This window comes from Molossus molossus, unplaced genomic scaffold (assembly GCF_014108415.1).
Source record: "Molossus molossus isolate mMolMol1 unplaced genomic scaffold, mMolMol1.p scaffold_m16_p_17, whole genome shotgun sequence".
Lineage (NCBI taxonomy): Eukaryota > Metazoa > Chordata > Mammalia > Chiroptera > Molossidae > Molossus > Molossus molossus.
In genome coordinates this window covers 52,937,542-53,223,178 of record NW_023425352.1, presented here as the reverse complement: position 1 = coordinate 53,223,178, position 285,637 = coordinate 52,937,542, and the positions used below count along the sequence as shown (strand labels likewise).

The window sequence follows — 285,637 nt, the reverse complement described above, 5'->3', positions numbered from 1 at the left end:
AAAATTAAAATAAAAAAAAAAGAAGGTAGTGGCTTTGCCAGGAGAATAAGCCAGTGGGATGTGTGGGGCTCTGGCCTCTCCCAGGGCCAGATGGCCCCTCAGCCATGACATGGCTTTGCTGGAGCAGGAGCCCTGAATGGTTGTCTTGCTCTGCACAGCCCTGATCGAGTCCCTCAACCAGAAACCACAGTCTGCTGGTGACCAAGCCCAGCCCACAGGCACAGCCCATGCCACCCACAGGAAAGCAGGTGGGTCCGACGCCCCCTCGGCCAACGGTGAAGCTGGAGGAGGAGGAGAGACCACCAAAGGCTACACTTCGGAACAAGTAGCAGCTGTGAAAAGGTAGAAGGCTGGCCTGGCGGGCAGGTGCGGGGGCCTGGAGGTGGTGGGAAGTTTTCAAGTCTAGAGAAGTCTTCCTGTGGTGCGTCCTCCACCTCACATCTGCCTGTGGTCTGGATGGGCCCTGGGAGGGTCCTGAAGATGGAGGAGGTCCAAGTGGTCAGGCTCACCAGGCCACTCCTTATTTCCCACAAGGCCCTGGACTGTAGTGTGGGAATCAGGGCCCCGCTGTCCCCTCCCGCCAAGACAACCCACAGCAGAGACTGGAAATGCTGACACCACCACCACCTCTGCTGCTGGCCAGGCAGGCCTGGCCTCTTTACACAGCTCCATTTGTTCCATAGCGATGAGCCCTGGTCTCTCCCCTCAGATTCTCCCCCAACCCACAGCCCCACCCCCAACAAAGATCCTGTCAGACCAGAGCCTATGTGGGGAGAGAGGAAACAGGAGATGGTTACCCCTCCAAAGCTTGGGCAGGCCCTGCTCGGAGCAGCTCGCTACCAGGCCGAGATGGCCAGGCCAAGGCTTCTCGGGTGCTCGTTTCCCCCAGGCCTCCCTGCTAGCTGGCCTTGGGACCCCTCGGAGGTCATCCCCACATGGTTCTGGCTGATAGTAAAAACATCAGCAAACTTTAGGACTGCAGTTCATTCAGCCTGCATGTGACCTAGCATGATTATAGTTTGTTGTAAAAATGTATGCCAGATTTACATTTTTCTGACCAGACGAGTTTTGACCAGATAAGTCTATCAGTTGTGGGCAATAGAAACTGATTGTGGGGAGTTAGGGATGCCTGGAGAAGTTCAAGAATTGGGTTCTCTTCAGGACCCGAGATGGGGTGAATAGACACCTGCTATGGCCTTTATGTTGCCCACTCACGACCGAAATTGCAGGGAGAGGAGTCAGCTGGCCAAGCTTGGGACACACCTACCCTTGGGCAGAGGCCCTGATGGACAGTTTTTGTGAGGGTGCTCTTAGCAAAGGGAAGTGTTTCCTGGTCTGGCAAACACGACAGCTGCCCCCTCTTAAACCCTAAATGTAATGTTGGTGTTTCCTCTAGGCCCTGCCCAGGTCCCCATCCCAGTGGGAGCTTTCTGAAGCTCCCTTGCCTGCAGAGTCTGACAGCGTGTGCCCCGAAGCCCACTCAGAACTGTGTGCTCACACTGCTTGTTCCTCGCCCACCTCACCACACAGCCCTGGCCCATGTAGAGCCCCCCACCATGCTCTTCTCCCTCCCCCAGGGTCAAGCAGTGTAAAGATTACTACGAGATCCTGGGAGTGAGCAGGGGGGCCTCCGATGAGGACCTGAAGAAGGCCTACCGCAAGCTAGCCCTCAGATTCCACCCGGACAAGAACCACGCGCCTGGTGCCACTGAGGCTTTCAAGGGTGAGCCAGCCCTGGTCCCCGGTGTGGCGCTTGTGTGTCTGTTTGTCTGTTTTTTAAATCTTCACCCGATGACATTTTTCTATTATCTTTAGATAGAGTGGGAGGGAGGGAGGGAGGGAGGGAGAGAGAGAGAAACATCAGTGTGAGAGACACATCAACTGGTTGTCCCCCACACAACTCTGACCAGGGCCGAGGACGAACCGCAACCAAGGTACGTGCCCTTGACCGGAATCGAACCTGAGACTCTTTGGTCAGTGGGCCGACGCTCTAACCTCTGAGCCAGACCAGCCAGGGCGGTGTTGGTGTTTTTGTCTGTGGTCCTTGGAAGGGGAAAGGGGCTTTTCCAGGAAGCAGCCTTGGACCCAAGTCCTACCGGCCCAGGAGCTGCTTCCTGGCGAAGGTCCTAGTAGCCACCTCTAGCCACGCAGACTCTCAGTCAGATCGCACCGTCCTGCCTCCCTTCCTCCCCGTTCCCTGGGGGTTAGAGGAGGGGCCTGAGGAGACAGAGGACTGGTGGCTTCTCCTGGTCGTATGGTGATTAAGGGGCAGAAGCTGTCCTTCCTGACTCACCTGTTTGCAGTCCCCTGTCGTGGGATCTCCATAATGGTTTCCTGTGCTGAGAAGCTGGACAGCCCCATGCCGAGGGCCCCGGCCTGGTGACCTCAGCACCAGCAGCCATAGCCAGCCCACCCCAACCCCGTGCACACGTTCTGCAGGAGTGCGCATAGCTGTCTCTCTGGCCTCGGCTTGTTGGTTCCATTCTGGCCGAAATCATCAGCTGCTCTTTTTTATTTTATCAAGAATTTTATTTTCCTTTATTACTTTTTAGAGAGAGAGGAAGGAAGAGGGAGAGACAGGTAGAAATACGGATGAGAGAGAACATCAATTGGCCGCCTTCTGCATGCCCCCCACTGGAGGTTGGGCTCACAGCCTGGGCATGTGCCCCGACCAGGAATGGAACTGGTGACCTCCTGGTGCAGGGGTCGATGCTCAGCCGCTGAACCACACCAGCCAGGCTCATTAGCTGCTCTTTAATCAGTTAGATTTTCATTGAACTTGCACACATGTACAGACTCTGCCAGCACTGTGTTACTGGGCACCGCAGTTCCACATCCCCCAGACATCTCTCATGCCCACCTTGTCTTCCTTGGGACCTTCAGGATCTTTGGCTCACCTCCCTTGGGGAGATAGCATGGTGACTCGCCTCGCCTGGCCAGGCAGGGTGCTGCACAGTCCTGGGGCTGTGGCCATAGTCAGGTGGGGATCCTGGCTGTGCTATCTCTGGAGCCTACCACAGGTGCTCCTTGGGGCTGGTCCTGCATGGGACAGTCTGCAGGCATTGTCCCCTGCTGCCTGTCAGCCCAGAGGATGAAGGAGAATGGGAGCAGGGAAGCAAGGTGGCTGTGGTTAATGTTTCTCTAGCCCTGGCCTCTGCCTGCAGCCTACCGGACAGGCACTGAGAGGCCCATCAGGCCTTATTGGGTGGGAGAAGGAGGGGCTTTCTCCTTATTCTCAGGCTGCAGGTTCTGAAGCAGACGCAGCTCTGCCTCATTCCTGAGCGAGTGGGCCACCTGAGAAAGAGCAAGAGACTCAGGAGGGTCTGAGCTGGGGTCTTTTGGCACCCAGCCTTCCCATCTGGGGAGCTCTACTGGGGAGGCCCCAGTGCCAGGCAGAAGAATGGCAACTGGGACCTAGACCCCAGGGAAAACAGGGCTCCTCGCCCAGGCCACACAAGCAGCAGTGGAGGAACCGCGACCAGACCAGGGAGTTAGCCTTTCGCCTTCCCCTGCAGCTCCTGCTGCTGCCAGTTTACAGCAGGACACCGTGTGTCTAATTGGCGCACTGTGACTTCAAGATGCATAACCTCCAGAAAGAAATGCCCCATCCACTGCACCCCTCAAGAGAGAGGAATGGGGGGAGAGGTTTGATGATTCTCATAAAGACGGAGAGCAGACTCGAAGCAAACGCCTGGCTCCGGTATCAGAGCTCTAGGAGCTTACCTAACCTCCCTGAGCCTATTTTCCTGTCGGTGAAATGGAGATAGGGTTGCTGCTAAGAGTAACTAAGATAAAGCCCATGAAGGGCCTGGTGTGTAAAAAAAGTTGGACTCTCATCATGAGGTGAAGAGCGAGGCGCCTGAATTTAATTCCCTACGCAGCCCAGACTGCCCAGATCCACTTAGAGGTACTCCTGCATGCCCCCTCCCACAGTTGTCCAGTAGCTGAGCCTCCCACTGGCCCCAAGGACTCCTGCTTCCTAAGCACCACCTAAGTACCTAAAGGAAGTGAGCCGCTGGCTGCCATGGGCCATGTCACCCACACCCCCAGCATCCCCAGGCCTGACCTTTCTACCTCCTTTCTAGCCATTGGCACGGCATATGCAGTACTTAGCAACCCAGAGAAAAGGAAGCAGTATGACCAGTTTGGTGATGACAAGAGCCCGGCAGCCCGGCACGGCCATGGGCATGGGGACTTCCACCGTGGCTTTGAGGCTGACATCTCCCCTGAAGACCTTTTCAACATGTTCTTTGGAGGTGGCTTCCCATCTAGTAAGTTCCTCCACCCTCCCCACAGCCAGGTCTCACCAGGACGATGGTGGGAGACTGGATGCCATCTCTCCCTTTCCAAGCCCCACTCCTGATTCAGCCCCTTTGACCCCCAGGTAACGTCCATGTCTACAGCAACGGCCGTATGCGCTATAACTACCAGCAAAGGCAGGACCGCAGGGAGAACCAGGGTGACGTGAGTGAGGAGGGTGCTGGGGAGAGGCGGGGAGGACCTCACCACAGGGTGTGAGGCTGGAAGGGGTAGTGACATGCCAGCTGTCTATTCTGGGATGGCAGTGTTCCCACAACTCAGCTTAGGAGCCATCTTGGGCCTCCCTTGACATTCTGCTGAGCGACACCAGAGGGAGCCACACTCCACATTGCCCACCGGATGAGTGGGGATTTGATGGCCTCTGGGAATGTAATGCAGAATGTTTCCCACCTACAGAAAGCTTTGAGTGTGAACAGCCTTTGTGCAGTTTATTTGTTCATAAGGCCAACATTTTCCAAACTTCACGGAAGAACTGTAAAGGATGACTATAGGTGCTGGCTCCTGTCTTTTCAGCATCAAAAAATGTATGCAAAAGGTACAGCAAGACAGTGCTTCAGGCCCATTTTGAATGCCGGAAGAACAGCTAGCTAACTAAAATGAAAATACTGTTGCAGAGCATTTAAAATTGTGGCAGGCAGAAGGGTTCCCTTTTGCTCTGACAATGTGGCCGTATGTTTTTATTTATTTTTAAACTTTTATTTTGTGTATATTTATCATACAGAATAGTTTTTAAATTAGAAATTGTCACACAATGAACACATTTATTTATTTTTTTATTTTTTATTTTTTATTTTTTTTATTTTTTTCCTCACCCGAGGACATTTTTCCATTTTTTGTACAGATAGAGTGGGAGGGAGAGAGAGGAAGAGAGAGAGAGAGAGAAACATCGATGTGAAAGGGACACATCGAGTGGCTGCCACCCGCACAACCAACCAGGGCCGGGGACAAACTGCAACCGAGGTACATGCCCTTAGCGGGAACCGAACCCGGGTCTCTCTGGACCGCAGGCCAACGCTCTAACCACTGAGCCAAACCGGCCAGGGCTGAACACATTAATTTTTATTTATAGTTTTTTAACTGGCAACTTTTAATTGGTAATATATTCGTATGGTTTGAAATTCAAAAGGTCTGTGTAGTGAAGTCTCCCTCCAGGTCAGCCTCCCATTGTCCTGGAGGCAGCCACTTTGGCTCCTCTTGTCATATTCTCTCACAAGTGCATATACCCACCTTCTTCCTGTATTTAACACCAGTTGCTGTTTTGTTTTTATCTGGGGAAGGTGGCAGGTTTCTGTATTTGGGGGAACTATAGGAGGAAAGGGGAGAGTGATGTCATGGCCTGTTTGTGTGGTAACTGCCTCCTGACACCTGGGCTCCACTGTGCTGGGGACACTGGGGGTGACTGTGGCCAACCCTGCACCCCAGCCCAGGTCTGGCTTAGGTGACCATTGGCTCTTCCCTCCAGGGCGGGCTGGGGGTATTTGTCCAACTGATGCCCATCCTCATCCTGATCCTCGTGTCAGCTCTCAGCCAGCTCATGGTCTCCAGTCCACCCTACAGTCTGAGCCTGAGGCCGTGAGTACCTGTAGCTGGGGGTGAGGCCCGGGTGGTGGGAAGATGGGGACTTGTGGAGTTTCAGCCAATCCCGCGGACTCTTTTTTGTTTGTTTGTTTTTATTGATTTTTTAGAGAGAAAAATAGAAACACTGATGTGAAAAACATCAATCAGCTGCCTCCTGCACACCCCCTACTGGGGATCGAGTCCGCAACCCGGACATATGCCATAACTGCGCATCCACGTGGGACCTTAGTCCACGGGACAACGCTCAGTCTACTGAGCCACACCAGCAGGGCACCATCCCGCAGATTCTTGATCATAATGCAGGAAGCTAGTTTAGAATCAAGAAAATACACTTTCCATGTTGAGCAGAAGTTCTTGATCTGTTTAGAGTCATGGTCCCCTAAGAAAATGCAATGAAAATTGCAGATATTTTTCTTAGAACCCTGCACACACACACAATTGATTTCACAGGCTTCATGACCCACCCACCCCGTCTTATTGGATGACCTTGAGATAAGAATCTCTGCTCTTATGGTTCAGGGCAGGGCCCTAGGGCCATGGAAAGAACAGAGAAGGGTGGCTTTGAATTTCAGCTCCTCTACTAACTAAGCAGTTGTGTGACCCTGGACAACTTCTCTGAGCCTTGGTTTCCTCAACTATAAAATAGGAACAACATCTACCTGCTTATGAAAATTAAGTGAGTAAAACACAAAGTGCCAAAGCTCACTGGAAATGCTCAACAATGTCTGTTGCCCTGGCCAGTTTTGCGCAGTGGTTAGAGCGTTGGCCCGCTGACCAAAGAGTCTTGGGTTCGATTCCGGTCAAGGGCATGTGCCTCGGTTGTGGTTCATCTCTGGCCCTGATTGGGGTCATGGGGGAGGCAACCAATCGATGTGTCCCTTCACGTTGATGTTTCTCTCTCCCTCCCTCCCACTCTGTCTAAAGATAAATAGAAAAAAAAAAACAATGTTTGTTGAATGAACATATGGTCTCAACTGCCAGTAGTGAACTCGGGCAAGTTATTTGACCATTTAAGGTGTCAGCTCCCTGATTTATTTATATCACCTGACAGTATCTGATAGTGGGTGCTCAGTTCCTGAAGCCCTCTGCTCCTACCTGGAGACTTGGCTCTAGCTGGGAGCCTGGCAGCATCCCAGTCAGCCAGCAGGGGGCAGAGTCTGTCCACTGGGCCCACACCAGCCAGCACAGGTGGTCCTGGCCTGATAGCACCCCTTTTCTCTGCAGCTGGAGATGACAGGCAGCGGTGGGCAGGCAGGGACTGTCCTCCCCAGAGCCCTGACTCCTGTTTGTGTATTGAGGCTCTTCCCACAGCCTGTGAGCCTGTGGTTGGGGCTGGAATTTAGAATCCAAAAGCTGGAAAGATACAACTTTTTGGAATCTTTCCTGTCATTTTGTTCCTGAGCCTCTTAACTCTACACTGGGAGCTCCTGGATAGGCAGGCAGGCAGGCAGGCCCTTGGCAAGGATTGGCTTAGGGGATGTCTTAGGGAAGCAGAGGCACAGGGAGCTCGTCACACAGCTCTTCAGAGAGGAAGCCCAGACTCACACCAGGTTCCCGCTTCCCTCACCGGGCCTCTTAGAAAGGGGCTTCTCCCCAGGGCCCCCGAGTCCACAGTGTAGTAAGCACAGAACCTGAGGAAGTGCTCGCCGTAGCCCGGGCCTCTCGTAGAGCAGGGACACCCTGCTTTTCTTCAGGCCCTCGCTCCGGGTGCGGTGCAAGTTTCCGCTCTGGTTCGGGAGGGCGGCAGCTACTCCTGGGGCCTGTGTGGCACCTCCCGTCAGGGGCCTTGTCATCCCTGGGGCTACCCTGGGCCTGGGCCCTGTGCCCACTTTGTGCCTGGTATGTTTCTGGCCAGATCGGTGGGCCACATTCACAAGCGAGTCACTGACCATCTGAACGTCATCTACTACGTGGCAGACACCTTCTCTCAGGAGTACACAGGCTCCAGTCTGAAAACAGTTGAGCGGAACGTGGAAGATGATTATATCGCTAACCTCCGAAACAACTGCTGGAAGGAGAAGCAGCAAAGTGAGTATAGGTGTTGGAGGCACGAAGCTTGAGAACAAGGAAGGAGAAAGTCCTACTTGCCCAGTGATTTGTGACCCAGCACCTGGCACTGCCCTGCACCAGCCACCTCCTGGCCAAGAGCTGGGCTCCACCCCTGTTTCCCTGGAGCTAGGAGCTGGGGGCCACCTGGAGATTCCCTCTAGGTTCCTGTAAGTCACTGCAGTCAGCCTGTTGTTTGGCTGCCAGAGACACCTATGTCCACAGAGACTGGAGCAGATCTGGGCACCCACTGATTGCACATCTGGCTTTATCTGTGGGACCCTAGGGAGGTCTGACCAGGATGACAGTTCTTACCTTAGCTGGCCCTCCCCTACTCTATAGAAAGGGGCTACTGTCCCTACCCCAAGTTGGGATCATGGTCTTTGCTCCTTCGGGGTCCTTCCTAAAGGTCATCTGCCCTAGCTCCTGGGCCTATAACAGCCTTCCTCCTGCCCCACAGGCCAGACAAGTGCCCTAGCAAGCTTCAGGAGGTATCGGATATGTCTTAACCCTGCCCCATTGCTTTGCAGAGGAAGGCTTGTTATATCGGGCCCGCTACTTCGGCGACACAGACATGTACCACAAAGCACAGAGGATGAGCACCCCAAGCTGTAACCGACTGTCAGAGGTGCAGGCCTCCCTGCATGGATAGTCCTGGGCCAGCCACACAACAGAGGTCCAAGTATGAGCCAGGGTCTCCTCTGCCCTGCAATTTCTGGCAGCTCTGGCCCTGGTCATAAGGCAGAGGAGGGTGGGAGGGAGAGAGCCTAGTGATGATGGCACAGACTCCTTGTCCCCAGCCTGACCTCCAGCTGCAGAGTTGGGGCGACTCGGGTGTACTTGGAAATTGAGGTTTGCTTCAGGCCTCTACTTTTCACCCCACCCCACCCTACTCCCTGACTCTGGGGCTGGGGCTGTGGGGTCCTCAAGAGCCAAGCAGAAGGGGGAGCCCAAGTCTGCTGCTGAGAGCCACTCAGCCTCCTTGGCCTGCTCCAGCCATCGGTCAGCACGGCTCTTTCCCAAGTGCAGCAGACTATTGTCTGCATCCTGATGTTTAAGCCACCAAATTCCTGGGCCTGAGATAGCCCCCACACAGGGAGGACCACGTGGGAACGGTTGGGCCAAGAGCCCTCCTCTTCCTCTGCTCTTCTGAGCATAGGCCATGGAACAAGATGGGAGCCCAACAAAGGGCAGGGGAGGGAGCCAACAGGTTGGGGACAGGAGAGGTCTGTGCACCCTGACTGCTCCCTCTTGTGGGATCAGAGGCTGGCTGGCTGGCTGTGTCTCTCTCTCTTTTGTCTCTGTCTGTCTCTCACTGTCTCTCATGCTACTGAACCTACAGCCTGGAAGCCACAGGCATCTCACCTGTGGTCTGAGGAAGGGAACAGAAGGTCATGAGTTCAGGGTCAACTGCAGTGCCCTCAGCACAAGGGCGGGGGGGGAGTTGCTTGTATCAGTTACTTGCCTCCTTTACCCCTATGTGTAAGTAGTGGGCTCTGCTTCCAGCACTAGCCAGAGGGGACAACTTGGACCAAGCCCAGAGGAGTGTGGGCAGGGCCAGGAAAGGTTATTTTTCATGTTAGTGCCCAGTCCATCCCTCTGCCTGTGTCCCCACAGCAGGGATCCGGGTACAGACTCTCTGCTTTGAGGCTGTTTACTTGCGCCTCCAGGAGAGTGGAGCAGGCTGCAGGTGGGCAAATGGGCAAAGCTCAGGTGGGCAGGACTGTGGCAGGGAGGGTTGCTTGTTCATGTGGGCTAAGCTCGAGACTCGACTGCCAAGCTAACTGCTCCACTCTCCTCCCCAGACCATGAAATCCCTGGAGAATTTTTGGTGACATGCACTGAGCCAAGGTGATGGACTGTATATTTAAGGAAAGACATAAAAAGGAGAAAAACAAAACATTAAAATGGATTGGAGGCCGAACGCCGCACAGCTGTCCTCTCTCTCACCCAGTCAGTGCAGAAAGCTCTTAGGACAGACAGGAAAACCTGCCACCGGCTGCTTCCCTTCCTCCCAGGGCTGGCAGAGGCTCAGGCTCCACATTGGCTCTCTCCTAGGATACAGAAACCATGGCAACGAAAGCAGAATGTAAAACTTGCAGCAAATGTCTGTGGGAAGGGCTGGGGGAGGGGACTCCCCACTGCCTTTCTTCCCCCTCCCAGAAGCTACCACCAGTCACCTCTCAGTGGAATCCGGTGGTCAGAGGCATAGGTCAAGGATAGAAAGGAGGAAAGAACTTTCCAGAGAATGTAATTTATAGATGCATGTATATGTATATATATCTATTTATATGTAAATAGCATATATAAAGATATATATAGATATATAATCTACTTTTTGAACTATGCAGGGATTTGGTGAATTGATTGGCTGATTTCTTCCGTTTTAGAAAACGGACTGTTTGGGTATGGCAGCCTGGTCCTTCAAAGGCTAGACATTAGCCATAGCTGACAACATAAGGAAAGTCGGCCATAGCTTTTAACATTCCCCTCAACCCCCGCCTGGTTTGGATGGCAACAGCAGTCATGACCGTGTAAATCTGTAGAAAACTTGAAAGTTGCCAGGTTTATGGTTAAGCTGAAGGGGAGAAAGTGCCCTTAGGGCCAGGTGCCATGTCAGTATTGAGTCATGGTAGAGGCCCCAGGTAGCCTTCTGGGGTGAGATCACCCACCTCAAGCTTCGGCCAGCTCAGATGGGCTCTTTGTCCTGGTGCCCGGAGCCCTCTGACCCCCTGCCACAGAGAACAGCCCGGTGGAAGAGGAGCCAGGTTCTGCCTAGCCACCTCCCCCCTTAGTGAGTTTTGCCTTATAGGTGCCACAGGGCACAGCTCCATGGTCGCCACTGGTTTTTCCCGAGTCGTGCACCAAGGACTCCAGAAGGCTCTTCCTCCAAGAGTCAGCCCACTGGTACCCAGGACCCCAGGGCAACAGCCAACTCCTGAAGAAAGCCGGTGCCTGTGGGCACCTCTGCCTCTGCACTCCCTGGACATGGTGCCACCCAGCCTTCTCCTGCACTTGGACGAGGATGCAGCTGAACCAGAGGGTTTCTTATCCTCACCTTCATATAAGGGTTTTTCTCAAAACAGCAGTTGCTGCCACGGGAAGGGAGGATTTTGTTTATTCCCAGTTTCAACTGGGTTTTTTGGAATTACCGTTTTTTTCCCCCAAATTTTCCTCTGGCGGTGGGTGTGTCGAGCCTGCCATCTTCCACAGCCTTACTTCCCAAGCTGCCGGCTAGGCGGTGTGAGCCGTCTTCCCAGTTTCTCCTGGCTCGGTTTTTAAAGTCCCCAAACAAATAGAATTCTTGCTGGAAAAGGAAGCTTGGTAAAGAAATGTCAGTTCTGGTTTTTGAACAAGATCCTGCCCTGTGATGAAACAGCCACCCCGGCCCAGAGAGATGTTGAGAACTGGACATGGGCAAGAGTGTCCCAGCACAGTGGCCCTGGTGCTCTGCCCACAGTGTCCTGATGGCTGGTCTCGGGAGATGTCCCTAGACGAGCTAAGCCATGTGCAATAAGAACAGGTCCTAAAGGATCCCCCGAGAAGCTGTATTTCTTGAAAGAATTCTGAAATTGTACATCTATAAATATATGTTTATTATGTGACTGGCTGTGGTGGGTCTGCATTGAGCAAGGGGGCTAATGTGGGGAGGCACCAGCACCTGTTGCTACTGAGATCCCACAAGGAGTTTTTGGTGAGGAGCCTGAGTGTCCCCCTCACCCTTTGCCCCAGCTGACAGCCTAAGGTCATCAGTGTTCCAGGGCTGACTCCATCCAGGCAGAGGGTAAGGGACTCAAGCCAGGCCCCTGGGATCCCCATGCCAGCTCTAGGGTGACAACTGGGACATGGTCTCAACCTCTGCTTGCCCCTGCCCCTGCCCCTGCCCCCTCCACCTCTTCTATCCCGTCAGGCCTGCTGTGAGCCAGCCGGTTCCGAATATCCCTCCTCCCCAGCCCGAGGCTCTAGCCCAGTCCGGACACAGGGCCAAGGAAAAGTTCTCCGAGTTTCTTTCCATCTCTGGCTGCACAGTCTTTCCGGCCATCTTTCCCACACCGCCCCCACAGCCTGCCCTCCTCCCCCAGAAGGTTGGAAAAGTTAAAAATGAGGCAGCGCCGGTGGGACTTCCCATGAATGGGCCGGCAGATCTGCCCGGGGCCTCCTGGAAACAGGGCCCTGCAGCCCTGACTGGCGGCCTGAGGCCCCTCCCGCTGCCGCTCCAGCCAAAGGCAGGCAGGCTGCCTGGTGGTGCCACTGCGGCCTGGGAGCTCATTGGCTGCCCCACCCGGGTCACCGCAGCCTGCCCTGCCTGGTCTGCGAGCTGCCACTTGTTAACTGCAGTTGGCAGGGGCGGTCCGGCCGCCCCCACTTACCCAACCCATCCCCCTGCCCTCAGCTTGCGGCTCCGCACGCCAGAAAGGGCGGGACAGACTCCAACTGTTTGCTGCAAAAAAGAGCCTTTGACAAGTGTCCCCACCCACTGTCAGGTGGCAAAATCTCTAGTCCACCCAAGCTCCTGGGGTCTGCCAGCTTATCTCCTCATTCCAGGCTGCACCCAGGTCTCAAAAAGGGAACTGGTCCAAGGAGCAAGGTGCTGGCATCCCAGCCCAACTGTAACCTCATCCCCACCCCGACTTGCCCAGGCAAAGTCACCTGGCTTTCTAGGGGACACAAACAGCAGCATCAGGACTCAGGTAAATAGACTGGGACACAGCGTCAGTTCTGGAGCAACTCAGAGTACTTCACAGATGTCACACCATGTGAGTCCAGCAAGTCTGTTCCAGAGCAGGAAACCGGCTTGGGGGAGGGAAGGCCTGACCAAGGGTCTTTCTGAAGCTGTGTATATCTTGGGGGGAGGGGGAGCAAAGCAATCATTCTGCAAACATTTGCTGAACCCAGCTCTGTTCTCAAGGGAATCAAACCTGTTTCTGCCAAGTGGAGTGGTGGAGACCTGAGTTCCAAAGGGAAGAAAGGCCACAGTGAGCAAAAGGGGACCTAACCTACAGGCTTGAGCTGGGGACGAGCTGCCGGCAGAAGCAGGTGCACTCTCAGCAATGACCAAGGTGTCCCACCCAGGTGTGCAGGGCAACCTCCCTGAGTTGGCATCACTTCCAAAGGCAGCATACATCAGCTGGGTGTCGTGGACTCTGCAGCCCCGCCGGCGGGGCTGGGTCCATGCACTGACCGACCTCAGGCCTGTCACTTAGCCTCCCTCAGCCTGTGTCCTTATCTGCAGAATGGGAGTAACAAGACCACCTGCCTCACTGGGTTATTGTGATGAAAAAAGGAGTTATCACATAGATAGTGCACAGTGTCTGGTACATAGGACGCTCTACTGTCTTCAATCAACAAAGATTAACCCACCAACTAAGTGTCAAGTCCCATTCCAAGTATTAAAACCACAAAGGTGACTAAGACATGGACTGCCCTGGAGGAGTTACTAGGCGGGGAAGAAGCCAGAGTTCAACAGAGCCCAGGGCCCAGAGGACGGATACAAACAGACGTGGGAGCTGGCAGGTACTCAGGTGGAGCAGCTCTGGCTGGGAACTTGATAAGGGAACTGGCATCTGTGAAGGAGGTGGGAGTGAGGTCAGGGCTGGGGGTGGAGTGGGTACTCTGGCCAGAGCGGACAGTGTGAGCAGAGTCCTGGAGCTGGGAAAGTACGGAAGTGACTGCATTCAGGGAACAATACATGGGCCAGGTCACCAATCTATAATTGTCACCTTGCCAGTCACACCCAGTGGCCATGGGCAAAGAAAGAACTCACTGAGAATGAATGAACAAGAACTCCTGTGCTCAGGGAGGCTGACCAGAACAAGTAATCCTGTAAGGCTACATGTCCCCGTGGCGGGGAGTGGGCAGAGGGGACTGGCAAGGCTGGAGGCCAGGAGCAGCATTCACCCCATCATCCCCTCCCCCCAGGTTCCCATAGAGGGGTGTTTCCCCAGGAACAGGGCCTAGGCCTCCTGTCGCTTCCACAGCCTCACACCCATTTCTGTAGGAAATAAAGGTCCAGGGCCCAGACAAGACGAGGGGTATGAGGGAGGCACTCTCTAGGACCCCCATGGCCAAGCAGTCTTCCCAGAGCCCAAGAGTTGGGGGTTTGTTTGGGAGGAGAGTGGGAAGTCTGACCCACCACACCTTGGCCCCCTTTTTCCCATTCCCCTTGGATGATTTGGTCTGAACAAAGGCCGGGGGAGCTCAGCCCTGTGTTTTATAGCTGAGGGAGGGGCAGTTCCCCAGTGGAGTTGGTGCTGGTAAGAGCGAGTGGTCAGGCTCAGAGCCGTCAGGGAGTCCAGCCAGCAGCTCCACTTCCTTATCTGGATTGTTGCCATTTTTTCTGATGGACAAAGTGAGAGGCCCAAGAGACAGATGTCTGAGCAGCACAGAGGATGTTGGTGATCTCTTTTTACAGATGGAGAAAGTGGAGGCCAGAGAGATACAGTGAGGCCCTTTTCCTGGCTCCAGGTGGCTGGCAGGGCCCTCGTGCGCTGACCCCACTGCCCGCCAGAGCCTCCTCCACCCACCCTTTCCCGACACGTTGCCCCAGTTCCCTCTGCCAGCAGCGGCCTGCTGCTCCTCCGCCCCATCTCCTCCGGAGGCCTGCGCGTTCCCACAGCCTCCGCCTGGCCCTGCCTCCAGCCCTGTGATGCTGTGCAGTTCTTACATGAAGGCTTCACACCCTGGAAAGCCAGGGGCTGCCTGGGGCCCGCCTGTCTGTCTTGTTCAGTGCTACAGCCCAAGGCCGTCACAGTGGGGCCTCCATGAACACTGCTGAAGGCAGAAGGGTGCCTACCCGACCACCTTTCTGATAGCCACTGTGGCTGTCCCTCTGCAGCTTTCTCTGCCTCCCCAACCCTGCCCAGGGTAGCCCTGTAGAGAGTTTTGTAGCCATAAACTCGCACACATGACCAGGGACACTCCTCCCAGACCTCAGAGGGCTCAAGTGAGGGGTGCCCATGTGGGGCATCCAGCTGGGCAGTGGGAGGAGGCACCATCTCTTTCGGGTAAGGACACACTGAGTGGGGCCTTTTCCCGACCTTGTGGGGGAGGCAGAGTCCTGCTGAAAATGCCCATGTCTTCTCTCTCTCTCTGAGTGAGGAGACGTGTACCAGGGCTAGTATGACAATCGTAAACTGCTCATCCTCAAGGGAACCTCTGGTCCCTGGCCCGGCAGTCACCACCCCTGACGTGTCCAAGAGGATACTCTCTCCAGCACTCAGGCCTCTGCCAGGTGGCACCACCCCTCCTGGACTCAGACCCAGGTCTGTCCCTTGGCTGCCCCAGTGCTGCCCTGGCCACAGGCCTCAGGGTCACTGCTGGCAGGTTTGCTACCTGTGGCCCTGGGTCCTGAGGGCAGCATCCTGGACCCCGCAGGTCAGACGACCTCCCACTACCACCACTAGACTGACTGCAGGGAGCACACGGGCAGCAACTACTGGGGTGGTGCGCAGGCTGCGAGCGCCAGGCTTCGGGCGGTTACAGGCCGTGCTCAGGGCCACTTCGCTCTGCACAGCTCTGGGCCTGTCCCCCGGGCCTTCTCATCACTGAAGCACTGGGCACAAGATCCTGAGACCAGGCTTCAGCCTCAGCTTCAAAGGATAGTATCATTTCAATGTTTTGTTATGATTTTAAAATTACACATAAAGAAGCAATTTTCATTTGTATCATTTAAAGTTGTTTTATTATAATTATCATCCTACAGAATTCACCAATTTAGTCCTTAACGTCACCTCTGTCAACCATGTTGTCTATGGGCTGCTAGCCGGAAGGGGTGGGCTTGGAGCAAACAGGTCCCTCCTGGACCCAGCCTCACCCACAGGACCCCAGGACTGGAACCCCCCCTCACTGCCAGCCTGGGGTCACGGAGTCAGGCAGGATTCAGGCCACAGGATGGAGTTGCGTGACCCACATCTGTTCATATTATTAGCTCTGGGGCTGGCAGGCCACGGCTGTAACACAATTCGAGGAACTGTTGACTGCTTAGCTCATGTTTCCAGCCCAGTGACTGGGAGGGATGCATGGAGGGGGAGCAGGGGCCTCTGGCCCCTCCCCACCCCCTCGTCTGTTGTCGTGAGAGCCAGAGAAGACTGTGCGAAGACAGCACATCCCTTCAGGGCGCTGATGATGTCAGTGCAGACACTGGGGCCTTTGAATGACCCGAGTCAGCTGCCTGGCCAGTGCATCCTCCCCTACCTGTTCCTGGGGCCCCCGGTACTGAGGACCTGTCCTCCCTGTCCCTCCCTGCCCCTCTCTAACTGAAGCAGGGAGGGTGATGGGGTGGGGGTTAGTTGGAAAGAATACTCTTTGGCTAGCTGGGAAGAATACTGCCCTAGACCCCCAGGATGAAGAAGAACGTTTTCCTCTTTCCTGTCTTCCTCATAGACTCTACCTCCTCTCTCGCTGGTGCCCACCGATGACAGCACCCAGGGGTGAGCTAGGGAACATCTGCGCTTTGGCCAGGCGCCCCGGACTGTGGCTCCAGAAAAGACGAGGGCTCACGGCTAGGTGCCCAGCTCCATACCCACAGGTGGGAGGATCTCAGTCAGTCTCCTAGGACCCCTGAGCCCCTTTTCCTCATCTCAGACCTGTCCTACAGGCTGTGGGGAGGTTGGGGTGGGAGGGGCTCACGAGTTGAGGTATGTACAAGTCCTCCACAAGCCCAGAAGCGCCCCACAGGGTTAGCTGAGGCACAGAATGTTTTGGTCCCATAACTCCCCTGAGGAGGGACAAGAGCCTATGGCCGCACTGAACTCTGTAACAAGGGCTGAGACAGACTTCAGTGTCAGCAGGAACCGGGAGTTAGAGAATTTGAAGATTTCTATACTTGGTAGAAGGTGCCAGAAAGTGCTGGGCTTGGGGTCTAATTACAGGGCTGCCTGGAAAAGGAAACAAGGACATCCTTGCCCTTGAGCCACAAATAACAGTGTTAGAGATGGCAGGCACCCTGAAGAGGGGTTCTCAAACTGTGTCCCCTCGGGCCCTTGGATGCCCTGGGGTGTGAGGGTTATCGCTTTTATTTAGTGTAATTAGAACTTTGACTGGAAAAGAGGTTCCACTACTAAAATAAATATTTAAAAATCAGAGCCCTGGCCTGTTTTGCTCAGTGGTTAGAGCGTCAGGCCGCGGACCAGAGAGTCCCAGGTTCAGTTCCCGCTAAGGGGACGTACCCCGGTTGCAGTTTGTCCCCGGCCCCGGTTGGGGTCATGTGGGTGGCAGCCACTCAATGTGTCTCTCTCACGTCGATGTTTCTCTCTCTCTTCCTCCCTCTCTCCCTCCCGCTCTATCTGAAGATAAATGCAAAAATGTCCTCAGATGAGGATTAAAAAAAAAAAAAACAGAGACCTAATCTAACCCCACAGTTTTACCGATGAGGAAATTGAGGCTCAGAAGAGACAAGTGGCTGCCTAAGGCCACCCCGCTCAGTTGTGTCAGGGCGCTGCCTGGCCACTACCCCTGGTCCATGGGAAATCCAACGCGCCGGGGATGACAAGGGTGCCTCCAGCAAGGTCGACCTCAGCCACAGCTCCCCTGGTGTGACCCCAGAGGTGAAGCCTGAGGGCCAGGAGCCACAGTGTCCCAGAGAAGGCAGCCTCAGATGACCTGGGATGGACAGGAAGGCAAAGGCTCCTCTGCCCACTTCCCTGACCAGCCAAGAGCTCGGCCCCAGCAAGGCTCTCCAACTAACCGACTACCCAGCCGCAGCTGGCCAGTTTGCCGCCCAATGGCCCAGTCATTTTCTCCGATTCTTCACTGCAATTATCTGAAGCCGGCAGACAGACGGGGGGCCCTCTTCCCATTTTACAGCAGGAGACACTGAAGCACCAGCAGTGAGTGGGCCTGGAACCACTCTTCCCTGATGCAAACCCTGTGCTCTCATTATTTCCTGCTTTTCCTGGGGTCTCTCCCCAGCCCCTCCTTCCCCAGTACCAGCTCAGCCCTTGCACCCAACCCTATGCTGACCGGCCCACCCTTCCCTCCTCGGCTTGAGCAAGGAGAGCTGCCCCAGCCAAGGTGTTTCTCGGGTCTTTCAGCCCAGGGCTCCGGGCAGTCCTGTGCAGGTGAACAGAACCGTCCCGACCACAGAGAGGTAGCCGTACACCGCCCTTGCCCTGAGATACGGCCTGCGACTCAGCGCTCACCCAGGACTCTCTTGGTTAGCACTAGAGATCTCAGGTCCCAAGAAATTCCTCAGACCTGGGCGAACTGGGACAACCGGTCACCCTACTCAGCACACCTCTACCCAAGGTCATCACACCCTTCCCTCCCAACAATGAACAGGGTTCTTTTTTCAACCCTGGTCTCCACTGAGGCTAGTGAATAGGACCACAGTCAGTCCCCGTAACCTCTGGCCCCCTCGGAGTCCTGAGTCTGCTCAGAAGTAAGCAGAGGGCCTACAACCTGTTAGGGGTGCGGTTGTACCCTAGACACTGAGAGATAAATAGCAGATAGCAGAGAAAGTCTAAGCAAGGCCTGGTGAGATCGTGGGCCTTGCTCCCAACCCAGCTCTATCCTGAAACCGGGAGGTAGGACACTTTGGAGTGACCCCAGGCGGGGCAACCATCAGGCTGGAGCCAGGCAGGGCCTGCCTGGGGCTCACTGAGGCTGCCTCTACCTGTCTGAGTTTGAGGTGAGTCATTTCCTTCCTCTGCTGGTATGAGGCTGGGAGGGAAAGGGAGGGGTGACATCTAAAAATAGCAGAGCCCAACTTAGTGATACCCAAAGAGCTTCTCCTTGGGCCAGGGAGGAGCCAGCTTCTCATCCAAGCTGACACCAGCTATAGCCCCAGACGCTTGCCTGCGTTAGGCCGAGGAGGAGGATGGCGCTGAGGCGCCCTGCCCCTCCCTTCCCGGCTCAGCATGGGGGGCTTCCAGCGAACAAGGCCTGGGGAGGGGGCAGGAACGGATATAATTAGGAAGGCTTGGCCCTCGCTAAGGCTAGCAGAGGGGACAGGGGCTGGACCCCCTCCCACATAATCTCCACAGAACCACATTTACTCCCTACCCACACACACACAGAGACACACTTGGGGACACGCAGACACAGCCCTCACACTCAGCTCCTGTGTGAATCATTTCCTCTCAGTAGGACTCATCTCCCTCCTCAGTGGGACTCAGTTTCTCTGGTCAGCAGCACACACACAGGCCCCACTGTGTGCTGGAGCCACACCCTGGAAGCCAAGGAAGCAGTGATCATGACTGAGAGGCCCACTCAGGAAGGGCCAGACAACACGCTGGGATGATGTGGAATCAGGCAGACCTAGGTTTAAATACCGGCACTGCTACTTTCTGGCCATGTGACCTGAGACACGTTATTTGGCTTCCCCTGCCTCAGTTTCCACATAAGGCTTCATCACAAGTCAAAGACTACAATCTCCCAAAGCAACAGAGCTGTTTATCTCACAGCTCATGGTCTGAGGCTATCAAATTTTAACAAACAAAAGGATCCTAAAGATTTCAGTATACATTCCTCTTCCTCCTCCTCCTCCTCCTCCTCCTCCTCCTCCTCCTCCTCCTCCTCCTCCTTTCAGTACACACTTCTATCCCAAAGACCCAAGACAATAATATTCTACTGGGCCCCCACCTGTGGTAGGTAAAGGTGAAGGTGTGGGGGATAGACGCTGCATTTCACAACAGTAATGACACTGCTATGAACACTTCATACTTACCCGTTTTCTCTGATCCTCACAGCAGCCTCATACAGCAGGCATTCGATCCCATTTTGCAGGTGGAAAAATGGAGGCCAAAGAGTAACTTGCTCAACATCATATAATGAGCATATGGTAGAGACTGAATTTGGACCCAAGTCTGAGGCAAATTCCTGTGCATGACGGGGCGTAGGGAGTGGTCTGTCATGTCTGAAGTTGGATGAGGGTACACTGAGCCCGGACTCTCAGGAGAGAGCCTTTGGAGAATAGCCTGGGGTGACAATCTGTCAAGCCTTTGACTTAGGGCTACTAGCCTTCATGGCCACTCCTAAAAACACCCCCCTCTTATTTGGGGGGGGGGGACTTTATAACAGCCCAGTGAGGGAAATGTCACACCCCCACTTGACAGAAAAGGCAGACAGGTCAAAAGGATCAAGAACCTGCTGGTGGTCACAGAGCTGGGGGAGGCACAGCTTGGACCAAGCCCTGGCCCCTTAGATTCCTAAGCTAAGACTATGTCCCCACACCCCAGCTGTCCGGTGTGTCTGTGTGTGTTGGGGTGGGGGGTCCTCTGCTCTCCCCAGCTGATCACACTTTCCCTGAGCCATTCCCGCTCCCACTTGCTGGATTACATGCAAAACCCAAACCTTGCATCAGCCAGACGGCCCTGGCTCTAGTAAGAGCCTCTTTCTGCTTCTCTGGGCTTTCCCCATCGTCATCTGACTCATCCTCTGCCAGTCCCAGGAGGCTGAAAAGAGGAGGCCTGTTATCCCTATATACAGATGGAGAGACTGAGGCAGGAAGTGACTTACTCCATGAGTCAGTGGCCAGAGCTGGCAGGTGCCCAGGCTGGGAGGCCACAGGTATAGCTGGCACAGCCTGGATAATGTTCCTGGGGTGCCACATACTCAGTGAAAGTTTTTTTGGGTTTTTTTTTTTTTGGTATGTGCCCCTAGCGGGAACCAAACCTAGGACTCTCTGGTCCGCAGGCCGACGCTCCAGCCGCTGAGCCAAACTGGCCAGGGTGTCAGTGAAAGTTTTTAATGCCATACAGTGGCCACTAATATCAAGATTTGCATTGAATGAATGAATGAATGAATGTCACAGGCCCCAAGTGAAGAGATGAGGAATGATATTGCAGAAAAGATGAATATGATACAGGGAAGGGGGAAAAAATACCAGAAGCCCAATCTTGCCCCAGTCACAGACGTTGGGAGCCCAGCTGAGGCTTGTAGCTCACTGTTCTCTCCACTATAAAAGTCGTCACAGCACGCTGGCCAGTTTGGCTCAGCAGTTAGAGCATCGCCTGGGGACCAATGCCTCTCTGGTTGGATTCTGGTCAAGGGCATACACCTTGGTTTCAGCTTGTCCCCGGCCCTGGTCGGGGTCGTGTGGGAGGCAACCAGTCAATGGGTCCCTCTCACGTTCATGTTTCTCTCTCCCTCCCTCCAACTCTATCTAAAGATAAACAGAAAAATATCCTTGGGTGAGGATTGAAAATAAATAAAAAAATTTTAAAAAGAATCATCATGGCTATCATCTACTGGGTGAGTCCTAATGTCCACTGAGGCTTAAAACTTTATAGGCACTATCTTCTTTAATCTCTACTACAACCCAGTGAGAGTAGTATGTATTATCAGAATCCTCAGCTGACAGATGGAGGCTCAGAGAGGTTAAGCAACTTCTTCCAAGGACACGCAGCTCAGCCCTTGTTCCAACAGGCAGGGGACAACAAAGCCCGGGCTGACTTAGAATAGCTCTCCAAATGCAGCGGGGCAGATGGGCCCTGGCGCGTGCAGTCCCACGTGGGCTGCCCAGGTGTGTCTGCGGGTTGGCACCAGGAACTCCTGTCAGTGCAGTGTGGGGGCGGAGGAACAGCGCGGAACAGAACACCGATCGCCCGGGGAACAGGAACCAGGGAGCCTGGGAGGCGGGGGGCTGCGGACAAGGAGGGCTGCTGGGGCAGTGTCCCGGCGTTGCCCCCGCTGCGAGCACAGCCCCGGCCTGGCCTGTGCAGGCGCAGTGAGCCTCCAGCGCGAGGGGTGGGGAGAGCAGAGAGGGTAACGACCCGGAGAGCGTCTCGCCCGAGCTCGCCACGCCCACTGTCGCCCACTGTCGCCGCCCAGCGCCGCAGACGCCCCGCCCGCGATTGCCCCATCCGGCTGCATCCGCCTGCGCCGGCCCGTCCCGCACGTTGCACCCTCCGCGCCCGGCGGGCGGGGCCGCCCGGATACCCTCTGCCTGGGCCCCCAGTTCGGCCCCCTCCCCCCTCGCCGGGACCCAGGTCAGGTTGAGTCCCCAGCGGCGCATTAACCCGGTGGCGCCGGAGCCGCGTCCCACACAACTTTGATGGTTACCCTTTGCTCCCCAGGCAGGAAACTCCAGGCCACTTTGTTACGATTTTTCAACAACTTTTTTTTTGGGGGGGGGGGGTAAGGGGAATTGAGGAGAGGACTACTGGGCGTGAGGATTTCTGGAGTTAAGGAGATTGGGTACGAATTAATTCAGCTCTCTAGATCTTACTGGCCTTTGTCTATCTCCCCGGTCAGGTACAGTGCTTGGCATTCCTGGGTGCTACACAAAGTCTTGTTCAAATGCATTTCCTCGCCCTCCTCCTGCTTTTAGAGACTTCGTCCCCAGGTGACGAAGGGGGCAGCTTACAGCTGGAGCTGAAGGCTGATATTTGCTTGGAGCCTTGGCTTCTGCCTTTGGCATACGTTGGCTGTTTCATTTGAACAAATTATCTGATGTCTCTGGGCTGCATTTCTGTAGGGGAATCAGTAATAAAGTAACCTACCTGGCCCTAAGGCTCAGGACAGGCTTTGACTTCTCCCAGACTGAGTGTGATGCGTCGTTCTCTGTCGCCTATAGAATCAAGTCCAAATTCCTTGGCTTGGCATTCAAGGCTTTCAGACACTGATTCTACCCTACCTCTTTAGCTATCCCCAAATATACCCCTACACTGTAGCCTTAGGAGGAGTCTTCCTCAAAGCACACCACACAATATTCATATTTCTATGTCCTTGCTCATGCTGTTCCCTCTACCCAGAATGCTTTTCCCTATACTCTTCAAATGATTGGCTCCTTTTCATCTAGCTCTCCACTTAAATGTCTCCACCAGTGACATTTAAAACCAGAGAGGTCTTTTCTGGGTACCCAACCTAAAGTTGGGGCCTGTTACCCCTCTGAGAGCTTCTTGTGCCTGCCCCGCTGCGCTCTTCCCGCATCTTGGGAGAAGTTTGTCTCTCCCTGGACTGCAAGGCCTGAAGGAGAGACTGTGGGTATCTTCATATACCCAGCACTTAGCAAGGTGCCTGACGTATTGAAAGAGCTTAGTAAATATTTATGGAAAGGAAGAAAGGATGGATGATTGATCGCACACATTGAGAACAGCCTACATGTCCATCAGTAGGGGACTGCTGTTGTAAATGATGATATAGCCAGACAATGGAATACTGTGCAGCCATTACATTGATATACAGCCACATGGGGAAGTGTTCCTGACACCTTGAGAAGTGAAGAAAGAAAGTTGGTCCCTTTCTAATTTAAAAAGCAGGGGGGTTGGGGCGGGCATATATAGAGATGAAGGCATAGATATGTCTGTAAACGTAAGAAAAACTCCAGAGGGTTTTCTGCCCGGCGTTAGTTAGAGCTGCCTCTGAGCACGCCTGGCCGATGCTCCTTCCTCAGTCCAGTCCAAAGGCTGAGTGTGTGCATTGAGGGCAGCCCAGACGACAACAGCAGCTCTTCTGGGTGTGTGTTTGTCCACTCGGTGCAGGTAAAAACAGCTGGTAGGGACAATGATGACACAGGACTGACACCAGGCAGCCTGTCTCCACCTCCCAGGTGATATGAGCAGGTGGCCTTGGGCTATCAGCAGAGCCAGAATGTGACAAGAAGCCTGGCCTTGGTGCAGAGCTGGGCCCAGCTGGCTCAAAAAAAATCCAGATTCGGGACGCTCAGCCTCTGCTGGGGGAGGCACACAAGGCAGCTTCTTACTGCCCTCGGGTGCCTTGGAGTTGAGAAGGGTCAGATGCAACTTGGAGTAAGCAAAAGGCCTCCTGCCTGTCTACCCACTTGCTGTGTCTGTCCCATAACAGCTCCCATGAGACCTGGAACAACACAATTCAGACCAACTGGGCCAGGGGAGAGGAAGGAAGAGCGGCAAAGGGCTCGGGGTCAGGTGTCTGAGCTTCCATTCCCACGGGTGCCTCTCATTATGCTGGTCAGGAACAGAAGAGAGCAAACCCTCGCCCTCACTTTCATCCCACCCGGGTTCTCTGCCCCTGCGTCTCAACAGGTTCCCCATCCGGGAAATCATGGGATGGTGCAGGGGTGGACCCTCTATTCTGCACTTACTCGGTTTCCAGTGGTTTCAGGTCCACACCTCCCAGCTGCGACCCTGGCCAACTGTCTTGCCCCTCTGTGCCTCAGTTTCTCTAGTAGATTAGTTAATGCATAGCAAGTGTTTAGAATCAGGCCTAGTCTACATCAGCGGCTCTGTTATCTGTGTTTGTGAGCTATTATCTATATGGCTAGGATAATAACAGTACCTACCTCACTGAGCTGTTGTGAGGATTAAATTGGACAAGTGTTTGTCTGTGTTAAGTGTTTACTTGTCTCAGGAAAGATAATAGTATGGGAGTACAGATCTTGGTGCCCAAGATGCCGGGAGATCAGCATGGTGGCTTCCAAGGACTGCAGTGCAGGGCTTCTGGTGGCCATGATGGTGTTACCATGCTGGGGGGTGCTGAGCTGTCTGGTTAGTCAATGGCCTGCTCCCTCAAACCCATTTAAACCAGCTCTGTCTGGCCTGGCTTTCTCAACACACCACCCTGGCAGCTGTCACTGGCCCAGAGCACTGGGCAAAGTGTCAGGCCTGCTGCAAAATACATTGGAACTTTATCTGACCCCTGGCTCTGTCCCAACCAGAAATACATTGGCTGGGACTTGCAGCCAGGCTCCAGCAAGCCTGGGGGATGGAGGAGGAAGGCAGCCTTGGATCACAGACCAGATATTCTCCCCACACCCGCCCTCCTTTTGGCCCCCCTTTTTATTTGTACAGTTCTGCTAATGAATACGGTTTCTAGTTATGAAGTGGTTTTTAAAACCTTGGGCTTAATCTTGAGCCCTGAATTTGCAGAAAAGGGACAAAAAGAAGACCATTCCCCCCAAATGCAGTCAAGTTTACTGCATAGCTTTCCTCTTTGTCTTCCATCAGTGTTGATCTGTGGCAGCCTTTCTGAAGGTCAGGACTACCCTCTGTCTGGTGTGCTGTCTGGAACTCCCCAGAAAATGCCCATGACAGTGGCAGCACGCAGCCACGCCAGAGTGGGATCTGGGCAGCTTCGCAGGGAGCATGCTCGGTGGGGAGTCTCCGCCCCAGGCAAGGGTGAGACTCTCTCCCTGCCCTGTCTCTTTGGTGACTCTCATGGGGAGGTCGGAAGCATAGCAGGTACCCCTCAAAAGGCCATTGTGTAGAATAAAAGGAATTCCAGGAGCACCCCGCCCCAAAGCACTCAGTAAGCATTCAGTAGAGCTTGCTGATGAAAAGGAACAATGTGTGGTGGCCTGAGAGAGCTCTGGTCATGGGTTACGTTGTTCAGAGCTCCACAATTTCCCGTTACAGGGACGACTGTCAGGACCCCAAACCTCACAGATCTGGAATTCCTTAGATTCAGAAGTTTTGAAAAGTCATCCTGGTCAAACCTGAGTTTGGACTGGATATGAGATACTACAGATACCATTGTTAGCTTTCTCAGATGTGAAAATCACAATGTGATTATGTAGCAGAACAGCCTATTCCTAGGAAATTCACGTTGAAGTATTCAGGGATGAAACATCATAATGCCAGCAACTTCTTTTCAAATGATTCACACACAAAAACCAAAACGTTAAGGTGAAAAGGGTAGCTTAAGTGTTCATTGTGACATTCTTATAACTTTTCTATATGTTTGAAGACTTTCTCAATAAAACATTAAGGGGGAAACATTTAAGTAAAATAAGCTATTCACATGCAAAACAAGACCGTTCAGCTTGTTCTAGCGGAATCTCGGAATCTCGCTTCTCTGAGGACAGACTAACAGAAACAAGATGACCTCGGGGCTGCCGAGTTGAGCCAACCCAAGAGAACCATTTTTAAAGAGTTTATTAAATACTTGTCTGGAAACATATCAATCATTAATCTTTCTAGTTCATGACCAGGAGAGGGCCCATCGTGGGAACTGGGAGATTTCAGCCCTTTCAGCTGCTTGGAACCAGATTTAACACAAGTCAAGAAACAGTTGTTTTTTTTTTAATTGACTTTAGAGAAAGAAGGGAGAGGGAGAGAGAAATAGAAATAGAAACATCGATGAGAGAGAAACATCGATTGGCCTCCTCCTGCATGCCCCCCACTGGGGATAGAGCCCACACCCTGGGCATGTGCCCTGACTGGGAATCGAACCGGTGACCTCTTGGGGCGTGGGTCAGCACTCCACCGCTGAGCCACACTGGCCGGGCAAGAAACACATTTTAAGAAATACTATGAGCAAAGCCCTGAGACTTCACAAAAGGTGTTTTCCCCCTGCCTATAATCTAATATTGAGTACAAAGTAGTCACAATTTTGTGTGTGTGTGGTTGTCATATGTTGAATTATAACCCACACGCACACACCAACTCCCATGTTGAGGCCTAACTTCCAGTACCTCAGAACATAACCTTTTTTAGGAACAGGGTCATTGCAGATGGAATTAGTAAAGATGAGGTGTAGGGTGGACCCTAATTCAATCTGACTACTGCACTTATAAAAGGGGGAAATTTAGGCACACAGAGAAACACCCCCGTAGAAAGAACACCATGTGAAGATACAGGCAGAGATTGATTGAAGTGATGTTTCTACAAGCAGCAATGCCAAAGACTGCCAGCAAACCAGCGGAAGCTAGGAGAGAGGCAGGCGCAGATTCTCCCAGCACCCTCGGGAGGACCACCCCTACCGACACCTCGATTTTGGACGTCCAGCCTCCAAAACGGAGACAATAAATTTCTGTTGTTTAGCCCACCCAGTCTGTGGCAAATTGTTATGGAAGCCCTAGCAAACTATACCTAGAATATATATACCATAAAATGTACTGTTTTAATCATTTTTAAAGTATATAGTTCATGGGCATTAAGTGCATTCATATTGTGCAAGTATTTTTTCTTGTTAGCCAGGGCAAAACCCAGGACTGTGGGAAGGTTGGAAGACCTAGTTCCATATCTGCTTCTGCTTAGCTGGGTGACCTGTGTCATCATGTGTGCAGTGAAGAGACAGGGCACACAACTTCCTGCTCTGATGCTATCATTGCCCATGTGTGGAGAAATTATAATAGCATAATAGCTCACAATTTAGTAAGCAATTATTATGTTCCAGGACCACGCTACGGGCTTTACAAGGATTATCTCTTTTAATAATTACAATAACTTTATCAGGAAGGTATCATTAGTCCCATTTAACAGATGTGGAAACTGAGCCTCGAAGAGATTAATGATATGGTTCAGTTTTGGCAGCCCTAGAAGGTACAAGAGTGGAGGTCTTAACCACTGTGTAATACTGCCTTCAATCTCTTTTGGCCACATGGCGTAGGAGAAAGTAAAAAGAACATGATATTGATCAGATTGATCAGCCAATGGCCCTGGAGCGCCCGTGGCACAGTGTCATACCACCAGCCCCACCCTCCCATGCCCTCGTGTTCTGGGGGGGCTCTGAAGAGTCCAAGAATTCTACATTCAAACTTGGCTTCCCAGGTCACTTTGAAGGAGTATTTTTAGAGGTTGGAAAATAAAGCATTTTATTTGACAGATTACTAGCTTGATTTGTACATTTTGAATATTCAAACATGTGGTATATGCGTTTCCATGTGTACTCCTGCCCAGTGTCCCAGAGGTTAGAGGCAGGCCATCTACCATGGTTTCCCTAAGCCAACAGATTTCCAGTGGCCTCCCGGTGGTGGCCAGAGCTCAAAAGTCGAAAGTCGGGAGTAAAAGGGAGAAGTCCCAGTTCAGCACGGACCAGGCCAGCTCTGCCCTCCAGCAGTTTCACATATTTCCATCCAGAGGCAGGAAGTAAGTTGCGGGGGGGGGGAGTCCAGCTCCGCCAGGTGGTCTGACCTGATGGTCCACCCGCGGAAGAACCTGCTTCCCTGTAACTCGAATCTACCTGCTCAGCACAAATAGTCTTCAATCTTTACATCACGTTCGTTTTCTTTCTCTTCCACATACACTTCTCTGTCTCAGAACAGAAAAGGCTACAGCAGGTTTGCTGCCCAAGGAGAAGGAAAGACAGGGTTGAAGAGCTAAGACAGAAAGGGGCTCCTGCTGGGCAGGGTCCGGGAGAAGATGCCCCATGGAGAGGAACAAGGGACAAGGGTAGGGACTCAGCCTCTGGGCAGAGGGGAGGGAGCAGGAGCCAATGAGTAAACCAGAGGCTCAGCACTGCAGAGCACCCTGCTGGGAAGAGCTGCTGTGCCTGGTGAAAGGGGTGGTGGGCTGGCTTACCCGCCCAGCTGCAGCAGGGAAGGGCCAGAGCAGCCTCTGGGTGAACTGCAGCCCCACACAGGACCGAAGCAGAACACCGACTGGCTGAGGACTAACGGAGGAGATAAGGGAAGGTTGAAAGTGGGCCAGCCGGTGTGGCTCAGTGGTTGAGCATCAAGAGTTCGCTGGTTCAGGTCACCAGTTTGATTTCTGGTCAGGGCACATGCCCACGTTGTGGGCCCAATCCCCAGTGGGGGGCATGCAGGAGGCGGCCAATCGATGTTTCTATCTCTCCCTCTCCCTTCTCTCTCTAAAAGCAATAAAGAAAATATTTTTTAAAAAAAGAAAGTGGCTGCCCCGGCCGGTTTGGCTCAGCGGTTAGAGCGTCGACCTGCGGTCCTGAGAGACCCGGGTTCGGTTCCCGCTAAGGGCACGTACCTCGGTTGCAGTTTGTCCCGGGCCCTGGTCGGTTGTGCGGGTGGCAGCCACTCGATGTGTTCCTTTCACATCGATGTTTCTCTCTCTCTCTCTCTGTTCCTCTCACTCCTCCCACTCTACCTGAACAAAAAAATGGGAAAATGTCCTCGGGTGAGGAAAAAAAAAGAAAGTGGCTAAAACTGCCAGGGTTTGGTTGTTGCCTCATTCACATCCCTTTGTCCCACAATGCTCTGAGGCTGCGGCCAGGACTGTGGTATGGGGGAGGGGAAATTCCCTCTTACCCTTCTAGGTTCTTCTAGCTGCTCTGAATTAAATTGACATGAAACAGAAAATCAAATTTAATTTCATATTCATTTGAAGGCCAATAGGCAGCCAGGTAACTGAAGTTTATATAACCTCATGAGCTAAGGAAAGGGAGAGGGGTCTGGGGATACAAAAGGGATTCGGGCCATTCACAGGAAGGCAGAAGAGATGTTTGGACAACAAAGGTTGCCCTGTTTCTCAGATAAGTTTCTTGAGAGAAAGGAATTTACAGTGGTGGCTCTGTCCCTGCCCCAGGCCTCTCTTCCAGTGCAAATTTAGATGGTTGAAGGGGAGATAAAGAGCTTTGCTTGAATCTGCTGGATTTTGGTTGCTTTTAGCTCAAAATAATCTTTATGCCAAAGTGGCACATTTCAGGGAGCCTTGTTCTGAACCCGTTCAACGGGCTTCCAAAGCACTCTGGTAAGTCTCCCCCGACCCTCGCAGCAGGCCTGTGGGCCCAGCCAGGCAGGCAATCACCAGTGACCATTCATGGGCCCTACAAAATTATCAACTTAAAAATTAGCCTGCTACATTTGGTCAAGCATTTAATTAACTCACCCCTAATGTGATGGCTGGAGCTGCTTCTCTTTGGTGAGACGTGTGATGTTAGCTGGTGTTGATGCTGTTGCCACTCACAGCTGCTTTCCCAGGTTTGCGCTGGTCAATCTGGCGGCAGTCGAGTCTTTGTGATGGTAAATTTTGGAAAAGAACTGATCACAGCAGTAAGTTGTTCTGAACACAGATGCATATTTCAGTGCATGTCTTGTAAAAGTGGGAAGTTCATCATTGCTTATGTAACGTCTATAGACCAGGCAGGGGAGGTTGTGTACCTAACTCTCCGCTCCTCAGCGCTTTGCAGCTGACTGATTTCGTGTTGTAGATTACCAGATACATCAGCTGGTTCCACAGTGAACCGTGTAGCAAAGATGTTTAATTCCATTTGTTTATTTTTCACAACCTTGGATCTTTCATTAAATTACTCAATTAGTTTCCCACATTCACCAGCATATTCAAGTGTGTAGAAGGCTTCCTTCCAGAGTGGGGAAATGCACCATGCGATTCCTTTCGAGTTGCACTTTCCACAGCCTTCATTTAGCTTCAAATGATTTCACGTTTGAAAGCAGGGAGCTGAGAAGTTGGTTGGGGCCCTGCAGCTTGATGTTCAGCTCTGAGAGGAACTTGCTAATGTCCACCATGAACGCTCGATCACAGAGTCATTTGCTATCATTGAGTTTCCTGACTGGTTTTCCCTTTATTTCCATGAACTGCTGGACTTCATCCCACAGTTTGTAAAACCTCATGAGTATGTTCTTGCGACTCAGCCACCAAACTTCACAGTGATAAACAAGATCGCTGTACTCAGAGTCAGTAACTCCTTTCTGGAGGCTGTTAAACCCTCTGCTTTTGACAAAATTTATGCATGACACTACTGTTGACATTACATTATTGAGCCCCAACAACTGTGCTCAGATTTTCTTGGTGTCTGATGCAGTGGCATGTAATTAAATCACTTGGATCAAGACTGAGAAGATTCCATTCTTTCTTGACAAATGCAATGAACCCTTTTGCGAGCCGACCACGGCTGGAGCTCCATTTGCAGTAAGGCCACTTAACTTTTCAAATGTTAGCTCAAGTTTTTTCATTAATAAAACAAGTCTCTCAAAAACCCCCTCACCTCTGGTAGTGCCACGCATGGCTCCCAGGGACAGCAGTTCCTCTGACGTGTCAAACTCTGCATTATCCCACGAACAAAAACGGCCAGTTGGGCAGTATTTGCTAGATCCATCGTCTCGTCAGAAACCAGAGAGAAAAACTGGAAATCTCCTGCAGAATCCTTCAATGTTTTTCCAATGTCTTGTGCTAAATCAGTAATCCAATCTGAGATGGTTCTCTGAGAGGTTCTCTGAGACAAACTAACAAACACTCTGAAACGATGTTACTGTCTGGTGCTAACTTCCCAGCAGCCACCATGCACTCTCACAGACTCTCCCCGTGCGTGAGGCCTCAGCTTCTTGGTGATTAGCTCGCTCACTACATAACTCCCCTGAATAACGTTGTCTGTCACAAGGAGGCCTAGTGAAAGCCGCTTGTTGTGATTCCTAACTTCACTGAGGAGTGTTGATTTTATTCAGATGCATTTGACCTCCCAACTCATCGAGTTTAGCATGTTTTGAGCTGTAACGAGGCTCCAGACTGGCCTTTTTCGCTACTGCTAACGCTTCGCCTCAAACCAGGCACACAGGTTTGCCTTTGACTTCAACAAAAAAGTAATCATTTGTCCATTTCTCTTGGAAAGATCGACATTCTGCATCAACTTTTCTTTGTAGTCGCCACTGTAGGATGTCACACCACTTAAGTTTTAATAACTATCCGGTGTGTGTGTCGCCAGCAACACAATTATTTTGCTTTGATCGCTGTTCTAACTCTGCATCTTGAATTTGGAACATAGTCAACGTTCGTATCATCGACTCTTGAGAGCTTTTCTGTGTACTGTAATTTCCTTAATATCCATCTGAGATTCAGTTTTTTCAAGGATTGCTGACCGTGGACATGTGGATAAAGGTTGGAGTTACCGTCTGTGTGGACAAAGAAGTCAGCATCTTCGTCAGTCGGGGTGAGGTCATCAACGCCTCGAGGAATCATCTTACTGCATCTTGTCTCATCATCACCGAATCGCCATAGTTTCAGCACAGTGTGTTAACACTTTCTCAGCATGTACACTCCCAGCCTGCCTGGCACTGACTGTCCTCTGAGTCACCGCGATACAGGCAGCCGGGCCCAGGGCAGCCGATGAGGAGCATCCGTGTCTGTCCCATCACATACTCGTATGTGCCCTGGCTATCCCGAATGGACATTCCATGCTTGTCCCTCAAAATTTACATTATTATTATGATTCACTTCATATAAATGTATGTTGCTATGAAAAAAGCTCCTAAATTTATTGAATTTCAAGTTCTGCCTGCAGTCGCCTTGGCAGGGCCAAACCAAATGATTTCACGGGACTTATTGGGCCCAAAGGCTGGGCATTCCCCACCCTGGCCTATGGGAAAGGTCCTATAAAGTCATTATTATCCCCATTCTCCAGATGAGGCATCTGATGTCCAAAAGGGTTACGTCAATTGCCCAAGGTCACACAATGGCAAGATATGGTATCAGTAGCTCAGGTCTGAGGGCAGAGTATGCGCCCGCCTGGCCCCCAGATGTGAGCCCCTGCCATGAGTACGAATGTACATTTGAAAAGTCACAGAGCACACGTGTGCCATGGGAGAAGGCGGGCGGGTTCCCAGCAGCAGGGGGCGCTGTGCTGGCAGCAGCCGGTGAGAATGTGATCAGCACAGCTCCGACGGTGGCAAGAGCACGTGGGAGTGTGTTGACGGCAGGGTGTGGGATGGCAGCGCCATCGCCATGTGTGTTTCTGCTGGCGGCAGAATGTTCTGCTCTGTGTTGATAAACAACAGTTTGGGCTGGCACAAGGCTGGAGCAGGGACAGAAGCGAGGCTGGGGGAGGAGGGGTGCGGGCAGGAAGGAGGGGACCAGCCCAGGGTTGATGGTAGCCGAGGCCTGCAGCTCCCAGAATGAGGGCAGCAGGGTGGCAGCTGTTGTTTTCTCAGCTGACCTCACTGGGTGCGCATGTCTGGGTGTGGATCACTCTAAAAGCCACCTGATGCCAATAAATATGAAAAACAGGAGCAGGAACACACTGTGAGGAAGAGAATGTTCTTCCGGGGGTGCTAGTTGCATGGATGGCAGTTTAATCAACAGCTGAAGCCAATGCAAACACACCATGATTCCCACGGCCAGGCAGATTCCTCAAAAGCCAGCTTCTTGGAAGAGCGGCACCCCTGAGACCAACCAGGCTTATGACTGTAATCTGAGCCCCTGCATCTCACCCTTGCCTTTTGGCAGACACAGGTGCAAGCCTGCAGGGTATCTCAGCCTCGGAGTCACCCGTAAGACACTTCCTGGGGCTCCGTCCACACCCTATCACTCCCCCAGCAGGTCTGCCCACCAGAATATCTCCTCTACTGGCTCCCTCTCCATTAGCTGAACTACATGTCACCTCCGAGACCCTGTGTGTTTCTCACCACCTCCTGGAAGCCTGCCTTCCAAGCACCCCGGGAGGGCCTTAAACTGCCTCCTTCAGATCTCCAGCTCCGCTTGTTGCCAGAGCCCCTCACGCAGGCCTCATTGTGTGGATGTTGCCCAAACATCTGCTCTGTGCAAGACGGTAAACTGAGCAAAATGGGGGTTACAAAGACCCCTAAAGACCAGTAGCCGCCCTCAAGGATCTTACGTTGGGGTGCACAGAGGGCAAACACACGAACAAGGGTGTGATGAAGGCTGAGTGAGGGTAGAGGGTTCATAGTCAATGTGCTGGGACAGCAGTGAGGACAGTGATCACTTGGGTTTGAAAAGGAGGGGACAGTTGACACACGGGAGCAAGAGGGTGGCCCTGCCTAGTCAGTATCAGCTCCTCAAGTTCAGGGATCTTTGGAAGCCAACACATGGTATCTGCCAAATCAGTGCCTGTGGTTTCTTGATTGAAAATCTCCCAACCACCCTCAGAAACCCTTGGTTGGCATCTGGAAGCACCCTGCCCTCCTGCCCTCCACGGGTTAGAAGAAAGAAGCCTGGCCGGGCCGAGCTGGTGGAGGAGGCTGGAGCAGCTCTTCCCTGGCCTGCTGGCTGCCCCTTCCGCCAGGGGCCCGTCAGTCCCCAGGGTGGCTATCACGTTCCCCACTTGCTGCTGTGTCCTGGCCTTCTTGTCTGCCAGAGTTCTCAGCTCCTGTCACCCCGCAGGCCAGGGCCCAGAGAAACACCGTGGACAGAGGCTCCCACCAGGACAAGCACAGACATCTCCCCCAGGGAGAGCTGGCCTGTCGCCTTCCTTGGCTGAGAAGTTCAGCACCGTGATGCCCTGTGCTTCCTGTGAGGCTCTGTCAAGGGACAGCCCCTTTCCTTCATCTTCTTGCACCCAAGAGCAGTTACTCTTTTTCTTGTTGAGAGAGGGAGAGAGAGACTTGTTTGTTGTTCCGTATGCATTCATTGGTTGATTCTTGTATTGTAGGTACCCTAACTGGGGACCAAACCCACAACCTTAGCATAATGGGACATTGCTCTAACCAACTGAGCTACCCGGCCAGGGCCTGGAGTTTTCCTTAGTTTAATACATTAGCAGGACCAACCTTACCACCCCACGCAGTGGCTGGCTGCCTCTGTGTCTCTATCTGAACAACGTCACAGGGCCCTTACTCCGAAACCCTCCCCCCTGGCCTGTTGGCACGTCTTACCTTATACTGTCACCCTATTCTCAGGAGGCCTTATTATATTATGATTCATGTGCACTTAAAAATTGTTAAAATAATAAATTTTAGGTTATGTGTATTTTACCATGAAAAAAAATTTTTGGAAGGATGTGCTCCAAGAGTTCAAATAGCACTGTTTTTCTAGATAGATATAAAATTTGGGGTAATTTTACTTTCATCTTTATACTTTTCTATATTATTTGATTTTAAAACAAAACAAAACTGTACATGTATTAGTTATATAATCAGTAAGGAAGGTAATGTTCTTTCTGTTTTGAGAAATAAACACTTTGACTTTCAAAGAAAATGCAACTCATCCCTTGCAGAGGCAAACACCTCAAGTCAGTGTGCGTCAACTTCCTAGCTCGGGGAGTTTTGACCAGAACTCCCTGGAGAGAACTGAAGAAATGCAGGTGCCCCAGCCCAGGAGGCTGGGTGGCCCCAGTGTTTCTGAGGGCTCCCAGGTCTTCAAATTCCAGCCTCGGAGACCTGGGTGGAGCTGCCAGTGCTGTGGGAAGGGATCAGGGTAGAGAAAGCCCCTGCCCCCTGCCCCCTGCCCCCTGCCCCCTGCCCTCCTGCTGCCGAGGGTTCCCTCCCAGAGGCAGGGGCCAGGATGAGGTTTCTCCCAGGTCCTGTAAGGTGGAGCCTTCATGTCCTTGTTTAATAGATGCTTTGGGGAAATGGCCACGATGGCCACCCTGATGGCAGGGTGCACCCAATCTTGGGGCTAGACAAGTCCTGGAGAGGTCATTCAGTCCATCCCCTGCCCCCGGGCAGCACTGGGGCGATCCCAGCTAGGCAAAACTTTATCTTGTTTTGAGGACTTGAGAAGCCGGCGTTCCACACCCTTCCTTGAGCAGTCATTCCCATGTCTAAACATTTCTAGCCAGGAAGTCCTTCCTCATGTCTAAGTCAGTTCTCTGTGATGCGAGTCCCCATCCTGTGGCTCGTGGATTTGGCTGGAGACAGGGAAATGCCTCCTTCACCACGAAAGCCTTAAATCGGGGCCAGCGTCCTAACTCCCTGTGTGACCCTAGACAAGTTATTGCTACTCTCGGAGCTTCAGTTAATCTTCAGCTTCATCCATAAACGAGGCCAGTGTTGTCCACGGTGCAGGAACTGAGATGATCAAATGAGACTGTGAATGTGAAAGTGAGGAAGAAACATGAAACTCACTGCTAACACGAGGCTGTAATTTTTAGTGATAAGTAATAACCACCCATCCTTGCTGAACCATGGTATAAGGTGGTTTCCAGTGTGGTGGTACACAGGAGAATCTTAGCAATAAGAATTTTAAATCAAAATTTAATGTGTTTCAGAAAAAATAAAACTAGCATATCAAATCCAGGATTTCAAAAGTATGATTGTGCCTGGGCCCATGTGGCTCAGCGGTTAGAGCGTCGGCCCATGGACCAAAGAGTCACGGGTTCAGTTCCGGCCAAGGGCACGTACCGCAGTTACAGTTCGTCCCCAGCCCGGTTGGGGTCGTGCGGGAGGCAGCCAGTCGCTGTGGCTCTCTCACGTCAATGTTCCTCTCTCTCCCCATCTCCCACTCTATCTGAAGATAAATGGAAAAACCTCCTCAGGTGAGGATGAAAAAAGAAAGTACTATTGCTTAGAACAAGGCATGTTAAAACAACAACAAAAATGTAACATTTTAAAGAAAAAATACTGAGTGAATAATACTCCAGGTAGCACAAAGCTGGGGTAGAAATCATAAAGGTGGTTTAGAAATGCTGGCTGAGTGGAGATGCAAAGAAAAAATGGAGGATGGTTCTTCCGAGAGGGCAAGGTGCCTGAGTCAGGGGACGGATGAGAAGTGAGGTCCCAGGGGACAGGAGGAGACAGCTGTTCAGCAGCTGCCGCACATCTTGCCCACAGATGCCCGCTCTGGGCTCGGGAAGTCTGTGAGCAGCTCCAGCAAGACCGGCGGGCGGGCAGGGCTGGGATCTCCTGACATATTCATGGTCCCCAGAGCTCAGAGACCCCTCTGCCTCCAGCTCTCCCCTGCAGGGAGACCGGGACAACTCAAACCCCACTTTGAACCCCTCCTGCAACGTTGCCTGTTCGTGGTTTGTGAGCCTGTGCTGTGGAACTCAGACAGTGACTGGGAACTCACAACTGCCCACACAGTTCCCCTCCTCTACTCTCAACGTGGGATTGGGCAAAGAGACCCTGACATAAAGACCCTTTGCGTGCCAGGCCCAGGGCACAGAGTGGCAGACCTCAACCCTCCAGGAGCTCACAGCTGAGCCAGGTAGACCCCCTCTCAGCCACGACGGAGCTGGGTCTAAGACACAGGGCATGTTGAAGGAAATGATCCCCTCCCCCTGTGGGTCCTCAGCCCCTTAGGACCAGGCATTCTTTTTTTGTTTTTATCCTCACCCGAAGATATTTTTCCATTTTTGTTCAAGTAGAGTGGGAGGGAGAGAGAGAGAGAAACATCAACATGAAAGGGACACATCGAGTGGCTGCCTCCCGCACGACCCCAACCGGGACTGGGAACAAACTGCAAGTGAGGCACGTGCCCTTAGCAGGAACCGAACCCGGGTCTCTGTGGACCGCAGGCCAACGCTCTAACCCTGAGCCAAACCGGCCAGGGCAGGACCAGGCATTCCACTGGGAGAGGACAGCACCTCCCTGTTCCCTGAGAAAAGACTCCAGGCCACTCACTGACCCCCCAACCCTAGCCCCAGGACTGAGCGTTGTAATGCTTCCTCTTGAGTTGGGGTTTCCCAAACCCTGGTTCTCTGGAGTCTGAGAGATCTCTACAAGACTTTAAAGTGTTTGAGTTGTCATTTTGGAATAATCTGAAAAAATCAACACAAACATATTCTACATCATCTGGATGCTTGGCTTACAGCCTATTATGTGATCACAAAATGTTAGTGTCTACGTTTGTACTGATGTTTATGAAAAGCAGTTAACTTGGCCCTGGCTGGTGGCTCAGTTGGTCGGAGCAGCGTCCATGCACCAAAGGATTGCGAGTTCAATTCCCAGTGAAGGCACATACCCAGGTTGCGGATTCAATCCCCAATCGGGGCGTGTCTCTCTCTCTCTCTCTCTCTCTCTCTCTCTCTCTCTCTCTCTTTTCTCTCATCAATAAAAACATATCCTTGGGTGAGGAATATTTTTAAAAGGCAGTTAACTTGTTTTAGTTTTAATTTTAAGTAGAAGCTACATACAGAAAAATACACAAACCTTAAGTATATAGCTGGATGAATGTTCACAAAGAGAACACATCTGTGAAACTAATACTCAGATCAAAAAACAGATATTAGTGTCTCCCTCCACCCCCCAGAGACCCTCCTCAAGATCTTCCACGTCCCCAGAGGAAACTGCTACCTGATTTCTCCCACCATCGACCAGTTTTGCCTGTTTTTGAACTTGATATAAACTGGGTCATATAGAATGACTCTTTGGTCCCTGGCAACTTTATCTCAAAGTTATGCCCATGAGATTTATCCATGTTGTTGGCATGTAGCTGAAGCTGACAGGGGCTAGCTTCTAATCCAATGTTTCTTAAAGTGGGATCCTCAGATATGGTTCTTGGATCTACTGGTTGGAGAAAAAAGCATGTGGGTGCCTGCTGGCTCGGAAGGATATTGAAAGCAGCCAGCTATGGGGCACGCAGTCCTGTCCTGGGTGTTCACTCCACAGCCTAGGAACTGCCACAGTCCTATGCCAGACTTGCAATTTCCCCAATACACTGTGCTCAGCCAGGCCTCTAGGTGTTTGCAGATGTTCTCCCCTTTGCCTGCATGCCCTCCCCTTGCTTATCTGCCTAGCAAGGCCACTGTGTCTTGTGTTCTCTGAAAGAGTGCCTTCTCTGTGAGGTCTCCCCTAATTTCCTGGGGTGGACTCTGGCACCTCTTCTCTTGTGCTTCCACTCATCACACTGTGTGGTCACTTCAGGTTCGTCTGTGGGCTTTTGTGGGAGGGTGAGGGGATGCTGGTTTCATTCCCAGAGTGACTGAGGAGGGAGTCCTGCTGCACCCCCACCCAGGGCCATCAGAGAAAGGGGCAGTGTCTCTGTCCTGGCTCACCTGCATCATTAAGCATGGGGTTCAGTTGGCCCCAGCACCTCTGCAGAATCAGCAAAGGCGGACAGCACCAGAACCGTGGCACGTGCTTTCTCACACAGCCACCACACCGGGAATTCAGGAGCCCGCTTCGCCAGGCTCCGGGGCGCAGGGCTTTCCGGACCAGGCAGGCATCAGTTTCCTGATCTGTGAAATGAGGACAATGAACCTGGTCACCTTCCTTTTTCCTGAGAAGAGTTGGAGGTTAATGAATGTCCAAGACAGGACATAACCATGGCTACTCATCTTGTCCCCCACCCTGCTCTGGGTGGGTCTTGTCTTGGAAGCCCTAATCTGCTTACTAAGCACCCTAAGCACCTACCCTGCTCATCCTTCCTAAGTTTGTCCTGCCCTGTGCCCTGCCTTGCAAAATACACAAACCTTAAGTATATAGCTGGATGAATGTTCACAAAGAGGACACATCTGTGAAACCAATACTCAGATCAAAAACAGATCTCAGTGTCTCGCTCCACCCCCAGCAAGTGCTCTGTCCACTCCACTGACTAGGTTGGGTTTGGTCTCTATTCAGAGTGCCTCCCCTCTAGGCAGCCTTCGCTGCACAATCTTGGGCTTGCTGGGGCTCATCCACACTGCTGGCATTTGTGAAGGGCTTGGGACCTGGTTGTCACCCACCTTCGGATCCCCACTCTATCTAGAGATAGAACTGGGGCCTTCCAGTCCTTGGGAGAGTGGAGAAAGCATGCTGCAGCTTTCTGTGGCCATGGAAACCAATAACTTCTTCATTGGCCACTGAGGTCGAGATCCCACCTTTGTCATAAGGGACAAACTAGGGGCCAACTGGCTGAGACCCTGTTGAGGGATCAGTGGGTGACACCTCTCATTCCCATCCTGCTGGGAGACTCACCGGCATATGATCCCATTTCTCGCGGCCACCCTGGCCACGCAGGAGCTGTGTCCAGGAGTCAGGGCAAGGGGCGGGGGGCGGGGGGCGCGGGAGGTCATCTCGCAGCACGTGTGCTCGGGCAGAGCCGGGTAGATGATGACGGAGTGGACGGACCCGGGAGGAAGCAGTTTTTCTTGCCAGCAGTTTAGGCCAGGAAGGCCGGCTCCGTGGGGCTGCCGCCAGGTCCCCGAGGGCACCAGGCGCAGGCGGAGTTGGGCCTCTGCTGGGCCGGGAGAGGAGGAACAGCACAGTATTAGGATCCCGCTGGCAAAACAGGGCTGAAGCTCCCGGAGGCCGAAGGTCCGCACTTGCTGTCAAAGACGACGCAGGTTCGAATCACACGCCTCCCTCTGCTTGGGGAAGGGGACAAATACCCGTTACTTTTCCTGATCCCTGTGAACATCCTAGGGGTAATTCTCTCCGCAATGTCCTCAAAAGGACCCTGAAATATGTGGGAGCCACTTTATTTCTATTATTTTTTAATCCTCACCTGAGGATATATTTTTCACTGATTTTAGAGAGGGAGAGAGAGAAGAGAAGACAGAGACACAAGGATGTGCGAGAGAAACATCACTCAGTTGCCTTCCATAGGCACCCAGCCCGGGATGGCGCACGCAGCCTGGGTATGTGCCCTGGCTAGGCATCAACCAGCCACCCTCCGTGCAGGGGCACACCCTAACAAACAGCCACAGGGGCCAGAGCTGTGGGAACCACTTCACAGATGAGGAGACTGAGGCTCAAGGAGGATACACGGGAAGAGCCCAAGGTGAGCTCAATTCCCAGATGTAGAATTATCTAGCGATTGGTGGTTATCTGGGAGGAAGTGGGAGGTGGCGTTCCCACCCCACCCCCACCCCCACCCCAGGCATCCGGCCTGCCCAGAAGGAAGGGTCATGCCAAGCTGTGTGGTTTCTTTTAGCAAAACTGCCTCAGGCTCTCCCTGAGGGCTAGCTGCTGCTAGCTGGTGGCAGGCCTAGACTACAGATCAGAAAGGGGAAACCAAGACCTCTCCGGAACATTCCCTTTGTAGAAGACCGCAGGGGAAAGAAGACAGAGCCCGCCCGCCCTCACGGGAAGGAGGGAGGGCATGTTTGTAACAACTTTTTGCCCTTTCAAAACCGCCTAAGGTTATTTATGGAAGCCCTCATTGAACAGTAACAGACGACTTTCATTTAGCCTGTTTGGGATGGAGACCTGGCAAGGAGCGTCCTGGGACAGCACTGATGTGCCCCAGGGGAGGGGCTGAGCCAGCTGAGTGGGCGCTGGACTAAGCATTCCCCTGAATCTAATCTCTGGGCCTCACATTCTTCATCTGTGAAATGGGCTTGATTAGACTGTGAGAATGAGAAAAATAATCATGACACCCACTAGAGCATTTCTTGGTGCCATCTGTTATCTGGGTGGGTCAGGCAGTTCTCTTTGCAAAGTGTGTCCCATCCCCCACCGTCACCCCACACACATACCAGAGTTTCCTGGGACCCCACAGTGTCTCAAGAAGAGGCTTTTTTTCAGAAGGCCCTTGCAGTTCACCTCCAGGGGCCAGAGTCATTAACGAATGCTTATGGAACACCTAAAAGTTGGTGTTTTTTGAATGTCTAACGTGTCAAGCTCTGTGTTAAGTGTTGGACCCTGATCAACCCTTTTCATCATCCTAGAACAACCCCTCCTTTCTCCTGAGAAATACTGTGATCATCATTCCCTATTTTGCAAATGAGGAAACTGAAGTTTATAGAGAGGTTAAGAAAGTTCACCATGTGAACTTCAGACTCTTTCTGATACAAATGACAAAAAATCTGACACAAACTGATTTATGCTAAGAAGGGCATTTCTTGGTTTCAGAAACAGGTATCCAGGCATGACTTGATCTGGAGACTCAAAAACATCATAAAGATTGAGTCTCTCTACTCTGCCTTCACCATCTTGGTGTCATGTCTCGACTCTGTCAGTGGTTCATATCATTCCAAGTTCTAGTTCAGTAGAAAAGAGAGTCTTCTTGGAAATTGGGACACAAGTTCCAGGATTCACTCTAATTATACAGTTGGGGGTCAAACGACCACTCTGACAAAGGGCACTGCCCAGGAAAAGTCAGTGCTGATTAGCAGGGCTAGTGGTCTGGTCACAGGCCCCCACCTGTAGCCTCACCTGTACCAATGGGCTGATAGGGAAGGAGGGAGGAATGTTTCTCCAAAGGAAGAACAGAAGAGATGGGGAATGGGTGACAGTAGCTAACTCTACCTGTGACCACAGGCGACACAACTGAGAAGAGATGAGGCCTGGATTGAACCCTGGGAGTCTGACCCAAGGACCCACATTCTGAACTTCTCGGCACCTTCTACTACAGGTGCCGGCCTGGTGCTAAGTACTGAGTAGAGAAAACAGATGTAGAAGGTGAGGCCCTGCCCTGGGAGAGAACCCACCCCTTTCTCTCTGGTCTCAGGTCAGTGCCCATCCCCACCTCCTGCCCTGGCTGCTGTTGTCCCGGAGGGGCCTGGAGCCTTCTGAGAGCTGGGCCTGGGTATTGCCTGCCATGCCGGGGAAGGCCCTCCACATTTAGTTGGGCTCTGCGCTGCCTGGGGCCTAGTAGCTCCCTGTTTCTCCAAGCAGAGGAGAGCTTCATTAGACACTGGGACTGTGTTCTCCCTTTCCCTGTGTGTGGTCCTCTGGGACAAGGCAGGCTTTGCATTAGGCAGCAGCTGTGATTTTGAGGGTCCCGGGGAGCCCTTCTCTACCCACTATATACCTTCTTTACTTTTAAAATTCCATCATTAGATGGGATTTCACTCATTTAACTCCCATTAACATTTAAACTCCCTGGGAGAGGGAACATAGTAGTCTTATCACTCATTCACATTTTTAGTGAGAAGGAGTTCCTAGAACCCTCCCTGAGGGCCGGCTTTGTCGTCATGGCCACCATTTACTGAGTGCCCTCCACTGATTCAAAAGCTTCTCATGCATTGTCTCATTCAGTCCTCACAACTGTCAGGTGGGTACAATTTTGTTTTTTGTTTTTTTTTATCCTCACCCGAGGACACTTTTCCATTTTTTGTTCAGATAGAGCGGGAGGGAGAGAGAGGAAGAGAGAGAGAGAGAGAGAAACATCGATGTGAAGGGACACATCGAGTGGCTGCCACCCGCACGACCAACCAGGGCCGGGGACAAACTGCAACCGAGGTACATGCCCTTAGCGGGAACCGAACCCGGGTCTCTCTGTACCACAGGCCGATGCTCTAACCGCTGAGCCAAACCGGCCAGGGCAGGTGGGTACAATTATTACCCCAGTTTTTTTGTTTGTTTTTTAAATCTTCACCTGAGGATATTTTCCCATTGATTTTTCAGATGGAGTAGGAAGGAGAGAGAGAGAGAGAGAGAGAGAGAGAGAGAGAAACATCGATGTGAGAGAGACACATCAATTGGTTGCCTCCCACGTGACCCCAACCAGGGCCGGGGACTGAACCATAACCGAGGTACATGCCCTTGACTGGAATCAAACCCGTGACTCTTTGGTCCGCAGGCCGACACTCTAACCACTGAGCAAACCAGCCAGGGCTTATCACCCCAGTTTTACAAATGAGGGAAGTGAGACTCAGGGTCTGCAAGCAGTGGAGCTGGAATTTGACCATATGAAGGCTGGTTCCGGAGCCTACACTGCCTATCACTTCACCGAAAGAACACCTAATACTCCAGTTTACAAATGTATACGGTGTGTACATATATCTCTTTCGGACCTCCCTACAATTCAGCAAGGCCGTTGGTATGACCATGCTCATTTCATGGAGGGAGTGCTGAGGAGGCCAAGTTCAGTTAGCTGGTGGGTGGCTCCAGGGTTTAGGCTCACTCTTCCCATCTGAGAGGAGTTCTCTCGGACCCCAGGCAGCATGCAGTGACGGACTCAACTCACTGGTGTCCTGGGGACCGAGGGAGAGTGTGGTGGGGTGGAAGCCAGGAGCTCCCCGAGCAAATCTGCTCCTTCCTCCCTTCCCCCTCCCTCCCTCCCTCCCTCCCTCCTCTTCTTTCTGTCCTTCCTTCCACTCATTCATTTAGCCACCTGAGCACCTTCTGAGGATGATGGCTGTGGGTAAGCACTGGCCAAAACAAGTGTCCCTCATGTCCTCACAGGGCTGACAGTCAAACAAACTAAAAACAAAAAATACTTGCAATTTCTTAAGTTTATGGCAAGCTGGGCGCTGTGCCAAGTGCTGAACATGCACCATCCTCATAGCCTCTTTTTCAGGTAGGGGACTGGACCTTAGGAAGAGCGAGGTGTGTTAATTCCCTTAATATGATTCCAGTCTGACTCCAGAGTCCAAGCACCTCACCACTAGGCTGGACTGCCTCCCTCTTGGGGTATAATGAGGAATCAGTGGGTGCTTATGGAGTGATGAATACACCCCCCCCACACACACACACACACAGTGTTGGCTCACCCAGCACCAGACGCAGCCACCTTGGCCAACTCCAACATCCTCCCTACCACCAGGAGCCCAGCCCAGACAGGAAGCTGAGTGGGGAAAGGCATCTTCCAAGGCAGGAGCAGGCTGGCACACTCAAGGCCTCTGGATGGAAACTCCCAGCGACACTGAATTAGAGGGATCTAAGCAGAGGTCCTGGAAGGAGGGTCAGCTGCTTTCTCTAGGTCATCTTTCAGCACGATTTGCCTGTGCCTCAGTCACCTCTCCTCTAAGTCCATCTGCTCTGGGACATTATCTGTCAGAAACGTTGTAGAACCGGCTGAATGCTTCATCCTCCCTGCTTTCTGACCCGGTTCTTTTCTGGGGTCTTCATAGGGATTATGTTTCCCTCTTTGTAGATGTGGGAACAAGGCAGAGAAGCTGACCCACAGCTGCATAATGAGTGTTAGAAATGCAATGAGAACCCACTCAGGTTTCGAGTCTACTGCCTCATCAAGTATCTCCTGGACATTCAAAGGATGTCAGAATCTGAGCTATGCCCAGGACATGGAACAGTGACGTGAGCAGGATAGACTCGTCTTACCTTCAGGAGCACCAGTTCCAGTAGGGGGTGAAAGACAAGACAGGAAATGTTGGGAATGTGGGCAGAATGAGGTGACAAGGGCAAAGGGACTTTTGGCAGAGCAGAGGACAAGATCCACTCAGCCCTGGCACTTGGGAGGACCCAGCTGTGCAGAGGTTTGGAGGCTGGGGAGTTAAAATTGGGAAGGCTAGGGGAAGGCTCATGTGGGGTGCTAACTGGGAGAGGGAGTTGGAGCTGCTTCACCCTCAAAAATACCCGGACCAAGCTAACTTCGGCCTCTGGCTGCCACCTCTCAGGCTGTACTCTGCCTGCTGGGAGTTTCCACCCCAACAGTTTCCTTGTCTTGGTGGTTTCCAGCCCCACCTGCTTTCCTGGAGTCCAGTTCATCCATCATTCCTGCCAGACACACCAGTGTCACTCTGAGTAACTCTAGGGACCCAGGGTGACCTCACCTGCTCCTGATTCAGTTTGACTCATCTTCCAAGTTTCTGGAAGGTGCCTCGTGGCTATTTTTATCTCACGTTCAGGCACCCAGGGTCTTTGGGAGTGGCACCTCGCCCTCCAGACTCCCGATGGTTGACCGGTCTGTGTCAGGCAGGGGAAGTAGGGAAGCCCTGCTAGGGAACCCTCGTCAACCTGGGGTTAAGTCCCTCCCTCTACTGCTCTCTGGAAATCTTTCCAGTGATCATGAACATTCTCATCTACTTTTCTGTTCTTAACATAAAAGGATATTATCTAGGAAGAATAGCTTTTTAAAAATTAATTTTATTGATTTTTACGAAGAGGGAGAGAGGTACAGGGAGAGAGCAAGATACATCGATGTTAGAAACATCAATTGGTTGCCTCCCACACATGTTCCAAATGGGGATCGAACCCCCAACCTGCATATGTGCCCTGACCGGGAATCAAGCCCACCACCTTCTGGCATACAGAATATTGCTCTAATCAACTAGCCACAGTAGTGAGGGCAAGAATAGCTATTGGTTTTTTTGTTTGTTTTTAATTTAATTTTTTAAAAAATTTATCTTTATTGCCCTGGTCAGTTTGGCTCAGTGGTAGAGCGTCAGTCTGCAGATCAGAGTCACTGGTTTGATTCCCTTCAAGGGTATGTACCTCAGTTGCGGTTTGTCCCTGGCGCCGGTTCGGGTCATGTGGGAGGCAACCAATCAATGTGTCTGGCATTGGTGTATCTCTCTCTCCCTCTCTCCCTCTCACTCTATTTGAAGATAAATAGAACTATATCCTCTTATGAGGATTAAAAAAGAAAACTTATCTTTATTGTTAAATGAATTACAGATATCCCTCCTTTTTTTCCCTATTGACCCATTCCTCCCCATTTCTGTCCCCCTCCTGCCTTCCCCACACTATTGTCTGTGTCTATTGGTTATGCATATATTCATATAAATTTGGTTTATCTCTTCCCACCCCACCTCCCCTCTTCTCTTTGAGGTTCATCAGTCTAACAACCAATTTGTACTTTTTTTTAACCCTCACCCAAGGACATTTTTTCATTTTTTGTTCAGATAGAGTGGGAGAGAGAGAGAGGGAGAGAGAGAGAGAGAAACATTGACGTGAAAGGTACACATCGAGTGGTTGCCACCCGCACGACCCAACCAGGGCCGGGGACAAACTGCAACCGAGGTACATGCCCTTAGCGGGAACCAAACCCGGGTCTCTCTGGACCACAGGCCGACACTCTAAGCACTGAGCCAGACTGGCCAGGGCCCAATTTGTACTTCTTAATCCCATCATTTTTTTCACCCAACCACCCTCCTATCTGGCAACCAACAATAATTTCTCTGTATCTATGAGTCTGTTTCTGTTCTGCTTATTCATTTTGCTTGAAGATTCAATTGTTGATAGATATGTATTTATTGCCATTTTATTGTTCTCTTTTTTTGCATTTATTCTCAGATATAGCAAGAGGGAGAGAGGGAAGAAGAGAGAGAGAGAGAGGCCCTGGCCGGTTTGGCTCAGCGGTTGGAGCATCGGCCTGCGGTACAGAGAGACCCGGGTTCGGTTCCCGCTAAGGGCACATACCTCAGTTGCAGTTTGTCCTTGGCCCTGGTTGGTCGTGCGGGTGGCAGCCACTCGATGTGTCCCTTCACATCGATATTTCTCTCTCTCTCTCTCTCTTCCTCTCTCTCCCTCCCGCTCTAGCTGAACAAAAAATAGAAAAATGTCCTCGGGTGAGGATAAAAAAAAAAGAGAGAGAGAATCATCGATGTGAGAAAGATACATCGAGTGGTTGCCACTCACACGACCCCAACCGGGGCTGAGGACAAACCGCAACCAAGGTATGTGCCTTTTGCGGGAACCGAACCCAGGCCTCTCTGGTCTGCGGGCCGATGATCTAACCCCTGAGCCAAACCAGCCAGGGCCTTGTTCATATTTTTTATCTTTTTCTTCAAGAAGACCCTTCAACATTTTATATAATCCTGGTTTGGTGGTGGTGAACTCCTTTATCTTTTTCTTATCTGGGAAACTCTATATGTTCATCAATTTCTAAATGATAGCTTTGTAGGATAAAACAATCTTGGTTGTAGGTTCTTACTTTTCATCACTTTGAATATTTCTTGCCACTCCCTTCTGACCTGCAAAGTTTCCTTTGAGAAATCAGCTGACAGTTATGGGAGCGTCCTTGTGGGTAACGAACTGCTTTTCTCTTGATGTTTTAAGATTCTCTCTTTGTCTTTAACCTTTGGCATTTTGATGATGATGTGTCTTGGTGTAGGCCTCTTGGGTTCATCTTGTTTGGGACTCTCTGTGCTTCCTGGGGTTGTATGTCTGTTTCCTTCACCAAGTTAGGGAAGTTTTCTGTCATTATTTTTTCAAATAGGTTTTCAATTTCTTGCTCTCTCTTTTCTCCTTCTGGCACCCCCATGATGCGAATGTTGGCATGCTTGAAGTTGTCCCAGAGGCTCCTTACACTGTCCTGTTTTTTTGGATTTTTTTTTTCTATTCTGATTGGGTAGTTTTTGGTTCTTTATATGCCAAATTGATGGTTTGCTTCTTGGCTTTACCTACTCTACTATTGATTCCCTGTAAATTATTCTTTATTTCAGTTAGTACCTCCTCCATTTCTTACTGTGCATCCTTCATTTCTGACTGGCCCTTTTTTATGCTCTTGAGGCCCTCACTAAGTTTACTGAGCATCCTTATAAACAGTGTTTTGAATTCTGTATCTTTTAGATTGCTCATCTCCATTTCATTTAGTTCTTTTCCTGGAGTTTTGTTCTGTTCTTTCATTTGGGACATGTTTCTTTGTCTCCTCATTTTGGCTACTTCCCTGTGTCTGTTTCTATGTACTAGGTAAAGTTGCTATGTCACCTAGGCTTGGTAGGGTGGCCTATTATAGTAGGTGATCTGTCGGGTCCAGTGGCAGAGCCTCCTTGACCACCCCAGCTGGGCCCTCGAGGTGCACCCCTCATGTGGACTGTACACCCTTCTGTTGTAATTGAGTCTTGATTCCTGTTGGCACATAAATGGAAGGGATTTATTCAGGCTGACCAGCTGCAAGGACTGGCTGTGCCCACTTCCCACTACTGACGTGACTGTCTCAGAGGACCAGCTGTGTAGGGGCCCACCACACAGAGCAAGACTTACTTCAGCAAGGCTCTGGTACCCACTGAGTCCACTCCTTGAGTGTGTCACTTGTGGAGGTGGTTGGGTGGTGCTGTTTCAACGTGGTCTGAAGCTGTCCACTGGGTGTGCTGGCTCTGGGGCAAGGTCAGCCACTGCCTGTGTTCTATCCAGAGCCACCAGACATAAGCTACAAAGTGATCTACAGATGGCTGCTGCTTGTGCTGGTCTTGGAGGTGCCCAGGCGAACCCAAGTTGTGAACCGAGGTTGGCTGCTTCTAGTGCCAGGCCTGGGGCCACTTAAGGAGAGGTATGGGGCTTGTGAGGCCAGATGTTGCTTATTTGAGAGAATTTAGGAAAATCTAAAACAAGAGCCAAGACAGGCCAATCCTATGGTGAAGCCACTGGGGACAGCTTGGGTGGACCTGAAAGTTGGGTAGACCTAAAAGTTGGATGGGGCAGGACCTCAGGGAATCACCAGGTGTGGGGCTACCAGTGTGAGCCAGGTTGCTGGAGTCCCAGATATGGTGGCCATCTGCCTGCCCCAGGGAAGGGCTCACAACAGGAACAACTGCCTCCACCAGCACATCTGTCTGAGAGAAAGCTGCCTCTCCAGCCCTTATCCTGAGGCCAAATAGCTCAGTTCTTCCCTGTATGTCTCTGGTGCCTTCAAGTTGCCTTCTCCACACTGGATCCTGGAGGGAATGAGTCCGAGTAAGTTTATGCGCAGGCCCTTTAAGAGGAACTGCCTTGCCCGGCCAGTGTGGCTCACTAGTTGAGTGTCTACCCATGCACCAAGAGGTCACCAGTTCGATTCCTGGTCAGAGCACATGCCCAGGTTGTGGGCCCAATCTCCAGTGGGAGGCATGCAGGAGGCGGCCTATGGATGTTCTCTTTCCGTCTTTCTGTAAAATCAATAAAGAAAAAAATTTTTTTAAAAAAAGGAGGAACTGCCTGGGGTTTCAGTGGCCTCAGCCTCCCTGAGCCTCAGTTCCCACGGGTTTTTCCAGCCAGAAGCTATGGGGACTTCTCTTCCTGGCACTGGAACCCTCAGCTGGGCGCCTGGTGTGGGACGGGGACCCCTCAGTCCTCAGAGCACCTTCCCAGCTCAGGTGTCCTCCTGATTTTTTTTTTTATCCTCACCTGAGGACATTTTTCCATTTTTTGTTCAGACAGAGTGGGAGGGAGAGAGAGGAAGAGAGAGAGAGAAACATCAATGTGAAAATGACACATCGAGTGGCTGCCACCCGCACGACCAACCAGGGCCGGGGACAAACTGCAACCGACGTATGTGCCTTAGCGGAAATCGAACCCGGGTCTCTCTGGACTGCAGGCCGACGCTCTAACCGCTGAGCCAAACTGGCCAGGGCTCACCCATCACTTCTGAGCCTGCTCAGATCCAGCCTCATGCACCCCCCAGGATCCCTTGTGGTGGGCTGTGGAGGGAATAGCCCCTCTGAGGAGCCACCCAGGGATCTGAGGGCCATCACTTCCTGGTGAGAGGAAGCCCAGACCTACAGAATGCCCACAGGAGGCAGTCCCTTTGTGAGTGGGTCGGCCTGTGCTGCTTGGTGGCCATCCCACCTGGACTTTATGTGGGCCCAGGCCTGCCCCCTCCGTTTCCCCACTGTACCCTCCCACAGCTGGTCCCCAGTCTGCTCCGGATCCCTCCTCCTGGACCTCTCCCACCCATACACCTTCACAGCAGATGAACCTGTGGCCTGGAGCTGCGTGACCCAATCCGGCGGCCACGTGGCCGCTCTGCACGTGGAACGTGACTCATGCAGCTGAGGAACAGAATTTTTAATTTTATTTCATGTTAATCAATTTACATGTAAGTTTATCCTCACCCGAGGCAGGGCTACATGTAAGTTTTTAAATTGATAGTAGTATTCTTAAAAAACATTTAAATATGTGTGGAACAACTTGGATATGTGAATCTACTTTTCAACTGCAAATTTTATGAACTCTAAATACAGATAATTTTCTTTTTTTTACCTTTTTTTTTTTTTTATTGATTTCAGAGAGAGAGTAAGGGAGAGGGAGAGAGAGATAGAAACATCGATGAGAGAGAACATCTATTGACCGCCTCCTGCATGCCCCCCACTGGGGATCGGGCCCACAACCTGGGCATGTGCCCTGACAGGGAATTGAACCGGCGACCTCTTGGTGCATGGGTTGGCATTCAACCACTGAGCCACACCGGCCGGGCCAGATAATTTTCTAATGAAAATTTAACAAACACTGTAAGTATAAACTAGGCACCAGATTTTGAACACTTAGTAAAATAAAATGTAAAACCGTCTTATTAATATTTTTATATTGATTACATGTTGAAATAATATCTTTAATATATTAGATTAAATAAAATATATTATTAAAATTAATTTCACCTGCTTTTTTTAATAGATAAGAGAAAGTTTATTTAGAAAGTTACAGGCAGTAGAAGTGAGCCGGCTGGGCTGGGTCGGCTCAGGAAACAAGTCACAGAAGCAGAAGGGCCCTTGGAGCTTGAGAGAGAGAAAGGCAAAGGTAACAGTAACACCCCTGGGGGAAGAAGAGGGGGTAACGGCCTGCTCCTGAGAGGGAGAGTGCACCTCACCCGATTTTTTTTTTTAATGTAGCTACTAGAAAATTTTTCAATTACTTATGTGGTTCATATTATATTTCTATCAGACAGTACTAGCCTGGAAGTTAAATGTGTAAGTTCAAATCCTGGTTCTGTGTGTCCTGGAGCAATTTAACCAACCTCTCTGAACCTCAGTTTTCTCACCTGTTAGGGATAATAGTAGCACCTGCCTCATAGAGGAATAAAGAAGATAATGTTTGTAAAGCACTTACCACAGTGCCTGGCATATAATAGTGCTCAGGGAAATAAAACAACATTATTATAGGCTTCCTTTTATCGTAACACTCCAAGTGCAGTTCAATTAAACTCAATATTTATTGAGAGCCTGCTATGTGCGGGGCTCTGGGGATTGGATGGAGACAGATCGGACTCCTGCCTCTGCTCTTGTGGAACTCCCATCTGCAAAGAGGGAGGCAGCCTCTAAAAGAAACAGGGTCAGTGCAGGGGGTGCTAAGTGCTGGGGAGAAAATGAAACGTGGATAATTACTCAAGAGTGGCTGGAGGCTGTGGCCAGGGAAGGCTCCCCTGTGGAGCAGGGGACTTTTGAACTAAACCTAACTTACGCTGAACCAGCCAGGTGAGGTTCTGAGGGAGGGATGTTCCCAGCAGAGTGAACAACTAGTGCAGAGGCCAGAGCACAAGCCCCCACCTCGGCTGTCTGTGTTGCACAATCTGCTCACCAAATTTTCCACTTCTTGCATCCAACTCTCTCCTGGCCACAACACTGTCCCTGTGTTCATGGTAAGCTTTGTAAAGCTGGTCCACATTATCTCCCTTCTCATCGGTTCTGCATGCTCCTGTCTGCCTTCGCAGACTTCTTCTCATTGCCCCTCCAGCTCAGGTCTGTTGTAGGAAGTTTCCCCTGATGGTTCTGTCCTGGCTGGTCTCTGCCAGGTTCTTCTAGGCTGAATACTTTGTTCTACACCATCCTGGTTTCCACCCACCCCCTTCATCTTTCTAGGGCGGTTGTGCTTTTCCAACACACTTTCCCTTTTTCCTAGGGCAGGAACCAGACCCAAAACCAGAACCAGGTCTTACACGCTTCCCAGCACAGAGCCGAGCCATTCAGTTGCTCCTATGGAGTGCCAGATCCCTTCTCTGAGAGGCATGTCTGCCCAGGTAGAGTGGAAAATCCCTGGCTGAAGGAAGGGCCGTGGAAATTTCTTCTTAACATTCCCTTTCCAAACTTGGACTTGCCCCAGAAAGCAGTCAAGCATTCGCCCAGTAACCTGCAGGGCAGCTCTGTCCTTCCTCCATTCCCATCCCAGGCTAGAGCCCAAGAAGCAGAGATGAGTGGGAAGGGCTGGGGAAAAGCCACAGTGACAGCAGATGACAGCTCAGCTCTGCCTCAGAGAATGACTCTTGATGTCCTCTAGTCCCACCCCCTCAGTTCAAAGATGAAGAAACACAGGTCAGTGGCAAAATCTTACTGGATTGCAGGTCTCCCCACTCCCAGTCCAACCTCCTTCCATTGTTCCATGTACCTGTCTCCTCATTTGTAAAATGAGAACAATAATAATAGCACCTACTTCATTGGATTGGTGATGTTAAATGAGTTAAAGATGTAAAGTATTCTATAAATACGAGCTCTGTGTCCTCTCCAGTCTGAGCTTGCCCCCCTCAGAGCCCCGTGCTGGAGTGTGCTGGTAGCATTCTGCAGGAGGTGGCTGGCTCCGGGACGGAGGCTTGAGTGAGGGCTGGAAGTCATCGCCAGAGGCAAGCACGTCCACCGAAGCCTGCCCCTGCCCGGCCTATAGCCTGTGTCCACAGCACGTCTGGCCCATATGTGTCTTGCTGCTTTTTAAATGTATGCAGATGCAATTACAGTGAGTAAAAAACAAATTCATTTACATTATTACTGGAGTTCACAGGTTTGTCATACATTAGTTCAATCAATGATAAGTAATGGGGGTTCAGAACAGGTTGGGGGCCACTGGGACGGGTGCCTCAATCCTCAGCCCTTCTCCCCTGTGGTGGCCTGGGCTCCTCTCCTGTCCTCTGAGATGTGTGAACCCAAATCAGCTCTACCACTCTCCCCGCCCCTCCGGCCACCCCCAGGGGGTCTCTGACAGGGACCTGGGATGCCTGGGATGAGGTCCAGGTGAGAGAATGAGGAGAGCTGCCCTCACATCTTCAGGGCTGAAGTTTCCTCCTTCCTCCCCTGGAGCCCGTCCTCACTCTGGCTGGCTGACACCCCCTCTCCTCCATCTTCCTAGAACATATAGAATACTGCAGCTCCACAGCCCTCCCCTGGTCTTTCCCTACTTACCACCTTGTAGGCATGGGTGCAGTGGGACTTGACTGTTGGGGTCATTTGAACTTGGATGGGATGTGGAGTGGCAGGAAGTGCTTGGAATTTGTGCACTGTTGGTGGGAATGTAAAATGGTGCAGCTGCGCCCTGGCCGGTTTGGCTCAGCGGTTGGAGCATTGGCCTACGGACCAGAGAGTCTCGGGTTCGGTTCCCGCTAGGGGCACGTACCAAAAAAAAAAAAAAAATGGTGCAGTTGCTGTGGAAAACAGTGTGGTGAGCCCAACTGGTGTGGCTCAGTGGTTGAGTGTCGACCCATGCACCAAGAGATCTAGGTTCAGTTCCTGGTCAGGAAACATGCCCAGGTTGTGGGCCTGATCCTCAGTGGGGGGCATGCAGGAGGAGGCCAATTGATGTTCTCACATCGATGTTTCTATCTTTCCCTCTCCCTTCCTTTCTCTCTCTAATATCAATAAAGAAAAGAAAAAGAAAACAGTATGGTGATTCCTCAAAAAATTAAAAATAGAAATATTATAATGATCCAATAATTCCACTTCTGGGAATATACCCTAAAGAAATTAAAGCAAGTCTCAAAGAGTTATTTGTACACCCATGTTTATAACAGTATTGTTCATAATAGCCAAAAGAAGGAAGCAATTCAAGTGTCTATTGGTGGATGAATGGATAAGCAAAATGTGGTATATACATGCAATGGAATATTATTCAGCCTTAAAAAGAACGGAAATTCTGACAGTTGCAACAACATGGATGAACCTTGAAGATGTGCTAAGTAAAGTAAGCCAGGCACAAGAAGACAAATACTGTGTGATTTTACTTGTATCAGATAACTAGAGTAGTGAAATTCATAGAGACACAAAGTAAAATGGTGGTTGTCAGGGGCTGAGGGAAGGGGTAAATGGGGACTGTTTAATGAGTATATAGTTTCAGTCTGCAAGATGAAAAGTTTTTGAGAAAGGTTGCACAACAATGAGAATTATTTAATATTAGTGAACTGTACACTTACAATGATTAGGATGGTATTTTTTATGTTGTATACTTTACCACAATTTTTCTCTTTTATCCTCACCCAAGAATATTTTTCCATTTTTTTGTTGAGATAGAGTGGGAGGGAGGGAGAGGAAGAAAGAGAAAGAGAAACATCGACATGAAAGGGACACATTGAGTGGCTGCCACCTGTACAACCCAACCAGGGCCGGGGACAAACTGCAACCGAGGTACGTGCCCTTAGCGGGAACCGAACCAGGGTCTCTCAGGACTGCAGGCTGATGCTCTAACTGCTGAGCCAAACTGGCCAGGGCACTTTACCACAATTTTTAAAAAACAGTGTATGGGCCCTGGCCAGTGTGGTTCAGTTGGTTGAGCATCATCCTGTGAGCTGAACGGTAACTGATGATGATGGTTGCAGGATCGATCCCCAAATCCCCAGATCCCCAGATTTCTAGTCAGGGTCCTTTCTATCCTTCCTTTCTTCTCCACATGTTCATTAGTTGTTGTTGTTGTTTTGAGGAATGAACATTCTTATATAAGTTTTCGTGTGGACATTATGTTTTCATTTCTCTTGGGTATATACCTATAAAGTGAAATTGCTGGGTCAGATGGTAACTCTATGTTTAACATCATGAGGACCTACCAAACTGTTTTCCAAAGTGACTGCACCATTGTACAATTCCTTCAACAATGTATGAGGATTCCAGTTTCTCCATACCCGTGCCAATAGTAGATATTATTTATCTGTCTCCTTGATTATAGCCATTTTGGTGTATTAAATGGTATCTCATTGAAAGGTGATTTACATTTTCCTAATGAGCAATAATGTTAAACATCTTGGCTTATAGATCATTTGTATATCTTTTTTTGAGAAATGTCTCTTCAGATGCTTTGCTCATTTTTTTTTTTATCCTCACCTGAGGACATTTTTGCATTTTATCTTCAGAAAGAGCGAGAGGGAGAAGGAGAGGGGGAGGAATATAGAGAAATATTGACCTGAGAGAAACACATTGACTGGTTGCCACCCACACGACCCCAATCACTGGTTGCCAACCACACGACCCCAACCGGGGCGGGGGACAAACTGCACCAAGGTACGTGCCCTTAGCGGGAATCGAACTGGGCCTCTCTGGTCTACGAGCCAACACTCTAACCGCTGAGCCAAACCGGCCAGGGCTCTTTTCTCATTTTTTAATTGAGTTATAAGAGTATTTTAGCCCTGGCCAGTTTGGCTCAGCGGTTAGAGCGTCGGCCTGTGGTCCTGAGAGACCCGGGTTCGGTTCCCGCTAAGGGTGCGTACCTCGGTTGCAGTTTGTCCCCGGCCCTGGTCGGTTGTGCGGGTGGCAACCACTCGATGTGTTCCTTTCACGTTGATGTTTCTCTCTCTCTCTCTCTGTTCCTCTCTCTCCCTCCCACTCTACCTGAACTAAAAATGGAAAAATGTCCTCGGGTGAGGATAAAAAAAAAAAAGAGTATTTTATATGTTCTAGATGCAAATCACTTATCAATATATGATTTGCAACATATTTTCTCCCAGTCTGTGGGTCCTTTTTTCACTCACTTGATTGTGTCCTTTGAAAGACAAATGTTTTCAAATTTTATAAATTTATAAAGTCCAACTTGTTGCCCAGCCGGTGTGGCTCAGTGGTTGAGCATTGACCCATGCACCAAAAGGTGGCTGGTTCAACTCCTGGTCAGGGCACATGCCCAGGTTGTGGGCCCGATCCCCCGTGGGGGGCATGCAGGAGGCAGCCAATCATTGTTCTCTCTCATCGATGTTTCTGTCTCTCTCCCCCTCTCCCTTCTTCTCTCTCTAAAAGCAATAAAGAAAAAAAAATTAATAACCAATAATAAGTCAAACTTGTTGATCGTCTCTTTTATCTTGTACTTTTGGTGTCATATCTAAGAAATCATTGCCTAATCCAAGATTGTGAAGATTTATTCCTAGATTTTATTCTAAGAGTTTTATAATTTATCTCTTCCATTTAGGTCTGTGATCCACTTTGAGTTGATTTTTGTGTATATATACCTTTTTCAAAAATGCATGTATTGACGCCCTGGCTGATATGGCTCAGTTGGTTGGGCATCATCCTCTGCACCGGTTCCATTCCTGGCCAGGGCACATGCCTGAGCTGCAGGCTCAATCCCTGGTAGGGGACATTCAGGAGGCAATGATCTATGTTTCTCTCTCTCTCTCCCTCTCCCTTTCTCTTTCTCTAAAAATCCATTTTAAAAATTCATGTATTGAAGTGTAATTTACATTCAATAAAATTTACCAATTTTAGTCATTCTATATTGTTGGATAATTTTTCCTGGGAAGTTAGGGAGAGAAAAAAATTGAGTACCCATTTTCTCTCCTTATGCCCCACAATTTTGTTTATAAGTGTGAGAGAGTGGGGGAGAGAGATAGAAAAAGAGAAAGAGAATCAGCTTCTTAGGGGTCCCACTTATTTTGGCTTTCTCTTGCAGCCCCATGGATCCATTTAATTATATATAGATTGAGTGAATGAATGCAGTAATCAAGTGACAGTCCATCAGTGTCTGCTTTCAGAGTCACAGACCGAAGACCACATGACCACAGATACTGCCATTGTTGGGATGGGGATGAAGACTCTTCGGCTGGGTCCCTGCATGGATGTGTCTGGGTTTAATGGGCTGTCTTCTAATTTGTGATTCTTTCATAAAGAGCCCCTCTTTCAGGATAATTACCGAGTCCTGCAGTTGTCTATTAATTGGGCCTGGTTTTGGTGCCTCATGTGTCCTCAGCCTTATGCTGGGATGCCCCAGCAGCACTTGGCCACCTCTGCCAGGAAAAGCAGGATATGGCTGACCCAGACACTGAGCTGGGGAACCAGGAATAGAAGGACCAGGAGGCAGAAGACCACACTTCCCATCTTAGCCCTACAGCCCTGCTCACTGAGCCACCTTGGGCCTCCACATTTCCTTCTTTTTTTTTTTTTACTTTTTTTTTATCCTCACCCAAGGACATTTTTCCATTCTTTGTTCAGGTAGAGTGGGAGGGAGAGAGAGGAAGAGAGAGAGAAACATCGACGTGAAAGGGACACATCGAGTGGCTGACACCTGCACAACCAACCAGGGCCGGGGACAAACTGCAACCGAGGTACGCGCCCTTAGCGGGAACCGAAACTGGGTCTCTCCGGACCGCAGGCTGACACTCAACCACTGAGCCAAACCAGCCAGGGTGTCCACATTTCCTTCTGAACTAGGAGGTAAAACTAAAGGAACCTTTTTGTTTTTCCTGGTGCCCTGACTGGAGATTGAACCTGCAACCTAGGCTTATTGGAACAATGCTCCTACTGAGTTACCTGGCCAGGGCTTATGAAAGGAAACTTTAGTCCTGGCCGGTTTGTCTCAGAGGTTGGAGCGTCAGCCCACAGACCAAAGAGCTGAGGGTTCGATTCTGGTCAAGGGCATGTATCTATCTCAGTTGCAGTTTGGTCCCCGGCCCTGGTTGGGGTCATGCGGGAGGCAGCCAGTCGATGTGTCTCTCTCACATCAATGTTTCTCTCCTCTCTCTCTCCCTCCCTCCCTCCCACTCTATCTGAAGATAAATGAAAAAATATCCTCGGGTAAAGATTAAAAAAATAAGATTAATAAAATTTTAAAAAGAAAGGAAACTTTTACAGGGTGCTTAATATATATGCCAGGCTTAGAAAAATATAGCTTAGAAGTAATGCTGTCTAAGCACATTACTCCAAAATGTTTTTCACAAGAATTTATTAAGGTTATATGTTGACATGACTGTTATTAAGATGGTAGCTTTTGGAAAGATGGTAGAGGAAAGCAGGACCGGAGGGGGAAGAAGTCAAAGGTGGTCCCTACTGTGCAGGGTGCTCAGCAGGCAGCTCTGCCACAGCTCAGACCCCCATCTCTTGCGGGGCCACTGTCTTCCTCACTATTACCCCCATTTTACAGCTGAGGAAACTGAAAGTGACTTGCTCAAGGTCATCAGCTTAGAAATATCTGAGCCAGGATTCAAACCCACATTTCACTATCTCCACTGCATGGCGGCCTCAGCCAAGGACATAGCCTTTACTATTCCTCTACATGAGGTGACAGGTATAATAGAAGAACAAAGTGTTCCTACCCTGCCCTCTTTTTTCCTTAGCCTGAGAGTCTGAGGCTGGCAGAGGAATCTTGCATTGTCTGAGCCAAGGGAGAGGGGGATGCTCAAGAGAGAGGTGTCCCACAGAGCTGGATGGATACTCAGTAAGTACGTACAATGAGATCAGAACATTGCTAAGCTTTCAACACTGCAGTCATTAAGGGGGAGGCAAGGGAAGGTAGAGGGGAGTCATAAAAGGGCTAGAACTTGCTCTGGGCCTTAAAGGAAGGACAGGCTTTGCAGGCAAGAAAGGGTCCACATCCCTCATATAGGGCACTGTAATGAGCAGAGTCTGGGGCTAGAAAAGGGGGCAGGCCACACTGACCTGTACCAAAAGAAGCAGAGTGGCAGGGAATATCTTGGATAGGCTGACTAGGACCCAATACCAAAAGCTGAGAGGCAGATAGCAGAATCTGATAATAGGGAGCTAGTGCAGGTCCTAGAGTAGTATCTTGAATAGGTGGGAAATAGAAATAAGGGAGGGAATCGTATACAAAGGGAGGTAATCGGTACAAATTTTGTAGGCCTAATAATATGACTTCTGAAAGCGTTTTTCAAAGTTGGACTTCAGTCTTAGCAAAAAGGAGCCTGCCCCATCTTCCTTTCAAAAGCCCAATGTCTGGGGCAGAGCTTCCTGCTACATCTTAGGAGGCCCAAGAACTACCACCCAGGAGCTCTTCTGTCCTGCTTGTGGAGATTTTCAAGCGCTGTGAAGATGAAAAAGCCCGTCTAGCTTCAGAAGAGGGTTCTCAGCTGAGCTTTCTTGAGAACCCAAGCTTTCCTCGGGCACCAGTCTAACCGAGTGTGCTTACTGCCTCCTAGTCCTGGAGAGGGGTTAATGCTTGTTGTGCCATCCAGCCTCCATGTACCAATAAGACTCTTCTGAAGCAATACACAGTTGTTTTTCTTGCTCCATTTTTGAAGCCAAGGAAACAGCCATAAGCATTGGCACTGATCTCAACTCATGGGAAAGTGACCCTCAGACACCACGCAAATGTTGAGCTTGCTTCACTCCCAGCTCCCACCCTGAGGGCCTGGGTGGATAATAGGTCAGCTATGGTCAGAAGAAGATGGACATGGAAGGGCATGGGCCTCTGTTTATTAATCTGTAAAATACTACAAACCCCTGCCGGATCCACACTTCACAAGGTGGCTATTAGGAGGATTTGCTCAGAAAATGAGTGTGAGGGTGCTTCAAAAATTGCTCTCACCATTTTCAAATCTAGTTCTAACCCAAATTCATTCATTTTGGGGAACAAGTCACTCAGTTCTACCAAAGAGATGTGTCTTCTAAACCATCTCAAAGTCCAGGACCCTGTGTCAGAATCCCTGATGAACATGCAGATTCCTAGGTCTCTTCTCCAGCACCCTTGCTCAGAATCTCCACCAGGGATCTGTTTTTATTTTTTTTTCCCGATATTTTGTTCAGATAGAGTGGGAGGGAGAGAGAGAGAGAAGAACATCTACGTGAAAGGGACACATCGAGTGGTTGCCACCACACGACCCAACCAGGGCCGGGGACAAACTGCAACCGAGGTACGTGCCCTTAGCAGGAACTGAACCCGGGTCTCTCTGGACCGCAGGCTCTAACCGCTGAGCCAAACTGGCCAGGACAGGGATCTGTGTTTTAACTGGGGACCCAAGAGATCTGACTATACACTCAAGTGGAAAAACTACTTTTACAGTTGGGCAAACAAGGCCTATCTGGGACCAGGAAGAGAAACAGAGAGATAACTCTCCAAAGGCAAGTGTGGGAGGGCTGCCTGACAGTCACAGGGAGTGAGAAGTGGAAAAGGCCTTGGCTTTCATCTGGCCCAACCCCAGTTTCACTGATAAGAACATTGGGGCCCAGAGAGTACAATGAGTCCAAGTCACCCAAGGCATTCATGAAGACAGGTCTGTAATGCCCTTGTCTCTGGGGCCTCATTCCTCCTTCCTTCACCTCCATGTACATGAGTGTCTGTATGTGCGTTGTATGTTCCACACCTGCCTGGACCACACCTCCCAGTGGCAGGTCATGTCCCTCTCTGAACCCTACTTTCCTTGTCTAGTAAGAAGCTTGAAGGAAATAGGTTTGGGTTTTTTGTTTGATGTTTTTACCTATTTTAGAGAGAGAGAAAGGTAGAGGGAGAGGGAGAGGGAGAGAAACATCAATCGGCTGCCTCCTGCATGCACCTCAACCGGGGACCAAATCTGCAACTTGGGCATATGCTCAACCAACTGAGCCACACCGGCCGAGGAAATAATGTTTTGTAAAATCCATTTATTGATGTTTCTGCCCTATAGTCTTTTTATATCCAAAGATAAAATTTGTAATGTTCATGATTACAGCACTAATAGAACTTTCACCAAAAAAGTTTCTTGCAGTCCTTTCATTACCTGTAAGGACCTTGGGCTTAGGGGGCCCTTGTACCTGGGCCTCCTAACCCAGGGCACAGCCAGGTGAGCTCTGCCTACTGGAGACTCTGGCTTTGTGGGAGGTCTGACTCACTCCTCACCTTCCAGCATTTTCCCCTGGTAGCCTCAGTCTGCAGGGATCCAGGGTTCTTGGCACGGATGGCACACAATCCACATACCTCTATTACCAGGCTGGCAGGCAGCCCTGGAAAGGGACAGAGAAACACACAGGTGGACCTGAATCTGATGTAACCCACCTTTTAACAGCACCCATCTTACTCCCTATTATTTCTTGGCACTAATAAGAGACTCAACCAACTTTTAACAAACACTTTTTTATTAGAAAAGTAAAAAATATTGCATAGGTCTTAATACTTGAACATCAAGTGTATTCATGAACAGCAAGTATCTTCATGTAAACAGTTCTAGATGGAAGACCCACATGGCACTCCTCTGGGGGTGGGGTTCCAGCCCCCACCCCAATCAGCCCTACCCCTCACAGATAAATTCTTCAGTACACATCAGGGGATGGGCCAAATGCAGCTCCCAGGTGTATTTTTTTCTCAAGTGTCAAAGATCCCCCAAGTGATCCCAACACCCACCCCTTTCTACTCTTACATTCATGCGTCTGTAAGATAGCTGCCTAGAACAGGTCAGTAGTGAAGCTCCGGATCAAAAAAACAACAACAACAGATGCAAAACCAAAGAACAAACACATTTGGCCCCTTCAGACCATGAGATACACAAAACACCTCGATGACTTCCCCCCTCCCACAGGGCCAGCTACCTTGAGCACACACCAACTGTAATTGTAGAGGCCAGTGCAGCCCAGCTGCTCTCCTGGCTGTCACACCACTGTTGTCTTAACTGTCAGTAACAATAAAAATAAGGTACATGCTACATACACATCCAGCCAGAAGCCTGGTTGGCCCCTAAACCTTAGTTTCATGCTACAGTACTGAGGGACAAGTGTGTGTCCCCAATGAGAAGCCACCTACACCCACTTCACTGAGCTCCCCAGGAAACACTCTCTGCCACCTCACCTTCCTCCCCTCAAGTGGCTGTTGTCAGTTCTCTAACTGGCAGGCAACAGTTCCTCCAATGTCCTGCCAATGTCCACCCCAAAAGTTCAGTTGTCTGCTGTGGGGGCTGTGTCAGCCCCTCAGCCCCGAGTTCAACACTCCTCAATGAGCAGCTGTTCTGAGCTGTACAGCTTCTTCTTGATGACTCGGAAGCCAGTGCTCAGCGTCAGGGACTGGCTGAAGCCAGGGACGAAGGGAGAGTTGGCGGAGCTAAACAGTCCTTGGATCTTGGGCCAGAGGCGTGAGTCCAGGCGCAGCACGAGTGTCAGCTGGAAGGTGGGTACCAGGCTGGGGTCGAGGGCCAGTTGGCCCACGCTGTGGCAGCTCTTGCCTTGTTCTACGCAGATGTCCAGCAGCGCCCCCCGCAGGCCGCACGGCTCACTGTAGGCCAGGCGCAGTAGTTCTTTGCCCACCTGGCTCACCAGCTGGCCCGGCATCAGCAGACGCGCGGGGCGCCGCGAGCCCAGTCGTGCCTGGGCCAGGCTCTCCTGCAACAGCTGCATCAGGTTGGCACACAGGTGCTCGTCCTCAGGGTCGCTGAGCAGCTCAAAGTCAGGGAGGGACACCCCATCCAGGTACGCCGAGTCTAGAAGGGAGAGCACACAAGGGAGGGTGTAAGGGCATGTCGCTCACGGGGGAGATGCTGTTTCGCCAAGAAACCAACACTCCCTCCCACTCCGTGCCTCAGTTTCCACCCCACACTCGTGCCCTATACTCCAATACCCCTCCTCCACTCCATCATCCCTCCGAAATCTGGGTTCTGATGGGATAGGAAGACAAGGTGGGTTTGACTCCTTCCTGCGCGGCCCTCCTCTCACCTTCCCGGCCCCCGAATCTCTGCCGGTCCCCGCCCACGGCTTACCTTCCTCGGGTCCAAAGCCACTGTTGCTGCTATCCAGAGACTCGCAGTCCGAGCTCTCCAGGCTCGCGCAGCGGCCGAGCCCCTCTCCTCGGGCCGCCGACCCCCAGGCTGAGCGCGGTGGCTGATCTGGGGTGGGAGTTCGGGACGAGGACGAAGACGACGAGGAAGAGAAAGACGAGAAGCGATCCCAAAGGCTAGGCATGGTGAGGACCGACACCAGGACGTCTGCGGATGAGCTCAGGGTGCGGGAGCGCAGAAGACGCTGTAAGACAAGAGGGGCACGGACCGGCGTCAGTCTGGGGGCTGGACCAGACGGAGAACGCTAGGACCCGTACGACTGAGACCTCCCCACCCAGGCATCGGCAATCGAGAAGGGACACTCACCAGCTAACACGGTCAGCGAGAACTGCAGGGACAAGTGCCGCTTGAATGAGTGCGCGAAGTGGTGCCAACCCCCGAGCGTTGCCCAGACTTGTCCTTTCCAACCACTCTCACCTCCCCCTTGGCCTGCCGCGGTCCCTAGCACCAGCGCGGAGAGGCCTATAAGGACTAGCGCAGAGAAGCCACGCCCCGTTAGTGCTGCAGCCCAATCCAGACCCGGGAGTGTGGCCCGCCTCGGCCAATGGGCTCCGGGCGCACGTTCGCAACGTTCTCTCTTGCCCGGTGACAGCGATCTGGCCCCGCCCCCGCTGAGCCCCAGCACTTACTCGGCCGAACCCCGAGCTGTGACCACGCCCCTTTTCTGGAAAGGATCCGCGGCGGCTGCAGCTGCCAAGGTCCCCGAGGGCGCTCGCGGCAGGGGAGGATCAAGGAAAGAGTTGTTTATTATAGGGTCGTGTTGCTGGGGGATGGGGTAGCCCGTCACCACGCCGGGGGAGAAGCAGGGTAACTTGAAGAAGCGGCGGGCAGGGAAAACGGTTGCCCCAGAGTCTGGGAACCTGGAGCTAAAAGTACAACTGGGCGCAAGGTGGATGCTGGTGGGACGGCGGCGCGGAGAGCTGACTTGAACCTGGCCGGTTCTCGCGCACGTACCCCACGCTAACCCTGCCCTGCGAATGATCCGGATATGGGGATGGGGTCCAAAGACTGGGCTCCCCCTGCCCCGCAGCCCACTTGCCCACCCTCCTGTTACTCTCCGGCCCCATGGGATGGGTTAATGAGGGAGTCCGTGCCCGCTATAAGCGCCTGGCCCCCAAACCGTGTCCGTTCCCACCTCCCAACTGCTTCCAAGGAGAGGGTGGTTAAAGGAGTGTTGATGGGGTTCCTAGCGCCTGATCCTGGGGCTGAGAACTAGGACCCACATCAGATGGACGCACTGACCCACCCATGTCCCTACAGATGTCCGCGGTGCAAAAGTGACTCCCCGGCCCACTGCGGCCGAGAGCCCTCGGGCGTCCATCGGGTCCTAGCGCCCCTGCTTCAAAGAGCTTTGTGTAAGAGCCCCTGAGAGTTGCATCAGGACCGCGGATCTAGATCTCTGGGAAAGCCCGGGAGTGCAATGGCCATCCCAGCTTTCATCATTCAGGCGGGGCCACAGGAAATCTGCCTTGACAGCGGTACTGGAAGACAGATATGATTGCAGAGGGTGGGAATAGGTCTCGACTTTTATTTCTTTAAAGATTTATCAATCTGGAACAAGGGGATCCTGATTCAAGGGGGAACCAAGCTTACATCAGATGCTTCCTCTCCGGGGCAGGCGGGAGCCTAACCAGATCAGACAGGTGGGGCCTCTCCTCTGGGCAGGATTGCACGTGACCGCAGGCTCCTGCTGGAGAGGTCGGGCTACTGCGTCCCCACCCCCACCCCCATTTAAAAACAAAAAGTCTGACCCGTGGTCCAACCTTGCAAATCTAGACAGAACTGGAAAGGACGGGAATTCAAGCCCTGAACCCCATCCTCATTTTCTAGATGAGAAACCACGTGTGGAAACAATTTTATTGATAAAAAATAAATTAGGGGACTCAGATTAGGAGAGATCTCAGATTAGGATTCAGATGAGGAAACTGCAGCAGAATCCAATAGTCCCTTAGCCTCTGGGGCTTGCAAGGCCTGAACTCTGGTTCTTTCTCGAATATCTTCCAAACTGCTGTCACTTGCTGTGAACTTTTAAGACACCAGGTCAGGGTAGTTATGTGAAGTGCTTGGAGGGCTGGGGGTAAATGACATCCTCTTGAGATCATCTTGTACTGAAGTGGGAAGAAGAGAGTTGGGGATTACCAGTATGATGTGTCTTTCTGTTGCCCAGAAGAGATGATCAGAGAATTAATTCATCAGAGGACCATCCACTCCTCTCACCAGACTGACTGGGCTGGGGACACCTGAGACAGCAGGAGATAGATTTAGGATATTGGGGTATTTTTCTTCTCTCTATCTCTCAGAGAAAGAAAATAAAAGGAAGTATTTCAGAAAACTGTGGAACACTACTTTAAGAAAAATAGAGATAAAAAAAAAAAAAAGTGGATCTTCATAAGCAAAACAATCCAGAACCATTTTGGTAGGGTCAGTTTACTAGGAATCATTCATTCACTCAGTAAACTTTATTGACTTTAGAGAGAAACATTGATGAGAGAAAACATCGGTTGGCCCTCCTGGGGATCAGGCCCACAAGCTCGGCATGTGCCCTGACCAGGAATACAAACTGGTAACCTCCTCCTACATGGGTCAATGCTCAACCACTGAACCACACCAGTGGGCTAAGCACCTTTCTTCATTCACTGTCTTATTCTGTCAGTAAAACAGCTTTTCCGAAATGGGAAGGACTGTGTTAATGGGCACTAAGTAATTTTGTTTCTTTTCAAAAGAAATCCATTAATGTTGTTGTCTGTGTTTTTTTAAAAGTGATGAAAAAAAGGCAGGCAGCCTTCACCCTGGAACATTTTCCCAGAGTACAAGGGAGTGGGGTACAGGGTGAAAAACCACCTGCAAGGAGGCCTGGCTGAGGCCTAGTAGGAGGAGGGAAGAGAACTCTACATGGGTTTCCACTGATACTCTTCACTCTTGTGGAGGAGGGGGCAGAAACCCATCCCTTTGTCTGCCTGGAGAACCACTGGAGCTGGAAGGGTAATTTTCCAACTGTTAGTCCCTCTGAGGAGCCAGGGTGAAGGGTCTTGGTTCGCCCTATGAGGTGAAGGGTAGGGTCCCTTCCACCTGGCTGGAGATAAAAAGACTGTAACTTACTTCACAGACCCTTGAAGCAGATGGGGTGGGGGGAACCCAGAAATGTGGCACTCCTAGGAGGAGGCATCTCCATCCTCTGGCCTTTGAGCCAGGCCTCTTCAGAGTCCTCAAAGATCCTATAAACCCTACATTTGATGTGCTTCTCTCCCCCTCCTACTCCTCTTGGGCTTAGGCTGGCTACAGGTCAGACTTGCCTTGGAGACCTAGCTCTGGCATCCTTTCCTCCAGAAAGGCCTCCCCAGTGCCCCCACTCCAAACCTTGATCCCTTAGGTGCCCGTGCTCAGCTCATCCTTACACTGTGTGCATATGTCTGTTAATTGTTTCCATCCTGGCAGGTGTGGCTCAATTGGCTGAGCATCATCCCATACACCAGGAGCTTGCCAGTTTGATTCCCAGTGTGGGGCATGAAGGAGGCAGCCAATGGATGTTTCTCATCAATGTTTCTATCTCTCTCCCTTCTTCTCTCTCTTAAAAAAAAATCAATAAAAACATAATTGTTTCCACTTTCATCTGTCCACTGGACTATGAGCTTGTTGAGGATAGTAGTCTAGAGTCTTCTTAACTTCCAGTGGCTAGCACATAGTAGAGGCTCAGTGAATATTCATTGGGTGAAAAAATGAATGAATGAATGAATGAATGAGTGAATGAATGAATAAATGGATGGCTAGATTAAGCAAGAAGGTGGAATTTCCCAGAATTATCAGATTTACCTCTGAATTCCCAGCATCTAGGTGGGCCTTTGGGTGGCCCTTCAGAAGACCTTGATGCTACTAGCTTTCTATCCCCTTTCTGACAAGTGCTGCCAAGAGCCTTGGATGTATCTGAACATTTCCCTTCCTCCTCAGCTAAGGTCTGGGAGTGGAGCTTAGTTCTTCCAGTAACCTAGTTCTTCCAGTTGGAATATCAGCAACCCCAGGAAGTTGGGGAGAGAGGTGACATACAGATGGCTGACTTGATGTGGGGTATCTTTAAAGCAATTAGTACTTTACTTTCAAGTGCCTCAAGATACTGTAAAAACATTTTTTAAAATTGAGATGAAATTTACATATAGTAAAACTATTTAAAAGTGAACAATTCACCCTGGCTGGATTGTTCAGTGGTTAGAGCATGGCCCGAGGACCAAAAGGTCCCGGGTTTGATTCCAGTCAGGGTCGTGGGGTAGGGGGCAACTGATTGTTGTGTCTTTCTCACATATTCTCACATTGATGTTTCTTTCCCTCTCTCCCTTCCATTCTCTCTAAAAGTCAATGGAAAAATATCCTTGGGTGAGGATTAACAAAATAAATACATAAATGAGTAAAAGTGAACAATTCATTGGCATTTAGTGTATTCACCAACTCAATTTAATTATAAAACATCTTTATCATTTCAAAGGAGACCCCCCCAAACCCATCAAGCAGTTACTCTCCTCAAAATACTTTTGAAGTTTATAGTCCTTCCTTGTAGGGAGTAAGGCTGCTCTTTTGCATAGCTCCAGAGGGCACCCTTCCCATTAGAGTTTCTGCATTTACATATGTCTTCTGGGGAGTTGTGCTCCTGGGAGCATTGGTCACATAGACACAATGTGCAACCTGAATCTGCATCAAGACAACTCTGATGGGGAGACTGGCTGTGGGCTAGTGTCACGTCCCCGGTTACTCAGGCCCATGGAGTTAAACAGGCCCCAAGTCCCAGTCTCTGTGGCCAGAGCCCTGACCATGCAGATATTGTCTCTTCCTGGGCTCTGCTTCATTCCCGTGGGACCCGCTGCAGCCTGCAATTTAAAGTCAATGAGCACTCATGCCTGGCCACCTGCCCCTCCCTGTTCAGGCGGTTTCTGTCCTGCGCACCGGTTCCCAGGGCCTCAGTCTGGCAAGTTGCCCAAGTCGAGTTAAACCAGATCTTGGGGTGGGGGTGTGATTCTGGGAACCCCAGAATTCAGGATGGGAACCTCTGAAGGCCAGGCAGCTTGTCTGCATGGCTCTGGCCCACAGCCCTTTGGAAACTTCTCAGCAAGTAGGTAGCAGGAGGAGACAGTGGGTCAAGGGTCAGCGTGGTGGGGGAAGGTCAAAGTGTGGTGATAGGAGGTGGGACAGTGAAGCTGGCAAAGGTGTTCCCAGGACTTCTGTGGGTTTTTTACTTGAAAAACAGCAAACAACTAGTCAAAATAGCAAGATTATAAATGTACCTGGTTTCCTTGGAGGGCTGTGAAAGCTATTGGCAGCCCAGGGCTTATAGGATTTTCACAGTGCTATTGGAGGGAGAATTAAAAACTCAGTGGGGAATCTTTCTTGCAAACCAAGCTACTCTTTCAAATGGAAATACTAACAATACATTGTATTGTGCAGCCCTTCAAAGAAGCTTTTAAAATGTATTGCTGCTTACACCCTGAGGAATGAATATAGTGCCATTCCACAGATGAGGAAATCGAGGCCCAGAGTGATCCTTCATTAACCAATGGCTTTCAAGCCTGACTGATCATTGGAAACATCAGAGGAGCTTGTAAAACATAGATTTCCATCTCCCTAGCCCCCATTCTGAAGGTCTGGATGGGGTTCTTTTGTACAAAAGTTCTCCAGGCAGTCCTGATGCTTTCCTTTAGTTGGGTTGTCTGCTGGCCTCCCAGAAAGATAAGTCCTGAAAGGAACTCGGGGTTGGCTCCCCAGCCCATCAAAAGGCCTCCCAGTGGGTCAGGGATGGGTTAGGGGCCAGTGAGATGGCATGCAGGTGTGGAGACTAGGCCCGCACGTGATAATGATGCGCTCACAGCCAGCCAGTTCTGCTGGGCTCCTAGGTTTCACAACGAGGCAGGATAGTAAGAAGTTAGGAAGATTCCCGGGCAAGTGAAATGAGGGAAACTGAGACAAGTAAGTTAAACAAGGCCAAGCAATGAACAGCCTGCTAATAAATCGCAAGATCTTATCTTCCCTAATCAAGGACACTTAGGAACAGATAGTTTATTCTTCTCCTCCTCAACCAGAGACTGAGTAGCTTGAATCACCCTGGTCAGGGAGAGAGAAAACAGAGACCCAGTTAGTGCCATTCGTGCCAGCCAAACCCCAGAATGGAGGAAGTCAGGAGAGTAAATAACAGCAACAATAACAACAACAACAAACCCAATTAGAGCCGACAAATCCAAGATAAAAGTAAAGCAGTGACGCCCAGCCAGTGAGGCTCAGTGGTTGAGTATCGACCCATGCACCAAGAGGTCGCTAGTTTGATTCCTGGTCAGGGCACATGCCCAGGTTGTGGGCCCGATCCCCAGTGCGGGCATGCAGGAGGCGGCCAATCCATGTTCTGTCTCATTGATGTTTTTAACTCTTTCTCTCCCTCTTTCTTCCTCTCACTCTAAAAATCAACAAAGAAAAAGAAAATTTAAAGAACATACCTGGAAAGCTACTGAATATTCTGTTGAGATCCCCCCTCCCCCACTGACCTCCTTCTCCCCTTTAAAAAACAGATAAAAACCTTTAGAAAACAGATAAAAACCCTCAAGACGGGTGGCCGGCACCTTGTGCCCTGTATGGCATGTCATGCCCCTCTAAGAGTCTGGACCAAGGTCTGGTGTGGAGAGCCCCTCATCCTTGAAAGGGAGCTAACCACTTGCCTGTCATGCAACACACATTCATGGGGAACCTGGTGCTAAACCATTGTTTATCTTGTTTAAACCACGAAATTCCGACCCAGAAGCAGGTTGTCTACAAGATAGTTAAACAAGGCTGACCTGCTTCTGGGTTTCATATGTAGCAGAGCAGCTCCCTTGCTGCAATCTACTGAATATCAGCCCTTGACACATGGGTTTGTAAATAAAAAAAATCTTTAAAACCCTCAAGACAAAAGACCCAGTACAAGCTCTCTCTCTTGAACACTCCCATGTGTCCCACCCCCTTTCCTCAAGTGTGCACTTTTCTTTCTTTCTCCTAAACTCTAAATGTCTCCATGAGACTTGCAACCAGGGGAGCAGCAGGCAGCAGCAGCTCATCGTGGGCTAATCCCCGGAACCTGTCTCTAAGGACTCTCCTTTTGCCTCCGTAACTTTCTTTCCTGTGTCCACGCAGCCCAGCACAGCTGCCTTCTGTTACTCTGACTTCCTCTCCTGACTCTAGGCAGCCCAGTCTAGGCTCATTCCTGTTGCTGTGATCTTGCCTCTTCTATCTTTTTGTTTGTTTGTTAATCCTCACCCGAGGATATTTTTCCACTGATTTGTATTTTTTTAGATAGAGTGGAAGGAAGGGCGGGGGGAGGTGAGAGAAATACATCTATTAGTTGCCTCCTGCAAGATCACAACAGGGCCAGGGATAGAGCCTGCAATCCAAGTTGCCCTTGATCAGAAATCAAACTGCGACCCTTTCATCCACAGGCTGACCCTCTAAACGAACAACCAAACTGGCGGGGGCGCCTCTTCTATCTTAAGCCGTTCCTTTGTTTCCCTGTCTCCAGCTTTAATAAACGTCCTCTCAAAATCACCTGGACTGGCCCTGGCCAGTTTGGCTCAGCGGTTAGAGCGTCGGCCTGCGGTCCTGAGAGACCCGGGTTCGGTTCCCGCTAAGGGCGCGTACCTCGGTTGCAGTTTGTCCCCGGCCCTGGTGGGTTGTGTGGGTGGCAGCCACTCGATGTGTTCCTTTCACATCGATGTTTCTCTCTCTCTCTCTGTTCCTCTCTCTCCCTCCCACTCTACCTGAACAAAAAATGGAAAGGTGTCCTCGGGTGAGGGTAAAAACAAAAAACAACAAAATCACCTGGACGGGAGTTGTGAGATCTTTCCTATTCGAAGTCAAGAGCCCACCTATTTCAGACCATACCGGGGGCAGACCTGCCTTGGTCCCAGTCCCTTTCTGGTGACAACAAGAAGTTATTTTCTCTGGGAACAGATTAAGGGCAGTGGGAACCCCACAAGGGATGGCTTGATAAATCCCCATAAAAAAGGCTGGGGGCTTTGAGAGCCAGGAGGGTAGTCTTAGGACCCTGACAGAACTCCACGAACCCCAGCCAGTGTGGTGGAAGGCACAGAGGGCTGCCAGGCTTCCACTGCTTTCCACCTTGTTTTCCACACCCAGCGGTCAAGTGCGTTGTTAAAGGGACCCAGCCAGATTCCAGGACCCCGTCTCTTTTCTCACTAACACACTCCACTGCCTCTCAGAAAGGAAACGCATCTGGTCCAGGGCCAGCTTTTAGCTAGGTCCCTCTCCCATCCTGGCTTCTGAACCCTTTTGAGAAAAGAAAACAGAAGTGAAGGGAGGGTGAGGCAACGTCCCTCTTCAGTTGGTGCCTGAAGCCTAAGCAAAAGGGCTCTGAGGCCAGTCCAGACCTCAGGAGGCCCAGCATCAGCTGACCTGAGTTCAGGCTCTTTGTCCACGAAGGATAAACAGGGTTCTGGGCCGTGGCCTGAAACAGCCTGTGAGAAACGTAACATATCTTTGAAGTTCAGTATTTTTATTACAAATAATGCAACTTTGCATTCTATTTTTACATTTTGTCTATGTTAATTTTAGTGGCAAACTTTAAAATTACTAGTTTAATTACTTAGTTTAACTTAAGTAAAAGTTTTACTTAAGTTAAATTTTTTTTTACTTAAAAAATATCTTAGCCCAGCCAGGTGGTTCAGTTGGTTGAGCATTGTCCTGTACACCCCCAAAAGTTTGGGGGTTCAATTCCTGGTCAGGGCATGTATGAGATGAAACCCATCAAACCCCCTACCCCCACCCTGCTTCCCCTCTCTTTAAAAAATCAATTAAAAAATATCCTGGGTGAGAATTTAAAAAAATACATTTTAAAGCCCTTTTAATGAAAACAAGATACACTGGCTTCATGTAGTGATAGGTTTTTCATACCCCAGTTTTGAAAACCCAGAACTAGAGAATCTCAAAGGCCTCTTCAACTTCCATAAGGATCATAACAAAGGAAAGAAAAATCATGAGTTTCATGGAGCTACTTTGCTAAAAATCTCAGGCCAGGACTGTAGGGGGGTGGACCATCTGGAGGAGGCCTGCCAGAGAAGGTAGAAACAGACATTCCAGTTCCGGCCTCTTCAGTGTTCTTGCCGTCTGAGGGTTCCCAGTTGCCATATATCAAAGGGTAAATGGGGTTGGGGTGGGCTTTGCTCATCAAACTGGGGGTGGGTGGGGGAGGGGATGGCAAGGATGATCAGGAGCTGCTACAATGGGGATAGCTTGAATCCAGGCTCACCGCCTGCCTGCACAGCAAAACGAGGTCTCTTTTTCTGTTTGTTTTTCCAGACCAGGAAGACCAGGAGGGCTGTCCAGTCTCGGGATACTCCAAGGAGCGGAGATGAGTTAAGGCTGGATTAGAGTGTTCAGCAGAGAGAGGAATCAGCCCTCCCACTTGTCAGAGTTCTGCAGTCAGTGTAATGAACCTTCAAATCTTTTAATGTTAGGGCCTGTGGGTCCTGGAAGAGCACCCCATCCCCACCCCCTCTCCACTTCATGGACAGGAAATGTGCCAGCGGGCTGGGAGCCTTAGGAGGTGCCCTATGGTCTCTCACTCGCCTGGCAGTTAGGCCTCACTCAATCCCCAGGAACTTTCCTTTTCCCAGGCATAAAATCATTCCCTCGCCCCTCTGCCAAGTCTCTAGCTTCACTCAGAAGTGTTTTGTTTTGTTTTAATCTTCAGTGCCCTTAGTAGCCAAAGGCTTGGGAAACTCAGGTTTAGGCAAAAGGCAGCTACCCAGGGTCTATGGACCTGGGCCTTTTTCTGGAATCCTTGGCGGGTGATGGAAGCTGCCAGTTTCACCTGGCAACTTTGCCACCTCTCACAAAGCTCTTTGACCTTTCTGGAGCTATTTATGGTTTTAAAAAACACTTCCACATCCTTTAGTATTTTCATAACTCTGTCAATAAAAATAACAACTAATATTTGTGTCATATAGGCAGGCCAGGCCTCATCAGTGTCATTTTACAAGTAAGAAAATTGAGGCTGAGCCCCAGCTGGATGGCTCAGTTGGTTGGAGTGTCCTCCTGTGCACCGAAAGGTTTCAGGTTTGATTCCCCTGTCAGGGCACATACCCAGGTTTCAGGTTCAATCCGGGTCGAGGCGCCTAGTGCCTATGGGAGGCAACCAATTGATGTTTTTCTCTCTCTCCCTTCCTCTCTCTAAAAAAATCAATGAAAAAAAAAACAAAACAAAAAACTGCTGGCCCTGGCCAGTTTGGCTCAGTGGTTAGAGTGTTGGCCCATGGACCGAAGAGTTGCAGGTTCGATTCCAGTCAAGGACACGTACCTCAGTTGCGGCTTGGTCCCCGGTCCTGGTCAGGGCCATGCGGGAGGCAACCAGTTGATGTGTCTTACGTCAGTGTTTCTCTCTGTCTCTCCCTCCTACTCTATCTGAAGATAAATAGAAAAATATCCTCAGGTGAGGATTAAAAAAAAACAAAAACAAAAAAACATATGCTGGCCCTGGCTGGTGTGCTCAATGGTTAGAGTGCCAGCCCTCAAACCAAAGGGTTGTAGGTTTGATTCTCAGTCAAAGGCACATACCTAGGTTGCAGGTTCGGATCCTTGATCCCATTGGAGTCGTAAGGGAGGCAACCAATTGATGTGTCTCTCTGACATGGATGTTTCTCTCTTTCTCTCTCCCCATCCCTCCCTTCCATTCTCTCTAAAAATCAATGGAAAAAATATCCTTGGTTGAGGATTAACAACAACGAAAAGAATACATTCTGGTGTTAAAAACAAAAAAAGAAAGAAAAAAGCAAACTGAAGCTCAGATAGGTGCGGTGTGATTTGCCTAAGGTCCCACAACCCGACAGCAGGCTGGAACCATGTCTCTGGATATAGGCTCATTTCCTTGATTCCAAGCCACCGATACTCTTAGTTGTGAGCCTGTTTGGGGGCTGTGGGCAGAGAAGGGGGCCAGTACCTGTTGGGGAGTGTTGGTGTAAAAGAGGTAGAGTGAACATCTGGAGTAGTTGACATAAAACTTTCCTGGGTTGGCCCTTGTTTTATCTGATCAGGTTCTCCCTCCCGGTGCCTAAGTAAGCAGCCCCCCCTCTCCCTCCCCCCCCCCCCGCCCCCGCACCTTGTCCCAGTGCTGACTCAATGGCAAAGAAGACTGTTGCCCAAGGGTTTCCCTCTAGCTACACACCTGCAGGCCCAAAATTGACAGTGATTCTGTCACCACATCCCTCCCTGTAAACTTCCCGAGAGCTCTGGTCTCCTCTGGGAAGGCTAATTTGTGAAGCTGTGTGCCAAAACAGGGACAGTTCCGCATCCCCAAGTGTCTAGTTTGTAACCCACAAAGGGTAGACTTTCGCTTAGGAATCTAGGGGCCATTGCTGAATCTTTTCGTACTTGAAAAACAAATGCAGGGAGAAACACAAAAATTCTAGATTTCTGGAGCACACAAGAGCTTAACCGACTTCCCCGCGGCCTGCAGTAGGGCCAGCCGGGGTGGGGGAAGGGAAGACCCTCCGGCTCCCTCCCCCTGTCCTGCCCCACCCCCTACTGAGGTGCGCCCTTAGGGGAGCCCGGCCTCGGAGGTGACAGATGCTGAGCAGCTGACTTGGGGGGTGAGTCTGTCTCTGCGGACCCCCTGCGGGGGTTGTGGGGTAGGGGGAAGCAGGGACGTGACTTGGAGAACGTACATCTGGGGGATGGGAGGAGGACTCAGGGAGAGAGGGACAGGGTGAAAGGCGGGGCTTCCCCGGCCCCGCCCATCCCTGGGAGGAAGGAGACTCCTCCCACCACCCTGGAAGACTGCGGCCTGCGCAGAGATGCTGAGCTCAGCGCTTTGGTCGCGCGCCTGCTGAGTAGGGGCTGGGCGGAGGGGCCCGGCCGTTCTGGTGAGGGCAGAGGAAGGGAGAGAAGTGGGGGGAGGGAGAGGCTGAGGAGGCCCTCACAGCCCTGAGGCTGTTAACTCTCCTGGGACCCCGGCTCCTAACAAAGCAGTCTCTGTTGGGGTGGGGGAGGCCTCCTGGGTGCACGCAGAACCTATGGGGGTGAGCTGGGGAGTGCCTATGAGTCACCACCCTAAACCCAGACTTAGCCTCAAGAACCCACGTCAGAGAGGCCAAGCTCTTGTGCCCTCTGACCCCGGGATTTGTTTGGTGGAGAGAGTGCAGGGAGTAATGCCTGCCCCTGTAGGGCTGCCTGCCAGAATGCCCAGGCCACCTCCAGCTAGCGCAGGAAGGGACTTATATTTAAGGCAACCTTGAAAAACAAAACAAAACAGGGAAGATCAGCTTGGGAGGAGATGGAAGAAAATCCTTTGTACCCACCTGGCACAAATGGTTACTCAGGTCAAATGGGTGGGTGGCTATTTTTGAGTTGACCTACATACCTATTTGCCTCTTTATCTTTTTTATTATCACACGTGGTTATTATGGGAGCTTTTCTTTAGCACTTGGTGCAGCTGCTGCATTTGCTGAGGGCTGCACAAATAAGCGTGTTGCCTCACTCTCCCAGGAAGTTTTAAGAGTCTCTGGCCCTGGAAAGAAGGACATCAATAGGTCAGCAGAAGCTTCACCAAGCTCTTTCTCAAAAGAACAGGGTCCTAACCCTGATGCACCAACTCCAGAGCTGGCCAGCCTTGGAAGCAAGGACTGACATTCGGATGTGACAACACTCACAGGGTTTTGCTGAGGCTGATCTGAAGCCCCTGGCCTCTGGGCCTCCTGGCTTGCCAAAGCTGACCTTGTGGTTTTGCAGCCCCACACTGGCAGGCTTTCTTTTACAGGTGGAGAAAGTGAGGCAGAGATGAGTTATGGACAGAACTGATTTGGATTTATTGCTCTGATTGTGGAGACAACTGTTTTTTCTTTTTTTGTTAATCCTCACCCCAGGATATTTTTTTCTATTTTTAGAGAGAGTAGAAGGGAGGGAGGGAATGAGACAGAGAGAGAAAGAGAAAGAACTATCAATATGAAAGAGACACATCGATTGGTTGCCTTGAACCTGCAACCCAGGTACATGCCCTTGGCCAGGAATCCAACCCGTGACCCTTTGGTGTGTGGGCAGATGCTCTAACCGCTGGGAAACACTGGCCAGGGTGAGACAGCTGTTTTCTTTTTTTTATTCTCACACAAGGACATTTTCCCACTTTTTGTTCAGATAGAGTGAGAGGGAGAGAGAGGAAGAGAGAGAAAAAAACATTGATGTGAAAGGGACACATCGAGTGGCTGCCACCCGCACGACCAACAAGAGCCGGGGACAAACTGCAACCGAGGTACATGCCCTTAGCGGGAACCGAACCCGGGCCTCTCCGGACCGCAGGTGGACGCTCTAACCGCTGAGCCAAACCGGCCAGGGCGACAACTGTTTTCTTAAGTGGAAACAAGTATAGTCTGGAACTTTCTATTTATTGTACCTAATGTAGCCTCACCAGGACTTCTCTATGAACCTTCTAATAGTCCCACTTGGTCTTTAATACAGATCTGTCTCCTTACTTTGGCCCACCAAGCCTCCAGGGCAGACCCTTGCCTACCGAGAGTCATCTCCCTTCCACAGCACAGGAGGAGAAAATCACATGTGGTTCTAATTACATCTGAAATGCTCTTAAATTTTCCATAAAGTACAGTGTACATAGCTTTGTGTATACAACTTTGCACAGTAATATGTATGTAGAGTGCCAAATATATACAGCCATGTACAATAGATTGTAAAGAGGGCATCAACAAAGTATAAGCATATAATTTGCAGTATTTTTAATCATGTTAGAGAGAAACAGACATATAGACTCAGAAGTAAGACCAGCAGAGGTAACAGCAGATTTCTGTCTTCTATCTGGTGCCCTCTCTGGGGCGTGGAATCGTTGGCCCAGGGAAGGAAAATGGGGGATGCTTGCACTCCTTAAACTGCTCTTTTTCTGCCTGGATTTTTTTTCCCCAACACTGGTATAATTGACTTTACCCAGGTTTCCTGTGACCGTTGGGATGCCTTTCCTCTAGGGTCTGAAGAGTCTTCTCTTTCCACCTGCTCTCATCTTCAGAGTGATTACTTTCCCCAGATGCCCTTCTCACTGACTCACACTCCAAGCTTGTGAAGCTCAGAGCCCTCCAGGAGCCCTCTTTCAACACACTGGGGAAGCTCCATGTTACCCTGCCAGGTGGTGCAGGGCAGGGAGTCCAGCCCAGACCTGCTTGACTTTGAAGCCAGTGCTCAGTTCACATAATCATGGATGAGTTGCTCTCTTCCCACTTGACATTGTATATTGAGATGATCCTATTCTGAGTCTGATGCCCCATCAGACTGTAAACTTCTTTAGAAGTCACATATTTTAAATGTTGAAGCACCCTCCACTACCACCACCACAACTCCCAACACCCATACATACACACACCCCTTCTATATGTTCGTACATATGGTGTATGCTCTACAAATAGTTGGCCCAGAATTGAATGGAACTAGAGCCCATGTATGAATCAAGGTCAGTGTAAAATCAGCAAGAAGTCTCCCTGACCCCTCCCGGGCAGTGGGGAACTCTGCTTCCCTTGAACTCTAGTAGCATCTATTATTGTTACAGAAAGTTAAAACTGGGAGAAAGATTTCCCTTCTTGTCAGATGAGAAGACTAAAGGGGACGTGTCCAGAGTGGCCTGGAATGGGAACCAGATCCCATGGTCTGCTGGCTTGCACTGGCCTTTTCCATTGTACATCCTCACCTGTTCAGAGAGGCCTTCCCTGGGGGCCCCTCCCTCCTCCTGTGTGGCTTCCTCTCAGAGCACTCATTCCGTACGTAATTATACATGTGCTTATCCAGAGCCTGCCTTTCCCACTGACTGTAAGCTTCCGGAGGCCGAGGCCTGTACCTGCTGCACCCTGGAGCTCCAGTACCCTGCACAAAGTCAGGCCCAGAGAGTTTCCAATAAATATATGTGAAGACAAAGAACGAGTGTCTGTGTGGCCTGAGAACCTCCTTACATTCCCCTAGGGCAGCACTGAGGTTGGCTCAAAAACTGCAGAGTTGACAGGCTTCGAGTGCTCCTTGCTAGGAGCTCCTAGGAAAACACCCTGTCTTGAGGAGCTTAAGATCTAGGAGGGGAGATAAAACACCTAGTGAATAACCCTGACACAAGGAAGGTGGTTGAGCTGGGTGTTGGCAGTAAGCAGTGGTGTGGAGGGCAGATTGGAGGTTTGAGACCTGAGACTGGGAACCAAGTAGATAGTGATAGCAAAAACTAAAACCACCTAGGTGCCTATGCCAAAAGAATAGTGAAATAAATTATAGTCGATGCAAATCATGGAATATTATGTAGATGTTAAAAAGAGTAAGTAGATTTTGGAAAAAGGTTGTTAGGTAAATAGAACAAGTTGCAGTATAATTTGTATGCTGTAATCTAATTCTGGAAAAAAGCCAGAGGCCACTCCCCTGCAGACACACATTTAAGTGTGCAGAGAAAACATCTAGGAGGATACTGGAAAACTGTTTACAGAGGTTATCTCTGAGGGATGGAGGGGAGGGGAGCTTTTACTTTTTCATTTTCACCTTCTGCACTGTTGGTTTTCACTATGAACTCATAATACTTTCACAAGAGGTTTTGTTTTTGTTATTGCAGGACTGGGGGATGGGTGAAGAGGTGGGGTGGGGCTGGAGCAGAGCAGATGTGATGAGAAGTGAGGGGCACCGACAGGACCTGGAAAGATGGAGGAAGGGTCTGAGGAGGCTCTGTGGTTCCCAACGTGGGAAGGTAGGGATTACTGTGGAGATAGTGGCATCAGGTGGAGATGGAATGTGGGGAGCACAGTGCAGTGTAAGGAGGCTCATTCAAGATGGCTGACCACAGTGCCCGTGACCCTGGGCAGGGGACAGGAAACCAAACCAGGGACCCTGACTTGTGGGAACAGGGGCAAAGAAAGGAATAAGGTGGACCTTTAGGACCCCACGGATTCCTTGGCCAGTTCACCATCCTTTGGGTACAGACTGTTCTGGCTGAAGCTTGGAAACAAACTGAGCAAGGAGGGGCCAAAGCCAAAGCCAGCAGAGGAGGTCTGTCTTCCTCTGGCCGGGGTGGTGCACCAGCCTGGGTCTCTGAGCTCCTCCTGCTTGCTCTTCTGGGCTGTCATCCAGGCCTGGGGTGAAAGGCCAGGACTTCTGGCCCCTTCCAGAGGCGAAGCCCCTTCCCAGGACCAGGAGCAAAGGAAGTCAGAACAATGCTGTTCATGGAGAGATCGGGGGAGAGGGAGCTGGGTAAGGGCAGGAGAAGTTTCTTGGCTCAGATAAGCCAGTAAAAGGCTGGAGAAGGTCAAAGACGAGGAATGTTCTGTAATTTCTAAGACAGCAACTCATTTATCTCATAAACACTTGCTCTGAGCCCAAGTCCAGTGGTAGTGCTGCCCCCATGCAAGCTGAATAAGGACCCACTTTGAAGGGACTGTGCTTGGAGTCTTGTCTCCAGGTCTCTTCACAAAAGCCCCCAAGAAAGGAAGGAGGAAAACATCTGCCATGCCCCGTGGGCACCTCCACAGGTGTCTGTTTAATCTGCACTACAACCTTCTAAAAGGAGGTCTTCTTTTACAAAGCAGGAAACTGAGGCTGGGGAGGATGGTGCCTTGCCCGTGACCACATGGTTAGGAAGTGTTAAAACTGGGATTCGAACTTGGGTGTGCCTGTGTCCCACTTATAATTTGGTTGCTTGGAGCTCAGAACACATTTTCCCATCAAAATAATGCTGTAAGTGGTGGTTTGGTTGCCATAATGGCCTAGCTCACCCAGGGTATAGCCAGAATTAATTCTATGTTTCAGTGTGGTTGTGGATGAATCAGGGCTTCTGCGGGCTAGCCTGGAAACCCACAGGAGAGGGAAAATGCAGTTCCCAAGCTGGAAACTGTTGCCCTTGCTGTAGTACCTGATTCAGGGCAAGCAGGGGACATGGCGGCTCAGGGAGCACTGTCCAGGTCCCGCCCTAGTGAGTTCTAGATGTTCACAGGCGTGGGGAAGGGCGCTGGCAGGTCTGGGTTTATAAGGCAGGACCTGCTGCATGAGGCTGTGCACTGATTTTCAGACTCTGAACATCTTAGTCCTTTCTCTTTCTTCCTTACCCTGCCACCCAACTCTCACATCTTCTTCCGCTAGGATGAAGCAGTCAAGGCAAGATCTAGGGTTCATTTTCCTCACTAAGTCTGGTGTCTGCCTGTGAAGTGGCTGGGTGATAACGACTCACAGGGATAGGAGTGAGGGAGAGCAAAGCAAGGATCAACTTTCAGAGTGACTTCAGGGAGAGCATTCATTCATTTGCTTGTTCACTCATTTATTCAACAAACATTTGTTGTGGGCGTGCTGGGCACTGTACCTGCTTTTCATGGCAGTTCTATTGCCAGAAGAATCCTGGGCAGGACTGACTGTGGGTCTTAGACCCAGAATCTTAGCACTGGAAGGAACAGTTGGAAACTGCAGTCATTCATTAATTCAGGAAGGTCTGAGTGTCAGGCTAAATACCGGGAATAATATAAAGCATGAAATTTGAGGTCTAGAGAGAGGAGGAGAGTGATTTGCCCAGTTTCTCAATCCAGGGTCCCAGTGACTGGACCAGTACCTGCTCCTTCTGGTCATACCCATGGCCTTCCTCCTTCCGGCCTCGAGATGGGTCCCAGTCATCTTTTAGGATTCTTCTGGTTTTCCCAGGAATGGAGTCTAGGGCCTGGGGGAAGGCCACAGAGAAGGAGTAGGACTCCTTTCTCACTGATAATAACTGTGGGGCTCTCCCTGCAGTGAGCACTGGATTTCCTGTTGGTGGAGTTCAGGAAGACTTGGAAGACTTTTCTCGTTCTTTCAATGAGCCACCTGCTTGCTAAATTCCAGGTCTTCACAAGCACCATTACCTCTGCCTGACCTCCTTTCCCCAACCTCCTTCATCTGGCTAATTCCCACTGGGTCACAGCTTAAAGGTCTCTTCCTCAAGAACTTTGCTCACCCATAACACCCTGGACTTGCCCATAGTGCCCTGTGCTCACCCATAGCACCCTGGACTTCCCCTAGGATGACCAAGGATCTTGGGATTGCTCTTGCTTACTGAATGCCTCCCCCAACCCCCAATGGACAGTGATCTCTAAGAGGGGTAGTCACTATGGCTACCTTTTCGTTGTATATTTGTTTTCAGCAATTGTGTGCTGAAAACACACATTATCTAAGGCAGTTCTTGGTATACAGTAGGTGCTTGAAGTGCAGTTGTTGAATGACTTGTGATCCATAGCTAAAGGCAAAGCCTTCCACTAAGTGACTTTCATTCCGGTCATCCAACAAGTGTCTATCAAGGACCAGCACACAGACAGGATATATGATAACTTGGAAAAAGAGGCTTACAGTCTAGTAGAGAAATTTATAATCCAGAACCCACTTTAAAAACTGCAAAAATCTCTTCTAATTAGAGAGCTTCCATCCCTTCCTGAGTCCTCTCTCCCTCACTGCTGGCTCACTGATTCTTGGCTACTTGAGCTGGGGCCTAGCATCTGCCTCTGAGTTCTGGGACCCTCCACAGGCCAGAACCATCTGGGGCCTGTACAGAGGCTCCTGGTGGCAGGTCAGGGAGCTCGTGCACAGGACAGGTACGATCACTAGGGCTTGCCAGACTCTGCCAGGACAGGGTTCGGGCTATGCCTGAGCTTTTAGCTGTTTTGAATTAGTTAAGAAAGCACCTTATTCTCAAATTCCTCTGGAGAGACACTTTGAAGGCAAAGACTTACATTCATTTCAAGGATTTGAAGCGATATCTCAAAATCAGTTATCCCTAAAATGTCAGGAGACCTGGGTCCAAAAACCTTGATACTGACCTTGGTTGTTCCTCCCAACTTCCCAGAGCCTCCCTTTTGTCATCTGAAGGACGCTTTGTCAGGGGGGACATGAGATGCTACTGTGTGACAGTACCAAGCACACTGAGGATGCTTCAGAAATGCAGGATGAATCAGAAGGTCAGTGCTCACAGTCTGAGCAATAGGGGCCTCACTCAGGAGGAAGGACACCATGGAAATGGCCTCCAGGGGGTCCTATAATGGGCTTCATGCAGGTGCAGGCCAGCTGAGGCTGAGGGTGTGTGAGAGGCAGCACTAGGACCCAGGGGCGGTGTCCCAAGCCGGCTCAGCTGGGTAAGTTCCCAGCCAGAACACAATGTTCTCAGTGTACCCACAGGAAACCCTAAAGAGAACTGCACATGGCCCTCTGCTGGGTGTGTTCTGGTCTCAGCCTTTTATTCTTTTTCTTAACCTCAGTCCCCACTTTCACATCCTGTAACCTGCGGAGCGGCCCATCCCACCCTGTTGGGCTGGTCCCAGGCCCTGGGAGAGCAATCGATGCAGGAAGCCCAGGCCTCCCGGCCTTCACCAGTTTCAAATAAGACCATTTGCCTCTAACCTTGGCTTCCTGAATCGACCCTTTGTAATGGAAACTTTTCACAGTGCAGAAGGCAGACTCAGGGGACAAAGCTGAGTTGCTAGCAGAGGCCAGGGTCTTGGCTCAGAGAAGGGAAACAGCTGATGCCTCTGAACCATCTCCTCCCTTCCTCCCTGCAGGCCAGACCCCACCTGGGACAGGGCAGGGCCTCCAATGCTGCTGCATAAATCAGAAGAAACTGGGAGCTGCCTGGGGAACCAGGGCCAAGTTTGTAGCAGAACATCCTATGATGTGGTTCCGAGTTTTTATTTCCACGAATGCTAGAATACATTGTCCCACCGAGCTATTTTTATTGAATGAAATTTTTTTAAAAAAGCAAACCTCTGCAAAAAGCAAACAGCCCTCTATTACAGGGAAGGACAAGGTGAACTTTTCACTTCCTTCCCCGCAGCCTATCAACTCATCTGTGGTTTGGTGTCACCCACACTCCTGTGCTATATTCAATCTCAATTTTTGCCTGCTTGGTTTTGAAGCTGTAAGAACCAGGTTCTTAAACCTGTGTTGTTCCTACAAGTTGCATGAGACTTTCAAAACAGCCTTCTTAGTGAGTTCTCAAAACAGATTGCAAAATGGAGATCTACCAGCCTTCTGGCCAGGTATGGAGGCCAGATGGCAGCCTCTAGGCAGAGGCGGGGCAAAGAGAGTGAACAGTGCGAGAGAGCACAGAGCACGTGAGAAGCCAGCACCACCAGCCATACTCTGGCTAACTGCACTGTTGGAGGGTTGTAAGGAGCAAAGTCCTGGGTAGCACACTGCATATCTGCCTCCTTGACAAGGGGCCTGGCCATAGAAAATAAGCCTCAGTGCTTATGTTAAGCTCCATTTTTAGGGCTCCCTCCACTCTGACATTTTAGAGTCTTTTTTCTTTCTTTTTTTTTGATCCTCACCTGAGGATATTTTTCCATTGGTTTTTAAATAGAGTGAAAGGGAGGGAGTAAGAGAGAAAGAGAGAAACATTGATGTCGGAGAGTCACACCGATTGGTTGCCTCCTGTACGACCTCCACCAGGGCCTGGGATCAAAAGTGCAACCCAGGTATGTACGTGCTCTTGACCGGAATTGAACCCTTGACTGGGAATTGAACCCATTACCCTTTGGTTTGCGGGCTGACAATGTAACTGCTGAACTAAACCAGCCAGAGTCTTTTTTCACATATGGTTTATAAGAGTGTTAGGGTATCCTCACCCAGGAGTATAAAGAGATTCTGTGGGGTGCCGCCCAGACTTGTCTAGGCTTAGGGATTCCCTTCTTGGAGAACGGGCATTCAAGAGCAGGCAGTGCTGCTACTCCTGGGGAAGTCTGCTCAAGGTTTAGGGTCCAGAAGACCTGGGTTCTGGTCTTATTTCAGTTTGCTGTGTGACACTGTGCAAGTCACTTGCCCACTGAAGGCTTCAACATCCTCATTAATCAAAGAAGAAAGTTTGGTTAGACATCACTGTTATAGGTGGAGTTGTGTCCCTTCCCAAAGTTCATATGTTGCTAACTAACCCCAGTTAGTTAGTACTAACCAACCCCAGTACCTTAGAAAGTGACCTTATTTGGAGATAGGTCTTTTTTTTTTTTTTTTTAATCCTCACCCGAGGACATTTTTCCATTTTTTGTTCAGATAGAGCGGGAGGGAGAGAGAGGAAGAGAGAGAGAGAGAAACATCTATGCGAAGGGACACATCGAATGGCTGCCACCCACACGACCAACCAGGGCCAGGGACAAACTGCAACCGAGGTACATGCCCTTAGCAGGAGCCGAACCCGGGTCTCTCGGTACCGCAGGCCGACGCTCCAACCGCTGAGCCAAACCGGCCAGGGCTGGAGATAGGTCTTGATAGAGGTAATCACATTAAAATGAGCTCAATAGCCCTGGACGGTTTGGCTGAGTGATTAGAGTGTTGACCCGCAGACCAAAGAGTCGTGGGTTCAATTCCGGTCAAGGGCATATACCTTGGTTGTGGTTCGGTCCCTGGCCCTGGTTGGGGTCATGTGGGAGGCAACCAGTCAATGTGTCTCTCTTATGTTGATGTTTCTCTCTCTCCACCTCCCACTCTATCTGAAGATAAATGGAAAAATATCCTTGCCCTGGCCGGTTTGGCTCAGCGGTTAAAGCGTCGACCTGCGGTCCTGGGAGACCCGGGTTCGGTTCCCGCTAGGGGCGCGTACCTCGGTTGCAGTTTGTCCCCGGCCCTGGTTGGTCGTGCGGGTGGCAGCCACTCGATGTGTTCCTTTCACATCAATGTTTCTCTCTCTCTCTCTGTTCCTCTCTCTCCCTCCCACTCTACCTGAACAAAAAATGGAAAAATGTCCTCGGGTGAGGATAAAAAAAAAAAAAAAAAAAAAAAAATATCCTTGGGTGAGGATTAAAAAATAAATAAATAAAATAAATAACAATAAAATGAGCTCAATAGAGTTAATTCTAATCCAATATGGTGGTTTCCTTATAAAAAGGGGAAATTTGGACACAGAGACGTGCATAGAGAAGAAATGATGTCAAGAGACACTGGGAGAAAATGGTCATCTGTAACCCAAGAAGAAGCCTGGAACAGATCCCTTTCCTCTGCCTTCAGAAGGAACCAACCAAGTCACTATCTGAACCGTGGACTTCAGCCTCCAGAACTGAGACAATTACGTTTCTGAAGTGAAAGCCACTCAGGCTGTAGTACTTTGTTATGGCAGCTCCAGGAGGCTGGTACAGCCTTGGCCCACACTCATGCAGTTGCTAAGGCCCCTTCAGCTCTAGGGCTATCGGATTCTTTCTTGCCATCCCTTGGTGGCTTCCTGTGTCCCACATGGCCTTTCTCTTACCCTCTTCCATGGAGTAAATGACAGCATGTGTGAAAAGTGCTTAGCACAATGCCCCACATACAGTAACTTCTCCATACCTATTAACCGTGATGAACATTATCAGGGTTCTCAGTACCTAGATACAACTTGTACCTACCCTGAGACCCTCCGTGTCAAAATGAGAGGTGTAGGTTCAGAGCTCAAGCCCTCATGATTTCTTAGGCCTTCATTATTGAAACCTTTCCTCCCCTCTCACAGTTTGTAAATCTAAGAGCATTAAATTGGCACCTTCTAGGTGCCCAACTCTTTTCTTTTTTTTTTTTTTTTTTTGCATTTATCTTCAGATGGGGGGAGGGGAGAAACATCGATGTGAGAGAGACACATCGAGTGGTCGCCACTAACATGACCCCAACTGGGACCGGGGACACACTGCAACCGAGGTACATGCCCTGAGCAGGAACCGAACCTGGGACTCTGTGGTCCACCGGCCGACGCTCTAACTGCTGATCCAAACCGGCCAGGGCCCCAACTCTTTTTAATGAAAAGCTATTTGCCACAGAGCCAAAAGGACTCAAAAGAGACTGCAAAGGCTCAGAATGGGAGATTATTTCTCTGCCCTTGGACTCGATGATCCCCAGGGTCACGCAGAGCTGCAGAACTTGAAGGCTAAGCCTCTGTTTTCCTGATGGCCTAATGAGCACATCCCTTGCCTGGCAGCATATTGGATAAGGCTTAACTACAGGTGGGGTCAGGGCTTGTGCTTCTAGACCACAAGGCACTGCCTTCCTCCTTGATCCTCCGCCCCCCCCCCCCCCCCCCTTCTGCTTCTTGCCTAGCTCTGGGAATGAGTACTCCTCTGTACTGAGATGGCATGGGGACTGTGCCCTGCTTTCGTCCTGGTTCCTGAGTCCACGGGTCTCTGAAGATCACAGCGCCTGGTACTCCAGCTGCAATCTCTGGCTGGCTAGGACAGTCTGATTTTCCTTTTCATTATTAGGAGTGCTTTCAGAAAGCACTCTAGCCTTGAGCTTGTTGAAGTGGGGTCACAGAATGACCTTGAGTCTTCTCTGGGCTGCGTCTGAGAGCTGAACTGCCCTGACATCTCAGGACATCCCAGATCAACTATATTTTGGAGACTCTGCAAAAGGTTAAGTGGATAAAGTCTCACTTTAACAGCCTCAAAACATGGACTCTGGGTTTTCTAAACAAATGAAATGCCCGTGCTTGTGGGTTTATCCTGAAATATATGCCTGGAGGTTTCTGAGAATAAGGAGGGGAGAGAGGGCGTGGGAGTCTGTCTCAGGCTTTCAGGCCGGGGAAAGGAGGGGAAACCATTTAGGGGGAAAACATCTTCCCACAATGTCCATATACTTTACATTTGATCACTTTAGGCTGCCTCATTCTGGTTTTTGGCTCAGAGCCTAGAAGGGAGGCTCCTTCAATAATTCTGTCTGAGCTTAGGACATCTGCCTTTCCCTCAAAGTAAGTAAATAAATACGAATCTGCAAATGCTTAGTTTCTAGTCAGAGCAAAAATACTGTCTACCACCTAGTGGCCTGCGGAGATCACATCTGCTGCCCTATGCCAGCCTCTGGGTCTAACCCTCCCAAGCCCTGAGGAGCCTGCTTTCTAAGTTATTTACTGTGAAAGTCAGGATTCTTGGCCTCTTTCTTAGGTGTACCCTGGCTGTGTCAGACAAATGCTCTTTTGATGGAAAGTGGAGCACAGGGAATGAGGCTCAAAACAATCTGGTTTTTGCTTCCTTCTGCTGAGAGCTCACCACTCCCCTGTTTACACCCTTTGCTCCAGCCGCACCAAGAGTCTTGGAGTTCCACAAATGCAGTTCTGCCTTTGCACGTGCTGCTCCCTGTACTTGGAATGCGTCTTTGGCGTCTTCCCGTCTTTGCTCGGCTAAATGCTTCACCAGTCACACTCGGGCACAGGCTCACCTTGTCTAGGAACGTTTCCTTGTCGTGCCCTCTGCATTTCTACCTCCAAGCCCTCTTGGCCTCCACAGCAGCCTGCAGAGACCAGTCATGGGGGCCCTGTGTATATTCCACATGTCTGTTTAGTTGTCTCCTTTTTCCATTGGTCCAAGTGGTTTCCAAACCTGGCTACAGAAGAGTCATATGAGCCCCCCAACTTGAGACCCATTGAACCTCAGGAATGAGGTCAGGGAGTCTGTATTTTATTAAGCTTGATTCTGAGGCACAGCCAGGGTTGGGAACTATTGCCTATCTTTGTATTTCTGTTTCCCTACATACTACTACAGACACAGTGGGCCCTCAATAAATGTTTGACCCTTCTAGTTTCTCTCATAACCTCTTTTTGTTTTCAGTTCCTTCCCTTGCTAGCCCTAGACCAACAATTTGCTTACCCTCTTTCTCTTATCATGCAAAACTGTAACCACCAACTGTTCGTTTTTTTCCATTCCTGCTGCCATGCTGCTAGGAGCTGCTGGCATATTTCCCCAAAGATTGGTGCCCTTGCAGTTCAGGGACTCTAACTGCAGCTGGCTCCTGGGTGCGCTTGGCAGTCTTCTGACCCTGGTCAGCTCTCTCCTTTCTTCACAGAGACTATTCCAACCCTGCACTGTCCCCAACTCCTCCTGCCCCTTACCACAGGCAGTAGACCAACTTGCTTTCTTCTTCACAGAGAAAACAGAAGCCATCTGATGGGCACTCCTTCAACTTCCTGCCTCCTCACCTACACATTTACCCACATTAGCACTGTCCTCATCCTCCCTCCCTCTGCGGGCAGTCACTCCCACTGGGCTCGGGTCCCCTCCCCTCCCACTTTCACCCTCAATTATCCCCTCTTTTTCTTTGACCTCTCCCATCATAAAAGAAAAACAAATGTCTTGATTGTGTGTCCTCCTTTAACGGTCACCCTCTGTCCCTCACTTTGCCTCCCCTTCCCACGGAAAGTCTTAGAAGTGTTGCCTAGATTTGGCCCCACATTTTTGCCTCCCACGCAGTGCAGTCTAGCTTTGCCTCCACCACACCACTACAACAACTGCTCTTGAGACAAGATCACCAACAATCTCCCTGGTAAAATCCAAAGACCTTCTCCATCCCTGATCTCATGTAATTGTTTGGCTACACCAGATACTCCTCACAGTGGCCTATCCCCTCGGCTCCCCGGATCCATACCCCTCATTTTCCAGCTTTCTTTCCTGCCAGTTGCTTTCCTGGGCTCCTCCTCTGCCTGTCCCTTGCATGTCAGGGTTCCTTGGGGATCTGATCCCTGCTTGGTCTGTCTTCTCGCTCTATGGGCTCTCTCCCTGGGCAATTCTGTCCATGCCTTCCTTTGATTTAACAACATCTCTAGGCTAGTGAGTCCCAAACCTAACTGTAGCTCAGCTCACTCTCCTGAGTTATAGACTTGTAGTCACCTGCTTATTGGCCACATCCTTGAGCCCACTCCTCTTTCTGGACCTGTCTTAGTGAATAGTACCACCAGTCCCTCGGCTTTGGCACATGAAACCTGGGTTTCCTCCCTGAGTTCTCTAAGTTTCAAATCCTGCATATGATACTTGAGGAACTTTCTTTTTTTTATTATTATTATTTTTCTTTATTGATTTTAGAGAGAGAGGAAGGGAGAGGGAGAGAAAGATAGAAACATGGATGAGAGAGAACATCGATTGGCTGCCTCCTGCATGCCCCCCACTGAGGATGGGGCCCACAAACTGGGCATGTGCCCTGACCAGGAATCGAATTGGTGACCTCTTGATGCATGGGTCGATGCTCAACCATTGAGCCACACCAGCCAGGCTTGAGTAACTTTCAAATCAAATCCATCCTCTGTCTCCAAATCTTTATTTATTTATTTGTTGAAAGTATTACAGTCCAGCTGGTGTGGCTCAGTGGTGGAGCGTCAACCCATGCACCAAGAGGTCACTGGTTCAATTCTCAGCCAGGACACATGTCCAGGTTCTGGGCCTAATCCCCAGTGGGGGGCATGCACGAGGCGGCCAATTAGTGTTCTCTCTTACCGATGTTTCTCTCTCTCTCTCCCTCTTACTTCCTCTGTCTCTAAAATTAATAAAAACATAAAAATAAAAAAATTAAAAAGAAGTATTACAGATGTCCCCTTTTTTCCCCAATGACCCCCTCCTTCCTACTCCCACCCCCCTCCTCCCTTCCCCAGTCTGATGTCCATGTCAATTGGTCATCTCTACATCTTTTTTATTTTTTTTAAATTTTTAAAATTGATTTTAGAGAGAGAGGAAGGAAAAAGGAGAGACAGAAACAAGGATGAGAGAGAACATCAATTGGCCACCTCCTGCATGCCCCCACTGAGGATTTGGCCCACAACCTGGGCATGTGCCCTGACTGGGAATCGAACCGGCGACCTCTTGGTGCGTGGGTCAATGCTCAACCACTGAGCCACATTGGCAGGGCTGTTTCCACACCTTTTTTTTTTTTTTAAATCCTCACCTGAGGACTTTCTCCATTTTTTGTTCAGATTTTTTTGTTCAGATAGAGTGGGAGGGAGAGAGAGGAAGAGAGAGAGAGAGAAACATCAACGTGAAAGGGACACATCGAGTGGCTGCCACCTGCACGACCAACCAGGGCTGGGGACAAACAGCAATCGAAGTACCCGCCCTTAGCAGGAACCGAACCCGGGTCTCTCTGGACCACAGGCCAATGCTCTATAACCACTCAGCAAAACTGGCCAGGGCTGTCTCCACATCTTTAATTCAGGTTGCAGTTATTTCTCACCTGGATTTCCACAAGTTTCCTAAAGGACCTGGATTTTACTGCCACTTGTTCATCATCATTCCCTTCAACTAAAATTTCTGAAGTTAAACCCAATTTTGTCATTCCCTTACCTTAAAACTATTTAATGGTTTCCTCTGTTCTTTGGTTGAACTTCAAATTCCTTAACAAAACCCATGAGGTCCAATCCTGTCTCTTCTCTTGCCCTTCCACTCTATGAACCAGCCACAACAAAGCACCTGCAGCTCCACGAAAGCATGATACCCTTTTTCACCCTTGGACCTTTGCATGTATTATTCCTTCCACCTATAAAGTCCTTCCTTTTCACCTTACTTGCTCTTCAGGTTTCGCCTAGACATCATCCTTCTAAGGAAGCCTTTCTCTGGCTCAGCTGAATTAGCTGTCTCTGATTTTATAGCATCTCATGCTTTGTCCTATCAGACATTTTTTTTTTTTTTTTTTTATCCTCACCCGAGGACATTTTTCCATTTTTGTACAGAGTGGGAGGGAGAGAGAGGAAGGGAGAGAGAGAGAGAGAAACATCGACGTGAAGGGACACATCGAGTGGCTGCCACCCGCACGACCAACCAGGGCCGGGGACAAACTGCAACCGAAGTACGTGCCCTTAGCGGGAACCGAACCCGGGTCTCTCAGGACCGCAGGCCGACGCTCTAACCGCTGAGCCAAACTGGCCAGGGCCTATCAGACATTTTTTACACTTCAAATTACCCTCTCTGAATATATTTAAAAACTCGAGGTTGATGACTGTGTCTTGTTTGATAGGACATCCTCAACATCTAACAGAAGCTAGACACATAGTAAGTGCTCAGTAGTTGTCTGTTGAATGAATAAAGGACATTTGGAAAGGATCATCCCATTTTGTTGCTATTGGTAAACTATATGTTGTTTCATCACCTGCCCTAAAGAGCTTATATTATAAAAATGAAATAAGCTGATTGTGGAAAATAACTTCTCTAGGGAAACTTAATGAATCTTGAGAGGTGGAGAAAAGCTCATGGATACAAACGTGGCATTATCATCGGGCACAAGTGCAGGAGCCCATGAGTAGGGCAGGGGGCCACCAGCATCACTGGCCTTGGCTCCTCATGTGGAAGGGATTGTGTGAGACATGGCTGCTTTGGCAAGCTTCCACCTCTTAGTATAGCATTATAGAGAGCTCTGTGCTGAGATCTGGGCTATAGTGTTGGCCCTGTCCACTACCTACCTTAGTTACCTTACGCATTACTCCACTATGGATGCTGCACTGCAGATAGCACAGCTTCTAAAACAGGGTACACACATAAATTCATATGTCCACTCACTCAGTAAATACCTATAATACACCTATTTTGTGCCAGGTGGTGTTCTAGATGCTGAGTGGATGGCGGTGAATGACACAGACAAGGTTTTGACATCATATCTGTAAGCTGGAGGATGAACAATATGATCTCTAAGGTCTCTTCCAGCTCTGAGATCAGTTGCAAATAAACAAGGCAGACTAGTGGCAAAGCATCATGCTCCAGCCTCCTTCCTGTTCTCCCTCTCCATTCCAAACTCAGCTCTGGGAAGCAAAACATCTGGTATCATTTGTACTCTGCCTGCAACCCAAGATTTAACTCTCTGAAGGTCTGTTATTTAAGCTTTTTCACTCTTTTTGTGGAAAGGCTTTGTTTTGGTTGGAACAAGACCTAGCAAGGTATTTTAGGTAAAGTTAGGTGCTTTGGCAAAAGGGAGAGGCAGAGTGGCCATACTCCAGATGCAGTATCTCTTTTTTTAAATCCTCATCTGAGGATATTTTCCCATTTTTCTTCAAATACAGTGGGAGGGAGGGAGGGAGGAACATCGATGTGAGAAAGACACATCGACTGGTTGTCTCCTGCATGACCCCCGACCAGGGCCGGTACGTACCGCAACTAAGGTATGTGCTCAGTATAAGCCAAACTGGCCAGGGCTAAGTGCAGTATCTCTTAAGTTGGTCTGAAAGGGCACTAGGTTCCTCCTTTTCCTCTGGATGACAGGCACCCCCTGGTCCTATTTCCTGTCTTCTGCCTTTGACTTGGCCCTAAGGTCCATTGTTTCTACCACTTCAGTATCTGGTGTTTCAATCAGGAAGAAGGGATTCAAGAACTCTCAACCATGTGGGGGAAGGCAAGCCATGGGCTGCAAGTAAATGGACAAAGCAAAAAGACGTCCTTGGGTCAGAAACATGATTTAGAGTTCAGATGACTGTCATTCCAGGTGAGTCGTCAGGCATAGGATGGCACTAGTAAATAGCACACTTAAGTGTATCAGTGAAAAATAAGGATTTTAATACTGATCCTGGATAATTGTGAAATCAAAAAATTTAATTTTTGTTCGACTATGTAAAAGGTCTATTTATGTCTCATTACCATGAGACAAGCTATATGTAATTATATATCAGGTTGGCATGAATAATTCTGTATTAACACAAATGCTACCTTCACATTTTTTGTATGCGAACTAGAAGGCATGGAGAAAAAATCTGAAAGACCCAGCCCCTTGTTTAACCATCATCTTGGTACCTTACCCTCTCCGTGCCTGCTTCCTCCACTGTAAAACAGTAATGGCCTCATTTCCCTCACAGGGTCAACGTGAGAACCGACACTACACGTGACAGTGCTCTGGAACCTGCAAAGAGCTTCATGCAGAGGTGCCGGTACCATCCGCTTCCTTAGCATGGTTGTCTGTGCAGTCCTGGTCCACAGCTGCTCCGTCCTCTTGCCTTCCTCCTTACATCTTACCCTCAAGGACAGAACTACACTTTCACCGTACTGAATATTAAAAGGTTATGCACATACAAACATAGTTAATTCCTATCAGTTCTTAAAGAGGCTGTTCCTTCATTGTGCTTGAGACCAAGTACTGAGACAAGGCTTATTTCCTCCAGGTAGTTAATTCATTTTATCATAAAAAGAACGTTAGGTGTTTTCTTTATATAAGACACTGGGATGGGCTCAGTGGGATGCAGCATCGTGCATCGAAAATAATCTCAGCTTTGGAGTCTGGCAGACTTGGAGTTCAAACGCAGACTTGACCATTTACTGACCCATGCAGCCTTGGCAAGTCATGCCCGCTCTGGGCTTCAGGTTCCTCATCCGCAATGAGGGCATTACATGTCTTGCAGTGTCCTGAAAGGATTATAATTAATGCCTGTGACTGACTGGCACATAATGAGTGCAGAGATGACAGATGAGCAGCAAGGTCCGCCTCCAGGCTCAAAGCATGGTAACAGGAGTTGTGAATGATGAAACATAATAACCAACCAAAAGGTGCAGGGGTGGGGGCGGCTAACTTAAACAATGAGGGTCTTTTTCCTGGCAGCATCAAGCCGCTGCTGAATGATCACTGGGAAAGGTGCTTCAGAAAGCATTTCCATTCAACTCTAGGATCTCTTCAGTTTCTAAACTCATAAAGAGAAATGTCCAATTTAAAGAGAAAAAAATTCTGTAAGTTCAAACACCAAAGGGTAAAGATGAGCTAATACAGTGTCTGTTACAAATGAAACCAAGAGAGAAAATTAGTGATTGCTTCTAAATTGTCACTGAAAATATGATTTAAAGGTCTACTGCATCTACGTATTTTTATTTTTTTCCTTTGGTAATAATCCATAGTTGATGCTAAAAAGTACATTAGGGCCCTGGCCGGTTTGGCTCAGCGGTTGGAGCGTCGGCCTGCGGTACAGAGACCCGGGTTCGGTTCCCGCTAAGGGCACGTGCCTCGGTTGCAGTTTGTTCCCGGCCCTGGTTGGTCGTGCGGGTGGCAGCCACTCGATGTGTCCCTTCACACTGATGTTTCTCTCTCTCTCTCTCCCTCCTGCTCTATCTGCACAAAAAATGGAAAAATGTCCTCGGGTGAGGATAAAAAAAAAAAAAAAAGAAGTACATTAGGGAACTCATTGGTTTTCAAATATGAAGCTTGTTTGGGTTGAGAAATTAATATGGGCTCGCAATTTTGGTGCTCTGATGTGCTTTAGAGACAAGAGCAGTGGGCTGAATTATCAGCTGGAATATATTCCAATTCCAAGGTTTTCTTCCCTGAGTTGTGTGACTGCGAGCAGGCCTTTGACTTCTGTGCTCAGATTCCTTACCAGCGCAATGAGGCTGCCACCTCCCTGTCAGGTCGTACGTGCTAAACATTTTGAACTCCTGAGATTAAGGCCAGTTGCTACTGAGATTATATTTATTCATAATTAAGCAACTCTAAGTAGGTCAGTTACAAGTTATTAATGAGGAGAAAGGCAAATGTTTCTGAGGCAAAATTTGCATAAAATCTAATAAATGATTCTCTTATTTGTACAGTGTGGACATGGGTTCCATGAGGGAGAACAAAGGACACCTTTTCCCTTTTTAGGTTTTTCCCTATCATGATCTAAAAACCTACTCAGATATTGATAAATTCATATACTTTTGTAAAGACAAAATATTCCTGAGATAAAGCAAATCTCCCATTTGCTTAGGAGAAATGGTTTTCAGATTCCTGTCTTATAAAAAATAATCTGACCTCCTCCCCCTAACCCAAATCCCTGAGACTTTGAAAGGATAAAGAAGCCAATTTGGAGCTCTTTCAAAGGATTTATTTGCTACAGAATTGCTTGAGTCCACCAACAAGAGGAACTCAGGACTTCTGTGTTTAAAGGATTTTGTTCACTGCTTTATTCTTACAAGTGCTTCAATATTCAAAAAACAATTCTTTTTGCCAGCATTTGGCATGTCTAAAAGAGGTTAGAAAAAGTTAGAATCTATAGAATTAGGTGTCTAAAAATAGAAAAAACCCTAAACATTTAAAAATTCCTCACTTAGGTCCTGAGTAGAAATCACATTCATTAGCAAAAAGAATGTTTTAGGTCGGAAATGCTGTATTTTACAACTCCAGATCCTGACCTAAGCTTGACCGGTGAGGATTCCATGCACTGCATGAATGTCAGGAGAGGAGCCATTCCGTTGGCCAATTCTGGCGTGTGACCTACCTGGTTTGCGAAGTTTTATACATCTCTTACCCAGACCTCCTGGTTCTCTGATGCCGATTGTCTTAACCTAATTCTCAATGTTTTAAACAAACAAAAATTTTCCCTGCAAGATCACACATTTAAATATTTGTTGCTTGTGGATAGAAACAGAGAAACCAAGTACTGATGTGAATTAAACAAGTACTGACTGATGTGAATGAACAATTCAGTGATGAAACTGTGAACTCTGGATGGCTATGTAAGCAGTAAGGAAAGTTCCTCGCTGGCCCTGCACTTGCTGTGCACACCAGAGGTGACCACCCAGGCAAGGTCAACAGGAAGAGGGTGTGAACCCCAGCAGCTGCTCGATGGGTTTAAACCGCCACTCATCTGCCTCCAGCTCTTCTACCAAACCAGCTAGTTTTTCCATCCGAGCAACTTGCTGATCTGTAAAGAGTCAAGGAGGTAATACATAATACAATGTATTTCTCATTAGACAGTCACCAACCACCAACATGATGATGATGATTTAAAAGTAATTTCTACAAGGAATTTTTTCCTCAATAGTCTAGTAATGGGGTCTTATTCTATGTTGGTCACAGACTTAAATCTTTAAAAAAAAGTAGTAAAGCGATGTGTACTAAAATCCTAGGGTTATAGGCGATTGCAGCTTTCCTCCGACATCATGCCTTCAATGGTGAAATGATCTGGTGGGGGAACCCAGTTTCCTGATGTGTAAGTGAAGCCTAGTGCAGCATGATGGAACAGACAAGGTGCTACAGGAGCTGAGCCAGGTAGACCAGCAGTATTACATAAACACTTGAAGATGAAGATGATGGTAACCAGTGGAGGATGACACTAAAAGAAGTTTTCAGAAAGGAGAGGAAAAGCAACACAAGAGTAGCAGCTGTAACTCCCCTAGAAAACTAACCCTTTTGACTTCAAATTTAAGCCTTAATGAGGACAGTATGTCTGGATTAAGGCTGTAAAATGTTCTTGTCTGCAGGTAATTTAGAAAGTCCACAAAACAGCCTTGCTGAATTTCAGGAGTTTGTCACAAAGCATACACTGACCTTTCTGAATCCCCCTCTCTATCCTCTGCCCCAGAAATGTATTCTCATAGTTAATACACAACACTCATGTGCTTACCATGTTTCACCTGCTTCAGTGTAGACGCCACCTGATAGCTGAACACAGATTCACAGAGGAATCTCTCAGAGCCATCTACAAACAAAACAGGAAAAGTTTTAATCTGCTCTAAGGGTTCTATGGCTCCCATAAGCCTAGTAAACATGCCCATTCTTTTTCCTGCTTTTATTTATTTATTTATTATCCTCACCTGAGGACATTTTTCCATTTTTTGTTCAGATAGAGTGGGAAGGAGAGGAAGAGGGAGAAACATCAATGTGAAAGGGACACAGCGAATGGCTGTCACCCACATGACCAACCAGGGCCGGGGACAAACTGCAACTGAGGTACATGCCCTTAGCAGGAACCGAACCTGGGTCTCTCTGGACTGCAGGCCAGCACTCTAAGTGCTAAGCCAAACCGGCCAGGGTTTTATCCTGCTTTTATATCCAGGGTCTACTTTTCAGTATTTACTAAGAGGGCTTCTGTTTCATTTGAGAACTAATACTACTGCTCTGCTATAAAAGCTATTTCTTCTATACCTAGAATATTAAAATAGTTCCTCTACTTGTTTAAGAATTTAAAAATAGGGTTTACATAAACAAAAACAAGAAACCTCAGTCTGATGTCCTGGTCAACATTTCCCCCCTCCCAGCCCGATAGTTTTCTAATGTTCTCCTGTTCTGTATGTCAGGCAAACACTGACAGCTTTGGCCAGGTGCCACTGTGCTATCAAAATACAAAGGTACACCAAAACTCGTACTCATTTTCATTCTCAAAAGTCAAGCTGAGGGAAAAATAGCTGTTGTTGATTTTCAGTATATCAAATTACATCATTATGACCATGACAAAACACTGCTGGGAAATTTCATTCTGTCAACGCAAATTGTAACCTTGATTTTCCAACTGAACCAAAACATTGCAATTTGGATGGCGATAAGAGTACAGTGCAATTTCAGAACCTAGCACTGTACTGGTGCCAAGAACTGGCAACAAGAAGGTAGCTAACTCAGTCACCACAGCATTTGGAAGATGACTGAAATATAAGCTAGCTCATGTTATTCCTAGTCAGGCAAGGGCAGAAACAGCAAAACAGACCCCAAATGACATAGAGGTCATATAGGAAAATGTGGCTTTTAGAAGGGTAGCTCAAACCATTTGGAGAAGGTACTTTATTGCAAAAATCCTAAAACCAATGGAGGGAGAGGACACAGCTGTCCTTTTTTTAGGTGGTAGTTCATGCCAGCACTGCCAGGTATCCAACATTCACCCATCAATCATGGGTTGGTATGTCAGCCAGGTATTAAGTGATAAGGAATTAGGACTAACACATTTTGACTTCATGCTGAGTTTCACACAAGGCAGACCTTATTTCAGTAAGCATGATAAACAATAAGAAAAACCACAGGTATTGTGTCTAGATATCTTGAATATACAACCAAAAGTGCTCCTTTTGTCCAATTTTATCTTCAAAATGGATACAAAAAATTTATTTTCATACATATTATGCATTATTTCAAAATATTTATTTTATAAAGTGATGGACATTTTAGGGAGAGTGTTACATTCTTTAAATTCAACTTCTTTTCTCCATATTGTGCTATATGGGATATAATCCTATCTTCTCCTCCCACTCCCATTCCTCTGGCTGAATGTAAGTCAGCTGTGAGCAGATCATCTACACTGAGCAAAAAAAATTACTTTCAAAGAACTAAATATTATACTGACTGTCCACTTTAAAGATCTAGGTAAGCTAATGATATCACTGAGTTTTTTAGCTAATTGGGCAACAAGTAACTATAAATTCCACTACGGGAAGAGGGATTGTTTGAACATTTGACAACAACGACACAATTTGTTATAGCTCTTCTGTGTAGATACACCAGTGTTCATTATCCTAGTCATACCCTTGTTTAAAGAGTCAAATTATAACTGAAGTTTTATTTTAGAAAGAGCAAAGCATAGAGAATTAGAGCTCACTTCTCAGGTAGTTTGATCCTGAACTATACTGAACTTGAAATCTCAAACAAGGCAGTGGGGATTAATGAGCTGTAAGGATCAGGCCAAGATATATTTGGAAGCTCTTGGAAATGCTACCTTCTACTTACATTTAATCACTGGTGCTATTAGGATAAAATGCTTAAATTATAACATTTGCATATTTCCCTTGGTAATAAACTTCAAAGCCAAAGGATGTAAGCTAATCTTTCAGATAGACACTCTACGCCTTTCTGTGTGCCCTTGCCACTTGCACTTTCCACTCTATGTGCTTATGGAATACACTTTTGCTGATGTGCAGCTCTGTATTAACCACAACGTCCACTGCTTCCTAGCCACATCCTATTAAATGTGATATCTGTACTAATCTAAAGCCTGGAATTTCTCCAGAGAGTCGTCAGCCTGGGGCAATCTGTCTTCCATTTAGAAACTGTAATCAAACCCATTGTAACACACCAAGTAGCAATATATCAGCTTTCCTCTTAAGAGGCAAGCAAAGGTTATAAATACTGAAAAGTTCAGTAAATTGCCCAAATCTAACACCATTGCAACTCCAATAAATGAATAACAAATTCATTTAAAATAATTCATTTCAGCCCTGGCCGGTTTGGCTCAGCGGTTAGAGCGACAGCCTGCGGTCCAGAGAGACCCGGGTTCGGTTCCCGCTAAGGGCATGTACCTCGGTTGCAGTTTGTCCCCAGCCCTGGTTGGGCCGTGCAGGTGGCAGCCACTCGATGTGTCCCTTTCACGTCGATGTTTTTTTCTCTCTCTCTCCCCCCCTCCCACTCTATCTGAACAAAATATGGAAAAATGTCCTCAGGTGAGGATAAAAAAAAAAAATTCATTTCACAACAAGAAGTTAGACAATGTCAGATAATTTTCACTTCAGTGGCCTACAATGTCACTAAAATTCAGCCACTTCTGGGCTGGAAAGCTTACTAATAATTGGGTGAGGACAATCTTACCAAAGGGCAGGAGAATGCTGAAAACTGCTGTGTACTGCTTATGTGAGATGTCTGTTATCAGAGAGCAGGTAGGTGCACAAAAAAGTTAATTTACAAGGCTAACTACAGGTTATTTGGGCTTATTATCCTAGATTTAGGAGGATACAAGATCAAGTTGAACCTGTTAAGATTATAAACAGCATCCAACCTTGATTCCTGATCGTTTTTGTTCCTTTGAACAGGCAACTCTTCCTACTCTATTTTCATATTCAATTCAAGTACTGTTAAGAAAAATGGTTAAAAAAAATGGTTTAGTACATGGTAATATTAACTGCAAAACAGTATCACCTGTAAGTATGGCAGAAGATGGCTTTCAAATCTAACATCCTTATTAACTCACATTTAGGAGTACTCTTTTCTTCTCTCTTTTTTTTTTTATCCTCACCCGAGGACATTTTTCCATCTTTTGCACAGATAGAGTAGGAGGGAGAGAGAGGAAGAGAGAGAGAGAGAAACATCGACGTGAAAGGGACACATCGAGTGGCTGCCACCCGCACGACCAACCAGGGCCGGGGACAAACTGCAACCGAGGTACATGCCCTTAGCGGGAACCGAACCCGGGTCTCTCCGGACCGCAGGCCGATGCTCTAACCACTGAGCAAAACCGGCCAGGGCAGGAGTACTCTTTTCAATGTAACATTCTTTTTTTTCCATTAATTTATTTTTGTTACAGATGTTTCTCCTTTCACCCCCACTGATTCCCCCCTCCCCCTTCCTCCCTGCCCTGTCCCCAGCTTTGTTGTCCATGTCCACTGTTCATGCGTACATGCATATAAGTTCTGTGGTTTATCTCTCCCCCCACCACCCCCTCTTCTAGGGATTGTCAGTCTGTACCCCACTTCCACGTCTCTGGGACTACCCCATTTCTCAGACTGTTATGTTCATTATATTCCACAAATAAGTGAGATCATATGATACTTGTCTTTCTCTGTTTGGCTTGTTTTGCTTAGGATACTACTTTCCAGGTCCCTCCATGTCATCTCAAAGGATAAAAGATCTTTCTTTCTTACAGCTGCATAGTACTCCATTGTGTATATGTACCACAGCTTTTTTATCCATTTGTGTACTGATGGAAATTTGGGCTGTTTCCAGATCTTAGCTATTGTAAATAGTGCTGTTACGAACATGGGGGTACATATATTCTTTCTGATTGGTGTTTCAGGCTTCTTGGGGTATATTCCTAGAAGTGGGACAATTTAACATTCTTGATTTGAACAAGACAGTTCAGGGATTGCCATCTCTAATTTTTCATATTCTGTCCTGAAGTGTAAGCAGCTTTAAAATATGGGCGAAACTTTAAACTTAAGAAAGAGAATCAAAACTGTGCACTGTGAATTTAAACTTAATTCATCCTACACTAGAAAGCCAACACAGTCCTCCATAAAGCACACTGATTGAATAAAAATGGACAGAACTGTAACTTGTTAAAACATCAACATTCAAACTAATCTCAGAAGCCTTTCCTCTTTCAATGTTTCTAAGTAATCTGTGTACACTGACAAAGAATGCTTATAGCTTTGAGACTAAGGAGGTATCTCCAGTATTAAATGCCTCCTGTAGGTAGAATTTAAATGACTTCAATTTTAGAGTCCATTGTTAAACATTGATTCCTCTTCTGCTGCTATAAAACTCATTAAGCAATTTTGTTTTTTTTTGCTGCTGCTCATTAAACAATTTAAATGCCCCCAACTTTTGATTTGTTTTATGGGAAACTTCCTTAATACCAAAACTCTGCTATGTCTAATTAAAGTCATAATATATTTTCAATGTCAAATATGGAAAATAAGGCCTATATTACTACCTCCAGACTCAGTGACACTAACTCGAATTTTTGCTAACATAACTGAAGAAAGTGAAAAGGCAAAGACACAAGTACACACACTTCAGATGTACTACTAACTGTGTTACTCTACTGTTTACGTCAGTAACCATGATTTGAACCAATTCTAGGAAGCCTTAAGGTCCTGGTCTTTCCATATTTTCCCGTCAAAATGATTCTTCTATTTGTCCTGGCTTAACCCCAAACTGTTTTTTATTATACCTGATATAAATGAATAAAGAGCACCCCCAGAAACGGACTCCAACTGGGTCTATACCTTTCTCAGAGACATTTTCAGATTAAATACACTTACCGAAATTTGCAATATTTAAAGCAAAAAAGATCAATATATAATTAAACACAAAAGTGCTAGAATCAAGTAGATTTTGAATTCTTAATAGGTTCTATGTTGACTTTTTCCAAAGCATGATAAAATTTTAATAGTTAAGGATCATTTTAATGAGACTCCCCTGGGTGTTAGTAAAAAAAAGATTCCTGTGCTACACCCTACTAATTCAGAATTGCTAAGGTTGGCCAGGCATGTGGAGTTCAGTAAACTCTTCAGGTGATTTTTATGATCCCCATTAAGAATTTATTGATGTAGCTCCTAAAGTAAGATGAATTCCAAGTACCAATGACATTTTGTGCTTATAGCCTGTGCCCTTATCTCACCCAGCCAGTTTGCAAATGTGTGCTGAATAAGATGGATAGTATGATGCAAAATCCATCTCTAGTGCTAGAAAAACCACACAGCACTGTCCTGAAGTGGGCCAGCACAGTCATCTGCACATATAAAAGTAGCATATTAGTTTTGATTTCTTCTCAGAACCTCTTTGGTGGAGTTAGTCTATCTTTAGATTAACTACACAAGACAAAATACATCAAACCTACTAATCATAGGGAGACAGGCTGGTGCCAGGATAAAGCAAACTGGAGCAGGATGTCAGGAGAACTCCTGGTTTCAGTGCTGAATTTGTCTTTTAACATGGGCAAATCATTTTTTCTTTTTTTAAAATCCTCACCCGAGGATATTTTTCTATTTATCTTCAGATAGAGTGGGAGGGGGAGAGAGAGGGAGAGAAAGGAAGAGAGAAACATTGATGTGAGAGGGACACATCAATTGGCTGCCTCCCACATGACCCTGACCAGGGCTGGGGATTAACTGCAACTGAGGTAGGTGCCCTTAGCTGGAATGGAACCCAAGACTCATTGGTCCTTGGGCCGACGCTCTACTGTTGAGCCAAACCGGCCAGGGCTGGGCAAATCATTTTAACTTTCCTGGGTCTAAATAACTCTAGATGGCCCTGGCCAGTTTGGCTCAGCAGTTAGAGCGTTGGCCCTCTGACCAATGAGTTACAGGTTCCATTCCAGTCAAGGGCACGTACCTCAGTTGCAGTTCGTCCTTGGCCCTGGTGGGGTTGTGCGGGAGGCAATTAGTTGATGTTTCTCTTTCTCTCTCTCTCTTCCTCCCTCCCACTCTATCTGAAGATAAACAGAAAAAAAAAAAAAAATATCCTCAGGTGAGGATAAAAAAAAAAACAAAACTCTAGATGATCTCCTTGACTTCCAGTGTTTTTCAGCTCCAAAGTTCTGATTCTGGAGATTTGTATTTTAAAGATATTATTTTAAAATGGGGACAAAAGATGAAATGTGGAGCTGAAATCGGGGCAAATTCTTCTCTAATCCACTTAATAGCATCTTTATAATGAACAGTCACTGCAGGTCTGAATTCAATTATCAGCAAAAAGCAACATGAGATCACCTTCTAACATCTCCCCAGCTCCTTTGGGGTAGGTGAAAAGGGCTTTCCGTGGTGGGGCAAGGTCTGAGACACTGAAACCAGATCCAGTGACAGAACTTCCACTGACCCCACCAGCTGAGGAGGATGATGAAGAGGCAGCCATTTCCTTTCTAGTAGAATTCTCACTTCACTGCAGAGAAAGAAAAACAGCAATTGGCACATTTATGGGAGTGAGATTGACAACATTTCATTCTAGCTGCCATAAAAGCCAGCATAAATTTAGTAAAAGAATTGGCTTCCCGCCCAGCCAGTGTGGCTCAGTGGACTGAGCGCTGTCCTAAGGACTGAGAGGTCTGGATTCGATTTCTGGTCAGGGCATATGCTCGGGTTGCAGGCTCCATCCTCAGTAGGGGGCGTACAGGAGGCAGCAGATGGATGTTTCATGTTGAAGTTTCTATCTCTCCCTTCCTCCCTCTCTAAAAAATCAATAAAAACATATTTAAAAAAAATTGGCTTCCCTTTTTTCTACCCTCTCTACTCTTACAATCTTTTATTGATCCCTCAGGCCAAAATGTCACTCAGATTTTAAGTGAAGATATGTTTCTTAGTTTTTCTACTTAAAACACTACTTCCTACCATTAGTAAACTGTTTAAATTGCTTGGGATTGACTGTGGGTGATTTATGAGTTAGGAAAGGGTGACAGGACCATGCCAAGGTAGTAATTTGACTGAGGAAATAAATTATATGAGGATAAAACAACCATGCCTCATAGGACAGTTTGTCTTGGATACATCCTGACCACGCCACAGCAAAATTGACTTTAAAATTTTCCAAATAAAATTCCAGAATAACACTGTGTTCTGTTCCCAAGGAAGGGGAACTGGTTAGGAAGTACATATTGGCCCTTTTAGTATTAACATTTTAAAAAGACCTTTTCATGCAAATGTAATATGCAAGTTGATCACTTGGTGGCGTCCCAAGACTGGAACAAAACAGCTCGGAAATGATTTCAGAATTCACGGCCCATTAGGAATAGAGCAGCTATTAAGTGTTTTATCTCTTATCATGTCAAAAAATCAAAAAGTCAAAAAGTCCAAATGTAGATGATAAAACCTATACTGAATACATGACTCCTTACAAAAGTTCAAAACAAAAATACTACCTTTGCCATAGAAGCTTATACCATAAATTTATAAAAGACTCTAAAAAGTGTTTGTGTGTGTGTGCATTTTTTTAATCCTCACCTGAGGATGTTTCCATTGATTTTTAGATAGAGTGGAAGGGAAGGAGGGAAAGAGACATATCAATTGGTTGCCTCCTGCATAACCCCAGTGACCGTGAAAGGGGCCAGGATTGAACCTGCAACCCAGGTATGTGCCCTTGACTGATGTTCTAACCGCTGAGCCAAACCAGCCAGGGCTAAAAATTCTCTTTATAAAAACATAAGCAGTAATGGACCAGATCCAAATTTCTAAGTAAATTCCTCTTGGAATCTAAATAAAGTTTATAGACAACTTAGCTATCTTTTGGGGAGTAGCTCAGTATTATTTCCCATCAGTTCAGAATAGAACCCATTGTGAACTGTGTATATATCTCACCTAAGGCTTAAACTCTAATCTTTTCCCCACACCTTGATATGTGCTTTACTCAGTTGCAAATGTAAGGGGTACTTTATTATTATTATTTTTTATCCTCACCCAAGGACATTTTTGCATTTATCTTCAGATAGAGCGGGAAAGAGAGAGGGGGGAAGAGAGAGAAGCATCGATGCCAGAGAGATACCTCAAGTGGTTGCCACCCACACAACCCCAACCAGGGCCGGGGACAAACTGCAACCGAAGTACGTGCCCTTAGTGGTATGGCCTGGGACCCTCTGGTCCGCAGGCCGACGCTCTAACCGCTGAGCCAAACTGGCCAGGGCTGTAAGGGGTACTTTATATTTTCAAACCAAGTTGCTCAGCAGAGCACTCAAGCTGACTGCCACAGTGAGGGCAGCTTCAAAGGCTAGATACAATGTGACTTCTAAACTGAGTATCATAAAAGAAATTCCCTTTCATCCTATTTTATCCCTCCACCCCAAATCAATAGGAGGCTTTTATTGCATCTTTAAAATATCGCAAATAAGTGTGACAAATCATTTGGCATCTTGGTATTTCTATAGCCGAACAACTTAGATCCTATTCATCAGCCAGCTGAACTGTTCCTTTCTCAGAAACATAGGTACTGTTAAAAAATTTTCTGATATCCTTGTTTTTAACTGTTGTGGCTTGCTGAACCAAAGCAGCTGAACTTCATACAATGTTCAATGTTGTTTTCTTCAAGAATCGACTCATCTTTCCAGGCTTGAGATACTGAACAAGCAACACCTGACCTCATCCGCACTCTGTGGATGTATTTTTTTTTTCATCCAAGAAATTTCTGATTTCAACAAGAGAACCATTCTCCTGAATACTGACATTGTAACGGAAGCCCAGTGTAACACCCCTGATCATGTTCTGTACATGACTGCAGATAGTGCGAACCATGACTAGTTCCTTTCTGTCTCCCCACCATTTGTCAACCCAAAGCTTCTTCTTTTTCTTTCCAAAGAGACTGAGTTCTACATTGATGTGGTTGAAGTCCCTCTGCAGGGTGCCTCTGGGGCCCTTTCCAATAACTGTGCGTCCCTTCAGAGTGATGTCCACATTTTCTGGGATGTTGCCAGTTTGATTGCTGAGAATGGTCTTCATCCTCTCACTGTAGATGTGGCCCATCCTATTTTCTTTCAAATTCAGAACAACTATCATTCAATACACGAAACAGCCAGGGTTGAAAACTGGAGTGCAGAATTAGCACAAAGCTAACTTTAACATAAATAAGCAGTTTTCTGCTGAGGTGAAGAGATACACCTGAGTAATTTCAAATTTTAAAGATTTAGGTTAAATTTTGAATGCTATCAGCAGATGATAACAGGAATTAAAGTGAAACTAACAATAAACCCTGGTTTATAACTGCTCTATGAAGGAAGGCATTCTGATCATGAGAACCAACATAATGCCTGGTATACACCAAGTAGCAGATTTAAATAAATGTTTGCTACATGAGCTAAACATTTCACAGGAATCATAAGATTCCTTAAAGGTCTTCTAATCCAACTCCCTCATTTTATAGATGACAAAACAAAACTGAGGCATAGAGACTTTAGCTTATTTGCGGTGACATTTTTCAAGCAACGGCTTTGTTGGCACGTCATGTGCCATGTGAAAGGTGAAATAACATAGTGGTTAAGAGTTCAGATTCTGGCCCTGGCCAGTGTGGCTCACTTGGTTGGAGTGTCGTCCATATACCAACAAATTTCGGGTTTGATTCCCGGTCAGGACTTACACCGAGGTTTCAGGTTTAAGCCTGAATACAGGAGGCAACTGATCGATGTCTCTCCCTCATCCATCAAAAAAAAAGTTCATGCCCTGGCCAGTTTGGCTCAGTGGTTAGAGTGTCAGCCTGCGGTCCAGAGAGACCCGGGTTTGGTTCCCGCTAAGGGCATGTACCTCGGTTGCAGTTTGTCCACGGCCCTGGTTGGGTCGTGCGGGTGGCAGCCACTCGATGTGTCCCTTTCACGTCGATGTTTTTCTCTCTCTCTCTTTCTCTCTTTCCCTCCCACTCTATCTGAACAAAAAATGAAAAAAAAAAAAAAATGTCCTTGGGTGAGGATAAAAAAAAAAAAGTTCAGATTCTGAAGCTTCTAGGCCTGCGTTCAGGTCCTGATTTTTGCTACTTGCTGTGTAATTCTGGAAAAATCTCTTTACCTCTGTTCCTCAGCTGCTTCATCTCTAAAACAGGGATAATAATAGCACCTACCTCAGAGATGTCACAAAGATTAATATAACGAAAGCATTTGGAACAGTTATAGGCACAGTAAACAATAGTATTAGCTATCCCAAATCACTAATGAATACTTACTCTTGAATCTTTTTTTTCCCTGTGCAGATCCGCTTTTTGTACTTATTATGTCCTAACACACTCATGGGAAAAGTTCGAATTCTGTGCATGTGACATTGGGTGAGCAAGCTTCTAAGGGGGAAGTGTCTGCTCAGGAAGAGGAAAAATGCCCTCCATTAATACACTTCACACTTTCATTTTAAGGTTCTTGATCTTAGGAAGAATCCTATGATATAGGAAAGGGGGAAGCTGTCTTTCTACCGCCATGTCCTGGCACAGAGTTCTGGTCACATGGCCAAGTAGAAAATATGAAAGTCAACTGTAAGTGGGAAAGAAAAAGACCTAGTATAGAATCTGTATCACAATGTTTCCTGCAGGAACGATGAATAAATGACAGAACACAGTGCTAGCAGCTCAGCAAAGGTTATGAAGGGGATAGAGAAGCTTGGTGTCATAAAGATTAATTCATTACTGTTTTCTTTTTCTTCCTCATTCTACAGATCTATTTACACAACCCTCTCCCACTAGGCTGCCAGGCCCAAAGTAGGTGGCTCAGTAAGATTTTGTTAAATGAATAAAATATTGATGATGAAGTAAACTGGGGTTTGGCCTGATCAAGGAAGCTGGGACTACTGGCAATGAAGATCCTCATAGAAGAGCAATGCTATTTTGGGGAGACACAGAATGGATGTGTCCACACTAAGATGACTAAATATTTACTTACCACACGAGGGACGACTTCGCATCATAAACTCCTTTTCCTTCCTAACAGATATATGCCTATTTTGTTAAGAAAAATTACTTCGTTTTGAAAAAGTCTTATTCAAAATATAGACGATGAAAGAGGTAACGTGGTACAATGACAAACTATTATAAGCCATCATTAAATTCCATCAACAAATCGTTCCACTGTATCCCACTTAAATAGCTGGATTACCACTCAAACAGGTGCTACGGCTAAAACCAGGTGGGGAAAGGGCTGGAGAGGGGAGGAGTCAGAATGTCAGAGGTTCCCAAGATAATTTCAAGCCACACTCCCCACAAAGCCCTATTCCACCCCCTCAGAGGTCCACTGCGCATGCGCCAACACTAGGTGCGCAAGCGCACTTAGCCCGTCGAGGCCTGAGGAAATTTCCTTTTACACGCCCTCTGCGGCAGGCTCCTGTTTCTCCTAGCTTCTCCTTTTCACTAGTCCCTGCAGGTAGGATCCCAAGGATGAACTCCCTTTTCACCAAGCTCCTGAGGGTCCCTGAGCCCTCGGCCACTTACCTCAGCGGCTTTGGCACTTCCCCTACAGCCCCACCCCCAGTGCCTCAGCCGGGCGGCCGCGCTGACAACGACGAGGACGGCGGCGTGCTCGCGCCCGAGTAATGGTGGGCGTGGCCGGGCGGAGTGGAGCGGGAACGCGCTTCCGGAGAGGACTTCCGGGTCTCTTCTGCAAACCGCGGTGTATCCGCAGCAGCAACCGAGTCTTGTTTAGTTACGTTGACGTATCTCGGTTTTTATGATTCAGGGCTTCAGCTTCCCCCCCGACATTGCAGGCCTTCTGCTTTCCTCTACCTCTGCAGACCACCAGGGAGCAGGGATAAATTGGGTATTCCCCCTTACTTCTGAGCATTTTCGTAGCCCAGGGCTGAGTAGCAAAGGCAAATGAAGTGTGTCGTGCCTGAGGCAACCCTCTCTTCTTCCAGAGCTCCTGGGGGAGGGCCTGACCTTGACATTAAAGTCTTTTGTGGAGAGCCTTTTTCTTCAGAGGTCTTGGGGAAATAGGGTGCTGGTGAAACCGGACCACAAATGGGTCCGGACCACCTGTCATTACTTGAGCCAGTGAAGCAAAGACATGGTTGAATAGTCCGGAGCATAGAAGAGGGTTTACTCCAACATTGCTGGCAGTGTGGGAGAGCAAGGGGTCATCCCCGACAATCTCTGCCCACCCTCACTTGCCAGCTGCTTTAATAGGGGTGAGCAGTTAAAATGGTTACAGGCAGGAGGGTAGGAACGTGGGCTGGGAGCGGGGATTTTAAAAGGTTTCTGGCAAGGGGGAGGAATGTGGGCTGGGGGCTACAGAGGCTGGTTGCCAGTGAGTCACGGTCCCTGGGCCAGTGTTCCGATAATCAGGTTGTTCATCTTTCCACGTGTCAGGTAGTCCCCCTTGTCCTCAGGTTAGGAGAATGGACAGCATTCCTGAGGTGAGCTTCTGAGGCACACACCTCCCAGCCAGGTCAGAGTGTGCTGTTCTTTAATCAGAACAAAGCAACCACGATTAACATTGCAAAGGATGCTTACCATTTCTTGTAACTATGGTTAGTATGCCACTAGGATTAGTTCTGTTATTTTCTCCTGCCCCTTTCACTAGTGTGGAATGCCATTAAGTTATTGCTAATTATGCCCCTCTCTTCTCCATTCAAGCCTCTTTTCCTGCTATGTTATCTCTCACAACATAAAATCTCTACTTGGTTCTGTTTTTTTGTTTTTTTTAATCCTCACCCAAGGACATTTTTGCATTTATCTTCAGATAGAATGGGAGGTGTAAGGAATCGGGGGCGCCGCCGAATAAAACAGAAGAGAGACTGGAGAGCCAATCAGCCGAATAAACAGGGATCAGGCTTTATTGGGTGCACTCCGGGCAGGTTCACAGACTCCGGGGGTTGAGTCCTAGAAGCCGCGCTCAATGTAGCGGCTTGTGTCTTTTATATCTGCCTGTTGTAGCTGGAATTTGTCCCTTAGGGTTTGACCCTGCGGGGGCTATGCATGGGGCCTCTGGAATGTGAATCGATAAGAGCAAGATGGGAGTTAATCTACAAACTCAAGGCAGGTCGTTCAGGGTGGGAGGCAAGGCTGAGCAAGGGAGACAATGGTCGAGCACTTTGCCTGGCGCCAGTCCCCAGGCCATCAGACAGGAGGGAGAGAGGGGGATATATAGAGAGAAACATCAATGTGAGAGAGACACATCGAGGGGCTGCCACCCACACGACCCCAAACAGGGCCAGGGACAAACTGCGACCGAGGTACGTGCCCTTAGCGGGAACCGAACCCGGAACTCTCTGGTCTGCGGGTGGACGCTCCAACCGCTGAGCCAAACTGGCCAGGGCTCTCCTTGGTTCTGTAAGCAAACTACCAATTAAAGGTACTTTCTGAGGATTGGACTGAGTCTTAGTGTATTTATTAAGGATTAATCTACTTTCTTTGGAACTTTATATATTTTGGGTCTCAAGACTATCCACCTATGTGGTAGGAACATTGGTTGAACTTAAACACAGCCAGCCCATAAGCAACCCTTGTTTCCTGAATTATTGATTCATTAAGTTGTGACTAGAAACTTGGCTTCTCAGTGAGTGGTGTACAGTTTGTTGGGCAGTGGTCTGTGGAAATTGGATTCCTCCCCTCAGCAATGTGGGTTCCCTCCACTTTTTTAATTGTATTTATTGGGGTGACAATGGTTAACAAAATTACACAGGTTTCAGGTGCACAATTCCATAAAACATCATCTGTACACTATATTGTATGTTCACCATCCCAAGTTAAGTAGTAATGTGTTGGTTTGAAGAACCATGTTGGTTAAGTCATATTTTAACTGTTTTCATAGGTAACCGGATCTAATTGTTGGATGTATATTTCAAGCACCTCTGAAAGTACTAGGGGCTCCCCCCACCCAGAGGGCTGTGTATTAAATATCCCTAATTCTATTAATTATCATGCTGCATAGAAAGGGTGAAACACTTTGAAAGGGGTTAAACACAGAAGGGTGCATTTTATTCCTTTTAGGTTAAAGTAATAACTAGACCTCTATTCTTTCTTTCAAAACCATGTACAGGCTGTATATAAAGGGTTCAGTATCTTTTAATCACCTTTTTTTGTACCGCTGCATAGTTTACAAATTACTGTCTAAAGTCAGCCAGAAATGATATAATGTAGTGGAAAATGCAGCATTTGACTTAAAACAGTTTACAAAAAGGGGAGGTCTAATGGAAACAGTGCTGCTTTTGCTTAGAATGTACTGTGAACTGATGCCTAATTATGTCTTTTCAGGCCTACATAATAATCCATATAATAGAGATAGGGGTCTTCTTTCTGATCAAAAGAAGGTGATCTTTCTTTTTTTCAAGACTTCACTGGAATATTGTTTGGGAAAGTATCATGGAAGTTCTGCGCCCACAGCTTATTAGAATTGGTGGACGGGTTTATAGGAAGAATCCCATTCAAGAACAGACTTACCAACATGAAGAAGAGGATGAGGACTTCTATCAAGGTAATCCTAGTTGCTCTTTGTTCAGATTAGAAGTAAAATGTTCTGTGTACTGTAGAATAAGTTCTGTGTTTTGTTTCAGTGTGTTTCTTTGTAGGTACTGAAATTTGAGATGATTGGTTTCTCATAGCTCCATTTGTGTTGATGTTCAAGGGGACAGATGTGTTTGAGTTTGATGAGGTGTTCTCACTTGCAGTTCATAAGTCAAGTTACATTTAATTTTTGTACAGGGGTGTCAACGTAATAAGGGATAACTTTAATTGTTAAGATTAACCATTAATATTCTGTGATAAGTAACTTCCTTTATCTGTAAAGTTGTATGAAGTAATACATACACACACATATGTATATATATAAATTGCTGAAATAAATGAACATATGTAAAGTATTTTATACAGTGCCCAATAATGTTGGCTATTATTATTGTTATTTTTCTCTTCTTTGCAGTCATATACAGGCAATTCTAAATACACAACTTTATTATTATATAGGGATAATTTTAAGAAATAAACTGAACAGTCGAGATGGATTATAAATGTTTTCAGGCTAATTAACTTCGGCTTGGGTTTAATGCATAAATTGGCAAGGCCTTTTAGGTTCTTTGCTTTCTTTGGGGCCTAAGCCCTGGGGGTTTGTCTCCCTAATGCTCCCCACTATTTCCCTTCAGCCTTGGGGCCTTTGAGCTCCTTTATTTTACATTGTCTCCGCTGTATGGAGTAAGTTCTCCCAGCATCACTCCTGGTTTAGTCACTGGAGGAATTTTTTGTTTTAATACTAAAAACAACTGAGTTATACATTTTTTTTTTTGCATTTATCTTCAGATAGAGCAGGAGGGAGAGAGGGAGGAAGAGAAAGAGAAATATCATCATGAGAGAGACACATTGATTGCTTGCCACCCGCACAACCCCAACCAGGGCCGGGAAGAACCGCAACTGAGGTATGTGCCTTTAGCGGGAACCGAACCTGGGACTCTCGGGTCCGCAGGCCGATGCTCTAACTGCTGAGCCAAACTCGCCAGGACCTGAGTTGTACATTTTAAGAGAATGAATTTTATATTACATGAATTACCTTTCCATAAAAAAATAGTAAAACTTTTTTTATTATGTCTTAGCTTTTTGAGAGAAAACAGTTGGGAGAAACAGTGGTATGTACATACTAATTTTCCAAGGTTCTAAGACTGGAAGATTTGAAATAGTCATGTGTTTTTTATTGTTTATTTTTCTTCTAAGAGCAGGTCACAAGGAATGTCAGAGCAGTGCTCTGCAGTGTAAAGTGTCAGGCTCTTCTGTGTGTGTGTGTGTGTGTGTGTGTGTGTTGCTGTTTTTAAACCTCGAGAGTGGTTGTCAGCTGGGGAGAAGACTTGTCCACAGAGCAGAAGCTCTGTGCAAGATGTTACGGTTTCTGTGCAGGCTTCATGGAGTGTGCAGAAGAACCCTGTGATGGCTACGACGTGGTGCAGACCCAGCAAGGTTTCCAGTGTACTGTGAAGGCCCCCAGCCTGCTCTACAAGTGAGTGAGGTCCAGGGCAACTTCACAGGGAGGTATTTCCAGGAAACTCAGCAGCAAGCTGACTCGTCTCTCTTCCACACTTAATTGCAATGTTTGATTACTAATGACAAAATAGTGTTTTATGTCCTAGAATTTTTTTTTAAATCACTTTTTATTGTTCATAGTTGACATACAGTATTATATTAGTTTTAGGTGTACACCCCAGTGATTAGACATTATACAACTTACTAAGTGATCATCCTGGTAAATCTGGTACCCATCTGTCACCGTACCTAGTTATTAGAATATTACTGACTACATTCCCAATGTTGTACTTTACACCCCCATGACTATTTTGTAACTACCAATTTGTTCATTCATTCATTCATTCATTCATTTATTTTAATCCTTACCTGAGGATATTTTTCTATTGATTTTCAGATAGAGAGGTAGGGAGGGAGGGAGAGAAAGAGAGAGAGAGAGAGAAACATCGATTGGTTGCCTCCCACACGACCCCGACCAGGGCTGAGGAATGAACTGCAACCGAGGTTCGTGCCCTTGACTGGAATCAAACCCGCAAATCTTTGGTCTGAGGGACGACACTCCAACTGCTGAGCCAAACTGGCCAGGTCTCTCCTCTTTCTTACCTAGTTATATTCTTCTTCCTTAGGGAAGCTTGCTTTGACAGCATTTTCCCTCTCAACCCCATTTATTACCCTACTATATGTTTTCATAACACCCTCTACTTTTCCTTTGTATATTTCTCAGTCTTGTGTTTATATTTACTTCTGTGCTATTTGATGTCTTCTCCACTAGATGAGAAGCTTTTTGAAGGTAGGCATGTGTCTGTTGTATTTATCCCCAACACTTAATCTAAGACTATTATGTTATGTTTTTTCCAGGATCATCTTTATAAATTGCTTGGAAACATTGTCATTACTTCAGTCTGTGCTTCTTGACCACATTCTATCCCATATTAACCACTAATGTGGCTAACTTATGTGCTTAACAGGCTTCATTTGGGCTTACACCTCTGAAGATAGGCTGGTCTGGAAAGTCCATAAATTCTTTTTCTGTATTGTACCAGTTGAATTAAGTCTGTTTAATCTCCTTTATGAGAGGAGATCTACAAATATGGAATCATATACCTTTAAGCTTCAAGAGGCAGAGTTTCATTTTCATCAGCCTTGAGAGTATTCTGAAATACCTCTTAAGGATGAAATTCTTCTGGAATGTGACCAAACAGAAAACCAAATGTTAACACAGACAGGTCACTTTCCTCTTGGGTTCCAGTGACACAGTAGTAAATACACACATTAAATAAGACATTACATTGATTTTACCAGGAACTGAGCCATGACTTTCTCAAATCATGTTTCTTAGAAGAAAATGTCGTTGCATTCTCCCTCCCCTGAGCAAGCCCACACCTTTTCTTTCCCCCTCTAATTCCCCCACAGGCATGTACCTCCTAAACTCTCAGAGATTCCACGAGATTGTAACCAGGGAAGCAATGGGCAATGGCAGCTCAGCCAAAGGGTCGTGGGTTCGATTCCAGGCTAACCCCCTGAACCTGTGTCCAAGGCCCTCTTTTTCTATTACTGCTAAGGTGTGTAAAAATTGCTTAGATTTATGATTCCAACTTGATCTTTTGAATTCTTTATATTCTGAGTACTCCTGTACCAAATGACTTGTATGTTAGATTAGATATTGAATCTGTTAAATTCAAATTAATAGACAGTGTTTACTAGAAAGATTCCTATGAATCATTTCTGTAGGCTTATTGTGATCAAGGAACAAATTACCTGGTCAAACTAATTTATAATCAAAGCCCAATGGTGGTTAACACCTGTCTATGGTTTAGCTCTAATACTATGGTTCTCAACCTCGGGTGCACATTAGAATCACCTGGGAGCTTTTAAAACTTGATATATGGCTGCACCTCAGACCAATTAAATCATAATCTCGAGCTGGACCCAGGTATCATTAGTTCTTTTAAGTACACCAGGTGATTTAACTGTGCAGCTGAGATTGAGAACCACTCAATCTGGTAGGAATTTCCACTTACATATTTAATAAAGCAGTCACCCTTTCACTGTGTATCTGTATTATTGTAATGAATGTCTTAGATCTCCCATGTAAACCTCTTTGAGTCTGCCTGCAGTCTTAACTGGGAGTCTGCCATTATGGGCTTAATAAGGATAGCATGGACGATACTGAGCTATGTGCCAGTCACTGGGAAGCCCTTTTTATATATGATTGCATTTAATCCTTACAACAACCTTAGGATACTTAGGTATTATTCACTGCATTTTTATAAGTGAGGAAACTGACTTAGAGTGGTCAAGTGGCTTGCCCAAGGTTTATTTGAATCCAAAGCCTCTTTAACTCTCAACTACTTCCCTAAGGTGTGTAGACCACTTTGAGCCAGTCACTTTCTGTGAGAGCCTTGTCCACTAACAACATGCTATCAAATAGGGGCCTGGTTGGAAGCACCCCTTAATGATAAGGCCTGGAAAGACAAAGTCCTGACAGAGTTGATGCAGTAGCCCAAAACAGAGAAAAACCATATGTAAATTTGGGAGTTCTCACCAGCTTCCTAACATACTGTATTTTTTTTTTTCTTTATTGCTTTTAGAGAGAGAGGAAGGGAGAGGGAGAGAGATAGAAACATCGATGAGAGAGAACATCAGTTGGCTGCCTCCTGCATGCCCCTACTGGGGATTGGGCCCATAACCTGGGCATGTGCCCTGACTGGGAATCAAACTGGAAACCTCTTGGTGCATGGGTCGACACTTGACCACTGAGCCACACCAACTGGGCAACATACTGTACTTTTAGAACTAGGCTTACTACAGTGGATCTTAATGGAAATAGTAGGGTTTGGTTAGCCCATCTAAGAACAAATATATACTCACAATTGTCAGAATGATTGTCATCAATAAATCAACAAACAACAAGGGTTTGGCGATGATGTAGAAAAAGGAACCCTTGTGCACTGTTGGTGGGAATGCAAAATGGTGTAGTCACTGTGGAAAATGGTGTGGAGGTTTCTCAAAAATTGAAAATGGAACTGCCTTATGACCAAGCAGTTTCACTTCAGGGTATATAGCTGAAGAAACCCCAAATGTTAATTTGAAAAGATATATACATTCCTATGTTCACTGCAGCATTAAATAATAGACAAGATATGGAAGTAACCCTAGTGTCCATCAGTAGATGAGTAGATACAAAACCTATGGTACTATATACAATGGAAATTACTCAGCTATAAAAAAGAATGAAATCTTACCATTTGTGACAGCATGGTTGGACCAAAACGGGTATTATGCTAAGTGAAAATAGAAAAAGACAAATACCATATGATTTCACTTATATGTGGAATCTAAAAAACAAAATAAACAAAGAAACAGACTCAGAGATACAGAATACAAACTGATGGTTGCCAGAGGGGCAGAGGGTAGGGTGGTGGTGAAAAAGGTGAAGGGATTAAGAAGTACAAATTGGTTGTTACAAAGTAGTCATGGGATCTAAAGTACAGCATAGGAAATGTAATCAATAATATTGTAATAACGATATATAATGCCAGGTGGGTTCTTGAAATTTTAGAGGATCACTTTGTAAAGTATATGATTGTCTACCCACTATGCTGCACACCTGAAACTAATATAAAATAATGTTGAAAAGAATTAAAGCACATGTACAGTTTTATATATAGTCATCCATGCTATTGGGTACTGTATTGAAATAATAGAAGCCAAAATACTGTGATGATGGGGGAGTTTTTCCTCTTAACTTTATAGTCCAGAGATGGTCTCTTAGTACTTTATAGACTCTGAAACTTCTCTCCTGGGATTCAGTAGTCTCATTCACTATAACACATTAATTACTATGGGTTCCAGAAGATAACCTTGGAATGTCAGAATTATTTATACTAGGAGGGCCAGGCAAGTAATGCAAATGAGCCAATAGATAATCTAGTGGAGCAGATGAAAGACAGTAGGGTATGATGGGAATTGTGATGAGCTCATGTTCCATTTTAAGGGATGAGAACAGGCTCCAGTCTATTGTTGCTATGAATTGTCTAATTTAGCTATAGAACCTGGAATAGAAATTTTTAGGTGAAATTTCCCAATTTATAGGTGAAACTCCCAAATAAAACATGTCTATGTGAATTCAGCCTCCTGAGGTTTACCTGATTACTCTGCTTTTAAATCTATTCTGAATGGTGGACTCTACTCTTTGCTAAGTTCTTTATTCTTATTTAATTAAGCAAGGACAATTCCCTTAGGATGGATTCATAATATAGTTAAGTTGTTCTCCAAAAGGAGAAGCTCCCCCGCCCCCCAAACTGTAGCCCCATTGGTTTCTGAAATTGCCTTTGAGACTATGCCAGCTTTCCTTTCACTGAACTGCAGACTCAGATTTTAATTTTGAGAAGCAAACAGGTGTTGGGCATAGTTATTATATCCTTACATTAACTTTGGCTGTAGGACATCATTTTGTCAATGAGTGTAATGCTGCATGTTCTGTAAAGCTATATGACTTGTTAGTTCCTCTACAAATATTGAGCTTTTCTGAAGCACTTTTCTGTAAGGGAGTGTCTCTGGATACATATTATTTAAACATGATAGAATTCTTTATTTTGGTACATTTTTGCTTAATTTCCTTCCAGTAATTAATTTTTATTTATATTATAGGCATATAGTTGGAAAGAGAGGGGACACTAGGAAGAAACTAGAAGCGGAGACCAAAACTTCTATTAGTATTCCTAAACCTGGACAAGAAGGAGAAATTGGTGAGACCCAGTATATGTGTTATATGTGCAATCATTTTTGCGTGTGTATGGAATAATGTAACCCAACTGAAGTGTTTAGTGACTATATTCTTTTTTAAATCTTTATTGATTTTAGAGAAAGAGGAAGGGAGAGAGAGAGAGACAGAAACATCGATTAATAGAGAACATTGATTGGCTGCCTCCTGCATGCCTCCCACAGGGGATTTGGCCCACAACTTGGGCATGTGTCCTGTTCGGGAATTGAACCGGTGACCTCTCGGTGCATGGATCAACGCTCAACCACTGAGACACACTGGCAGGGTGTGACTATATTCTTGATGAGGTTCTGTAGCTATTGACCTTTTTATGATATATCAGTATTAATCTCCCAAATGAGGAAAGATATAATTATACAACCTGATTGAGGACCTGGGCCTTCATTTTATGTTTTACCATGCACTGATGGGATAAAGCTTCCGGATTTTGTTGTGAATAGGGGATTTTTTTTTTATGCTTTAATATCTTGAAATGGAGTTTGTGAATTGTTTCAAATTAGAATTAGAGAGAACTACCCTGGCTGGTTTGGCTCAACGGTTAGAGCGTCAGCCTGCGGACCAGAGAGTCCCGGGTTCGGTTCCTGCTAAGGGCATGTACCTCGGTTGCAGTTTGTTCCTGGCCCTGGTTAGGGTTGTATGGGTGGCAACCAGTCGATGTGTCTCTCTAACATCGATGTTTCTCTCTCTTTTCCTCCCTCTTTCCCTCGTGCTCTATCTGAAGATAAATGCGGGAATGCCCTCGGGTGAGGATAAAAAAAGATATACATATATATAGAATTAGCGAGAACCAATGAGACCTGCAAATTTGAAATAAAGTTCAACCCTTTCCATAAGTGTTTGCTCATTCTTCCCTTGCTTTGTAGGCTATGAGTAATGATTAAAATACCAATTTGATTCAAATAGCTGCTGAGGCGAGGGGAAATTGTTTGGTAATATAAAACAAGTCAGAAAGTGTCTGTGCCAAACATCAGTGTGAACCAAGGGCACAGGCTTGTGTTGTAAAATGGCTTTGAGTGAGGGGCATTATGGTGACAAAATTTAAAAAAAACTCATCCTAGCCCTGGCCAGTTTTGCTCAGTGGTTAGAGCGTTGGCCCATGGACCAATGATTCACGGGTTCGATTCTGATCAAGAGCATGTACCTTGGTTGCGGTTCGTCCTGGTCCTGGTGGGGTCGTGTGGGTGGCAGCCAGTCGATGTGGCTCTATCACATCGATGTTTTCTCGGTCTCTCTCTCTCCCTCCCTCCCACTCTATCTGATAATAAGTAGAAAAATATCCAAATATCTTCGGGTGAGGAATTTAAAAAAAAAGAAAAAAGCTCATCCTAAAACTATAGTACTTCTAAAAAGTCAACTAAGTTTAGCAGTCTCCTTTAATCCATTTTCTATAGACACCCATAGATTTTTTTTTTTAAATTAATTTTTCTTTAATTTTATTTTTGTTACAGATGTTTCTCCTTTTTTACCACTTTGACACCCTCCCCATCCTCCCCACCCCGTCCCCCACTTTGTTGTTCATGTCCATTGGTTATGCGTACATGCATATAAGTTCTGTGGTTTATCTTTTCCCTCCCCCACTAGCCCCTCTACTGAGGGTTGTCAGTCTGTACTCTACTTCCACGTCTCTGGGTCTACCCTATTCCTCAGACTGTTATGCTCATTATATTCCACAAATAAGTGAGATCATGTGGTATTTGTTTTTTTCTGCTTGGCTTGTTTCATTTAGGATAATACTTTCCAGGTCCCTCCATGTCATCTCAAAGGATAAGAGATCTTTCTAATAGCTGCATAGTACTCCATTGTGTATATGTACCACAGCTTTTTTATCCATTCGTCTACTGATGGACACTTGGGCTGTTTCCAGATCTTAGCTATTGTAAATAGTGCTGCTATGAACATGGGGTACATATATTCTTTCTGATTGGTGTTTCAGGCTTCTTAGGGTATATTCCTAGAAGTGGGATCACTGGGTCAAATGGAAGTTCAGTTTTTAATCTTTTGAGGTAACACCATATTGTTTTCCATAGTGGCTGCACCAGTCTGCATTCCCATCAGCAGTGTACTAGAGTCCCCTTTCTCCACACCCTCGCCAACAGTTGTTTGATGATTTGTTGATGGCGGCCATTTTGACAGGTGTGAGGTGATACCTCATTGTTGTTTTAATTTGCATCTCTCTGATGATTAGTGATGTTGAGCATTTCTTTATATGTCTCTTGGCCGTTTGTATGTCCTGTTTGGAGAGGTGTCTATTCAGCTCCTCTGCCTATTTTTTAATTGGGTTGTCTTCCTTTTGTTGAGTTGTATGAGTACTCCATATATTTTGGAAATTAACCCCTTATCTGATGTATCATTGGCAATGATGCTCTCCCATACAGTGGGTTGCCTTTCCATTTTGATGGTTGTTTCTTTTGCTGTGCAGAAGCTTTTTAGTTTGATGTAGTTTTATGTGTTCATTTTTTTCCTTTGTTCTGTTGCCTTCGGTGATTTATCAGTAAAAATTCTGCATATGATGTCCGAAATTTTGTTGCCTACATTTTCTTCTAGGATTTTTATGGATTCATGGGTCACATTTAAGTCTTTTATCCATTTTGAGTTTATTTTTGTGTGTGGTGTAAGTTGATGGTCTAGTTTCATTTTTTTTGCATGTTAGCTGTCCAATTTTCCCAATACCATTTATTTTTTTATTTTATTTATTTATTTTTTAATCCTCACCCGAGGACATTTTTCGATATTTTGTTCAGATAGAGTGAGAGGGAGAGAGAGAGAGAGAAACATCGACATGAAAGGGACACATCGAGTGGCTGCCACCCACACGACCCAAACAGGGCCGGGGACAAACTGCAACCAAGGTTCGTGCCCTTAGCGGGAACCGAACCCGGGTCTCTCCGGACCGCAGGCCGACGCTCTAACCACTAAGCCAAACCGGCCAGGGCTCAATACCATTTATTAAAGAAGCTGTCTTTACTCCACTGTATGCTCTTGCCTCCTTTGTCAAATATTAATTGAGCATAATGTCTTGGGTCCACTTCTGGGTTCTCTGTTCTGTTCCACTGGTCTATATGCCTGTTCTTGTGCTAGTACCAGGCTGTTTTGATTACATTAGCTTTGTAGTATAACCTGATATCTGGTATTGTGATCCCACCTACTTTGTCCTTCTTTTTCAAAATTGTTGTGGCTATTCGGGGTCTTTTTTGGTTCCATATGAACTTTTGAAGTATTTGTTCTAGTTCTGTGAAATACATCATTGGTATTTTGATGGGGATTGCATTGAATCTATAGATTGCTTTGGGTAGTATGGACATTTTAATGATGTTAATTCTTCCAATCCATGAACAAGGTATGTGTTTCTACTTTTTATATCTTCCTCTATTTCTTTTTTCAATGTCCTGTAGTTTTCTGCAAATAGGTCCTTTATTTCTTTGGTTAAGTTTATTCCTAGGTATCTTAATTTTTTTGCCGCAATAGTAAATGGGATTTTTTTTTAGTTTCTCTTTCTGTGAGTTCATCATTGGTGTATAAGAATGCCGTCGATTTCTTGATGTTAATTTTGTATCCTGCTACTTTGCCAAATTCATTTATTAAGTCTAGTAGATTTTTGATGGAGTCTTTAGGGTTTTCTATGTATAATATCATGTCATCTGCAAATAATGACAGTTTCACTTCCTCCTTTCCAATTTTGATCCCTTTTATTTTTTCTTCCTGTCTGATTGCTGTGGCTAAGACTTCTAGTAGTATGTTAAATAAGAGTGGCGAAAGTGGGCATCCCTGTCTTGTTCCTGTTCTTAAGGGAAATGCTTTTAGTTTCTGCCCATTGAGTATGATGTTGGCTGTAGTGTAGGTCTTTCATATATGGCCTTTATTATGTTGAGATATGATCCCTCTATTCCCACATTGCTGAGCGTTTTTATCAGAAATAGATGGTGAATTTTGTCGAATGTTTTTTCAGCATCTATTGATATGATCATGTGGTTTTTATTCATTTTATTTATGTGGTGTATTACATTTATTGATTTGCAAATATTGTACCAGCTTGCATCCCTGGGATGAATCCCACTTGGTCATGGTGAGTCATTTTTTTGATGTATTGCTGGATCCTATTTGCTAGTATTTTGTTCAGGATTTTGGCGTCTATGTTCATCAGGGATATTGGCCTGTATTTTCCTTTCTTTGTAGTGTCTTTTTCTGGTTTTGGAATTAGAATTATGCTGGCCTCATAAAACGAGTTTGGAAGTCTTCCTTCTTCGTGAATTTTTTGAAATAGTTTGAGGAGAATGGGTGTTAGTTCTTTTTTGAATGTTCGGTAAAACTCCCCCGTGAAGCCATCTGGGCCTGGGCTTTTGTTTGCTGGGAGAGTCTTGATTACATCTTCAATTTCCTTAGTTGTTATTGGTCTGTTCAAGTTTTCTATCTCTTCCCGGTCCAATTTTGGGAGACTGTGTTTCCTGAAATTTGTCCATTACGCTTAGATTGTGGAATTTGTTGCCATATAATTGTTCAAAGTAGTTGTTAACGATCTTTTGTATTTCTGTGGTGTCAGTTGTTCTCCTCTTTCATTTCTGATTTTGTGTATTTGGGTTCTCTTTGTTTTTTGGTGAGTCTAGCTAAGGGTCCATCAATCTTGTTCATCTTTTCGAAAAACCATCTCTTTGTTTCATTGATCCTTTGAATTGTTTTTTTTTTTTTTGGTCTCTATGTCATTTATTTCTGCTCTGATCTTTACTATTTCCTTCCTTCTACTTGCTCTGGGGTTTTATTTTTGTTTGCTTTCTAGTTCTTTAACTAGGTGAGATAGTCTAGTTAACTAGATAACTTTTTTTTTTTTTTATCCTCACCCGAGGACACTTTTCCATTTTTTGTTCAGATAGAGCGGGAGGGAGAGAGAGGAAGAGAGAGAGAGAGAGAAACATCGATGTGAAGGGACACATCGAGTGGCTGCCACCCGCACGACCAACCAGGGCCGGGGACAAACTGCAACCGAGGTACATGCCCTTAGCAGGAACCGAACCCGGGTCTCTCTGTACCGCAGGCCGACGCTCTAACCGCTGAGCCATACCGGCCAGGGCTTAACTAGATAACTTTTTTTTTTTTTTTTTATCCTCACCCGAGGATATTTTTCCATTTTTTGTACAGATAGAGTGGGAGGGAAAGAGAGGAAGGGAGAGAGAGAGAGAGAAACATCGACGTGAAGGGACACATCGAGTGGCTGCCACCCGCACGACCAACCAGGGCCGGGGACAAACTGCAACCGAAGTACATGCCCTTAGCGGGAACCGAACCCGGGTCTCTCCCGGACCGCAGGCCGACGCTCTAACCGCTGAGCCAAACTGGCCAGGGCTTAACTAGATAACTTTTAACTAGGTTAGATAGTGAGGTTAGATAGTCTATTAGAAATTTTTCTTGCCTCTTGAGGTAGACCTGTAGTGCTATGAACTTCCCTCTCAGAACTGCTTTCACTGTATTCCATAGATTTTGTGTTGTTGTGTGTTTATTTTCATTGGTGTCCAGGAAGTTTTTAATTTCTTCCTTGATCTCCTCGGTAACCCATTCATTGTTTAATAACATGCTATTTAGCCTCCATGTGTTCAAATGTCTTTGCATGTTCTTGTTGCAATTGATTTCTAGTTGCATGCCATTGTGATCTGAGAAGATGCTTGATATGATTTCAATCTTCTTGAACTTGTAGAGACTTAGTTTGTGTCCTAACATGTGGTCTATCTTTGAATATGTCCCATGTGCACTTGAGAAAAATGTGAATTCTGTAGTTTTAGGGTGTAGTTTTCTCTGTATATATCTATTAAATCCATTTGGTCTAGTGCTTCATTTAGAGTCTCTTGCTAATTTTTCATCTAGAGGATCTATCCAGAGATGTCAGCGAGGTGTTGAAGTCCCCTGCTGTGATTGTATTGCTGTTGATTTCTCCTTTGAAGTCCTTCAGAAGATTTTTAATATATTTGGTGCTCCTATATTGGGTGAATATATGTTTATCAAGGTTATATCTTCTTGTTGGATAGATCCTTTCAATATTATATAGTGGCCTTCTTTGTCTCTAGTTATGGCCTTCATTTTGAAATCTATTATATCAGATATGAGTATTGCTACTCCTGCTTTTTTTTCCTTTCCATTTGCTTGCGAGATTTTTTCCATTCCTTCACTTTCAACCTATGTGAGTCTTTTGTTGTGAGGTGGGTCTCTTGGAAACAACATATAGATGAGTCATGCTTTCTTATCCAATCAACTACTGTCTTTTGATGGGAGCATTTAATCCATTTACACTTAAGCTGATTATTGATATGTACTTATTTATTGCCATTTTTGTTTAGTTTGGTTCTATTTTTCTTCCTGTTTCTTCTACCAATTACAGCAGTCCTTTTCATATTTCTTGCAGTGCTGGTTTGGTGCTAATGTATTTATTCCCTTAACCTTTTTTTGTTTGGGAAGCTCTTTATTGACCTTCTATTTTGAATGATAGCCTTACTTGGTTGAATAGTCTTGGATTCAGATCCTTGTTTTTCTTGACCTTGATTACTTCATGCCATTCCCTTCAGGCCTGTAGTGTTGCTGTTGAGAAGTCAGCTGAGAGCCGTATGGGTTTCCTTTGTAGGTAACCTGTTGCTTATCTCTTGTTGCCTTTAGGATGCTCTCTGTCTTTAATTTTTGGCATTTTAATAACTGTGTCTTGGTGAGGGCCTGTTTTGGTTCTTCTTACTTGGGGCTCTCTGTGCTTCTTGAACTTGAATGCCTTCTTTCACCAAATTAGGTTAGTTTTCTGTCACTATTTCTTGAAATATATTCTCTAACCATTGCTCATTTTCTTCTTCTTTGGGTTCTCCTATGATGCGAATGTTATTACATTTCCAGTTGTCCCACAATTTTTTTAAGCTGTCTTCCTGTTTTTAAATTTTTTCCTTTTGGTTTTCTGATTGGTTGAGTTTTTTCTACACTGTCTTCTAATTCATTGATCCAGTCCTCAGCTTCCTCTACTCTGCTGTTTGGATCTTCCAATGTGTTCTTTGTTTCTGATATGTCATTCTTGATTTCTTCTTAGTGATTTTTGATTTCCAGTTGGTTGATTTTCAACATTTCTATATCTTTACTCATGGTGTTGATATCCTTACTCATGCTATTGAGCTTCCTCAAATCATGGCTCTGAATTCTAGCTTTGTTACCATGCTTAACTGCTCCTCATTTATCTCATCTTTTGTATAAGTCTCTTGTTCTTTCATTTGGCATTTGTTTTTTTGTTTCACCATTTTGGCTATCACAGTGGGCTTTGGAGCCTGCCAAATTTTCCCTGTAGGTGTTGGTGTTCTGCTGTTTGTGGCTCCCTCTCTCGGTTTTGGATGAGCGAGGGAGGACCCACGTTAAACACCACTGTCAAGTCTTACTTTCCTGGTTAGAGTTGCTAGCTCAGGAATGGTTCAGTTATCCTCTAGCTTTTTGCCTGGAGGCTATCAGTAGCAGGTTACTTGAAGAGCCTTGTGTTCTCAGTTGAATGAAAAACTCCCTCAGGTGCTCAGCATAAGGGGATTTCCCAAGGGTGGGGCAAATGCTGGTTATTTTTTTATTTTTATTTTTTTATCCTCACCCGAGGACATTTTTCCATTTTTTGTTCAGGTAGAGTGGGAGGGAGAGAGGGGAACAGAGAGAGAGAAACATCGACGTGAAAGGAACACGAGTGGCTGCCACCCGCACGACCAACCAGGGCCCCAACCAGGGCCGGGGACAAACTGCAACCGAAGTACATGCCCTTAGCGGGAACCGAACCCGGGTCTCTCCAGACAGCAGGCCGACGCTCTAACCGCTGAGCCAAACTGGCCAGGGCCAAATGCTGGTTATTTTTTATTTTTATTTATTTTTTATCCTCACCCGAGGACACCTCTCCATTTTTTGTTCAGGTAGAGTGGGGGTGGGGGGAGAGGAACAGAGAGAGAGAGAAACATCGATGTGAAAGGAACACATCGAGTGGCTGCCACCCGCACGACCGACCAGGGCCGGGGACAAACTGCAACCGAGGTACGCGTCCTTAGCGGGAACCGAACCCGGGTCTCTCAGGACCGCAGGCCGATGCTCTAACCACTGAGCCAAACCAGCCAGGGCCAAATGCTGGTTATTAATGAGCCTCAATTTGCATTTCAATGGCCCACCTGGGTGGGGTTGAATCTCCGAGGGAGGGGCCTCCACCTCTCCCCAGAGCCCTGGGAAGGAGTAAGATGGCCACCATCCTGTGTGGCTGCAACTCAGCGAAAGCTCTGAGCGCCCTCCAAATCCCAAGTGTCCCCACGCAGTTCCAGTTCAGTCTGCCCTCCCTCTGCCAGAGCCCAAGGTGAGTGGCTGTGGCTATTTTAGCGTCTTTCCTGACTCTGGGCTGTGGAGCCGCTTGGAACTTTAACCCTGAGGGTGCTGCTCACAGCTAAGGCCACTGCCGACCTTGGGCTCCCAGCCCCACTCTTGTGCCTCTGCAATCCTACCAGGATCGAGCCAGTGTCCCTGGTTATATGATCCTTGCAAGCTGCTTTTCTGTTGCTTTTTCCTGACGGTTTGTCTTTATTTTAGTTGTAATTCCAGTTTGGTCCTGGGAGACCGTCTGTGTAGCTTCCATTCACTCCTCTGCCTTTTGGGAATTTTTTTTTTTCCCATAGATTGTTTTGTTTCAGGAGAAAAAAAATGACCAGTACTCTTCTAATTTTGTGCTCTGTAAGAATAATCACTGTGACAGATATGTAAAGTTGACTTTAGAGCAGTGATGTCCAAAAGAACCATCTGTGATGATGGGTATGTTCTACATTTGCACTGTCCAGCACAGGAACCACTAGCCACATGTGACTATGAGTACTTAAAATGTGGCTGCTGTGACTGAGGAACTGAATTTGTAACTATTTAATTTTAATTCATGTAACTTTTAGTCTAACTAGCTGCACGTGGGGTCCTATACTAGCGTTTTCCCCAGCCTCTTGTAACCTCAGTAAACTCCAGTATAAGAACTTTAGCCACATTTATATAGGGCTATTATTAAAATAAATATTCAGTTCATTAGAATTATAAATAAAGAAAACATGGGTCTTTCCTTAAGCTTTAAAGTTCAAGTTACAAATACTGAAGTGTTTTATAATTGCATTTAAACTTATTTACCTACTTTTTTCCTAAATTTAAAATTACTGTATACTTTAAACATGGAATCTTGTAGAAATTATATGCAGCTATAAAGGGAAATCTTTTGTAATAGGAATCCCAGATCTAATTGCTATTGACAGTTTAATATATTCCCCATTTTTGCTATCTATATAGTAACATATAAATAATTTTTATTTTTATTTTTTTATCCTCACCCGAGGACATTTTTCCATTTTTTGTTCAGATAGAGTGGGAGGAAGAGAGAGGAAGAGAGAGAGAGAGAGAAACATCCATGTGAAAGGGTCACGTTGAGTGGCTGCCTCCTGCACAACCCAACCAGGGCCAGGGACAAACTGCAACCGAGGTTCGTGCCCCTAGTGAGAACTGAACTTGGGTCTCTCTGGACCGCAGGCCGATGCTCTAACTGCTGAACCAAACCGGCCAGGGCCATATTAATAATTTTTATAACATGGCATAAATGTGGAGACATTGGCCCTCTCCCCCTTTTTTTTTTCTTTCTGTACGTGCCCCTAGCAGGAACCGAACCCAGGACTCTCTGGTCCACAGGCCGACGCTCAACTGCTGAGCCAAACTGGCCAGGGCGAGACATTGGCCATTTTAAAATAATGAATCATTCCAAAATTTAACCAGAAAAGGGTAAGCAGATTGTAAAGATTAACTTTTGATTTAGAAAGTACAGATATTTCAGTGTGAAAAATAAGTGTGTCTAATCATTAAAAGTAAGAATTTGGCCCTGGCCGGTTTGGCTCTGTGGTTAGTGTCAGCCCGTACCTCATATCTTGGTTGTGGTTCGTCCCTGTCCCTGGTTGGGGTCAAGCGGGAGGCAATCAGTTGATGTGTTCCTCTTGCGTTGATGCTTCTCTCTCTCTCTCTCTCTCCTTCCCACTCTATCTGAAGATAAATGGGAAAAAATGTCCTCTGGTGAGGATTGAAAAAAAAGTAAGAATTTGGTGGAACTAATTTAATTGAAAACAAGAGGATAAACTGGCTTATTGATCTGGTAGGGAAACAAAGTATATGGAAACATCAAATGTATTGGTTAGAGTAAATTGAATTGTGATGTGAATTCAAGACTGCAGCCCTGACCAGTTTGGCTCAGTGGTTAGAGCGTCGGCCCGCAGACCAGAGAGTCCCGGGTTCAGTTCCCCCTAAGGGCACCTACCTCGGTTGTAGTTTGTCCCCATCCCTGGTTGGGGTTGTGTGGGTGGCAACCACTCCATGTGTCTCTCTTACATCAATGTCTCTCTCTCTCTCTCCCCTTCTCCCTCCCTCCCTCCCTCCCTCCCCCCCCCCCTTCTCTCCCTCCCCCTCTATTTGAACATAAATGCAAAAATGTCCTCAGGTGAGGATAAAAAAAAAAAAAAGACTGCACTTGCATTTTGTTTGTCCTTAATTAGAGAGACCAGAAAAGGAAATGATCTAGTAGGTTTTAATTTGTCCTCTAGACATAAAATTTACCATTTCTACCTTTTTAAAATATTGAATTCACGGGTATTTATACATTTACAGTGTTGTCCGACTAAGTTTTAGAACCGTTTTTTGTCACCCCAGAAGGAAACTTCATATCCATTATGCTGTCACTTCCCATTGCTTCTTACCCCCAGTCTTTGACTGTCAGTAATTTGCTTTTTGTCTATGAATTTGCTTGTTTTGGGTATTTCCTATAAACGGAAACATTCATACAGTATGTGGCCTATTTTTGTCTAGAGTTTTACTTAGCATAATGTTTTCAAAAGTCATCTATATTTTTGCATGCATCAGTTCTTCATTCCTTTTTTTTTTCTAAATAATATTCTATTTTATGTAGATATACCACATTTTGTTTATCAGTTTATCAGTTGATGGACATTTGTGTTTCATTCCACCTTTTGGTATTGTGAAAAGTTTGCTATGAACATTTTATTTGTGTCCAAGTTTTTTTGATTACCTGTTTTTACTTCTTTTGGGTTTCTGTCTAGGTATGGAATTGCTGGGTCATATGCTAATTCCTTTTTAACTTTTCAGGGAGCTGCCAGACTTTTTCATAGCAGCTGTACCTGTTCACATTCCCATCAACAATATATGAGAGTTTGCTTTGTAGTTTTGAACTCATTTTTCTAGTTCATCAGCTGGTCTTTAAGGATATTCTGTTTTTTGTTGTTGTTGTTTTTTATCCTTACCCGAGGACATTTTTCAATATTTTGTTCAGATAGACTGGGAGGGAGAGAGAGAGAGAGAAACATCGACGTGAAAGGGACACATCAAGTAGCTGCCACCTACATGACCCAACCAGGGCCAGGGACAAACTGCAATCGAGGTACGTGCCCTTAGTGGGAACTGAACCCGGGTCTTTCTGGACCACAGGCTGACGCTCTAATCACTGAGCCAAACCGGCCAGGGCTAAGCATATTCTGTTTTAGATCTCATTCTGCTTAGATTGAATTCATTTTAAGTTTCTTACCCTTGATACTGTTCCCTGTTTAGAATTATGTACACATTCAGGACAGCTCCCCACAGATGACAGTATCAAGTAGTCACCTATATTACAAGAATTTTGATGGTCCTTGAGTATGTTAACCCTATTTTTTGTTTGTTTGTAGTTATCACTGGCCAGCATCGAAGTGGTGTAATTTCAGCCCGAACTCGGATTGATGTTCTTTTGCTCACTTTTAGAAGAAAGCAGCCCTTCACTCACTTTCTTTCCTTTTTCCTCAATGAAGTTGAGGTTCAGGAACGATTCCTGAAGTTCCAGGAAGAAGTACTGGAGAAGTGCTCCATGGTAAGCAGTACACAAAACACAACGAAAAGTTTAAAAGTAAAATGAAGACTACAAAAACCGTTCATAATTCAAACAGTAGATACAAATCTCTTCTCCTACCAAAAAAAGTAACCATTTCGGATTTTAAAACCTAACCATTTTAATTCTGAACTGAAATAAAAGTATAAACATATCAGCACATAAGTGTCTAAATATTGTTGAAATATTATTAAAAAAAAATTTTTTTTTAAATCCTCACCTGAGGACATTTTTCCATTTTTTGTTCAGATAGAGTGGGAGGGAGAGAGTAGAAGAGAGAGAGAGAGGGAAACATCGACATGAAAGAGACACATTGAGTGGCTGCCACCCGCATGACCAACCAGGGTTGGGGACAAACTGCAACCAGGTACGTGCCCTTAGCGGGAACCGAACCCGGGTCTCTCTGGACCGCAGGCCGACGCTCTAACCGCTGTGCCAAACTGGCCAGGGCTATTTAAAAATTCTGATACACAAAAGGATCATCTTAATATGCACATATCCTGCACCTTGTGGACGGCAGTGTTAATGAGATGCCATTATTTATAGATCTTCCACCTCTGGACATCATGGCTTATTTGGGGTTAATAAAAAAAAGCAATTTTGCATGTGGAATTTTTTTTTAAATTTATTTTTATTGATTTTTAGAAAGAGAAGGGAGAGAGAGAGAGAGAAACATCACTCTGTTGCCTCCTGTACATGCCCTGTCCCGGAATTGAACACAAAACCTTTTGGTGTATGGGATGATGCTCGAACTAACTGAGCCACTGGGCCAGGGTAGAAAATAAGTTTTTAAACTCCTTTTGGCCTGGCTGGTGTGGTTCAGTGTGTTGAGCGTCATTCCATGGACTGAGAGGTCCTGGTTTGATTCCCATTCAGGGCACATTCCTGGATTGTGGGTTCGATCCCCAGTAGGGGATGTCCAGGAGGCAGTTGATTGATGTAACTCACATTGATGCTTCTATCTTTCTCTCCCTTCCTCTCTCTCTAAAAAATCAATAAAAGCATGTTTAAAAACAAAAATAAAAAACTCCTTTTGGCCCTGGCCGGTTTGGCTCAGCGGTTAGAGTGTCAGCCTACGGTCCAGAGAGACCCGGGTTCAGTTCCCGCTAAGGGCATGTACCTCGGTTGCGGTTTGTCCCCGGCCCTGGTTGGTCGTGTGGGGGCAGCCACTCGATGTGTCCCTTTCACATCGATGTTTCTCTCTCTCTCTCGTCCTCTCTCTCTCTCCCACTCTATCTGAACAAAAAATGGAAAAATGTCCTCGGGTGAGGATAAAAAACAAACAAACAAAAAAACTCCTTTTGGATATACTTTCAGGTGATTAAAGAAATATTTATTGGCCCGGCTGGTGTGGCCCAGTGGTTGAGCATTGACCCATGCACCAAAAGGTTGCCAGTTCGATTCCTGGTCAGGGCACATGCCCAGGTTGTGGGCCCGATCCCCAGGGGTGGCATGCAGGAGGCAGCCAGTCTATGTTCTCTCTCATCAGTGTTTCTATCTCTCTCTCCCTCTCATTCCTCTCTCTCTAAAAAATCAATAAAGAAAAAAAATTGTTTAAAAAGAAATAAAAATAAAAAATAATATGTCTTGCATATGGTTTTATATCCTGTTTTCTTTGAAATTTAACACTATACCATGATCACTGTTTCATCATTGAACTAAACCTAAATATTTTACCTTTCCTTTGGAGACTAGGAAGAAAATTATAGTAGTGATGACTAAAATAACATTATTTGATTTCAATAACTGTTCAGATGACTTGATTTTTCTAAATGACTGCTTACTGTTTTGTTCTATGGATGTATAATTATTTACTCTTTTTTGTTTTGTTTTGTTTTATCCTCACCCGAGGACATTTTTTGATATTTTGTTCAGATAGAGTGAGAGGGAGAGAGAGAGAGAGAAACATCGATGTGAAAGTGACACATCGAGTGGTTGCCACCCACACGACCCAACCAGGGCTGGGGACAAACTGCAACCAAGGCACGTGCCCTTAGCGGGAACCGAACCCGGGTCTCTCCGGACCGCAGGCTGACGCTCTAACCGCTGAGCCAAACCGGCCAGGGCTTATTTACTCTTTATTCTATTTTTTTTTTTTAAATCTTTATTGTTGGATGTAAAATGTATTACAGATGTTCCACATTTTTCCCCCATTGACCCCTCCTCCCCACTCCTGCCTTTTCCCACACTATTGTCTGTGTCCATTGGTAATGAATATAAGTTCTTTGGATTATTTCTTCCCACCCCCCAACCCCCAACCCCTTTCCCTTTGAGGTTTGTCAGTCTAGCAATGAATTTGTACTTCTTAATCTCTTCACCTTTTTCACCCATTCCACCACCCCCCTTCCAACTGGCAACCAACAAAATGTTCTCTGTATCTATGAGAATGTTTCTTTCTACCTGTTCATTTTGTTTGTAGATTCCATTGTTGATAGATATGCATTCATTGCCATTTTGGTTGTTCATATATTTTATCTTTTTCTTCAAAAAGACCCTTCATCATTTCATATAATAATGGTTTGGTGGTGATGAACTCCTTTAACTTTTTCTTGTCTGGGAAACTCTTTATATGACCCTCAATTCTAAATGACAGCTTTGCAGGATAGAGTAATCTTGGTTGTAGGTTGTTGCTTTTCATCACTCTGAATATTTCTTGCCACTCCCTTCTGGCCTGCAAAGTTTCTTTTGAGAAATCAGCTGACAGCCTTATGGGAACTCCCTTGTAGGTAACTATCTGCCTTTCTCTTGCTGCTTTTAAGATTCTCTCTTTGTCTTGACCCTTTTGCATTTTGATGATGATGTGTCTTGGTGTGGGCCTCCTGGGGTTCATCTTGTTTGGGACTCTGTGTGCTTCCTGGACTTGTATGTCTGTTTCCTTCACCAAGTTAGGGAAGTTTTCTGCCATTATTGTTTCAAACAGATTTTCGACTTCTTGTTCTCTCTCTTCTCCTTCTGGCACCCCCAAGATGCGAATGTTGGCACGCTTGAAGTTGTCCCAGAGGCTCCTTACACTATCCTCATTTTTTTGGATTCTTTTTTCTTTTTGCTGTTCTGATTGGGCATTTTTTGCTTCCTTATATTCCAAATCGATGGTTTGCTCCTTGGATTTACGTACTCTATTATTGAAGTTGTGTAAATTCAGTTAATGCCTCCTTCAATTCTAACTGTGCATCCATGATTTCTGACTGGTCCTTTTTTATGCTCTTGAGGCCCTCACTAAGTTCACTGAGGTTCTCACTAAGTTCATTGAGCATCCTTATGAGTAGTATTTTGAACTCAGCATCTGTTAGGTTGTTTATCTCCATTTCGCTTAGTTCTTTTATTGGGGTTTTGTTCTGTTTTTTCATTTGAGACCTGTTTTTTTGTCTCCTCATTTTGGCTGCCTCCCTGCATTTGTTTCAGTGTATTACTTAACGAGAGGTAAGGGGCTAGCTGAGACCAGTATGGGGCTAGCTGAGACCAGATGCTGCTCGTTTGAAAGAATTTAGGAAAAACCTGAAGCAGGATTCAAGACAGGCCAATCCTATGGTTAAGCAAGTGGCAACATCTTGGGTTGGCCTGAATGTTGGGTGGGGCGTGGTGGGGCGGGGCCTCAGGGAGTCACCAGGGTGGGGCCTCAGATATGGCAGCTGTCTGACCCCCCAGGGAAGGGTTCACCAAAGGAACAAAGGCCTCTGACAGCATGTTTGTCCTGGAGAAAGCCCTCTCTCCAGCCCTCGCTCCAGTGCCAAACAGCTCAGTTCTTCCCTGTGTGTCTCTGGCGCCCCTCGAGCTGCCTCCCCTCCAAGTTTAGAGGGAGAGAGTCCGATAAGTCCATGCGCGGGCCCTTTAAGGAGCTGCCTGGGGATCCAGCCGCTTCAGCTTCCCTGAGCCTCAGTTCCTGCTGGTTTTTCCAGCCAGAAGTTATTGGGACTTCTCTTCCTGGCACTGGAACCCTGAGCGGGGCACCTGGTGTGGGACGGGGACCCCTCAGTGCTCAGTAAGGACCTTCCCAGCCGCGGGAGCCTCCTGATTTTTATCCGCCACACGTGGTGTGGGACCAGCCCATCGTGCCGCCTCCACCGCTGCCGCCCCTTGCTCCTCCGTTCCTCCTACCAGTCTGGATGTGGCTGCTGCTTTAATTCCGTAGTTGTAGGACTTCCATTCAGGTAGATTTCAGGCGGTTTTGAATGATGATTGTTCTGTAGTTTAGTTGTAACTTTGATGTGGTTGTGGGAGGACGCGATACTGTGTTTACCTACCCCGCCATCTTGACCGGAAGTCCTATTTATTCTATTTTTTATTATAAATAATGATGTTATGAGTATTCTTCTTATTTAGTAAATTCCTAGAAGTTGAAAAAGACTAAGTGTGTGTGGAGGCTTTTGATATGTATATCTAAATTACCTTCAGGAAATGCTATAGCATTTTATACTTCAAATTATAGCTTTCCTTAGATTTCTTTTCCTACCCTTGCCAATACTGGGTGTTATCATTCTTTTTTTTAAAATCCTAACCTGAGGATATTTTTCTGTTTATCTCAGATAGAGTGAGAGGTGGAGAGAGAGAGAAAAACATTGATGTGAGATAAACACATCTACTGGTTGCCTCCTGCAAGACCCCAACCAAGGCCCGGGGACTGAACCACAACCGAGGTACGTACCCTTGACCAGAATTGAACCCGAGACTCTTTGGTCTACCCTCTGACGCTCTAACCACTGAGCCAAACTGGCCAGGGCTATTATCATTCTTTTATATATTTTTTTGTAATCCAGTGGACAAAAAATAGAATCATTGATTTACTGTTAATTTATTTGATTATTGGTGTTAAGACTTTTTCAAGTTTTAACTCTTTTTTCTTTATGTTTCAGTCATTTTTCTCAGAGTGTTCATTTTTTAATTTATTTGTAAGAGCTTCATATGTATTAGTCAGTATTACTTCATAATTTACATTTAACTTTTAGTTCACATGGATGTATTTTGGTATTTAGTAAGAGGTAAGGCTATAACTTTTTTTTACCCCTATTAACCATTTATTTTCAGAATAATTTTAAGAATTTTATTTTACCTTAAAACTTATCATATAGTGCCCTGGCCAGGTGGCTCAATTGGTTGGAGCATCATCCTGTACACAAAAAAGTCGTAGGTTCGATCCCCAGTCAGGTTGCTTACAGGAGGCAACCGATCAATGTTCCTCTCTCACATTGATGTTCTTCTCTCTGTCCCTTTCCCTCTTTCTCTCACTCCCTTCCTCCCTCTCTGAAATCAATAAACAATGAACATATCCTTGGGTGAGAATTTAAAAAAATTATCATATAGTAAAATGGATTTTTATTTTAACCCTCACCCGAGGACTTTTTTTTTTTTGCATTTATCTTGAGATAGAGTGGGAGGGAGAGAGGGAGGAAGAGAGAGAGAGAGAGAGAAACATCAATGTGAGAGAGACACATCGAGTGCTTGCCACTCACACGACCCCAACCGATACCGGGGACAAACTGCAATTGAGGTACGTGCCCTTAGCGAGAACCGAACCCAGGTCTCTCTGGACCACAGACCGACACTCTAACCGCTGAGCCAAACCGGTCAGGGCTGGATATGTGATTTCCAAAGGCAGGCTGTAGCTAGTCTTTCATTCTCTTGTTAGTGTCTTTTACAGAGAAAAGTTTTAAATTTTGGAGAAGTCCAATTTACTAATTTACTTTTATGGATCATACTCTGGATGTCATGTCTAAGAACTCTTTGACTAACCCCAAGTCACAAAAGTTTTCTCTACTGGAGATTGGGCCCACAACCTGGGCATGTGTCCTGACCAGGAATCAAACAGGCACTACCTCTTTCTTGGTGCATGGGTTATTTCTGTTATTCATTATAATGTGTGAGAAACATTTTGTACTTGCATCTTTATGTCCTTGGCTGATGTTTTCTTTGGGATACATTTTGGGTTAAATTCTTATATGTAGAATACATAGATTAAGGAAATGTAGACTTTCAATTTTGATAACATTTTTCCTATTCTTTTTTAAAAATCAACTTTATTGACTTATAACTTACACTTGTTTTAAGAGTCCACTTTGATGAGTGTTGGCAAACATACAGCAGTGTAACAGCTATCACAAACAAGATATAGAACATTTCCATCACCCAAAAAGTTCCCTGGTACCTCTTTGCAATCAGTTTCACTCCTTGCCATCTCATCATTTACCAGTGATTCTAGGCAACTGCTTAATCTGCTTTCTATTATTCTTTGATTTCCCTTGACTAGAGTTTCATATAAATATAAGTGTATAATCTTTTGTGTGGCTTTTTTTTTGTTCAGCATAATATTTTTGAGATTCATGTTGGTGTGTGTGTTACATTAGTTATTTTATTTTATTTTTTTTTACTGCTGAGTAGTATTCCTTTGCATGGATATACCAGAATTTATTTATCTGTTCAACTATTGATGGATGTTTGGATAGTTGCCAGTCTTTGGCTATTATAAATAAAGCTACTGCATATAATCATTTGTGCAGAAAACTGTGTTAAGTATATGTTTTTATTCCTCTTGGGAAAATACTTCGGAGTATAATTGTTGGATCAAGTGCAGATAGATGTTTAGTTTTTTGTTTTTGTTTTCTTTATCCTCACCAGAGGACATTTTTCCATGTTTGTTCATATAGAGTGGGAGGGAGGGAGAGAGAGAGAGAGAAACATTGACACAAAAGGGACACATAGAGTGGCTGCCTCTTGCACGACCCCAACCAGGGCCAGGGACTAAATTGCAACCAAGGTATGTGCCCTTGACTGGAATCGAACCTGCGACTCATTGGTCCCTGGGCCGATTCTCTAACTGCTGAGCCAAACCAGCTAGGTCTAGATGTTTAGTTTCATAGGAAACTTGGACCTTTTCCCAATGAGGTTGTGTTCTTCTACCATAAATGATGTATGAGAGTTTAGGTTGCTCCACATTCTTGCCAACATTTGGTGGTATCTGTCTTATTTTGATTTTGGCCATTCTAGTAGGCATGGTGTGGTGCCTCTTGGTTTTATCTGCAGGGGATATATTCTAATACCCCCATGGATCCCTGAAACCACAGAGAGTTCTGAACCCGATATAATGTTTTTTCTATACCTACATAGTAGGGTAAAGTTTTTGGCTTCTCTTTGGCATATCCATGTTGTCAGCATTACTACTTGTGCACGTTGGCTCCATTTAAGTAAAATAAGAGTTACTTGAAGAGAAGTACTGTAAAACTGACTGTTGATATTGATAACCAAGATGGCTACTAAGTGACTAACAGGTGGGTAACTTATAGGGTGGATAAACCGGACAATGGGATGATTCACATCCCAGGCTGGATGGAGCTCAAAGGCATGAGAGAAAACAGTGTGGAGAGAAAACATGGAATTTCCTACCATTTTGAGTGCAGCTTTGTCTTGGTTAGGTGTCTGCTTGGGTGTTGCATCTTCTTAACTGATTTCTAGAGTTCTCCCAGAGCTACTTTGGTCCATATCTTATTGTTTATTTAGTGTTTCCGCGGGGGAATGAAGGCCTGGTTCTTCTTAGTTTGCCATCATGCTAATGTTGCTTTAAATTTGGATAATTTTCAGGCATTATTTCCTCAAATATCTTTTTTTTCTTCCTTTCATTTCTTCTCCTGGAACTCTACACATATATTAGATCAGTTGATATTGCTGCACAGGTTACTGAAACTCTTTTTTTGTTTTCTAGATTTTATTTTCTCTTCCTGCTTCAGTTTGGATAGTTTATATGTAGCTATGTCTGCAACTTCACTGATTAAAAAAAAAGTTTTTATTGAGTTTTTAGAGAGAGAGGAAGGGAAAGAGAGATAGAAACATCCATCGCCTGCTTCCTGCATGCCCGCTTCCTACTGGGGATAGAGTCTGCAACTGGGAATCAAACCGGGACCTCTCAGTCCATGGGACAACGCTTAGTCCACTGAGCTACACCAGCCAGGCATTCACTGATATTTTTTTTTAAGTTTGTAATCTGCTTTTAATTACATCCAGTGGAATGTTCATTTTTGCTCTTATTTTTATCATTCGAAGTTCCATTTGTTTCTCTTTTTCATATTATCCTTTTCTCTCATTATCTTCATGTTTTCCTTGAAATAGTTTAGCTTGTTTATAATAGCTATTTTAAAGTCATTGTTAATTCCACAGAAATGGTAGCATTCTAGATCTGTTACTATTGACTGATTTTTTTTTTTTTTACCTGCTGTAGGTCACATTTTTCTGCTTCTTGCAAGTCTGGTAATTTTTTTTTTTTCTTTATTGATTTTAGAGAGGAGGGGAGAGAGAGATAGAAACATTGATGAGAGAGAACATCGATTGGCCGCCTCCTGCACACGCCCCACTGGGGACCAGGCCTACAACCTGGGCATGTGCCCTGACTGGGAACCGAACCAGTGACCTCTTGTTGCAGGGTCGACGCTCAACCACTGAGCCACACCAGCCGGGCAAGTCTGGTAATTTTTTTTAAAATATGTTTTTATTGATTTTTTTAGAAAGGGAGAGGGAGAGAGAGATAGAAACATCAGTGCAGGAGAGAAACATTGATCGACTGCCTCCTGCACATCCCCCATTGGGGATCAAACCCACAACCCAGGCACACACCCTGACTGGAAATCCAACTGGACCTCTCAGTCCTTGGGACGATGCTCAAGCCACTGAGCCACACCAACTGTGCAAGTCGGGTAATTTTTTTTTTAATGTATATATTTTTTAATGTTTTCTTTATTGATGTTAGAGAGAGGAAGGGAGAGAGAGATAGAAACATCGATGAGAGAGAACATTGATTGGCCGCTTCCTGCATGCCTCCCACTGGGGATCGGGCCCACAAACTGGGCATGTGCCCTGACTGGGAATCGAACCAGAAACCTCTTGGTGCATAGTTCGACGCTCAACCACTGAGCCACACTGGCCAGCTGATAGTTTTTTATTGGATGCTCATTGTTGTGAATTTACTTTGTTGAGAGCAAATTTTGTTTTTTCTTTTTAGAGAGTCATAAACTTTGTTCTGGAAAATAGTTACTTGTGGATTAGCATAATTGTTCCAAAGCTTGTTTTTAAGTCTCTTAAGGACAGATCTAGAGTATTCTTTACTAATACTCTAATTTAGCTTCACTATTTTGGTGTGTCTCTCCTGGAACTTATTCAGTGCTCTTTGTAATTAACAGTGGCCTCTCCAGCCCTGACTGGTTTGACTCAGGGGTTACAGTGTCAGCCCACAGACCAAAGGGTCATGGGTTGGATTCCTGGTCAAGGGCACGTACCTGGGTTGCAGGTTTGATTCCTGGCCCCTGTCCGGGTCTTGCAGGAGGCAACCAATTGATGTGTCTCTCATATTGATGTTTCTCTCTCCCTCCCTCCCTTCCACTCTATCAAAAAATCAATGGAAAAATATCCTTGGGTAAGAATGAACAACAACAACAAAAGTGGCCTCTTCAGTCTGGCTGATGGGAACTTGCGTTTCCCTGATGTTTGAACTTTGGGTATTATTTGGGGTACAGTTCCCCAGTAATTATTCTTTACCTGATCTTGTGGATTTCACCTTATGCATGTACAGATAGGTTTTCAGCCCAGGTTTCAAAGAGACCTAATGCAGATTTCTAGAACCTTTTGTGTGTGTGTGTGTGTGTTTTCATGTCAAAAGTTTTATTAAAAGAAAGAAAAAAAAATTAAATGTTTTATTTTATTATTTTATTTATTTTTAAAAATTTTTTATTAATTTATTTTTGTTATAGATGTTTGTCCTATTTTCCCCTGCTATTGACACCCTCCCCATCTCCCCCACCCCATACCCAGCTTTGTTGTCCATGTCCATCAGTTATGCGTACATGCATATAAGTTCTGTGGTTTATCTCTTCCCTTCCCCCACCACCCCCTCTTCTCAGGGTCGTCAGTCTGTACCCTACTTCCACGTCTCCAGGTCTACCCAATTCTCAGACTGTTATGTTCATTATATTCCACAAATAAGTGAGATCATGTGGTATTTGTCTTTCTCTGATTGGCTTGTTTCGCTTAGGATAATACTTTCCAGGTCCCTCCATGTCGTCTCAAAGGATAAGAGATCTTTCTTTCTTACAGCTGCATAGTACTCCATTGTGTATATGTACCACAGCTTTTTTATCCATTCGTCTACTGATGGACACTTGGGCTGTTTCCAGATCTTAGCTATTGTAAATAGTGCTGCTATGAACATGGGGTACATATATTCTTTCTGATTGGTGTTTCAGGCTTCTTAGGGTATATTCCTAGAAGAGGGATCGCTGGGTCAAATGGCAGTTCAATTTTTAATTTTTTGAGGTAACACTATATTGTTTTCTTAGTGGCTGCACCAGTCTGCATTCCCACCAGCAGTGCACTAGAGTCCCTTTTTCTCCACACCCTCGCCAACACTTGTTGTTCGATGATTTGTTGATGGCGGCCATTCTGACAGGTGTGAGGTGATACCTCATTGTTGCTTTTAAATGTTTTTTTTTTTTTTTAATTCTGCCTGAATGGCAACATCTCCAAATTCTTCTCAATCAATATGCTGTTGGTTCATCTGAAATTTTTTTGTTTTCTCTGCTTTAGAGGGTTTCATTTTTTTCTTCTTCTTAATACTCATTTAGATGGGGAAATCCTCTCCAACCCAGAGTGCTGTTCTCATAATAAAATCAGACTTTTTCTGGAGACCCCCCCCCACCTTTTTTTTTTTTTGCAAAGTTTCTTCGTCTTCATTGCTTAGCCCTGCAAATTTTATTTGCTTTAGCATTCCTAAGTTCCAGTTTTTGTCACCTCAACTCATAGGACTCAGTGGACTCTTTTTGGGTTCCCTACTCTGTGCTACTGTCTGGAAATTATTTCTATTCAGAAAGCCAGGATGGGGCTCAGTTTGTTTGTTTCTCCTTTCTTAGGGATTATAGTCCAGCACAGTCCAATGTCTGAAAACATTTGCTGTACATATTTTATCTAGTTTTCTTGTTATTGATAGCAGAAGGGCAAGTCCTTATAGGAGTTAATTCTTCATGGGCAAAAGGAAGACATTCTCATACATTTAAAAATTGATATATAATGTGTATATAATAAAATCCCCATATTTAAAGTACACAGTTCAGTATTTTTCAGTATATTCACTACATTGTGCATCCATTGCCACTAATTCTAGAATCATTCTATCAGCCCATATACATTTCAGCTGTCACTCTTCATTGTGAAGGTCACAATTTTAACACAGCAGACAGGTTTCTACTCCCAAGTCTCATCCTGTCCTTCTCTCTTCCTTGAATTTCTCTTTTCTTTGTTTAAAATACTTGGCTGTTTTCTGTATTTGGTAGCATGTTTGTCCTTGACCTCTCCCTTGATGCTCCAAGAAAATGTGAATTTACCTTTTAGAATAGCATTTCTTAAAATTACCTTTCTTTGTACTGATCAATTATATAAGGAATGCTGTTTGACTATAGACATTACCACCATCATCCCTATGCTTCAGCTCCCTAAGCTTGAGTAATTAATGTAGGATTTGGCAGCTCACAGACATCGACAAGGTATTGCTTATCTGTGTGATCTGCAGATAAACAGCATCTTATTTTTTCACTCTTTCCTCTCTTGCATTAGGATTCAAAGGTGTCTCACCGTCTGCAAGTTCAAGAAGTATATTAAAACTCTGTATATCTCTCAATCATAGTAATGCTGCTATTTTATCTCAATGCTACTATTTTATTTCACAGTAGAAAGCACATCAATAATGGAAAACAGTAATTCAAAGCTATGTCTGGTGGAGCATTCTGAAGGCTTATAGATCTGTCTAAAGCTATAGGGGATTTCTCAGGCTGCTTGGAGGACCCAAATACGTTTTAGCATCAAAAACTACATAATTCTGCTCATGTTGTATGTGAAGGCTAACACTGGGCACAAATGGCTAATGGATCTGGGGTCTCCCCCTCAGTTAGGATTAGTTTTTCTTCATTTATTATTATTCACCAAAGAAGAAAATTTGTTTATAAAAGCTTTAGTGTGTAATTCAGGATTCATCATGTATAAGGAGAGTTAGGGGATTTATAATTATCTTATGAATTAATTTAGAGTGAAGATGAAATGGTTGTCTTTGGTTGTAAGAAAAGTTGTAAATTGAGTTCTGGTGTTGGGTAAGAAAGTAAGAAATGGCAAGACTTATATATTGCACCATTTGGATGCTGCCAGTTGTGAACAAGTGTTTATCTTTTATTCATTCATTTGTTGTTTATTAAATGTCTATCATTTTCCAGGCAATGCATTATATACTAACAGTGGACTCTTATGGATCCCATGCTCTGAGGAGGAATAGTGTTTGTTAACAGTACTGTGTGATAAGTGCTATTAGAGGGGAGTGCAGTGGGTACCCAGAAGAGAGTTTCTTTCGCCAGTGGTCAGAAAAGTCTCCATAAGGAAGGTGACACTTGAGCACAGTTTTGAAAGAGTGAGTTTGTGCCAGGCTGGCAAGGAGGAGATGAGCATTTTGGGCAGGGGAAATGGCACTTGCCAGGAATGGAGGTGTTGTAGTCCGCTATGTTCAGGGGAGAGTAGGAGTTTATTAAGATTAGAGACTAAAAAGTGGGTAGGGTAGGGTAGGGAAGAGGTAGGAGTTAAGGGGAAAGGTGAATGGTATATACCTGGTTGTGAAAGGTCTTCTGAGTTTTGGATTTTGAATGTATCCTATAGGTAGTCAGAAACTATTAAACATTTTAAGTAGAGACTAATGTGAATAATTTAGCATTATAGAAAAATAATCCTGAAGGCAATGTGGAGGATGAATTGAGAGTTAAGGAGTGGGGTACCAGAGACAGCTTATCGGTTAGAGACTATTAGTACAGTTTTTTGGAAAAAAGAATAGGGTCTGTGGCATATTTGGTAGGGGATATATTCCAGAGATGTTTAGGAGGTCTTCTCTAAGGTGGGAATAATAATAGTACCTACCTTGGTGTTGATACAAAGGGTAAATGAATTAATAAATTTAAGATGTTTACAGCATCGCATGGCACGTAGGCAGTACTGTATGTGTTAGCTGTTGTAATACCACCGATACCATATGGGACATGAGGGAAAGTGTGGCATCAGGAAGAAGCGGAGGGTCTGGTTGGAACAGGTGGTGTACAATTAAACCATCACTAATGTTTGAGTGGTGAGTGCCTATTTTTTGGAATAAGTGTAGATTGGTAGATGGGTTTCTAACTAGTGCTTACAAGTAACTTATGGAGGAACAGTTAAGCTTTTAGAGAAGTAGCTTTAATTATTCATTATGCTCATCAAAGATAAGAGGGATGCGTCTTTTGGTAAAGGGTAGATGCTCTTTGCTCATTTTTAATGGTAAGGATATTCTTTTTTCTGGTCAGTATAAAAATACATTTTTTCTCGTCTGTGTTAAAACCTGATGTTTGAATATTTATTTGTCTTTTATTTTTAAGAACCTCTCCACTTTCACGTTATTATGTCTGGATAGAATTGATAAGCCAGAAGACTCAAAACCCTGTTTCTGAAGTTTATTCAACATAACAAGGCATTTTATTAATAACACACAGACACTTTTAAATCAAAGTCAGCTTTTGTGAACATTCTTAAAGAATAACGAAATCACTCATCAGAGCCTAATTTTGTTCTCTATGGTGATTTAGATGGAAGATCAAGAATGGTTTAGAGCAGTGGTTCTCAACCATCCTAATGCCGCGACCCTTTAATATAGTTCCTCATGTTGTATGTGGTCGTATCTGCATGTGGGCGGACCCGCCTGGAGACCGGTAGAGGAGCGGTGTCTTGGTTCCTAAGACCATCAGAAATACGTGTTTTCTGATGGTCTCAGGCGACCCTGTGAAAGGGTCGTTCGACCCCTAAAGGAGTCGCGACCCACAGGTTGAGAACTGCTGGTTTAGAGTGTTGCATAGTCACATAGAAAGCTGGGGGGGGGGGGCCTGTATTTATTCCATACTACCGTGTTCCAGAGGCTTCACATATATTTTATTTTATCCTCAAAACAACCCTGAGAAGGAAATGTCTGTTTTATAGATGATGAAGTTGAATTTCAGAGAGACTGAGTAACTTATTTTGGGTCACACTGCTGATAGGTGGCAGAATTAGAATTTGATCCTAGGCCAGTCTGGTTGCAAAGCCAGTGATCTTTTCACCAGTCTGCCTTATTTGAGCAACTTTCCTATGTGAATGAGGTTTTTTTTAAAAACATTTTTTTTCTTTATTAATTTTAGAGAGAGAAGAAGGGAGAGGGAGAGAGAGATAGAAACATCGATGAGAGAGAACATCGATTGGTCGTCTCCTGCATGCTCCCATTGGGGATTTGGCCCACAACTTGGGTATGTGCCATGTCTGGGAATTGAACTGGCGACGTTTTGGTGCATGGGTTGACACTCAACCACTGAGCCACACCAATTGGGTTCTTTATCTTTTACTTGTTGAGTGGTAAATGTTCTTTATATGTTATAGGTTCTTTTCAGACATGATTTATAAATATTTCTCCCATTCTATAGGTTGTCTTCACTATCTTCATAATGTTCTTTGATACACAAAATTTTTTATTTGAGATGAAGCCTAATTTATTTATTTTTCTTTTGTTGCTCTTCCTATTGATATCATCTAAGAATCATTGCCAAGTCCAAGGTCATGAAGATTTTTCCCTATTTTTCTTCTAAGAGTTTTATTGTTTTAGCTTCATATGTATGTCATTGATCCATTTTGATATAATTCCTGAATATAGTATAAGGTAGGGGTTAAACTTCATTCTCTTGCAAATGGATATTCAATTGTCCTAGAATCATTTGTTGAAGAGATTCTCTTTTCTCCATTAAATTGTTTTGGCACCCTAGTTAAAAATAAGTTGGTTATATATAAATGTGTTGATTTATTTCTGGACTAAATTTTATTCCTACCATTTACTTTTTTTTTTAAATTAAAACTTTTATTTTTAATCTTTATTGTTGAATGTATTACAGATGTCCCTCATTTTCCCCCCAATGACCCCCACCTCCCCACTCCCACCCCACTCCCACCTTTTCCGACACTGTTGTCTGTGCCCATTGGTTATGCATATAAGTTCTTTGGTTTACCTCTTCCCGGTCCCCAACCCCGTTCCCTTTGAGGTTTGTCAGTCTAGCAACCAATTTGTACTTCTTAATCCCTTCACCTTTTTCACCCATTCCCCCAACCTCCCCCCATCTGGCAACCAACAAAATGTTCTCTGTATCTATGAGAATGTTTCTGTTCTGCCTGTGCATTTTGTCTGTAGATTCCATTGTTGATAGATATGTATTCATTGCCATTTTGGTTGTTCATATATTTTATCTTTTTCTTCAAAAAGACCCTTTATCATTTCATATAATAACGGTTTGGTGGTGATGAACTCCTTTAGCTTTTACTTGTCTGGGAAACTCTTTATATGACTATCAATTCTAAATGACAACTTTGCAGGATAGAGTCATCTTGGTTGTAGGTTCTTGCTTTTCATCACTCTGAATATTTCTTGCCACTCCCTTCTGGCCTGCAAAGTTTCTTTTGAGAAATCAGCTGACAGCCTTATGGGAACTCCCTTGTAGGTAACTAACTAGCTGCCTTTCTCTTGCTGCTTTTAAGATTCTCTCTTTGTCTTGACTCTTTTGCATTTTGATGATGATGTGTCTTGGTGTGGGCCTCCTGGGGTTCATCTTGTTTGGGACTCTGTGTGCTTCCTGGACTTGTATGTCTGTTTCCTTCACCAAGTTAGGGAAGTTTTCTGCCATTATTGTTTCAAATAGGTTTTCGATTTCTTGTTCTCTCTCTTCTCCTTCTGGCACCCCCAAGATGCGAATGTTGGCACGCTTGAAGTTGTCCCAGAGGCTCCTTACACTATCCTCATTTTTTTTGGATTCTTTTTTTCTTTTTGTTGTTCTGATTGGGCATTTTTTGCTTCCTTATATTCCAAATCAGTGGTTTGCTTCTTGGATTTACGTACTCTACTATTGAATCTGTGTAAATTATTCTTTATTTCAATTAGTGCCTCCTTCATTTCTGACTGGTCCTTTTTTATGCTCTTGAGGCCCTCCCTAAGTTCACTGAGGTTCTCACTAAGTTCATTGAGCATCTTACGAGCAGTATTTTGAAATCAGCATCTGTTAGGTGCTTATCTCCATTTCGCTTAGTTCTTTTCCTGGGGTTTTGTTCTGTTCTCTCATTTGGAACCTGTTTCTTTGTCTCCTCATTTTGGCTGCTTCCCTGTGTTTGTTTCCATGTATTACTTTTTTTTTTTTAAATCCTCACCCGAGGACATTTTTCCACTTTTTATTCAGATAGAGTGGAGAGGGAGAGAGAGAAACAACGATGTAAAAGGGACACATCTAGTGGCTGCCACCTGCACGACCAACCAGGGCCGGGGATAAACTGCAACCGAGGTACGCGTCCTTAGTGGGAACAGAACCCGGGCCTCTCTGGACCACAGGCTGACGCTCTAACCGCTGAGCCAAACTGGCCAGGGCTGTTTCTGTGTATTACTTAACGAGTGGTATGGGGCTGGCTAAGACCAGCTGCTGCTTGTTTGAAAGAATTTAGGAAATTTGAAGCAGGATCCATGACAGGCCAATCCTATGGTTAAGCAACTGGCAACAGCTTGGGTGGGCCTGAAAGTTGGGTGGGGCGGGGCCTCAGGGAGTCACCAGGGCGGGGCTACCAGTGTGAGCCAGGTTGCTGGAGTCCCAGATATGGTGGCTGTCTGCCACCCCAGGGAAGGGCTCTGCCACCAAAGGAACAAAGGCCTCTGACAGCACGTTTGTCCTGGAGAAAGCCCCCTCTCCAGCCCTCGCTCCAGTGCCAAACAGCTCAGTTCTTCCCTGTATGTCCTGGTGCCCCTCGAGCTGCCTTCCCTCCAAGCTTAGAGGGAGAGAGTCCGATAAGTCCGTGCGCGGGCCCTTTAAGGAGCTGCCTGGGGCTCCAGCCACCTCAGCCTCCCTGAACTTCAGTTCCCACCGGTTTTTCCAGCCAGAAGTTATGTGGACTTCTCTTCCTGGCACTGGAACCCTGAGCAGGGCGCCTGGTGTGGGACAGGGACCCCTCAGTCCTCAGGGAGGACCTTCCCAGCTGAGGTGTCCTCCTGATATTTATCCACCACACATGGGTGTGGGACCAGCCCGTCCACCTCCACCCCTCCTACCAGTCTGAGTGTGGCTGCTTCTTTAATTCCATAGTTGTATTCTTCCATTCAGCTTGATTTCAGGCGGTTTTGCATGATGGTTGTTCTGTAGTTTAGTTGTAACCTTGATGTGGTTGTGGGAGGACGTGATACTGCGTTTACCTACGCTGCCATCTTGACTGGAAGTCCTACCGTTTACTTTTGTATGGGCTGAGTTTCAGATTTTTCTCCCTTTCAACAGGATCATGGAGTTGATAGCAGCATTTTCCAGAATCCAAAAAAACTTCACCTAACTATTGGGATGTTGGTACTTTTGAGTGAGCAAGAGATCCAGCAGACATGTGAGATGCTAAAGCAGTGTAAAGAGGAATTCATTGAGTAAGTAATCTGCAGGAGTGGTCACTACCTGTACTGGCTTTTTTTGGGGGGGGGAGGACTAGAGAGACTTGTTTTGGGACTAGAGAGCAGGTGACATGGGAACAAGGTTTGTTGACTCACCCATATGTAACACTTAATATTGGACCATTGTCTGAAAGGTTTAAAATGGATTTAAAGCTTATATTTACAAATTTTTATGGAAAGCCTCTACCTTAAATTATACTAGTTCAGTAGGCAACTTTCGTTTTTTAGTAGGACATGCCATTATTTTTCCCAAAAGGAAGTTCTCTTTATTGTCCATCAAAGAGTATATATAGGCTACTGTGTTTGTTTTCTGTATTACTAAAGGTTGGTAGCTTAAAACAGTAAATTTATTACGTAGTTCTGTGGGGCAGAAGTCTGATATGGGTTTTAATGCACTAAAATCAAGGTATAACAGGGTTGTGTTCCTTTGTGGAGGCTCTAGGAAAGAATGTTTTCTTGCGTTTTTTTTTTTTTTTTTTTAATCTCACCCGAGGACATTTTTGCATTTTTTGTTCAGACAGAGCGGGAGGGAGAGAGAGGAAGAGAGAGAGAGAGAAACATCGATGTGAAGGGACACATTGAGTGGTTGCCACCCGCACGACCAACCAGGGCCGGGGACAAACTGCAACCGAGGTACGTGCCCTTAGCGGGAACCGAACCCGGGTCACTCTGTACCGCAGGCCGACGCTCTAACCGCTGAGCCAAACCGGCCAGGGCTGTTTTCTTGCCTTTCAAGATCAGCTTCTGGAGGCCATGCACATTCCTTGGCTAGTGGTTTCCTTCCTCCTAATTCAACACTAGCAACGTTGCATCTCTCTGACCTTTCTTCTTTTGTTACATCTCTCTCTGGCCACAGCTGGGAAAAGTTCTCTGGTTTTAAGGACTCACATGATTTGATTGAGTCCACCCGATAATCCAGGATAATCTCTCTCTCACAAACTCCATAACCTAAATCACATATACAAAAGTCTCTTTGCCATGTAAGGTAGCATATTTACAGATACCAGACACTAGGATGTGGGTATCTTCTGCTTAGCATGGTAACTCAGCACTATAACATGATTCTGTAGGAAAGTCTTCATTGTATTTCAGAAATGCAGATTTCAATTTTCTGTTTTTAATACAGGTGATTTTGTGTGCGTCAATGTGAGGATACCAAAACACTATCCAAGCAAATGTTTTGGCTTAGAGAAAACATTCCTGTTCTGGGGGCAGAGTTGTTATTCTTTTTATTATAAAATTTTGATTTACACATACATCTGACCTTCCATCTTTATTTCAAAGAAGCATCTCTCCCCGCCTCTCACTTTACTCCTTTTACTTAGGATTGATGAAGAACAAGTGAAATTTGAAAACTGACTCACTTAAGCCCGGCTTGAGTGGCTCAGTTAGTTGAACTTGTCCCCTGCACTGGGGCATGTACGGAAGGCAACTGATTAATGTTTTTCTCGTTCTCCCTTCCTCTCCCTGGGTGAGGAGTAAAAGAAAATAAAACTGCCTGGCCGGTGTGGCTCAGTGGTTGAGCATCAACCCATGCACCAAGAGGTCGCTGGTTCGATTTCCAGTGAGGGGCTTGCAGGAGGCGGTCATTGATATTTCTCTCTCTCTCCTTCTCCCTTTCTCTCTCTAAAATCAATAAAGAAAAAAAAAATTTTTTAAAGGAAAAGAAAACTGACTCACTTGAATTAAAAAAAAATTATTATAATATTCAGGTCTCATACATTGTATTATTGCCTTGTAGAAATGGGTTAAATGGTTCCTTGAGTAAAACAAGGGAAAAGGATTTTTAAATTTTCTCTAGCTGTGTTATATATGAAGCTTTGTAATATGATGACCACTTCTCCTTTCCATTGTTTTGAAGACAAAATATTTTTCGTGAATAAAATCGTAAGCTGATTGGGTTTGCAGTCTGCCTATTCTTTCTGAATCTCCAACAGCAAAGAATACTGAATACTTTTGTCTTTTTGTGTTTTTTTTTTAATCCTCACCCGAGGATATTTTTCTTTTTATCATCTGCTTGCCAAGCAGAGCTGTTTACCTGATGTAAGAGTGAGTTCTGTGTTGGCCGGTTTGGCTCAACGGTTAGAATATCAGCCTGCGGTCCAGAGAGACCTGGGTTCGGTTCCCACTAAGAGCATGTACCTCGGTTGCACTTTGTCCCCGGCCCTGGTTGGGTTGTGTGGGTAGCAGCCACTCGATGTGTCCCTTTCATGTTGATGTTTCTCTCTCTTCCTCTCTCTGCCTCCTACTCTATCTGAACAAAAAATGGAGGAATGTCCTCAGGTGAGGATAAAAAAAAAAAAAAGAATGAGTTCTGATACTTTAACTTAAACCCAGGTCACCTTTTGCTAAACAAAACTGCAAGCAGCTGCATTTTCTTGGCTGCCATTGGAATAATCCTGCTAAAAATATTTTTAAGGTAAATAAATAATTTGTTTAGAGAAGTATTTGATTGTTTTTGTGTTTTACCTTATAAAAAATCACTTCACGATGTGAGGACATAGTGAGAACATCGCCATCCGCAACCCAGAAAGAGCATTCTCACCAGAAATCAAATCGGTAGAACCGTTATCTTGACTTCCAAGCCTCCAGATCTGCGAGAATAAATGTCTGTTGTTTTAGCCACCAAGTCTCTGGTATTTTGATGATAGACTGAGTAGATTATGAACTCACTGAACCAATTTTTTTGCTTTTTGCCTATTGTTCCTGACTGTGTAGCCCTGAATCTGATTTTCTCAGAATCCTGAAGATTCCATAAGACACCAGACATTCATTAAATAAACTTTCTTCTTAAATGAAAAAAAAAGAAAAGAAAAAATCAGGTCACCAGTTTCTAATCACTGAGGTTTTATCCTGAGCTATGTGAGGATTTAGCTGAGTTCCTCTCTTTTACGTCTCTTGGTGTCTTTCGTGACTACAGGCCAAATCTAAGCCGTTCCGCATGTTGGGGTTGGTGTGCATAGGCAATGAAGAATAGCCTTAATCATTCCTCAGGATTTTTTATATGACAGGATGAAAACAGTAATTGTAGTTTTTCAAATTCAGCAAAGCTTTTGAAATAGGACAAAGTTACCCTGCCAAAAATCTGCAGTGTAGGCAAAACATTTTTGAACATGCTCTTTTCAAGAATCTGGAAAGATTTGAAATCAGCTAGTAAAACAAGCCTCTCCAGCCCTCTTCTCCCACCTTCCCCTCTGTCACACACATTTGTTTAAAAAGTACACAATGCAAAATTAATTTATTTCTGAGGAGGAGGATGAGAATCAGAATTGGTTGTTTGGATTGGTTAGAAGTGCTTTGTTCTCCTAAAAGGAAGAAATATCTTCTTAAAAAAAAAAAGATATTGCCCTGGCTGGTTTTGCCAGTGGTTAGAACATCAACCCGAGGACCAGAGAGTCCCGGGTTTGGTTCCCGCTAAGGGCACGTACCTCGGCTGCAGTTTGTCCCCACCCCAGTTGGGGTTGTGTGGGTGGCAACCAGTCAATGTGTCTCTCTCACGTCAATGTTTCTCTCTCTTCCTCCCTTTCTCCCTCCTGCTCTATCTGAAGATAAATGCAAAAATGTCCTCTGGTGAGGATAAAAAAAAAGATATTTATATTACAGCTCTGGTGAGTAAAATCTAACCTGAACACTTTATGATGTAAAGATTCAAATTAAAATATAAAAAATGAAAACACTGAAAATGAATAGATTGGTGTATAATATGCTGTAGTTTAATTTGATGTCTTTTAAAATTAAAGTAGTAAATACATGTGGCTATATTGGACTTTAATTAAAATTGTGTTATTATATAGGTATTTTAAAGAAATGGGTGGTTGAATATTTGCTTTAAATTTGGGCCCGGCGAGTGTGGCTCAGTGGTTGAGCATCGACCCATGCACCAAGAGGTTGCTGGTTCATTAGCTGGTCAGGGCACATGCCCAGGTTGTGGGCCTGATCCCCAGTGCGGGGCGTGCAGGAGGTGGCCAGTCAATGTTCTCTCTCATCAGTGTCTCTCTTTCTCTCTCTCTCTCTCCCCCTTCCTTTCTTTCTTTCTAAAATCAAAAAAGAGCCCTGGCCGGTTTGGCTCAGCGGTTAGAGCGTCGGCCTGCGGTCCGGAGAGACCCGGGTTCGGTTCCCGCTAAGGGCATATACCTCGGTTACAGTTTGTCCCCGGCCCTGGTTGGTCATGCGGGTGGCAGCCACTCGATGTGTCCCTTTCACGTCGATGTTTCTCTCTCTCTCTCTTCCTCTCTCTCCCTCCCACTCTATCTGTGCAAAAAATGGAAAAATGTCCTCGGGTGAGGATAAAAAAAAATAATAATAAAATAAAATCAAAAAAGAAAAAAAAAATTGGGGGCTGGTTTTTGAGTTTAAGACTGTTACCTGATGAGAAACAAAACTTCGATTTCAATTCTTAGGCTCAAGACTCGTGTAGCTATATAGAATTACAGTGAATTATTCATAGTGTCCAGTAAATGTTGAAGCTCTGAATGTGTCCCTTGTGACTTCTCTGTGAGATGTAGAACACAAAGAGTGCAATGGCTTTGAGTATCTAGTCTGACAAATAGGCAGCACTAATGTAGCTCCAGCATCACCCTACTTACACCTGTGTGTTCCCAGTAGGCCGGAGGTTAAACCAAGTAAGTTAAAGAGGGGTAAGAAGGAGGAGAGAAGAGGAAGAAAAATACCCATGGACAAATGTTAGTTTCTAATTATTGTCTCAGATGTCACTGAATTGAAAAATATGCTCACTGGTGTTCCTGGTGGAATAGTTTGGTCACCAAGATGAGCATTTACCAGACAAACCATTGTATTTCTCTCCTGCTCTTTAATCTCCCTCTCAATAAATTGATAAATCATTGATTGAAAGAATTTGTTTCTACTCATAAGGCAGGCTGATGGATCCTGTTTTATTGTTTCATTTTTGTTGTTGTTGTTGGTAACCCATCTAATTCCAAGGATTTGAGGTAGTTTATAATGAGGACTTACATACAAAAGAAATGTTAAAAGTCAGAGAGCTCTGGTAGAATAAAGAGAAAATTCTCCCTGAAAACCAAGGAAAGGTAAATGTACTTGAGCATTAAAATTTAGTACTGTTTTCGAGCACCAGTATCCTTGAACTAAGTTCTGGAAAGAAACACAGTGATTATTATAGTTCTTATCTGATAAAAAGGAGCATAACAAATTTTTAGGAGAGAACCTTTTTCTGGTTGTCAATTCAAGAAAAACTGGTCGCATAAATCTTAACATAAATAACCCAGGATGATGATAAGCAGTGTCTTTAACAGTTTTGAAGAAGATACATAAACATTGTTTACATTGCTTTTTCTTATATTGGCCTCAAAAAATTGAGGATATGACATAAAATATTAACCCAGTAAAATCATTTTAGTGGGAAACTAAACTAATAATATGGTACTTTCTGGTGATCTAACTGTGCAGGGTTAAAGCTGAAAAATGTAGAGGAATGTATGGTTAGTATAAAACTTTTAAAAAAATAAGTTTTGTTGATTGCACTTTGATAGGATTGAATGGCAGTCTTTCATATTGAATTATTTGGGTATTACTTGTACTGGAGATACACTGTATTGTTGATTGAAGCTACAGGCCTCAGATAATAATTCAGAGCTTGGCTTGTGGTTTTGGAATATTCCACATATTAGAGGTAGTTACAGGATACTTATGATCAAGGCTGTACTTTTTTCTTTCAAATATCTGTCTAAAATAGTTGTTATTTAGTTTCTTGCAGAGAAAAATTCTAGTCCTGTGCAATAATATGGCCTTGAAGTTTTAAGGGAATCTTTATCATTAGGATTCCTAGGCCACAAAGAGTCTTTTATGACTTTAATTCAATATCAAGAGAACTTTTTTGTTTTGCCTTTTTGGAACTGTCCTAGAATCCTTTTGTCTTGGAGCCAAAACCACATTTTATTCAATAACCATATAATGTGTCCACATTCTTCTCAGAATTGTCCAGAACAGCCTTCTGCCTTTATAGCAGAACATCCAGTCAGTGTTAACCAGAGATTTATGGAGCACCCGTTTCATATAAGGCACTGTGCCAGGTGCTGAGCTTATAGGAGTGGGCAAGATGGATAGAGTCCCTGGCCTCATGGGGCTTGGAGAAGGCTATGTGTGATGAACTGATTTTTAGTTGGGTTTCAACCTGGCACACAGTCTTTTCTAGATGAAGTATAAGTCTATTTAAGGGGTCTGAGAAGAAAGCAGGATGGTGGGTTTTACTTAATATGAAAGTAATACATGCTAGTTCTAGAAAAGCCAAAAATTCAGATAAACAAACATATAACTTGTAATCTTACCACCTAAAGATAATTACCATGAACACTTGGGAGTATATACTCCCATACTTCTTCTATATGTTTATATGTATTTTTTCTTTGAGGTGTAATTTACTTGGAGTAAAATGCACTGATCTTTTTTTTTATCCTCACCCGAGGACATTTTTGCATTTCAGATAGAGCAGGAGGGAGAGAGGGAGGAGGAGACAGAGAGACATCGATGTGAGAGAGACACATCGACTGGTTGACACCCACAAAACCCCTACTGGGGCCGGGGACAAACTGCAACCGAGGTACGTGTCCTTAGCGGGAACCAAACCTGGGTCTCTCTGGACCGCAGGCTGACGCTCTAACCGCTGAGCCAAACCGGCCAGGACAACTGATCTTTTTAAAAAAAAATATGTTACGCCCTGGCCAGTTTAGCTCAGCAGTTAGAGTGTCAGCCTGTGGACCAGGGAGTCCCAGGTTCGGTTCCCGCTAGGGGCACGTAACAACAACAAAAAAAGTTATTATTGATATTTTAGAGAGAGAAATAGAAACATCGATGTGAGAGAGAAACATCGATGGGCTGCCTCCTGCATACCCCCACTGGGGGTCGAGCCTGCAACCCAGGCATGTGCCCTTACCGGGAATCAAACTGGGACCTCTCAGTCCATGGGACGATGCTCAGTCCACTGAGCCACACCAGACGGGCAAAATGTACAGATCTTAAGTGTAGTTGATGAGTTAAGGCAAATGTACACACCCGTGTAACCATACCCAAGTCAAGATGTAGAACATTGCCATCACCTCTTGAAGTTCCTTCATGCTTCATCCTTTTCCAATAAATTCACTTATTTGAGGAGTAACTACCATTCTGATATCTATCACCATCAATTAATCTTGTTTGTTCTTTAATGTCATATATATATATATGTATGTATATATACATATATATTGAATCATTTGGTATATAACCTTTTGTGTTTGGCTTATTTTGCATATTATTAAAATTTTTAACTTTTTAATAGATAATACATTCACATGGTTCAGAAATTTAAAGGTACAAAAGATATGCACTGAAGAGTTTTCTTCCCACTGCTATCCCACCAAGCACCCTGCTATTCTTTCTAAAGGCAACAGATGTTAGCAGTGTCTGTATCATTCCAGAGATTTTATATATGTACAAGCAAATATATATATTTTTTCTCACCCCCATCTTTTGTATAAATAGTAGTATAGTATGCACATTTGTTGTGTACTTAAAAATATTTTATTAATTTTTTAAAACTTTTATTGTTGAATGTATTACAGGTATTCCCTCCTTTTCCTCTACTGACCCCCTCCTCCCCGCTCCCGCCCCCCTCCTGCCTTCCCCACACTAGTGTCTGTGTCCATTAGTTATTCATATATATATATAAGTTCTTTGGTTTATCTCTTCCTGCCCCCTTTCCCCCCTTCCCTTTGAGGTTCCTCAGTCTAACAAGCAATTTTATCTATTAATCCCTTTACCTTTTTTGCCCATCCTCCCATCCTCCCTGCCATCTGGCAACCATCAAAAAGTTCTCTCTATCACCCTGGCCAGTTTGGCTCAATGGTTAGAGTGTCAGCCTGCGGTCTGGAGAGACCTGGGTTCGGTTCCCGCCAAGGGCACGTACTTCGGTTGCAGTTTGTCCCCTGCCCTGGTTGGTCGTGCGGGTGGCAGCCACTCGATGTGTCCCTTCACGTCGATGTTTCTCTCTCTCTCTCCCTTCCTCTCTCTCCCTCCCACTCTATCTACAAAAAATGGAAAAATATCCTCAGGTGAGGATAAAAAAAGAAAAGAAATAAAAAAAAAAAAATTGCCAAAAAAGTTCTCTCTATCTATGAGTCTATTTCTATTCTGCTTGTTCATTTTGTTTGTAGATGCAATCGTTGATAGATATGTATGTATTGCCATTTTATTGTTAATATTTTTTTATCTTTTTCTTTAAGAAGACCCTTCAACATTTCATATAATACTGGTTTGGTGGTGATGAATTCCGTTAGCTTTTTCTTGTCTGGGAAACTGTACATGCCATCGATTTTATTTTATTTTATTTTATTTTATTTTATTTTATTTTATTTATTTATTTTTTTATCCTCACCCGAGGACACATTTTCATTCTTTATTCAGATCGAGCAGGAGGGAGAGAGAGAGAGAGAGAGAGAAACATCGACGTGAAAGGGACACATCGAGTGGCTGCCACCCTCACGACCAACCAGGCCGGGGACAAACTGCAACCGAGGTACATGCCCTTAGCGGGAACCGAACCCGGGTCTCTCCGGACCGCAGGCTGACGCTCTAACCGCTGAGCCAAACCGGCCAGGGCCATGCCATCGATTTTAAATGGTAGCTTTGCAGGATAGAGTAATCTTGGTTGTAGGTCTTTGATTTTCATCAGTTTGAATATTTCTTGCCGCTCCCTTCTGGCCTGTAAAATTTCTTTTGAGAAATCAGCTGACAGTCTTATGGGAGCTCTGTTGTAGGTAACTAACTGCTTTGCTCTTGATGCTTTTAAGATTTTCTCTTTGTCTGCCCTGGCTGGTTTTGCTCAGTGGTTAGAGCGTTGGCCTATGGACCAGAGTCCTGGGTTCGGTTCCTGCTACGGGCACGTACCTCGGTTGCAGTTTGTCCCTGGCCCCAGTTGGGGTCGTGTGGATGGCAGCTAGTCAATGTGTGTCTCTCACATCGATGTTTCTCTTGCTCTCTTCACCCCTCTCTCCCTCCCGCTCTATCTGAATATAAATGCAAAAAATGTCCTCGGGTGAGGATAAAACATAAATAAATAAATAAATAAATAAATAAATAAATAAGATTTTCTCTTTGTCTTTAACCTTTGATTACGATGTGTCTTGGTGTGAACCTCTTTGGGTTCATCTTGTTTGAGACTCTCTGTGTTTCCTGGACTTACATGTCTGTTTTCTTGATCAAGTTAGGGAAGTTTTCTGTCATTTTTTTCAAATAGATTTTCATTTTCTTGCTCTTTCTCTTCTCCTTCTGGCACCCCTATGATGTGAATGTTGGTATGCTTGAAGTTGTCCCAGAGGCTCTTTACACTGTCCTCATTTTTTTGAATTTCTTTTTTCTTTTTGCTGTTCTGATTGGGTGTTTTTGCTTCCTTATATTCCAAGTCGATGGTTTTCTTCTTGGCTTTACCTACTCTACTATTGAATCTGTGTAAATTATTCTTTATTTCACTTAGTGCTTCCTTCATTTCTGACTGGCCCTTTTTTATGCTCTTGAGGCCCTCACTAAGTTCATTGAGCATCCATATAACCAGGGTTTTGAACTCTGCATCTGTTAGATTGCTTATCTCCATTTCATTTAGTTTTTTTCCTGGGGTTTTGTTCTGTTCTTTCATTTGGGACATGTTTCTTTGTCTCCTCATTCTGTCTGCCTCCCTGTGTCTGTTTCTACGTATTAGGTAGAATTGCTATGTCTCCTAGGCTTGGTAGGACAGTCTGTTGTAGTAAGTGTCCTGTAGGGTCCAGTGGCACAGGCTTCCTGATCACCCCAGCTGGGCCCTCAAGGTGCACCCCTAGTGTGGACTGTACACCCTTCTGTTGTAATTGAGTCTTGATTGCTATTGGCACATCAATGGGAGGGATTTACTCAGGCTGATCAGCTGCAAGGACTGGCTATACCCACTGACCACTGACCACTGACCTCTGACCACCTTGAAGGATCAGCTGTGTAGGGGCCCACCACACAGAGCAAGACTTACTTCAGCAGGGCTCTGGTACCCACTGAGTCCACTCCTTGAGGGTATTGCTTGTGGAGGTGGTGGTTGGTGGTTGTGGCTGGGAGAGACAGACTGCAACGCACTCGGAGGATTAGAAAAGGACTGTTTAATGTGCACTGGTGCTGTCCCAGCCCAGAGGAGTCACCTCCAAAGGCTGAGCCCAGAGCCTGGGTTTCAGCTGTTTTTATACATGATGAGCCTCCGGGCATTTGGGGGTCTTCTAGTTCCACTGTAGTTTAAGTGGTTGGGAATTACAAAAGCCAAGGGTGGGGTTGCTGCATTGCCTAAGGGGCTGTACCTAGCTTGCCTTCTCACAAAAGTCAGGGGTGGGGTGAGGGGGAGGCCTTTGCACTGTGAGATAAAGGGATTGTTTGTATCTGGCTTGCCTTCTCATGGTGGTGCTTCTCCATGATCTGAAGCTGTCCACTGGGTGTGCGAGCTCTGGCTGGGGTAAGGTCAGCCACTGCCTGTGTTCTATCCGGGGCCACCAGACATAAGCTACAAAGCCATCTGTAGATGGCTGCTTCTTGTGCTGGATTTGGAGGTGCCCAGGCAAAGCCAAGTTGTGAACCAAGGCTGGCTGCTCCTGGTGCCGGGCCTGGGACCACTTAGTGAGAGGTGTGGGGCTAGCTGAGACCAGATGCTGCTTGTTGGAGAGAATTTAGGAAAATCTGAAGTAGGAGCCAAGACAGGCCAATCCTATGATAAAGCCACTGGAAACAGCTTGGGTGGGCCTGAAAGTTGGGCAGGGCCTCAGGGAATCACTAGGGTAGGGCAAACGTGAGCCAGGTTGCTGGAGTCCCAGATATGGTGCCTGTCTGCTGGTCCCATCGGGGAAGGGCTCACCAAAGGAACAGTGGCCTCTGCCAGCTCATCTGTCCAGGAGAAAGCTGCCTCTCCAGCTCTCGTCCCAATGCCAAACAACTCAGTTCTCCATGTTTCTCTGGCGCCTTTCAAGCTGCCTTTCCCATGCTGGAACCTGGAGGGTGTGAGTCTGAGTAAGTTTGAGTCCTGGCCTTTTAGGAGGAACTGCCTGGCTCTGGCTGGTTTTCTCAGTGGTTAGAGCATCGACCTGAGAACAAACGAGTCCCGGTTCGATTCCAGTCAAGGGCACGTACCTTGGTTGCGGTTTGGTCCTGGCTCTGGTCAGGGTCCTGTGGGAGGCAACCAATCATTATGTCTCTTACATATATGTTTCTCCCCCCCCCCCCTTCTCTCTCTCCCTCCCACTCTCTCTATCTGAAGATAAAAGGAAAAATATCCTCAGGTGAGGCTTTAAAAAAAAAAAAAGAGAGAGCCCTGGCCGGTTTGGCTCAGCGGTTAGAGCGTCCACCTGCGGTCTGGAGAGACCCGGGTTCGGTTCCCGTTAAGGGCACGTACTTCGGTTGCAGTTTGTCCCCGGCCCTGGTTGGTCGTGCGGGTGGCAGCCACTCGATGTGTCCCTTCACGTCGATGTTTCTCTCTCTCTCTCTCTCTCTTCCTCTCTCTCCCTCCCACTCTATCTGTACAAAAAATGGAAAAATATCCTCGGGTGAGGATAAAAAAAAAAAAAAAAAGAGAGAGAGAGAGAGGAACTGCCTGGGACTCCAGCAGCCTCAGCCTCCCTCGCCTCAATTCCTGCTGGTTTTTCCAGCTAGAAGTGATGGGGACTTCTCTTCCTGGCACTGGAACCCTGAGCTGGTGGCCTGGTGTGGGACAGGGACCCCTCAGTCCTCAGGGAGGACCTTTGCAGCCAAGGTGTCCCTCCTGATTTTTATCTGCCACACATGGGTGTGGGAGCAGCCTGTCTGCACCTCTGCCCCTCCTACCAGTCTGGATATGGCTGCCGCTTTAATTTTGTAGTTGTAGGACTTCCATTCAGCTCGATTTCAGGCGGTTTTGAATGATGGTTGTTCTATAATTAGGTGTAATTTTGATGTAGTTGTGGGAGGAGGCAATACCACATTTACTATGCCGCTATCTTGACCAGAAGTCTCCTTTATTAAATTTTAGAGAGAGAGGAAATGAGAGGGAGGAAGAGAAAAATCGATGTGAGAGTGAACCATTGATGGGCAACCCCTCAGTGCACAGGGTGATGCCCAACCAACTGAGCTACACTGGCCAAGGCTGTGTACTTTATTTTTAACTTTAAAAGGTGATCATTACATATCAGTACCTGAAAAACTTCCTTTGTCATGAATACTTTTTTTATTTCTCATAGTATTTCAATTTACCTTTTTTATTGTACTTTAAAAAAATCCTCACTCAAAGATGTGTTTATTGATTTTTAGAGAGAGACAGAGACACATTTATCAGTTGTCTCCTATACGTGCCCCGACCAGGGATTGAACCCGCAACATTTTGGTGAATGGGACAATGTTCCAACCAACTGAATCACTTGGCCAGGGTACAATTTATATAATTAGTCCTATGTTACTGGACATTTAGTCTGTTGCCAGTCTTTTGCTACTCCAAACAATGCATCAGTCAGAACCCTATTGCATCATATCAGGAGGTACACATTATTTGGTTGTTTCTTTTTTGTGTGTGGTAAATTTGATCAATGGATTTGGGAGTGGTCAGCTTGATTCATTGTTTATAGAGTTCTCTTTTAGAGGGATCTCTATATTTTCTCCAGCCTTTTGCCTAAGTTTTAGCATCCGTTGGTGATCTTGCTTAGATCCATTACTTTATCAGGAGTTGCAAAATGGTGAAATTCTAATTCCGTCATTACTTCTGCATTTATCAGTTGGCATTCTTCTTTAAAGAACTGTCCTTTATCAGCTGTCGTTGCATATGTAGCTGAATTCATAATTATTTTCTTAGGGTTGGCTCCTGTAAGTTGAATTGTCTGGGCAAAGGGTTTCTCTTCTTGAAGCCTTTTTATAAATATTCTGAAATTACTCTTAAATATGTGATATTAGCTTACACCTCCACCATCGTTATATGAGTAAAATATTATTTGCAACTTGTAAAAATAATTATGTAAAACCTCAGATATGGGCAACACAGTAAATGTCTTTGTCAATCAGAACTGTTGTTGCTTGCCTTTTTTCTTAGAGATTGTTAGTGTGACTTTGAAAATACTAGTGTTTCTAGTCTGTTTGCATTAAACATGTATTAATTTTGAAATTAGAAGGATGGTTAAATAATGTTGTTAGTAAAAAAAAAACAAAACAAAAAAACCCAAGAACTTCATTTTTGTAGTTTGACTATGTATATTAACTATATTTCAAAATATAATAGCCCTCTTAGCTTAAATAATTATAAAAGTCTAATGGTTTTTCCTTTTCAGTGACATTGCTGGGGGCAAACCCCTGGAAGTAGAGATGGAAGGAATAGAATACATGAATGATGATCCTGGCATGGTGGATGTTCTTTATGCCAAAGTTCATATGAAGGATGGCTCCAACAGGTATGTTTCTGGAATACTTCTTTGTTTCAATCAAGAGGTACCTAAAAGCATCCCTGGAAGTTCAACTAGTTTTTTTTTTTTTTTTTTATCCTCACCCGAGGACATTTTTTTTTTTTTTTTTGCATTTATCTTCAGATAGAGCTGGAGGGAGAGAGGGAGAAAAAGAGAGAGAGAAACATTGATGTGAGAGAGACATATCTAGTGGTTACCACACACACAACCCCAACCGGGGCTGGGGACAAACTGCAACCCAGGTACGTGCCCTTAGCGGAACCAAACCCGGAACTCTGTTCCGGGGGCCTACACTCTAACTGCTGAGCCAAACCGGCCAGGGTGGAAGTTCAACTAGTTTTGATTCCTTTTCATGTTTTTTTTTCTTTTTATTTTTTTTTATCTTCACCCGAGGACATTTTTTGCATTTATCTTCAGATAGAGCGGGAGGGAGAGAGGAAGGAAGAGAGAGAGAGAGAAACATCGATGTGAGAGAGACACATTGACTGGTTGCCACCCACAAAACCCCAACCAAGGCTGGGGACAAACTGCAACCAAGGTACATACCCTTAGCGGGAACCGAACCTGGGACTCTCCTGTCTGCAGGCCGACACTCTTAACCACTGAGCCAAACCGGCCAGGGCTGATTCCTTTTCTTTAAGATCTTATTATTGCAAAGAGTGTGTCAATTCTTTCCCTCTCTCTCTCTTTTTTAAAAATAGTAAACATATTTTAAAAGAGGAGTTTGTTGTAGGAAAAAGTATTTTAGTCTGATAATTATTAAGTTATTTGAATGGTGGATATTGACAATAGCAGTCTAGTTTTCATGGAATTCAGTGCTTTTTTGATGTTTTCCAGAATAATAGGCAGCAGGAAGGATAGCATTTTAGGATGTTAGTTACAAAAGTGAAATAATGCAGATCTAGTGAATACCTGGACAAAATGGTGATAATAGCTATATAAACTTTTTAAGATTATTAGGATTGAGTTAATCTATATAAAATGCTTTAGAATAGTGCTTGGCATATACTTACTCATCAACACACACATCAAAAAATATTTAGCCCTGGTCATTGTAGTTCAGTTGGCTGGAGTGTAGTCCTGTACAAGGAAAGGTTGTGTGTTTGATCCCCAGTTAGGGCGAATATGAGAAGGCAACCAATCGATGTTCCCCTCTCTCTCTCTCTCCCCCCCCCCCCTTCCTCTCTCTCTAAAATCAATAAGCATGTCCTTGGGTGAGGAAAAAAATGTTTGCTATTTTTTTAATTTATGTTTATTACCACACCTAGATTCATTTCAGGGTTTATCAGTCTGCAACCCAGGCTATTACTGAGGCCACACTAGGCATTTAGAACAGTTTTAGGCCTGTGATGAGCAATGGAGTCCGACTTGAATTAGTTTGTTTTTGTGTGATCTTTTCATTAGGGTAACAGAAAGAACAGAGCTCACACTGAAACCAGAAATTGTCTAGAGAAAACTTTTGTCTCCAGTCAGGGCCCCAAATTGATTTTTTCCCTAGATGATCTCTTGTAAGGTTTTTTTAATAAAAATTTGAATTGATAATCTCAATTATCTAGTATCTCAGTTCAATAGGAAGTGAATTTGAGGGAAAGGGAGGAAAAAAAGTGGTATAACACTACTTTTTGTGTGTGTTCTGCACCAAGATTTTTACCCCTAGATACCTGGCATGTGCCTAAAGGGCATACTAATGACCCTGACCTAAAAACTAGGGACACATTATTACTTAACAGGAGATCATATACTAGGACATTTTTAACATTTCTATCAGGTTAAAATTTGATACCTGTATAGATAATTTATTTTGTGATCCAAGTCATAACTATCCACATTCCTTCACCATGTTATGAAACTACTATATGTGGGATGGATTACTTTTGAACTTTGTGAGCAGAAACAATGAATAAGATAGCAGTTATCAAACTTTTTGGTCCCATAATCTCTTTAGTTTCTTAAAAATTATTGAATACCCCAAAGAGCTTTTGTTTATATAGGTTATATCTATAAATATTTACTTCATTAAAAATTAAAACTGAGAAATTTAAGATTTGTTAACTCATTAAAATAATAGTAGTAAATCCTGGCCATTTTGGCTCTGTGGTTAGAGCGTCGGCCCACGGACCAGAGAGTCCTGAGTTCGGTTTCCGCTAAGGGCATTTATCTTGGTTGCAGTTTGTCCCCGGCCCCGGTTGGGGTTATGTGGGTGGCAACCAGTCTGTGTCTTTCTCACATCATTGTTTCTCTCTATCTTCCCCTCTCTCTCCCTCCCGCTCTATCTGAAGATAAATGTCCTTGGGTGAGGATTAAAAAAAATAGTAATAATATAATTTATTTTTATATAAATAACATTTTTCTTGAAAAATTACTCTATTTTCCAAACCAAAAAATTTTAGTGAGAAGCTAGGCATTGTTTTACATTTTTGTAAATTTCTTTAGTAGAAGACAGTTGAGTTCTCTTATCTGCTTCTCTGCTCACTCTATTGTGATATGTTGTTTTGATCAAATTATGTAAGAAAATCTGGCCTTATGCAGAAATGTAGTTGGAAAGTTAAGAAGTACTTTAATGGTCTGTCAGACAATTGTGGATATTTGATATTACACTGAAACTTGAAGGTCAGTTTCTTTTTTTTTTTAAGGTCATTTCTTAAAGGTCAGTTGTAGTATGAAATCTGAAACTATATGAATGAACATTTCATGCTCTGTTACATTAAAATCCATTGGTCTTTCTTATACTTTGCCTGGATCTTTAACTCATGCTTAATTTTGTAACATTGATCATTTAGAAAATGTTTCACAGAGTTATGCAGATCTTCCAAATGTTGACACATTTCATTATGCAATATTAAAAGTACACGTTGCTCTGCCGGTGTGGCTCAGTGGTTGAGCGTTGACTCATGCACCGAGAGGTCGCTGGTTCGATTCCCAGTCAGGGCACATGCCCAGGTTGTGGGCCTGATCCCCAGTGCAGGGCATGCAGGAGGTGGCCAATCGATGTTCTCTCTCATCGATGTTTCTATCTCTCTCTCCCTCTAAAATCAATAAGGGGAAAAAAAAATACATGTTAAGGCACGTACCTGGGTTGCAGATTTGATCCCTAGCCCTGGTTGAAGTTGTGCAGGAGACAACCAAGCTATGTTTCCCTCTCTCCCTTTCTCCCTTTCTCCCTCTCTCGCTCTCCCCACCACCCTCCCTTCCACTCTATCTAAAAAAAAAATCAATGGAAAAATATCCTCAGGTGAGGATTAACAACAACAACAAAAGTACATGTTAATATCACCACTAGTTTTATAAAAATCTTTAATTATTGGGGAGCTGTCAAGCTCTTGTTGGCAGATACATGTTTTCTAAAACTTAGATTTTCATTTGAATGCTTGAATTTCATTATTGGCTGAAAATACTGGTGACTTTTTTTCTTTGAAGTTCTTTTTTGAAAAAAAAATTCTGCTAAATAGCCAAGTCTGAATAAGTGTAATTTGTCTGACAGTTATTCTGTCAAGTAAAAATTGTATTACATGGACAAAGAAGCTAGTTCATCTCACAACTCAGACAACCCCAAAAGTGCTTTTCCTCCAGACAGCTGTCTATCAATATACAGCCCAAGTGCAGGAAAGATTTTTCAACACCAGTCCAGGTGATAGGACAGGAAAGATTTTGCAATACAAGTCCAGGTGATTTTTAGAGGACGTTTATTCAAGCTGGGGACAGTGAAACAAGGAAGCGCCTAGGATAGAGCAGCAGCTGGAGACAGACTAGGTGGGGAAATGAGCCTAGGCTGGGCTGCTTTGGCTCACCAAGAAGTCAGAGAAAGGGGACTTGGGGACAGGGTCAGGTGGTTAACCCTGGAGGAGCTGTAGCTGCCCATTGCTGCCCTGGTTGCAAGTTTCATGGTGTCCCTTAGAGTTGAGGATATGCATGCGTGTGGGGGAAGAAGAGGGAAAGGCGTTTGGGAGTGCCCCTGGGAGGGAGAGTGCATGCAAGGACCTTCATTTTGAGAGTTAAAGGCTGGGCATTTAGGGGAGGATCTCAATAGAATAATTATCAGTTTTATGCTGATGTGCTCAAATAAAATTTATTCCCTTGATCTGTGCTTGGATGTGGTTGGCAAATAGCACTAATTAGATTTCTGCTATCTATCTCCCTGAGTAGGGTGTTTTAAGCTATTTACCTTCTGGTTGGAAAGAAGTGTATGCATTTACTTTTTTTTTTATTCCTAATCTGAGGATATTTTTCCATTTATCATCAGGTAGAGTGGGAGGGAGGGAGAGAGACAGAGACAGAGAGAAACATTGATGTGATAGAGCCACATCGACTGGTTGCCTCCCGCTGGGGACAAACTTCAACCAAGGTACGTGCCCTTGACTGGAATCAAACCCACGACTTTTTCGTCTGTGGGTCAATGCTCTAACCACTAAGCAACCAGCCAGGGCTAAGCATTTACTCTTTTTTTTTTTATCCTCACCCGAGGACACTTTTCCATATTTTGTTCAGATAGAGTGGGAGGGAGAGAGAGAGAGAGAGAGAGAAACATCGATGTGAAAGGGACACATCGAGTGGTTTCCACCCACACCACCCAACCCGGGCTGGGGACAAACTGCAACCGAGGCACGTACCCTTAGCTGGAACCAAACCCTGGTCTCTCTGGACCGCAGGCCAACACTCTAAGCGCTGAGCCAAACCGGCCAGGGCAATACTTCATTTCTTTTTATGGCTGAGTTATATTTCATTTTATAGAAATACCACATTTTGTTTATTCATCAGTTGATAGACATTTGGGTTGTTCCTACCTTTTCGCTATTGTGAGTAGAGCTGTTTTCAGTTATTTGGGGCTGGCCCACTTTTTAAATGATTAAAGTCATGCTTTTAATTTCCTTCATTAAGCTTGTAATTTTATAAGGCATCATAGTCACTCAGCCTGACCTCTGTTAATTTGTTTCCTTTTCCTCTGTTATGGGATTTACTTAATTTTTTGTCAGTACTAGTGTAAACTTTACTGTTGTAAGACTAATATCTGTGATAGTCTTATAGATGTGCAGTTAATGTGAAGTTATATGAAAAATATACATGGGGTTACAGTGTTTTATGAAATAAAATAGTGAATGTTTCTGAATTTAGGGCTTCACATCTGTTTTAGCATACAGAGATTATAAACTCTACAGTTTTGATTTACCCTATTCTTGGTGGCCCCTAGAGGGATAAAGAGTGGTCACTGAGAAAGGATGATAAAATCATTGCCTTGAGTGTTTTCAACTGTATATGTTTACCTTTTGCTTTTAATGATTATACCCGTAGTTCTATAGAAGGTCTTCAAGTATAGAGAACTAATAGGTTTTAGAGATTTGTTGATCTAAAAATAAAAGTGAGAAACAAAAGTGAGAGTCAACAAGCATTATTTTGAGATCCGAAAGAATAGCTATTTGGGAAGCACTGATTCAGGCAGAAACCTGAATATTGTTCCTAGTAAGGGAGCAAGGGAAAGGATAACAATGACATCAGTAGAAGGAAGGCATTTCTATAGGTGCAGATAAGCTAAAAATAGTGATGCTAATTCTAAAGAATGATTAGTTTTCAGTCTGGTAGTCATAATATATGCTTTCTTGTTCTCTTTGCGAACAGCTGTTTGGGATGCCGTGCTTTAGACTCACTCCAAAGGTTATTTTGCAAAGTTTTAATATTCTAAAGGTTTGAGGTGTAAGACTGGCAAGGCAGTTACTCTGGGATGGTGGCCGCTCTGAGTCTATTTTAAAGCGGCTCTGTTTATATTACTTTTTTCAGATTGGAAGAAAAATAAGAGCTATTGAAGCTAGATGTCTTTTGAAGACAATGTACAGATGTAATTTGTATTCACATTAATGGAAGAATCAGGGCCCAGAAGGTTGAAAGCATCCTTTATTCTCCCATAGGTCCAGTCCTTACAAATTTTTCACACTTCCTGTTGTCAAGGCCTTGTAGGTTGAAAGGTCTTGTGAAATGCCCATTGAATCCACTAGTGTGATCAATGCAGAACATTTCTGAGTAATTCCCATCTCTCTTACTGCTTTATTTTCTCTTTTCTGTTGCTTATTCCTCTTTCTCAAGAGACGTGTTGGTGTTACTTCAAAAATATTTATAAATTCTCCTCCCCAAATCCAAAGTGTCTGAGGAACTTGTACACCTCTTATTTAATTCAATATTAAAACTATTTGAGCCCTGGCCAGTTTGGCTCAGCGGTTGGAGCGTCGGCCTGCAGACCAGAGAGTCCTGGGTTTGGTTCCCACTAGGGGCACCAAAAAAACAAACAAAAAAAAAACTATTTGAGCCCAGCTGGTGTGACTCAGTGGTTGAGCATCGATCCATGCACCAAGAGGTTGCCGGTTCAATTCCTGGTCAGGGCACATGCTCAGGTTGTGGGCCTGATCCTCAGTGGGGGGCATGCAGGAGGCGTCCAATCGATGTTCTCTCTCATCGATATTTCCATCTCTCTCCCCCTCTCCCTTCCTTTCTCTCTAAAACCAATAAAGGGGGGGAAACTATTTGAATGCCTTCTTTGTATAATTATTTTGCAAGACCATTTAAATTAATACAGAATTGAATAAGATATGACCCTGTTTTTAAGGAATATTTCAATCTTTTACATTTCTTTACGTGAAGAGACGTGGCTCAGTATAAGAGGCATGAGGGAGAGACCATGTTGTAATAAAAATACAAACACTCAACTTTCTTTGTGTGATTTCATATACTTTAAATCAAAGATTACCTTAAAATGACTGTGAAGTGTCTGACCTTTGTAAGGATGGGGCCACTTAGATCAGATTTTTTCCTTTGGAAACATCTGGGACAGTGTAGTTACACTAATAGATGCATCCTTGGGTTTGGTGAAGCATGACTGGGTAAGGAATTTGTGTTTATCTTTTACTTATTACTTAGTAGTCAGCTATTGCTAAGACATAAGTGTTGAACACAGTGGCAATTCTGTTGTGTCTGTTACTTTCTCAAGACTCCACACTTGCTTCTCTTAGAAGAATGATTTTCTCACATTTTACTGAGCACATGAAGCCAGTTCATCAGTCTCCTTTTTTCCTTCACAACCTATGATTTTCATCATACCCACCCCACTCAATTTCACTTTCTTTCTGAAGAATGACATACATGATCTCTGATGAAGCTAATCCTTTTCCTAGTCTCCTTCCTAGGAAGGAGCTACCCCATTCCTTCTTATCTCCTCAAAGACCTACTAGCACTTCGTTATTTTACTCTACGTGGCATTTCCAGTCCCCTTTCCCTCAGGTGTTTTTCAAATGCCCTGTATGTGAGGTGCAATAAATTCCAGGGTTCTGTCTTGAGGGGGGCAGATGTCAGTAATTAGGGTACACTGGAGTGAGGGCTCTGATTGAGGTTCTAGGGATACATAGGTGGGCATCAAAACTATGTCCTTCTGTGGGCAGATTTTGTAAAGGAAGGCTCAAAGAGGTTTCTTGGCTGGATAAGGAGTTTGCAGGCTGAGGGAGTAGCATTTTAGGAAAAGGGAATAAATCGCAGGTGCAGCTCTAGAAGCACCATTCTATGCCGTGTAAAGGAAGTTGGGTATTCATTTGGTCATTTGTTTATTTAACAAAAAATTACTGAATGTCCGCTTTGTGCCAGGCATTGTGCTAGGCTGTGAATATAGACTGGGGAATAAAGTCAGACACAGTCATTGTCCCCAAGTAGTTTACAGAATGATGGAGAAACAGCTGTTAACAAATAACATAAACACATTACTGCAAAGTGTAATAAAGACAAGCAGGGGGAAAATGGGGCCCAAATAGATTTTTGGGAACAGAGAGTATGTCTTATCAGCATTGTATATTCAGTGCCTTTTATAATTCATGGCTTATAGTAGATGTTCACTGAAATTTGTTTGCTTAAGTTATTTCCTTATTCAGCTGATAGACAAAGATGATTTGAGAATAGTTAGCTTCCTGTCCTCTAAGCTCTGCTCTCAAAATGATAAACTTCTTTATTTCTTCAGGACCGTGTTTAAACCTCCCTCGCTCCATGTACAGTTGATCATTCCTTAACACTCACCATCGTTTTGCAGTTATTTGTTTCCATGTTTGTCTTCTTCACAAGGCTGTGAGCTTCATGATGGTACAGTGATTGGCCCAGAGCAGGTGCTTTATAAATGTTGAATTAGTAATCAGGAGTTCAGGAGTTTACTAACATTTCTGTACTTCTCTCTTCAAATTTGCCAGGCTGCAGGAATTAGTTGATCGAGTGCTGGAACGTTTTCAGGCATCTGGACTAATCGTGAAAGAGTGGAATAGTGTGAAACTCCATGCTACTGTCATGAATACTCTATTCAGGAAAGACCCCAATGGTAAGTCCTCCATAGAACTGGAGCACAGTTTGTCATTAGTAAGGCCGAATGATATCATCTCTGAAGTTTGAGTAGGATGGGATATCAAATAATTTCTGATATATCTTCTTATTTGAATTTGTTAGGCTTTTTTTAATGAGCACAGTAGAAATGTGGAGGGACATATCTAGCATGAGAATGTGACCATTCCAAATCTTTTATTTCTATTATACATAGGATTGTCAGATTTAGCAAATAGAAATACAGGATGCTCAGGTAAATATTAGGTAAACAATGAATAATTATTGTAATGTTTGTATGTCCCATGCAATACTTGCTGGCTTATTTTGTTGTTTTTTCTTTTTAACTCATCTTTATTGTTGAGTGTATTACAGATGTCCCCCCCTTTTTTTCCCCATTTACCCTCTCTTCCCCAATCCCGCCCCCCTCCTGCCTTCTCTACACTATTGTCAGTGTCCATTGGTTATGCATATATACATAGAAGTTCTTTGGTTTATCTCATCCCACCCTCCCTCCCCCCTTCCCTTTGAGGTTCATCAGTCTAATGACCAATTTATACTTCTTTTTTTTCTTTATTAATATATTAGAGAGACAGAGGAAGGGAGAGGGAGAGAGAGATGGAAACATCGATGAGAGAGAACATCGATTAACCGCCTCCTGCATGCCCCCACTGGAGATCAGGCCCACAACCTGGGCATGTGCCCTGACCAGGAATCTAACTGGTGACCTCTTAGTGCATGGGTCAATGCTCAACCATTAAGTCACACCGGCCGGGCCCAATTTGTACTTCTTAATCCCTTCATCTTTTTCACCCAGCCCCCCGCCCCCCAAACCCCTACTCGTCTGGCAAGCAACAAAAAGTTCTCTGTATCTATGAGTCTGTTTCTGTTCTGCTTCCTCATTTTGTTTGTAGATTCAATTGTTGATAGATATGCATTAATTGCCATTTTATTGTTCATATTTTTGTTGTTCTTCTCCTTCAAGAAGACTTCAACATTTCATATAAGACTGGTTTGGTGGTGATGAACTCCTTTGGCTATTTCTTGTCTGGGAAACTCTTCATATGTCCATCAATTCAATTTTTTTTTTTTAAATCCTCACCTGAGGACTTTTTTTTTGCATTTATCTTCAAATAGAGTGAGAGAGAGAGAGAGGGAGAGAAACATCAATGTGAGAGAGACACATCGACTAGTTGCCACTCACAGGACCCCAACCAGGGCCAGGGACAAACTGCAACCGAGGTACATGCCCTTAGTGGGAACTGAACCCAGTACTCTCTGGTCTGCAGGCCAGTGCTCTAACTGCTGAGCCAAGCTGGCCAGGGCTGTCCATCGATTCTAAATGATAGCTTTACAGGATAGAGTAATCTTGGTTGTAGGTCGTTGCTTTTCATCACTTTGAATATCTCTTGCCATTCCTTTCTGGCCTGCAAAGTTTCCTTTGAGAAATCAGGTCACAGTCTTATGGGAGCTCCTTTGTAGGTAACAAATGGCTTTTCTCTGGCTGCTTTAAAGATTCTTTCTTTGTCTTTAATCTTTGTCATTTTGATGATGATGTGTCTTGGTGTGGACCTCTTCAGGTTCATCTTGTTTGGAACTCTTTGTGCTTCCTGGACTTGTATGTCTGTTTCCTTCACCGAGTTAGGGAAGTTTTCTGTCATTATTGTTTCAAATAGGTTTTCAATTTTTTGTTCGCTCTCTTCTCCTTCTGGCATCCCCATGATGCAAATGTTGGCACACTTGAATTTGTCCCAGAGGCTCCTTACATTATCCTCATTTTTTTAAATTTTTTTTTCTTTTTGCTGTTCTAATTGGGTGTTTTTTGCTTCCTTAGATTCCAAGTAGATGGTTTTCTTCTTGGCTTTACCTACTCTACTGTCGATTCTCTGTAAATTATTCTTTATTTCAGTTAGTGTATCCTTCATTTCTAACTGGTCCTTTTTTATGTTGTTGATACTCTCGCTAAGTCCCTTGGAGGTCTCCTTGAGTTCCTTGAAGGTCTTACTAAGTTCCTTGAATGTCTCACTAAGTTCCTTGAGCAACCTTATAACTTGTGTTTTGAACTCTACATCTGATTGATTGCTCATCTCCATTTTGTTTAGTTCTTTTCCTGAAGTTTTGTTCTTTTCTTTCATTTGGGACATGTTTCTTTGTCTCCTCATTTTGGCTGCTTCCCTGCGATTGTTTCTATGTATTAGGTAGAGTTGCTAATGTCTCCTAGACTTCATAGGGTGGCCTATTGTTGTAGGTGTCCTGTAGGATCCAGTGGCACAGCCTCCCTGATCACCCCATCTGGGCCCTCGAGGTGCACCCATAGTTTGGACTGTACACCTTCTGTTGTAATTGAGTATTGGTTGCTGATGGCACATCAATGGGAGGGATTTACTCAGGCTAATTAGCTGCAAGGACTGGCTGTGCCCACTGACCACTGGCCTGTGACTACCTTGGAGGATCAGCTGTGTAGGGGCCCCCCACACAGAGCAAGACTCACTTCATCAGGGCTCTGGTACCCACTGAGTTCATTCATTGAGTGTGTCACTTGTGGAGGTGGTTGGGTGGTGGTGGTTTGATGTGATCTGAAGCTGTCCACTAGGTGTGCTGGCTCTGGGGTAAGGTCAGCCACTGCCTGTGTTCTGTCCGGGGCCACCTGGCATAAGCTACAGGGTGATCTGCCGATGGCTGCTTCTTGTGCTGGGCTTGGAGGTACCCAGGAAAAGCCAAGTTGTGAACCATGTTTGGCTGCTTCTAGTGCCAGGCTGAGGCCACTTATCGAGAGGTATGGGGCTGGATGAGACCAGATGCTGCTTGTTTGAGAGATTTTAGGAAACTCTAAAGCAGGATCCAAGACAGGCCAATCCTATGGTAAAGCCACTGGAAACAGCTTGGGTGGGCCCGAAAATTAGGTGGGGTGGGGCCTCAGGGAATCACCAGGGTGGGGCAAACAGTGTGAGCCAGGTTGCTGGAGTCCCAGATATGGCGGCTGTCTGCTGCCCCCAGGAAAGGCTCACCAAAGGAACAAAGGCCTCTGCCAGCACTTCTGCCTGAGAGCAAGCTGCTCTTCAGCCCTTGTCCAGAGGCCAAACAGCTCAGTTCTTCCCTGTATGACTCTGGTGCCTTTCAAGCTGCCTGCCCTCTGAGCTTAGAGGGACCAAGTCCGAATAAGTCCATGCACGGGCCCTTTAAGAGGAACTGCCTGGGGCCCCAGCAGCCTCAGCCTCCCTTAGCCCCAGTTCTCGCTGGTTTTTCCAGCCAGAAGGTATGGGGACTTCTCCTCCTGGCACTGGAACTCTGACCTGTGCCCCTGGTGTGGGACGGGGACCCCTCACTCCTCAGGGAGGACCTTCCCAGCCGAGGTGTCCCTCCTGATTTTTATCTACCACACGTGGGTGTGGGACCAGCCCGTCCGTGTCTTCGCCCCTCCGACCAGTTTTGGTGTGGCTGCTGCTTTAATTTCATAGTTGTAGGACTTCCATTCAGCTCAATTTCAGGTGGTTCTGAATGATGGTTGTGCTGTAGTTTAGTTGTAATTTTGATGTGGTTGTGGGAGGAGGCAAGTACCATCTTTACCTACCATCATGACCGGAAGTCCTTGCTGGCTTATTTTGAAAGAAGAAAGAAGAAGGAAGATTAAATAGTAAAAGTATATGTTAGACCAGTGGATATTTGGGATTGTCTAGAGACATTTTTGGTTGTCAGTTAGGGGGGCAGGGGTAGGTTTCTACTGGCTTCTAGTAGGTAGGGGCCAGGGATGCTGCCTAACCTTCTACAACACACAGTATAGACCCCAGCAATAAAGAATTATTCATTTCAATATGTCAATAGCACCTAGGTTGAGAAACCTTGTGTTAGAGTAATAATTCTTTTCCCTCATGGAATCTGAGCCTTCATATAAAAATGTCTTGTTTTAACCCTACATTTCAAAAAGGATCTTCTTTTCTTTCCCTCCCCACTTCCTAAGTAAAAGCTTCTCCTAACACATTCAGCATCTATCTGAGCAGAAGCCACAAATTCAAGTTCTATGCAGCTTCTCTTTCAAAGTTCTATACAAGCACGCCCTGGCCAGTTTTGCTCAGCAGTTAGAGCGTCAGCCCGTGGCCCATTGAGTCTTGGGTTTGATTCCGGCCAAGGGAATGTGCCTCGGTTGCGGTTTATCCCCAGCCCTGGTTGGGGTCGTGCAGGAGGCCACCAGTTGATGTGTCCCTCTCATGTCAATGTTTCTTTCTTCCCCTTTCTTTCCCTCTCTCTCCTTCCCACTTTGAAGATAAATGGAAAAATATGCTCTCGTGAGGATTAAAATAAAGAAATAAAATATACAAGCACCAAAAGCCCATATTTAGTTTTTTAAGCTCAGTTATTCCTTTATTTTTATTTTAAATTAATCACTTGTGGACAACTTACAGATACTCTTAAAAATACTGAATTGATAGCCAAATTGATTGGTATGTTTCTTAGGGCAGTTCTCATTTTGTCATTTACTCCATTTAAACTCAAGGTCCTTATTTATTTATTTTTAAAATGTTTTTTATTGATTTTTCAGGGAGAGAGGAAGGGAGAGAGAGATAGAAACAGCTTTGTGAAAAACATTGATTGGCTGCTTCCTGCACGCCCCCTACTGGAGATTGAGTCTGCAACCCCTGGCGTGTGCCCTGAGAATTGAAGTGGGACCTCTTAGTCCATGGACCATGCTCAGTCCACTGGGCCACACTGGCCGGGCTCAAGGTCCTTATTTATACCTCATCTCTTTCTTGAGCTGTGGAATCTCTAACTGGGGAATTGAGAGATGAATACCAGTTAATCTCCATTTTCACTTCTCTGTGAGCTGGGTTTGGAGAAATGAGCCTTAGAAAATAGAAAACAAGATACTAAACAGAATTGAATCAATATAAAGAGACCCCAAAATAGAGGGATAGAACCCACTTTTTAGGTTAGAAAATATTCTCAAGGACCTGTTTCTAAGCAGAATTGGCATCGGTAAAAATGTATTGGGTAGATAGCTATTATTAAAACAAAACACTGGCCCTGGCCAGTTTGGCTCAGCGGTTAGAGTGTCAGCCTGCGGTCCAGAGAGACCTGGGTTCAGTTCCCGCTAAGGGCATGTACCTCGGTTGTAGTTTGTCCCCGGCCCTGGTTGGGTTGTGCGGGTGGCAGCCACTTGATGCGTCCCTTTCATGTCGATGTTTCTCTCTCTCTCTCTTCGTCTCTCTCCCTCCCACTCTGTCTGAACAAAAAATAGAAAAATGTCCTCAGGTGAGGATAAAATAAATAAATTTAAAAAATAAATAAAATTATAATTTAAAAGCATCAAATACATGCAAATGTGTAGGGAAACAAATGTAGCAGGTGACAAAATAACCATATATGTACATATATAGTCGGCCCTCATTTATTGCGGTTAATCGGTTCCAGACTGTACTGTAATAAATGATTTCCGTGAAGTAGGGTTCTTTTTTTTTTTTTTATCCTCACCCGAGGACATTTTTGCATTTATGTTCAGATAGAGCGGGAGGGAGAGACGGAGGAAGAGAGAGAGAGAGAGAAACATGGACATGAGAGAGACACATCTCACGACCCCACACAGGGTCCCACACAACCCCAACCAGGGCCAGGGACAAACTGCAACTGAGGTACGTGCCCTTAGCGGGAACTGAACCCGGGGATCTCTGGTCTGCAGGCCGATGCTCTAACCGCTGAGCCAAACCGGCCAGGGCAGTAGGGTTCTTTATACATAGTCGTCCCTCTCCAGTTCGCGCTTTGACTTTTGCAGCTTCACTCTATCGCAGTTTTTTCAAATTACTATACTATACTATACTGTACTATACCATACCATACCATACCATACCATACCATACCATACCATACCATACCACACCAATTTGAAAAAAACACGATAGAGTGAAGCCATGAAGAAGCGCGAAGTGGAGAGGGAACGACTGTGTATTTTTATATCTATTTAAATTTTAAAGTTGTCACAGTAGCATTAACATCAAAATATTTTAGAACCAGAAAAAATTCAGAGATCTAATTAGTCTAATTGCCCCAGAGTATGAATAAGAAAATATGTCGATCATCATTGTCATTGTACATTAGTATGAAAGGAGTAATTTGAACTCTGACATAAAACAATTTTTTATAAAACATTTCAACTTTAGCCCTGGCCGGTTTTGATCAGTGGTTAGAGCATTGGCCTGCGGTCCAAAGAGACTCAGGTTCGGTTCCCACTAGGGGCATGTGCCTCAGTTGCAGTTTGTCCTGGGCCCTGGTTGGGTCGTGTGGGTGACAGCCACTCAATGTGTCCCTTTCACGTCGATGTTTCTCTCTCTCTCTCTCTGCCTCCTCCTCTATCTGAACAAAAAGTGGAAAAATGTCCTCGGGTGAGGATTAAAAATAAATAAATAAATAAATAAATAAATAAATAACATTTCAACTTTATATCAAATTAGATAACAATTACATATCGATCATAAAATTAATAAATTGAGCACATTTTTCATTATAATTCACATGAAATTTAATAGTTTCTTCACTGATTCTTTGTACTGGGAAAGGGTATTTTCTTTCTTTCTTTCTTCTTCTTTTTTTTAATCCTCACCCAAGGATATTTTTACATTTATCTTCAGACAGAGTGGGAGGAAGGGGGAGAGAGAGAGAGAGAGAGACAGAGAGACATCCATCGCATGGTCCCAACCAGGGCTGGTGACGAACTGCAACCAAGGTATGTGCCCTTGGCCAGAATTGAACCCGAGACTTTTTGGTCTGCAGGCCAATGCTCTAACCACTGAGCAAAACCAGCAGGGCTATTTTCTTTCTGTTTTTTGAAAATATTTTTTCATTGTTCCCCTCATTCTTAAGACTAACAACGGACTTTTTGTAATCTTCAGCTTCTTTATTACCAAGATGCTCTTCTTTATTTACTTCCAGGTTTTCCTCTATGGCTTTAATTTGGAGAAGTGTTTCCGGAATTTTTATCTGAGGAGTTGTTTGTCTGTATATACTCTTATAGGTATACTTTGTTTAATCATAATTTTGTCTCTTTAAAGGGCATCTGTTTTGATGATAACCACATCTGTGGTCTTGCAGTATTGCTCTTCTACAAATTTAATAAGTTTCTTCTTTGCATAATCATCTAAATTCAAACTAGAAAGTTTAACCCGTAAAGTTACTACTTCTACTACTACTACATCTATTTTGAATAGATGGTCCTGATGAAACATAGTCAGCTGTGTCAATTTCAATTGGAAAAGACTTCTGGCAGTTCTCATTACTGTCTAGTGCTGCTGGCCACTCAGTGCAGAAATCTTTACGGGCTTCACTGTGCTTTCTAATTGCTACAGGAGTCAAATGCAGAAAATTGGGGATCTTTAAAAGTTCTAGATTTCCGCCCTGGCTGGTTTGGCTTAGTGGTCAGAGCGTTGGCCTATGGACCAGAGAGTCCTGGATTTGGTTCCCACTAAAGGCACATACCTCGGTTGCGGTTTGTCCCCGGCCCCAGTTGGGGTTGTATGGGTGGCAACCAGTTGATGTGTCTCTCACATCAGTGTCCTCTGGGACAACTTCAAGCGTGCCAACATTCGCATCTTGGGGGTGCCAGAAGAAGAGAGAGAACAAGAAGTCGAAAACCTATTTGAAACAATAATGGCAGAAAACTTCTCTAACTTGGTGAAGGAAACAGATATACAAGTCCAGGAAGCACACAGAGTCTCAAACAAGATGAACCCCAGGAGGCCCACACCAAGACACATCATCATCAAAATGCAAAAGAGTCAAGACAAAGAGAGAATCTTAAAAGCAGCAAGAGAAAGGCAGCTAGTTAGTTACCTACAAGGGAGTTCCCATAAGGCTGTCAGCTGATTTCTCAAAAGAAACTTTGCAGGCCAGAAGGGAGTGGCAAGAAATATTCAGAGTGATGAAAAGCAAGAACCTACAACCAAGATGACTCTATCCTGCAAAGCTGTCATTTAGAATTGATGGCCATATAAAGAGTTTCCCAGACAAGAAAAAGTTAAAGGAGTTCATCACCACCAAACCGTTATTATATGAAATGATGAAGGGTCTTTTTGAAGAAAAAGATAAAATATATGAACAACCAAAATGGCAATGAGTACATATCTATCAACAATGGCATCTACAGACAAAATGCACAGGCAGAACAGAAACATTCTCATAGATACAGAGAACATTTTGTAGGTTGCCAGATGGGAGGGGGGTGGGGGAATGGGTGAAAAAGGTGAAGGGATTAAGAAGAACAAATTGGTTGCTAGACTGACAAACCTCAAAGAGAAGGAGGTTGGAGGGTGGGAAGAAATAAACCAAAGAACTTATATGTATAACTAATGGACACAGACAACAGTATGGAAAAAGGCGGGAGGGAGGTGGGAGTGGGGTAGAGGGGGTCAATGGGGGAAAAGTGAGGAACGTCTGTAATACATTCAACAATAAAGATTAAAAAAATAAAAATAAAAGAGGATGAAGAGTGAAAAAAAATTTTAAAAAGTATCTCTGTAATACATTTAAAAAAATTGATTTTAGAAAGAGGAAGGGAGAGAGAGAAACATCATTTGAGAGAACATCACTCAGTTGCCTCCTGCACACTCCTGACCAGGGATCGAACCCAACCTGGGTATGTGCCTCAGCAGGAACTGAACCTGTCATCTTTTGATGCACGAGACAATACTGAGCCAACTGAGCCACACCAGCCAGGGCTGAGAAAGTAAACTTTTCCTTTTTTGGGGTGAGGTTAATCTTCACCAGAGGATATTTTTTCCATTGATTTTTATTTATTGATTTAAAAAAATATGTTTTTATTGATTTCTTCAGAGAGAGAGGAAGGGAGAGAGAGAGAGAAACACCAATGAGAGAGAACGTTGAATGGCTACCTCCTGCATACCCCCCATGGGGATTTGGCCTATAATCTGGGCATGTGCCCTGACGAGGAATGGAAACAGCAACCTCTTGGTGCATGGGTCAGCGCTCAACCACTGAGCCACACCAGCCAGGCCACTTACAGATATTTTAAATACAATAGCTTTGAGGTATAATTCACATACTATGAAATTTGCCCATTTAAAGTATATAATTCAGTGATTTTTAGGATATTCAGAGTTATACAACCATTATCACAATCAATTTTAGAATATTTTTATCACCCCAGAAAGACACCCTGTACCTTTGACAGTGACTCCCATTTCCCTTTAAACCCTCCAGTACTAAGCCCCAGCAGTCTACTTTCTGTTCTATGAATTTGCTTTTTCTGGATATTTCATATAAATACAGTTAGGTAATACATGATCTTCTGTGACTGGCTTCTTTCACTCAGCATGTTTGAAAGGTTTATTTATGTTATTACATGTATCATACTTCATTCTTTTTTATTGCTGAATAATATTCCATTGTATGGATATGCCACATTTTACTTATCCATTCATCAATTGATAAACATTTATGTTGTTTCCCACTTTGGGCTGTTATGAATAATGCTGCTGTGAACATTTATATACAAGATTTTGGGAGGCATATGTTTTCATTTCTTATGGGTCTGTACTTAAGAGTGAAATTGCTGGGTCATATGATCACTCTATGTTTTGCTATTTGAAGAACTACCAGACTGTTTTCCAAAGTGGCTGTACCTTTTTACATTCCCACCAGTAGTATATGAAGGTTTTAATTTCTCTATGTCTTTATTATCTGTCTTTTTGATTATTGCCATTCTGTGGTTGTGAAGTGGTATCTCATTGTGGTTTTGATTACCATTTCCCGAAAGGCTAATACCACTTAGATTTTGAAACTATCATTAAACATTTCAATGTTCAGATATGATTACTGCTTTAAAATTTTTTTTTTCTTTATTGATTTTTAGAGAGAGAGGAAGGGAGAGAGAGATAGAAACATTGATGACAGAGCACATCGATTGGCCACTTTCTGCATGCCTCCCACTGGGGATTTGGCCCACAACCTGGTCATGTGCCCTGACCAGGAATTGAACCGGTGACCTCCTGGTGCATGGGTCGACGCTCAACCACTGAGCTGCACTGGCTGGGCTGATTACTGCTTTTGATAGATATTTATTTAATATGATTTACTTTAAAATTGTATATCTCCTTTTAACAGGGGAACTATTTTTAAGTTGTAAAATATCAAGTGTATTGGGATCTTTGAGTAAGAGAATACTTCTTGCCCTGGCTGGTATGGCTCAGCAGTAAGAGTGTCGCCTGCGGATCAAAGAGTCCCAGGTTTGATTTTGGCCAAGGGCAAGTACCTTGGTTGCGGTTTGTCCCCTGCCCCAGTTGGGGTTGTGTGGATGGCATCCAATCAATGTGTCTCTCTCACATTGATGTTTCTCTTTCTCTCTCTCTCTCTTCCTCCCTCTCTCCCTCCAGCTCTATCTGAAGATTAATGTAAACAGTATCTTCAGGTGAGGATTAAACAAAGAGATTACTTCTCATTAGAGAAATGGCTCCATAGTTACCCATGCATAATTCCAGTGGGCTAGCTAAAATATATTATGTTCATGGAGTTAGCACTCTGTATGTAGTTTATCAATTCTGACTTGGTAGTCCCCGTACCTATATACAGTAAAAGGCCATACTCAAAAGTGGAAATACAAATATTTTTTATAGTATTGGTGGGCAGTAAAGGGTTATTTTGGAAAATATCCTGAGTTAAATAATTCTTGAGGATGCTTTGATTTTTCTATACTCTGGGTTCTTCTCTGTGTTGAATTCTTACTTGAAAGGGACATAGAATCAGGTGGGTTTTTAAAAATACATTTTTATTGATTTTTTAGAGAGAGAGGAAAGGAGCCCTGGCCGGTTTGGCTCAGCGGTTAGAGCGTCGGCCTGCGGTCCGGAGAGACCCGGGTTCGGTTCCCGCTAAGGGCACGTACCTCGGTTGCAGTTTGTCCCCGGCTTTGGTCAGTCGTGCGGGTGGCAGCCACTCGATGTGTCCCTTCACATCGATGTTTCTCTCTCTCTCTGTTCCTCTCTCCCCCTACTACTCTACCTGAACAAAAAATGGAAAAATGTCCTCGGGTGAGGATAAAAAAAAAAAAAGAGAGAGAGAGGAAAGGACAGATAGAAACAGTGATGTGAGAGAGATACATCCATCAGCTGCCTTCTGCACACCCCCTACTGGGAATCAAGCCCGCAACCTAGGCATGTGCCCTGACCAAGAATCAAACCGGGACATCTCAGTCCATTGACAATACTCAACCACTGAGCCACACCAGCTGGGCTAGAATAAGGTGTTTTATGTTTTCTTTCCTGTCATCCCTTTCCTTTGATATTCTTGTCTTGCTATACTTTAAGGACATCTTTTGGGATAAGCAAGCTGACTAAATTAACTAAAGGAGTTAGAGCGCAGCTTTGATGAGGCTAAGGTCATAGATTTGCTGCATTTCTGTGGAGAATGTCTATTAAGATACCTTTGATTGCAACTAAAGGGGTCTTCCTCATTCAGGGGATGTCCTAAAGTCACCCAAAGCATAGTTGCCAACATTTATGACTAGTTAATGTATGAACTTTTTTTGTATTTTTATATATTTAAAAATACATGCAGCTTTTATAAAATCTTGGGTTTTTAGACTGCAGGGAACCTCTGGAGATCTCTTAGTCTTAACCTGTAACTTTGTAAATGAGGAACTGAGGTCCTTAGAGGAGACATATATGACTAAGAGTATAGCTAGTTATGTAGTTAGCATCATTAAACAGTGTTGAATGAATAAATGTATATTGAATGTGTTAATGACAGAGCTGAAACTAGAGACTGGGTCTCTTGATTAATACGGTGATGTTTTCCCTCCATATTATGCCACTTTCTAGATAGCACATGGAGATTTTTCTAGCTGTACCTATAGAAATCCAAGAGAAAACAAACATAAATAGTCCAAGCTTCTCTTCTGACATTATCTTTGCAATATTTACAGCTGAAGGCAGGTACAATCTCTACACGGCGGATGGCAAATATATCTTCAAGGAAAGAGAATCATTTGATGGCAGAAACATTTTAAAGGTCAGTATGAAACAGAGTGAATTGGAAATCCATTGGCATGTGTCCTAAATAAGCAAGGAAAACAGGTCCTTCTCCTTTTAACAGTATATTTTTCTCATGCTTCCCATGAGGCTTGTTGACTGAAAGGAATGTCCTAAAAGAAAAGAGAATTGTCTGGACTCTGTTAAGGTTGTGGTATCTCTAGAGTATTTGAAATTGATGATTTAAGAAACAAGAATCCAACTACTTGGATCCATAGGAATAAGCTGATTTTTTTTTTTTTTTTTTATCCTCACCCGAGGACATTTTTCCTTTTTTTTTTTTGTTCAGGTAGAGTGGGAGGGAGAGAGAGAGAGAAACATCGATGTGAAAGGAACACATCGAGTGGCTGCCACCCGCACAACCGACCAGGGCCGGGGACAAACTGCAACCGAGGTACGTGCCCTTAGCGGGAACCGAACCCGGGTCTCTCAGGACCGCAGGCCGACGCTCTTACTGCTGAGCCAAACCGGCCAGGGCAGGAATAAGCTGATTTTTGACCTGGTCAGTTTTACTCTGTATTTTATCTCTGGAGGTCTGAGTTTGCTTTTTTTTTAAATCCTCACCCAAGGAAACTTTTTTCCATTTTTATCTTCAGATAGAATGGGGGGGGGGGGGGGGGGGAGAGAGAGAGAGAGAGAAACATCGACATGAGAGAGACACGTTGACTGCTTGCCTCCTGCCGACCAGGGCCGGGGACTGAACCACAACCGAGGTTTGTGCCCTTGACTGGAATTGAACCCACAACTCTTTGGTCCGTAGGCCAACGCTCTACCACTAAGCCAAACTGGCCAGGGCTGAATTTGCATTTTTTAAGTGAAGAAAGAGTTGTTTGTCTTGTTCTAGTAGGTTTTCTCTTCTCCCACAAAGTGACTCTCCAAAGTTGCTTCATAATCTATTTTTACTCAGGAACAGCTCATGTCCTAAAAAGTAGGTAGTCCAGTTCTGACTGTTGAGGCTGTGCTTTCTCTATGTTAAATTAATCCATGGAATTTAAATAAAAGGGGCTTTTCAGGATTGCATTTATCTTTCTCCCACAGACCACATTCTGTAATATCTATAGTTTATGCCCTCTCTCTCAGGTTAACATGCCATTGTGTTTCTGGACACAGAGAAACATAAGTTGATACCAATGGAAAGGTTTTTGAGTTTGCATTTCACTTGTTCTGTAATGGCTTAGGTCATACATTTGCAAGGCCATGGATGTTTTTTGGAGCTGGGAAAGAGAGAGAGAATGCATATAACTTCAGAATAAACTTGAGCTTTGGAAATGCTTTTCTTTTTCCTTCCCTACCCCATCCTTTATTCCCTTATCTTGTTTTGTCCTTTGACAGTTTTCTTGCCAAATGCCTAATGTGACCCTGTTGCCTCTACTTAATAGCATCACTCCAGCAGCTGCAGAGCCCAACAAGGCAATGACAGCATTCACTTAGGCTTACATTCCAGCCCCAACATTGCAGAGCTATGTTGATTCCTTCTTCTCCTTATATTGTATCTTTCTCTTTTTTGAATATTTTTCTTGTTTTCAAAGTAGCTGTGGTCGCTTTGGGTTTGAGTGACAGGCTGCTGATGAATTTAGTTGCAATTAACTACTGATTTTTCCAGGCCACAGTTTCAGTGTGATATGAATCTTTCTCTTCCAATAATTTTCTTGGAGACTTGTCAGTAGTCTAATTAATTACTTTTGTTGTTGTTGTTGTTGTTAATTTGATTAAGAATGAAAACAGACTGTATGGGAAAAGAAATCTGTATAAATGACTCAAATCAAATCGCTTCTTTTGCAATTAGAATTAAAGCCCAGAAGATGTGTTGATGTGAGGTGCTTTGATATCTGTAAGAGGGAGGTGCCAGCAGAGAGCCTGTGCGTGGGGTGGTTCTATGAACATTATGGAGCTCTCACTTGATATTTAATATCTCCCGTTTTGTTAAGTTAGTTTTCCATTTAAGGATGCTTTGCCTTGAAATCTCCCTAACCAGCCCATTGATGACATGAGTGTAGCTCCCTCTAGTGTTTTCAAGGGCTTATAGCTTTAGCTGTAGTACCCTTATTGGTTCATGCGGAATCAGTTTTAGAGCTGGATCTGTTTGGGTACTTGGAGATCATTTATTAATCCCATTCCACATTTTAATTTCTAAGGACACAAGATCCTGTGTGGTTAAAGTGATCTGTGAAAGTGATCTGCTAGTTAGTAGTCTGAATCACAACAAAAATTCAAAACTCACAAATGAAAATTGTTTCTGCTGCCTCCCATAAAGATACTCATTGTTTAGGTAGAGATCATTAGATATTTGAAATTGGGCATATCTATTTGAACTGTGATAATGTCTGATTAAAACTTGTTTCATAACTGTTGGGGCAATTGGTGTGTCAGTTAGTCTAAAATTGTGCCTAATTAAGAATTGGACTTTTGAGCTGATTATTGAACATACTTATTGTGTACCATCTGCCAGACCATGTGCCCTGCAGATAAAACAGTCATTATGATATAATCCCTACCTTCCAGGAGCTTCCTGTCTTTGAAGGGGTACAGATGGTTAATAGGCAATTACAATACAAAATGATGGGAGCAAGTTATGAATATGGAGGAGTACCTTTGAATACAGATAGTTATAACAAAGCATCTTTTGGTATAGTTTATAATATTTTATTCCAGAAAATATAAAGATAATCTTTCACCTGTGTTTAATCAAAGAAATTAACTTTTTTTGAGAATAAAGGTGACATACGATGCCTCCAGTAATTACTCCCAAATACATAAGAGGCAATAACTGCATTTGTACAGTAGTTATAGCAGCCCACCTTTTGGAATTACCATGAATGGACATGTCTTTCTCTAATAGAACATGGTGCCTGAAACTCTTGGGGAAAAATCTAAAACCAATGGATTATATGCCCAGCTGGTGTGGCTCAGTTGGTTGAGCATTGTCCCATGCACCAAAAGGTCATCAGTTCTTTTCCTGGTCAGGGCACATACCTGAGTTGTGGGCTTGATCCCCAGGAGGGGATGTGCAGGAGGCAGCCAATTAACGTTTCTCTCTTATCAATGTTTCTCTCTCTCCCTCTCCCTTCTTCTCTCTAAAATCAATAAAAACATATTTTTTAAAAAACCAATGGATTATATATATATATATAGTTTTTGTACCAGATAAAATTGTTATGTTTAGAAAGGGGGAAAAATTGATTCCACTAACAAGATTGGAACTGACTTGGAGTAAACAGAAAGGTTAACTACATTGGTTGTTAAGGTTGAATTCAGTTGCAATTAAATACTGCAGTTAATGTGTGTACAGCATATTAAGAGCTACATAGGTCAATGGTCAGGAATGCTGGTGATGGGGGAAGTAGCCTTGGAAAAGAATCAACTTCATCTACTATTCAAAGAGAAACAGAAGGAGAAAGCAAGTCATTGCTCATTGACTTGAATGAGTAATAGCCAATTGCTATTCTCCTCCATAAAGAGAATTGGTCTTTTTGGCTCGATGCAATATTATGTATTCTGAGTGCCTAAATAAGAAAAAAACAGAAAAGCTCTAATAACTTTTGGAAGAGGAAGCCACATTTTTCTTTTGTACAGTTCTTTTGAGAGTTGTTGCAGGTGTAATAAACTAGTATCTGGTTGTTTCTAGTTAAAATAAGACTTTTCTTACCCTAAAAAGGTCTTTGAAAGAAGAGCTGAAAATTAAAGAATCATTCTTCTGTGTTTTTCAAACCAGAAAAGGAACAAACATATTTAGTTATGGTGGTTTTTATAGAAGATTGACAGATAGCTCTGAAAGGAGGATGTTTGAGTGAAAAAAAACTAAGCCAAATTACTAAAATAGTGTTCCCTTAGAGCGTTTCCATTTCTAATCTAAGAGATACAGACTAAAATACTATTTGTTTATCCGTAGACAATGATAAAATTATGCTGACCTAAAGACACACGGCCAGGAAGTAACTGCTCCCTTGCTAGCTAGAAGTATAATGGTCATTAACTGCCAGCTCCTCGAGAGAGAAATGGTCTTAATGGCAGTCTGTTTGGGGGACTTATGAAATGGCCTTAAGCAATAGAATCAGTATTCCAAGAGTGTCCTCTCAGCAGATTGAATAGGGGTACAGTATTAACCGCTCAAAAGCATCGCTCTAACTGCAGAATGAAGAGGAGACATTGGAGCCCTCTGTTGTAGTCACCAGAGGAGATGGTTTGGTACAAATAAAGGCATAGTCATATATTTGGGAAGGAATAGAAAGTACTATAGGTCCAAAATAAAGGACACCATGGAAGTGCCATTTCTTTAAACACTTAAAAGTCCTGGAAAATATAAGCCAAATAAAAAGGAAATGAATCTGTGTCTTTTACACTTTATATATAATAATCTTTAAACTTAGAAAAAGAGGGAATTTCCGTATTAAATGGTATTAATTTTAATGCTTTACTAGAAAACATGATTTAAGTGTATCTAGCCACATTAAGACTTTTCTTGAAAGATGTAAATAAGAGTAAGGCAAGTATTTCATTTATTTTTGCTTTTTTCCATCTCTGTTCCTTAAAGTCTTTAAAAGGGACAGTTAGAGTGAATAAATTTCTATTAGATTTTTATTTAGTTTGCTTTACTTAGAGAAGTTTCTGTAAAGGAAGCTGTTTAAAAATACATACTATTTGTTCTTTTTTAGTGAGAGATACACACTCACACACACACACACAAACATAAACATGTACTGTTAAATAATCATACAGTGAACAATGTAACTACTACCAAGGTAAAAAAGTAGGACATGCCTCCCATGTCCCTCCCTGGCCAACTCTTTAGTCTGTTTATCCTAAGGTAACAAAGGCATAATTAATTTCTTAAACAATCTCAGTGAAGAGGCTTGATTTGAATAATTTCTTTATTTTGAAGTGTTAGAAGAGTATTTAAAAGTATTAGAAGAGTATTATTTTTCTAGGGAAGAGATTGAGAACTATGTAGTAATTTTTTAAGAAAAGATATTAATGTCTACAAAGGAAGACTAGTGTTTTAGAAAACATTATTTCTAAGGAAAAAACATTGTGTTTGTACTATCCAGTTCAGTAGTGAGTCATGTTATATACTGTTCCCGAACATTACTTCTTCTTGTTCTTCTTTAGAAAAAAATTTTTTTAACTCAACTTTTTCAGAAAGCCTTTTCTTGAGAGTCTATCACTGAATGTTCTATTGCACTATTGTATCAGGATAAATAACAGCAAATTGAATGTGCCATAAAGCTACTATTGCTCATTACCACCATAGCTATGGTGTCATTTTTACTACCTGATATTTCTATAACTTGAAAATTTAACTTAAGTAAAATCACTAATCAGGTTGACACTAAATTCAGTTCACTTCGACTACTGTAATAGCACTTATCTTTAGCATTGAAAACAGACATATTATCCTTGACAGCCATGTGAAGTATGCAACTTGTTAGAGGAGCAAACGTACAATTTTCTGAAGTGTTTCATTTGGAAAATAAAAATAAGATGTGAAAAATGTCAATTAGAGATTAAGAGAGTCCATAGAAATTACATATATACATACTAACAAATATGTAATTCAACTAAGGAAGATAAACTGAAGGAAATCTCTGGCAAAGGTGAAAAGAGGGAAATATGACAAAGATGATCCTCAGGCATTGCAAAAGTTAACTATTAAGGTTCTAAAAGAAGAAAATAGACCTTGACTGAAGGAATCTCTGGACTGGTAGTAGCAGGTACTAGGCAGTAGCAAAGAAAAATCCCCTTTGGAAGCAAGTTTCATCACCCTTTGTCTAGAAATATTCCTCCAGGGAACTTCTCCCCCGAACATGGCCAGCACACAGTCAAAGATAGTTAGGCATATATGGAAACCACTCCCCATAAGCAGAGAAACATCCAAAACTCATAAAAACAGGCGCTTTCCTGCCTATCCAGCGTCGCTGAAGGGTTTTCGGGCCTTTCGGCTTGGAGGAGGCTTGGGTGCAACGCTTCTTCGGTCGTCCCGAATCCGGGTTCATCTGACACCAGCCGCCTCCACCATGCCGCCGAAGTTCGACGCCAAGGAGATCAAAGTCGTATACCTGAGGTGCACTGGTGAGAAAGTCGGTGCCACGTCTGCCCTGGCCCCCAAGATCGGCCCCCTGGGCCTGTCTCCTAAAAAAGGTCAGTGATGACATCGACAAAGCAAACCAGTGATTGGAAGCGTCTGAGGAGTGCGGTGAAACTGACCATTCAGAGCAGACAGCAGACTGAGGGAGGCCTTCTGCCTCCGCCCTGGTTATCAAAGCCCTCAAAGAACCACCATGACACAGAAAGATGCAAGAACATTAAGTACAGTGGAAATAGCACTTTTGATGAGATTGTCAACATTGCCCGACAGATGCGGCACCGATCTTTATTTATTTTATTTTTTTATTTTTTTATCCTCACCCGAGGACATTTTTCCATTTTTTGTTCAGGTAGAGTGGGAGGGAGAGAGAGGAAGAAAGAGACAGAGAGAAACATCGACATGAAAGGGACACATCGAGTGGCTGCCACCTGCACGACCGACCAGGGCCGGGGACATACTGCAATCGAGGTACGTGCCCTTAGCGGAAACCGAACCCGGGTCTCTCTGGACTGCAGGCCGACGCTCTAACCACTGAGCAAAACCGGCCAGGGCGCGGCACCGATCTTTAGCTAGAGAACTCTCTGGAACCATTAAGGAGATCCTGGGGACTGCCCAGTCTGTGTGGGCTGCAGTGTTTTTGGCCATCACCCTCATGACATCAACAGCGGTGCTGTGTAATGCCCAGCTAGTTAAGAGCTACAAAGGAAAATGTTTCAATTGAAGACCATTTGACAACCAAAATATAAATAAATAACAAAACTCATAAAAACAGGAGAATGATTAGGCTTAGGCAAAAACAACTATACTTATTATGTTTAAACAAATAAAAGCTAAACCCTGGCTGTTTGGCTCAGCAATCAGAGCGTCAGCCCTCGGACCAGAGAGTCCCAGGTTCGGTTACTACTAAGGGCACATACCTTGGTTACAATTTGTCCCCCACCCCAGTTGGGGTTGTTGGTTGGCAACCACTCGATGTGTCTCTCTCTCTCATAGATGTTTTTCTGTCTCTCTTCCTCCCTCTCTCCCTCCTGTTCTATCTGAGGATGAATGCAAAAATGTCCTCCAGTGAGGATTTAAAAGAAAAATAAAAGCTAAGCTTAAAATTCTTATCAGGTAATTAGGAACTATTACAAAAGAAAGGTGATGTAGCAGTTTTGAGGAAAAACCAAATAGAAATGCTAGAACTGTAACATGCAGTAACTGAAATTAAGATGAAGAGGGGACTAGTGAACTGGGAGTTGGGTCAGAAGAAATGACTCAGAATGTGGCATGCACAAAGGGAATAAAAATTACAGATGAGAGAATAAGAGACGCATGGGATACAATAAGACGATCTAAAATACATTTAATTGGAGTCCCAGAAGGAGAGAAGAAAGAGAATGGGTCAGAGCTGATGAAGGACATCAAACTGCAGGTTAAATAAGCCAAATGAGTCCGGCTGGTGTGGCTCAGTGGTTGAGCGTCAACCCATGAACCAAGAGGTCCTCTGGTTTGATTCCCAGTCTGGGCACATGCTCAGGTTGTGGGCCCAATCCCAAGCGGGGGGCATGCAGGAGGCGGCCAGTCGATGTTCTCTCTCATCAGTGTTTCTATCTCTCTCTCCCCTCTCCCTTTCTCGCTCTCTCTCTAAAATCAATAAAGAAAAAAAGTAAAAAAAAAAAGAAGCCAAATGAATAACAGGAATTTTGTTAAGTGATATTATATTATACTTCTTTTAAAAAGACTTTTAAAAATTGATTTTTAGAGAGAGAGAAACATCATTTTGATAGCAAAACATCAATCAGCTGCCTCCAGCCCCCAATCCAGACATGAGCCCTGACCGGGAGTCAAACCGGCAACCTTTCAGTGCACAGGATGACACCCAGGCAACTGAGCCACCCCGGCCAGGGCTATACTTTTCTTTCCTGTAACTTGTGACCAAATTATGGGACTACTGGTTGGCAGTATGCATATTACAAAGAACAAAACCAAGGAAATTAAGCTAAAAAATGTTTTTCTTAAAGTAAGTTATTTAAAAAAGAAAAGATACAAGGTTACTTAGGAATTCTTTTTACTATTCTTGTAACTCTTCTGTAAGTTTGCAACTATGTCAAAATAAAAAAATAAAAATAAAAAAATTTAAAAAGAAAGAAGGAAAGACAGACATGTACCTAGGAGGGGAATAGGACACCAACCATTTGTTCTGTGTGTGTGTGTGTGTGTGTGTGTATATATATATATATATATATATATATATTTTTTTTTTATCCTCACCCGAGGATATTTTCCATTTTTTTGTACAGATAGAGTGGGAGGGAGAGAGAGAGGAAGGGAGAGAGAGAGAGAAACATCGACGTGAAGGGACACATCGAGTGGCTGCCACCCGCACGACCAACCAGGGCCGGGGACAAACTGCAACCGAAGTACGTGCCCTTAGCGGGAACCGAACCCGGGTCTCTCCGGACCGCAGGCCGACGCTCTAACCACTGAGCCAAACCGGCCAGGGCTGTGTGTGTATATTTTTTAACAATCACTTTCCAGAGAAATTTGTTGACGTCTTAGCTGTGTTTGGTTCTAGTGTTTAGGGTTAGATGCAAGTTTTATTAACTGCTGATCTTACTACAAAAATTGGGCCATTTGTTTTTTTTGTTGTTTTTGTTTTTATTTTTTTTATTGAATTAATTTATTTTTGTTACAGATGTTTCTCCTTTTTCTTTTTTTCTTTTTTCTTTTTTTAATCCTCACCCGAGGACATTTTTCCATTTTTTTGTTCAGGTAGAGTGGGAGAGAGAGAGCGGAACAGAGAGAGAGAAACATCAATGTGAAAGGAACACACCGAGCGGCTGCCACCCGCACAACCAACCAGGGCCAGGGACAAACTGCAACCGAGGTACGTGCGCCCTTAGCGGGAACCGAACCCAGGTCTCTCAGGACCGCAGGCCGACGCTCTAACCGCTGAGCCAAACCGGCCAGGGCCAGATGTTTCTCCTTTTTCCCCCAATACCTCCTACCCCACCCTCCCCGCCCTGTCCCCAGCTTTGTTGTCCTTGTCCATTGTTCATGCATACATGCATATAAGTTCTGTGGTTTATCTACACATTCCTCTTCTGAGGATTGTCAGTCTGTACCCCACTTCCACGTCTTTGGGACTACCTTGTTCCTCAGACGGTTGTGTTCATTATATTTCACAAATAAGTGAGATCATGTGATATTTGTCTTTCTCTGCTTGGCTTGTTTTCACTTAGGATAATGCTCTCCAGGTCCCTCCATGTCGTCTCAAAGGATAAGAGATCTTTCTTACAGCTGCATAAGTACTCCATTGTGTACAGCTTTTTTATCCATTTGTCTACTGATGGACAGTTGGGCTGTTTCCTGATCTTAGCTATTGTAAATAGTGCTACTATGAACATGGGGGTACATATATTCTTTCTGGTTCGTGTTTCAGGCTTCTTAGGGTATATTCCTAGAAGTGGGATCACTGGGTCACATTTGATTTCAAAGAGTAACTGTATGTGTGTGTGTGTGTGTGTGTGTGTGTGTGTGTGTGTGTAAAACAACTTCCTGACTAGAATGTCTCATATTAGAACAAGTTACTAAGAAGATAGGTGCATCTTTCATTACAGTGCTTTTTGTTTTGTTTAAAGAAATGAGAGTCCATTTCTTTGTAAAGCCATTCTTCCTACCATCATCCCTTTCAAACTATTCCCTATTAAATTCCCTGAAATCTATCTCTTACCCCTATCATTGTACTGAAACAGCACTGTAAAAAGTCACTGGTATCCCCCATTTGTTCAGAACTTTGACCTACTTTTATTTTTTCCTAGTTACTACATTGAGAGTATTAAACCCTCTTCTCCTTCAAATATTTTCTTGGCTTTGATGGCAGTTGTCTCTCCTGGGTTTTTTCCTGCTTCTGGATCTACTTTTTAAAAATTTGTTGTTTTATGTGACCACTCCCTATGGTATTGTTTTTATCTCTGTGTTGCTTTTTTTTAAATTGATTTTTAGAGAGAGAGGAAGGAAGAGGGAGATAGAAACTTACATCGATTGGCTGCCTCCTGCATGTCCCCCACTGGGAATTAAGCCTGAAACCCGGGCATGTGCCCTGACTGGGAATTGAAGCGGGACCTCTCATTCCATGGGATGATGCTCAATCCACTGAACCACACTGGCCGGGCTCTGTGTTTTTCTTTTATTGTGATCTTGTTCTTTCCAAATGGTACCCATTCTTTCTTTAAATTGTTTTTCTTTATTGATTTTAGAGAGCGAGGAAGAGAGAGATAGAAACATCGATGAGAGAGAACATTGTTTGGTCGTCTCCTGCATGCCCCCCACTGGGAGTCGGGTCCACAACCTGGGCATGTGCCATGACCAGGAATTGAACCGGCGACCTCTTGGTACATGGTCGACACCCAGCCACTGAACGACACCAGCCAGTGGTACCTGTTCTTTAAAGTCCAACCTCTCTATAATGGTAAGGACCATCCCTTCACTGGTGCTTGCCTACCTCTCAGCTCCTTCCCTCTTCTCTTTGCTTTGATTTTGCAGAGACCTGTTACGTGCTCTCAGTGCTGGGCAACGTGTCTTGTGTGGACAAGCACTGAGGACGTTTTTTGGATGACAAACTAAAACTGTTTTCCGTAGAAATCAGATTTTAGGAGAGGAAAAGAAAAACATTTTCTGTTTGTCAAAGGGGATATTTTTTGCCCCATACTTGAGATTGTAAACTCAAATATGGCCTGCCACCTATTTTTAAAAAATTGTTTTTTCTTTATTGATTTTAGAGAGAGAGAGGGAGGAAGGGAGAGAGAGAGATAGACACATCAATGAGAGAGAACATCGATTGGCTGCCTCCTGCATGCCCCCACTGGGGATCGGGCCCACAACCTCAGCACGTGTCCTGACCAGGAATCAAACTGGCGACCCCTTGTGTACACACCGGCCAGGCGGCCTGCCACCTGTTTTGTGTATGGCCTTCAAACTACGAATGGTATATATCTCTCTATATAGGTATATAGATATATAGATATATACACCCACAAACACACATATTATTTAATATATTTTTTCTAAATATTTTAATTGGCTGATTTGGCTCAGTGGTTATAGTGTTGGCCCTCAGACCAAAGAGTTGTGGGTTCGATTCCAGTCAAGGGCAGGTACTTTGGTTTCAGTTTGGTCCCCAGCCCTGGTCGGGTCGTGTGGGGGGCAACCAGTCAATGTGTGTCTCTCTCTCTCTCCACCTCCCACTGTATCTGAAGATAAAAGGAAAAAGTATCCTGTGGTGAGGATTTAAAAAATAAATAAATAAATATTTTAATTGATTTTTAGAGAGAAAGGAAGGGAGAGGGACAGAGAGAGAAACATCAATGTGAGAGTGAAGCATTGATCAGCTGCCTCCTGCTTTCCACTGGGGGATCAAGTCTGCAAACCCAGCATGTGCCCTGACCTGGAGGTAATTCAACTGGCAACCTTTTGGTGCACTGGACAATACTCCACCAACTGCTCCACACTGGCCAGGGTGGTTTTTATATTGTTTTTAAAGGTTGAAAATAATTAAAAGGTGAGTAATATTTCATGACATACAAATTATGTGAAATTTAAATGTAAGGGTTCATAAGTAAAATTTTATTGGCACACAGCTATCATTTGTTTACACACTGACTGCTTTTGCACTCCAGTGCTGGAATTGGGTAGTTGTCATGGAGATCATGTGGTCACCTGGCCCTTTATGGAAAAAGTTTCCTGACCCCTGCCTTAAAGGTTAGAGTTTAGTGTAACTTTCTTTTATTTTACCCAACACAGCTTCCTGTTGTGTTGTGTTGTTTTGTTTTTAATCCTCATCCTAGGACATTTTGCCATTTATCTTTAGATGGAGTGGGGCGGGGTTGAGGGAGAGAGAAACAGACATCAATGTAAGAGAGACACATCGATTGGTTGCCTCCCAAAGGACCCCAACCAGGGCCACGGACCGAACTGCAACCAAGGTACGTGCCCTTGACTGGAACTGAACCCGCGACTCTTTGGTCCGAGGGCTGATGCCCCAACTGCTGAGCCAAACCGACCAGGGTGCAACTTTCTGCTTTATGATTAGATATAATGCTCATATTTAATAGATCCTCAGGTTTTGCTAATTTTGTCATAAATATTTAACAACAGTTGTCAAGGCTACTGAATTTCTGTTTACTTGAATGTTTATGTTTATTAACAAATGTTTATTTCTTTTTAAAAATGAGTTTACTAAATCCAAGAAAAAAGAAATCTCCAAATTAAATATACCTATAGCTCATATTCATAATCCTCCATTAATAAGTGAGGTTGATTTTTCAATTAAATTTGATTGCAATTTTTTTACTACATAGCAAATTCAGCTGATATGGATAATGAGCTTGAATTTAAGTTTAACTTTCTTTTATTTTAAAATACATCCAAAACTAATTTGTTCTTCTCTGTGGTATGTACTAATTAACTTGAGACATGAACAGTGATTTCTTTTGCAGTTTCATTTATGCCTTATTATAGAATGTATTAATAAAAATTATTGAATGAAAAATAAAGAATACTGAACTTGTATGTAAATTGTGCTAATTTCATAATTAGCATGAATATCAGAAAAAAAGTGGAGTTTAGGAAGGAACCTGTGACATTTTGCCAAAATATGGCCAGTGTTACTTTGCATATTAGCAGTAAAATATGGCTCTACCTCCATTCTTGACAATTGTAAAACAAAACTCATGAAAATTATTATTAGGAAATTATTAGGGGCTTTTTATATTTTGATAATAATAGAAATAACATATATATGTTAAAAGATCTGAGCCCTGGCCAGTTTGGCTCAGCGGGTAGAGCGTCAGCCTGCGGTCCGGAGAGACCCGGGTTCGGTTCCCGCTAAGGGCATGTACCTCGGTTGCAGTTTGTCCCCGGCCCTGGTTGGTCGTGCGGGTGGCAGCCACTCGATGTGTCCCTTCACGTCGATGTTTCTCGCTCTCTCTCCCTTCCTCTCTCTCCCTCCCACTCTATCTGTACAAAAAATGGAAAAATGTCCTCGGTTGAGGATTAAAAAAAAAAAAAAAAAAAAGATCTGAAAGACTTCTGGCAGGTGTCTTAGTGCATCAGATATATTTAAATTAAAAAATTTTTTTTTCTTTATTGATGTTACAGAGAGAGGAAGGGAGAGGGAGAGAGAAAGAAACATTAATGAGAGAGAACATCGATTGGCCACCTCCTGTGTGGAGATCTGGCCCACAACCTGGGCATGTGCCCTGACTGGGAATCAAACTGGCAACCTCTTGGTGCATGGGCCGATGCTCAACCACTGAGCCGCACCAGCCAGGTACATCAGATATATTTTAAAAAGTGAAGTTTGAAATGTTTCAGTTTGGTTTTGTACCTTCTTATTTTAGGCTATTAGGTTAGAATGGGGTGGGAGGAAGATTTAAATCCAAGAAAGATTTCACCAAAACTTATCCTCAGAATTTGTTTTGTGTGTCACTTTGCCTGGAAAGTGAAGTCTTAAAACACTAATGAAGGCAACCAGACATATGATTATCAGTGAGGTGAAACCATCCTTAAAATGAAACTGGAAAGTGAGCAGTTGGCTGATTTTTGACAAAGTCAACATCCATTCTGAAATAAGCACCTTTTCTGGACTGTTGCTGTCTGTTCATACACTGTTTTTTCTTCCTTCACTGTCTTTTGAATTTATGTTTATTTGGTTATTCATCTTTGCAGTGGTCCTGGAATACTTCCAAGTGTTGTGTTGGCTCAGGCAGGGAAGGATGCATTTGAAGGGTTGGTCTAACCTACACAGTGACAAGAAATAGGCCATGGTTTGGCAAAGACAATGAGAGTGGGAAAAAATTAAGAGATTAAAATTACTTTTCTTAAAATTATTTCTGGTTCTTATTAGGATGAAAAATAAGTATTTCATTGAATACCTACTAAATATAAAACACCAAGCTAGATTCTTGGTGTATTTGGGAGAGGGAGAATAAATATTTAGTTGTCTTTGGTCCCTTTAATGCCATTCCTATGAACTCTCATCTGTTCTTATTGTGGGAAATATTAATCTCTTTTAGGTATTCATTTCTTAGGGTCCAGTCATGTAATTTCCTCCCTAAATTTTTGTTTATTGATTTGAGAGAGAGAGAGAGAGAGAGAGAGAGAGAGAGGAAGGGGTGGGGAGAGAGAGGTAGATAGAGAGGGAAAAAAAAGGGAGAAAAACATCAATTTATTGTTTGCTCATTTATGCATTCATTGGTTGATTCTTTTTTTTTTAATCCTCGTCCAAGGACATTTTTGCTTTTGTCTTCAGGATAGAGCAGGAGGGAGAGAAGGAGGAAGAGAGAGAGAAACATTGACGTGACAGAGACACATTGAGTGGTTGCCTTCCACACGACCCCAACCGGGGCCAGGGACAAACTGCAACCGAGGTATGTACATGCCCTTAGCGGGAACCAAACCTGGGCCTGTGTGGTCTGCGGGCTGATGCTTTAACTATTGAGCCAAACCAGCTAGGTGCATTGATTGATTCTTGTATGTGCCCTAACCAGAGCTCGAACCCTCAACCTTGGCATATCAGGACAACTCTAATCATCTGAGCTACCTGGCCAGGGCGAGTCATATCATTTTGTGTGTAGTTCACAAATGAAGTGAGTTGGGTTATGGTTTACTTTGGGTTCATTGTGGGTTATTTTAGTTGTAAAGTATAGGTAATCATTTTAAAATATACTATTCAGTGGCATTAAGTACATTCACATTGTTGTGCATCCAGCACCACTAGCCATCTCCAGAACCTTTTCTTCCCAAACTGAAATTCTGTACTGTTAAACAATATCTTCATTTTCTCCTCTCTGCTCAGCCCTTGGCAACCACCATTCTACTTTCTGTCCCCATGAATTTGACTACTCTAGGTACCTCATGTATGTGGAATCGTACAATATATGTCCTTTTGGTTTTTTTGCTTATTGCAGTTACATGTTTGCAAGATTCATTTATGTTACAGCACGTACCACATATCAGGATTTCATTTATTTTAAAGGCTGAATAATATTCCATTGTATGTATATACTCCATTGTGTATTTTTAGCTATAGTGTGAACAAACCAAGAATAGAATGTAAACCTGCACCCAGAGAGGGTGACAGGGTACTGTCATCTTTGAAGCAGCTTGTTTAAGTGAAATCATGTTAAATTGGGTGGCTTGGTGCCAACGGTGTCTAAGTGTTAGAGGACTGTGTCCAAACAGAGGACATTGGTGGAAAGAGATAACAGAAATGAGAGTAGAGCCCACTATGCCATGAAACTGTGATGACTTCTTAAGAAGTGATGTCCTGTTTTCCATATCCCAGTCATGAAACCATTTTCAAATTAATGATCAAATGTCCACATTACTTTTGCAAATTAAAAGTGAAAAACAAAAACAAAACAGGATATAAGTCAACCAGAACTGGAATTCAAAGTTTGCTCCCTCAGTTGTAGGTTAAAACATTGATACCAATTTCTTAAATTGTATAGGGGAATAATCCTCACTCCCTTCCAAGGCCTTTGGCTTATTAGACTCTAACTCACACCTTTGCAGAGGGGAAGGAGACCGTCTGAGTAAGTTAGAGACAAGTGTGTGTTGTATATAATGCTGCAGTGGTGCTACTGAAGGCAGGTTCCCTCTGGTCCTGACAGAGGATCAAGTATTTCATGTCTTGTTTAATAAAATGACTTAGATGAAAATCCAAGCTAACATGTGGCAGCCTCTCCAATCTTCCAAGGAACCATTACACACCCAGGTATTATTTGGCTAGCTGTTATTTACATGTGTTTATACTCTTGCTATTGCCCGACATTGCTGAGGGGCATCTGATTTGCTCTTTAATGTCTAGATGCTGTTCTCCTGTTGGAGAAGTTGGAGTAGAGATGAACTGAGCCTGATGACCTCATTTTCTCCTCTCTCACTTTCTTCTTTTTCTGGATTTGTTGCTTGGCATAATAGTTGACCCCTTTATGCCAAGTCTCCCTAAAGCCACGTGCCTAGAGACCCCTAGGCCAAGAAGAAATAATCTCTGTGGCTGTCCCCATTGCTCCCCCTCAGGAATTCCTTTTTGCTGACTTACACTCTCTTTCTAATATATAATACACAAATCAAATGCTTATCTGTTGCAGTTGTTTGAGGAACAATTACGAATAATACCTAAGGGAAGATGACCAAATCAAAAATAGGAGTGGGGGAAAAAAAATAGGAGTGGGAACATACTGTAATGAACATTAAGAGGCATTCTTCTGAGGGAAAGAATTGATCCACAGAAGCATTACCTGTATTCTTTCCAAAAGGGTGCCGGCCTATAGGGCTGGTGGTCACAGGCTTAGGGCACTGAAGAGTCTTTGCTAGCTAGCAGCCACCACGGGCACTTTTGTCCTGGTAAAGCACTATATTTCTGCCCTGAGGCAAAGCTTTCTCTGGAAGAAATTTGCCACAAACTGAATTCCCAGCAGCCCATCTCCGATGCTAAGTCAACGTGCTGCTGTGGAAACGGGCAGAGCGTGCTGGCGTGTGCCGAGATCAGGGCTAGTTCTTCAGCTGTGTCAGCACAGCCCCTCCTTCCTCCTACCTCCACCCCACATGTTTTCTTGCTACTTTTTAAAATCGAAAGACTGTGCAGGGAGGGGAAGTCCCTTGGTATTTTGAGTATTGAGGTGCTCAGCAGAACTGCTTGGCATCCTGTTTGTATATAGTGGTTTTAATTCACTCTCTAATTGGTCATTTGGCCTTACCAGCAGAGTCTTAAACTTGATAATCCTTACATCAGCAGTGAGGCTCAGGCCAAACCATCCAAAAGTGCAACCCTGAGTGATTATTTGAAGGAAGTTTTAACCCTTCATTCCCTGGCTGTTTGTCTGGCTTCTGCCTGGCTTCTCCTTAGTCAGGTTGTTAACACTCATGCTCACTGCAGCCAAGCCAGGTGGTTTGGGAGAACAGAGTGAATGAGGGATGTTCATGGTCACGTTCTCATTCTGTGCAGGAAGCCTGATAACCTTCATATACCCTTTCAGTCAGTGGAATTGGGACTTGTGCTCTGGTGGCACGTGAGCTTTGTGGTACGGTTTGAGTGGAGATGTGCAAAGCAGGAGTGACATGTGATGGGTTGAAAATCACAACTGTTCCGTCGATTTGCAAGCTGCCTTGCTGTCTTCCTTATGGAGGCAACTGATGATGTTAAGAACTACTCTTCCCACACACTGTCCTTAACCTCGCTCCTTTGGATCTGAGGTGTCCCAGGACTTCGGAAACACATTATATCCTCTTTTTCATTGGCTATTATTAGCTATTATTATTGGCACTGTCAGCATTGCTTACTGCAGTTTGAGGTTTCAGATTAAAAGTGGCATCTTGGGCAGAGCTGGGGCTGTATTTGAAGACGACTCTAGGATAGTAGATACCTGCCAACTACATTGTGTTTTATTCTGAAGTAGATGTTTTTATTCCAGTCTTCATATATTCTGAAGGAGATGTTCCTGTCCCAGTCTTTATTTAACCTGAAGTACATGTTCCTATTCCATTCTTTAAAAACATTATAGCTCTGAAACCAGGTCATGACTACAGAGACTGTAAACTATGTTTTTTATTCTGAAGTTGATTTTTAAATTTTTACTGGGGTGACATTGGTTAATAGGATTATATAGGTTTCAAGTGTATATTTCTATGATACATGATCTGTCTGTTGCATTGTGTGCCCACTACTCAAGTTCAGACCATCTTCCGTCACCATATATTGGGCTCCCTTTACCCGCCTCATCTCCCTACCCACTTCCCCCTGATAACCACCCTACTGTTGTCTTTGTCTGTGAGTTTCAGTTTTATATCCCACATATGAATAGAATCATGGTTTTTAGCTTATTTCACTTAGCATAATATTCCGAAGGTCAATCCATGTTGTTGCAAATGGCAGTATTTTATCTTTTCTTATGGCTGAGTAGTAATCCATTGTATATATGTACCACATCTTCTTTATCCAATCTTCTATCAAGGACACTTTGGTTGCCTCCATGTCTTGGCCACTGTGAATAATGCTGCCATGAACATAGGGATGAACCTTTGCCAATAAATGTTTTCAAGGTTTTTGGGTAGATACCCAGAATACGGATAGCTGGGTCATATGGTAACTCTATTCTTAATTTTTTGAGGAACCCCCAGACTGTTTTCCATATTGGCTGTACCAGTTTATATCCCCACAGCAGTGAATGAGGGTTCCTTTTTTGTTTTAATCAGTAAAACAGATTTTATTTTTTTTATTTAAATTTTTACTCTCCAAATATTTTTGTTTGTCTGTTTTTGTTTTTTTTTTATCCTCACCTGAGGACATTTTTCCACCCTTTGTACAGACAGAGTGGGAGGGAGAGAGAGAGAGGGAAACATCGATGTGAAAGGGACACATCAAGTGGCTGTCACCCGCACGACCAACCAGGGCCGGGGACAAACTGCAACCGAGGTACATGCTCTTAGCGGGAACCGAACCCGGGTCTCTCCGGACCGCAGGCAGACGCTCTAACCGCTGAGCCAAACCAGCCAGGGCTGTTTGTCTGTTTTTTAAATCCTCACCTGAGGATACTTTTTTCCATTTATCTTCAGATAGAGTGCAGGTGGGGGGGGGGAGAAAGAGAGAAACATCAATGTGAGAGAGACACATCAACTGGTTGCCTCCTGCATGACCCTGACCAGGGCTGGGGACTGAACCGCAACCGAGGTACATGCCCTTGACTGGAATTGAGTGTGAGACTCTTTGGTCCGCAGGCCAACGTTCTACCGCTGAGCCAAAGCAACCAGGGCTACTCTCTAAACATTTTTAATATATTCATCAAAAGACACAATGTACATTAAAATTTAAAAATCAACCATTTAAGAATTATAAAATACCAACTTAAGTGTATTAGATGTTCATTTCCACTGTATTGTAGTGATTTTCTTCCCCAGAAATATTTTTATGTATGTATTGGTGAGGGTTCCTTTTTCTTTTTTTTAAATATTTTTTAAATTGATTTTTAGAGAGAAAAGAAGGAAGAGAGAGAGATAGAAACATCAATGTGAGAGAGAAACATTTATCCGCTGCCTCCTGCATGCCCCCTACTAGGGATTGAGCCTGCAACCTGGGCGTGTGCCCTGACTGGGAATGGAACTGGGACCTCTCAGTCCATGGGACAGCCAGTCAATCCACTGAGCCACACCAGAGGGCGGGCAAGGGTTCCTTTTTCTCCACAACCTCTCACCACTTAACACACGTCTTGTTGACAATAGCCATTCTAACAGGTGTGAAGTGGTATCACTGTAGTTTTGATTTGCATTTCCCTAATAGCTAATGAAGTTGAACATTTTTTCATGTATCTGTTGGCTCTTTGTATGTTGAAGTAGATGTTTTTATTCCAGTCTTAATATGTTCTGAAGTAAATGTTCTGTTCTAGTCTTTTATTTAACCTAAAGTACATGTTCCTATTTCATTCTTTAAAAACATTACCTCTGTGAAACCAGATCTTGACCACAGAGACCGTAAGCTGTGTTTTTTTATTCTGAAGTACATATTTTTATTCCAGTCTTCGTATGTTCTGATGTAGGTGTTCCAGTCTTTATTGATCCTGAAGTACATGTTCCTATTCCATTCTTTACAAACCTTACAGCTCTGTGAAACCGGAGACTGTACGCTGTCAGAGTTCCTACTAAATCAGTTTTCCTTTTAAGGAAACTCTGCTTTTTGGTTAATGGTGGTTAGAGTCAGCGAGTGACAATAATAATCAGAACTCAGAATTTCACCTTATAATTTATCTTACTATAACTACAGAACATCCTTGTAAAGCATAGTTCCTGTTTAGAGATAGAGAAATTGGAGGGGAGTGGCTATGTGGTCATTGATAGGAAAGCCTTCAAGTCTAGCATGCCCTAAGAGCCCTTGTGACCTCTCTTCAATGGAAGAGAAGTTTCTGTCTTTGGTTTCCAGGTGAAGGTGTGTGTGTTTTATGTGTGTGTGTAGAGGAACATGCCTTACCTTGGTGTGAATGGGCTCAATTGTATTCTTCGGTGAAGATATTTAGAAAGAATTGAAAGGCATGCAGCGTAGATTAATATTTTAAAAGTAGACAGAAGGGTTATTTTGACCCTTGGTTGTATTGGAGCTCCATTTCCTTCTTGTCTCTTCGCATCTCACACAATTGCTCTCATCAGAAGTGATTGCGCGTGTAGCCAGAAGAAAATGCAAGGTGCGAAAGACTTGATCCATTTGAATTGCATGGTACCTTGGCAGAAATTCAGAATTATTTTTTAGGTTTGGCGAATTTCACCAAATAAAACTTTGAAACAAAACTTATGTGGGAAAAAAACTTATTTGTGATCCTAATTCTAAGTGATATTAGTAATATGACATATGAAGAGCTATGAAATATATATTTTTTTATCCTCACCCGAGGACATTTTTTCATTTTTTGTTCAGATAGAGTGGGAGGAAGAGAGAGGAAAAAAGAGAGAGAGAGAGAGAAACATCAACGTGAAAGGGACACATTGAGTGGTTGCCACCCGCACGACCCAACCAGGGCCAGGGACAAACTGCAACCAAGGTACGTGCCCTTAGTGGGAACCGAATCCGGGTCTCTCTGGACCGCAGGCCGATGCTCCAACCGCTCAGCCAAACCAGCCAGGGCTGGCTATGAATTTTTTTATATCAATTATATTTTTAGTATCTCTCTCTTTCTGTTTATTACCTAAAGTCGTATTAATCCTGTACCTCGAAGCCAATTTCATGAAGAATGTTTCTGGATTATACCATTGTTTGTTTCGTTGTTTTTTGTGAGCATTTTCCAAGGACTGTGATTATAGTTTTCAATATCATTTGTTTCTCACTCTTGGCCACAAAACCAAGTGAATTTCTTCCTTGTCTGATTGCATACATATTGACCAAAGACAGAACTACTTCTCCTCCTGACATTCTTTGGTACAGATTTGTTATTTCAGGGGTAAGATTTGGTATTTCAGTGCCTTGTGGATATGGCCTTTTCCTGGTCTGTGTTCTGGACCTGGTCCCAGGAACTCTTAAATTCATAGCACAGTGTTAGTGGTCCTAGCCTGTCTGTTTCTTATCTTTTAAATGGGGATAATAATGCTCAGCTCTGGTTTACATCATAGCAACTTTTTGAAGGGTTAATGAGCTGGGCTTTCTGAGGTACTTTTAGATCCTTAGATGAAAGGTGTCATTTAACCACAGCAAGGCTTTGTGCTGGGAGTGCCTTCCCAAGGAACGCAAACTGCTTGTCGGCCCGTCTTCCATTTATCCTCATACCATCCCTGGCAGGGCAGTAGGTGGGTGAGCATTATTATTAAGTACAAAATAGTGTTATTACTGTTACTTTTATCTGTAAGCAGGGGGTAATTGTGAGAAATAGAAGTTGATAAAACAGATCATGGGAGGAAAACTTCAAAGCAGCATGCATTTGCTATTCCTGTTTACTTTGGATTTCAAAAGGCTAATTGCCATGCATGAAAACAGTAGAAAGCATCTTTTCTTGGGGAGAAGTGGGGCCCAGTACATCCTTCTAATTACTTGCATTAATTGAATACCAGTAGTACTTATTTTCAGTGGCTCCAGATTTATGTTCTAAAGGTTAGTTTAACCCATTATACCAGGAATGACAGTACATTTCTCAGGATTTACATATTTTGAATCTTCTTTTTTTTACTTCAAAAATGCATTTCTTATATTAAGTCATATTGGACAGCAAATAGTTCACTGAGGCCACCCAACACAAGAAGTAGATTTCCTTAAAGGAGAAATCTCTAAGGAGAATGACCTCTTCTTTGTCTAAGATTGGAGAAAGAGAATGACCCTCATTTGGGAAGCCCAATGGGCAGGGATCCCCAACAAGTTTGTCATTACGCTGTTGAATATTGGCGATTCATTCAGTTTTGTGGTTGGAGGTCACAAATATGAGAAGGTTCTTCACCCTCTGCTCCACCTTTGAGATTTTCAGTCTCATTTTTGCAGCCTAGTCACATGTAAAGTTATTTCTTGTCTTTGATAGTTGTTACAGGGCACAGGAGGAAGGAGTAGAAGGTCTGAAATGAATACAAGGAAAAATGACCACAGTGGCCTTTAAATCTAGCTGTTTGTTTTCCTTTGGTGTATACCACTATATAACTAGAAATCAATAATTCCTTCTGTGTTCTCCTTAGGAAACAATCATGTACAAATGAAAAACGGTGGCTTCACAGATCATGTGAGCAAGGGACTGCAGGATGGTTGGATTTTATCCTGCAATTTTCTATCAAGGAAGCTTTGGTTTTGATCAAAAACCTTTTATTTTTATGGTCCACATTTCTCTCTTTGCTTAATTTTGTAAAGATGCTAGGAATCTTCAGTAAAGGATAGCAGCTGTGGCCCGATCAGGGTGGCTAGGTTGGTGTCATCCTGTGCACCAAAGTGTTGTTGGTTCGATTCCTGGTCTGGGCACATACATGGGTTGTGGGTTTAATCCTGGGTTGGGGCATGTACGGAAGGCTACTGATTGATGGTTCTCTCTCACATCTAACTCTCTTTCCCTTTCTCCCTTCCTCTCTCTTTCTTAAAAAATTTATTTATTTTTGTTACAGATGTTTCTCCTTTTTCCCCCATTGACACCCTCCTCCCAATCTCCCACCGCCCCGTCTCAAGCATTGCTGTCTATGTCCATTAGTTATGCATACATGCATATAAGTTCTGTGGTTTATCCCCCCCGCCCCCCCCACCTTCTGAAGTTTGTCAATCTGTATCCTGCTTTTATGTCTCTGGGTCTATTTTGTTCATCAGTTTGTTTTGTTCATTATATTCCACAAATAAGTGAGATCATGTGATATTTGTCTTTCTCTGATTGGCTTGTTCCGCTTAGGATAATACTGTCCAGGTCCCTCCATGTTGTCTCAAAGGATAAGAGATCTTTCTTTTTTATAGCTACATAGTATTCCATTGTGTATATGTACCACAGCTTTTTTATCCATTCATCTATTGATGGACACTTAGGCTGTTTTCAGATCTTAGCGATTGTAAATAGTGCTGCTGTGAACATAGGGGTGTATATATTCTTTCTGATTGGTGTTTCAGGCTTCTTAGGGTATATTCCTAGAAGTGGGATCACTGGGTCAAATTGCAGTTTAGTTTCTAATTTTTTGAGGTAACACCATAGTGTTTTCCATAGTGGCTGCACCAGTCTGCATTCCCACCAGCAGTGTACTAGAGTCCCCTTTTCTCTACACCCTCACCAACACTTGTTTGATGATTTGTTGATGGCAGCCATTCTGACAGGTGTGAGGTGATACCTTATTGGTGTTTTAATCCTTTCCTCTCTCTAAGCATGTCCTCGGGTAAGGAATTAAACAAAAAAGAGAGCAGCGGTATACACAACAGTTTTCAAATATCATACTTCCTTAGGTTTAAAATTTTCTTCTTAAATTGTCCAAATCAGTACTTATTACTGTTAAAGGACAAAAATTTAGTCAAGCAAATTTGAAGATCTAATTGGCTTTACTGAGCCATTCATGAACCAGTCAGCATTCCATCCAGCAAGTGGAGAGGGGCTTGGAGAAGCTGTCCAACCTGGGAGGTTTTAGAGGCAGGAAGAGAGTGGGGCAAAATAAAGGACTGTTTGAGGCCAGGACAACCCCCCCCCCACCCACCCAGGGGACCTATAGGGGTCTTATCTTGCAGATTACCTCACTAGTGCTAACCAGGAAATTTCCGATTTACTGCTTAACAGTCACATTCCTGGGAGAGGTTGAAACTGCAATTACATCTTGGTATCCTGGCTCTGGCTGGGTAGCTCAGTTGGTCAGAGCATCATCCCCATACACCGAGGTTGTGGGTTTGATCCTGGGTCAGGGTGCATACAAGATTCACCCATGAATGCACAAATAAGTGGGACAACAAATTCGTGTTTCTCTCCCTCTGCCGCTCTCCCTCTCCCTCTCAAGTCAAGAAAATAAAAATGTCTCAGTTTACTGTTGTGGGTACAAATGACTCCATTTTGGGTCTGTTATTTATTTATTTTTAACATTACTTACAAGAGATATCACAAATATTGGCAGTCTTAAATTCTATTTTCACTTTCTTATCAAATATTTGTAGTTCGTGTAGCTGTTCATTGTTCTATCCCTTTACAGCAGGCTTTACAAAAATGCTGGCTTCCAACACAACAGGGCTCTATGTGTATTGTGTCAGAGAAATGTTTTCAGAAGGAAAATGGTTTAGGTTTCAAAATCCCCAAGGGAATTGTTATAAAACAACATCGAGGAGAAAAGACTCAACTTGACTTAAAAACCTTGACGTGATTCTTTTTTAATTTAAATTTTTTCTGTTAGGGCTCTTATTTTCAAAACAATAGACCACTTAGCTCTTCATGAACTACTTTAGGCTAGAAAGAGCTACCAAATTTCTTTTTCTAAACTTGTAGTTGAAGCTTTTTCCTCATTCCCCATTTAGGTACCTAATTAAATGGAGCCATTTAGTTGATTTGTGTTTATTTTCATCCAGAATTCAATTACATTTCTTCTAGCTGAACTAGAGCCATTCGATTCTTAAACCAGGTCCAGGTGACTGAAAACAGCACTAACAAGGGAAAGGATATGTTTATTTCAGTCTTTGAGAGATTGTGGGTCATGCTTCCTCACTGTGACTTAAATAGGGTCAGGTTTTAAGGGACATCACCCACAGAAAGAGGCTGGAGAGTGCAGGGGTTAGGGTTCAGCTGCCTGGGTTTGAATCTCAAATTTTATTATTTTTCTTTCCCAGCATATGAATTTCAATTTTTCGCCACTTACTTGCTTGTATACCCTTGGGCAAGTTACTTAAACCTTTTTTTGTTGTTGTTAATCCTTACCAGAGGATGTTTTCATTGATTTTGAGAGAGAGTGGAAAGGAGGGAAGGAGAGAGAGAGAAAGAGAAACATCAATGCGCGATCGGTTGCCTTCCAAACAATCCAGACCGGGGCCAGTAATCGAACCCGAGACCCTTTGGTCCATGGGCTGATGCTCTAACTGCTGAGCCAAACCAGCTAGGGCTACTTAAACCTTTTAAACCTCAGGTTCCATTATAAAATGGGATTACTAATAGTATCTGCTTCCTGGGGTTGCGGGGATGCTGTGGGGTAATCACAGAGAGCCCACAGCATAATGCCTACACACATGCTTGTTCAGTAAATGCTGGTCCTGATCTTTATTTTATTAGTGTGTTGTCAATACTATGCATGTATTGTTTACCTTGATCCCTTAATCTATAACAATATTGGCATTAGGTAACTTTGATTTAAAAATCTCCTGTTATTGTGGTAGTCAGACAGATATGAGCAGAGCAAGGACCATGAGCCAGGTACAGAAAGTCACCGGGGTGGAAAGCCCCAGGTGCCTAGCAAAGGGCAAAGCTGGGAAAACAAGGACCTTGACCCCAGGGTAACCTTTCCTCTCCTAGCATATCGCTGGTTTTGAGATTTAGACCTCCTGAGTGTGGTTGGGACCCTCCCCTGACCTTTCCTCAGCATGTTGCTAGTCATATGGGTTAGACCCCCTTAGAGGGGGAATAAACTAGGGGGCTGGAGAATAGGCCATAAGCATTAAGCCCCCAAGACAATTAGGTTCTGGCCCACAGCAAATACATCTAGGCCTCAGTTGTATTTTAGCTCCAGGCCCAGTAAACTGCAAAACCAGTCAAGTCAAGCCAGGCTGACATCAGGACCAGCTGCATTGACTGCCCTGCCCTGGCACCAACCAATCAGTAAAGATCACAACCCTTAAAGGACACACCTGTAAAGCTGATGCATATTTGATGGGGATCCTTCCCTGAGACCTCCAGAAAAATATCCTCGAGACCGAGGACTGGTGTGGCTCTATGGAGCACACCCTCATCTTTTCCCTCCCCTTCCCTCAGTCTCCTTAACTCTCTCTTTCTCATAAGCTCCAAGGGCCCTTCTTTTGCCTCTGTAACTTATTTCCTGAGCCCTTTTCTAATACAGCTCACTTCTTCTACCTCTGTGACTTTCTAAATAAACTTTCTCTTACAGTTTGAGTCTTGACTCTGAATACTTTCTCAGCTAGAATTCAAGTACTGAGGCTGTTGAACTGAGAGATCCGGTCTGACTTTACTGGTCTAACATCTGGTACTATTTCACTTCGAACATTATTGTACATTTGAGTTCATAAAATTTTAAGTTGACATGGTAAAATAAGCCCACCATAAGCAAAGCCAAAAGACAAATGACATACTGGGGTAAGATATATTTGCAATTTATAACATAAAGATTCATTTTCTTAATATATAAAGAACTACTACTCAAAAAAAATGGACAGCTGTAAAGTTTCCTGTGGTGATATACTTCCACTTAGCACCAGAGTTCATGTCTCTAATGTATATTCAGTACCAGGAAAACCCTAGGTTGGAGAAGGGCTTGGTATACAAAGGTACAGCCATGAGTATATAAACATACCTGAATTTGTTTCATTTCCCCCATAAAATAGGTTCCTCTCAGAAATGTTCTGTTGCTATTAATGGTACCCTCATATACCCCACTGACCGTGTTGTGAACCAAAAAGGGGCCACATCCCAACCTGTCAAGCCCAAGGGAGACCTGCATGGTGGCCTTACAAACTCAGAGACTACGATTAACCACACAGGATGGTCTGAAATTAAAACTTCCTAACTAAAAGGGAGTCATGGTGGGTAGTCATGTCCTAGGCCAGTACTTTCCTTGACCTTAACTGAGCCTGTCGCCTTTTTTTTTAATATACTTATTTTATTTATTTATTTTTTTTGAGAGGAAGAGAGATAAAAACATTGATCAGTTAGTTGCCTCCTGCATGTCCCCTACTGAGAACTGAGCTGGCAACCCAGGCATGTGCCCTGACTGGGAATCCAACCAGGCCCTCTTGGTTCATAGGATGATGCTCAATCCCCTGAGCCACGCCAGCCCTGCTGTCTGTTGTCTTTTTGCAGCTATGATAATGTATCTTTGGAATGTCTACGTAATCTCCTTATTCCAGACCCCACAGCATAGAATTCCTCATTATTACTGTTATTGTGTTAATTGTTAACTATCCTATACCCAGCACTATAAAAGAAGTATTTATCTATTCATTTTACTTTTTATCCAGTCCCAGGGATTTCCCTGCTTTGTTTTTTCCCGCCTGCCTAATCTATCACCAGTGTGTCTCACGTCTTCTCCTTTTATTGTAAGGTATAAAATAAGGTGCAAAACTGCCATTCTTCGGGGCATTTTCACAGTTGTTGTTAGTTTGGTTCCGATAAACTCATAAAAATTTTTACAGGTTTGGATGTTTCTTACGTCAACAGTGTCAGTTATGACTTATCCCATCTGCTTTTCTTACCTCCTTCCCCTCATCTAGAAAATCAATGAACCTTTTCTGTGTTTCATTCGAAGTATTTCACATCTGCTCCAGTCTTTCCAGGCCCACTACTAGTACTTTAGTCAAGAGACACTCAGTATCTCTCTCAGAGTAAACTGCTACTCTGGTCTCCTTTTCTTTTTTTCCCTTGTTCCTTTTTCTAGTCAGCACCATACCCAGATTAATTTTCCTAAAAGAAGGGTTTTCATCTTAGGCCACCAATCTACTCAGAAGCTTTCACCGGTGCCCCCTGTCTAGAATGAAATCTACCTTCTGAACTTGACCCTCAGTAACCCTTAATCTGATTTACTCTCCTTATTTCTCTAGCCTTAGTCTTTCTCACTGCTTCTTTTTAGGAGCCCTCTAAACATCTAACCTGGCTTACTTGGCATGGCCCATCATGCCCATTTCTGCCTCCATGTTGCCCTCCCCCTCCTCTTTGCTAAGTCTTGTACTGTACTCGCTAGGTGAAGTCAGAGGTAGGTCACTTTCCAGCTGTAGCTGTGGTTCCATCACTTGGAAACATAGACTGCTAATCTTTACAAAGTAATTTGTTGAAAGTATTAGGAGTTCCCTTTTTTGTTTTGTTTAATCTTTTATTGCTTCTTTGGTCATGTCTGCTTTGTACCTATAAGGCCTTGGTTTGTAAAATTGTAAATCTCTGTCTCACTGATGGGGCTTTCAGTTCAAATTAATGTTCAGCAAAGGGATTAGCAGATCACCTCTTCGGGCTGTATTTCTTTACATAAAAGGGTGGATATGGTTTGAACAGGCTACCAAAGCCAGGAGGAGGAGTTATTTGTGTAAATCAATGCAGGCAGGAGCTGATCACCTTTCTGAAGGACGAGACAATGCAGCACACAACCTTTAAATAGATCTTTGGGGTCAAGTTGAAGAATCAATATTTACGGGACTTTTATAAAGTTAGCCTTTAATGAACCCCAGGCATTTAGCTAGGCCATTAATTGCAGGGAGTGGAAAGGTGACAGTAGCTGGAGTTCATGGCTGTGGAGGTTGTGTAAAACTAAGAGAAGAGACAGTCACTTGCTGATGTGCAAAGGTCCTCCCCTAGGTTCTACTCAGACATGCTGGGTATGCATTTTGAAAGGCTTTCTTAGGATCTTGTTGACATTTTGAGAAAGAGCAACTCTTGCATACTAACGGAAGAAGGTACACCCTTTGTTCTCTGACACTCCGTAACTAAGCAGGGTGGCTTAATTTTCCTGGGATGACTTTCCATGTCATTTTGGATTCTGCTTTAGAAAGGTGCTCATCACAGGAGCAGGACTCTCTTTCAGAGTTTGGCATATCCCTTCCTCTGACACACTTGAAAGGTTTTTTTTAATTGAATTTATTGGGGTGGCTTTGGTTAATAAAATTATACAGTTCACACTTGAAAGTTTTTTGTTTTTTTTTTTGTTCAGGTAGAGTGGGAGGGAGAGAGAGGAACAGAGAGAGAGAGAGAGAGACATCGATGTGAAAGGGACACATTGAGTGGCTGCCACCTGCACAACCGACCAGGGCCGGGGGCAAACTGCAACCGAGGTACGCGCCCTTAGCGGGAACCGAACCCGGGTCTCTCAGGACCGCAGGCCGACGCTCCAACTGCTGAGCCAAACCGGCCAGGGCCACACTTGAAAGTTTTTAAAGTGAAGAATTGTAGTAAAGAGCATCTACTTTAGGATGCTGGGTTGAATCCAAGTCTAATGAAAGGTTTGTGATAAATGTAATCATTTGTATTCGCTATGTCATCCAATGGAAGTGTTGCCCTGGCTGTTTTGTGTTCTTCACTGGGTCATCAGAATCATTCGTGGGTAAGGAATCTCGTCTTCTATTATTTCAGTCAGTGCTTCTACAAAACATTGTTGACTAGATAAGAGGAATGTATTATATCAAACTTTATTCTGGCTGTAACAAAAGTAGGAGCCTACACAACTGCAAGTCATAGTAGCGGCTTTGTTAGGCCCTGTGAGTTCGGGTGTGTTTGTTACAAGTCCTGGGTCATGTCTGCTCAATAGATATTTTGGAATTAACTTTTCAGACCTCTTTCTCCGGTGCATTTTATCGAGGAGGCCTGAAGATTACCCAGCAGAGCTGCTGTTCTGTTCTCACTCCCACTCCCCACTCCAGGGTCATTTTTGAGAATAAATACTGAAAAGAAAAAGCATGAGAGATTTGTTGAGATTATTCTGGTATTTTTACAAGAGGAGTTAATGCTTAATATTTCCAACTGTAATTTTCTTTAAATGTTCATTCTGGATTTTTATTTTTCCTTTTCAGCTGTTTGAGAACTTCTACTTCGGAACCCTAAAGCTCAATTCAATCCACATCTCTCAGAGGTTCACAGTAGACAGCTTTGGGAACTACGCCTCCTGTGGACAGATCGACTTCTCCTGAGGTGGATCTGGGGGAGCCCTAGAAATTGACCATTTTTACAGGATGCTGAGGGAAAGTATCTTCATTTTAATTGCCAAGGATGGATGTGGAAATTTGGATGGCGGCTTTCCTGGGTGGTTCCCCATGGACTCTAGTCTCTTTGATGGTTGTCCCCAGTCATCTAACTGTCAGCCAAGATGGTTGTGTGCATGTAATCCTTGGCTTGCTCATCTTTTGCAGGGTGTACTTTTCTTTCCAAAGCTCTTCTCTGGAAATGTACTTCTGAAGCCCACTGGAGCTCAGATTCGCATTGTTTCTTAAGTACCTACTGATTTAGCCCCAACCATTAAAGTTGTTTGTATTAATACTTTAAAAGAGAATTAAAGATGTGCTTTCATTAATTTCTCCATCTAGATAAAATACCTGTAATTTTTAGGTTTGCTTTTTCCCTTCTTCCCCTTTTACCCTAAACTGTTTTGTGTGTGATAAAAACAAGCATTTATTAAACACCCACTATTGGCCAGACATTGTGCTAAGGGTATACATATTATTATTATCCTTAATAATCTTATTAAATTATTACACTTACTAATAATAATGATAATACAGTTATTGTTAATATTATCACTGGCAATACAATGAGGGAAGTGCTCATACAATCCCCATTTTACATATGAGGAAACTGAGGCTAGGTTACTAGCTGAAGGTCACGTAACCAGGCAGTAGATAGTGTCAGGATCTGAACCCAGCCAGCTTGGGCTCTTCAACACTATGCTAAGCTGTCCGGCCCCTTAGCAGGGCTAGAGAGAGAACAAGGAAGATGCCTGGCAGACCAGGTATGGAGAGGGAGCCACAGGGTTATCCCAGGACCAAACAGGAAGCTGTGCACTTTGGGTGCAGGACTCACACAGTGCTTTGAGAAACTGGATTCCTTAGGTGTGCTTACTTGTACTCTAAATTATTTATTTTTTCTTAACAAATTTTAAATTGATTTTAAAGAGGAAGGGGAGAGAGAGAGAAACATCGATGTGAGAGAGATACATCAATCAGTTGCCTCCTGTACCCACCCTGACTGGGGATTGAACCTGCAACCTAGGTATGTACCCTGACCTGGAATCAAACCCTAGACCTTCTGGTGCATGGGACAACGTTCCAATCAACTGAGCCACACCAGCCAGGGATGTACCCTAAGTTTTAATCACTACCCAGAATTTCTTTTCTATTGTGGTAAAAAATACATAACATAAAATTTATCATCTTAACCATTTTTAAGTGTACGTCTCAGTGTTGAATAAGTATATTCATGTTGTTATGAAACATCTCCAGAACTTTCTCATCTTGTGTATCTGAAACTCTGTATCCATTAAGCAAGCAACTCCCCATTTCCCTCTCCCTTAGCCCCTGGCAACCACCCTTTTTCTTTGATTTGATGCATTTGACTGCTGTAGATATCTCATAGAAGTGGAATCATTCAGTATTTGTCTTTTTGTTGTTGTTAATCCTCACCCGAGGATATTTTTCCAGTGATTTTTAGAGTGGAAGGAAGGGAGGGAGAGAGAGAGAGAGAGAGAAACATCTATGTGAGAGAGACACGTCTATTGGTTGCCTCCCTCATGACCCTGACCATGGTCAGGGATCGAACCTACCACCCAGGTTTGTGCCTTTGACCAGGAATCAAGCCCTTCGGTCAGCAGGCCGACACTCTAACCACTGAGCAACTGGCCAGTGCAGTATTTGTCTTTTTGTGACTGGCTTTTCCATGTTGGTTCATCCGTGTTGTAGCATGTGACAGGATTTCCTTTCTTTTTAAGGCTGAATAATATCCCATTGTATGTATGTACCGCATTTTGTTTATCCATTTATCCGTCAGTGGACACTTGGGTTCCTTGACCTCTTGGTTTTTGTGATAGTGCTCTATGAACATGCTCTCACCTTTCATCTCCTCCTCCTCCTCACATTCCTTCTCCCTCCACACCCCTCTTTCTCTTTCCTTCATTCCTTATTTTTATCTTGCTTCCTACTTTCTGTTTAAGAGCTTGATTCTGAACCCCGTATGTCAAGGTCACTACATCGTGAGGATGTGTATAACACTCAGATTTGTTTATCACTGTGACTGCGCAGATCACTTGTGAATAAATGAATTTCCAAAGTAACTGTGTTTTTTAGAATTTTCCTATAGTTCTATAGTTTGACCCCTTTAATGTGTGTTTGGGATACGGTGTTGCCATCACTTATTTATGAGCAGAGCTTTATCATTAATTCAGAACTCACATACTGGTGCCTGTAGAATTGGTTTTTCCCAAAGAATTTTGTATTAGTAATACTCATTTTTTATTTAGGTTGAGATTTTACTTGCTTACCTCTGATTGTTAGATGGTACATGGGAATGGGTACTCCCAGGGATAATAATGAATAGGGAAGCTGACTTTGGGGTTCAGTGCCCTCATCTCATCTCGGTACTACTTTTCTCTTACTATTTTCTTTCTGACAACTGCCACCGGGCAACCTTGGCCAGGGGGTAAAGATGTCTTCTTTTTGATGTCAGAGATTTATGACTTATGTTTTTAGTAAATTTTTTAAAAGTTTTGTTCGGAAAATGTAGCTTTATATATCAAATACTAAGTTGTTAACAGAACTGGAAAGTCTGTTATTTAGAATTTAGAAGTAACTATGCATTTAAGGACATATGTATTCAGTATTTTTTTTATAAGTAATTTGTCCTTTTCAGTCTCATTCTTTCACAACTGTACAGTGGATTTTTTCAGAAGCTACATGATGTAGTGACTATTTCTCTGATGGTTAGTGGAGCATGTGCTTAAGTATTTTTGTGTTTTCTAGAATTGCGTAAGTTAATACATATTGGTAGAATTGGAAAATTTTTAATTTATTTTAAATTTTTCTTTCTAGAAGTCTAGACAAATTTTTGAGACACTATAGCTCTAAAGAAAATACAGGTTTAACTGCTGTTGTAGAAGAAGGAGTAATAGGTAGTTGTGATATAGTACTTATGAAAGTACAATGGTAGAGAGAAAATAAATAAAACAATTTTTTTTTATCCTCACCTGAGGACATTTTTGCATTTATCTTCAGATAGAGTGGGAGGGAGGGAGGGAGCAAGAGAGAGAGAGAAACATCGATGTGAGAGAGACACATCGAGTGGTTGCTACCCGCACGACCCCAACTGGGGCCAGGGACAGACTGCAACCGAGGTACATGCCCTTAGTAGGAACTGAAGCCGGGACTCTCTGGTCTGCTGGCCGATACTCTAACCGCTGAGCCAAACAGGCCAGGGCTAAATAAAATTTTTTTTTTTTTTTTTTTTTGAGAGAGGAAGTAAGAAGGAGGAAGGGAGAGAGAGAGAGAGAGAGAGAGAAACAGCCATATGAGAGAGAAACATCCATAGGCTTCGTCCTACATTCCCCTTACCTGGGATTGAGCCTAAAACCTGGGCATGTGTCCTGACCAGGAATCGAACCAGCAACCTTTCAGTGCATGAGACAATGCCTAACCAACTGAGCCACACTGGCCAGAGTACAAATAATTCTTGATGGAGCTAAAAGATTTTTTCAAGATTCAGGGTCCCCTCTCACCAGATGTAATGGGGTAGATATTAGAGGATTTGCTACTGTTTATAATCAGATCTCCCTTAATATTACCATTTCACAATCATTCTGCATTGAAATAGGGTTAAATGCACCTAACTCGCTGCAGCGGTTTTTGAGCCACTGACTTCACCTTTGATTCCTGGAGGAAGAAGAGGGAAAATGAATTCCTCACCCCAGTTATTACACAAGATCTGTATTGTTATATTATGAATTTTGTTATGAAGAATAATTTTGATTTTGGGGGACATAATGAGTTACCCCCAAATGAACTCTGTACCCATGATAGAGACATGATAAATGTTACTTAACATTTCTTTCTTTCTTTAAATATTTTTTCTTTATTGATTTTAGAGAGAGAGAGAAAGAGAGAGGGAGAGAGAGACAGAAACATCAATGAGAGAAAACATTGATCGGCCACCTCCTGCATGCCCCCCACTGGGGATTGGGCCCACAACCTGGGCATGTGCCCCGAATGGGAATTGAACTGGTGACCTCTTGGTGCATGGGTCGATGCTCAACCACTGAGCCACACTGGCCGGGCTTAACATTTCTTTTTAAGTGAGCTTCAGAGTTTGGACACCATTGTGAATCCAGCTTCATCATGAATGCCACAGAGCTTTGTTCAGGTTTACTCTCACACTGTGCTCTTTCCCTGAAGGGGAAGAGAACCTGAAGGCACCCAGATGCACTGCAGTGAGGGCACCTCTCACACACAGTCTACCTTGATGCCTCGGGTCCGGGCAGCCAAGCCCAAGGACGATAGGTGAGCGGAGTGCTGCTCTTTTGTTTGTTTTTATTAATAGCTTTTCCTGTCGTTTTAAATAAAATGTTCTTTGAACAAATATAAACTAAGTTCACGTTGTGAAAAATCATCACGCTATATACACTTTGCTTTTTAAAATGTATACGTTATACTTTAAATATTTGTTAAAAAATAAGTTTCATCATTCAGAGGTTACTACTCCCTATGCATTTAAGTACATATCATATTGTTAAGCAATTTTTCACAAGTTAATAACATCTAATACTAGCTGAACATTCTCATTTGTCATTTGTGTATTAGCTCATTTCATCTTCACACTTCAGTCAGTATTATCATTATCCTCATTTTATAAACTGAGGCTTAACAAAGTTAAGAACTTTGCCAGAGGTCATACAGCTTGTACCAGTGGTTCTTAAAACGTGGTCTGTGGAGCCCTGGGGGCCCATCAGAACCTTTTAGGGCTGTGTGAGGTCCACGCTCTTCATAGAACCAGTGAGGGATCAGTGGCTCTTTCGTTCTCATTCTCTCCCGGGTGTGCGTGGATTTTCCAGAGGCTCCATGGCATGCGTCTTCACCCGATGGTTCAAGCCACATGTGCTTGTATATTTTTGCGTTTTCTAGAATTTTGTACATTGGAACATTTAGGGTATAAATATGTATTTTTAAAGTCTAACTCAGTTTGCTCTCAGTCCTTCTACCGTGATCCCACTAGGTAGTTCAGTTTTAGCTGGGTTGTGTTCCCTGAGAATTCACGTGTGGAAGCCCTCACTCCCGTTTGCCTCGTAATGTGACTGTATTTGGAGATCAGGCCTTTGAGAGGTGGTTAAGTTAAAATGGGGCTGTGGCTGTTAAAGTGGGCCCCAAACCAATCAGACTGGTGTCCTTATAAAAAGAGAACATTTGGATACCTAAATGTCAAGCATGTGCACGGAGAGAAGAAAGACCAGTGTGACACAGCGAGAGGGCGACCATCTGCAAACCAGGAAGAGACGCTTCAGTGAAACACCAAACCTGCCAACACCTTGCTCTCCGACTTCCAGCCTCCAAACTTTGAGAAAAGAAGTCTCTGTTGTCCAAGCCACCCAGTCGGTATTTTACGTCAGCCCAGCACTAACACTTGCTGTAGCGCAGAAGCTCATCTACCTGTCGTCTTTTAAGTAGGACATGAAAGAGATTTACAAAAATGTAAAACAATGCCACTCTTCTCACTAATTTTGTAGGGGAAAATACGTATACAGTCGTTCCTCGTTTATTGCGGTTAATCAGTTCCAGACTAGCGGTTGCACCTGGCGTTGAAGGATTCCTTGGGTGCTAGACTACATAGGCCTACAGTCCATACGTACAGTAATTTTAATTTTAATTGTAATACAGAGGTGTATAATTGACTCAGACAACCGTATCATTTTCACTGTCTCGATCAACTTTTTAATGAATATATTTGAAAAAACCGCGATAGAGTGAAGTCGAGAAAGTGGAAGTGTGAAGTGGTGAGGGACGACTGTAGTTGTTTTTCATAAAATATATTGGATTCATTATTGTTATTTATATTTATTTATTTAAATTAATTTTTTTTTGTTACAGGTGTTTCTCCTCCCCACCCCAGACCATTATTGTTATTTTTAAATAAATATTTTTTAAATTCTTAGTTTTTGTTGTTGTTGTTGTTAATCCTCACCTGAGGATATTTTCCCATTGATTTTTAGATAGAGTGGAAGGGAGGGAGGGAGGGAGGGAGGGAGGGAGGGAGAGAGAGAGAGAGAGAAACATCGATGTGAGAGACAAATCAGTTGATTGCTTCCCCCACGACCCTGATGGGCTGAGGATCGAACCTGCAATCCAGGTGCATGCTATTGACTGGGAATCCAACCCTCGACACTTCAGTCCACAGGCCGGCACTAACTGCTGAACCAAACTGGCCAGAGCTAAAATTCTTAGTTTTTTTTTTTTTTTTTTTAAAGAGTTAATACTTTTTAGAGCAGTTTTAGGTTCACAGCAAAATTGAGAGGAAGGCTTAGTTTTATTTTCTAGTAAATTAGAGCCAAATTTATATCTCACATAAACAAAAGTTCTTTGGGGTCCTCAGTAATTTTTGAGTGTACAGGACTCCTGAGACCATAATGTTTGAGAACTGCTGTGCTGTACTATACTTCCACCCAAGGGATAATGTTATACATGATCTTCCATGATGAGCTTTTCTCCCCCAGAGATATGTAGGGGATCACATTAGCTGTCATTAGATACATAGCTACATCATTTTTAACGTCTGCACAATAGTCCACTGTGTGTATGTATATAGCTTAACTAGTTGGTCCCTGACTAATGGGCAGTGAGCTGGTTTCCAGGTTTGGCTATTTAAACAATCCTGGATTGGGCATTTCTGTGCATTTGTCTTTTATGTGTGTGAGGTCATCTAGAAATGGAATTAAATGGTTTTGAAAATGTGGTTAAATTTACGTTTCTTATCTGGAAACCAAGATTTCTCCATTTTGTATTACTCAATAGGAAATACAAACAGAAAAATACATAAAACACATGTGCCATTTGACAATGCACCCAGCAGCTTTTGGGCCCGTTGGTTTGAAAGGCTGACGTGATAATCATTCTCTCAAAATTCTGGAAAACCATTTCTTAATTATAAGCTATAATTATTGCCCATTTTCCACAACTCTTTTACCCATCATCTGGAAATCTACAACAGAAATAGCTTTACTGTTGATTTAACTACAGTGCTTGACTGTTGGTCATTTGTTTTCAGCACAGGGCTAATATTGACCCAGCTTTAAGGTGCTGCTGAAAGCAAGTAAGTCCCTTTGGACGAGCGGGGGAGGGGGGGGCTGGCTATTGACCTTCTAAAGTCTAGAAACAGGTATTGTCTTATTGAAGGGCATCTTGTTGATGGGCATGCCTTTCCACACTCTTTTTGGGAATCTCTGGTAATTATAGCAGACAGGGGACTTCACAAGATAGTGTTGGAATAGGAGAGCTATGATATCTAGGATCTACCGCCTCAGTACCTTGGAGACATACAATTAGCTTTGCTAAAAGACTAGGATTGAGATGGTGGGAAAAGATGGCAACTTTAGTACATCTTTAGAACTAGAGAACATCATAGCCTTCCCTTCCCAACCCAAGGGAAGAACTAACCTTTTTTTATGTGCCCACTGTGCCCAGGCACAGTATGTAATTTTGCATAAGTTTCCCAGCAATCTTCTGAGATAAGTAGTATTACCATTAATTTATTTTATTTTATATCTTTATTATTGAATGTATTACAGATGTTCCTCATTTTCCCCCCATTGACCCCCTTCCTCCCCACTCCTGCCCACCTCCTGCCTTTTCCCACACTGTTGTCTGTGTCCATTGGTTATGCATATAAGTTCTTTGGTTTATTTCTTCCCACCCCCCGGCCCCTTCTCTTTGAGGTTTGTCAGTCTAGCAACCAATTTGTTCTTCTTAATACCTTCACCTTTTTCACCCATTCCCCCAACCCCCCGCCCATCTGGCAACCAACAAAATGTTCTCTGTATCTATGAGAGTGTTTCTGTTCTGCCTGTTCATTTTGTTTGTAGATTCCATTGTTGATAGATATGTATTCATTGCCATTTTGTTTGTTCATATATTTTATCCTTTTCTTCAAAAAGACCCTTCATCATTTCATATAATAATGGTTTGGTGGTGATGAACTCCTTTAGCTTTTTCTTGTCTGGGAAACTCTTTATATGACCATCAATTCTAAATGACAGCTTTGCAGGATAGAGTCATCTTGGTTGTAGGTTCTTGCTTTTCATCACTCTGAATATTTCTTGCCACTCCCTTCTGGCCTGCAAAGTTTCTTTTGAGAAATCAGCTGACAGCCTTATGGGAACTCCCTTGTAGGTAACTAACTAGCTGCCTTTCTCTTGCTGCTTTTAAGATTCTCTCTTTGTCTTGACTCTTTTGCATTTTGATGATGATGTGTCTTGGTGTGGGCCTCCTGGGGTTCATCTTGTTTGGGACTCTGTGTGCTTCCTGGACTTGTATGTCTGTTTCCTTCACCAAGTTAGGGAAGTTTTCTGCCATTATTGTTTCAAATAGGTTTTCGATTTCTTGTTCTCTCTCTTCTCCTTCTGGCACCCCCAAGATACGATTGTTGGCATACTTGAAGTTGTCCCAGAGGCTCCTTACACTATCCTCATTTTTTTGAATTCTTTTTTCTTTTTGCTGTTCTGATTGGGTGTTTTTTGCTTCCTTAGATTCCAAATCGATGGTTCTCTTCTTGGCTTTACCTACTCTACTATGGAATCTGTGTAAATTATTCTTTATTTCAATTAGTGCCTCTTTCATTTCTGACTGTGCATCTTTCATTTCTGACTGGTCCTTTATCATGCTCTTGAGGCCCTCACTAAGTTCACTGAGGTTCTCACTAAGTTCATTGAGCATCCTTATGAGTAGTATTTTGAACTCAGCATCTGTTAGGTTGCTTATCTCCATTTCGCTTAGTTCTTTTCCTGGGTTTTTTTTTCTGTTCTTTCATTTGGGACCTGTTTCTTTGTCTCTTCATTTTGGCTGCCTCCCTGTTTGTTTCTGTGTATTACTGAACAAGAGGTATGGGGCTATCTGAGACCAGATGCTGCTTGTTTGAAAGAATTTAGGAAAACCTGAAGCAGGATGAAAGACAGGCCAATCCTATGGTTAAGCAACTGGCAACAGCTTGGGTGGGCCTGAAAGTTGGGTGGGGCGGGGCCTCAGGGAATCACCGGGGCGGGGCTACCAGTGTGAGCCAGGTTGCTGGAGTCCCAGATATGACGGGTATCTGCCACCCCAGGGAAGGGCTCACCAAAGGAACAAAGGCCTCTGACAGCATCTCTGTCCCGGAGAGAGCCCCCTCTCCAGCCCTCGCTCCAGTGCCAAACAGCTCAGTTCTTCCCTGTATGTCCTGGTGCCCCTCGAGCTGCCTCCCCTCCAAGCTTAGAGGGAGTGAGTCTGATAAGTCCATGTGTGGGCCCTTTAAGGAGCTGCCTGGGGCTCCAGCCGCCTCAGCCTCCCTGAGCCTCAGTTCCCGTTGGTTTTTCCAGCCAGAAGTTGTGGGGACTTCTCTTCCTGGCACTGGAACCCTGAGCAGTGCACCTGATGTGGGGTGAGGTCCCCTCAATCATCAGGGAGGACCTTCCCAGACAAGGGGTCCTCCTGATTTTTATCCATCACGCATGGGTGTGGGACCAGCCCGTCCACCTCCGCCCCTCACGCCTCCGCCCCTCCTACCATGCTCGATGTGGCTGCTTCTTTAATTCCATAGTTGTAGGACTTCCATTCAGCTTGATTTCAGGGGGTTTTGAATGATGGTTGTTCTGTAGTTTAGTTGTAACCTTGATGTGGTTGTGGGAGGACCCGAGACCACATTTACCTACGCCACCATCTTGACCAGAAGTCCTACCATTAATTTATATACAGAAAATAGGTAATTTGCCCAGAACCCAGATTCCACTTCCAGTATACATGACAACAGACTGTTCTTCCTCTCTACAGTGCTGCTATACAACCCAGCAAAGCTGCTGTATTTACTGTGAGATGAGGATATCAGTGGCCGTGTCCTCGTTGCAGCACCACCTCTAAGTCCAACTGCAAAGGACAAAGAAAACATGGAAAGGAAGCTATTGTTTAGTTGTCCCAAGGGAACCCCAGCCCAAGCCATCTGCATTCAGAATTCCCAGGCCAGACTCAGAGTGACTATGAACCTTATAAACTGTGGGTTTTTTTCCTTCTGATTAAGATCATGTTTTTCATTGCCATTGATTTACTCTAAAGATCACAGCAGCCATTTTTTTAAATAAAAACACAATCTAGAGTTTGGGTCCCAAAAATTCAATGTTTTGTCCTGTCAGATTATCTGTTTCCTCTTCAATTTATTTATAATATAAACCTCACATTATTTCTGCTCTGATCCTGGGACTGTGCCTAGCATTCCCAGCTGGTATGTCAACACATTTCTACAGACAATGATAAGGGTCACAATTCTAACCAAAACCTAAACATGTCAAACAAAACTAGCCTCCCTTCAATGCCCCCACTTCCCAATGGCTTATTAAAATCAACTTGAAGTCAAAACCATAAGCAAATGTGCCTTCTCCAAATTTGCAGCCTCAAGGCAGATGAATGGTCAGACATTCGCCTTTTAGGGTTGCCCTAGGAAGAGCTAACAAAAGGGGTGACAGCCCTTAAACAGCTGCTTGGGGAGGAGGACATCTGCCTCTGTTTTGCCAGCCATTCAGTGCTCAGGACTCGCCTTGAAAAGAGCATGTGGGGCTGGGGAGCAATAGTTCTGAGGCAGCCAGTTGTTATATGGCTTTTGTCTTCACGAAGCCACCCATTACTGTAGAGCCATAACTCGCAGGAAGCCAGCTGTCAGGGCTGTGGCACAGTCCCCTCTGGGTGGGGGGCAAGGGGAGAGGAAGGGTGTCTGTGGCCAAATTCCCTTTAGACACCTGAGCCTGGCTGGCTTTGTAACCGGAGAGTTTTGTGTCTTCTCCCATTTCCATCTTCCCAGGGGAGACCCCTGGGGCCCCTCTTTTCCCTCTCCACCCTTGGAAAGACAGCAGGGAGGCCCTTTTGGATTCCTTGGTTTGCAACTCCCCGAGTGCTGGGCTGGGCTGGGCTGAGCTGTGGCTGGCTGGCTTTGGGTGCTCTGATCTAGCGCTTCCCTTTGAAATCTACCCCCTCTTTTTTTTTTTTAAACCAGGTATGATGATGTCAAACGTGATGCTGATGCTACAGTTACAGACACGGCCCCTGTTGGCGCAGCCTCTCTGATTCTCCTCCTCTCCGCGTCCAGCGCTGGGCTTTTTCAGACAAGTGCATCTCCTAACCAGGTCACATTTCAGCCGCGACCCGCTATCCGTCTGTCACCGGAGTCAGACCGGGCAGGAGGAGGAGGGCTGAGGAGGACGACAGCGTTTGCTTCGCCAGCTGTGGGGTGGGAAGAAGGACATTAAAATACTGCAGGAGTCAAGACTCCCCCCAGGTCGCATCCAGACCACGATGCACGCCCCGGGCTGCGGGCGGCTGGTGCTGCCGCTGCTGCTCCTGGTTGCCGCAGCCTTGGCGGAAAGCGACGCCAAGGGGCTCAAGGAGGGCGAGACCCCCGGCAATTTCATGGAGGACGAGCAATGGCTGTCGTCCATCTCTCAGTACAGCGGCAAGATCAAGGACTGGAACCGCTTCCGAGACGTAAGTCTGCAGGACCCCGAGGGCGGAGGGCGAGGGGCACGGGTTTGGGGAGGGAGTTTCGGAGCCGAGACCCCAGCCCCGGGAGCAGCGGCTACAAGTCGCAGCCAGAGGCTCCCGCAACCCGGCCAGCTCATTGCACCGCGGGTGAACAGCGTGCACCCACCGGGCTCTGGCCAGTTGCCGCCCTCACGGCCCGAGTCTCCCTGGTTGGCGACTAGGTCTCCGCCGCCGCAGGCGGGCAGGCGGGCGCGGAGCAGGATGCGGGATGCAGCGGGGGAGGTGCAGGGAGGGAGGGGCGGAGGCCCTGTCTGCAGCTGGGATTCGGACCTGCTTCCCACCGCTCTTTTTTCTGAGTCGCCCCCAGGCCTGCACCTAGCCGAGCAGATGCTGCAGGCTTCACTCGCCCGGCACTGCGGAAGGGGCAGGTCTGGGTGCGGCTGCTGGGGAAGATAGCATCGTCTTGCGCGAGTGCCCTCTGTTCCCATCTTGGGCTTTGGGGGAGGGGACACAGAAGGGGACCGGGCCCATAGCTGGGGTTCTGAGTTTCGGGAGCGGGAAGGGTCCAAGCAATCCTAAGGTTAGATGGTGAAAGGCGTGTCTGCGATGGGGGAGGGGGGCGGACGATGGCGGTGAAAATACCCTAGGCCACCCGGGTGGCCTCCGGAACCAGGTTGGAGGTGCCCATTTACAAATGAAGGCTGGTTTTCCAGGACCAGCCTTTCATGGGGGAGCCCAACCCCGAGCTAGGGGAGCGGTTCTGATGCGGAAAAAAGACTCCATAGCCCCATATGCTTGAAAAGCAGAGGGGAAAGCCCACATGCTGGGTCTGGGGGCCCTCTGCGACCCGCTGCCCCAACCCGGCTTAACCTTGGGAGGAACTTTGCTGGATGGGGGTGGGGAGGTGGCTGCAGGGGAGCCAGTGATGCTGCAGCACTTTGTTTACCGGCACCTGTAGATCAGAGGGGAAACGGAGGTGGTGTTCCCAGAGGGGAAGTGAGTGAGGAGTGGAGGGCAGAGGGCGTGGCTGGGACCCAGAGAAGAGGGTGGGGTGGGGGTGGGGTGGTTAGGTGGAGGTTGGGCCCGGATGCGCCAATGGAGACCGTCCCAGCGACCTAGTACTCTGTGATACTACTTCCCAGAAACCCTCTTCTACGACCCCAGTTCTTGCTCCTCATTCCCAGATGCCCTCATTGCAGCTACCTAGTACAACACAAGCCACCCCCTGACCTTTCCCATCTTCTCTTAAACTGCATGCATCCAGAAGTTTCTTACAAATGTATTTGAAAAACACACTCTTCATATGATATCCAGCCAAGTGATGGGAAGAGGCAGAGAGATAAGGATCTTTTTGTTATGGTGAGAGAAACGACTGTTTCTCTCCAAAGTCAAACTGATGGGCGGTAATTCATCAGAAAGAGTGTGCTGCCAGGTCCTCTGGAGAGTGACCTGGGCCCCAGAGTGGGGTTGCCCCACCCAGACTGGTCTAGCCAAGGCGAATGGAGCTCCAGCCAGGCCTTTCCTTGGCCCCTGCAGGCCCAGCACAAATTAGCTGCAGTCTCCAGTCGCTGCCTGGGAAGCAGGCGAAGGGGGGAGGGGGAGCAGCAGGCTGGCCCATCCGAAATCCATGTGTCACTGGTCCAGGCCTCCCTCAGCCTCACTGGCTGTTTGATCTTCCACAACAGAACCGGTGAAGGTCAGAGGGAAAAGAAATGCTTAATCAGAACAGTAAAGGTTTAAAAATAAAAGATGTCTCCCTACCTCCCTTCCTCCACCTGCTTCCAATAGCCAACTCTGTGGGTGAGAATAAATGATTGGCTGCTTGACCCCTGGCACAGGGCTGCCCACCTGTCTCCCTGTATTGGTGCCAACCACTTTCCTCTTTCCCCCATGCTCATCAGCAGAAAGACACCAGATTTGAAATTCTGCAGGACCTGCCCTCATAGGATTTTTGGAAGGCTGTAGGGCATGTATTGATTTGGGTGGCCTCAGACTTTTTTAGGGCAGATTTCCTCTGAATCTGCATTTAAGAGGAGCTCTGGCTACAGGAGGACAGGGTCAAGGAAGGCTGTGCAGAGGGTCTGGCTCTGGGTGTGTTAGCAGCTTTGTGGAAAGGCAGGCAGCTGCTAGCTCAGAGCCACCGCATTGCATAACTTTAGGGAGCCACAGTGTGAATGGCGCCCCCTGGAATTGTGCAGTGCACAGACTGCATGCAGGGGCTCTGCCAGCACTACCACTTCTCATCCTTCCTGTTAGGAGAGGTCCCACTTCCCTCCCTAAGGGCTGGAGGCCCTCTGGTTGGGCACAGTAGCGTCAGGCTTTCCATATATTTCATCAGGTTAGCTTTCTTGAAAATAGACTCCTTGGCTTCTCAAAGGGGAGATAGGAGTTTCTTCTTTTGAACCTTTAAGGTGTTGTCAAGTTGAACCAGAGCCTTGTTCATAATCTATCACAAAATGGTGTGGGGTCCCCGGTTCACCTTGGTGGAAGGAAGGCAAGTAGAATGGACTCGTCTTAGGAAATAGGATGGAGGAGTCAGCATGAGTGGGGGACATATGTCATTAAATGGTGTTGGCTGAATTGAGGGGGAAGATTGAGGGAATCGTGTCTAAGGGATCAGGAGAACGAAAAGGAGGAAAGCCTGGGCAGTTATTCTAACATGGAATTGGTCCGAGTTGGTGAGGGGGGACTTCAGCTAAGCATTCTTCCTCTGAGCACTGGGATTACAGTGGTGGCAGGATTTACTAGTGGAGTAATCCTCTCCTACAGGGCTTCACATCCTGTGCCTGAGCAGATCTCTTCTAATGCCCAGGAGGAGAGAATTTCATGTCAGAGGAGATGGGGACGTTGTGATCTAGCTGTGCCCTACCCTGGTCTTCTCCGATCCCTGCCTCCCAGTGCCACCATCCCGGATTCACCGAATGGGGTGGGATTTACTGCAGGTCTTTGGAGTGAAGCGTCCAGGCCTCAGAGATGGCGATGGACAGTCAAGAGGAGACGGGTGCATTACACAGCATTCTTCTGGCAGCTCCGAGAGCCTGGCTAGGCAGCACTGACTGTTCTTTCCTCCTGGCTCTCCTCTACTCTGTACTCCACTTCCATTCCACTGTAATGAGATTTGTGAGTGTCTAGCACGGTGCGTGGCCCCCGGGAGGCACACAGTCCATGTGTGTTGAACCGCTGGTTGCAGTGAGTGCTGACACCGGCCGTTACCAGCAGCGAGCGCTGCCCAGCGAGTGTATTGCCTCTGGTGCCCCTCTAAAGTTGTGGTCACTTTAGAGCCCACCCATTTTGTGGTTGAAGAAAAGGAGGCACAGAGAAGTTAAGTCATTACCCAAGGGTCAAATAGCGAGTAGGTGACGTAGCTGGAATTGGAACCCAGGTTGTCTAAGTCAACTCTGCTTTTCAGGGAACTCTAGGCCTAACCTTTAATGAAACTGGGAAGGAAGAATCTGCCCTGAAGAACAAATTCTAGTCTGGCTTGTGTCCTGTGGGTCGCAGGCATGCCCTGGGCAGGAGCAGCGCCTGCTCCCAACCCCTGGCCTGGTGACGCTCCACAGGCAGCGCCCCGCCAGGAGAGGCGGGTGCAAGTGGTTGGAGAGCTCCGACCTGCACGTGGAAGGCCTGGGTTCAGGTTCTGCCTCTGCCACTGGCTGGGCATGTGATGCCAGGTGCATCCGCTGACCTCTCTGAGCTTCAGTTTTAGGCGAGGAAGCTGACATGAATGCATAAACACAAGGTACCTTGTCGGAGGCCTGAGGGCATCCACTTCGGGTGATACTGTCCAGCCCCACCAAAAACTACCAGATGGATCAGCATGTCCGGGGCTAGCCCACACCACGCCTCAGTCTCCATGAGAAAGGTGCTGATGCATGTTCACTAACTCACTCGTTCTCTGTAGGTCTAAACACCTCCCAGATGCCAGGGCTTTGCCATGACCCTGGGCTCTGGCCCAGGGAAGTATTGCCTGATGGCTACTCAGGATTCTGGTGTTTTTATGATCACCAAGCAGGTCAGTAGCAAGTTTTAGCCACAAAGATGCTTCCTTATTACCACCCCGGCCCCACCCACCTCAACCAATGCAAGTGTGGGGATGAACTGCACAGATGTTTGTGGAAGTGTGGGTGTGTGAGAAGAACCCCCAAATGGGTCAGAATAGATTCCATAATTGGGGTCCTCCCGTAACCTCCTCCTGCACCCTGGTTTTGAATCCTCTCTCACACTGAAGAGTGGTGTCATTGTGGTGAGGGACTCTTGAGTACACAGCAGGGCTCCACGCCTTGGGAAGAGGGAGAGAAGAGTCCTCTGGCTGGAGAGGATGTCATGTGCTCCTCTCAGCTTCCAGCTAGTCTGAAGAGGACAGCAAGCCAACACCACCTCCCGCTCTCCAGTCAGGAGGCTGTCTGGAGGAGTGGAGAGCTGTCTGTCCTACCCCAAGCCCCAGGGAGAGCACTCAGCTTGTCTTCCTTGTGAGAGGACAGAACTAATGCTGTGGCCTTGGGAGCCACTTCACATTTGGCCCTTGATTTTCCCGTCGGTTTAATGATCAGGCTAAACAGAGTAATCTACCAAGCCCTCTCCGTCCTGTGACTCGGGGAAGATGGCACCAGCACTCGCCAACAGCCCCTTGACCCGCAGCCACCCCAGCCACCCACCCATCCCTGCCGCAAGCTGGGCAGCAAGTCTTGGGGGTTAGGGAAGGGATTTACCTTTTGCTTGAGCAGGTATCTGTGACCAGATCAGGGCAGGGTGTGTATTAGCCAGAGTTTGAGAAACTTAAGAAATGGGGCTTGCCCTGCCGGTTTGGCTCAGCAGTTGGAGCATCGGCCTGCGGACCAGAGAGTCCTGGGTTCAGTTCCCGCTAGGCCCTAGCAGCTAGGGGCACATACCAAAAAAAAAGAGGGGGGGGGCTTGATGGCATCTTGGGGCAAATGCCAGGCTGGGGATGGGCATACCGCTTCTGTCCATGTTTATTGCGGGTGGAACACGATAGTCTCCTTAGGACTGTAAACAAGGAGAATGTGTGCCCGAGTAGAGGCCTGGATACAGACTTTATTTTATTTTATTTTTTTGTGATACGTGCCTCTAGCAGGAACTAAACCCAGGACTCTCTGGTCCACAGGCCAAGGCTCAACCGCTGAGCCAAACTGGCCAGGGCTGGATACAGACTTTAGATACCCTGTGTCTAACGTTGTGGGCTGTGTAGGGTGATGTGGTTCTTGAAATGGGACAGCCTCTGACCCTGGGGCTCAGGTGGCATTCCTTTGGAGGTGTGGCCCCTTCCTCCAGGTTCCTGCAGTATTTATTGGCCATGCACTCATTTGGCACATGTTGGTGCTGCCTTGTGGCCTCACACTGTGGGTTTGTGTCTCAAGAGTCCTCCTGCTGGTATTTTTAACATGTTTGTCACGTACCTCCCAGGGTAAGCCCTTGAGGGCAGGGTCTGGGAATAGATTGCTTGGTGTACCTGACCACCCGTCCTCAGAGCATTGCACAGGGTGTTTGTGTACACAGTGGGTGCTCAGTATAAGTGTATGCACTGTGGAATGTGAGAGCCAGAAAGGATCTCAGCTCACCCTCATCCAAGCCCTTCCCTGTCGTCTTCAGGCGGCAGCACTGTGGGTTCAGGCAGCAGAGGGCCAAGGGGGAGCTGGGGCTCTAGAATGAGCCATGCTGGTTATTTGGGGAGATCTCTTTTTCTTTTTGGACCCCAGAAGGGTGGGACGGTCACAGCTAGAACCCCAGCACCCTGACCCCCCCAGAGATTCACTTGTAGTATAAGAGAATGAACGACACCACGAAGGAAGATTGTCCCCCAGGTCTCTGTCCTTCAGCCATTTTGTCTGTGGGTCTGGGCCTGACTGCAGCCAGCCTTCCCTTCTCCTGGCGAGTGGGGGCTCAGAGCCCAGAGCAGGCTAAGCACCTGTCAGAGCTGCCCTGCCTGCTCTCTCCCCAGACACCTGAGAAGAGGTCAAGGCTGCGCTCTGCCTGTCTGGGTGCAACCTTCTGGCTTCTTCCCTGGTCCCTTGTTCCCTTGCACAGGTCGAGGACATTCAGACTCCTCCTGTCTTCTCAAAGTTGTCATTTTGGAAGAGCCAGGGGAGCAGAACCATGGAGCCTCAGCAGAATTAAGCACGAAGCACTAACCCCCACATTTTGTAGGTAGAGAAACAGACCCAGAAGGGGGCAGTTACCTGAGGACCCATCTCCCCGCTCACCATACCCGTGTCTGTGTTTCCTCAGTTCCAGCCCCTGGGTCCTCCTCAGAGATCCCTGGCATTGAAATTCTGCCACACCCCCTGTCCCAAACGGGAACGGAGGTCCCGTGGCAGCTCCCCTGTTCTCAGCCCCGGGACCTCTGCCTGGAACCGACACCCAGGGACTGGGAGGTGGCTCCAGATGCCCCGGGTTCGCGGGAGAGGCAAGCCCAGGGAGTCTGGGAGGGTGGTGTGGGCATATGGCGTGCACATTTATGCCCTCCAAGGAAATTCCTCTGTCTGCCAGGTACTGTCTCCTTCTGTTTGTCCAGGCCCAACAGCCTCTGCCGCGCCCTCTGAGAGAGGAGCAAATATTTAACAACTGCTTCGGTCCCACCCTCCTCTGCACGGAGGGCGCTGCCTCCTCAAGATGCCTTCTGCCGGCTTGTGATGGGGGTGCCAGGCCTCAGCTGAGAGCCCAGGCAGCCCCACTCGGCCTGGCTCGCTCCTTCCCGGCTGCCTCACTCCTTCCCGGCTGCCTCACTCTGCTCCCCTGCTGTGCAGGGAGGGGCAGGAGGAGGCCTGAGCCACCCGTCTCCAGGGCCTCTCCGGGGCCTGGGCTGCCCGAGGCTGTCTGGCCTAAGGAGTGAGGCGGAATAATGCCAGGCACAGGGTCTTCCCGAGGTGGAGAGAGGCCAAGCCTGCTTCCAGTGTTAGAGGTTCTCCATCTTTTAAAAAATGAAGAAATGCCGTAACAGGCTTCCAAAAGTTTATTTAGTCTCAGGATGGATGTCATTTGGTTCCATCAGTGTGCCTCTGGCTGCAGATTCTTGTTTAGAGACACTGTCAACAGTCTATGCTTGGAGTCTATGCTGGGAGAGGGTGGGGGAGGTAGACTCGACTTTGGGTGGTGAACACACAAAACAGTATACAGCTGATGTATTTATAGAGTTGTATACCTGAAATCTATATAATTTTATTAACTAATGTCACCCTAATAAATTCAATAATATATTTTTTTGGTTAATCCTCACTTGAGGATATTTTTCCTTTTTTCTTTTAGGGAGAGTCTAAGGGAGGGAAGGAGAGAGAGAGAGAGATATTAATTGACTGCCTCCCTCATGACCCCGACCGGGGCTGGGGATTGAACCTGCAACCCAGGTACATGCCCTTGACCAGGAATCGAACCCACGACCCTTCGGTCCACTGACTGACGCTCTAACTGCTGAGCCAAACCGGCCAGAGCCATCAATTTTGTTTTTAGTCCATATTTGGGGTCCACTGTGACCATGAGACCCAAACGTGCATCTTGCCCACCCAAGCCCAGGCCCCCACTTTGTGTGCCAAGGAACCGAGCCTCACTGGTCTTTTGTGGCTTTTGAAAGTGCAGAGCTCCCAGTTTACAAAGCCCTCTCTCAGACATGGCTGCACTGGGTCCCTCGAAGCCCCGGCAAGGGTGTCATGTCATTTGACAGACAAAGAGGTGGGGTCTGGAAGGGCAGGACTCCAGCCTGCAGTCTTGCTGGCAGTCAGAGGCAGGGCCAGGCTGCAGCCCAGTGCCCTGATTCCATGTTGGCAGTCAGTCTCCCCATCACACTGTGCAGCCAAGAGACAGGCAGAGAGTTGCCCAGTGGGTTTTAGCCCAGTAAGTCAGGGCCTTGGGAGGACTGCTCTTCCTTTGCTCCATTTACTGCTGTGTCTCATCCTCTCCACCAGATGGAGAGGCCGGGAGAGATTGGGTTAATTCAAGCTGTGAAGTGAGCGGGTGATTTGGGTGCTAATTAAAATGACAGGAAGTAAACAGCACTTGGAAACACCCAGCATGTGCCCCAGGCCTGCGCAGTCACCACCATCTCTCCCCCAGCCTGGCATGGTGGGCTCTGTCTCCATGGCAACTGAACTGAGCCACAGAGATCAAAGCAGGAGATGGGTTAGCTCCAAACTAGTCAAACCTGGGGCATGAGAAGGAGTTTCTGGAAAGTGCCTGGAGAAGGAAGCCCCCAGGTGTCTTCCCCCACCGCTGCCAGTCCCTCCCCTCTGGCTATAGGACTGCCTGCTTGGGGGCTGAAGCAGAGCTGGTGTCATTGGAGAAACCAGCATGCACCGGGTCTGGGCCTCCGGGTCCAGCCCCAGGCCTGGGACTTTCTGCATCTGCTCAAGTGTCTGGAGCAAGTACTGAGTCAGTACCGAGTCCTGGTAAGGGGCACAGAGTCTGGAACCACAGTTCTGGGGCTACCACTACTCTTCTGCTGTGCAACTGATGTGTGATCCTGAATAAGTCCTCCAAGCCTCAATTTTGTCACCTGAGAAATGGGAATAACAATAGTTATTTTCTCTTAGGGTCATTGTGAAGAGCCAATGAGCCAGTGAGCCAATGGATATAAAGCGCTTAGTGCAGTGCCTCCCATGTGGTAATTGATGAAAAGATGTTACCTGTTATCAGTGGTATTTTCACTCTGTGCCAGGTGCTGGGCATAGACAGATGAGCTTTACATGGCCTCTGCCCCGAGGGAACTAGCCATCTACATGGACTCAAACCTACTACATGGGCAGAAGTGTAATGGAGGAATAATAACTTCTACCAGGCGCCGCGGCTCGAGGGAAAACTGGATGTGGGGCAGGTTAGGGAAGATGAGGACTGAGCTGGGTTTTAAAACATGAGTAGAGCCCTGGCTGGTTTGGCTCAGAGGTTAGAGTGTCTGCCTGCAGACCTAAAGATTGAGGGTTTGATTCCCAGTCAAGGGCACGTACCTGAGTTGCAGATTCAATCCCCAGCCCCAGCAGGGGTCACGCAGGAGGCAAGCAATCGATGTGTCTCTCTCACATCAATGTTTCTCTTTCTCTCTCCCCCTCCCTCCCTTCCACTATAAAAACCAATAGAAAAATATCCTCAGGTGAGGATTAACAGCAACAAAAAAAAAGGAATAGAAGCTCTTGGGCTGCATGCAGACACACGTTCAGGATTGGGTCAAGGCTATGCCAGGTCCAGCCATGCCAGCAGCTGCTGGGAGGCATGAGGCTGGGAAGATGGGTTCTCTTCTCCAGGTGACAGGGAACCAGGGAGGGTTTTTAATAGATTTATGGTGGCTTTTCCCTTTATCCAAAAAGTAAAACATGTTCACATTGTAGAAAATTTGGAAACTTGGGAAAAGGCAGAAAGATGCCCAAATTCTCTGCATTCCTACCCCTGGGGGAGCCACTGTTAACATTTTGGTACAAATTATTTTTACCTGCTCACTGGTTAAAACTTTTTTTAGGCCCTGGCCTGGTAGCTCAGTTGGTCAGAGCATCGTTGCGGTACGCCAAGGTTGAGGGTTCAATCCCCGGGCAAGGCACATACAAGAATCAACCAAAGAATGAAGAAGTGAAACAAATCAATGTGTCTCTTTCTCTCCCTGCCTCTCTCCCAATAAAGAAAAAACAACAACAAAAACCTTTTTCTTCAGAATGTATATTCAGTGAAGGGTTTTTTAAGGAGGGAGAGACATGGTCAGAATTGTGTTCTAGAAAGGTCTCTGTGGCTGCAGCAGTGTGGAGGATGGAAGGATGCAAGGAATCCCGAGATGACCTGGCCGGCACCGCTGTGACCGAGGCCAGGGCTGGTGAGGTAGCAGTGGAGGCTGCGAAGGGAGGAGAGTAGGGAGAGGAGAAGGAGGCGGAAGCACAGGCGGGGGAGATAAGGCAGATAAGGTGGGGGGGGCAGGGCAGATTCCTTGGCTTGATGTGAGATTGGAGAGGGCCCTGTGACACGCGCCAATGGAAAGGGCCTGGGGTTGGAAGTCAGGAGACTGGGTTCCAGTGAGCCAGCCTGCTTCTCGGGCACTGAGCATCTGCGTTTTCTCACCCGAGGTCCCACATGAGAGGCGAAGACACCAGAGACATAAGGTGCATTAGACATAAGGTGCGGAGCTGGAAGGCCCTTAGACCCAGAGCTGGTGCCATGGGCTCACCCCGCGGCCTGCTGAGCCCTCAGCGGGAGCTCTCCAGGGCCAGCACCCAGGAGGCTGCAGCGGGCTCAGGTGGTGCTTGGGCAATGATGGTTTAAGCAGCTCTGCAGGTGGTGCCAATGTGCAGCTGGAACTGAGAGGTACCCACGTGGCCAGAGAGGACTCAGCTCCGAGAGAGGAAGTGACTTGCCGAGGCCACACAATGAGCCAAGTTCAGAACAGACTGTGTCCAAAGTCCCTTCCACCCCCCTGCCCCTTGTCAGTGCAAGACTCTCTCAGTGAGAGACCCCACCTACCCGGAAGGTGCGGCGGAGGGTCAGTCCCCTCAGGTCCCGCCGGAGCCCTGGCTCACTTTCTCATCTGTCTTGGGACCCTTGGCCAGTGCTCTGCCTCTCTGAGTCTCCGTTTTCTCATTTTTTACGAGGTTGATTCTTATGGTCCTGCCTGTTTAACAGGATTGTGAGGGCAAAAGGAAGACACACACACACAACTATTTGGAGAGGATTTCATTTAAAAGCACCAATGTTTTTTCAGCACCTGCTCTGTGCTGAGCACCACTGTGTGCAGGGGTGGTCATGGCCGAACTGACCAGGTGAGGTATCCAGGTAAAATAGATATGCTCATCCTCTGCCCAGAACTTTGGGTCTCAGCCTGTGACCCATCTCCCTTTGGACCTGGCCCTGGCTCTAGACTAGATCCTCCTTCCTGGGGGCGGGGTAGGAGGGACAGGATCCACCCTTCAGTAGCAGAAGCAGGACAGAATTACACCTCCTCCTCAGAAGACCATTTCACACCACTGCTAATGAGCCCACCTGGGTGCCATAAACAGGCATTGATGAGCCAGCCCACATCCGACCTTCGGGCCCCCAAGTGTGTCCCTGGGCTCTGCCTCCCTGCTGCCCACAGGACTTCCTCATTACCCCTTCCCTGGAAACCCCTTGGGGGAGACTTCGCACTGGTCTCTGTCCCCGCAGCCTCTCTGTTCTCGCCAGGGGCTCCTTCTGTGGCCTCCTACCTGTTCTCTGATTCTCCACCATTTCCTTGCTCAGCGTTTATGGTCTCTTCTTCGGCTATGATGGCTTTTACTTGTTGAGTGCTTTTTGGACACCAAGCACCTCACAGACACCTCATTCCTTAATCCCTGAGTAGTCCCAGAAGACAGGCGCTGCTGAGCTCCTGCTGGTCAGGGTGCTTGCCCAGGTGAGCTGACAAGGGAGCGGTGGGGTTCTGTGCGACGCCAGGGCCCGCCCTCCTCAGCCCTCTCTGTCAGCTGCTCCCATTGTCCAGGGGTGAGGGTCCTGGGACCAGAAGCACTCGGGCCTCTCTCCACCTGCTCTCACAGTGGGTACCGAGAGCTGAGCTAGAACAGAAGACTCAACCCCTGCTCCCTGCCGCTGAATCGGGAGGAGCTGGGTGGGTGCAGATGGCTCCCCACCAGGACTGATGGAGGAGGTGGGTGGTGGAATCTCCCTTCTCAAACTCCCTCTTCCCCTTCTCACTTTCCCTTGGGTTTCTAATAAAAAATTCTTGATCTTGACCTTCGAGAACCCACTTTGTACCAAGCCCCAAAGGCTCCTGCTCACAGGCGAGTTGGCGGTTAAGGCCGGAGTGTAGGGAGTGAGCAGGCACGAAGGCCCTTGGCCGACACAGGCCCCTCCCTACTCCAGTTCGGCGCAGGTGGGTTCTGGGGCATCCAGACCTTGTTGGCTGGGGACAGGTGACTCATACCAGCCACTTCCCCTGTCCTCCTCTCGGCCTCATGTCCACTCCCCTCCCAGGGAATGATGAGCAGCTGGGAAGACCCCAATTTGATGGAGGCCAGTCCCTACTTTTGCCCCAACCTTGAAGCCCTGGCCTCAGCCATGTGGCCCCCCTCAGCCTCCAATTCCCATCTGGGGTGGAGGGACACTGGGAGAGGACCCCTCCATCCCGAGGAGTGCCCGGAAGAGGGCCAGGTCGGGGCTGGCTTCCTCTGGCCCTAGCCAATGAGGGAAACGGTGCCCGCTTCCCTGCCCTGCAGTCCCCTCAGCAGCTTGCCCAGGGGCTCACGGGGGCTCAGGCCGCGCCTGTGGAGTTGGGAGGGGTGCCCGAGCCTGGAGCCAGGGCTGGCCTGTTCAGTGCCCATGGGGCCACCCAGGCCAGGTTCTCCGGAAGCCGTTTCTGAGGCATTCCTCCTGCTAGCTCCGGGCTCCAGGACAGCGGGACACGGCTGCTTGGACATGTGTGGGGGCAGGTGTGGGCAGAGTGGAGGGGGAGAGAGAGGAGAGACAGGGAGATGAACACGAGGTGCATGTGGAAGCAGGACCCTCCTCACAAGAGAGGTTGCTGGTCTTCGCCTGCCACCCTTTCTTCCCCCCCCCCCACCCCACCCCTCTCTGGGGAAGGGTCAGGAAGACCAAGCAGGGGAAGGCCTTGGTCTCTGGTGTGAAAACTGGAGGCTGCTGGGAGAAATGGGCTTTGTTACCTTGTTTCTGGATAAAAACCACCTGGCACTGGGTGAGCTGCCTGGAGGTGTCCTTGTTTCCTACGTTGCTTACACGTGTGTGCACATGTACACATGCTCATAGACGAGGACCTGCACACACACATGCTCCAGAATGCATACCCAGGGCCCGCAGGCATGCACACATGTGAGCAGCACACAGTACACGCATGACCACAGTGCACTTGACGTGGGTGCTGATCCCAGCTGCCTGCTGGGCCCTGGCCACTTCCTGGCCTTTGCTAGAAGGCCGTGCTGGTGCGGCCCTTGCCCTGCCTGGTCCTCTGATGCAAGTGGACTTCCAGGGGAGCCTTCAGAAGCCCTGGGGCCCTGGGGTTTCAAAGCAGCTGAGGACGCAGGTCCTTGTGCCCCTTGCTGCCCCCATGTGGCTGCCCTGTGATGCAGCAGCCCCATGCCCTTTTCCCCAGGCCTGCCAGGCATTTGGCTCCTTCCCACCCCTACCCCACCTCACCCCTGCACAGCTCTGATCCTTGGTGGGCAGTTGTGTGCGGCTCCTCACGCCCCTCTCCCTCCATCCAGAGGAGGCCAGCAGCTAGCTCCTTGGTACTGCCAGCCTCCAGTCCCGAGAAGTTCCCTCTGCCTGTCCTGCAGAGCTTCCACCAGGGACACCCGGAGCTGTTCGACAGTGTTCAGCAATGCCACCACCCCTGGGAAAGCAGGGCAACCAGATGTGTTGGGAGTTTCATGCCAGTGAGCTAGACTGGGAGCCACTCTTTCTCCAGCCGCTCTGGGGTCCTCGGGCCCCTGTGGCCAGAGCAGGGTGGGGGTGAGCACCCATGTGTCTTCTGCCTTGAAGACTGTATTGTAGCCAGAGAGAGGTCTGTGCTGGGTGTCGGGACACCTGGGTTCTGTGATGGTGGGACCTAGGTCAGGTCATTTCCTATCACTGGGCTTGCCGGCCTCTCCTGTACACAGAGGGGCTGGGCCAGGATGGCCTCAGAGGGCTTTTTCAGGATCCTCTGAATTTGAGGACTTGTACCTAGACCATGGTAACTGAGGATGCCATTAGCATTTGAAGGGACCGTGGCCCCTGCAGTGCCCCATCAGAACCCTGCAGCCAAGTCAGACCTTGAGTAAGAACAGTCCCTGTGCAGCCTGGAAGGGTGGTCCTCCTCCCGCCTCCCTCACATGGTGGGCAAGGGTGAGGGGCGGGGCTGCCCGGGGAGGCACCCTAGCAAAGGGAGAGACTGGTGTTTCTGGGACACCCAGGGCACAGCTTTGAGAATCACATTTTCCAGGTAGTACAGGCCCCCCAGACATCTGCCCTAATGGTGGGGACAGGGCTGGGCCCTGGGAGCAGCCTCAGGGCCTGGAGGAGAGGATGGCACCTCCCCTCTCCATGCCACGGGCCTCACCCCTCCTGCTCCTAGGGCTGGCCTCGAGCGGGCCCAGGTCTTTGCTGTCTGGTGCAGACACAGGAATACTGGCCTCTAGTTGACCGTAGAGGTCAGAGGACCACAGCAATTGAAGACTATTGCGCAGTGCCCCCAACCAAGGGCAGGGGAGCCCTGGGGTCCTGTGGTCTGAGGGTGTCCTCACACTGACATCCCCATCTCTCCCTGTCTCCTGCTTCGTTCCTGGTCTGCGGCTGCTTCCCGCTCCCCAGGAGGTGGAGGTGAGTACTGCCCGGGCCCCACGGCACATGGTCCCTCTGCAGTCCACTCTCCCTGCTCCCTCTGCGCCCTCACCCTGACTTCTTCCCTGCAGCGTCCACTGTGGGGTGGGGGATAAGGAGGCTCTGGAAGAAGCTGGAAGGGATTCTAGACATGGGTTTAGGGGGGTAGAGGTCTGCGGGAAGCAGCTGGCAGGGCCTGGGTGCACAGGGGTCATCGAGCAGCCACCAAGATGGTGGCCATGCACACGTGCAAGCAGTGGCCCAGCCCTGTCCTCTCCTGGTCCTGGAGTTGAACCTCCACTCTGGATGCGAATCTTAGCCCTTTCCTTCTCCCCCACCCCTCTCTGTCCTCTCCTAGGATGATTACATCAAGAGCTGGGAGGACAACCAGCAAGGAGATGAAGGTAACACGCCCCTCCCAGGTCGGGGGAGGTGACTGATGCCCAGGGAGACTTGAAGCCAGAGGGCAAGTCCTGACCCTGGGCAGCCAAGGAGCCGAGGTGCTCTGGTCACCAAGAGCTGCGGACAGGAGCTTCCAAGCTCAGAAGTGGCGCCAGGGGCCAGGGATCTCTGGCACTGATGCCCAGCTGACCTGAGCTCCGCCCGTGTGTCCCGCAGCCCTGGACACCACAAAGGACCCCTGCCAGAAGGTGAAGTGCAGCCGCCACAAGGTGTGCATCGCCCAGGACTTCCAGCGGGCCATGTGCATGAGCCGCAAGAAGCTGGAGCACAGGTGCGGGTTTGGGGAGGGTGCCCGGGCAGGGTTTACTAAAGAGCAGGAGTTTGACTGACCCTCTCCTGCGCACCCCTCATCTATTGCTGTGAAGCAGACTACCTCAAAACTTTGTGTCTGAAACAACAAGGTGTGTTAGCTCACGTTTCATGGGGGCCAGGAATCCAGAGGTGGTTCTGTCGGATGGTGCTGGCTCAGGGTCTGTCCTGAGTGACAAAGATGCTGCTGGGCTGCATCATCTGAAGGCTGGCCTGGGGCTGGGGGTTCGCTCCCGAGCTCCTGACACAGCTGTTGGCGGAGGCCGTTGCTCCTAGTCACGTGGACCTGTCCATAGGGCTGCTTGAATGTCCTCACCACGTGGCAGCTGACTTCCCCTGGGGGAGTCGTCTGAGGGAGATGGAGCAAGGAGGAAGCCACATGTCATGTATGACCTCATCTCTGAAGTTACACACTGTTACTTCTGCCACTTCTGTGTGTTCGGAGTGAGTGAGAAGTATAGCCACGCTCTGGAGGAGGGCGATTCAGCTCCATCTTTTGAAGGGAGGCGTGTCAGAAAATGCGTGGACACACTTAAAGCCACCACACTGTGAGAGACCGTTCACCAGCCATGTGGGCCCTGGGAAGTCGGCGCCTGCCTGGGCCTTGCTGCCCGCGCCTGTGAGGCAGACAGGCTGGCCCAGATGGTTCGGGGCTCCTTCCAGCTCTGGCATGCAGTGACTTCATGAGATACTTGTTGCTTCTGAGGCTCGCAGAGGAGGGGAGGGATGAGGGGCATCTGCGGCCTTAGCTCTAGCCCAAGGACCAGACCCCGCCTGGTGCCAACACGCCTAGAAAAGCTCCCAGTTCCCTCCCCTCTTGTCCTGGATTAGAGAATCAGAGACCAGAGACGGGGTACAGTGTTAGATGCCTGCAGGGGCTGGCAGGCCACGTCCATGTGCAGAGCTCAGTGACAGCCACTCGTGAGCCCAGGCCCTGCGGAGAGGGGCCCAGTGGCCGACTAGGGCCTTGTGGGACCAGGACCGGGACCAGAACCAGGACCGCTACATCTTACTGACGAAGGCCAGGAGTCCAGGCTTTGTGTGAATGGTTCTATTTTGTAAATAACTCAATTAAAAACAAAAAGCCTCGATGGCCAAAAAATCGAGTGTGCTGGGCAGATATGGCATGTAGGCCATCAATTTGCAACCTCTGATTCGGTCTGACCCCTAGGCCGACTCCCTCTTACATCTTACAGTCAGACGGGCATTGCTGCCTGGAGGCCCTGCAGACCCAGGACCCCAGCAAAGGGGAAGCCGGAGTCCAGACCCTGCCCCGTTGGCCCTCCCCAATGAGCTGGAGGGGGTCTGGCTGGGGGTGACGGGGGTGGGGGTCAGGGAGAGGCTGCATCTACTACAGGTGTCCCGGACCAGCTTCTCTGTCCCTGTCCCTTTCTCATTTCGCCTCTGTCCTTGTGCCCTCCCCACCCTCCGCAGGATCAAGCAGCCTGCCCTGAAGCTCCATGCCGGCAAAGACAGCGCCTGCAAGCCCTGCCACATGGCCCAGCTGGCCTCAGTCTGTGGCTCTGACGGCCACACGTACAGCTCCGTGGTGAGGGACCCGGGCCCCAGCGCGGTAGGGTGGGTGCCATTGAGGCCACAGGGAACAGAGAGGACTGAACAGGCAGCAGAGCTTCCTGAGGGACCCCAGTATTGATGGGGGGCCGCAGGGTTCACAGCGCATTCAGTGTAGCCCTCAGAGGAGGAACACCTGAGCCCTGGGCTGGGGCTCCCCAAGATGCTGATCTCAGGAAGGTCCGATACGGGCTGGGCCTGGGAAGACAGGTGGGCAGGTGACTGCAGGTTAGAGAAAATGAGGAAAGGGCCTCCTGGGAGAACCGGGGCCATGGAGGAAGGAGCTGTCACCCAGTGACCACAGGCAGAGACCATAGGAGGGGACAGTGTTCGCCAGCCAGTCCTGGGCGTTCAGGAGCAGGAGGAAATACTCTCCTGTGAGGTGACCATGTGGGAAGGAACAGCGGTTGGGGGAAGGAATTCCCACCTGAGGGATTTTGACGAGGATTAAATGATACATTTGTGAAAGCCTTGTATCGGCTGCCGATGCCACAGACGCGCAGTGATGGTGATCCCCTCCCAGATGAGCGGGGGTGTGGAGGGGGCTGACTGTCCGTCCGCTCGGGCGGGGTTCTAGGGCTTCAGAACTGGGGGTGATGTGCAGGTTCAAGAGCAGGTCTGCCCCTCCCTGTGGGTGGTGAATGAAGTTGGGGAGGGGATGAGGTCACCCATTGAAGGGAGGGTAGGGAGAGAATAAAGCGAACGCTGAGGCCAGGAGCTGGAGGCTGGCAGGGCAGAGGAGCAGGAGAGAAGCTGTGTCACACCCAGAGGGCATGGTGGGGTTTGGGCAGGAAGCTGAGGTCTGAGGGTCATGGCTCTCCTGTGGGAGGTGGAGGGCACCAGGAGGTCTGGCTCCCATCCCAGCCTGGTGGCCTGCGGCCAGTCCTGGGCCTCTGAGCTTCCATGTTCTGTGCTGAGCACAAGGACCACAGTTCCTCCCTCGGAGCTGAAGGGGACCAAGAGAGAAGATGCTGTGACAGTGCTGCAGTCACCCCTCAGGGGAACCAGACTGCCACCAGGGAAACTGGTGGAGGGCAAGGAGGGATGAGCCCGCTCAGCAGCTGGCTTTAGCTAACAGCTGCAGCTGAGTGGTTAATAAAGGCCCAGGAATGAGCAGATGTTCAATAGCCAGTAACTGTTGTCAAGAGAGCTGAGCAAAGCCCACGGAGGTGACTGTGGGAAGGCCACTGAAGGAGGGTGTCAGTGGCCAGGGACCCAGGGACCAAGGGACTGTGGTGAGCAGGAGAGGCCATGAGGGCAAGGAGGGGGTGGGCAATAGCTAAACAGGGTGAGGGCATGAGAAGACGGGTGTCCTGGGAAAGATAAATGTGCAGAGAGGGCAAGCTGGTGCAGAGTGGGTTCACGGGTGCCTTCAGTTGCTAGCACCCCCTTCCTAAGCCTGAAGCCCCTTGCCCTGTACACCCATGGCTACCAGAGGGACCAGGAAGGCTGTCCTGTCAACAGTGAGAATGGGGAAGGCAGGTGTGGCTGCCATGTCGGTGGCCCAGCTGCAGGGCCCCTGAGGTGAGGCCCCCTTACCCCTCCACACCCCACCTTTCATCTTGTGCAGTGTAAGCTGGAGCAGCAGGCCTGCCTGAGCAGCAAACAGCTGGCGGTAAGATGTGAGGGCCCCTGCCCCTGCCCCACGGAGCAGGCCACCACGTCCACCGTGGAAGGCAAACCAGGTAATGCGTGCTGGGCCACAGCCAGGGCGGGCTGGGGTGGGTCTCAGTGCCAGGGCTCCAGGACAGCAAGATGTTTGCAGAGCAGCGAGGGAGAAGTGGAGAGAATGAGGACAGGCCGGGGAGGGGCAGGGGGCTTGGGCCTCAGCCACAGTGCTGTGTGTGTTTAGTGAGTGAGGGGAGAGGGAGCCTCTAATTTCTAACTCCCCTTTCTGTAGCATCCCAGAGGGCTGCCCCACCTCTGCCTGGAGGGCAGCATCCCAAGTTAAGATCATGCTTGCTGCTTCACTGACCTTCACCCTCCACCCCCTCCCTGTTCTGCAGAGACCTGCACGGGTCAGGACCTGGCCGACCTGGGAGATCGGTTGAGGGACTGGTTCCAGCTTCTCCATGAGAACTCCAAGCAGAATGGCTCAAACAGCAGCGGAGCCAGCCCAGCCAGTGGTACAGGAGCCCGTTGCTCTGCCTGGGAGGAGGGAGGGATCTGGGGAGACAGGTGTGCCCTGGGGCCAGCCTGCCTTGTGCTCCCTCCTGCCAGACTCTGAGTCCCTAAAAGAGCCTAAACCCCAGAACCAGGGGCAGTAGGCTTCAACCAGATGGAAGGGATTCAGGTTAGCTAATAGGAAGAACTTCTTAAAATGGTGGGGTGAGTTTAAGCCCTGAAATGTAGCCAAGGGAAGGAAAGGAATTATTTTCTCTGAAGTGCTTTCAAACAGGGTTTTGAATGGTTTAGGTGCAGTCTTAGGTGGAGGCAGAGGGATGGATCTGACCCTGAACCGAGGGCTGAGGGGAAGGTGAAGGGATGGACGGACGGATGGCTGGAGCTTTGCCTTGAGTGTGTTGGAACCTTGTCTTCTTCTTAGGCCTGGACAAGATCTTGGGGGCCAGCTGCAAGGACTCCATCGGCTGGATGTTCTCCAAGCTGGACACCAGTGCTGACCTCTTCCTGGACCAGATGGAGCTGGCTGCCATCAACCTGGACAAGTACGAGGCCTGCATCCGCCCTTTCTTCAACTCCTGTGACACCTACAAGGATGGCCGTGTCTCCACCGCGGAGTGGTGCTTCTGCTTCTGGAGGGAGAGTGAGTGTGGCCCCTGGCTGGGCCCCCACACTCCCGGTCTCTGCCCCTTGCTCCAGGCCCTCTCCAGGCATTGGAATGGCTGTCTTGGTCAGCTAGCAGGACCAGAACTTTCCCAGCTCACCCACTTCCAATACTCTCCGTGACGCCAACACAAACTCCCTTCTGTGTAGGCTCCAAGGCGGATCCCGATGGTGTGGGTCCTGAAGTGTATGCACTTTTGGAGGTCTTCTTAAAGAACGAATGTTAAAAAATGATAAATGTGCCCTGGCCGCTGTGGCTCAGTGGTTAGAGTGTTAGCTCGCGCACCAAAGGGTCACAGGTTCGATTCCCAGTCAAGGGCATGCACTTGGGTTGCTGACCGGCTTCCCAGCCCTGGTCTAGGTCGTGTGGGAGGCAACTAATCGATGTGTCTCTCTTGAATCGATGTTTCTCTTTCTCTCTCTCTCTCTCCCTCCCTCCTTACCTTCCACTCTCTAAAAATCAGTGGAAAAAAATATCCTCAGATGAGGATTAACAACAACAAAACTAAATGTACCATTTCTAGGGACCCCTGGAGGGTCTTGAAAGGGCCTTGAAGCTAAAGCTACTTTGGCTTTTCCATGATTCCACTTTTGGGCGCATCTCGTTATTTGTCCCCAATAGGTGATTATACAGGTGATCGTTAGCCTTAGAGACATTTCACATCATTTGCTGAGTCACAGCTGGACATATGCTAGAGATCATCTAGGCCAAGTGCAGCTGCCCCTGGAGAGGAAACGAGTCCCAGGGATCAGCTGCCTGGCCCAGCCCCTGGCACCCGCCCCGGTGCCCTTCCTGGCTCCTCGGTGGTCAATGGTCGTGGAGTAAAAGTAGTACAGCATCCGTGCCTGAGGCTCAAGCTGCTGCTAGGGCTCCACCATATGCTGGTTTGGGCCCTGGGCAGGTACCTTTCTGAGCCCAGTTCCTCCATTTGAATCGGGAGAACAGACCTGCCTCGGAGACTGCTGTGAGGATGCACTGAGAAAACCTGGGTGCAGGGCCTGTGTACAGCACAACCCTCTGCATAGTGAGGCCTCTGGATCAGTTTGATTGCCCCTGACTGCCCAGCCTCCCTGCTGTCCGCACTGCTCCCTCGCCTGTCCCTCCAGGCCTTGGAAGCTCATTCGTTGATTCTATACACCAGCCTTCCTGGGCAGAAGCCTGGGAACAGGCCTCATTTTATCATCACCCAGGCCTCCAGCTGGGATGGGCCAGAGGACTTCTCCGGTCCCAGACAAGTTCAATTTGGCTGCTAGTTATTTTCAGGCTTCCCACTAACGTCCCCTCTTGTCTCATGTTTCCCGTGGAGCTTCTACCCCTGGGGAGTGTGTGCGTTCGCCCCTCTTTAGAATCCTATTTACTCATCCCATGCGTCACCCACACCCTCAGAGAGCCCTTGGCTTCTTGGGGACCTCGGCCTACCCTGTAGGCATGGAACGGCCTCCCTCATTTGGAGCCTGGGTGCCGTGCATCAATTTGGGGACATTAAAGGGATCGGTGCATCCCATCACTGTGGGGTGGCTGCAGATCTGAGCCTGGTCACTTTCATCTTGTACAGCCCCTTGCCTGGGATTCTAAGCCTTGGGGGGCACGGTGAACCCTCCCAGTTCCATGGGATAGTCCCACCCGAGGCTGCTTCTCTCCCTGCAGAGCCCCCCTGCCTGGTGGAGCTGGAGCGCGTCCAGATCCAGGAGGCTGCCAAGAAGAAGCCAGGTGAGGTGCTGAGCTGGGTGCAGAGGAGGCAGGGAGGGGCGCCCAGGGTCCCTCTGAGGCCACTGGAGGCTCCAGTCCCTGGGTGTCAGGGAGGACCTGAGCCCAGAGGACACCTGGCCTAGGAAGACAGGGGAAGGAAGCTGCCTTCCTGTTCTCCTTCTTGTGCTGGGGCAGGGTCTCCCAGCCAACCCCTCAGTGAGTGTGTTCTCAGCACTACTTTCTGCCTACCCCTGTTGGGGCAGGATGTGGGGCTACAAAAGGTTCCCAGGACTGTCCATTTTATTCAGTTCAGCCGGGGTGAGAGCGGGGCTTGGGTGAGGCCCCCCCAGCAGGCACTCACTGCTCAGCAAGTGCTCGGGAGCCGGCCCTGGTCAGAACTGATGGGTCACAGCCCTGGCCCTGGCCTCATGAACCCAGGAACAGCACACACCAAAAAGGCAGAACCACCAACCGTGGCTTATGGATGTGGGGTGCTGAGGGGGAGTTCAGGTGGGCATAAGTTAACCTGGGGCTCGCAAAGGCCTCTCTGGGCTGCTGGCTTTCGTGGGGAGACCTGAGGGATGAGAAGAGCCAGCCAAGTATGAGCAGAGGGCAGGAAGACAATCAAGGTTTATGGGGAACAGAAAGAAAGGTCCCATGTGGCTGGAAAGTGGTGGTTGAGGGGACAGAGGTCTGAGAGGCAGGTTCTGTGGGGCCTCATAGCTCCTTGACAGCAGCTTGGCGTTGAACTGGGTCGATGAGACCAGTACATGTGAAAACGGACACTGGAACCACACTGCAGACCCATACTGACCGAGAGCCCGAGCCTTCAGGGTGGGTTTGAGCGCCGCTTCTTCCAGGAAGCCACCAAGATCCTCTCCAGTCTATTCCTGAGCATGCTTGGGGGGCCTTTGGGCACCCATCCGGTGGCGCCTTGTAGTAGTATTTCTGTGTGTGTCTCACCCCCCAAAGTGGGCCGAGTCCATCTCTGGGTCCCCAGCGTGGTGATCGCGTGTTTGTTGAGTGGACAGAGGAGCAGCCTTCTGCAGCTGAGGGAAATGGGTGGGCCCTTAGGCAGGTCAGAGCCGGAGGGGCTGAGAGGAGAGGCGTGGGCACTGCCAGCCCGAGACAGCCGGGAGCAGGAGCAGCCGGACGGGCACTGCGCAGGACGACATCAGCCTGGCCTCCTGCAAGACTTGGGCCGGGCAGTGGAGGAAGTGGTGGAGTCAGGCGGGCGTCATCTGGGCCTGAGCAGGTTACTTAGGGAGCTGGGTTTTCCTGTCTCCAGTCAGTGGAGCTGGAAGAAACATGGGCATCCGGGTTGGTTGGGTGGTCGGCGCCTGGGCTGGGGGGTCTGCACCGCTGCCTGTGCCCGAGGCTCCAGGGCCACCTCTCTGAAGAGCCGGCCTCCCGGCCTCTGCTCTGACCCATCCAGGAGCCTTCATCCCGAGCTGCGACGAGGACGGCTACTACCGGAAGACGCAGTGTGACCAGAGCAGTGGCGACTGCTGGTGTGTGGACCAGCTGGGCCTGGAGCTGACCGGCACCCGCACCAACGGGAGCCCCGACTGCGGTGAGGGCGGCGGCAGCAGGGGGCTCCGGCCTGCGCCCGGGGGTCTGCGCCCCTCGCTGGTGGGCAGTGGGGAGAGGGGGCCGGCAGGGGCCTAACGTGACCCTGGCTTGTTCACCTCACAGACGACATCGTGGGCTTCTCAGGGGACTTTGGGAGCGGAGTCGGCTGGGAGGACGAGGAGGAGAAGGAGGCGGAGGAAGCGGGCGAGGAGGCCGAGGAGGAGGAGGGCGAGGCGGAGGCGGACGACGGAGGCTACATCTGGTAGACCGCCTGCGGGCGTGGAGGGGGACAGGCCAGCAGACTTGGACAGCAGCAGGCCGCTTACAGATGGATCCGGAAATACAGCTGGAAGGACCCGGCTGCGGCGGGAGGGCGGGGAGTGTGAGTGCACGGCACGGGTGCGGCCCAGATGGGAGAATGCCTGTGCGCGTGCGTGCGTGCGTGCGTGTGCGCGTGTATGCGTGCGTGCGTGTGTGCGTGTGCGCGTGTGCGCGTGAGCGCATGCGCTGACAAACCTGCCCTTGGTCCACACTGCTCCTGGCAGAGTGAGTCACCCAAAGTCCCCTTTGGCCTCCTTGTAGTTGTTTTCACTCCACCTGTTGGTTTTCAAATACACATTCACACACATATACCCACTGAAAGGTCAAAATTGATGAAAGATGCCCCGCGAGTCACGTCCCCTAGCTGCCTCCAGGCCTGCCCTGACACCCTGGCCGGCTTGGCTGCCCTCGGCTCAGCCAGCCCTGACTCCTGTCCCTGCCTGCCCTACTCGCTCCCCTTCTGGGGTCAAGCTCAAGCCTGCTGGCATGTCCCCATTGAGGGGAGGGAGGGCAAGGAGCTGTCTGCTGGCTGGAGGTCTTGCCAGAGCTGGGCCAGTTTGGCTGTACCTGTCCCACCAGCCTCGGCAAGTCCTTTCCCTTTGCGGGGCTCCCCAGCACCAGAGAAGCTCTCCTAACCCAAGCCGTTGTGACCGAGGTGGCCAACAAGGAGCTGGGGGCACAGGCTGAGAAGCAGGGGGACGGGGAGGCCTTGCCAGGCTGCCTGGGGGTGGGGTGTGGAGTGGCAGGGACTGACCAGCAGGTAGTCTGCTGGTGCACACCCAGGCAGAGATCTCAGCGGCCGAGACAGGGCAGCCTCTTCCTGTGGGGCCATTCCCTTGGAGGCAATGGGCAGGTTAAGTAAGTGAGCTCTACTTGGCTGTGTGAGGTGCTGCACCTGCCCGTTCCCCTTGCTGGGGTTCCTGGTCCCCTCTAGGTCTTTGCCGGGGTGTATGTGTGCACCACCTCCTTCCTGACCCCCTAATAAATGCTCCCCTCTCACGCAGACCAGTAGAGAGGACTGTCCCTGAGTCCCTGTGAAGGAGGAGTGGTGGGAATCTGTAACCTCCCTGCCCTCAGAGATCATGACCTTCCCCAGCTCATTTCCTCAAGGGAGAAGCACTTCTGTGCCTGAGCGGGCTTCCAGCTCCACTCCTCCCGGCCCCAGGTTTTCTCCGTCCCCCTGGGGGTCCTAAGGCAGCTCTAGGGAGGGACTTCTCCAAGCTCTGAAGGAAGCTTTCTGGAGTTGTGAAAAGTCAAAGGGGCAGGACTGGGACAACCTGGCCCGAGGCCACGCCTCACTGTTCCCCCAAATCTGCCAGGCGGGAGCTAGGGTGGATGAGAAGGTACTCGTGTCACCCCCCTCCCCAAAAAAACCTGTCCAGTTCTACTGAAGCAAATCCCTAACACTGTTGGGGAAGAATTTCTTACCCAGACTCGGGCCTCTGATGCCCTTCGGTGTGTGGCAAGGGCAGTGAGAAAGTGTGTGTGTGTGTGTGCGCGCGCGCGCACGCGTGTGTGTGTGTGTGTGTGTGTGTGTGTGTACGCTTTGTGTGAGACGAGGGGCCTGGGAGGTGAGGAGGGCACCCTGTGTGCTGGGTGGGTAGCAGGGCGTGGGGTCTACCTGGCGAAGTTCCCTGTGCAAGGCTCCGGCCAGGCCCTCCGCACCTTCAGCACCCACTGCATCTGCTGGACTTGATGAAAGAATCTCACCTGTCTGCCCCGTTACTCCACCCTGGAATCCCCACCTTCCAAGTCTTCTCTTGGGGGAAATAATGAAACTCCAGTGAGCCCCATAAACCGCTTCTCATTCTGCAGCACAGTTCGGACCATAAGGTGTAATGCTGTTCCAGGTCCCCCACATCTGTCTCCCCTTCCTTCCTTCCTTCCTTCCTTCCACCTCCTCCCCCTCCTCCTTCTGGTCCCAGCTCAGTTCAGGGATTTGTCTCGGAGCAGCTGCTTCTCTCACTCGGGGCTACTTGAAACTTCCTGCTCTCGCTTGGATTGAGGTCTGTCTGTCCCTTCCCTCTGCCTCAGCTCAGACTTCTGGAATGTCCTCCTGGGGCAGCTGTTGAGGATGCTCGGGCATTCTGGGGTGGGAGGGCAGGGGGAGGAAGGGCACCCTTCCCTTCTCACGTCCCCCCTCTCCAGTGGGGTGGGGGCATGTGCTCTCTCTGTGTCTCTGGGTCTGCTGGTTGTGCACATTTTTATGACCTTGTAAATATGTTGTAGAAAGAAGGCAAAAGGCGTCCAGCCTTGCCTGTCTGTGGCGCCCCCGCACTGCTTTTCACTGCACTGCCCGAGAAAAGGCCCCGCCAAGGCCAGACAAGCAGCTTGTTCCCAGTGGGCTGGCAGCTCCAGGTGGCTGCTCGTCAGCAAGCTGCAGGTTTCCTGTGAGCAGGGCTGCAGGGTGGTCCTTCCTCAGATCCTTGGATTCATGCCCTTGACCAAGCTGTCACCACCTGGCCCCTCCTGTGCCCCTCTACTTGGATGTGCTCTGTCCTTCCTGTCCCCACTCCCCTGGCTTATGCAGGCAGTGGAATTAGGACTGCGTTGTAAAGATCTCAACCAAAAATTTAAATGACGAGTTTCTTGTGGGCCCTGGAGCTGCCCAAGCCCTCCTATCCCATGGGTGCTGGGAGAGATGGGTATGTCTAAGATGGGGTAGGTTGGAGTTGGAGAGAACAAATGTGCCTTGAGAGACACTCAGAGAGGGTCCAAGGGTGATGGGGGAGGAGGCGTGGCGTGGAGCTCAGGAGAGAAGAGGAGGAGGTGAAGTTGATGAGAGTGTGATGGGTTATCATGACTGCCCCTATTGTCCTACTGGGGCTGTGACCATATGGGGTTAGTGGTCACCCTTCTTTCCTCATGCCAGCCTGTCTAGTTTTAGTGGGCAGGCCACCCACTCAGCCTTTCATGAGCTCCATCTGCTTCCAGTTCACCTCTGAGTGGGTGGGTCCATTGGGATCAACATGGGAACCTCCATTTCAACAAAGCCTCACCCTCAGCCCTTGGGGAGAATGAATGGCTAATCCACGGACACCTGGCACCATCAGGAGGCTGTGGACTGGCAGGGGTCAAAGGGAAGAGCCACTAGGGGTGCAAAAGGGGACTCGAGACATCCTGAGGAAGTCCCAAGCAGAGCAAACTGCTTTATAGCCTGAAGCTACTAAACTGTGTCATGTGCGACAACTGAGCTTAGAGTTAAGACTTGTGTCGAAGTGCGTGGATTTCCGTCTGTATATTTAAGTGCTGAAATTGTAGCTCTCAGTAATTTAGATGTCTTTTAAAAAAATCGAAAAACCAAGTGTTAGACCGTGTGTGTGCATTGACGAGCACGCAAGCGTCCCGTGGATCACCCCACCCTCTCCCTTTCCCGTGGCCCCCACCCTCACACCCGAACCCCGCCTCCACTTGGGGACCCTGCCTCGTGTTGTCTTTATCTGCCTATTACTCAGCCTAAGGAAACCAGTACACTCCACACATGCATAAAGGAAATCAAATGTTATTTTTAAGAAAATGGAAAATAAAAACTTTATAAACACCACCTTCTGGCAATGCTGATTCTTCTTCCCCTTAGTGTCATTTTTCACTGAAATGGCTTTTACAGACGAGGTCCCAGAACAGACTCCTGGTCGGCACGCGCCTCTCATTCACCTTCAGGCAGACCTGGGGAGGGTGCGGCTGGGAGGAGGGGACAGACCTACTGAGGGAGGACCAGGAGCAACTTAGAGATATTTTGGCTATCATTGCAAACATGTGCTCTGTCCTTCCTGTTCCCATGCCGATAAAGACATCTCCATCACCAAGTACAGATCAAACTCCATGTTCTGCTTTTTTTCACTTAACCTATTGTGAACCTTTCTTCATGCTGTTAAAATTATTTGAAGACACGACTTGAATATTTTCATAATATTCCACAATATGTTGTACTCTAAGGAATTTAACCCTTTCTCTGTTTTGGGACATTTCTGTGGTTTCCAATTTCCCGATACTCTCAACTGTAGCCCCAGAACATGCTATCTGTGACCCCGGCCATCATCTGGCAGATGGGGAGGTGCCCATCCCACAAGGATCATGTACCTGAAGAAGTGCTTTCTGAACAGGAAAGCTCTGCACAAGTGTCTACCGTGCCCCCTGCCAGCCCATAGCTGGGGCAGGCTCAGCGGCTGCTAGAATGGAGCCTAAGGAAGGAGCGCCTCCTGGGGGCGGGGGAGGGCCATGCAGGATGGTTTGCTGCCCTTTGTTTTTCTCACTGCCACCTGCAAGTGGTCACACTTGGAGGCTCCGAAATCTTCCTGGAAGGAAGCATGAGGAGTGAAAGTGGGTGGACACAGGGATGGAGAGCCCTAAGAACTGGTTTACTTGGCTGTGGGGGCCTGTGGTTTTGGAAATGGAGGAACCATGGGGGAAGGGTGGACTTGAGGTTGGTATGGGTTAGTGGAAGCATCTTATGCCAGCTTGTGAGGTAGGTATTATTATTAATGCCCATCTTGCAGATGAGGAAACTGAGGTTTGGTAACTTGACCAAGGATGTACAGCTAGCGAGGGGCAAAGCCTGGATTCTGCTTCCAATCTACCATCTGACACAAAGCAGGCTGCTATCAGTGTCCAGTGCCATGTGCTTCATATGGCCCACAGGCGCTTAGAGGAGGGCCACCTGCAGGGGGTAAGCTCAAGAAGGCTTCCTGAAGGAATGGGACTTCAGTTAGGTCCCCTAGATGGGTAGGAATGATCAGTGGTGTAACCCTGGCTGCACATTAGAATCATCTGGGGAGTCTAGGCTCCCCAGGCCACACCCCAGAGATCCTGATTTCTCGTTCTGGGTTGGGGCCTGGGCACTGGTGTATTTGTTCCCAGGCGATGCTAACCACAGCCATGTGTATGCTATCAGCCTGAGCAGACAGGAGCAGGGTGTCTCCTTCATGTGAGGACAGGATGTGCAAAAGGCCAGGGCAGGAACAAGCCTGTGAGGAGCAGGACTATGCCTTCATCTCGGTGGGGGCAGTGTGAGGTCCGCAGGCCAATTCGAGGGCAGGGGCCGGAAGTCCAGCAGTTTCCTGGCAGGAGAGCTTCCGTGTTATTGTTTCATCCAACATCTTGTCAATCACCAAGCCAGGCCAGGGTACCAGTCACGGAGGAGTGTGGAACCCTTGGAGTGTCCTTAACCCACAGGGAAATGTCGGCGTTTGCACTTGCTCAGCACTTGTTCAGGCACCTGAGAGATGGAGGCCAGGTGGGGCCCTGGCTTCTGGAACAACACAGCCATCGTCACCATATCTGGCAACCTGGGTTCCCAGGGCCAGCGGCCAAGAGAGCATTACAGGGGACAGGCCCAAGTGCCAACAGCGTGCAGGAAGCACCCACTGCCACCCCGGACATGGTCCCTCCGCACGGGTCTCCACTCCCTCTGTACTGTGGGCGCTACCTCCTTCTGGTACACTGTTCTGCCTCAGGATCTGGCCTCCTGGGGACAGGGACTGCACGGTTACTGCTCTCAGGAGAGTAACTGGAACAAATCTAAAAGAAAAAAGACAAACCGCGTGCAAACCGGTACAGGTATGAGGACCAGAACCAGGCCTCCCCCCGCTGCCTGGGCCCTGGCTGTGGCTGGTTTCACGTCTTTGGGGTGGGGCATGGAGAGGGGGTGGGTTTGACCAAGAACAAAAGAGCAAGCAAATGACAACAAAACCCTAATTTTAAAAAGTAACTTTTGAGCAAAATAGGTGAGGGAGAGGAGAAAAACACTAGGATCCCATCAACATCCTGCGTGCCTTTTATTTTTATTATTTATTTATTTAATCCTCACCAGAAGATATTTTTCCATTGATTTTTAGGGAGTGGAAGGGAGGGAGGGAGAGAGAGACATACATTGACTGGTTGCCATCCGCAGGGTGCTGGTTGCAATCAAACCCGCGGCCCTTTGGTCCCCAGGTAGATGCTCTAACCATGGAACCAAACTGGTCAGGGCCTGCGTGCTTTTTATGTCCCGCTGCTTAACCCCCATGAGGCACTATTACCGCCACCCCTGTTACACAGGAGACAACTGCCTCCAGGCGACTGATGGGGCTCCAGCGGTTGTACACGGTGACCCCCGATATCCTGCGCTACTCTGGCGTCACTCCCACGGCGACGTGGTCAGTGCCGCGGGGATTCTGCGCCTTCCTAAGCAAGCCACGCGAGAGGATGGACGGGAGCGTGCGGCAGTCAGTGCCGCGGGGATTCTGCGCCTTCCTAAGCAAGCCACGCGAGAGGACGGACGGGAGCGTGAGGGCAGTCAGTGCCGCAGGGATTCTGCGGCTTCCTAAGCAAGCCACGCGAGAGGATGGACGGGAGCGTGCGGCAGTCAGTGCCGCAGGGATTCTGCGGCTTCCTAAGCAAGCCACGCGAGAGGATGGACGGGAGCGTGCGGCAGTCAGTGCCGCAGGGATTCTGCCCCTTCCTAAGCAAGCCACGCGAGAGGGCGGATGGACGGACGGGAGCGTGCGGGCCTGGGAAGAGCACCGAAGACCGAAGGGCACTTGGATCTGTTCCGCTCTGCCTCCGGACTCGGGTTAGCGCTGCCCCACGAGCCTCAGTTTCCCCACCAGTAGGATGAAAGGATTGGACTATATTGCCCAGTTTTGTGATTCTCCAGAAGAATGCAAAGGCATGAATCCAGAAGTCGGGTTTCAGGATTTTCTGTAACATTTCACATTTACTCTAATTAATCCCCGAGGGCTCACACATTTGCAAAGAAAATGAACTTTCTGTAAAGAGAGTGATGCTGGCTCCTCGCTTTGTTCCCCTGCAACCTGCTGCCCTGTAGGCTCCGACTCCACCTAACTTGGTCCCTTTGGTTTTGCTCCTTATCCATTGCTTCTGCTCACACGCCGGGCTCCAGGGCCTGCCTTGCTCAGGACTCAGGTGCTACAGGGAATCCTGGAGTCATCAAATCCCAGAGATGTCAGCCCGGTCCCCAGAGTTATACTGCCCTTGACTCCTGGAGATAGGGAGCTCACACAGCTAAGTTTGCTGAGACCCTCCTGGATGCCCGTCTCTGCTTATTAGGGCCTGGCGAGAATGAGTGGGGTGGTGGGAAGGAGGAAGCAGAGAGAAATAAGATCCAGCCTAGCTAGCCTTGGCCCGTGTGGCTCAGTGTGGCTCAGTGCGGCTCAGTGTGGCTTGGGTGGAGTGTCATCCCGTGTACTGGAAGGTCACGGGTTCAATTCCCATACAGGGCACATACCTAGGTTTCGGGTTCAATCCCCAGTTGGGGTGTATATGGTAGGTAACCGATGTTTCTCTCTCAAATCAATAGAAGAAAAAAAAAATCCAGCTGCCTTAGAGTCTCACACACACATTGGTTTTGTATTTTTGTCAATCTTTTTTTTTTTGGTTAATCCTCATCCATGGATATTTTTCCATTGATTTTTAGCAAGCAGAATGGAGGGACGGAGGGGGCGGAGGAGAGAGAGAGAAACATCATACACCAATTGGTTGCCTCCCACATGACCTGGACCAGGGTCAGGGATCAAACTTACAACCCAAGCATGTGCCCTTGACGGAATCAAACCCATAATCCCCTGGTCTACAGGCCAATGCTCTAACCACTGAGCAAAAGCAGCCAGGGTGACAACACACGTCTGAATGTGATTTGGCAGGTGCAGAAAGGGGCTCTCCTAGGGTTGCAAATTCACTGTGAAAGGTGACAGGGCCAGGGTGGCAATCTGGAGGGCTGGGAACAGGTGCTCCGGCAAGGGCATGCCTTGTGCAGGGGGGCTGCTGCTAGGCAGACCTGGTGTGCATTACGACAGAGTCAGGAAGAGGTTCAGACGAAGGCTGAAGTAGTGGGTCCCACCTGGCAGGGTTTTGTCCTTTCAGTATTGTTCCTGACTTTCAAGGCCCAGGTCAAATGTGCCTCCTTAGGGAACCGTGAGAACAGTAAGCACAACAGGCCTGAGACAGCCGCGCTTTGAAAGGCCTGCTCACAAGCCTGGCCCTTGGCTGGAGTTCGGGAACGGATTTCAGGAGGGTTCCCATGATTCTTTCAGAAGGGAGGTTCACTGTGCCTAACTTGTTTGAGCGAACAATATGGCTGATGCTGAACACCTGCTGTCCTTTGGAGAGTGTGGAATTTTGGTGAGTGCTGGGGCAGGGGGTACCTGTTCGACCAGTCCCCATAAACACCCTGGTGCTGGGTCTCTAAAGAGCTTCCCTAGCAGAAAACGTTTCACATGACACAACGGGGAGGAATGAAGCGTGTCCGGCGTGACTCCCCTTGGAAGCCTGCGCCTGGTGTCCTCCAGCCCTTCCCTGTGCCGGTTTTGCTCAGTGTCCTTTTACTGCAATAGAGATAAGCTGTGAGCGTGACTATATGGGTTCCTGCGAGTTCTCCTAGCAACTCACTGAACCTGGGGGTCTTAGGTACCTCCAACAGAGGAACCTCTTAGTAAGCGGCATATTTGATCACTTCTTTCTTAGGATCCTGCAGAAGAGAGAGGTGCCTCGCATGGGGGATGAAGAGTATTTGTAAATTGTTGGGTGTTGGGAGCTCCTAGCCTGGGGTCTGGGGAAGGTGATACAGCTAACGTGGCTGAGCGAGGAGGAGCAGCAGCTTTGGAGGGTCATCCATGGTGCCAATGGCCTGGTTCACTGAGGGCTTGCTAGTCCGGGGCCCTGTGCTGTAGGCTTACCCACACGGCTCACCTGGTTCACTCCTCACAGAGCCTAAAGAGCAGGGGGAGCTGTGAGAGCCACAGGTGTCCAGAGAAAAGACACACGGTGAGGAGGAGGGTGTCCCTGCCCTGGGGAGGAAGGATTAGCATGTGGGTTCCAGGCAACAGATCCCAAAGCCCATGGATTCTGAGCAATGCCTCAAACACAGGCTGGAGCAGAGGCTACGAGAAGACCTCATGTCCACTCTCCCCGAGTATAGTAATAGAACACCCCACTTCTAGCTGGGCACCTGGCTACCCAGACAAGGCCACACTTCCCAGCTGCACATGGCTAGGGCTCCCTGTGAACAGTGGGATGGGAGTGGAAGTGAGTGATGCCCCTTCCTGGTTGTGGCGTTCCAGAGAAGAGGCTGTGCACTCTCCTCCCCCACTGCCCAGAACAGGAATGTCTTGTCCGGGCAGCGACAGGGAGGAAGGAGCCTGGGTCTCGCACACCCTGGGGTCTCAGTCCAGCCTGGGACTCCCCAGGTCTGAGATTGTTTCGGAGAGAGACAGAGATATTTATTTTGTTTAAGCCATTGTTACTTTTGGTCTCTGATACAAGAACCAAATCTATATGCTAACTCTGAGGTCTCGAATGTTTTTGCTGTGACCACAGAAGTAGATTGGACCTGCGTTGTGGAACCAGGATACAACTCCACGAAGTAGTACTAACCCTCACTATGCACTTCAATTCGAATGTTTTAATTTCATTTAGTTTCTTTAAAAATGCTGGTTGTGGGCTCACTAAATTGTCACCTGAAGTCAGAAAAACACCATGACTATTGCCCAGGCTGCCCCTGCTCCCCTCAGGCCACTGGCTTTCTGCTTCTCAGCAGCATCCCCCCCCCCCCCCCGCCCCGGTCTGCACCACCACCCTCACACCACTCCTTCCCTCTGTCATTACTCAACGGTCACTACGGAGTGTCCACTCTGGGCCAGAAACCACTCCAGCAGTCATTCCAATAACTGGCAAGGAGCTGAGAGAGGAAGACAAGTCTGACTGCCAGTCATCAGGGGAGGCTTCCTGGTAGAGGTGGTGTTTGCACTGGGCCTTGAAGGACAGAGATACATACATGTGGTAGGGCGGCATCCTGCAGGACTGGCCCCAACTCCACTGCAGCCTCGGTCTCAGCCTCTCCCAACCTCAAGGGCATGTGGTGCTAGCCACACTGGGCTTTCTGTGACAGAAGGAAGCCTACATCTTTCTCACTCTAGGACCCCCACATCTGTTCCCTCTGTCTGAAATGCTCTTCCTCTGCCTCACTCTTGGTAACCCAACTTCTACCCACTGCTGAATTGCCTGGGCTAGTGTCTGCCTCTAGTCAGGTGATGATCAATAACTATCTGTTATATGAAACTCAGCCTTGTTTGTCCATCACTTGGACAACTGCAGTAGCCTCTGGCCTGGTCTTCTAGCCCCCTCCTTTCTAGCACTCTTGGTCCATCTTTGTCTCAACTGCCGTGGAGAAAGGGTGATTTCTTTCCTCTACATAAAACCCTAGGTTGCTCCCTATTACCTAAAGGGTAAAAGTCAAGTTTCTTTTGACTGGCTTTTTGGAAGACTGGGTGATTTGGCCCCCACACTCCTTACCCACATCTTCTCTTTCCTCTCTACCTCCTGCGCCTCAGGAACCTTAGCTTAGGCTGTATCCCTACCTGAAAATTTTCTCCACTCTCCTTCTTTACCTGGTGAACTCCTACACATCCTTAGCAGCCCAGCTCAGGCAGAGAGGACCAAACTAGCTCTGTTTGCACGGGCCTTCCATAGGCCTATGTCCCAGGATATGGGTTTCCCTGTTGGATTTCCTTGAGGGCACAGATCATGTCTTTTCACATCTGTATCCCTGAATCCCGCTGTCTTGTCCGAATGAAGCCCTGACGTCACCCTTGTCTAAAATATTTATCATCATTCCTGGTGCTGTTTGTCACCATGAAAGATTCACCTCTCTTGAGATGCTGGAGCAGTTTTGCCTTTGGCTGTAGCACCTTTCTGCAGACGCTTCCAAGCCAACAGAACCCACTGTTTCTTGTTGGAAACCAGAATGTCAACATTTTATATGACTTGCTGAAAACTTTATATTTAGTTAAAAGAAACAAGTTTTGCCCGACGGACGCCCAGAGACTGCTACAGACAGATGGACTGACAGACCGATGGACAGTCAAGGGGATCCACAGCTGGGCCAGAGGAGGAAGGGCTGCAAGAACCACATTTGGCAACAGTGTCAGTGGAACTGGAGGCCTCCGGGGGTAGAAGAGTTAGAGAAAAAGAGCTCCAGGGACCCAGAAAGAAAACCACACCGAATGGCCGGCCTCTCTGCTCTCCTGAAGGCAGGGACCAAGGAAGCACGACGGGGCAGAAAACACCATTTGTCAAGGACTCCTTGAAAGGCGACATCAGGAAGGAGCTGTGTCAGCTGGCCACGACGCGCTTTACTGCACACACCCAGCCCTGGAGGAGGAAATGGACGGAAACGAGGACCATCCAGCCCTCACCCCCTTGTACTTGCCCGTGGAGCTGCGCCAGAAGGAGGCGCTGCCCAAGGACGTGGAGTATTTCTGTGGTGGGGACGGAGGAGCAGGCGCAGTGTCCGAGGCCACCTGGGAGTATGTGGAGTGGATCCACGATGTGGGCCCAATGAGCTGAGCTGCTGGTGGCCCATGCCCGTACCCACTACATGGGGGGCCTCTCAGGGACAGGTGCCTAAGAAGGTGGCCCAGGGGGCCCTGAAACTCCCCAGCACAGGGGAGGGGACCCAGTTCTACCTATTTGAGCATGTGGACAATGCACAGCAGTTCAGCAGTTCTGCCGGGCCAGGATGGATGCCCTGGACCCGAACCTGAAAACCAAGGAGAAGCTCGTGGAGGCGGCCAACAAGGCCTTTGAGTACAACATGCAGGTAGTCAGTGGACTGGACCAGGCCGGCTCAGGCTGGCCGCAGAGGTCCGGGAGGGTGGCTCCCCGTGCACAGTGGGAAGGAGCTGTCTGGCTGTGCTGAGCAAGCCCAGCCTCCAGTTCAGTCTGGCGACTAGTGTGGCCCTCGCTGCCACTTGGCCTGGTAAGGCATGTGACACCCATCACATCACGTTGGCGCCCTCCTCCTGAGTGACTGCCGGCCTGCTCCCCCCTCCACCTGTGACAAAACCACCACCCCAGGTGACTTGTTAAAAAATGCTGGGTTTGAGAAAAGCAACCAGTAAAAGCCAGACACTAAAAACCAACCTACCAACAAACAAGTTTTTGGTAATTTTGTTAATTTCATAAACTGGTACATCATTTAAGGCATGTTGATGTTTTGGCAAATTGGCCTACTTTCTGCCTCCTGACTACTCTCCCAGCTTATGTTTATATTTCAAAAGGAAACTTAACCCAAAGGAATGACTCTGTAAGGGTGGAAGTGTGTGTCTTTTGGGGCAGAAATATCACAGAGAGGCTCCCATTTGCCATCTTCTCTGCCCTCATCTGTATTTCACACCCTGTGTTTTTTCAGTTTCACCCTAACAGCACCAAGTGCTCACATGCTCACCAGGAAGTGCACAGGGCAGCCTTTTTGAACTGGAGAGAGGGCTGCTGGCCTGGATGGGCACCACTTTTCTTTGCTCTCATTGGCTGCTTGAACAGCAGGGGGAGGGCTTTAGAAATAAGATCATATCATCCAGGACCCTTTGGTTGCAAGTGACAGAAACCTAACTCAGCCTGAATTTATTGACTCCTATAAAGGAGAAGAAATTGGGGCAGCTCTCGGAAGTGAGGGAAGAAGCCTAGGAACCAGGGCTGCAGGGCCAGCGACAGTGAGGTTAATGCCCCCAAGATTCTACCCATACTGGTTGTCTGTCATCTCCACTTGACTCTGTTTCTCATTTACCTGTTGGCCTCATTCTGTCTGACTCCTGATGGGCCTTCTCCATGTGACAGGGAACAGCTGCTCCAGAGAGAGCGAGTTGCTTGCTGGAGTCTATGTATCAGTCCCAGGGAAGGGCTCCAACTAGACCCATAACTGCTGCCAGGTGGACGGAGTGCTGTGATTGGCCAGCTGGGCTCACACGCCCATCCTTGCAGCCAGCACATGGGTCTGTTACCAGAGGAGGGGACACAGGGAAGCTTCCTGAAAAGATACAAAACCAACAGTCCTCTATACAAGAAGAGAGTGAAGTAGTTTAGCTTGAAGAAAAAAGCACAGGGATGTGGATAAATGTCACATATTCTACTCAGCATGCCTGAGAGCCCAGGAGTTTTTTTTAAATTTCTCACCTGAGGATATTTTTCTATTTTATCATCAGATAGAGTGGGAGGGAGGGAGAGAGAGAGAGAGATAAAGATAAACATTTGTGATAGAGCCACATTGACTGGTTGCCTCCCACACAACCCGACCAGGGCCAGGGACAAACTGAAACCAAGGTACTTGCCCTTGACCAAAATCGAACCCATTAATCCAGGGGCCGACGCTCTAACCACTAAGCCAAACTGGCCAGGGCAGGCCCAGTAGTTTTAAAGATTTAGACTCTTCACTATTAATTCCCAACTACTGATCCCACCCAGCCACACACCTCCATTTCAGCTAAGCTCACTACTCAAGGCTCAGCGAATAAATATTCAGAAGGGATGAACAAGTGTTTCTGTATGTGGCCCACACTTACTGCTTCTGGGCCTTTCACTGCTCTGTCACCTGGAACATACCTACCACCAAGCCTGTTTCTCCTTGTTTTGATCATATCCATCCTTTAAGGCCCAGTTCAAGTGCCACTTCCTCTAGGAAGCCTTCCCTGATCCCACAGCCAGCAGGGTTGCCTCTGATTTTATGTTGTTTGTATTATGTATTGGTTTAGCACAAAGAGCTTCCCAGCATCTGTCACACACACGTCAGGTAGTGAGCTTTCCGTCCTTGGCGCTCTAGAGCAGAAGCCTGTTTGCGGGATGTGGAAAGGGCAGGACTCCTTGAAGATTGTGGGGGCTGCTGTAAGAAATGACCACAAATTAGGTAGCTTAAAACAATAGAAATTTATCCCCCCACAGTTCTGGAGGCCAAAAGTCCAAAATTGAAATGTCAGTGGGTTAGTTATTTCTGGTGGCTCTGAGGGAGAACTTGTTCCCGACCTTTCTCCCGGCTTTTGGTGGCTGCCAGCAGTTCTTGGCATTTCTTGGCTTTAGACACGTCACTGTAATCTGTGTCTGTTTTCATATGGTATTCTCCTCTGCGTCGCTCTGTGTCCTCTCCTCCTCCTATAAGGACACCAGTCATTGCATGAGAGCCCACCCTAACTCCAGGAGGATTTTATCTCAGGATCCTTAACTTATGACATCTGCCAAGACCCTATTTCCAAATAAGACCACATTCTGAGTTTCAGGGTGGACATGAATATTTGGGTGACACTATTCAACACACTACAAGGGTCTTGTGTAGGGCAAACTGAACACAAACAAAAGTGGCTGCAGTCATTTTTGACAGACAGACATCAGCCCCAGTCATAGGTTTTCAAAAGAAGCCACAGGTCTAGATTTTTATGTAAAACAACCAGATTTTGAAATGTTGGCAAAATATTCAAAATGTGTTAAAACATCCATACCTTTATGGACAGTACATCGATAAGCCAGGTTTGGTCTGTGGAGTGCCAGTTTGTGACCTCTAGTGGAAGCTCAAACTTGGCTTCTATGAGCTTAGAAAAGATCAAGGCCTGTGCAGTTACTTCCACAAGATGCCACCAGATGGCGCGCCAGCCCTTGCGTTAGGCTGGACTCTTCCATCCATGCTTGGGAGAGATGTCCAGGGATTGAAATCTAATCAAGGGGTTTTTTCAAGTTAGAGGTGGTGAGGGGAAGCAGGATGTGTGTGTGTGGCAGGTGGGGTGGGGGGGAGGTATTAAGCTAATGGCCAGAGTTCATTACATTTAGATGTACTCTTCCATTATTACTATCTCAATGTTTTTTAAATATGTTTTTATTTAATTTTTTTTAGAGAGAGAAGAAGGGAGAGAGAAATAGAAACATGGATGTGAGAGAGATACACTGATTGGACACCTCCTGTATGCCCCCTACTGGGGATTGAGCCCACAACCTGGGCATGTGCCCTGACCGGAAGTCGAACCGGGACCTCTCAGTCCATGGGACGACACTGAGCCACACTGGCTGGGCACTATCTCAGTTTTTGACGCCTGCTACCTCTTGTTTGGCAGACAAAACTAGTTAAAAGATAGCAGAGACGCACTACAGGAAAAGAAGAGGAACAACCAATGGTACTTGTTTAACAGCTTTTCTTTATTCTAAATAAATCAATTAGAAAATTGACACATGCAATGGGAAAAAAAATTTTAATCATGCAAAATATTCTTGCACCCACTGCCAACCCCTGCTATCTCTGTGAACACTTTCTCATTGCTTCAGGAGCTCTGAATTCAGGGGCTGGGATTATTTTTTGATGTTGTACATATATAATACCCTTTTCTTGGAAGGAAAGTTCTGCATTGTTTGCTAAATGGAATTAAGTCTATCAATACAGATGGTTACGGACTTCTGTATAAATATGACTCTGATAATCCTTATAAAAATCACAGAATCAGTTATAGGGAGGGCATTTCTGGGAATTTAATTATACCTAATCACAGTTTGACTTTTAGATGCAAAGCTTAACATGTACAGTATTGTCAATATTTAATATATGGGTTTTTACTTTTCATCATGGAACTGTTCAAACAGTCACAGAAATGGAGGGACTAGTATAACAAGCCTCCAGTCCTCACCAGTTAGCAGCTCATGACCAATCTTGCCCCTCCCCCAATAGATACCTTTGGTTGTTTGTTTGTTGGAATATTTCAGTGTTTCTCAGATATGGTGTCATTCATCCAAAAATACTCAAGTAGTACACATTCTCTTATTCTTTTGTTATTGTTCCTTTTCTTCACAAGAGAACTCATGGCCAACTGTCTCAAGATCGATCCCCGTCCAACTTGGGCCAGTGAGCGCCCCTCTTGCCATCACTGCCTCCACGGTCTCGGGGGTGGAGCCCATATCTTCTTCATTCTTCCCATCAACAGGTCCACTTCTCTATTTTCCACTCATTTCTTAAAAATCAGATAGTATGGGTAATGCTCAATAGTGTATTCAAAGAAGTGCTCAAAACTCAAAGAAGTCCACTGCCAAAGTCCATCTGATGGCCGACAGTCAGAGCCCCTGTGACATCATAGCTGAGTGTTTGTGGGTCAACTGAAGCATGAAATGGCTGAATTTTGTGTAGATAAAAGATAGTCCATGGGTGTCAATGTCAAATGTACAAGGGTTGGCGGTCATAGGGCTTCCACCTGCCTCAGTGTGTCTTGCCTGCCCTGAATGTTGGTGATGACTCTGTGTGCAAGATTGTGTCTTCCAAAGATAGTTGCAACGTCTCCCAATCTACATGCTATTGCGTGACCTTGACACTCCTCCCATTGAGAGATGAGGTCTGTGTCCTCTCTCCTGGAATCTGATGGACCTGTGGCTTGTTCATAACCAATAGAACGCAACAGAAGTAACACTGATCACTTCCAGCTCTGGCTCATAAAACATGATGCAGCTTCTGCCTGGTTAGCTGGGACACTCGAGCTCAAAGCCCGAGTGGCCAGGAGAGTAGGCTGGCCGCCCTGAAGCCCCAGCTCTCACATGTGAAGAGACCACACGGAGACACCCTGAAGAGAGAGAGCTCAGCCATCCTTCAGTGGCCCCAGCCTCATGATGTTCCAGCACCAGGCTCCACCTGACTGCACCCTCAGGAGATCCTGAGCCAGAACCACCCAGCTGGGCCTGCCTTTGATTCCTGGCCCACAGAAATCATGAGAGAGAATAAAAAAATGGTTGTTGCTTTAAGCCACTAAGTTTGGGGGTGATCTGTTACTCAGTAGTAGGCAAGCATATTGTTGGTTTTGTGACAGTTGTCATAACGTATCATTTTTGTTAGTTTGTTGCTATTGTTATTGATTCCTGAATTCAGTTTGCCGTACTGGAGACTCTGGCAGGAGCTGCAGCCTGGCTGTCTCCCTCTCTCCCCTGATGTGCTATGCTAGGAGCCTTTTCATTGCTGTCAGGAACTCCTCGCTGTTTAAACATGTATTTATTGCTGACAACTGGAGCCTCTTGTCTGCTAGTCATACCTGCTCCCTTGGCAGAGCACCCCCTGCTTCCTCGGGGTGGGGAGGAAGGTCCTTCAGTCTTGGGTGCAGTAAATAGCTTTCTGTGTGTTCTGTGTCAGTAACCCCCAAACATTTGCTACTTGTGCCAGAAAGTCCTCCGTGAATGGCTGCTCTTTGGGATGTGTCTCTGCCTGTCCTTGTGAGAGTTTCTGACCCCATCTCACCCCACCCCACAGGGAGGGACTGAGTTAGCAGGGAGGGACTGCATGGTGCTCCCTGGGCCGACCAGCTGACGTTGGCAGCCCCCGCAGCCCCACCTGGAGACTGTTCTGCACCCTGTCCTGGGGGAGCAGCAGGGGACCCGTCACACACTCTTCATAAGACACCCTCCCTCCCTATGCCACCGCCCCTCCAGAGAGCTATCCCCCCAATGCCACAAGCAGTCACTTAGTTTTCTCCTATGGGCACTGGGAATTAATGACTGACCACGTTTCCGCCTTTCCTTTGGTCGCTAGAAAATGCACGGCCACAGTCATGGCTCACCACAATACGGGTGCCGATCATGCTGGCAGAAAAACAGAGAAAAAATCAGTTACAGCTTTATTGCTCAGAGAAAGAGACAGCATTTTGTAGTATAGCCTCCCAGACTATGCATAAACATGTAAGCGGGACTTAGAACACATATGGTTTATACACTACACAAATGTCTTGCTATGCATTCTGTCCTTTCTGTAGGGCAGAAGCTCGTCAGACTTCTTCCTAGAAAAATACCCTTAGTCATATATATATACAAATATGGCATTAGGCTCTAGAAATAAACTATTTACAAATAAATTAGGTTCTATAGCTATAATTTCAATTTTTATGGCTGCGTAGTATTCAGTTGTGTGATTAGGTTATAATTTACTTACCAGTCTCCTATCATTGGACATTTAGGTGGCTTCTGATGTTTCACTGCTTTAAACTACACTAAACATTTCTGTAGCAAAGTCACTAGGAGCATCTTGTCCTCACCTTCAGTTAAGCTGGTGGCATCTTATGTGTCCCTGTGGTGGGACCATGGCAGGGAATGGCACTGTCCCCACTGTAGCCTTGGGGGGCAGCCCAGGGGCTCCTGGCTCAGTTTCCGCCAGGGTTTGGTGTGGCCCCATGGAGCGGAGGCGCTGGGTTCGCTTGCCAGCCCGAGGGTGTCAGGGACGCCTGTGCTGCGGGGGCCTGGCTGTGCTGCCCAGTCCGGTGAGCAGTGATTTATGTCCTGGGCCGAGGAAGAACAGGGGCTGTGTGTTCCCTCCTGGAGCCAGGGCTGGGGCAGTGGGGCGGGATGCAGCAGGAGGGTGGAAACAGCCACTTCCAAGGGCCTGCCTGGTGCACAGGCGGCGAATCTTTATGCCCATACCGCAAGGCTTCAGGAGCGGGCCGGAGGCTGCCCATGCAGGTGCCCGCGACCAACACAAACAGCCAGTAGAGAAAGGGGCCTTTGTGGGGAGCAGAGGGACGGCTGCTGGCCTGGGGGAGGATGCCAGCACTGTGTGGCCAGGGAGGTGGCTGGCAGGTGTTGCTCCAGGTCGCCCAGATACTGCTGCCCCGAGGGTGGGGGGTGTATGTAGTGCGAGGGGTTTGGGCTATGGTCTCCAGAGCTAGTCAGCCCTCCCTTCCTTCTTCCCTTCCTCCCTCCTTCAGTTTTTTGTTCTCTCATCATTTTTCTTTTCTTTTTTTTTTATCTTCACCCCAGGACATTTTTGCATTTATCTTCAAATAGAGCTGGAGGGAGAGAAGGAGGAAGAGAGAGAGAGAAACATCCATGTGAGAGAGACACATTGACTGGTTGCCACCCACACGACCCCAACCAGGGCCGGGGACAAACCGCAACCGAGGTACATGCCCTTAGCGGGAACCGAACCCGGGTCTCTCAGGACCACGGGCCGATGCTCTAACCGCTGAGCCAAACCGGCCAGGGCCGGAGGGTGCTTTTATTCCCATGGGAAACTTGTTAGTGTTGGGGCTGCTGGGCTAAAGTAAGTGTGTATTTCCTATTTTAGAAGAAAATGTCAGGTTATTTCCAGAAAGGGTGAGGCAGGTGCTCACAGCCACATGTAGCTGGACATCCCCAGTACCCCCAGCACCACAGAGCAGGTCTGTTTGTTTTATATTCTTACCTACTGGTTGCTTTAATTTGCATTTTCCTGAACTCTGATGAGGCTGAGAATCTTTTCAAACTTTTATTGGCCATTGGCTTTTCTCTCCCCGTTCCTGCGATAGGTCCCCGCGGGGGAGTGCGGCGCAGCAAGGGCCCGGAGCGGTGAAGTCCCTCTGGGCGCAGTATGGCTCGTGCCCGCGGTGTTGGCGCGATGACCACCGTTGATGTCAACCTCGCTTAATACTCTTTGGACATGGCCCGCGTGTGCCTGTGCGTGTGCCTGTGCGTGTGTGCGTGTGTGTGCGCGCACACGGGGACTGCTTCTAACCCATGCATCCTTCAGGGGGTCTGTTGGTGCCACCACTGGCTACCTGGGGCTCCTGCCTTCAGCGACCAGCTTCCCCAGCCTCCAGCACCTCAGACTCAAGGGGCCCCAGGCCGGCTCTCCTGAGAACTCTGCCTGTGCTTCTGAGTCACCAGGTGGCAGTTCCTCCTCCTCGTGGGAACCCCCAGACTCCACGAAGAATTCCAGGAGTCCCCCAGGGTCAGCCAGCCTCTCACCGTGGGGCCCAGTGGAAATGGCGCTCATCACCCTCACATTTTTCCCTCGAAGGAACTATCCCTCCACCTCCGCCTGTGGTTGAGTGAGGGTGGGAGCTGCTGGCGGGGCTTGGTTTGGGGGTGTCTGGCCCTAACTGGGCTCTCCTAAAACCTAGGCCGACCCTCCCTTGGAGGTCCTCTGCTTTGGGCCCGCAGGACAAGTTCCTCTCACTCTCCTGTTGTGCCATCGAATGAGCAAATGAGTCCCGATGACAATTCTGGCTCCGTCCGTAGGGACCAAGCACCCACTGCACGCCAACCTGTGCTGGGTGCTGGAGGCAGAAGTGATGTCGAACCAGACCAGGCCTGGGCTCGGGGGCTCAGGGTGGTGGTCTGGGACGACACATCAGAAATAAACCAGATAACTCATCGTCACCAGGCATGATGAGCACCCAGCAGGGTGGGGGAGAGGGTGCACCACACAGGCAGGTCAGGGGGCCTTTCTGAGAGGTGACACTGAGACCTGAAGAGTCCAGCTCATCACCCTGCCTTTGGGGGTGCAGGACACCCTTAGGGTCATCCCCACACACCCCAGGCACTGCTTGCCTGCCTGGGCTCAGGCAGGATTTCCCCCTGACGGGAGCCCAGCCCTCCCAAAGCCCTGGGCACACCTTGCTGCATCCGACCGTCCATCGGTCTCCACAGCTGCCAACTGCCCCAGGGCAGGAAAGTGTGGGCGTCTGGCCTGCTTCTTCCTGTCCTCTCCTCCTTCCCTGCCCCGGCTTCCCTACCACCCCACCCTGTAATTTCCCTGTCTGCCATGGGAGCGTCTTTGGGATTTACCCAGGACTGGTCTCACTGGGGAGAACAGCGTCCTCAGCCTCCTCCCTCGACAGGCCTCAGCCCAGCTACCACCATCACCTCCCGGCAGAGGCCCAGGCCTTGAGCTGTGGGTGGCAGAGCCCCGGCTCGAAGGCAGGAGCCCGGACCTTGTCCTGCCCCGCTGTGGCTCACTGACTGACTCTGGCCCCTCACTGGTTCTTTCTGGGCCTTTCTGAACTAACAGCACAGAGTTCAACTGAAGGTAACGAAGAGCCCCTGAGAATCTCACGTGACAAGGAGCTGGGAACTGTCCCCACGCTGCACCGGGGAAAGGAAGGCCACACCGCTGGTTCCGAGGCTGTGGGGCGTGGGGACAGGAAGCCAGGCCCAGGGGGCAGAACCTGTGTTCTAATCCCACCCTGCCCCGCCAGGAGCCGATGTTGGAGATGTGTCTTCCTTGTGGCCAGGAGGAATGCAGGAGGCGCAATGTGACAGGAGGCAGACATTCTTCAAGGGTGTCTATGTGACAGTGGCCGATTTTGCCAATGTCCCTGAACCCCAGTTTTCTTATCTGTGCACAAGAATCCCAGTACCACATAGATGCACATATTAGCAATTCACTGAGGTAGAAACTATTATTGTTGTTGTTACCGTTCGTTGCTTTTTTTTGTTTTGTTTTTATCTTCACCCATGGACATTTTCCCATTTTTTTTTTTGTTCAGATAGAGTGGGAGGGAGAGAGAAGAAGAGAGAGAGAGAGAGAGAAACATCAATGTGAGAGAGACACATCGAGTGGCTGCCAACTGCACGACCCAACCGGGCCGGGGACAAACTGCAACCGAGGTACATGCCCTTAGTGGGAACTGAACCCAGGTCTCTCGGGACCGCAGGCCGACGCTCTAACTGCTGAGCCAATCCGGCCAGGGCTGTTTGTTGCTTTTTATCAATGAGGGAGATGAGTGGCAGGCATATGTCCCCATTTTGAGACCAGGAGCATGAACCAGAGGATCCCCAGTGACAAACGGGCCTGTCTGTCCATTCTCCAGGCGGGGGGCTGGGCTCTGGAGACGAGAAGGCGGGTCAGGGGAGGCCTGAGCACCAGGGACAGGGTCGGGGCTCCAACTCCGAAGTATCAGATTAGGTCACCAGGGGACAGGGTGCTCGAGGAGACAAAAACAAGTCCTGACCATTTCCTGGTCGGGCGCTGAAAGCCAACACCAACTCTTTGCGCCATAAATAAATTTCACATGTAAGTAAATATGGAATGACATGACATTTTTTCCTTCTGCAAAAGAAAAGGGCATTTATCCTATTTTCAGAAGCTGGTTCCTTATTTTCAGTTCCTCTGACAGCACCCAGGGGTCACAGGAGAAATTTTCTCTCCTCGTCTCAGGGGTGGAGGTGGGGTGGTGTCCGGCCAAGCACAGAGGGGCAGCACTTGGTCCCCCAGCCACAGACAGGCTCTGTTCCCATAATTCTTCTATAGATTTTTCTTGGGAACTCAGAGTAGATTTTCACTCTGAAGCAGTGGTGTCTGTGGTTCTTGGACTCCCAGGCTAGACCAGCAGCCCCTTTTGGACGCAGGGAGGAGAAAGCAGGGGCTTTGGAGTCAGATGACCTGGTGTAACCCCAGCTCTGCTCCGTCTAGCTTGTAACTTTGGGGAGGTGACTCAACTTCTTAGAGCCTCACTGCACCAGCCTGTCAGCGTTGGAAGACAATTCTCCTAGGACCTCTGGAATTTCTGCAAGTCTTGTGACAGCTCTTGTTTGGGACTGTCTTTTCAAGGAGGTTTGTTTAGCAAACATGCTGGGAATATAGACATAGCTTCCACCTCTAGAACAGAGGGCAGATGTGTTTCCTTTCCAGGGAAATAAAAGCAATGTCTCTCTCCAGGGCAGAGGCTGGGCAGGCTTGCTAGCAGCCCCCTCGTAAGATTGGGGGTTTCCGAATCTCAGGTTCCTCAGTAGTGGCACAAACCCATGGTGGGCACAGCACCCACCTGGGGATGCCTCCCAGGTGGTTGGTGAGAGGAGGGGACAAGGAAGCAGTATGAACATGGCGCTCCTGTCGCCTGTTCTGCCTGGAGCAATAAGTCCTTTGTTTTTGTCCCAGAATTCTCGTATCTTCTGCCAGCATTCAGGCACCTGGCGAGCTGACTGCCACTTTGCAAGTAGAGTGACATCTCAGACCCCCCGAGGTTCTGGCAGTCCGTGGCCTGGCTCTAATACCCCCGTTGCTGGGACGGAGGGATGGCAGGTTGTGCCTGGCCCTTGGGGAGGGTTAATAAATGGTAGTTAGAACACGTTTACATCCGTGGATGGGAAGCTGGTTATTCACAAGCACTCGGAATTCCCACCCAGGATTCCCGCAGCACAGCACGTCCTGGCCCTGGGGTTAGCAAGTCCATCCTGCCGGGGGTCTGGGGTCTGGGGTCTGGGACAGGCTTGCAGGACCTGGGGCAGGGGCTCCAGAAGGGTGCTGTTCAAGCCCTTCTCGACCACGGTTTTAATCCCACCCCCTCCTCAGAGACAGCCTCCATGATCAATTTAAAATCTTTCCTGACCTTCCCCTGTGCTGAAGTGTTTAGCAAATGTACAGTTGATTTTTACATAAATGCTTTACATTGTATGTATTATTTTGCAATGTTCATTTTCACTAAAAGATACATCCCGGACACCTTTTTGTGTCAACACACTTAGCTTTTAAGAATTGCTGGATGAGCCCTGGCCGGTTTGGCTCAGCAGTTAGGGTGTCGGCCCATGGACAGGAGAATCCTGGGTTCGGTTCCTGCTAAGGGCACGTACCACGGTTGCAGTTTGTCCCCGACCCTGGTTGGGGGCAACCACTCGATGTGTCTCTCTCACCTCTCACATAGATGTTTCTCTCTTTCTCTCTTCCTCCCTTACTCTATCTGAAGATAAATGCAAAAAAAAGAATTGCTGGATAACAGTCGTGATATGACTAACCAGCATCTATTTTTTTATTTTTATTTTTTGTTAATTCTCACTTGAGGATATTTTTCCATTGATTTTTAGAGTGGAAGGGAGGGAGGGAGAGAGACAGAAAGAGAGAGAGAGATCGATGTGAGAGAGACACATCGATTGGTTGCCTCCTGAATGACCCCAACCGTGGCCGGGGATTGAATTTGCAATCCAGGTATGAGCCCTTGACCGGGAATTGAACCTGCGACCCTTCGGTCTGAGGGTCGACACTAACTTCTGAGCCACACCAGCCAGGGAGACACACTGCTATTCACCACTCCTCTCTGAGGGACATCTCGTCGCTCCCACTCCTCATCAGTACAAAGACGCACATTTGCACACCTCCGTGGTGTATGAGTGAGGGCTTCTCCGGGGCAGAAATGAGGGTGCCCACCCTCAAATTACAGATATGGAAATGGAGCCCCGGGGCCTGCAGACTTCCCTCAGATCACACGGGATGGCGCGGCCAGTCCCAGTCCCTCCTATGTCCCCTCCTTCCCTCTATAGGAGTCACCACCATGAGAGAGGTGTTCGGCCTGGGTGTTTAGCCACACAGGGCCTGTGCTCAGAAGGGACCTGTGCTTGGTGAATGTACTTTTGTTGCCATCATGAAATTATTGATACTTTCAGAACAATGGGTCCCACATTTTCAATTTGCACTGGGCTCTGCACATGATGTCCTGTCTGTGCCTCCACTTTACACACACACACACCACAATTTTGCAGATTTTAGATGCTCAGGAATCCCCTAAGTCCATTCAAAGGTTCCAGAAAGACCCTTTTTACTTTCCCCTGCTTCCTGGAAGGTGGTGTTTGTATGCACGTGTGTGTATTTGTAGGTGTGTATATGTGTGTACCTGTGGCAGGTTGTCAGGTGGAACCATGTGCCCAGGCAGGGAGCTGGGCCAGGGAACAGAGGAAGAGGTGGCGAGGATGGCATGGATCTTCACACAGCCTGTGACAGCAACAGTCTTACCTCTGAGAGAGGAAACCCAGTCCTGGTAATGAACAGCCATGTCTTTAAAAATCTGCCACCTTGGGGATGGGACAAGGAGCCTTTGTCCGTCATGGTGGCCTCAGTAAACACAGGAAGGCAACCAGCAGCGGATGCTCTGGGTAGCAGTCTGGAGCAGGGTTGTCTAAACCAGGCTTGGCATTGTGCTCAGAACACTGCCTCCTCTGGCCAGCTGGAGGGCTCCCTGTGCCCAGCCCTGACAGCGGAGACTCCTAGGCAAGGGGTGAACACTGAGACGACCATATTCATCCCTGAGGACAACGGGGCACAGGGAGCCTCAGCAGGTGAGGGGGTTTTTACACAATCCTCACTCTGATCTGTGTCACCTTGAGCAAGTGGCTTAACTTCTCTGTGACTCAGTTTCTCTGTCTGTGAAATGGGGATAATAATAATCCCTACCCCGGAGGTTATTGTGATCATTGAATTTAGTTAATGTCTTTCCAGAAAACCACACTAACTGATAGTTATTGTTGTTATTATTATTATTTAAAAATGGACCAGAGGACAGAATTTCAAGCATAACACCTCTGCTTTTAGTTTGGGGATTTTGATAAGGATTTCAAAGCTATAGGTCATTTTGGAGAGAATTGACATCTTTACTAAATTGAGTCTTTCAGTCCAAGAACATGGTATGCTTCTCCACTTACTTAGATTTCTTTTATCAAAATTTTGTAATTTTTCAACATATATTTAGTTAAGTGAATACCTAAGTATTTGACTTTTTGTAGTTATTGGAAATGGTACTTACTTTTTAATTTCAGTTTCTTCATGTTCATTGTTAGTATATAGAAATGCAATTGATTTTTGTGGGTTAATCTTGTATCCTGCAGACTTGCTGAATTCCCACATGATGGAATACTATGCAGCTGTTAAAATGGTGTTGTATTACCTACCTCTTTGCTCCATTCAGGGTGAATTCCCTTGGGTTAAACATCTGTGTGCCATAGAAGGTTTAGCCATTCTATTATGTCCAATGATATTTTTCACTTTAAAGACATAAAAAATATTTTTACATTTTTCATTGTTCTTGTTTCATTTCTTCCTACTTAGGCCTCATAAATGTTTACGCCTTTCCTTTTTGTTTTTGTTATTTTATTTTTCAATTACAGTTAACATTCAGCATTACTTTATCTTAGTTTCAAAATGTTTATTCTTTAAAAAAAAAAAACAGATTCCTGCATTAATCTCAGAGGAGCCTAAACATACTTCTGTAAAGGATTTTTTTCAGATTGTTGCATTTGTCTGTTTTCTTAGCAATGAAGTCCTTTATTTGATCTGGAATGTTAGCTTCTAGGGCAGTTGCGAGCAGGAGGTTGATTTATGTTTTGTTTTCTCTTCTCCCTCCTGCTCACCGTATCTGTCTCGGCTTTGCCGTCTGAGCCCACAGTCCGGGTTGTATGTGGCGTTGGGCTCCTGCTGCGTGTTCATACGGAGGTAAACAGACGCAGAGGGGGCTGTCCTGGTCCTGGTGCTCCCTGACCCCCGACGTGCAGCTCTCATCAGCCGTGGGGGCTTCGGCCCCGAATTCAGGGCTTAGCGCCTCGCACAGCTTGGGGCTTTCATTCCGTTTATTCATCTGAAAATATTTATCATGTGTTTTTCTTTTTTGTTTGTTTTGTTTTTGTTAATCCTCACCCGGGGAACTTTTTCCATTGATTTGATAGAGTGGAGGCGGGGAGGGAGAAAGAAGAAGAAACATTGATGTGAGAGAGACACATTGATTGGTTGCCTCCTGCACAACCCTGACTGGGGCCGGGGATCGAACCTGCAACCCAGGTATGTGCCCTTCACTAAGAATTGAACCCGAGACCCTTCGGTCTTTGGGTCGATGCTTTAACTGCTGAACCAAATTGGCCATGGCTGTTTATCTTGTTTGTTTGTTTTTTATCCTCACCTGAGGACATTTTTCCATTTTTTGTTCAGATAGAGCGGGAGGGAGAGAGAGGAAGAGAGAGAGAGAGAAACGTCGACGTGAAAGGGACACATTGAGTGGCTGCCATCCACACAACCAACCAGGGCCGGGGACAAACTGCAACCGAGGTACATGCCCTTAGCAGGAACCGAACCCGGGTCTCTCAGGACCACAGGCCGACGCTCTAACCGCTGAGCCAAACCGGCCAGGGCTGTTTATCTTGTTTTTGATTGGGGAAGGGAAGGAGGAGCTTTTTCATTAAAACTATTTTCCATTATCGCTATGTTTCTGGAGTCACGGGGCCCTGAAGGCATGACCAGAAAGCTTGACGGAGCCTGCATTTCACAGATGATGAAACTGAGGGTCAAGGGACTTGCCCGGGGGGCTCCAAGTTATAAAATGACACCCAGACTCTAAAATCTTTAGATTCTCTTTCTCTTATCTGGGCTTAGGACAGACCAGGAGAACCCCTGGGGGAGGCGAGGTGACGATTTAAGAAGATTAAGAGGTGTTCTGTGTGTGGTGGAGCTGGGAGGAGGAAGGGGTAGGAATGTGGGGAGGAGGGCATGTGAATCAACACATCACACACACACGCACACACATGCACACGTGCACCCGTACAGACGCACATCCTGCCCCATTCATGGCTTCAGATCAGACACAAAGAGGCAGAGAGGTCCACGGTCACCGGTCCAGGTCCGGGTCGGCTGCAGTGCCCGCTCCCCGCCGCTGGGGCCAGCTCACCACCCCAGGGGAATGCTGGGCAAGGCAGCGAGCTTTCCTCGGGACCAGACCTGCGGTGGGACCGTGACGAGGGGGTCCCACAGCTGTCCGCTCTAGGAGAACAAGGTAGCCCATTTGGGTACAGGGAGCAGGGAGGAGAGGAATTTCTAATTTCTCAGGGGTTTTCAGCACTCTTGTTGAAAATCGTAAATGGGCTTTTGTGTTTTCTGAGTAAGGACAAGTGTAAGGGTGGTTTTATGAGGTATGATGGCTGCCTTTGAGGGCTGACAAGATGAACACAATTCATTCTCATTGTCAACATGGCCCCAAATAATTTATAGACCTCCCCTTTCAGGGGCAGTAATCATCACCATGGAGAGAGAGTTAAAATTAGACAGACAGGGGTTCGAGTCATTTTACTTTTTAGCTATGTGTGACCTTGAGCACGTATTACAGGTTGAATTGTGCCCTTCCCCTCCCAAATCCACATGCACCTTAGTTGGAAATAGGGTTGTTGCAGCTGAAATGAATTAGGATGAGCTCATACTGGAGTAGGGTGGACCTCTAATCCGATATGACTGGTGTTCTTATAAAAAGGGGAGACTTAGACACAGACATGCACACGGGGAGAGCACAATGTGAGGGTGACAGCAGAGATGGGGAGACAGGCCCGGAACAGATGACCCTTCACAGCCCGCAGAAGGAACCACCCGGGCTGACACCTGCCTCCAGACTTCTGGGCTCCACTGTGGGGCATAATGTCTGTAGTTTAAGTCATGCAGTTGTGGTCCTTTGTATGGCAATCCTAGCAAACTAAAACAGCAAGTTACCTCACCCCTTGGTCTCAGTTTTTGTGTCTGTAAAATGGGGATAATACGGTACCTACCTGTGGCAGAGATAGTTATGTTCACCAAACATTCTACTGTTGCTCTACACACCCCCAACCCCCTAATTGGGTAGGTGCCACGTGACTAGTGCTGGTCAGTGGCCTGTGGACTGAAGTAACATGAGTCACTTCTTGGGCAAAGCACAAAAGGGCCAGCATGACCCTCTGGCTATCTTCTCCTCTGCCTCAGCACCACAGTGGCTTCTGTTCATTTGGTGAGTCACATGATCAAGACTGCCGGCTTGCTGAGTCACTGCATGAAGGAAAGTTGCCCTGGAGAGTCTCATGGACCTACGGCAGACTTTGTGTAAGTGGGGAATAAACCTTCGTCGTGTTAGGCCCTGAGACTTTGGGGACTGTTTGTTACCACAGCATAACCTAGCTTATGCTGACTGACACGTTCCTGCTGGGATTGCTGTGGGGATTCAGTGGGTCAATGTGTGTAAAGCAGCTAGGGCAGAGCCTGGCACATAGTGAGGACTTGGTTAGTAAGTTAGCAAGTAATATATATTTAGTAAGTTAGCTATCATAACAGTCCTATGACTGTAGGCAGGATGTTTGACCTCTCTGAGCCTCTGTTTCCTCATTTTCAAAATAGGATCAATGACAGCACCTCCTGTGGAGTTGTTGTGGGGATTAAATAAGAAAATGCTCATAAATGCTTGGCCCGGGGGAGGCGGAATGTGTTTACTCTCCTCTGCTCACTACTGCAGGCCAGTGTGCTTGCCGGCCTGACCCTCGCAGGCCCCTCCGAGCAGCCCTTGGCCAGCATCCCCTGACCCTCCCCTCCAGAGGTGAATGTGTTGGGCCCCATTCTGCGGCGAAGCATCTGCTCTCTGTTTTGTAAAGCTTCCCGTGGAGGGGCTGGAGGCCCACAGCTCCCCGTCTGCCAGGCCTCGCTGGGCAGACCCCCTTTCCCACAGCCGCCTGTCTAGGCCGAGGACGGGCGCACAGCCCTCAGCTTCTGCAAGGATCAAGGCGAGTCAGCTTTTCTTGTGCTTGATCATAAGGAAGGCAAGACAGAGGATCTCAGCACCTCGGGCAAGGAGAGGGACCGGTTCTCTATAAACAAAGGGAAGAGGAGGAGCATTAAAACACCTCTGTACCTGCAAACAGCTAAGAGCTGTAACGGAGCATTGATGCCCAAAGCCCAGCCAGAGCCAGGAGCAAAGCAGGATGTGCAGAAAGGGCCTCTGCGAAGCTGCAGGCAGCCAAGTCAGCAGGAGACTTCTCCTTGATGTAAGCCAGGAGCAGGGGTTAGATAAGGCCACAGTGGAGACCAGCAGCATCTTGGTAAGTACTCACCTGGTAACTGGGTGTTGGTACCTACTTTATAATGTGCTCTTGTAGCAGACCTCATCTTCACGGGCCCTCAGGTGGTAGTGTTCTCCCAGGGCCCCTGGCACAGCCCCACTGCAGGCCCACTGAACCAGGCTCTGAGTTCGGCAGGGGGGCGGTGGCTGTCAAAGTGTGCCCCAGGGCCAGCCACCAGCAGCGCTCGTTAAAATGCAAATTCTCAGCCCCACCCCTGGCTATTGAATCAGAGCCCCAGAAATCTGTTTTAACAAGCCCTCCAGAGGGTTCTGATGCAGTTTGAGAATCAGTGGGTGACTTTAACGTGGCCAGAGTTGAAACCACTGGGTTAGTTTAAGAAGCTCTTTATTTTGTATTTTTAAATAAGGAGTAGAAGGGGTGGTGTTGGGTTTAGTGGCTTCTTCAGCAGTGGCTGATCTCCTCCCGAAGAAGGTCAGCTCAGGATGAGGGCAGCTGACTCTACTCCTGCAGGGGGAGGGGACAGTGTCCTTCCCATTCTCGGAATATCTTCTACATACATAAGTGAGGACAAGACAAAAATTATTGTCACAATTAGTGTTCCTGCCCGCTCTGTTCTATACCAGCTCCAGTGGCAGGAGAGGCCAGCCTGCAGGCTGCTCAGGGCCCCTGCATTTCAGACTCTACCGAATTGCACAGAAGTCAAGGGCAGGCTGCCTTAGCTGTGTCTTAGTGAGTTCCATGTAAGCCAACTTCACACCCTGCAAACATATAGCCTTTTCCTTGGGTATTGGCACATTCTTCACAATCCTAATCCTGGAGGAATTGCGCTCTTATTTTGGAGTCATAGAATAGTTGTGGGAAATGGGTGGAGTGGGATTTCCAGGAATCCCAGCTTTGCTGTCCTTCCATTTGGGTCTCAGTGCCACCTAATGTTCCTGTCTGCCCTTCCTGATGTCTCCCCAGCAACAGTGCCCTGCTTGTTTTCAGTCACCAGAATCAACACCTGTGTTGTTCTTTTCGAGCAGAGGAGACTGCAGCATCCTTCGGGGGTAAACCAGCGGACGCCGGAGTCTGGCTGGAACTCCACACCCTTTGTACTTTCCCTGCCCGGAAGAAGGGGCGCGCGTGTGTGGGGGGGTGTCTGTCTGTTTCTGTGTAGGGGAAATGTGGTGTTGGAGGTGGTTCTAAGGTACCCTGGACAGCCACAAGAGGAACAAGTGGGTCCAAGAGCGAATTAAGCCTGAAACATTGCTAGAGGCAAAAATGACAAAACGGAGGCTGTTCTACTTGGAACACATCCTGAGAAGGCAGCTTCTTTGGAAAAGACAATAATGCTGGGGAATACATGGCAGAAGGAAAGAGAGACCAAATATGACACGGATTGACTCTATAAAAGAAGTCATGGGGCCCTGGCTGGTGTTGCTCAGTGGTTAGAGTGTTGGCCCTCGCACTGAAGGGTTGAGGGATCAATTCTTGGTCAAGAATATGTACCTGGTTGCAGGTTCAATCCCTGGCCCCAGTGGGGGCGCATGTGGGAGGCAACCAATCGATGTGTCTCTCTCATATTGATGCTTCTCTCTCTCACTCCTCTGTTTCTCCCCCTCCTCCCTCCCTTCCACTCTCTCTAAAAATCAATGGAAAAAATATCCTTGGGTGAGAATTAACAACAAGAAAGAGAAGTCATGGGCAGGAGCTGAGCAGGGCTGTTGAGGACAGGACCTATGGACATCATTCATTTACAGGGTTGTCAGGAGTCAGAGTGGACTCAACAGGCTTTAACAACAGTGTAGGGGAAACAGTTACAACATGTCCTTCAGTCCCATTCTTCTCCCTCACCTGAAGAAGCTGTGACTTGAATGAGCCAGCTCATGCCTAGGGAGGGGCCACAGGAGAGATGGAAACCCGGCAGGTGGACGCTGGCTGTGGGCCGCAGGGGTAGTGTTTCCCTCTGGCCCATCTCTCCCAATTTCCAAACACACCAGTCACGTGTACAAGCCTCACCCCCAAATACATCCTGGTCTTCATGAGGTTATCAGCCATCCTGCCCATCTCTGCTCTCAGGGCTCCTGCTGGCAACGCTGCAGGCTTTCTTCTCGGCTTCTTCCAAATCCACTGGACTAAGGGAAAGGTCTTGGATTTATTCAGATCAGTCCCATGTTGTGGCCAGATGCTTCACAGCCAATGAGGTGGTCAGGATGAAGAGAAGAAACAAATAGGCAGCACAAGGAGACCCAGCGGTGCAGGATGGCCTCCCTGGGCCTCGCTGAAAGTCTCCTTTCTTGGTGCAGGCTCTGTTCCGTCTCTTCTCCCAAATCAAACATTTGCTTATGCATTTTTGTAAACTTCCTCGTCTCGCTCTGGGGCCAGCAGACTGGTGTTTTCTGGGCTGTTTATTCCAAATCCTCTCTGTGGACAGAGGTGAGGAAGACAGGACACTGGAGATCTGGCGAGTGTGAGCCGAGTCCTGCAGGAAGTCGCACAGGGCGCTTTAGCCGTGTTGTGGGAGTGCTGGTGGGGGTGGCTTCTGGCTAGGTGGGCACAGCAAGGAGGCAGACACTCAGGCTTTCTCCTTCCTAACTGCAAGAGTTATAGTAATAATCATCACAATGGTTTGTTCTAGAGATCACAGTAAGGGTAACGATAAATCGCGGTGAGGCACGGTACTAGGAATTCACATGTATCATCCATTTAGAGCCTGCCAACACCCCTGAGCGGGCGCTTTGGAGTTAATATCCCCGTCTGGCCTTGAAGGCTGAACTTCAGAGGTGTTTCCATGAATGAAGGATGGAACTGGAATTTAAACTCAGGCAGCCTGACTTCTAGAGGTTATGCTCTTATATCTATGTGACGAATGCAAGGAATACGTTTGTTAAAGAAATTGTTAAAAATTCAGATAAGCCCCTGGCTGGTGTGGCTCAGTGGTTAAGTGTTGACCCATGCACCAAGAGGTTGCCAGTTCGATTCCCGGTCAGGGCACATGCCCAGATTGTGGGCCTGATCCCCAGTGGGGGGCGTGCAGGAGGCGGCCAGTCGGTGTTCTCTCTCATTGATGTTTCTATTTCTTTATCTGTTCCCCTTCCTCTCTCTCTAAAATCAATAAAGAAAAAAAAAATAAAAATTCAGATAAGCGATTTACTGTCAACAGTTTGGTTTATGTCTTTTTTTAAAAAAAAATCTTTATTGTTGAATGTAGAATGTATTACAGATGTTCCACAATTTCCCCCTTTGACCTCCTCCTCCCTACTCCCGCCTTTTCCCACACTATTGTCCGTGTCCATTGGTTATGAATATAAGTTCTTTGGTTTATTTCTTCCCACCCCCCCAACCCCTTTCCCTTTGAGGTTTGTTAGTCTAGCAATGAATTTGTTCTTCTTAATCCCTTCACCTTTTTCACCCATTCCCCCAAACCCCCTCCCAACTGGCAACCAACAAAATGTTCTCTGTATCTATGAGAATGTTTCTGTTCTACCTGTTCATTTTGCTTGTAGATTCCATTGTTGATAGATATGTATTCATTGCCATTTTGGTTGTTCATATATTTTATCTTTTTCTTCAGAAAGACCCTTCATCATTTCATGTAATAATGGTTTGGTGGTGATGAACTCCTTTAACTTTTTCTTGTCTGGGAAAGTCTTTATATGGCCATCGATTCTAAATGACAGCTTTGCAGGATAGAGTAATCTTGGTTGTAGGTTCTTGCTTTTCATCACTCTGAATATTTCTGGCCACTCCCTTCTGGCCTGCAAAGTTTCTTTTGAGAAATCAGATGACAGCCTTATGGGAACTCCCTTGTAGGTAACTACCTGCCTTTCTCTTGCTGCTTTTAAGATTCTCTCTTTGTCTTGAACCGTTTGCATTTTGATGATGATGTGTCTTGGTATGGGCCTCTTGGGGTTCATCTTGTTTGGGACTCTGTGCTTCCTGGACTTGTATGTCTGTTTCCTTCACCAAGTTAGGAAAGTTTTCAGCCATTATTGTTTCAAACAGGTTTTCAATTTCTTGTTCTCTCTCTTCTCCTTCTGGCACCCCCAAGAGGCGAATGTTGGCATGCTTGAAGTTGTCCCAGAGGCTCCTTACACTATCCTCATTTTTTTGGATTCTTTTTTCTTTTTGCTGTTCTGATTGGGCATTTTTTGCTTCCTTATATTCCAAATCGATAGTTTGCTTCTTGGATTTATGTACTCTACTATTGAATCTGTGTAAATTATTCTTTATTTCAGTTAATGCCTCCTTCAATTCTGACTGTGCATCCATCATTTCTGATTGGTCCTTTTTTATGCTCTTGAGGCCCTCACTAAGTTCACTGAGGTTCTCACTAAGTTCATTGAGCATCCTTATAAGCAGTATTTTGAACTGAGCATCTGTTAGGTTGCTTATCTCCATTTCGCTTAATTCTTTTATTGGGGTTTTGTTCTGTTCTTTCATTTGGGACCTGTTTCTTTGTCTCCTCATTTTGGCTGCCTCCCTGTGTTTGTTTCTGTGTATTACTTAACAAGTGGTATGGGGCTAGCTGAGATCAGATGCTGCTCATTTGAAAGAATTTAGGAAAAACCTGAAGCGGGATCCAAGACAGGCCAATCCTATGGTTAAGCAAGTGGCAACAGCTTGGGTGGGCCTGAAAGTTGGGTGGGGCGGGGCCTCAGGGAGTCAGAAGGGCGGGGCTACCAGTGTGAGCCAGGTTGCTGGAGTCCCAGATATGGCGGCTGTCTGCCGCTCCAGGGAAGGGCTCACCAAAGGAACAAAGGCCTCTGACAGCATGTCTGTCCCGGAGAAAGCCCCCTCTCCAGCCCTCGCTCCAATGCCAAACAGCTCAGTTCTTCCCTGTATGTCCTGGTGCCCCTCGAGCTGCCTCCCCTCCGAGCTTAGAGGGTGTGAGTCCGATAAGTCTGTGCACAGGCCCTTTAAGGAGCTGCCTGGGGCTCCAGCCACCTCAGCCTCCCTGGGCCTCAGTTCCCGCTGGTTTTTCCAGCCAGAAGTGATGGGGATTCTCTTCCTGGCACTGGAACCCTGAGCGGGACGTCTGGTGTGGACAGGGACCCCTCGGTCCTCAGGGAGGACCTTCCCAGCCAAGGTGTCCTCCTGATTTTTATCTGCCACACGTGGGTGTGGGACCAGCCCGTCCGCCTCCGCCCCTCCTACCAGTCTGGATGTGGCTGCTGCTTTAATTCCGTAGTTGTAGGACTTCCATTCAGCTTGATTTCAGGCGGTTTTGAATGATGGTTGTTCTGTAGTTTAGTTGTAACCTTGATGTGGTTGTGGGAGGACGCGATACCGCGTTTACCTACGCCGCCATCTTGACCGGAAGTCCTTAGTTTATGTCTTTCCAACTATTTCTCTGTGAACATATATTCACATTATTGAGAATCCTTTATGTTGTATAAATGGAGTCAAGTGGTACTTATTGTTTTATAGATTACTTTTGTCATCTAATGTATCTTAAACATTTTAACTGCCATAAAAGCCTTCTGCATGATCATCTTAATGGCTGCAGAGTATTATCATGTGGATAACTATAATTTATTTGACCAATCCCCTATTCAACACTATGTGATTTTCTGGTTTTTCATTATTATAAACAATGTTTAATGTTTAAGAACATTAAATCTTAGCATTCAGCCCATTATTTCCTTAGGAGAAATTCCTGTACTGGATTTACTGGATGAAAGGAGTTTGATACATACTATCAAACTTTCCTCCAAAAGTCTCTCAGAAGCTGAATGGATGTTTCTCCGCATCTTCACCAGCACTGGGTTTTACTATTTAAAAAAAGCTTGCCAGTTTCAGAGGTCACTGTTGTTCTGGTTTGCGTTGCTTGGCTCTCCGCTGAGTTTGCACTCGGTTCCTCTGTCTCTTGTGGGCCGGCATGTGGGGCAGCAGGGCCTTTCCCCGAGGAGCCCCACGTCTGCCGTTTTCCTGCTCAGGGCTGCACAGCTGGCCCCGAGAGCCATCTTGGTCCTGCTGCCTCTTTCTTGGTCGTCAGGAACCTATGAGCACTGTTTCCAGAGGCAGACAACATCTGCGAATTGCCCAAGATCCCAGACTGCCAGGCTGACGAATATGTGCCTTGTATTTGTCCTGTCACCAAGGAGAGGGAGGAGGGTGCCAAAGACCTCAAGCACATGGATGTCCCCACAGTGGTGTGGCACAGCAGCTTTGAGGTCTGGAGGGAGAAAGATCTGGTTTGCAACTTGGATCTGTCCTCGCTCCACCTCTCCAAGCCTTGGTTTACTCATCTGTAAAATGAGTGATAACCAAGTGCCCATTTCACACGGTTAGGAGGATCATCCAATGAGATAATGCATGGAAGGTACTGGGCACAATAAATAGTACATGCTCAATAAACCATCGCCATAATTATTGATCAATTGTATCTGGAGTGTTTTGAGAGAAGTATTTTGAGTGAGAAGCAATATTTCAAATGTATACTCGCTTAAAATGTTCATGGATACACAACCAATCTTGTCATTTCTGGGGAGCAAAGCCATTAGAATTCCATTTTTCTCTATTCCCACTTCTGACCAGGCTCTTAACAAACTTGCTAACATTTATGAGCACTTACTATGTGCCAAGCCCCTCACAGATCTTTTTTTTTTTTTAATCCTCACCCAAGGATATTTTTCTATTTATCTTCAGATAGAGTGGGAGAAAGGGAGGGAGGGAGGGAAGGAGAGAGAGAGACAGACAGACAGACAGACATCGACGTGAGAGGGACACATTGACTTGTTGTCTCCCCATGGCCCGGACCAGGGCTGGGGACGAACTGTAACTGAAGTTCGTGCCCTTGACCAGAATCAAACCTGTGACTCATTGGTGCTCAGGCTTACACTCTAACCACTGAGCCAAACCAGACAGGGCGCCCCTCACACATCTTAGTTTACTTAATCCTTACAACAACTCCATGAGATCGAAACCGTTTCTTTGTGTCACCATTTTAGCGATGAGGAAACTGGTGCGGACAGGTGAAGCACTTTGTTCAAGGCCACACAGCCAGGAAGTGGGCGGGGCCAGGATCTGAGGACAGGCAGGCTGGCTCCAGATTCCACACGGTCATCCTTCCTGATACACACATTCCAACGTTGGAAAAGATGGCAGCATCTCTGTGTATATAAGAAAAAAATGTCCAATCTCACTTAAATTCCACTTCAGTCTACCTACCAAGAGGTCACATGTGGCCCTGCCAGGGCTGTGCCATCAGCTCCCAGGGCAGGCACTGAACCTCCTGCAGCCTCCGGGATAAGAGGCAGAGGGGTGGGCCATTCGCATCCCACCACCCTGAGCCACTCTGCCGGGTCCTGCCGGGGAGTTTAATGACCAGAAGTTTGTGCAGGGCCCATAGTGAGACAAGTACTTTGAGTGAGAAACAATATACAAATATACACTTGCTTAAAATGAGATGGCCCTACAGTGAGCCATCTCCTGCTTCTGTCCTCAGGCCCCTGCTCCTTTGGCCACATGACCACAGGGCTTGCCTGTCAATGGTGGGAAGTCAGTGATCTGGCTGCAGGACAGGCGTCTGGTCACCTTGCTTCTATGTCCGAGATAAAGGGTCCTGCAGTGGCGGTCCTGGACCTCTTGAGGAGACTGATGAGCCCCTCTGGGAGCTGTTGCTGCAGATATGGATGGACTGACTTTGCACTCCGAGGAGCTGGTGAGTTACCTGAACCAGGGAGGCCCAAACCACTTCGAACTGGACAATTTCCTCAGTAATATGCAGGGAGGGACTGAAACAGACATGGGGTCTGACCGCGGGTTTTATTTTTTCCTGATTGGGAATTTATTGGTACAGATGATTACAAATTAAGCCACCTTGTCATTAATAAATGTATTTTATTGGTAAGTATAAAAGTAAGTAATAATACTGAAACTGTCTGGAGTCTGCCATGGGATGTCTGTTACTGTGCAGGCAGGGGCTGTGCTGCTCACTTCTGTGCCCTGCAGCCTGGCGTGGGTCTGGCGTCCCACAGCCGCACGGCCAACATTTGTGGGACTGAACTGTTTCTGCTACTTCGTATCTCGGCGAGTTCCTTAAACCATGCTGAGCCTCAGTTCTTTTATCTGTGAAATGTGGACATACATTCTAGCCAGTTGAGATCAGTATTGAAGGTTCAATAAAAGATAATGAGCAAGTGTTCAGCACAGTACCTAGGCAATAGCAGGTGCTCAAGAAATGTTTATGAAACAAAAGTGCAGCCAAAAGATGAAAACAACCCGTGTTTGCCCTGGCTGGTTTGGCTCAGTGGTTGGAGCCTCAGCCTGCGGACCAAAGAGTCGCAGGTTCCATTCCAGTCAAGGGCATCATGTACCTTGGTTGCAGTTCAGTCCCTGGCCCTGGTCGGGGTCATGTGGGAGGCAACCAGTCAATGTGTCTCTTTTACATCAATGTTTCTCTCTCCACCCCCCCCCCCCTTCTCTCCCTCCCTCTCACTCTGTCTGAAGATAAATGGAAAAATGTCCTCGGGTGAGGATTTTAAAAACCCCCACAAAAAAGCCCGTGTCCATCAACTGATGAATAGATAACAAAATGTGGTATATTCCTGAATGGAATATTATTCGGACTTAAAAAAGAATGAAACTGACACTTGCTGCGACATGGATGAACCTTGAAAACATTATGCTGAGTGAAAGAAGCCAGACACAAAAGAACAAGTAGTGTGTGTTTCCGTTTATGTGAAATGTTCACAGTAGGTATGTCCATAGAGACGTGGGGGTTTCCTTTTGGGATTATGTACATTTTCTGGAACTAGATTGTGATGATGTGGTTGCACATTATGAAGGTATTCAATGTCACTAAGTACATTTGATGTCATGCGTATCTGACCACAATAAAGAATGAAAGTGCTTACCCCAAGTGCTTCTTAAACCTAATCGTCATTCGGTCGCTGGCTCCTTCGGCCTGACACGGGCCCTGCATGGAGCACAGTGAGAGATGGTGTGGCTACGGAGGCTTTTGCTGAGGCCTGCTCACCTGAGAGAGGAGCCAGGACGGCTAGAAGTGCGATGCCAGGAGCATTTCCCTGTAAAGGCCCTTGGACCTTCCTGACGTGGGCAAGTCTTGACACATGTTTTCCCAACTGTTCTCTGCTCCCCAGCCAAGTGAGACATGAGTCAGGAAGTGGTGGGCTCCGGGCCAAGTGTGAACAGCCTCTCTGTTTTGGGCCAGCCAGACCCCTCCTGGGCCAGGGCAGGGTGGGGGTGGGGGGAGGGGAAGTACCGCCCATCCGGCCATGTTTTGAATGAATTGATTTAAATCCCTGTCTTCTTGGTTCTCAAGTGTCAGTCTCTCCACTCATACAGACAGAAGTCAGAGGGCATTTTTTTCCTGGAAGGGAAACTGGTTAAAGAAATCAGTATCAAGTCAGAGGAAAGAATGTTACAACACAGAAGTGGAATGAATGAAAACTTCCCAAAGGAAAGTGGGAGTAGGGGCTCTGTGGGCACTGGGCTGTCCCTGGAAGCCCAGCTCTGGTTTTCAGGGTTCACCCTGCCAGGGGCAGTCTGATTGCCTGGGCCAGATGCTGAGTGACTTGCTCTCCTTGGCCCGGGTCTATTATAAGCTCTAACTGGGCCTCTGTTCAGGCCTCAGAGTATTTGTTGAGTCACTGATTAACTGAGAGGTTCCCAGGAGAAGGCGAACACAGGCCTTCAAGTAAAAGCATCCACTGCTTATTCAGGTCTCACCATGAACCAGGCACATGCACACGTGCCCGTCCTTCACTTCGATGGTATTCCCGGTTTACACACGAGCAAGCTAAGGCTCAGAGAGGCCGAGTCACTGGTGAAGGCCACGCGGCCAGGACAGTGCTGCTAGCGAAGCCTGGAGAAGAGCTGACCCGCTGACTGCAAAGCTGGCAGTTAAGGGAGGGGTCGCGGATGACCCCAGAGGGAAGCCTTGTGCTGGGCTTGTGCCCCCAAGGCATCACATGGCCTGAGGGGTCTCAACAGATCAAAGTTGGGGACTTGAGGCAAAAGATGCGACAAAGGGTCTGGAAGGGTGAAGGATATGGCTTCACATCCTAACACTGGCACGCCAGCGTCTGAGCCGCACCCTCCTCATCTGTCAGATGGGATGTGATTGGTCAGACCAGGTGATCCTGCTTCACTCTGCCTATCAACAGTCCCTAGAGCTCTCGGGGTCAAGTCCAATCTCTCCTTAGTGTGACTTAGCGGCTCCCGCATGCTCAGGCCCTAGCTCTCCTCTCCAGACCCTTGTCTCTCCATCTCACACAGCAAACCGTTTCTTGGTCCCCAAACCTTCCAAGTCCCTTTCATCCTCCAGGCCCTTGCTCACGATGTCTCCTCGGTCACTCTGTTGAGCTTTTCTGGGTGGGCAAGAACAGGTTAGCATTTGGACTCAGGCGCTGGAGATTGCGACATTGATCAAGAGAATGTCGGAGCGACCATGTGCCCCACAGCGAGCACCCCCACCAGACCGTGTGCCCCACAGCGAGCACCCCCACCACGTGCGCCAGAGCAGGAGGAAGCTGAGAACGTTCCAGGGAGGGCAGCTCTGGCGAGGACCGGATGCACACCTGCAGTCCAGCCTCCAGGTGGACAAGGTCCCCGTCCCCTTCCTCACTGCTGTTCAGCAGCTGCTCCGGGGGAGGGGTGAGCAGGAGGGAAACGTGGGTGCAGCCAGAGACAGCAATGGGGTGGTTGAGCAGGGGAGTGGAGAGAAGGGGCTTGAAAACTCAAGGGCTTACGGAGCCTGGGTGCTATTGCAATGAATGGAGTCGTGGCTGCGGCCCTCGTGGCCTGTTGCTTTCCCACTTTGGACAGACATGGATTCAGGGAGAAGATGTCTCTTGGAGGTAAAACTTCAGTCCAAGTGCTGTGCTAATGCTGCCTCAGTCTTGGAGAGTCCAGAGAGGACGTGGTGGCCCCCTTCTCCCAGCCGTAGCCCACTGGTCTGTGGGCAGGAGCGTCCCATGTAACTATCACCTCCTGTTCCCAGGGACCAGGTGCTGTCAGACCCCTCCCCACCCCTCACACCTTACCCTGGAAACCTACACTGTGCTCTGGAAGCTTCCAACTGCCTGCACCTTCATCTTGGGGCTGAACACTTTCTCCAGAATTTGGAATGCTGTTCTGAGTGCTGAGGGGGCAGTACTGAGGAATCAATACTCCTGAGAGCAACCTTCAGCCAGAGACTGATGAGGACCAGTGGGGACGTGCCTTGGGCTCCCGTGCCTCGCCCCTCAGTAATTCCAAGGCGAGGGCTTGATACCATGATGGAGGGATTCTGCTCCAACTGCTGGGTGGCAGCTGCTTTGCTGGCTGTCCTCCCCCCCTTCTCCCCTGCCAGGCTGTCCGCAGCTCTCAAATAAACCGTTTGCTCTCAAACCCTGTCTCAGCATCAGCTTCTGGTGTAACTCAAACCGAGACACCCGATTTTCAAGAGGAAGCAGAAATCTGGATTTTATATAAAAACCCTTAGTTTTTAAGTGTTGGCCTCTAATGCCGATTGTTAAAAACAAAACCAGACACCGTGTGGGCTGCACGCGCATGGGGAGGAGCGCATCCCTGGTGTGCAGGGCTGTGTGTGCCTGGCCTGCTCACCCAGCACATCCCCTACCTTCTCGGACAGCGCGGCTGTGGCTGTCGGGGATTTCAGCAAATTGGCTGTCTTCCTCCCTTGCATGTCATGAGAACGTCCACTCCTGGTCACTTTCCCTGCCTGCCTCCCTCCCCTCCTTTCTCTCTTTCTGACTTTCCTGGGAGCCTTTCCTGGGAGCCTTTTCTAGTTGCTTGTCCTTCCAGGAAGGTGCAGAACAGCATTTAGCAAGGGGTTTACTAGCTACCAGAGGGTTATGTCTCCAGAGAACCTGTTAACTGTTGGTAACCTTTGTCGAGATGTTTCAGAAGTGGCTCCGTCAAGAAGTACCCCAAGCTCCAGTTTCTCAGATGAATAGTGTCCCGTGGTGTTTATGCCTGGCCTGGGTTCCCAGGGTCCTCACTCCCCGAGGGTGATGTCCCAGGGGCCCTGCAGGTGTGGGTTGGTTGAGGAAGCCAAGGACCAAGGGTTTTAGGTGACCAGCAGGTTTTATGACAGCAGCATGGATGTCTTGGGGCCATGAACTCTGACCCACAGTGACCCCAAGTCTGCTGCAATCGCCACGGGCCAAGGCTTGCTCCTGGCCTGCAGCTCAGAAAGAATGGCGTGAAGGTGGGATGTGGCTCTGGAACCGGACCCTGGACTTTTCCTCCCCAGCCTCTGCACCCACCACCTGTGTCTGCGTATCCTGGCTTCGAGTGCTATACGCTCATACTGGCAGGTTTCTGGCTGCTCCCAACTGTTCTGTACAATTCGAATATTGAAAATGTTGTCCAGGAAAAATAAAAAAGTTTTTACGATAAAAGAATTCCACCCATCAAAGTGATTCTGAGTGAACCCTGGTAAGCTGGGTCGAAGGAAAGCAGGGCTCCTCAGAGCCTTGACTATGCTAATGGCTACCTCAGAGGGTTAGGGGACCACGGTTCTTCCAAACACACTTGGAGGTTCTCTGCTGCGAGCGCCAGTGCCGGGTCTGCCGGCGGGGCTCCGGCAGCAAATGCACACGTCCCAGGCCCCGGCTGGTGACCACACTGCTTCCCGCCCTGGTCCTGCTGTCACTTCCATGGGACCTGTGGGGTGTTCAGCTCCAGGGCTGGGGAACTTGGGATGTAGTGGAGGAAGATTCAGGAGCAAACAGGTCTGGGAGGGAGGGAAAGATGGTGTTTGGGCTGGTGGCTGAGGGGGTGAGTGGGTGGGGAGGTGTCCAGGCCACTCTGCTCTATGATTAGGGCAATTTGTTTCTCCAGGGGGCTATTTGTGGTAGGAAACACAGCC

The 285,637-nt window shown here is 46.8% G+C and overlaps 5 protein-coding genes and 3 pseudogenes across 10 annotated transcripts in view; 5 read left to right on the top strand and 3 right to left on the bottom strand.

Moving 5' to 3' along the window:
* DNAJB12 (DnaJ heat shock protein family (Hsp40) member B12) overlaps positions 1-11,549 on the top strand; it is a 19,587-nt gene extending 8,038 nt beyond the window's left edge. Inside the window, exons 2-9 of one of the 3 annotated variants that reach the window (XM_036265462.1) lie at positions 159-342; positions 1,578-1,723; positions 4,086-4,271; positions 4,385-4,464; positions 5,783-5,892; positions 7,754-7,926; positions 8,475-8,572; positions 9,750-11,549. In XM_036265462.1, the coding sequence (XP_036121355.1) occupies positions 159-342; positions 1,578-1,723; positions 4,086-4,271; positions 4,385-4,464; positions 5,783-5,892; positions 7,754-7,926; positions 8,475-8,572; positions 9,750-9,779 (1,007 nt within the window). In that variant the 3' untranslated portion in view covers positions 9,780-11,549. Of the gene's footprint in view, positions 1-158; positions 343-1,577; positions 1,724-4,085; positions 4,272-4,384; positions 4,465-5,782; positions 5,893-7,753; positions 7,927-8,474; positions 8,627-9,749 lie in introns of all 3 variants that reach the window. The other 2 variants (XM_036265461.1, XM_036265460.1) reach the window with 2 other exon arrangements.
* Positions 11,550-59,951: 48,402 nt separating this feature from the next.
* Positions 59,952-62,549, bottom strand: DDIT4 (DNA damage inducible transcript 4). The gene is made up of 3 exons (XM_036265865.1): positions 62,427-62,549; positions 62,043-62,304; positions 59,952-61,766 (listed from the first exon to the last, which is right to left on the bottom strand). The coding sequence occupies exons 2-3, from the start codon at positions 62,242-62,244 to the stop codon at positions 61,273-61,275; spliced, it is 696 nt and encodes a 231-aa protein (XP_036121758.1). The 5' UTR covers positions 62,245-62,304; positions 62,427-62,549; the 3' UTR covers positions 59,952-61,272.
* A 30,420-nt stretch (positions 62,550-92,969) lies between these two features.
* Positions 92,970-106,962, bottom strand: ANAPC16 (anaphase promoting complex subunit 16). Of its 2 annotated transcripts, none has more exons than XM_036265126.1 (4): positions 105,624-105,790; positions 101,705-101,873; positions 95,143-95,217; positions 92,970-94,440 (listed from the first exon to the last, which is right to left on the bottom strand). In XM_036265126.1, the coding sequence occupies exons 2-4, from the start codon at positions 101,844-101,846 to the stop codon at positions 94,325-94,327; spliced, it is 333 nt and encodes a 110-aa protein (XP_036121019.1). In that variant the 5' UTR covers positions 101,847-101,873; positions 105,624-105,790; the 3' UTR covers positions 92,970-94,324. The 2 variants fall into 2 exon arrangements, with proteins under 2 accessions (XP_036121019.1, XP_036121018.1); XM_036265125.1 differs by lacking the exon at positions 105,624-105,790 and adding an exon at positions 106,872-106,962 and having other exon boundaries at positions 92,971-94,440.
* LOC118632227 lies at positions 103,741-104,549 on the bottom strand (annotated as a pseudogene).
* On the top strand, positions 106,724-209,590 carry ASCC1 (activating signal cointegrator 1 complex subunit 1). 2 transcript variants are annotated; one of them, XR_004959991.1, is made up of 10 exons: positions 106,724-106,803; positions 109,709-109,851; positions 111,258-111,357; positions 116,034-116,131; positions 127,878-128,056; positions 145,420-145,556; positions 158,879-158,998; positions 167,218-167,342; positions 174,260-174,341; positions 179,259-179,345. XR_004959991.1 is itself a non-coding variant. In XM_036265124.1 (10 exons), exons 2-10 carry the CDS (start codon positions 109,740-109,742, stop codon positions 209,208-209,210), a joined length of 1,074 nt encoding a protein of 357 aa, XP_036121017.1. In that variant the 5' UTR covers positions 106,724-106,803; positions 109,709-109,739; the 3' UTR covers positions 209,211-209,590. The 2 variants fall into 2 exon arrangements, 1 of the variants encoding a protein (XP_036121017.1); XM_036265124.1 differs by lacking the exon at positions 174,260-174,341 and adding an exon at positions 209,094-209,590 and having other exon boundaries at positions 179,259-179,344.
* LOC118632229 lies at positions 185,361-186,139 on the top strand (annotated as a pseudogene).
* Positions 209,591-220,140: 10,550 nt separating the features above from the next.
* Positions 220,141-245,807, top strand: SPOCK2 (SPARC (osteonectin), cwcv and kazal like domains proteoglycan 2). 2 transcript variants are annotated; one of them, XM_036264975.1, is made up of 11 exons: positions 220,141-220,760; positions 235,011-235,019; positions 235,378-235,423; positions 235,638-235,752; positions 237,225-237,339; positions 238,933-239,047; positions 239,369-239,488; positions 239,908-240,126; positions 241,795-241,857; positions 243,272-243,409; positions 243,532-244,041. In XM_036264975.1, exons 1-11 carry the CDS (start codon positions 220,572-220,574, stop codon positions 243,672-243,674), a joined length of 1,272 nt encoding a protein of 423 aa, XP_036120868.1. In that variant the 5' UTR covers positions 220,141-220,571; the 3' UTR covers positions 243,675-244,041. The 2 variants fall into 2 exon arrangements, with proteins under 2 accessions (XP_036120868.1, XP_036120869.1); XM_036264976.1 differs by lacking the exon at positions 235,011-235,019 and having other exon boundaries at positions 220,305-220,760; positions 243,532-245,807.
* Positions 245,808-254,608: 8,801 nt separating this feature from the next.
* LOC118632090 lies at positions 254,609-256,412 on the top strand (annotated as a pseudogene).
* The last annotated feature ends 29,225 nt before the right edge of the window (positions 256,413-285,637 follow it).

What these genes read in the sequence shown, in the direction of transcription:
- ANAPC16 (XM_036265125.1), bottom strand. Translation starts at nt 101,846, where the DNA reads ATGGCTGCCTCTTCATCATCCTCCTCAGCTGGTGGGGTCAGTGGAAGT. An exon ending in AGCTGGGGAGATGTTAGAAG is followed by an intron (nt 95,218 to 101,704) that starts GTGATCTCATGT and finishes TTTTGTTTGTAG; the next exon opens with ATGGCTCTGAGAGATTCCTC. An exon ending in ACTGAAGCAGGTGAAACATG is followed by an intron (nt 94,441 to 95,142) that starts GTAAGCACATGA and finishes GACTCTTTACAG; the next exon opens with ATCAGCAAGTTGCTCGGATG.
- ASCC1 (XM_036265124.1), top strand. Translation starts at nt 109,740, where the DNA reads ATGGAAGTTCTGCGCCCACAGCTTATTAGAATTGGTGGACGGGTTTAT. An exon ending in TGTAAAGAGGAATTCATTGA is followed by an intron (nt 145,557 to 158,878) that starts GTAAGTAATCTG and finishes TTTCCTTTTCAG; the next exon opens with TGACATTGCTGGGGGCAAAC. An exon ending in ATGAAGGATGGCTCCAACAG is followed by an intron (nt 158,999 to 167,217) that starts GTATGTTTCTGG and finishes CAAATTTGCCAG; the next exon opens with GCTGCAGGAATTAGTTGATC.
- SPOCK2 (XM_036264975.1), top strand. Translation starts at nt 220,572, where the DNA reads ATGCACGCCCCGGGCTGCGGGCGGCTGGTGCTGCCGCTGCTGCTCCTG. An exon ending in CAACCAGCAAGGAGATGAAG is followed by an intron (nt 235,424 to 235,637) that starts GTAACACGCCCC and finishes TGTGTCCCGCAG; the next exon opens with CCCTGGACACCACAAAGGAC. An exon ending in CAACGGGAGCCCCGACTGCG is followed by an intron (nt 243,410 to 243,531) that starts GTGAGGGCGGCG and finishes TTCACCTCACAG; the next exon opens with ACGACATCGTGGGCTTCTCA.
- DDIT4 (XM_036265865.1), bottom strand. Translation starts at nt 62,244, where the DNA reads ATGCCTAGCCTTTGGGATCGCTTCTCGTCTTTCTCTTCCTCGTCGTCT. An exon ending in TGGCTTTGGACCCGAGGAAG is followed by an intron (nt 61,767 to 62,042) that starts GTAAGCCGTGGG and finishes TCTCCCTTCTAG; the next exon opens with ACTCGGCGTACCTGGATGGG.